Source organism: Podarcis melisellensis (genome assembly GCF_964234715.1).
Source record: "Podarcis melisellensis genome assembly, chromosome: 15".
Taxonomy (NCBI): Eukaryota; Metazoa; Chordata; class Lepidosauria; order Squamata; family Lacertidae; genus Podarcis; species Podarcis melisellensis.
The window spans coordinates 41,226,049-41,502,252 of record NC_138532.1 but is presented as its reverse complement, the minus strand read 5'-3'; the positions used below and the strand labels follow the sequence as shown (position 1 = coordinate 41,502,252).

Sequence of the window (276,204 nt, the reverse complement as noted above, 5' to 3'; positions counted from 1 at the left end):
AATGCATCCCCCCAGTTCTATCGGGAGATGCTGGGTGAAATAAATAAATTAAGGTCTTATGTACCGTATTTTTCGCTCTATGACACACCAGACCACTAGCCACACCTAGTTTTTGGAGGAGGAAAACAAGAAAAAAAATATTCTGAATCTCAGAAGCCAGAACAACAAGAGGGATCACTGTGCAGCGAAAGCAGCGATCCCTCTTGCTGTTCTGGCTTCTGAGATAGCTGCGCAGCCTGCATTCGCTCCATAAGACGCACACACATTTCCCCTTACTTTTTAGGAGGGAAAAAGTGAGTCTTATAGAGCAAAAAATATGGTATATAATAAAGGTTTATAAATGTACCAAGCAAACACGTACATATATAGGCCACATGTCTGAAGCTGCACAGGAAAGCAGCTATGGAGCCATTTTGACTCCCAGGCTGACCAGGTGTATTCTCTGCAAGGTCAAATGGAGGAGCCTCCCTATTGCCTTTTCCTTCACAAATCCTCTCTTAAGGGCATATCTGTGTATTGTGAGAAGGAGTAAAAAGGTGTGCCTCGAACTCAGTTGTAAATTCCAGAGTTGGGCTGTTGTAAATTCCAGCGTGGGTTCGGCTGCAGGGGAGCCAGGTCAACAAGATAAGGAAGTAGAAAGAGTCTCTAAATAAGGTTAGGTTTAGAGAGTGTAGAATGGATGATGTATTAGTACCATGTCTTTGATGATTAGACAGATTGTAAGCCAAGCTTCGAATGAAGGGCGGCAGCAATAGGGATAAATACACTTGCCCGTCCATTGTTCGGGGCTCTTCGTACCACCCTGGGACGGGGAGCCCGCCTTTGCAAACGCGTTATAATAAAAGGGAAGTAATAGACCTTATCTCGGTGTCTCCTTGTCTCATTGTAAGTCCACGTAAGTAACTTCTCACAATTTTTGGCGCCCAACGACGTGGGGCTCTCGACGACCTGCTCGGCGGGGGCTGGGGAACGGATCAGCCGGCACTCCGATTTTCGGAGAGATCTGTTGCTCAGGGCCCGCGGTGACAGGTTCCGGGAGCTGGAAGGACGGAGAACCGACTTAAGATATTCTGAAAGACTGGTGGTCTGGGACCGCCGCAGTCGGGGACTGCCTCGCCCTGCAGGGACGCCTGCCAGTTTACCAGCCACCGAGAAGGAGGCACTAGACTGAAGGGGGTGAGTATCTTGGTAATATATCCCTGGGAAGGGGAATATTGGGTGTTGTTGGTGTGTGGTCTCTGTATGAAAGAGAGGTTCCAAACGGACGCGTGAGTGTGGACCGGGGGGCCTGGGACCCCGGCGGGAGGATTAGCTTGCGGTTCCGTTCTCCCGCGAGGGAAACGGCCAGGCGATTCCGCGTGATTGTGTGAGTGAACGAAAAAGAGACATAATAGAGTATGGGAAAGAGTCAGAGTACATGTAAAAGGGGCCCCAGTAATGGGACCAAAGACCCCATAGATCCAAATAGTCCTTTGGGACAGGTTTTGTTGGCTTGGGATGATAAGGCAATTAGACCCAGATAGAGTAAAAGGGATCATGGAACTACGACCACCTAAAGATAAAACTGATGTAAGAAGAATGTTAGGATTATTGGGATATTGCAGATTGTGGATAGATCAGTATTCAAAGTTGACTCAGTTTTTGAATAGGAAACTGACAGGAAAACAAGAGGAGGTGCAATGGGACGAGGAAGATAAGGCCAGGTGGGAAGAAATTAAGAAAACTTTAATAACTAGTCCGGCTCTGGCCCTGCCAAATCTACAGCAGCCGTTCCACTTGTATGTGACAGCGGCTGCTCAGACGGCAGTAGGAGTCCTGGCTCAGAAAAGAGGGGGGCGATATCAGCCAGTAGCTTATCTAAGCGCAACCTTAGAACCAGTGGTTAGAGGATGGCCGGCGTGCATTCAAGCGGTGGCTGCAGCGGCCGAATTAGTATTGGAAAGCAGGAAATTGACCTTTGGGGGAGCACTGATAGTGCACAGCCCTCATCAGATAGGCGCAGTACTGACAGGTGCTGCACCCACCTGGATGACGGACAGGCGCCTAGTGCAATATGAAGGGATACTCAGAACTGGAAATGATATAACCATAGGGACAGATAGAAATTTGAATCCAGCGGAATTCCTAAGAGGGGAGCGGCAAGAATGGGAACTAGAGGAGCATGATTGCCTTAAAGATATAGAATTAATGGCCAAAGTTAGGGAAGATCTAAGCGAGGTACCTCTAACGGAAGGGGAAAGATGGTTCGTAGATGGATCTAGTTATGTGAGGGAAGGAAAAAGAAGGTCGGGATACGCAGTGGTCAAGGAAGACGGGGAGACGATAGAGAGTGGGGCCCTCCCTAGCACGAGGTCAGCCCAGAAATGTGAAGTAATGGCGCTAACCCGAGCCCTGGAATTGGCAACCGGGTTAGATGTGACAATCTGGACTGACTCAAGATATGCATGGGGAGTGGTGCATACTTTCGGTCGGACCTGGAGAGAAAGGGGCTTCATAAAGGCGGATGGGAAACAAATTGAACACGTTGCTTTACTCGAGCGGCTACTAGAATCCCTGATGGGACCTCGGAAGATAGGCATTGTGCACATCCTCGCCCACACCAAAGGATACAGTTCGGAGGAACAGGGAAATGCATGGGCTGATCTCCGAGCGCGAGAAGCGGCGGAGGGGGAACCAAGGAAGGAAATATTTAAACAATGTGTCCTGCAAGTACCTGTGATTGACCCGCAGGATGTAAAAGATTTAGTGTTCACTCAAAAGGAGAAAGAATAGATGGAAAAGGAGGGATGGGAAAGAAAAGGAGAAAGTTGGGAGACTCCGGAAAAGCAAATGGTCCTTCCAAAATCAACTATGTTAAATATATTGGAGAAAATACATGAAGGAAGTCATTTAGGCACGGAGGGAATGGTGAATTTGGTGAAGTCAGTGTATTGGAGTAGAGACATGTGGCCGATGGCGCACGCCATCGCATGGAAGTGTCTGATATGTCAAAAGGTTAACAAAGCCCGGGCAAGGAAAACTGAAAGGGGTGGGCGGCCTCTAGCGGTATGGCCCTTCCAGAGAGTACAAGTAGATTTTACCGAACTGCCAGAAAGGGGGGGGGCAGAAGTATTTGTTGATATTTAAAGATCATTTGACAGGTTGGATTGAGGCCTTCCCTAGCCGTAGGGCCACAGCTCAGGTGGTTAGCAAAGCCATTCTGGAACACATTCTTCCTCGGTATGGAATAATAGAAGTCATAGACTCTGATAGGGGGAACTCATTTCACCAAAAAAGCAATGCAGGAGGTACTGTGGGGATTATGTGGAGTTTCCACACGTCCTGGCACCCTGAGAGCAGCGGAAAGGTGGAACGGGCGAATGGGGAAATAAAAAAACATTTGACTAAGTTATATCTTGAAAATGGGCTGCCTTGGACGAAAAATCTCCCTTTGGCACTATTAAGGATGAGGGTAGCTCCCCGAAAAGACACTGGTCTGTCCCCTTTTGAGATGATGATGGGTCACCCATATTTGGTAGTATTAGGAAACCCTCAAATCGAGTTCAGGGATCAGTTTATCAGGAAATATTTGCAGTCACTGTCCCAGTCTCTGTTATCTTTCCACAGACAAGGCATACTAGCACAGCGGCCCCCGCTCCTGGAGCAACAGCACACCTTTCAGCCCGGAGACCTGGTCCTGATAAAGGCTTGGCGGACGGAGAAACTCAGCCCGAGTTGGGAAGGCCCATACCAGGTCCTGCTCACAACCGAATCAGCAGTACGGACCAGAGAGCATGGATGGACCCATTACCACCGGGTGAAAAGAGCTCCACCTGAAAATTGGACAGCAGTGACTAGTCCAAATAATCCGCTGAAAGTTACGCTTACCAAATCAGGAACCGGGATCCAGAAGGGCGCACCTAGACTGTGATGTGTTTGTTTTGTACCTGTGTGTGTTTTTTTTTCGAGTGCTGTTGCTGTCAACATTGCGAAGGGTGTGTGCAGTGTGTGCATTGTACTGAAAGGTGCAGCATCATCTTTATAGAGGACGTTATACTCCAATATTGTGAAGTGAAATTAGGAGGGGAGGTAACGTGCCAATTAGCAGAAACCCCAACGGTGAGGCAAGCTTTAATCTATTTGAACCCCACACATGAAAGGTAACTGGCAAGTATTAGGAATAGTATTAATAGGATGGGCCACTTCATGGGCAACCCAATCGGAACCCCAGTGCACCGAGTGCATCCAGACAACCCGAACAGGCAATAAAATCACACAGACCCTAATGTATTATAATATAGCGCCAGAATGTGTTCAACAGTTAGATCCTTGTGTTCACAACCAAACTCAATATTATAGATGTAGGGTAAAAGGAAACAAGACGGAATGCTATGAACCCCTGGCGGTGGGACCCATAACTTCCAGTATATATGTTTACGGATATAAGGGCGGAACCGCTAATCAAGCTGGTGAGGGGAGAAGTATGTTTTCCTTGGCCCAAAACCGACAGGGTTATATAGCACATAATACAACAAGGGGAGAGGGCAGGATTATGGTCTGTTTTGATGCTTGTATCACAATAGATAAGGGACAGGGCCCAAATGGAGGGGCAGGGGTCTGGTGTGGAAATCGTGGATGGGAACAATCATATTTACAGGAAAGAAAGTACCTTTTCCAGAGAATAAAAGGAAGCAACGTGGGGGCTGGGGCCGGGGTATATAATTATTGGTACTCAGAGGGAGTTAATAAACAGCCCACCTATAGAGGCCCTGAGGGAATAAATCTCACTAGGGGAGCTGCCTCCACCGACTGCTCCACAGGAAAATGCAACCCAGTATGTCTATGGGCGAGCGAGAGACCTTCTACTTCGCCTAAATTTGTGCACATAGGTATAGGCATTGATGGGACTGGAAAAGATCCTTATGGATATCTCATCATACAAATACACACAACTAAGGTAACAAGACAACCCATATCAGTATTCGAAGATTTTGAGGAAGAAGTACAGCATTTAAATACCCTTCCCCTACCCCCTAAAGCCCATAATATGTTCCTGAGTTTAGCTGAGACTATAGCCAAGGAATTAACGGTGAAAAATTGTTTTGTATGTGGAGGAACAAATGGGGGATCAGTGGCCATGGGTGGCTCATGAAGTAAACTATACGGAGGTATATAAAACACAAAACAATTACACTTATAAGCATTTGGGTAACGAGGTATGGCAAATCTCTAATCACCTAGTTGGGACAGAATGCTTCACCAGGAACACCAGCCGAATAAATGGAACGCATGTGGGGACACTCCCTTGTATAGGACAATGGGAGGACAAACAGTGGTGGAGTCAAGGGAATAATAATAAAACTTGGCCCTCTCCCCTCGGAAATATTACCAATATGAGCTTTCTCCTAGACCCGGAGAACAGAATGCTAGAATGGACAACCCCCGATGGGTTTTACTGGGCTTGTGAGAGCTATGCTTACAATAGGTTACCTTTAAATTGGGTCGGCTCATGTGTATTGGCAACCTTAAGGATATGTTTGGTTCATGGTTCCCTAAATTACCTGGTCTGCAGGCCATAGTGGCCCTAATTGGGTTAATTGCGGCAGGATGCGTACTACTTCCATGCGTTCTGCCAATCTTTGTTAGAACCATCAATAATTCTTTGTCCCTCCTAGCGGAACGGAAGGTATCCACTTATTTCATGAAGATGCAATATGCCTCAGTACCCACATCCGATGAGGAAGCAGAAATAACAGCCCAAGAATTATTATGTGAGTTCGAGACAAGATACAAAAAGAGGGGGGATTGTGAGAAGGAGTAAAAAGGTGTGCCTCGAACTCAGTTGTAAATTCCAGAGTTGGGCTGTTGTAAATTCCAGCGTGGGTTCGGCTGCAGGGGAGCCAGGTCAACAAGATAAGGAAGTAGAAAGAGTCTCTAAATAAGGTTAGGTTTAGAGAGTGTAGAATGGATGATGTATTAGTACCATGTCTTTGATGATTAGACAGATTGTAAGCCAAGCTTCGAATGAAGGGCGGCAGCAATAGGGATAAATACACTTGCCCGTCCATTGTTCGGGGCTCTTCGTACCACCCTGGGACGGGGAGCCCGCCTTTGCAAACGCGTTATAATAAAAGGGAAGTAATAGACCTTATCTCGGTGTCTCCTTGTCTCATTGTAAGTCCACGTAAGTAACTTCTCACAGTATGAATAGGGTGAACCTGTGATCTGGCTCAGGAACTAAGTACTTATCATTACAAAAGACTGGCTAGGCTCCCCAGGGTATCAATCCAGTAAGCATTAACAGGCAACTTGCCAGACAGGAGATAAACAAGGACAGGAGAAAAACAACATTCAAATTTCTGTTTTAGACCGCCTTTTCTGTGATGTAGGTGTGATGCATCTGAGGGGTGGTCTTAGGTTACACCCCTTCTGTGATGTATGTATGATGTATCTGGGGGTGGTCTTGATCTACAGGGTGGCAATTTCAAAAGTCCATATAAAGCCTTGCGCGCCATTGTTCTGGGTTCCTCCTCCCTCCTGCGTGTTGAGTGAGGACCCTGTTGCAACAGATCAATAAAGATCAAGCTTAGTAGCTGCTTTGCTTCTCAATATTCTCTGGTTGGCCTCTGTTTTTCCCCTCCGACTGACGGAGAACCTACAAAGGACTCTATGAACCTACAAAGGACTCTAATAAGGGAATAAGGGCAAATTTTCGTTTATTTCAGAGGCAACCCAGCCAGATGGGCGGGGTATAAATAATAAGATTATTATTCTTATTAACCTGGCTCTTCTTATAAGATCCAGGGCAGATCTTACGCAGCGCCTAGTTTAAACTATGGAACTCGCTTCCACTGGAAGCACTGATAGCCACCAACTTGAACGGCTTTCAAAGTGGGTTAGAGAAATTCGCAGAGGAAAAGGATATTGACAACTATATGGATTCCAGTTCCTGCAAACCACAGGAAAGGGAACAGAAAGATCTGTTCCCCCAGTTCTGGTTTCCCGAGTTTCCTATGGGCATCTAGTCAGCTTCTGTGAGATCAAGATGCTCGACCACATTTGGCATTGGCTTGATCCAACAGGATCTTCTAATGGAGACCTTTCGCACGCTGACACCCAACCCCCCTCCGGACGTGATACTGGAGCTGGTCCATAAGCCGCCTGTGTAAACGCCAGCAAGGGCCAATCCGTATTAATGTGCTCTTTGACCTGGATGTGTTAATGAGTGGCCAGGTTCACTGGATTAAGGGAGGGCAAAGGCCGCATTTTGACACCTGAGCGCTCCCTTGCCTCCCCATTTGGTGCAAGGGATTGCAAGGGAATCCAGATTCCAAGGCCTGTAGGAATTGCCATACCAAAGCCTTGAGGTGGTTTGAATTCCCTCCTCATAAATCGGCTTCAAACGCCCCTACTCAGTTAATTATTTTTAAAATCTCTGTGCTGGCCAGCCATCCATGGACGCCTCAAAGACAGACTCGTTTTTGTCACTTATAAAATGTGCACCCTCTGTTTCATGCCTCCTGCGACTGGCGAATTGATCTTTGCTGACCTGGCGCTCTCCTGATGGGTTGAACTAGAACTCCCATCAGGGCCAGGGACCAGCACAGTCAGGGACGAGGATGGGATTTGTAGTTCAAACCATCTAGAGGGCACCAGGATTTAGCTGGAGGTCGCCAACAGGATGCCATCTGGGTGCTGCTGTACTACAACTCCCATCCCTGCCTGACCATTGGCCCTGCTGGCTGGGGCTGAAGGGAGTTGTAGTTCAACAGTATCTGGAGGCAGCACGTTGGCTCCTTGGGGCTGTTTCCTTGGAACTTGCGTGAATCTGGGTGCTTTATTTAGTTACTGCGTTATTTAGTTTACAGTGGTACCTCGGGTTACATACGCTTCAGGTTACATACACTTCAGGTTACAGACTCCGCTAACCCAGAAATAGTGCTTCAGGTTAAGAACTTTGCTTCAGGATAAGAACAGAAATCGGGCTCCGGCGGCGCAGCAGCAGCAGGAGGCTCCATTAGCTAAAGTGGTGCTTCAGGTTAAAAACAGTTTCAGGTTAAGAACAGACCTCTGGAACGAATTAAGTACTTAACCTGAGGTACCACTGTATTTAGTTACTGGGTGATTTATTTAGTTACCCTTATGGTTTTGATCTATGGGCTACTTTTAAAATGAGGCTGCATTTTAAATTGCATTTTAACCTGTATTTTAAATTGTTTTCCCACCCTCTATTATGATTTTACTGTAATTTTACTGGTGTTAGCCGCCCTGAGCCCAGCTCTGGCCGGGGAGGGCAAGGTATAAATAAAATTTATTATTATTATTATTACATCCCATCTTTTTCCTCCAAGGAGCTCAAGGTGGTGTAAGTGGTCGTCCCCCTTCATTTAATCCCCACAACAACCCTGTGAGGTAGGATAGGCTGAGAGGCAGTAGCCCAGTCAGTTTAATGGCTGAGTTGGGATTTGAACCCTGGTTTCCCAGGCCCTAGTCCAATGCTCTAACTGCTATGCCATACTGGCTCTCAGTGGATGCTAGACTGGCGGTTGGAGGATTGATGGCAGCTAATGGATTGAGGTTTAGTCCTGATAAGACAGAAGTACTGTTTGGGGGGACAGGGGGCGGGTGAGTGTGGGGGACTCCCTGGTCCTGAATGGAGTAACTGTGCCCCTGAAGGATTAGGTGCGCAGCCTGGGAGTCATTTTGGACTCACAGCTGTCCATGGAGGCACAGGTCAATTCTGTGTCCAGGGCAGCTGTCTACCAGCTCCACCTGTTACACAGGCTGAGACCCTGCCCACCCGCAGACTGTCTCGCCAGAGTGGTGCATGCTCTAGTTATCTCCTGCTTGGACTACTGCAATGCGCTCTATGTGGGGCTACCTTTGAAGGTGACCCGGAAACTACAACTAATCCAGAATGCGGCAACTAGACTGGTGACTGGGAGCAGCCGCCAAGACCACATAACACCAGTCTTGAAAGACCTACACTAGCTCTCAGTATGTTTCCAAGCACAATTCAAATTGTTGGTGCTGACCTTTAAAGCCCTAAACGACCTCAGTCCAGTATACCGGAAGGAGCGCCTCCACCCACATAATTCAACCCAGACACTGAGATCCAGCTCTGAGGGCCTTCTGGCGGTTCCCTCATTGTGAGAAGTGAGGTTACAGGGAACCAGGCAGAGGGCCTTCTTGGTGGTGGCACCCGTCCTGTGGAACGCCCTCCCACCAGATGTCGAAGAGAAAAATAACTACCAAACTTTTAGAAGACATCTAAAGGCAACCCTGTTTAGGGAAGTTTTTAATGTATGACATTTTAATGTATTTTTAATCTTTGTTGGAAGCCGCCGAGAGTGGCTGGGGAGACCCAGCCAGATGGGCAGGGTACAGATAATAAATTACTATTACTTACTATTACTATTACTATTACTATTACTATTACTATTACTATTACTATTACTAGATGGGCCCTTGGCCGATCCAGCAAGGGCTCTGCATCAATTCTTACAACCCTCTACCATGTCCTGCCTCATCTAACTCCATTAGAAGCCTCTGGCAACCCTGAACTACGATTTAAAAACTGATGCCTGGGTTTGCTTTTTTTCCTCTGCCCTCCCTGCCCCTTTTCCTTGTGTGCCATTTTTGTTGTTGTTGAGGATTATAGGCCTGTGGGATCTTTGCTTTCATTGATTTCAAGGCACTCTGGGAGCCTTCTTGGCCGAAAGAGCAGGCCACAAATCCTCTAAATAAATAAGCAAACGCTTGGTTAATCTTAAACAAGAATTGAGGAAATAACGTCTGGAAATCGATATTTTGGCTCTAAAGATTCCAAAAACCTATCTCTGTTTGTGGACTGAAGTTAGCAGCAAAGCAAAGAGCGAGGAGCTGTCTCAGCAGGGGTAAGAGGAGGAAGAATCTGCTTTATTTTAATTGGCTGAAGAATAATGAGGGCAAATATTTGCAAGAGATTTGCAACCGGCAAATTGAGAAAAGAAAAATCCCCCAGTCGTACAACCCTGACCTTTTGAGGGCAGGTTTTCGCAGACATATTGCATCTGTCTTCCGTTGTCTTGCATGAGAGAGGCAACTACTGTATTACTGTTTGTCTGCTTTAAGAGAGAGAGAGAGAGAGAGTTAGTTTATACTGCCAATATTTTAGGGTGCAATATAGCATATCAAGAGCTGCTTTCAAATGAGTAGATAGAGTCAAGCCTCTTGAAATCGACAGAGCTCAAAATGACTTCAGAAGAAATTGAACTGGGTTGAGCAATCAGAGATTGAACTGGGTACAGATTTTATTTTTTATTGGTTTTCACAATATTATAAACAAACAAACACATAAGACAAACAAACATAAATCATAGCCTTATTGAAATTTACACTTATTAACTTTGTTAAATGACTTCCCCGCTTCCCCTTGGTTGAATTTCATTGCATATCCTTTTAACGGTTTCCCAAATCATAATTTTTATAAAATTTAACTTAAACATAAACATCCTTAAATCTTCACTTTATGAAATTAAACATATTAATTCATCACTTAACATAAATAAAATCCTAAGCCAATTAAGTATCTGCAAGCTGTTTTCAGTTAATTTAACTTAACATATTTAACTAAATAATCATTAAATTTAATCCACTCTTCCTGATACTCCTCCTCCTTCTGGTCGCGGACTCTTCCAGTTAGGTCGGCTAGCTCCGGAAAATCCATCATCTTCACCTGCCATTCTTCTATCATTGGTAATTCTTGGGTTTTCCACTTTTTAGCTAACAAAATATGAGCAGCAGTAACTGGGTACAGATTTTAATAGACGAGCATCCCACAATTTATTGAATCTGGATATTATTCCCAATATCTGATTCCCAGCCTTTTAGTAATGTTTCCATAGGAAGTTTGCCTGATTCTTACCTAGAAATTATTCAGTGATGTGATGTGATCCAATGAAATAGACTAGAGAGGGTTGACTCCAGACTAACTCTGCAACTCTGATGGTGCTTACAAGGGAGTCAGCCTCATGCAACTGAGTGGAATGTCCTTTGGAGTAAACCCAGTAGGACTTACTTCTGAAATCAAAACCGGAATCACTTTTGTAGCACCGCCTTATAATCTGTTCAGCTTTCGCGGTTTTGTATTTCATTCCTTTGCATGTTGAGAGTATGTAAGCTGCTGGGTGTGGGCCATGCTCATAGCAGTAATAAGAAAAATGGAAGTCAATATGACATAAGGGTGAAAGTATTGACCTTAGACAGGTTCAAACCCCCCACTCCCAATGCGGTCTCACTAAGTGACCCTGGGCCTGTTTAAACACTGTTTACCAGCTCCATCTGGTACGTAGGCTGAGACCCTATCTGCCTGCGGACTGTCTCGCCAGAGTGGTGCATGCTCTGGTTATCTCCCGCTTGGACTACTGCAATGCGCTCTACGTGGGGCTACCTTTGTAGGTGACCCGGAAACTACAACTAATCCAGAACGCGGCAGCTAGACTGTTGACTGGGAGCGGCCGCCGAGACCATATAACACCGGTCTTGAAAGACCTACATTGGCTCCCAGTACGTTTCCGAGCACAATTCAAAGTGTTGGTGCTGACCTTTAAAGCCCTAAACGGCCTCAGTCCAGTATATCTGAAGGAGCGTCTCCTCCCCCATCGTTCTGCCCGGACACTGAGGTCCAGCTCCGAGGGCCTTCTGGCGGTTCCCTCACTGTGAGAGGCCAAGTTACAGGGAACCAGGCAGAGGGCCTTCTCGGTAGTGGCACCCGCCCTGTGGAACGCCCTCCCACCAGATGTCAAAGCGATAAACATCTACCTGACATTCAGAAGACATCTGAAGGCAGCCCTGTTCAGGGAAGTTTTTAATATGTGACATTTTAGTGTATTTTTCACCTTTGTTGGAAGCCGCCCAGAGTGGCTGGGGAAACCCAACCAGATGGGCGGGGTACAAATAATAAATTATTATTATTATTATTATTATTATTATTATTATTATTATTATTATTATTTCTCTGAGCTTAACCTCCCTCACAGGGTTGTGAAGATTTTAAAAAATCGTGGTGGGGTAACTCATGCTGCCTCAAACACCTTGGAGGAAAGGACAGGGAATATGAATATGAATAATAAATTTAATTTCATTTCATAATCATTTCTACTCATACATTTAATAATTCTAGTTGGTCTGCCATAGTCGAAAGCTCACACCAGTAACAAACTTAGTTGGTCTCGAAGGTGCTATTGGAAGGAATTTTTTTTATTTTTTTACATTTAATAATAATTATTTAATATTGCATGTGGATTGCTGTGACCTGCCCAGGGACTTTATGGTGAATAGCAGTAAATTAATATTGATAATAATAAAAATAAAACCAATTAGAATAAACTTCATTCATTCCTTTGATAATCATTTTTAAATATCGTATTTTAATTGTTGCGGTGTGCCCTGGGGCCTTAGGGTGAAGGGAAGATAATAGAGTAAATCAATTTGAATCAACATTTTCTATTTGCTATTTAATATTTTGTTTTAATGGTTGTAACGTGCCCTGGGTGAAGGGCTGGGCAAGTAATTAATTAATTTACAACAACAACAACAACAACAACAACAACAACAACAACAACAACAACAACAACAACAACAACAACAACAACAAAATGTGAAATCAATCATAAAATTGACCCCGACCGCCCATCCGATTTGGGGGTCCGGGGTGTTTCCCCCCCTTCCCGCGGCGCGCGCGTCACCGCCGGCTCCGCCCAATGGGGAAGGGGATTCCCCTCGGCGCGCCCGCCCCCCTGGCCCGCCTGCGCTGCACGTGGCCGCCGCCGGGGAGCGATGCTTTGGCTGGGCTGGACGGCGCGGCCGTTGGCGCTGCCGCTCGGAGCTCCTGCTGCTGCCGCCGCTGCTGCTCCCTCGCCCCGCCGGGGAGGAGGACGATGCGGAGGCTGGAGGAGAAGCGAGGCGCCGAGGGGGACGAGCCCCAGGAGATCCGGCCGCTGCCTCCGCCGCCGCCGCCCTCGCCCTCCTGCTGCGGCCGGAGCCTCCGCCGCCTCGTCCCCGTCGGCGCCTGGCGAGAAGCCCGCGAGCTGGTCCAGATCGGCGGCCCCGTGGTGAGGAAGGAGGGCAGGGGGGGGGGACCAGAAGGAGAACCGCGATCTCTCTCCCGCGGGGGGGAAGGGCAGCGGTGGTGCAGTGGTTAGAGCACCCTCGCAGGGTTGTTGTGCGGGGGACGGAAGCAGCAGGATCAATGATCGTCAGGATCAAGGAATGAGGCGGAGAGACAGAAATGAGAGATCAGAGCATAGCTGTCAACGTTTCCCCTTTTTAAAGGGAAATTCCCTTATTCCGAATAGGATTCCTCGCAAGAAAAGGGAAAAGTTGACAGCTATGGGTCAGAGAGAGATCTGGGGAGAATAAAATGGGAGGGGAGGAATAAAAATCTGTAGCGCTGAAATGGCTTTTAATCTAGTGTTCCATTTACCGCCAATTCTATTTTTAAAAAATAATTGCTTCTGTTTTGACTGATAAATCTCACTCTTCCGTTGTTTTCGCAAACTGCTCTGATTTTCTCCCTCTCACAATCAAGCAGTGTATAATTTTTATTTGAAAGACGGAACAAAATAATGGGGTTGTCCCTGACCAAGCTTAACCCCGTCAGAATGGGTGAGTCAGCCGTGCCCCTTCATTTCAATGGGTCTACTGTGAGTGAGCAGAGCCAGCATTGGATGCAACCCGCAGGAGATGTACTGGGAGGCGCGGGGTGAAAGTGAAGGGCCAGGATACCCAAATCCTGTCTGTGAAATCACCCCCCCCAACAAAAGAAGGATGAAGGATGAGAAAATGGGAGAAAGGCAGAGAAAAAGAAAAGAATGAAATGAGAGGTGAATAGAGGAAAGGCAGGAGGAAGGGAAGAGGAGGGGAAGGAGGAAATTGAGACAGAACTGCACTACGTCCTCTGAAAATAGAACAAGGTTCTAGTCCTCATGGTTCTGAACGAAGGGCTGATTTCTGTTGAACTGCCTTAAGCTGAGTCAGTTCACCGGTCCATTTAACCCAGTGTTGTCTGCACTGACTGGCAGCAGCTCTCCAGAGTTTCAGGCTAGGGGACATTCCCTACCAGGAGATGCCACTGGAAGTTGAACCGTCTGCATGCAAAGCAGGTGGTCTACCCCACAGCTGTGGTCTCAAGAGACCCACCCTATCTTGTCCTTGCCCAAAGGTGGACTCACCCCTTGATAAGGGAAGGAGGTGGGGGGGTCCAAAGTCTGAGCTTATTGGGGCCCAGAGACCCCACCCTGAGCCTTTTTTACGACCTGCTAAAAACTAAAGTACACATTTCATTTTCCGGCTCAGCCTTGTGACCTCTTGCACGAAACCTTACGCGAATGGCTGTTTTTAAAAAATCTTTATTTTTGCATGGAAATTGGCACATGATGGAACCGAAAGTGCTTTTGTTTTCTTAAAAAAGAGATTTTCTAATCTGCCTTTCAGGGCAGGCTCCTTTGCCAAGACCTCTCACACCAGAACAATACAATATAGACAAGACCCACCCAGATAAAACCACGAGGCAAAGCTGAAAACATTGTTTTATCCTGCATTATAGATCCTGCACCAAATTGAGGGGGGAGGGTTAGACTAGATTAGGGGTGGGGGGGGGGATATCAGGCCTGGGGGTCCGGATGCGGCCCTCTGGCTCTCTCTTTCTGGCCCTTGATGTTCTCCTCGGGTCGCGCCCCACACTTTCTGCCTTTTTTGAGTTCTTTAACTGTTTGGAATGTGTCCTTGAACTGTAAAAAAATAAAAAACCCGTTTGTTTGCTGGGATGGCGAGATGTGTGTGAAAACCTCTGGCTTCTGCACGGCTGAAATGTGCAGCCTATAGTACAAAAGTAAGGCCTCCGTCTTCACAGTGCATTTAAAGCTGTATCATACCACTTTCATAGAATCATATAGTTGGAAGGGACCCCTAGGGTCATCTAGTCCAACCCGCACAAATCTCAACTGTTGAACTGCTCTTACTGTCAGAAAGTTCTTCCTGATGTTTAGTCGGAATCTCCTTTCTTGTAACTTGAAGCAATTGGTTCAGGTCCTACCCCCCCAGAGCGGGAGAAAACAAGCTCGCTCCATCTTCCATGTGATAGCCCTTAAGATATTTGAAGATGGCTATCATATCTCTTCTTAGTCTCCTCTTTTCCAGGCTAAACATACTCAGCTCCTTCAACCACTCCTCATCAGGCTTGGTTTCCAGACCCTTGATCATCTTGGTTGCCCTCCTCTGCACACTTTCCAGCTTGTCAACATCCTTCTTAAATTGGGGTGACCAGAACTGGACACAGTCTTCCAGGTGTGGTCTGACCAAAGCAGAATAGAGTCAGACTATTCCTTCCCTTGATCCGCACACTAGACTTCTTCTGTTGATGCAGGCAAGAATAGCATTAGCTCTTTTTTGCTGCTGCATCACACACTGGGCTCATGTTAAGCTTTTAATAATAATAATAACAGCATCTTAAAAAGCAGAGACATCACCTTGCCAACAAAGGTCCGTATAGTTAAAGCTATGGTTTTCCCAGTAGTGATGTATGGAAGTGAGAGCTGGACCATCAAGAAGGCTGATCACCGAAGAATTGATGCTTTTGAATTCTGGTGCTGGAGGAGACTCTTGAGAGTCCCATGGACTGCAAGAAGATCAAACCTCTCCATTCTTCAGGAAATCAGCCCTGAGTGCTCACCGGAAGGACACATCCTGAAGCTGAGGCTCCAAGACTTTGGCCACCTCATGAGAAGTCTCCCTGGAAAAGTCCCTGATGTTGGGAAAGATGGAGGGCACAAGGATAAGGGGATGACAGAGGATGAGATGGTTGGACAGTGTTCTCGAAGCTACCAGCATGAGTTTGACCAAACTGCAGGAGGCAGTGGAAGACAGGAGGGCCTGGTATGCTCTGGTCCAGGGGGTCACAAAGAGTCAGACACGACTAAACGACTAAACAACAACAACAACAATTTATTATTTATACCCCGCCCATCTGGCTGAGTTTCCCCAGCCACTCTGGGCGGCTCCCAATCGAATGTTAAAAACAATACAGCATTAAATATTAAAAACTTCCCTGAACAGGGCTGCCTTCAGATGTCTTTTAGAAATAAGATAGCTGCTTATTTCCTTGACATCTGATGGGAGGGTGTTCCACAGGGCGGGCGCCACCACTGAGAAGGCCCTCTGTCTGGTTCCCTGTAACCTCACTTCTCGCAATGAGGGAACCGCCAGAAGGCCCTCAGCACTGGACCTCAGTGTCCAGACTGAATGATGGGGGTGGAGATGCTCCTTCAGGTATACAGGACCAGGGCTTCCCCCAAAGGACCCTGGGAACTGTAGTTTGTTAAGGGTGCTGGGGTTTATTAGGAGTTAGCCCAGTTTCCCTCACAAAGCTTCCATTTCCAGATTGGTTTAACAATAAGTCCCTCTTCCCAATGAACTACTTCCCGAATTTTATACGCTGCTTGATTGGAAAAGAAAAACTCCACCTCAAAACGGTTTACAAAAGAGCTAAAATTCTAACCTTATCGATAAAAAGAACTCACAACAATCATTTAAAACATTTTTAAAAAGACGTTTGCTGGGCCACACAACGATGTCTCACTTTTTCTGTTCTTCTAAAATAAAAACACTGAAACTCCCATATTTTATTATTCTGCTCAGTTGCCTCTTAATCTAATATTGGCGTTGGCTGTTCTGATACTTGATTTCCGCTCCCCTTGGCTCCTCTGGCAAAGCAGCAGAGCTCTTGCAACTTTTACAAGGAGGACCTAGAACTGAGTTGTCCACCAGCTTTTCTTCGGCTTGCATGCCAGGGACCTGAGGTTTTGCAGGGAGCTGCTTGTTGGCCTTTCTGTTCAGATCCTGGAAGGCGTGTGGGCTTCGATCCGTGGCCCCCGCCTCCCCCACTGCTTGCAAAGGACCCTGGGGCTGGAGCTTGCTCAGTTCCTGGGAGGCCTGCTTATTTTGGTTATCGTGCAAAGGAGCCTTGCAAAATGCTCCGGGCCGTAGATTCAGATTTCTTTGTTTGTGTTTGGCACAGCACGGCAAATATATCCCCTTGAAATTAACTCGGCTAAAAAGATACAGTGGTGCCTCTGGTTACGTACTTAATTCGTTCCGGAGGTCCGTTCTTAACCTGAAACGGTTCTTAACCTGAATCACCACTTTAGCTAATGGGGCCTCCTGCTGCCGCTGCGCGATTTCTGTTCTCATCCTGGAGCAAAGTTCTTAACCCAAGGTAATATTTCTGGGTTAGGGGAGTCTATGAAGCCTATGTAACCGGAAGCGTATGTAACCCGAGGTACCACTGTACAACAAACACAAACTTAAAATTTTGAATTTGCTTGGCAGATCACAACATTTTTCTTAAAAAGAAAGAATGAAAGAACCTGGGGACTTGTGCATCCTGAACTTGAAAGTGCTTGTGTGTGTTTATGTGTGTGATCTTATGTTTGGGTCAGCTGTCCTGTCCCTTTGGAACAGGGGGAGAGGAATCAGTTCCTTCAATCCCAAACAGCCTTTTGTTCATTGTCCATCTTGCAAGCATCTGACTTTGGCTCGGAAGTTCTTTGCTGCCAGATAATGGCACCTTTTGAAACTTTCATGCCCTGGGGTTGAGGGTTTGTGTGTGTCTGAAGGTCTGACTTGTTCCTTGAGCACATGCTTTGCATAAAAAGTCCCAGGTTCAATCCTAGTTGTGTGGGGGAGGAACAGGACAAATGTGCGCTGCGACAAAATGTTGCAGCGTGAAGTGCTGCTCTTCCAGATTCTAGCCCCTCCCCCCCCGCCATGAGAATTTAGAAAGCTGCCTTGTGATGAGTTGACCTTTTGGTCCATCAAGCACAGTACTGTCGACACTGACCAGCAGCAGCTCTCCAGGGTTTTAGGCACAGTGCCTTTCCCCTAGTCCTACTTGGTGATACCGAAAATCGAACCCAGGACTGAGTTCAAACAGATGCTCTTACCACTGAGCTCCACTCCCTTTCCCCCTTCTCCCAAAAGTCTATCAGCATTCCAGGATCGCCAAGCACACTCAGTCTTCACTGAGACGTTTTTGGTCACATTAAAATTTTGGGGAGTATTCTGCAACTCCACACAGCGCCTGAGCTCTGGAAATAGCAGGAACATTGATCCTTAGGCTAAAGGAGCCAAGGATCTGACTGTTATTCGTGTCCTCTGCTGGGTTTCTCTATTGACGTGTTCCGGATTGGGCCATTCAGCTAACAGCACATTGCCTCTTCTCTACTTCCCCCCACCCTCCAAAAAAAAAATCCACATATTTGTGTCAGGGCATGTCCAGGATTAGAGGACTGCTGTCATAAACCTCTCCCCGCCATCGCGCGGTCAGGAAACAAAACGCTTATTTTCTCTTTCCCCTCCCAGATCCTTGTCAGGGCGAAAGATTGCTGCCCTGGGGTAGCGATGAGCTTCGCATAAGCTGTGCACCGCTTTGGATTGGGCCCTGGTTCCTGGAACCCAAAGCCAGTTCAAACTCCACAGGGCCAAGACACACGGGAGAGGTTCTGCGAGCCGCGGGGGGGGGGGGGAGTGGAAATTTTTTGAACCATTTTTTGGAGGAACATTGCAGGCTCCCTGCAGGTAGAAAGCTAGCTTCTGCGTGACAAAACACTCGGGGTTGTTCCGTGCGCCGAGACCTTGCGTTCGGGAGGCGGGGAGGCGGCCTGTTCTCTCACTTTTTTAAAAAAAAAAAGATTTTTATTGATACAACAAGAAAAAAAAACCAAATACCAAATTACACACAAGAATAACCATAGACACATAATTTTCATAGCAAACAATAAAACATAGATTGGTCTTAACACTACAGACCCAACCTCCCGTCTATTCCATATTTCAATTTCATATTACTTATTGCCAATACACACTTTTATCATAATTAAACTTAGATTTATATTTCTTATATCTACCTTGCAACTATTACTGAAGTTCCTCGAATGCTGCAACAGAATTTAAACTACTATATTTATTTTTCAGATATTCTTTGAAAACCTCCCATTTTCAAACAAATTCCTGTTTTGATTTATTCTTTATTTTTTCTGATAGACCATCTAATTCGGCATATTCTGTCAGCTTTTGGATCCAATCTTGTATAGAGGGGATTTCATTACTCTTCCATTTTGCTGCGATCAAAACTCTTGATGCCGCTGTCGCATATAAAAAGATACCCTTCCTCCTTTGTGGAATATCCAAATCTGTTATTCCCAGGAGGTAGGCCTCTTTTTTTTATTGAAAGAGATATTTAGCATTTTTTGCAGTTCTGCATGGATACTCTCCCAGAATACCTGTATTTTCCTACATATCCACCACATATGGTAGAAAGTTCCTGAGTCTCGGAGGCGGCCTGTTCTCATAGTGATGTCCAGCAGATGCCCCCAATAGGAAGCCCTCGAGCAGGACGCGGGTGCAAGAGCCTGTGGCTTGTACATGTTCGGAAGCACTGCCCTCCCTCCAACCACAGAAGCAGAGCAGAACCACCGTGGCTAGTGGCAACAGAGAAACCTATCCTCCGCAAACTTGGCTAAGCCTCTTTTATAGGCATCTGAGTTAGTGGCTGCCACTCAGTGACGCAGCGTGGGTTGCCAGTGCCCGGGGCAAGGCAAATAGCATTGGCACAGTCTGCCGATAGGCTGGGACGAAGGGGCAACAGCTCAGTGATCTACCCAAGTGGGAATCTTTCCAAACCTGCAGAGGGCACCCTGGCAACCAGCCACCACCCAGATGGACTCCTTAATCTACTCATGTGAACATTGGGAGATTTTCTGAGCGAGAGTATTGGAGTATTGAGGCTGTATTTAAATGTTTTAATGTTGTGTTTTAATGTATTTTAATCTTGTTTTTAAGTTGTATTTCAATCAATTTGTTTTATATCGGGTGTTAGCCGCCCTGAGCATGGTCTTGGCTGGGGTGGGCCGGGTATAAATAAAAATTATTATTATTATTATTATTATTATTATTATTATTATTATTATTATTAAAATTACAGGTGGTTAGCACGTTGCAGCGGGTTGGCCTGGATGACCCTAGGGGTCCCGTGGCACAGATTTATGCAACAAGGGGGAGGTTGAGCTGTGTTTTTATTCATTATTACCACTTCTTCTTTGCCTTCTGAAATTTTGCGCCTCTGAGAATATAAAATACGCAGGGATTTACGTTATGCGAAACGAACGAGAAGAAGGGAAACGACTGATATTTTAAGGTTGTTTAAATGAATATTTAAAATTGTAAAACAGAAAATTTAATAAAAATTATGTAAAAAAAGAAGAAGAATTTTGTGCCCCGGGCAGCCGCCCCATGCTACACCGCTGCTGCCACCACCTCCTGCAGGACTGAGTTCCGCAGTTTAATTGTGTGCTTGGGGTCGCAGCGATGGGATGCGCTCACGCCTTACCCTTCCTCCTTAGTTTGTGGCGCAGCTTCTGGGCTTCCTGATCAGTGTGGTGAGCTCCATCTTCTGCGGCCACCTGGGCAAAGTCGAGCTGGATGCCGTCACCCTCGCTGTATCGGTACGTAAAGAGCTGCCTTGCGCTCAGCCAGACCCCTGGGCTGCCCCGCTCCCTGAGAGCTGGGGCAAGTGCTCCACCCTCGAGCTGCAGCCCCTCTCGCTAAAAGCAGAGCCAAGATCCCAGTCCTCATGGTTCTGATTTCACGTGGAACGCAGGAAGCTGCTGACGCCGAGTCGGGCCAAGGGGGCGTCTGCCTCAGCACTGCCTGCACTGACTGGCAGCAGCGGCTTGCCGGGGTTTCAGCCCTACCTAGAAATGGCGGACATGCCGAACCTGGAACTCTGATCTTTCCCTTAAGAGTCAAGTGGCAGCTCCTCGTGGTTCTGAATAACAGGAGCTGATTTTGTTAGGAGGCCAGGAAGCTGTCATATATCCTGAGCTGGCGCAATGGCCTATCTAGTGTTGTCTGCACTGGCTGGCAGCAGCTCTCCAGAGTTTTGGGCAGGGGGCGTTCCCAGCTGTAGCTGGAGATGCTGCTGGGGTCCGAACCTGGGACTTTTTGCATGCCAAGCAGTTGTTCTTCCACTGACCGTGACACCCTCCCTTTCTCTCATCACTCCTACCTCCCAGGTCATCAATGTGATTGGCATTTCCGTGGGCACCGGATTGGCATCTGTGTGTGACACTCTCATGTCTCAGGTATGTCCAAACACCGCATAGGGAGCTCCTCAGTACCACATCTGACTTCTTCTACCCACCTAGCCCAGTATTCCCTGCTCTGGTTGGCAGCAGCTCCCCAGGCTTCCCCCCCCCCATCACCTGGCTAGCTGATCCTTTTAAAAAACCCTCAAGATGCCAAGGATTATATTTCCCCATTTCCCCACGTCTTCCTGTGTTTTTATATTTTGTTGGAAGCTGCCCAGAGTGGCTGGGACACAAATAATAAAATTACAGTGGTAACTCAGGTTAAGAACTTAATTCGTTCCGGAGGTCCGTTCTTAACCTGAAACTGTTCTTAACTGAAGCCCCACTTTAGCTAATGGGGCCTCCCGCTCCCGCTGCACGATTTCTATTCTCATCCTGAAGCAAAGTTCTTAACCCGAGGTAATATTTCTGGGTTAGTGGAGTCTGTAACCTGAAGCGTATGTAACTTGAAGTGTATGTAACCCGAGGTACCACTGTACTATTATTGAACCTGGCAGCTTCTGCTTGCGAAGCAAGGGCTCTAACCACTATGCCACATGGCACACCCGGAGAGGGGTGCAATACGTCCCCGAGGAGGCCACCTCGCCTCTTATCAGAGATGCCTGGAGGGTTTCATCCTGATGCCCAAGTTTATCCCCTTACCCTGAATGAATAACAGCCAAAATTGGGCAGAGCTTTGCAGCGGTGCAAGGAGCAGCGGCCGATTTAATTTTTGCTTTCATCCCTTTTTTGGATCAGACGTACGGGAGCAAGAACGTGAAGCGCGTGGGGACCATCCTGCAACGGGGGATCCTTATCCTGCTCCTCTTCTGCTTCCCCTGCTGGGCCTTCTTCATCAACACAGAGCAGATCTTGCTTCTCTGCAGGCAGGACCCAGAAGTCTCCAGGTTAGTTGCGCTCGCTCCTTGCATGCAAATGCACACATACCTTTACAGCAAACATCTCAGGGTGGGGTGGGGAGTGGGGAGCTGTGGGAATGTTTAGGGGTGCAGGAGAGGATATATTGACTAATTATATCCTTATCCAACTTGTGCTAACAAGTTCCCAAAATATCAGGAGAGTTTATAAACATTCCCCTTTTAGTTCGCAACGGTAACGTCTGCACAGGTTCGCTAGAACCTCTATAATAATTACTCTGGTAATTTCCCCTGTTATGTAGTGTAGTTTCACCCTGGGCCAACAGGGGGATACTGTATATAGTTTTCACTCAGGTCTGTAGATAGTTTTCACTCAGGTCCGCGGCAGTTATTTTAGGCGGGAACTCTGGGCTGTGGTTGTTACAATGTTGACAGCCGGCTGCCTATAAAAGCAGGCCGGCTGAGCTGTTTGCAGTCAGTTCTATTCCAGCTTACAAAATAAAGAGCTACTTGAAGAAATCGCTGTGCCGGCTGCTATGTCAACCCACAACTTAATACTGGCGACGAGGATGGGATGGATGGACATCAGAGCACAGCCAGATGCGGCCAGCCTCTGAACTGAGCTGAATCACTGAGCTGAATCACAGAGCGAAATCACTGAGCGAAATCACTGGGCAGAACCAATTCAGAGCTGACTGTTCTGGCTAGAGCACTGTGTTCCATCCATCGCCCTTCACGCCGGCATCGGAATCATGGCTTCACTTGTGCCTCTACTGCCGTTTGCGCCAGCCTCTGAATCATGGGACTCCTACCTCGCTCGGTTCGACTGCTACCTCCAAGCCAACGAGCTGACAGCAGTATCAAAGGATCGGAAGCGGGGCCTATTCCTCAGCCTCTGTGGGCCTGAGGTGTTTGAGACGGCCCGAGCATTGGTTGCGCCTGAAGCAGTCCAGGCAACACCATGGGACACGATCCAAGAGAAGCTCCGCAACCACTATGCACCAAAGCCGTCCAAGATTGCTGCCTGCCATGCATTCTACCACCGGAACCAGGCAGAGGGGGAGTCAATCAACAGCTACACCACCGCCCTGCGACAGGCTGCAATGCACTGTGAGTTCCGAGACTTAGACGATGCCCTGATGGATCGAATCGTCTGCGGGGTCCGGGACATCCATCTGCAACGGCGTCTCCTAGCCAAGCCAGACCTCACACTACAGAAAGCCATTGAGGAGGCTGTGGCCTCAGAAGCTGCTGAACGCTCCGCCCAGGAGATCCGCAAGTCCAGCAGCCCGCGTCTTGCTAGGGAGCCAGTTCCGGTGCATCATGAAGAGGCCAGCAGTGATGAGGCATCCTCCAGTGAAGACGATGACGTGCACCAGACAAAGCGGGAGCGCAGGAAGTTCCAACAGAAGTCCAAGGGCCAACCGGAATGTGCCGGCTGCGGAGGCAACCATTCCCGTGCCAAGTGTCGATTCAGAGACGCCATCTGTAGGAAGTGTTCCAGAAGGGGCCACATCGCTAAGGTCTGCCGATCGGCTCCGTCTGACACCCCCCCTTCATCGACTCGCAAGTCCAAGTCTTCACTCCAGTCTGCCAAGGAAAGTTGTTTCGCTCTCACCAACTGCCGCTGCCCGTCTGGAACCACAATTGGCCAAACCGACTCGCCTACGCGACGCAAGCTGAACGCCACGGTGCTCATTGAAGGAGCTCCATGTAACATGGAGATCGACACCGGGTCTGCCCTGTCCATCGTGTCATGGAGCACCATCAAAAGACTGGTACCCAGAGTGTCCAAGAGGCAACTCAACTCTCACCGCGTACACCTGAGAGACTACCAGGGAAACGACATTCCCGTGGTAGGCGTTGGCCGGTTCCGGATCGCCTTCAAGGATTTTTCGGGCCTGCTCCGGTTGGTGGTGGTCGAAGGTCAGCGGCCAAGCCTCCTAGGGCTAGACTGGTTTGATGCCCTCGGCCTGGAAGTCACCGGCATCAACTGCATCTCTAACGCAGAGACTGAGGGTCTGGTCAAAGACTTTGCCGAGGTTTTTGACGGCACCTTGGGGCAATATACAGGTACGCCCATCTCCTTTAGCCTTGATCCACAAGTCGCCCCCATCAAGCTAAAGCCACGCCGGGTTCCCTTTGCTCTCAAGGCTAAGGTGGACGAACAACTGGACAAACTGATTGCCCAAGGAGTTTTGGAGCCGGTTGACCACGCCAAGTGGGAAACCCCCATCGTCACGCCTGTCAAGCCAGATGGGTCGGTGAGAATCTGCGCTGACTACAAGTGCACGATCAACAAGGCACTTCAGCAGCACGCTTATCCGGTTCCTGTTGTCCAACACCTGCTGCATTCCCTGGGTGAGGGTAAGGTCTTCGCTAAGCTGGACCTTGCCCAAGCATATCAACAACTGCCAGTTGATGATGCCACTGCTGAAGCCCAGACGATCGTCACCCACCGGGGGGCATTCCGTTGCCGCCGGTTGCAGTTCGGGGTGAGTGTGGCTCCTGGAATCTTCCAAAGCCTTATGGAGCGTCTCCTGCAAGGGCTTCCGGGCGTGGTACCATATTTTGATGACGTCTTGGTGTCTGCAGACTCACACCAGCAGCTGTTCGAGCGCCTCCGTGCCGTGCTGACCAGGTTCCAAGAGGCCGGGCTCAAGGTAAAGAGGGAGAAGTGCCAGATCGCCGTTCCACAGGTAGAGTTCCTGGGCTATCTTATCGATGCCTCCGGCCTTCACCCAACCACATCCAAGATCCGCGCTATCCAGCAGGCCCCCACCCCAAAGAACAAAACGGAGTTGCAGGCATTCCTGGGGCTGCTGAACTTTTATAACATGTTCCTGCCCCACAAAGCCACAGTGGCTGAGCCTCTTCACTGACTCCTTAGCACTAAGACGCCTTGGGCCTGGGGTCATCGGGAGACGGCGGCCTTCAACGCGGTCAAGGCTCTCCTTTCTTCAGACAGTGTGCTGGTACAGTACAGTGAATCCAGGCCGCTGGTCCTTGCCTGCGACGCCTCACCTTTTGGCATCGGTGCTGTCCTTAGTCACCGTTTTCCAGATGGAAGAGAAGCACCGCTCGCCTACTTTTCCAGGACACTATCTCCAACGGAACGGAATTACAGCCAGCTCGACAAGGAGGCATTGGCACTTGTGGCTGGAGTGAAGAGGTTCCATGAATACCTCTATGGCAGGACTTTTGACCTCATCACTGACCACAAGCCACTCCTGGGCCTCCTCGCCGGTGATCGTCCAACTCCACCGGTCCTCTCGCCACGCATGCTGCGATGGACTGTTTTCCTGGCTGCCTACCACTACCGGCTCATCCATCGCCCGGGGAAATCGATGGGCCATGCCGACGCCCTCAGCCGTTGCCCTCTTCCAGCATTTGTGGAAGACCCGGCTCCAGCTTCATCGCTCCTTCTGATTGAGGATCTTCCGGCAGCGCCTGTATCAGCTACCACTGTGGCCTCCGCGTCTGCCTAGGATCGCACCATCAGCCGGGTGCTCAACTGGGTGTGGAGGGGGTGGCCACAAGGGCCTTTTGCATCGGAGTTCCAGCCCTTCGCAACCAGACAACATGAACTCTCAGCTCATCGCGGCTGTCTGCTGTGGGGAGACCGCGTCGTGATTCCCCAGGGACTCCGTCAGCGCGTCCTGGAGGCTCTGCACGTTGGCCACCCGGGAATTGTCAAAATGAAGGCATTGGCTCGGTGTTACGTCTGGTGGCCTAATATGGACGATGCCATCACTGCCTGGGTGTCCGCCTGTCAAGCGTGCCAAGAGTCGAGGCCTGCACCACCGGCAGCTAAGGGACACACCTGGGAGACGCCAAAGACACCCTGGTCGAGGGTGCACATCGATCTGGCTGGCCCCTTTCACGGCCGGACCTTTATGGTAGTGGTGGACGCCTATTCCAAATGGCTGGAGGTCACCCTGATGCCCTCCACCACTACCGAAGCTGTCATCCGGGTGCTGCGAGGCCTGTTTGCAACGCATGGGTGTCCTGATGTCCTTGTCTCTGACAACGGACCGCAGTTCACGTCAGGCACCTTTGAGCGGTATCTTTTGGGACTGGGCATCCGCCATGCCCTAACGGCACCCTTTCATCCATCCAGCAACGGGCAAGCGGAAAGAATGGTGCGCTCGGCAAAAGAGGCACTGGCGCGCCTGGACCGGGGAGACTGGCATGAGCGGGTCGCCGAATACTTGTTCGTGCAACACATCACCCCTCATGCGGCCACAGGGAGGAGTCCTGCTGAACTGCTTATGGGCCGCCGCCTCAGGTCACCGCTCGACCGGCTACACCCGGACTTTGCCGTGGCTGAACCCCCAGGCTGTGCCAACGCGCCACGGTCATTTGTCCCAGGAAACCAGGTCTTTGCCCGGAACTATGTGGGGGACATTCCTTGGGTGCCAGCCACAGTAGTGGGAGTCACTGGACCTCGCTCGTACCAGGTGGCACTCGAAGATGGACGCTTGTGGCGACGGCACATAGACCAGCTTAGGCGCAGGGTTGGGAACTTGGACACTACCGAGGTGCCCCCAACTGCGCTTGCAGCTCCAGAAGAGACACGTACAGATGGCGAGGCCCCACCTACACCTCCCTCGCAAACTGCCAGCGTGGAGCCGAACCAAGCCGCTTCAGAACAGACTCAGACCACTCCACTTGCGGAGGCTCCACCCACAGCAGCGGATCCAGGGGAGTTGGTTCCAACGCCACCTAGGGTCGCACCACAGCCTCAGCAAGAACTGTGTGGCCCTCCGGACTTGGCTACCAGTCCCCGGCGGTCTGGCAGAGTTTCCAAGCGCCCAACTTATTTAAAGGACTATGTTGTTGGACATGTATCACTGTTGGTCTAAGTATGGGAAATGTAACCGATATGCTTTTGTGCCTAATTGAACCATTACGCGTAGTGCTGTATATAAGGAAACCATTACGATTGTAACTAACGCCTTATCTCGGTGGGGAGGGGTGTTATGTAGTGTAGTTTCACCCTGGGCCAACAGGGGGATACTGTATATAGTTTTCACTCAGGTCTGTAGATAGTTTTCACTCAGGTCCGCGGCAGTTATTTTAGGCGGGAACTCTGGGCTGTGGTTGTTACAATGTTGACAGCCGGCTGCCTATAAAAGCAGGCCGGCTGAGCTGTTTGCAGTCAGTTCTATTCCAGCTTACAAAATAAAGAGCTACTTGAAGAAATCGCTGTGCCGGCTGCTATGTCAATCCACAACTTAATATCCCCTTTGTTCCCTCTTAAAATACAAGACACAACACAGTCTTTATAAAAGTATAAAAGAGTTTACTCACGTTCTGTTCACAATATGATCCCAGAAGGCAGACAGCTTAAAAAGGTTACAGATAGGTAGCCGTGTTGGTCTGCCATAGTCAAAACAAAAAAATTCCTTCCAGTAGCACCTTCAAGACCAACTAAGTTAGTTCTTGGTATGAGCTTTCGTGTGCAGGCACACTTCTTCAGATACACAGATACACTGTGCATCTGAAGAAGTGTGCATGCACACGAAAGCTCATACCAAGAACTAACTTAGTTGGTCTTTAAGGTGCTACTGGAAGGAATTTTTTAGCTTAAAAAGGTAAAATACATTTAGAATCTATCTTGTAGCAAGATAGTCCTTATCTCCTCTCTTGGCTGGGAGCCAAGAGAGCATCCTTAGACGTTTCCTCATCGAAGGAAGATGGCAGAGAGAGAGAGATGGCTGCCTGCCCTGTGCTTTTATCATTTACCTGCACAGGTGAGGCCACACCCACCTCTGGTCACATGCGGAGGAAGTCCGTCCCCAGGAAGTTTACCTGCTTGCTAGACAGACATCCCTCCCCATGTTCTAACATGTACACTCTAGGAATGTTGTCATTGACTGCTCCTGTGTTTACATCCCACTTGATCCACCCTTCGCAGCTTTTCCTCAAACTGCTTCCCTCTTCCCATCTCCTGACACTGTTTTCCAAATCGGTTCCAAGCTCCTAGTCCTTAAGGTTTTCCGGCCTTTACGTGAGCGGCAAGTAAAACTGGAAAACTCCTCTGCCAAGCCTCTTTGCTCAAGTTATCTCCTGCTTGGACTACTGCAATGCGCTCTACGTGGGGCTCCCTTTGAAGGTGACCTGGAAACTGCAACTAACCCAGAATGCGGCAGCTAGACTGGTGACTGGGAGCGGCCGCCGAGACCACATAACACCGGTTTTGAAAGTCCTACATTGGCTCCCAGGACGTTTCCCAGCACAATTCAAAGTGTTGGTGCTGACTTTAAAAGCCCTAAACGCCTCGGTCCAGTATACCTGAAGGAGCGTCTCCACCCCCATCGTTCAGCCCGGACACTGAGGTCCAGCACCGACGGCCTTCTGGCGGTTCCCTCCCTGCAAGAAGTGAGGTTACAGGGAACCAGGCAGAGGGCCTTCTCGGTGGTGGTGCCTGCCCTGTGGAACGCCCTCCCACCAGGTGTCAAGGAAATAAACAACTATCTGACTTTTAGAAGACATGTGAAGGCAGCCCTGTTTGGGGAAGTTTTTAATGTTTGATGTTTTTTCGTGTTTTTTATGTTCTGTTGGGAGCTGCCCAGAGTGGCTGGGGAGACCCGGCCAGATGGGTGAGGTATAAGTAATAAATTATTATTATTATAAAGCACAGGTTCTGAAGCAAAACTGTGCCGCTGTGCAAGGCCCAAGGGCTGAAATCCTTAACACTTGCTAGAGTGCTAGTTCTACTCAGAGCAACCTACTTTTGAGCAAGGATGCTCACACCTGTACTGTTAAGGAACTAGATTTAACCTTTTGTAGCTGCCCTGAGAATCTGAAAGGAAGCTGGGCAAAGTGTCAGCCTCCCAACAATCTGGGAAACTCACCTTTCCCAGAATCTTTTGGGGTTTTTTTACAATCAGGCGTTTCTGCACAAGTTTGGTCTTTGCGTCCTTAAGGACTAGGAACTTAAAAAGAGCTGATCCTCGCTTTGAAGCCGGTTTGTGCTTTTGAGTAATTCGGTTTGCAGGACACACACAATTCTGCACTTCCTACTGTTGCTCCCTTCTGTTCTCACATTCGGGGCTTAAATCTCTGCTCCCTGGGCTTTGAGAACTCCCTATCCCTCTCTCTCTCTTTCTCAAGAGACATCTTCAGGACCTCAAACCTTCCTTCAGGTGGGCAGAAACACCTGATTAAAAAAACCCAAACATTTTCATAACTTCTGCTCTCCCGGTCACAAAAAAACACCTGAAGATTGGTTTGGGGTTCTTTTTGGTTTTTTTATTATAATTTTTATTAGTTTTTTTTAACATATCATTTTCAACAGTAATTAAACATACTTTTACATCTTATTCAAATTTTTGACTTCCATCAAGCCTGTCTGAAAATTTTCCAATCTAATCTCTTAGTTTGCATCTTCCTTATTACATTTCAAACTCATAGCCAATATCTCTATCTTTTTCTACTTTGTAACACTTCGTATATTTCTCCTTACAAAACTTCTTGTAGTCCTACTAGCATAATTTGTTGATTACAGTTGCTCTTCAAATAATTCATGTACTTCTTCCAATCTTCTGTAAATCTCGGGTCCCGCAGGTTTCGAATCCTTCCTGTCATTTTGTCCAATTCTGTGTAGTCCATTAATTTCGTCTGCCATTCTTCTTTCGTCGGAATTTCTTCTTGTTTCCATTTCTTTGCTAACAATACTCTTGCCGCTGTTGTTGCATATAAAAACAATTTAACATCTTGCCTATTAATGTCCTGACCTATAATACCAAGTAAAAAAGCTTCTGTTTTTTTAAAAAAATGTATATTTCAACATGTTGAAAGTTAGAAGATTGGTTTGCTTTAGCTATAAACAGTGGCGTAGCATGGGGGTGCAGGGGGGCCGGCCGCACTGGGCGCAACATCTGGGGATTAGGGGGCGCAAATCCACGGGTTAGGGGGCACAAATTACTTGCCTTGCCCCGGGTGCTGACAACCCACGCTACACCACTGGCTATAAACCAGGCTTCCTCAGCCTCGGCCCTCCAGCTGTTTTGAGACTACAATTCCCATCATCCCTGACTGCTGGTCCTGCTAGCTAGGGATCATGGGAGTTGTAGGCCAAAAACATCTGGAGGGCCGAGGTTGGAGAAGCCTGCTATAAACCTAACCTGCAGGGCTGTTGTGAGGCTAAAAGGGGGGGGGGGAGAGAAGAGCCATGCACACCACTTCAAGCTCCTTGAAGGACAAGGTGAACTATAAACGGAATGATAGACGGATGAATAATGGCATGAACTGGAGCCTACAGATCTGGGAGTCTACCTCTGGATAACTATCTGCAGGGTTGAATCCCTGCTTTGGATTCTCCTAGACCTGCGAGCTTCCGATGTAACCAATGAACCCGTTAAGTTCCTATCCGCTGTGCCTGGGAAGAAGAATAAAATTTCTGTTGATGTCTTTCAGGTTGACTCAGGTTTACGTGATGATATTTATTCCAGCACTCCCAGTAAGTGTTGTTTCTTTAAAAAATAAAAAAAAATCTCCCCTTCTTTGCTCTCTGCACCCCTCACCCAGATTCCTTGTTCCCGTTTACACTTGCCGTTTAAAGCAATTGCGATCTCAGAAGTGCCTTAAGTTCGCTTCGGGGAACTGTGTCTCAGAGATGGGGCTCGGATGTTAGTCCTTCATTTAGAAACAGATTCATACCCCGGCGTTTTCCCATATAGTTCTGGGCAGCTTCCGAAAGCAAGTAAAAATGCACGGAAGGATTTTTAGGTTTGCGGGTCATGGCTATTTAAAGGTAAAGGGACCCCTGACCCTTAGGTCCAGTCGTGGCCGACTCTGGGGTTGCGGCGCTCATCTCGCTTTACGGGCCGAGGGAGCCGGCATACAGCTTCTGGGTCATGTGGCCAGCATGACTAAGCCGCTTCTGGCGAACCAGAGCAGCGCACGGAGTGGTACCTATTTATCTACTTGCACTTTGACGTGCTTTTGAACTGCTAAGTTGGCAGGAGCAGGGACTGAGGAACGGAAGCTCACCCCATTGCGGGGATTCAAACCTTCTGATCGGCAAGTCCTAGGCTCTGTTTAACCCACAGCGCCACCCATGTCCCTGTCATGGCTATTTGGAAGCAGGCAAATCCAGGGAGGGCGATGCTGTCGATGGGCACTAGCCACAATGGCGATGATCCGCCTCTGCGGTCGGAGGCAGCTGCCGGCAATTGCAAGAGGGTGGAGAGTTCGAATCCTGCTTCCGGGCTTCCCACTGGGGTATTTGTTTGGCCTCCTAGAGAACAGGAGGCGAGAGAGGTCCCCTGGGCTCTTCTGACCATCTTATGACCTGCTAATCCGCCGACATGCTCTGTGGCATCCCAGTCCAAACTGGGAATTAACTGGGAATGCTGGGAATCATCTGGGGCAAGGGCAAAGGATTCTTCGGGCCTAGTTGCTCAAGTCAAGCCACCACCAAAAGAAATGTAATCTAACACGGTTCTGTGGTTTATTTCCCCCCACCCTTTCCAGGCAGCTTTCATCTATCAGCTACAAACCCGTTATTTGCAGAGCCAGGTATGGACCCATTCGCCTGCTTAGGGGGAGGTTGGGGGGGTCATTGCTGCGCCAAGGGGGTTGTGCAAATATTTCCTTTGGGATTTTGGATAGTCTAGGTAGTTGGCCTTGGTGAAGATTTGACGTTTTCATCCCCAAAAGGTTTTGATTTGAGTTTCTGCCGAAACGAGGCTGCATTTTAACACTGTATTTTAATCTTGTTTTTAAGTTTGATTTTAATCGATTGTTTTATACCTGGTGTTAGCTGCCCTCAGCCCGGTCTTGGCTGGGGAGGGCGGGGTATAAATAAAATATTATTATTATTATTATTATTATTATGAAATGTGTTTTTGGAGTGGGGTGGGGCAGTGGGAGGCCAGGCGCCAGCCGGCTCAGAGACCCTTTCCCAGCTTCTCATTTGATTTATTCTTTAGCAGCCTAACACAGTCAAGCACATTTTGAACCGTTAAAAGACTGCTGGGGGGGCTGGCGGGAGCAGAGAGGGATGCTGGAGAGACTTTCCAAATCTTTTGTCAACCTTTCCCCAAAGGGATCCAGGCCTGAGGGCAATTCCTCTGGGGTTTGGCGGTTGAGGGAGGTGGGGAGATGCAAACTGGGAGCCTTAACTGGGTGTGGGAAGGGGCTGGCTGGCTGGGGCGGTGTACTTAATTTCCCCTTTTTCTTCCCCCCGGATCCCAGGCTATCCTCCTGCCCCAGGTGATCATGGGCGTCGTGGCCAATATCCTGAACGTGATCATGAACACCGTCTTCCTTTACTCCTTTGGGCTAGGAGTGGTGTAAGTTCGGGGTTCAGGGTTCAGGTCTTGTTGCTAACACAGAAATTCCTGGACAGCTTGGGATCCGGTTTGCCCTTGCATAGACTTGTAAGATCTCTGGGGAAAGTTTTGCTCATGGTGACCCCGTGCCCTACAGGATATCACGGGGCTGCGACCCCCCAAACATTTGCCACCCTTGCCTCTGCAACAGGAGAAGCAACAGGCTGTTGACACCCTCCTTCTTTGATATCCAGTCTGTGAGCCATTTTGGTGTGGACGGGGTTAGACTAGATGGCCTTTGGGGTGCCTTCCCACAGTACAATTCTATGATTCTATGACACGCTGGCTTATTTCAATGCTAGGCAACCGGGGGCAGTGGGAGTGTTTTATCTGCTGTGTTACGGCCTGGGCACACATATCTGTGTGCATTTAAGGTCCCCATTCCTAATTTGCGGGTTGCCATCTGATTGGATTTCACTTTGAATCTGATTTGATTTTAGGTTGCATTTTTATTGATTGCTTGTTTTTATGGTAATATGTTATATATTTGATGTTAGCCGCTCTGAGCCCGGTTTTGGCCGGGGTGGGCGGGGTATAAATAAAATTCATTATTATTATTGTTGTTGTTATTATTACTATTATTACTACAGTGGTACCTCAGGTTAAGTACTTAATACGTTCTGGAGGTCCGTTCTTAACCTGAAACTGTTCTTAACCTGAAGCACCACTTTAGCTAATGGGGCCTCCCGCTGCTGCTGCGCCGCTGGAGCCCGATTTCTGTTCTTATCCTGAAGCAAAGTTCTTAACCTGAAGCACTATTTCTGGGTTAGCGGAGTCTGTAACCTGAAGTGTATGTAACCTGAGGTACCATTGTATCTCCTCCCTAATTTTAAAAAAAATGAAGCTAAGTTTCTAGTTCTCATGATTGCAAAGAAATCTGCTGCCAGCCCCGCCACCCACTCATAAAACTACATGGCAATGTGTTACTAGGACCACCAGCCTAAAGAAAAACCGAACCAGACGTTCTCTCAATTATTCCTTCCTCCTAACTTGCTTCAATTTTCCCTCACTGTTTCACAGGGGCTCTGCGTGGGCCAACACGCTGTCTCAGAATTTGCAGGCCCTCCTCCTCTTCCTGTATGTGTGGTGGAAGAAGATACACAAGGAGACCTGGGGAGGTATTATTTTATTATTATTATTATTATTAATTGCTTTTTATTAAAATTTATATACCACCATTCCTCCAAGGAGCTCAAAGAAGGCCATTCTGTCTCCCCCCTGTTTTATTTCCTCTCAACAACCCTGTGAGGTAGGCTAGGCCAGTGGCGTAGCGTGGGGGGCGCAGGGGGGCCCGGCCGCACCGGGCACAACATCTGGGGGGGGCACGCTCGCACTCGCAGCTCTCTGACCCTACTAAAATCCACGGGTTAGGGGGCGCAAATTACTTGCCTTGCCCCGGGTGCTGACAACCCACGCTACACCACTGGGCTAGGCTAAGAAACAGCGGCCAGCCGAAGGATCACCCGGTGGCTGAGTCGGGTTTTGAACGGTGGCCTCCGAGGTCCCTAGTCCAGCACTATAACTGTGACACCCACCCCTGGGCTCTCTGCGAGGCGTTAAACCTGGGGATTATTTTTTAATTTTTGCCTTCGACAAGGCAGCGTGGAAGGAGGGGAGAGCGAAACCCCTCTGGCAATGTCCTGTGCAGTTTGCGGGCGACTGCGGTGGGGAAAAAGCCTTTTAAGGGAGCCCCTTTGCAGTGATAGGTCAGGGTGGGTCACGTGACGCGCGGCCAATCAAAGCTTCTGGAATCTGGAAGCCTCTTTCTGCTGGTTCTTGCAGGCTGGACGCTGGACTGCTTGCAGGAGTGGGGCTCCTTCATCCGCCTGGCCCTTCCCAGCATGCTGATGATCTGCATCGAGTGGTGGACATTTGAGATCGGCAGCTTCCTGGCGGGTGAGGCTAAGGCCGTGTCTCTGTCTGCTTCCCTGTCCTGCATCTCTATTCCCCTGCTTCGTACCTTTCCAAGTCAACAAACCGCAGTACCCCTTTCTCGCCACGACCTGCGGCGGCACTGCAGAGCAGCACAGATCGGGCTCCCTGTTCCCTCAAGTCTTGCTGGTGCCCCAAATGCATCATTGCTCCCAGAGGCTAATCTTCCCTCTGTAGAATTACGGATCTGGCGCAGGACACTTTAGCTATTGGCTTCTCCTAAACTCAGATCCCCCTGGTGTAATATCCCTAGTGCTACAAGATTGTCACAAGTCTAAAATTGTCTATCCATAGCTTCACTCTTGTGGTTTATCACCACAACAGCTACTCGCTTTGGGTTTTAGTAAAGAAAGCAGTCTAATTTGTCAGCGCCTAAATGATACCGAAGAGGGACGCGGGTGGCGCTGTGGGTCAAACCGCAGAGCCTAGGGCTTGCAGATCAGAAGGTCGGTGGTTTGAATCCCCGCAATGGGGTGAGCTCCCGTTGCTCGGTCCCAGCTCCCACCAACCTAGCAGTTCGAAAGCATGTCAAAGTGCAAGTAGATAAATAGGTACCGCTCCAGCGGGAAGGTAAACGGTGCTTCTGTGCGCTGCTCTGGTTCGCCAGAAGCGGCTCAGTCATGCTGGCCACATGACCCAGAAGCTGTACGCCGGCTCCCTCGGCCAATAAAGGGAGATGAGCGCCGCAACCCCAGAGTCGGCCACAACTGGACCTAATGGTCAGGGGTCCCTTTACCTTTAAATGATACCGAGTGTCAGAACAACTTGGCCGCAATAAGGAACTTTTGCCCATGGCGTGACTATTTTCCACCTTCCCATTTTGACTCTCTGGCACCCGATCTGCATAACCTAGCAATTCTAAAATATAGACGCACTTTTACTCTCGCAAGATGGAATGTGTTGCCCTCGGCTGGACTCAAGGGACGATTCCAACAGATTCCACACAAAAAAACGCTTATGCCCCTGTGGAGATGGCAGTACAGAATCGGTGGTGCATGCCCTTCTGTCTTGCACTCCTTATAGAGACGAATGAGATTATCACCCCTCTTTTGCTGTCCATTCCGGGTCGCCCAACCACTGCCCCAGTGTCCTTTCTCTTGGCAGATCAAGATGAGCAGGTGACAGCAAAGGTTGCAAGGTTTTTAGCTATTTATCCGCTATTTGACTATTGATTCAAAACCCAAAAATGTATTTTATATAATTAACTTTTTATTTCTGTCCTTTGTATACCTTAATGTTGTTTTCCTGCTATGGCCGATAGCTGACGCAAATAAAGATTCATTCATTCATTCATTCTTGCTGGTGCAGAGAGTGAGCTGTGTCCAATTGGACCAGGCCAGGACCTCCTACCCATTCACACGTCTGCCATTAAGTCTAAAGACCAGCATCTCCCATCTCCTTATTTTTGGCCTCTGATGACTCACCTGCTTTCAGTTCTCCTCCATAATTCTTCTGTGTCTCCTTTTCTTCCTCTGTCCTCCCCAAGGCATGATCAGCGTGGTCGAATTGGGCGCTCAGTCCATCATCTACGAACTGGCTACGGTCGCATATCTGGTGAGGAATTGAATTTCCTAGTACTGAGTGAGCCATTTTCGGCTAGAACTCGCCGTGCCGTTATCTCTTCACTCCCGTTTTTATAAAAATTGCTGCTATTGTTCCAGTGACACCTGTTTATTTTGAATTCTCATTGCAGGTATTTGTTATACCTTAGTGGTTTGCACAACTTGGGCTTTTATACTTTGCAACACTATTTTGCAGCCCTTTTTTTGGCATGAATCATCCCAATCAGAGATCTGCACTGATTCATCGCCAGGCCAAATTCAAGTTGTTGCTGTTGTTAATTAAATTTGTATACCGCCTGATACACGTAGATCTCAGGGTAGTTCACAAAATAAAATTACAATATACCGTATTTTTCGCTCTATAGGGCGCACCTGACCATAGGGTGCACCTAGTTTTCAGAGAGGGAAATCAATGAAAAAAATATGATTCCCCCCCCCCCCCCAGCTCTGGGAGCAGCGGACAGGCTGCACGGATCCTGTGCACTTCTCCCAGACCTTCTCCCTGCAATTGCGGGAGGTGGGGGAATTCCCCCATCTCCCGCAAAAGCCCACAGGAGGGAGAAGGGACTGACTCGGCCAGTCAGTCCCTCCTTGGGGAAAAGCCCCCAAGAGCGGTGCGCTCTTTAAAGGCTGTGCGGCTCCTGCTGGCTTTTCTAGGAGGTGGGGGAATTCCCCCACCTCGTAGAAAAGCCCGCAGAAGCCGTGCAGCCTTTAAAGGGTGCGTGGCTTTTCGTGCTTTTGCGGGAGGTGGGGGAATTCCCCGATCTCCCGCAAAAGCCCACAGGAGCCGCGCACCCTTTAAAGAGCGCACAGCTCCTGCAGGCTTTTCGACCTTCCCGCTACCCCCCCGAGCCTGTGGGGCTGGCGGTGGGGGGAAGCGCTGCTTTCCCCCACCGCCAGCCTCAAAGACCAGACTCTCCTGGCTTCAGCGAAAGCAACGCGAAGCCTCCGGAGCACAAGCTTCGGAGGCTTCGCGTTGCTATCGCTGAAGCTAGGGAGCCTGCATTCGCTCCATAGGACGCACACACATTTCCCCTTAATTTTTGGAGGGGAAAAAGTTTGTCCTATAGAGCGAAAAATACGGTAAAAAGCACAAAATACGTAATTAAAATTAAAACAAATACTATTGGTATATAAAACCCTTAACAGCTTGTGACCAGTTTACCTGTGGGAATGCTTTACTCCCTATATGCCCTTCGATCTGTAGAACTGGCACGGCTACGCTCATTTCAAACTTTTAAGAGATTGTTCTTTTAGTATGGCATCACCTACCCTTGGGAACTCACTGTACACATTTTGGTGCCTCCTCCAAACATTATTTTAGGCAAGCCTGTCCAGTCCTGTAGAATATTGACCTGTGTTTTAATCTGGTTGTTTTTTTAAAAAAAAAAAACCAGTTTTTTGTTGATTTTAGTTGTTTTTGAAGCTTTTAAATAGCTGTTTTTAACTGGGAGGAGAGATCGGTTGCTGAAAATTTCATTGCTTTGATATTTTTGTAAACCGCCTTGCGGTGTGTGTGTGTGTGGTTTTGTATTCCGTTTTAAAATTCAGCGGTGTATAAATTTTACGAAACAAAATAGACGTGCTTACTGAATAGGCATCACCACACACTTTTGAGTAAACATCCCTAGAATTGCACTGTTGGGGCCATTTTCTCTCTCCCCCCCCCCCAACGCACAACTTCAAAAAAGAAACTCTCCAAATCCAGTCATACCTCAGGTTACAGCCGCTTCAGGTTGCGTTTTTTTGGATTATGGACCTGCCAAAACCCGGAAGTACTGGAACGGGTTACTTCTGGGTTTCGGCAGCCGCGCATGTGCAGAAGCGCTAAATTGCACTTTGTGCATGTGCAGAAGTCCAAAATCACAACCCGCACAGACACACTGCTGCGGGTTGCGAACGCTGTGGGTTGCGAACTGCATCCACTGTACTTTTTTTTAGCCTTAAAGGGGCTGCTGCTTTCGCTCCTCGCTCCCTTTGACTGCAGAACATTTTGCCCCCTTGGTTAATCCCCTCTCCTGTAACCCCACCAGCTACCGCAAGGCATGAGCGTTGCCTCCAGCGTCCGAGTGGGGAACGCCCTGGGGGCCGGTGACGTCCAGCAAGCCAAACTGTCCTGCATCACGGGGCTCCTCTGCACGGGTGTGTATGTCTCTTTAAGGCTGTCCCAGTCCCTCTGGTAGTGGGCGGAGCTCTCTTTCCCAGGAAGGGTTCATCCTTAAAGGGGCAGCGTCCCCTAATCTCAAGGGAAGAGAACCCTCTTCCCCCGTCTGAAAGCTACATATTCTCACAAGCGAGCTTCTGGGGGCCGTGTGATAGTGATGGGAAGGGCCAGAGACAAAGAGATCGAGAGAGAGAGGGTGAAAGAACAGGTGCAAGGGGTTTCTAAGCACCCATTCCTATCGGCCGTCCTGCAGAACCATCTTGGGAAAAGGGGCAGGGCTTGGGGAGGCGGGGCCTGGAGTGTCCCAAGGGCCGGACAGAGAGCCACGGAGGGCCGCATTCAGAGGAGCTCTTTAAATACTGTTGCATTTTTTAATGTGTGACATTTTAGTGTATTTTTGGTCTTTGTTGGAAGCCGCCCAGAGTGGCTGGGGAAACCCAGCCAGATGGGCGGGGTACAAATAATTAATAATAATAATAATAATAATAATAATAATAATAATAATAATTTTAAAACGCTTCTGATCTGATCTTTCTCTCCTGTCCCAGGTGTGTTTGCTATGGTGTTTGCTGGCCTCCTGGCAGCCGTGAAGGACGTGGTAGCCTACGTCTTTACCAGCGACAGGTAGGTCATTCAAACCCGGAGCAGGAAATTCTTTAGGCATTGACCTGGGCAAATCGGCGGACAGCTCAGCGGTCCATGAGAGAACTAAAAAATTCCAAACTTAAAAATGGAAAGCGTAACGCTGGTGGTCAACAAAAAAGGTTTAAAGACTCTCTCAAAAGAATGTGTTTCCCCGACAACTGGGAAACGCTGGCCTGTGAGCGCTCCAGTTGGAGAACAGCCTTTGCCAAAGGCGTCATGGGCTTTGAAGACACTCGAACTCAGGACGCAAGGGAGAAACGTGCTAAGAGGAAGGCACGCTTGGCAAATCCACACTGTGATCAGCTCCTGCCCGGAAACCCATGTCCCCACTGCGGAAGGACGTGTGGATCCAGAATTGGCCTCCACAGTCACTTACGGACTCACTGTTAAGACCACGTTTATGGAAGACAATCTTACTCAGCTACAAGTGGTCGCCAAAGAAGATGTTTAAACACAAAATGCATTAAAAGATGGACAAAACAGCAACCAATAATACATAATTATGGAGGAGAAAATTACACAAAATTTGAGATTTTGACAGGGACTAGAACCTCCAAACCCATATTTATTTGATTTGGCATTTTTTTATTACAGCAGAGACATCTTTTTCAAAGCAACCCTTTTGTAAGCCTGGCAAATGCGAAACTATACTTGATGATCTGATAAGGCTGATATTCTTTACTGGGACTTGGTTATTTTAACCCGTTTTAAATTGGGCTCATCCTACATGCCTATTTTGTAGCTTTGTTTTTCATCTTTTAATTTTTTTCTGTTATTGTTATCTCTGTTTTATATATGTTATGAAATAATGCTTTTTTTTAAAAAAAAAACCTCTACCAAAAAAAAAAGCTCACCTTCTTTCCCTGCCCATTCTCAGTCTTGTCTTTGCTCCCCGACAGAGAGATCATCGCCCTGGTTGCCAAAGTGATGATGATTTTCGCCCCTTTCCACCTGCTGGATGCAATAGCGGTGAGTTCAGTACAGCATGAATTGGTACCCAGGGCTGCAAACCCCGTAGTTCCACTAGTAGTTCCACTAGGGGGCAGCACAAGCACAGAATGTGGTTCTTCCTTTTCCTGTTCTCACGTTTAAAACTTAGCAAGCTTCTAGACCTCATGTTCGTAAACATATTTTTGAAGACATTCGCCCAGACAATCTCGGCTGCCAAATAAACCTTTCCAGGGTTTGAAGATCTAGTTTTTTTATTGTCCCAACACTGCCCCAGCCCCAGCAAGCAAAAATTTCTCATAAATAATTTTCGGATGGAATGTAAAGGTAGAGGAGTTGTTCAAATGGATTCAGCTTGCCTAATATAAGGAGCTTTCCTGTTAAAATTATTGGACTTAGCTGAGGTGGCAACGTTGGCGTGTTTAATCAGAGAAAAACATTTTTCAATATTTACGAAAGATTGGAAACCCCTTATAGACTCTATGTGAAAAAAGAAAATGGAACTGTTGATATCTGGGTTAGAATTAAACATTGGTTTATAGAACCATTGAGTCTTATCTTGGAGTGGATGTTTTAAATAATTTTCTATATTTAGCTGACAGATGAAGAATCGGAAGTACTTTCTTTCTTTCTTTTCCCCTTCTCCTTTCTTCATTTTGGTTTGTGTTTTATTTGGATTAGTTTTTTAAAACTTTGATAAAAAGATATTGGATATTAATCTCTGTAATTTTTTCAAACTTTAATATGTATTTATTTTTAAGAAAAAAAACCAAGCCTTTGAGGTAGGCCAGGGTCTTGACGCTCTCCCACGCTGACACTGTTGCTGAACTGGTATAATTTTAGCCCCCTCTCCTTCTCATCCCCTCTCCAGGCCACCTGCGGCGGAATACTGAGAGGAGCTGGAAAGCAGAAGATTGGTGCCATCGCCAACGCCATCGGCTATTACACCATTGGGCTTCCCATTGGCATCACACTTATGTTTAGGTACAAGCTTGGAGTGATGGGTACGTATCTCAGCAGGCCAACGCAAGCTGACGTGGTCTGCTTAAAAAGAAAGAAAAAGAAATTTAATTTAATACCTGCTGGTCATTTTTTTCTAAGAGGCATCAAGGATTGTGTGTGCTTGTTCACCTCTTCCCTCCTCATCCTGTTTTCCTTTTGTGTCGTGCCTTTTTTATATTTATTCTAAGCCTGAGGGCAGGGACTATCACTCACTCCAGGAGCCGTGCTGATCGAAGAGCAGGATATAAATGCTTTCAACAAATGGGGGGGGGGAGAGCAAGGCCTTTGTTTGGGACCTGCCACTAGGTCCCTTCGCTCAGCTGTCTCCAAGATTGAGCCAGTCCAGGTGGGGGGAACCTGTGGCTCTTCCAGATGGTGCTGAACTACAACTCCCATCAGCCCTAGCAAGCATGCCTAATGACCAGAGATGATGGGAGCTGTAGTTCAGCAGCATTAGGAGGGCCAAAGTTTCCCTCACACCTTTGTATTTATTATAATAATAAATAATAATAAAATTTTATTCATATCCTGCCCTCCCCAGCCAAAGCCGGGCTCAGAGCTGCTAACAACAGTAAAACGATACAACATTCTAAAATCAGTTCATTATAAAATCAGTTCAAATCAGATTAATGGCAACCATTGGGCTAGAGTTCTGTGAAGGTTGCCAAAGGAGGGGGTCAGGCTGTGCCTTGGCCAAAGGCCTGGTGGAACAGCTCTGTCTTGCAGGCCCTGCGGAAAGATGTCAAGTCCCGCAGGGCCCTAGTCTCTTGTGACAGAGCTTTCCACCAGATAGGGGCCACACCCGAAAAAGCCCTGGCTCTGGTTGAGGCAAGCCTAACCTCCCTGTGGCCCGGGACCTCCAATATGTTATTTGACCGTAAGTTTCTCTGTGGGACATACCAGGAGAGGCAGTCCGATAGGTACGAGGGTCCTAGGCCGTATAGGGCTTTAAAGGTTAAAACCAGCACCTTGAACCTGATCCTGCACTCCACTGGGAGCCAGTGCAGCTGGTATAGCACCGGGTGAATGTGATCTTGCAGCGAGGACCCAGTCAGGAGTCTCGCCGCGGCATTCTGCACCCGCTGGAGTTTCTGGGTCAGTCTCAAGGGCAGCCCCACGTAGAGCGAGTTACAATAATCCAGTCTGGAGGTGACCGTCGCGTGGATCACAGTGGCTGTGTATTAGGATGCTGCCTTATGCCAAGTCAAGTTGGACAACCCAATACTACCTGCTCTGACTGGCAGAGCACCACTCACTTTGGGAACTGCTGATTTAACATTTGTTGTAGTTCCAAAAACACCTGGGGTGAGGTGCACCAGGTTTGTTTGTTTTTTAAATGATTTTTATTGGCTTTACATATAATCGGGTTATGTAACATCAGATCCTCTTATTTTATCTCTTTGGCTCAACTGAGCCTGACGACTTCCTCCCGTCTGATGGTTTACAACAGGCATCCCCAACCTTCGGCCCTCCAGATGTTTTGGACTACAATTCCCATCATCCCTGACCACTGGTCCTGTTAGCTAGGGATCATGGGAGTTGTAGGCCAAAACATCTGGAGGGCTGCAGGTTAGGGATGTTGAATGGTTTCTTTATTTTTTAAAAAAATACTTTTTATTGATTTTCACAAACATAACAAAATTACGGTAAATAAAACTTCAACTTTTACATTCAACGTGTTGAATGGTTTCTTTAAATATTAAGGTTCATCATTGTTTCACAAGATGTGTGCCTCTTTAAAGGCCAGAGCAAATAACATTGCCTAGTTTTACAGCTGTGAAGCCGTATAGCAGGTGATGTTAAGTTGTATTAATTAAGCCGTGTCAGCAATTAGGTATTGTATATAAAGAGCAGCATGTAGCTCTCTCAGTCCCCTGGTGAATGGGATGGTGGATGGGTCATGCTTATTGATATAATGTAATTTAGTGTAAAAGGGTTTTTTGTTTTTGTTATTAAAGCCTAGCAAAAGTTACTTTTGCGTTTCTTGAACGTGTGGTCTCCCCAGCACACCTTCTGCAGCGAAACTAGTCTGCAAAATAACCAACAGGGGATGCCTGGTTTACAAAATTAAACTTTGCATCTTTACATTTCGCTTTGTTTCCTATCCTTGTTATATCATTACAGTGGTACCTTGGGTTAAGAATTTAATTCGTTCCAGATGTCCGTTCTTAACCTGAAACTGTTCTTAACCTGAAGCACCACTTTAGCTAATGGGGCCTCCTGCCGCACGATTTCTGTTCTCATCCTGAAGCAAAGTTCTTAACCCGAGGTACTATTTCTGGGTTAGCAGAGTCTGTAACCTGAAGCATATGTAACCTGAAGCATATGTAACCTGAGGTATTACTGTACCTAAAATATTAACTTAATCAGCCTGAATATGTAGCAATTTCCTCTTACAAATCTTCAGATAGCCCTGCTATAATGATGTTAACTGCTTACAATTGTCTTTCAAACATAATATAAATTTGTTCCAGTCCTTTTGGAATGTTTGGTCTCGCTGGTTCTGAATTCTTCCTGTCAGTTTCGCCAGTTCTGCAAAGTCCATCATCCTCATCTGCCACTCTGCTTTTGTTGGGGTGCACCGGGTTTGGGAAGCCTGACGTGTACACAGAATAAATAAATACTCTAACCCTACTGGACGGTTCAGGGACGCGGGTGGGGCTGTGGGTTTAACCACAGAGCCTAGGACTTGCCGATCAGAAGGTCGGCGGTTCGAATCCCCGCGACGGGGTAAGCTCCCGTTGCTCAGTCCCTACTCCTGCAACCTAGTACCGTATTTTTCGCCCCATGGGATGCACTTTTTCCCCTCCAAAAATGAAGGGGAAATGTGTGTGCGTCCTATGCGAGTGCAGGCTTTCGCTGAAGCCTGGAGAGCGAGAGGCATCGGTGCGCACCAACCCCTCTCGCTCTTCAGGCTTCAGGAAGCTATCCGCAAGCCTCGCACGCCCGTCAGGAGTTCCCGCGGGTTCACAAGGCTTGCGGGCAGCAGCCTGCAGCCCGAAGCACGGGGCGCCCTCCGGAGGGTGCCCCGTGCTTTGGGCAGGTGTGCGCAAGGCTTGGGGCGGCAGCCGCGGCTGGGGGGGGGGAATATTTTTTTTATTCAGGTGTGTCCTATGGGCTGATGCGCCCTATAGGACGAAAAATACGGTAGTTTGAAAGCACATCAAAGAGCAAGTAGATAAATAGGTACCGCTCCAGCGGGAAGGTAAACGGCATTTCCATGCGCTGCTCTGGTTCGCCAGAAGCGGCTTAGTCATGCTGGCCACATGAAAGCACATGAAAGTGCAAGTGGGAAGGTAAACGGCGTTTCCGTGCGCTGCTCTGGTTCGCCAGAAGCGGCTTAGTCCTGCTGGCCACATGACCCGGAAGCTGTACGCCGGCTCCCTCTGCCAATAAAGCGAGATGAGCATTGCAACCCCAGAGTCGGCCACGACTGGACCTAACTGTCAGGGGTCCCTTTACCTTTCCTAGACGGTTCATCTGAGGGATCTTGTTCTATCTCTCTCTCTCTAGGCCTGTGGACGGGGCTGATCGTCTGTATCTCCCTCCAAGCCGCCTCTTTCCTGGTCCTCGTCCTGCGAGCCGACTGGAAAAAGGCCTCGGAAGAGGTGAGGCTTGAGAGCACCGGTTCCTTTGGTTTCCATAAGTGGGTGGGTCCCAGCACCCCCAAGTGGAAAGGGGGCACCTCTTGGAATCATGGAGGAGCGGTAGAGCTGGAAAGGGACACCCAAAGGACATCTAGCTCAACCCCTTGGAAAGAAACGCGGGGGAAGAATCCTTGACGGCTGGCCACCCAACCTCTGCTTAAAAGCCAGAGGAGATCGTCTGACAGCTTCCGAGGTTGTCCGTTCCCCTGTTGAATGGCTCTGATCATCCTTCCTGTTGTTTAGTGAGAATCTCCTTTCTCGCAACGTGAATCTCTTGCTTCGAGTCCTATCGTCCAGAGCAGCAGAATAATAATAATAATACAGTGGACGCTCGGGTTGCGAATGTGATCCGTGCGGGATGCACATTCGCAACCCACAGCATCCACAACCCGCAGCGGCGTGGCTGTGAATGCGTGGGTTGCGATTCAGTGCTTCTGCGCATGCACAAAGCGTGATTTAGTGCTTCTGTGCATGCACAACCGCCGAAACCCAGAGGTAACCCTTCCTGGTTTCAGTGGGTGCGTAACCCGAAAAAACGCAACCTGAAGCTTCTGTAACCCGAGGTATGACTGCACAGTCAAACCCTGGTTGTTGAACGTAATCTGTTCCGGAAGCACGTTCTGCTTCCAAAACGTTTGACAACCGAGGCGCGGTTTCTGATTGGCTGCAGGAGCTTCGAGCAGAAGCCGTGCCGGATGTTTGGCTTCTGAAAAACATTCGAAAACCGGAGCATTTACTTCTGGGTTTTTGGCATTCGGGAGCCGAAGCGTTCCAAAACGGAAGCGTTCGGGATCCGAGGTTTGACTGTAACAACAATAGCATCATCAATAGTAATTTTATTGCTTAAATGCTGTCCATCTAACTGGGTTCCCCCAGCCACTCTGTGCAGCTCCCAACAAAATATTAAAAAGAACATGTGGTCTGAGAGCTGCCCAGAGTGTTTGGCCCCTGCTGGATTGATGCAAAAAGACAAGTATCCTCTTCCGCCATGGGGGGTGCTGAACTCTCGGCCCCACAGGAGCTCTTCCTTCCTCAGTTCCCCGAAAGAGACACAAAAGGTTTTTGTGTGTTTCTTGGGCTCTGTTTTCCTTTAGAAGTTTCCCACCCCAGTTTGTTGTTTTAAGGCAAAGGTGTGTTGCCGAGGTGTGAAAAGTGCCATTAGGCCCACAAACCTGATGATCCAAATTAAAATGTTGGGATTCTGTTCCCGGCTTCCAGCTGAGAGGCAACAGGGGGGGGGGGGCGAGCTTTCCTCAGAAGTTGGAAATCAAGACCGCTAAGCTATCCGTCCCCATTATTCCCAGCGGGACTGTTTTGAGCAGGACTAGCATGGGAGACAGCCTTCGCAGGAGACATACTGAAATTAGCTGCCCTTAATTAGGCGAACCCATTAACTTCAAGGGGTCTACTCTAGGTAAGATGAGAGCTGGACAGTACCCAGTACTTTTTGGAGAGATGTGCAGTTGTGAAATTATTCAGGCATCTAATGAAAGGCGACTTAGTGAGCCTTGATTGGGATTTCATGGGAAATGTATGCTATGGGTGTTAACCCCGAGATATCTCCTCTCTCTCTCGCTCCTTCTCTCCCCCCCCCATCCCAATTTTTTCATCTCCTAGGCTCAGAGCCGAGCAGGGCTGACAGCCAGACTACAAACCGGCAGTTCTGAAGACATTTCTGCTAATAAACCGGTGCCTTTAGGTAATTTTTCAATGGGGGTGGGAATGAAAGGGGTTGAGAGTATGATATATATATTTTTTTGGGGGGGGAGAGATGAATGGGGCTGGGAAGGATTCATTTTCCCACTTGTCCCCGATTATATAAAGGTCAGGTGGGGCACAGAGGAGAGCGGAGCTTGCAACATTTTTCCACCTTCGCTGCATCAAGCAGTTGGTCCCTTCCTTTCCTGCCCCGACCTGGCCACAGTGATCCAAGCGACAGTCATCTCCAGGCTTGACTACTGTAATTCGCTCTATGCGGGGCTGCCCCTGAAGCTGTCCCAGAAACTCCAGCGGGTGCAGAATGCTGCAGCGAGGCTCCTCACGGGGTCCCTGCCATGGGAGCATATTCACCCAGTGCTTTTCAAGCTGCACTGGCTTCCAGTGGAGTACAGGGTCAGATTTAAGGTGCTGCTTTTGACCTTTAAAGCCCTTCACGGCCTAGAACCCTCATACCTACGGGACCACCTCTCCTGGTATGCCCCACGGAGAGCCTCAAGGTCCATAAATAGCAACACCCTAGAGCCCTAAGGAAGTCAGATTAGCCTCAATCAGAGCCAGGGCCTTTTCAACACTGGCTCCGGCCTGGTGGAACGCTCTGCCTCATGAGACCAGGGCCCTGCAGGATCTGATTTCTTTCCACAGGGCCTGTAAGACCCTGGCCTTTGGAGACCCTTGAAGTCAATTTGATTCCCTCCCCCTATTTCTTTTTCCTTTTTCCTTTCTCCTCCTGTGATGAGGCTGCATTTTAATATTTTAATGTTTCAATATTTTAATGTTGTATTTTAATCTTGTTTTTAAGTTGTATTCATTCAACTTGTTTTTATTATTGCTTGTTAGGCGCCCTGAACCCAGCCTTGGCTGGGGAGGACGGGGTATAAATAAAAATTATCATTATTAAAGTTTCGCTTTTAAAACTCAGTTCCTCGCAAGACAGCTTGATCACCATGACTGCTCTTCCCTGTGCGATACGTGGCCCAGGGCAGGTTTCCAAGGGTTAAGTTCCTAGAATTGTGGGGTTGGATGGGGCCCCCGGGGGTCATCCGGCCTAGCCCCCTGGCCATGCCGGAATCGCGGCTCACGAATCGCCGAGAGATGGCTCACCCTGGCTTCCACTTTGCCTCTTGACCTCCTCTGCTTCTCCCTCTGTTTCTGGACTGCTCTCTGCCACGGCCTCTTCCTGCTCACTAAGCCCTGTTCGGATACCTCCTCCTCCCATTCTTCTCCCTCTTTGGGCTCTGAGCCTTCTTCCCTTGGGGGACCCCCAGCTCATTCCCCACATCTCTGCGCCCAACCAGACAATGACATACAGCAATGAAAGGGGTAAGATTGGGAAATAATAATAATTTTATTCATTCATTCATTCATTCATTCCCTGCCCATCTGGCTGGATATCCCCAGCCACTCTGGGCAGCTTCCAACAGGATATTAAAAACACAGTAAAAGATCAAACATTTAAAACTTCCCTTAGCAGGGCTGCCTTCAGATGTCTTCTAAAAGTCAGATAGTTGTTTATTTCCTTGACATCTGGTGGGAGGGCGTTCCACAGGGCAGGTGCCACCACCGAGAAGGCCCTCTGCCTGGTTCCCTGTAACTTGGCTTCTCGCAGGTAGGGAACCGCCAGAGGGCCCTCAGAGCTGGACCTCAGTGTCCAGGCAGAACGATGGGGGTGGAGATGCTCCTTCAGGTATACTGAGCCGTTTAGGGCTTTAAAGATCAGCACCAACACTTTGAATTGTGCCCGGAAATATCCTGGGAGCCATGCAGGTCTTTCAAGACCGGTGTTATGTGGTCTCGGCGGCCGCCCCCAGTCCCCAGTCTAGCTGCCGCATTCTGGATTAGTTGTAGTTTCCAGGTCACCTTCAAAGGTAGCCCCACGTAGAGCGCATTGCAGTAGTCCAAGCGGGAGATAACCAGAGCAGTGATGGAGAGAGAAAAGGGGCGAAAAACCCTTTCCTTTTTGCAACTGCAGCCTTACACACTGCCAGCACGCGGCCCGCAACCGATTTCCCCTTCCTGGATTGCGGAAAAGCCGCCCCCCTGAACTAACGACAAGGTTTTCTACCCCACAGCCTACCTCACGATGGAAACTGAAGTCCCCAACGGAGACGCTCTCAGCGGCATGGACCACGTAATGGAGCACCCGCCGCAAGACCAGCTGATTCCCCCGGAAGAGCTCACTTCGTCTCGCGTGGAAGTCCTGTCCGGGAAGCAGCTCCTATTGCACCGGGGGCTGGCTGTGGCGTTGGCCATCACCGTTTTGGTCGCAGGCGTCCTGATCCGCCTCCTGTTGCAGAACAGGTAAGGCGCTGAGGGGCAGCAGGCGGACCCTGTCGAGGGCAGAAGACGGCTGGGAACTCTCTTCAATTTTGGAGGAACCCCTTTCCTTCCTGGGACTCAGCCAGGTGTGTGTCGCACAAAGAGAACCACTTAACCAGTCGCCCTTGGCCTGAAGGATGGGGGAATATTTCCTGAGCTGCTCTGCTTTCGTTGGGAAGAGCTGGCCGACTCAAGAAAAGGATAATCGGGTACCACTATGAGGATGCTCAACCGATGGGTGACTGTTACTCAGTTCCTCTTTTCCTGGAAGTTTATTTTTGACCAGACTTTCCCCCTGGCAACTCAAATCTTTTTTGAGTCTCTCCCCACACCTTTTAAAAAAATATTCCAATAACCAGCCTGCGGTTGTTGAACCCCGAGGCGCGAGATCAAGGACTCTGTTCATGCCGCAGGCTTTATTTTCTTGAGATGTAGACCCTGCCGGGTTTATGCGTCGCGAGCTCGGTGCTCGTTAAGTTTCCTTTGGCAACCTCTAGCCGAAAACGCACCTTTTCTGTGCCCCCCTTTTCCCAGTAATTCTGCATTTTGGTATGGTTCAGGGTTTTTATGAATAAACCGAGTTTTTCTGAGTTATTTTCATAGATTGCCAGGTGAAGTGCTTCTTTGATGACGCGGGCAGATGTTCTGGCCCGGGTGTGTGGGAAACGTCAGCCCGAGCTGAACTACAACTCTCCTCCGCTGCAGCAAGGGTGTTGGGAGTTGTAGTTCAGCAACGTCCGGAGGGGGACAAAGGCTCCCCGTGCCTGTTCTGCCCCAACAGACATTACTAAATAACAAGTGGGAGCTGTAACAAAGTGCTGCCGGCTGTTCAGGTTGCTAGCCCGTCTGCCGTAAACTCCCCTCCTTTCCCCCAAAAGGCCCTTGGTGCTCCAATAATAATAATAACATTTTTTTATTTATACCCCACCCTTCCCGGTTCAAAAACCAGGCTCAGGGCGGCTGACAACAAATTTAAAACAATTATAAAAGCAGCATAAAATACAGTATAAAAACATGAATAACAATAAAATTCAAAAATCAATTTAGGGGAAATAAGCTTTAGATAATCCCCAGGGCTAGCTGGCTGAATTGGTCCTACCTGGGCCAGCGAAGAGGCCAGGGGAGAATTAGCTGTGGGGTTTCAGAGCGGGTGATCTTCATAAAAGGGGAGGGGGAGGGAAGAGAAGGGAAATAAAAGATCAGGTTGAATTCAAATTAAAAGCCAGGCGGAATAGCTCTGTCTTACAGGCCCGACGGAAGGAGGTTAAATCCTGAAGGGCCCCAGTCTCATGGGACAGAGCATTCCACCAGGTCGGAGCCATCACTGAAAAGGCCCTAGCCACTAACTGCCTGTGCTCAGGCCTCATTGCTGGGTTTTTGAAGCTCCGCTCTCTTGCTTGGGGTTATTTTTGTTGGATGATTGAGGGCAGATTAAAGAATGCAGCTTACTCCTACGAGAGGCAGCGATGGCTACCAGTCTCGATGGCTTTAAAGGAGGATTGTTGATGTTGTTGTTTAGTCGTGTCCGCCTCTTCGTGACCCCATGAACCAGAGCACGCCAGGCACTCCTGTCTTCCACTGCCTCCCACAGTTTGGTCAAACTCATGCTGGTCGCTTCAAGAACACTGTCCAACCATATCACCCTCTGTCGTCCCCTTCTCCTTGCGCCCTACATCTTTCCCAACATCAGGGTCTTTTCCAGGGAGTCTTCTCTTCTCATGAGGTGGCCAAAGTCTTGGAGCCTCAGCTTCAGGATCTGTCCTTCCAGTGAGCACTCAGGGCTGATTTCCTTCAGAATGGAGAGGTTTGATCTTCTTGCAGTCCATGGGACTCTCAAGAGTCTCCTCCAGCACCATAATTCAAAAGCATCCATTCTTCGGCGATCAGCCTTCTTGATGGTCCAGCTCTCACTTCCATACATCACTACTGGGAAAACCATGGCTTTAACTCTATGTTGGCAATATTGTTGGCAAGGTGATGTCTCTGCTAAAGGAGGATTAGATAAATTCATAAAGGAAAAGGCTACTGGCTAGAATGGCTCTGTTCTGCCCTCCGCAGCCATGCTTCTGAATGCTGGTTGCTGAAAACTACAGCAGGGGAGAGTTGCTCTTTTGCTCGGATCCTGCCTGCTTGGTTTCCCTTTGGGACACCTGGCTGGCCAGTGTGAGAACAGAATGCTGGACTAGACGGGCCATTGGCCTGATCCAGCTGTATTTTCTTACATTCTGCAGATTGTATTTTGCATTTCTGCAAATGCCTCCCGCTGGTGCAAGGACCCGGCGTAAGAATCCTTTGCCCTCCAATTGCTGCTGAGCTACAACTCCCATCATCCTTGGCCATTAGCCTTGTTGGCTCAGTGCTGGTGGGAGTTATAGTTTAGTGACACCCTGTAGGAGCCAAACCTTCCCTGCTCCTGGCAGGGAGTTTGCTATTAGTAAAGGTAAAGGGACCCCTGACCATTGGGTCCAGTCGTGGCCGACTCTGGGGTTGCGGCGCTCATCTCACTTTACTGGCCAAGGGAGCCGGCGTACAGCTTCTGGGTCATGTGGCCAGCAGGACTAAGCCGCTTCTGGCGAACCAGAGCAGCGCACGGAAACGCCATTTACCTTCCCACTGGAGCGGTACCTATTTATCTACTTGCACTTTCATGTGCTTTTGAACTGCTAGGTTGGCAGGAGCAGGGACCGAGCAACAGGAGCTCACCCCATCACGGGGATTTGAACCGCCGACCTTCTGATCGGCAAGTCCTAGGCTCTGTAGTTTAACCCACAGCGCCACCTGTGTCGCTTGCTATTAGTATGTATCAGAAATAGAGCGGGGAGACAGGGATCCTCGAACATACAGATGTTGTCCAGCTCTCATCGGCCCCAGCCAACATGCTCCGTCACTGAGCTACAACCCTAAGCTTGAAAATTAAAACAAGATTCCAGTCCTCATGGTTCCCCTTTTGAATTAAGGCCCTTCCCCAGCAAGGAACCACCTGGTCATAGGAAAGCAAAAAATGATTCAAAATATAACAGCACAGAAACAGCTCAATTTGAATTGTGAGTAAAGGAAAAAGAGATCAATTTGAGCTAAAAATTTGGATTCTAAAAACGGTGGTCGATCCCTTTTCGCTGTTTTAAAAGTGAAAGTAGTTGCTGCTGACTGAAGCCGCAAGCAGGAAAAGCTGTCAAAAAACTTACAAGTAAGCTTTAAAAATCTTCCCTTCTTGCAGGGGGGAGGGGGGTAACTTTACTTTAAAAAGAGAAGCCTGCATGCCGAGGATTTGAGAAACAGCTGGTGTAAAACCCAGATAAAGGCCAGGTGGATAAATATGAATGACAGATTGAATGAAAGGGATAAAAGTCGCTGGATAGAGCTGCAACCATTCCTGCGACCACTAGGTGTCGCTTCAGCCCCGTTTAACCGCTTCCCGTTTATCTTTTTGGCAATTTGATTTTGAAAGCAAATTTGGGACCCTTTCTACACTTGCACAAGTCAGAGAGGGGCTGGGGTTTGCTCCTGAAGCCCCTCCTCATGGGTGTGAAAAGTCTGCCCCATGCCACTGGTTTCTCAGTCAGTCGGGGAATTAATTAGTTCAATTATTCCTTCTAAGAGCAAATTTGGGTGGTTGAGGGCCCATCACTTTGGAAGCGAACAAGACTACATGGAATACAGAAACTTGCTGCCTTTTCCCCCAAAAGGACTCATATGCCATGGGTAGGCAAACTAAGGCCCGGGGGCCGGATCCGGCCCAATCGCCTTCTAAATCCGGCAGATGGTCCGGGAATCAGTGTGTTTTCACATGAGTAGAATGTGTCCTTTTATTTAAAAAGCATCTCTGGGTTATTTGTGGGGCATTGGAATTTGTTCATTTGGCCCCCCAAATTATAGTCCGGCCCCCAACAAGGTCTGAGGGACAGTGGACCAGCCTCCTGCTGAAAAAGGTTGCTGACCCCGATATATGCCAAACTACACAAAGGGAACAACTCTTCTTGAATCATATGGAGGTGTCTGTGGTCAGAAAGCCCTCTTAGGGATGATGAGTGCGCTGCAACATTGAGTTGCAGTTCCCAGGGAGATCACATTAATAATAATTTACAGTTTTATTCTGGTTCCCAGCCACCCACAAGGAGTTCTAGGCTGCATAACCTTCCCTCTAACCCCACACCTGCTTTATCCTTGCAAAAACCCCACAAGGTACGTTAGGCTGGGGCGCTCTGCATATGCTCAGAGTTGCATTTATCCGGCAACCACAAACTCAAGCTGTGACCCAGCAGGGAAATAGATTTTAGGGGGGCCCTCCCCTGTAAAAACCCTCCAGCTCTGGGTTTTACTGTGCTACTGTTAGGAATAATATTGCACTGACTCTTAAAATGTGGGTCCTTATGGAAATGATACAAATGGGAGACATCAGCAGGGACAAAGGTTTTGCAGAGGTGCAGTGTGTGTGAAGTATTTAGGAGGGGAAATCTTAAAAGTGGGGAACCCCCCAAAATAGGCCAACGCAGACTGAGCATGCTCTGTGGGCACGGAATGTTGCGTGGGGGTGGGGGTGGAATGGAGTGCCCTGTGTAAGGGCGCAGCTGGCTGATGGACTACTCCATGCTGCAACATTTTGTCGCAGTTTCTGCTGACGAATTATAAGAACTGTGGGGACTCTGGACTCTGGGTGAAGTTTTGATACTGGTTTGAAGAAAGCACATCGGCTTGGGCCTGCAGTACTGGCTTTTTAAAAGGAGGCACACCCCCCCCCCTGAAAAAATGAGCACACAGAAGGCAAATTCCTCTTTGAACTGCTCCTGGGGCCTTGGCAGAGGAAGTCAAAGGAGTTTAATAAGCGTGAGGCATCTTCCCAGGGGGGGGGGTGGCGATTATCTGGGTATTTATGGGGTAATCTCAAAGGCCTCCTGGCAGCAGAGAACTTTCCAGAGGCAGCCCTTATACTGGGGAATGAAAAATGGAAGCCCAAAGCGGCTCTCTTGGGCCTGTGGGTCACCCAGCAAAAGCCACACCCCAGTTTCCACCCTAAATGTTTCTGCCTGGGTGGAAATGTGTCCAGGGCTCCACCCCCTTTTCCCTGCGGCCCCCAGAAAGTTGCTCAGAAGGGAATGTGGCCCTTGGGTCAAAGCTCCCCCTCCCGTCTTCTCCTTTGTAAAAGTGTGATGCACACTCTTGTCAAACACCACGCGTGCCAGTGGCGCTGTAGAAATAATGCACTGTGGACATGCTCAAGGGCACACTGTTTCCAAGTAAAACCTTCCAAGATGTTGCAGGTCTGAGGCTTCCCTCTGACAAAGGTCCGGAGAAAGCGAGGGGGAAAGCAATCTGTACATGCTCAGGAGCACTATTGAGTCAAGCAGCAACACCATAAAATTGGCCTTGCTTTATAGCACCATTAATGGCAGGCCTCTGGCCCTAACACAGATCTACATTTGGATACATACCATGTTTTCAAATGGTTTTCAGTTCTTTCAAAATTCTGGCCCTTTTTATTTTTTACAAGTGAGTTTCAAAGTAAAGGTAAAGGACCATTAGGTCCAGTCGTGGCCGACTCTGGGGTTGTGGCGCTCATCTTGCTTTATTGGCCGAGGGAGCCGGCGTACAGCTTCCGGGTCATGTGGCCAGAAGGACTAAGCCGCTTCTGGCGAACCAGAGCAGTGCAGGAGCGATACCTATTTATCTACTTGGGATTCGAACCGCCAACCTTCTGATCGGCAAGTCCTAGGCTTTGTGGTTTAACCCACAGCGCCACCTGCGTCCCAGGAGTTTCAAAAATCTGAACTAAATATTACCATGCTCACTTTCCTGAGGCGAAGTCCCCTTGGCCACAGTAGGATTTACCTCCGAGTAGACCTGCAAAAGAGGCTCGGCCTCTAAGGGGGGGGGGAGGGGAGGCTATAATCCCTGGCGCGTGCTTTCCTCGGGAGTAAACCCTGAGCTGTTCCCGAGCAGACATGTAACAAAGAAACATGCAACAATCCGATGGCACGATTTCCCTGGGAGTAAATCCAATGGAACATCGGACCATTTGCTCCCGAGAAAACAAGCAGAGAGAGGGGAAATTGTGCCCTACAATCCTAAAGTTCGCCTTCCTGGGAGTTTTAGTTCCATGACCACCACACCATTTGCTCCCGCGTAGACACTATAGGAAAGTGGGGGAGCATTGTGCCCCACAACCCCACTGCCCGCTTTCCCCAGGGTACACCCAACACGTGCAAACATGCCTAAGGGAGAGGATCGTGCCCCACAAATCCACTGCTACGCTTTGCCAGCAAAGGCGGGAGAGCAAATCCCAAAGGAGGACCCTGCCATTTACTCCCGAGTAGACACACACAAAGAGAGCGAGTGTTTCATTTTTACACATTGAAACTGGAAATGTAAAGAAAAGGAAGGAACATTTTATCATATGTGGTGGACCTGCCCCAAGGTGAAAGACTTCTGGGAAAGATATATAACGAATTGAAAAAAATTTTGAAATATACATTTATAAAGAAACCAGAGGCCTTTCTTCTTGGAATAACAGGTTTGGAATTGCCCAAGAAAGATGTAAAATTATTTTTGTATGCCACAACTGCGGCTCACATTTTGTTAGCTAAAAAGTGGAAAACCCAAGAATTACCAACGATAGAAGAATGGCAGATGAAGATGATGGATTTTTCGGAGCTAGCCGACCTAACTGGAAGAGTCCGCAACCAGAAGGAGGAGTATCAGGAAGACTGGATCAAATTTAATGATTACTTAGTTAAACATGTTAAGTTAAACTAACTGAAAACAGCTTGCAGATACTTAATTGGCTTAGGATTTTATTTAAGTGATGAATTAATAGGCTTAATTTCATAATGTGAAGATCTAAGGATGTTAATGTTTTAAGTTAAATTGTTTTAAGAACTATGATTTGGAAAACCGTTAAAAGGACATGCCATGAAATTCAACCAAGGGGAAGCGAGGAAGTCACTTAATAATGTTAGTAAGTGTAATTTTTAATAAGGTTATGATTTATGTTTGTTTTATGTGTTTGTTTGTTTATACTGTGAAAATCAATAAAAAAAAAATTGGGGGGGGGAGAGAGCGAGCGAGAGAGCGCCAGCCTCGCGCGCTACAACCAGGGCGCGCTTACTCCCGAGCCGACCCAGGATCGGGGCCGCCGGTCCCAGAAAAGCGGGGCAGCCAGCGGGAAGAGGGAGAGAGGAGAGGGGAGGGAGCCGGCGAGGGTCTCTCCGGTGCGCAGCCCGGGGCTGCTGGGGGCGGCGTCTGCGCGGCGTCGGGGGGCGGGTCGCGGGTCGGCGAGCGCCACGCGGGGAAGGCGAGGCGGGCCGGGCCGGGAGCGCCCGCTGGCGGCGGCTGCGGCTGCCTGGCTCGGTGTGGCTGGGCTCGGCCGGCTGGCTGGCTGGCTGGCTGGCGGCGGCGGCGGGAGCTGCGTGGGGCTCGGCGGGGATGTCTTCGTCGCCGTGCGCTGCTGCTGCCGCCGCGGCGCCGCTGGCCGAGCTGCTGGGCGAGGCGCTGGCGGCGCCCGACGGCTCGGCGGTGCCCGTGGCCTCGCTGCCGGCGAGGGGCGTCTCTCTCGTGGGGCTCTACTTCGGGTACTGCGGCGCCGGCAGCAGCGCAGCCGGAGCCGCCGCCGCCGCCGCTGGAGCGGCAGGAACCGGAGCCGGGCCGGGCGCGCAGCTGGCCGCTAGCCTGGCCGCCTTTTACGCGCGCTTCCAGCCGGCCCGGAGCGAAGCTGGAGCCGGAGCGGCGCCGGAGCAGCGGCAGCAGCAGCGCCTGGAGATCGTCTTCGTGTCGGCCGAGCAGGATCAGCAGCGCTGGCAGGAAGCCACGCGGGCCATGCCGTGGCTGGCGCTCCCCTTTGCCGACAAGCGCCGGAAGGTGAGCGCAGCGCGGGTCGGCGGGGAACGTGGGAAGCGGGAGACACGCGTCTTGGGGCAGAGAGGGGGGTGGGTGGCAGGCAGGGGGCCACGTCTTTCCCTCTCTCTCTCTTTTTCTTTCTGGGAAGCGTCCATGATGGCCCGGACCCTCCTTCTCAAGCGCACATCCGTGCGCCCCTCTCCAAAAAGCGGTGTTTGGAGAGGCCGGCTTGGGGGACCATCGTTCGTGGCCTCTGGGCGCCGAAAATCACCGTCCCGATCTTTCCTAGGCAGAGAAAACTCCGCTAAAACGCTTTTTCTGTCGCACAATGTTGCCTGTGCGTGTTCACTCCGAAGTAAGCCCCGTGGAGTTGGGAGGAGCTTTGCTCCGAAGTAAGCGCAGCGTAGCCTGGAAAAGGGAGCGCGTAACGGGCCTTACTTTTCTACCCAAACTAGTCCGCTCCCCCCCCAGCCCTCCACTTTGCAACATAATTTTTTGCAGCCTCGTCCTGTAAGCACGCGTTTACTTCGGAAACAAATCCTGTTGTTTTGAACGCGGTTTACTCTCGAGTAGATGCGAGGCTGGGGCGGGGTTGCTGCTGTAAAAGGAATCCATAGGAAAGCAGGCGGTGGGGTGAAGAATCCAAAAATCAAAGCACAGAAATACTATCCATGTGTCTCTTTACCTGTTGAACTTACGAGGTTTGGCCCAAATCTTTTTATTTTAGCAGGAATTTTAAGTTTTATTTGTTTTGCGGCTCGTTTTAAACTGGCTTTGTTTTTCCTGTATCTTGTGGCGACCTTACCTTAGACATCACCTCTTGAAGAGGCACAGAAAGGGTCAAAAGGTAGCTATTAATTACATCTACTCGGAAGTAAACCCCCATGAGTTCAGCGGGGTTTACTACCAGGCAAATGGGTGTAGTTGAAAGAAATATATGGGGTTTTCCGTGCTGCGTGAATGGGTTGTAAATCACCGTTTGGAACCTGCTGTAATTCACGGACCCCCAAATCTTAGCCTTGGTATTTAGTTTTCCAAGAGACCCCTAAAAAAAATCCCCCACCCCAAATTTCCTCCTCTAACCAGATATCCTGTCTTTAAATAATTTGCTGAAGGTTCCCCGTCCCTGAAATCCTCTATTCCAATTCCAGCTGTGTTAATCCAGATTAAATTCCAATTTTTTATTCCGGTTTTAGTGAAACGGATAAAGATGTTTGGCTGTTGCAAGGAGCTGGCGTAAACCGCCCAACCCATTTTTCAATTCTTTATGCGTCTTATTTTGGGTGGGTGAGATCTACTCGTTCGCTCTCTCCTGTTCTGTTGGGGATGCTCCACATCAAATTCAGAAAATGGGATTTTTGTCTCCCTGCCCTGCCCTGCAGCGAGAGCAGGACATCTTTTCATTTTGCAATAATTTTCAGAGAATCCTCTGAAAGAATATTTATTGGGTTGTATATGGACTGTCTTTCTCCGTATTGTAGGGGGGGAAAGACTTTGTTAAAATAAAATCTATACAACATCCCACACAGATAATTTTGTTCCGCAGATGGAAGGAAAATATTTCATTTTTTTAAAAACCTGTAAAAAATGCATGTAATTCATTCCAATTCTCCACTCACCCCTTTAAAAAAACAACAACCTAGGCCTTCTCTTTGATGCAAGGCCTTTGGGTGACATTACAGCAGCTAGCTGTTTTCTCCCTGGGGAATTTGGACCAGCTTTTGATTCTGATTTTAAAAATCACCTTTTTGGGGTGTGTGTGATTATGTGCATTTAAAAGAAAATTCCCATTCATGGTGGAATTGCACCGGCAGGAACTGGCGGTCCTTAATCTGGAAGTAAAATCCACTGCAAAGCTGACGCCCCCAACCTGGGCGCTGACCTCCTAAGCCTTTTGGACTGCCACTCCCATGATGCCCAGCTGGTCCCCCAGGGGCTGATGGGAGTTGTGGTCTAAAAGGTCTGGAGGGCACCAGGTGGCATTGCTTTTGGAATGAGGAACTTTGCTTTATACAGCACAGTTTAAAGTGGTGAATGGATTGTTCCTTGCTTGCTAGAACAAAAGACCTCTTAAGTTTACAGCAGCGTCTAAAATATTTATTAATAATGCCAAATAATACAAAAAAATTCAAGAGTTACAAGAGAAAATAATAATAATAATAATAATAATAATAATAATAATAATAATAATAATAATAATTTAGTCCCCAGCCACTCTGGGTGGCTTCCAACAGAATATTAAATATTGAATCGAACATTAAAAATTTCCCTAAATAGGGCTGCCCTCAGATGTCTTCTTAAAGTAAGATAGTTGTTTATTTCCTTGACATCTGATGGGAGGGCGTTCCACAGGGCAGGCGCCACCACCGAGAAGGCCCTCTGCCTGGTTTCCTGTAACTTTGCTTCTCGCAGGGAGGGAACTGCCAGAAGGCCTTTTTCTTGGCGCTGGGCCTCAGTGTCTGGGCAGAATGATGGGGGTGGAGACGCTTCTTCAGGTATACTGGACCGAGGCTGTTTAGGGCTTTAAAGGTCAGCACCAACACTTTGAATTGTGCTCAGAAATGTACTGAGAGCCAATGTAGGTCTTTCAGGACCGGTGTTATATGGTCTCGGCGGCCGCCCCCAGTCACCAGTCTAGCTGCCGCATTCTGGATTCATTGTAATTTCCGGGTCACCTTCAAAGGTTGCACCATGTAGAGCGCGTTGCAGTAGTCCAAGCCAGAGATAACTAGAGCATGCACCACAATATACATCACCGATTTTAAACCATTTAATTGAGACCATGTAGCAAAATGCCGTGCTAAACTGAGTTGACCAGGAAACATAAGATTTCAGCAGGGACCAAAAATGTACAATGAAGAAGCCTGTCTAATTTCAATGTGCGGGGAGTTCCGAAGTGTAGGGTGACGTGGCAATTGTAAATGGACCAGTTTCACAGATCCCAGCAGTGAATGGGTATATATGGAGATGATCCAGCAAGTAAACTGGTCCCAAGCTGTCAAGGGCTTTGCATACCAATAGTGACACCTGGATCTATGTTGATCGCTTTTGTAGCCCCCTCAGCGGTGCAAAAGGAAGGGGCAGGCAGGGGAATCGCAACCGGTTTTCTGACGTTACTCCTCTCTCCCTGTATTCAACTGGAAAGGCCACGACTGCATGGCAGACCTAGGTCCATATAAGGCAGCCTTCTTGCTCATTAAACCAGTCTTTAATTTTGAACCATGAGGACTGGCTCCTTGGCTTTCTTTTTAGGTGAGGCGTTGTAGCTCAGTGGTTTGCAGAAGGTCTCTGCTTCGATTCCCGGGATCTCCAGCTAGGTCTCCCATCTGAAACCCTGGACGGCTGTTGCCGGTCAGTGTATCAGGCATGTCCAAAGTCCATTTGGGGGGCCTAATCTGGTCTGCCGGTCAGTTTAATCCGGCCCCTGTGGCAGATTATTTCCTGGGGTAAAATACAGTGGTACCTCTGGATGCGAACGGGATCTGTTCCGGCGCCCCGTTCGCATCCAGCGCAGAACGCAACCCACGACTCTCCGCTTCCGCACATGCGTCATTTTGAGCGTCTGCGCATGCATGAGCAGCGAAACCCAAAAACACTCAACTTGAAGCTACTTCAACCCGAGGTATGACAAAGCTCAACAACTTTGGTGTAAAATCATAAAAAATCTTAACAACTTCAATCTTAAAAAAGGAACCTTGGTTGGCCCTTTGGCTGGCCCTCACGGCCCTTCACGTCATCAAATCTGGCCCTCTTTGAAAAATGTTTGGACGCCACTGGTGGTCGAGACTGAGCTGGTTTGGCCTTGTAAAAGGCAGCTCCGTGTCTTCTCAGGAGCCCGGCATCCTCGCAGATCTGTGCAAATGAATGCAAAATCATCCGTAAGGTTAATACATAGAGTCTGTACTAAGTCAAGATGCACAAAGTGGTTTTCTAAGTTGCATGTGTACCTTGGCTTGGGACAAAAAACCCCTAAATATTGGGTTTGTGGAGTGTAAGGAGAAGTTACAGCTAGTGGGCCATATTTCTCTGCTGGCTTCCAATGTAAATAGCAGTCTGTGGTGAACCTGTGGCATTCCATGTTGCATCGGACTCCAGTTCCCATCAGCCCCAGCCAGCATGCCCAAGGGTCATGGATGATGGGTGTTGTACTCCAGCAATATTTGGAAGGCCACAGATTCCCTGGCGTTTAGGGTCAGCGGTGAGAAAACTGTATGTGACGAAAAGTACCTAAACCAGAAGGGAGTGATTCACATCTGCAGTGGGAAGGGTGTTCCCAAGTCCTGGTCACACCTGGGCTTGGATTTTCACTCTGCCCTGGGTGGCAAGGGAGTTTGCTGCTTCCGGGCAACCGGAATGAATTCCCTTCATTTCTCTCTCCTGATGACTGACTCAGGAATGCTTTGCAGGCAGGCGATGAAAATCCGACAGATTTCTCTGCAAGGCTGCTAGATCTAATGAGACGCTTCAATTTATGAAACTTGCACCACTCAAGGTGGTACCAAAACAATATTTTAGGTAAAAACGACCCCTTGTTTGCAGTGCTTTCCCCCCCTGGAAAAATAGGTGGAGGAACTCATCACGAAGTAAGTTTGTTTATTTATTGCGGGCTCAGTCGCAGTGCTGCCACACACACCCCACCAGTGCAGTGGCCAAGCGTAAAATGTGATGAATAAACTCAAACAGACAATGGTGTGGATCAAAAATGGCCACAGCTTTATTGATTAGATACAGGTGGATTTTTGGCTCAGGCATTGGGGATGTATCCGTTCCAGACAAAAAAGAAAAAATTAAAAGGTAAGGGAACTTAGTTCGCCTGAGTTCCTGCTCAAAAAATTCCCTGCTTTTTTGTATTTGTTTGTGAATCTCTAGCTTGGCTGATCCGAAAGACATGAGCGGATTTGACGCAGCTGAGTTTGGGCTTGATTCTGAAAAGGGAGCGGCTGTGTCGGACTGAGAATTATCACACCTTTCTTTAGATTGCATAATCCACTGCAGAGTTTATTCAAGTCCTCATTGCACCATGAGGCCTAGGCCCTTGCCTTTTTCTTACAAATAGCAGCTCAGATTCTCAGGAGCCCACATCCTGTATCCCAGGCCGTATGTTGGTCTGCTAATGTGAAAACAGGTGCGTTATACCTGGCCCGGTCTGCTTGCAGCCTGGCCATCTTTGGAAACGGGCCTACTGCTTCCAAACTCTTACCTAACTGATGCTTTTTATAGCAGGGCCTCCTTGTGAGGTGAAGCTTTCTGAAGGCCAAGGGCCGCATTCGCTTCTGGGCAAGTTCCTGGGGTCCACATGCCCATGGTCGGCAGGGCCAGAGGGAAAGGGGGGCAGAGTAACAATTTTTTGTCCACTTGGCTAGTTTTTACACTCAAACCTCCTGTCCCAATCCTCCTTGCAGGCTAACAAAAGGCAAAATCAGAGTTCAAGGAGATTTTCCAGCCCGGCAAAATCACGCAGTGAGGCTGCGAAAGAGAGGCAGTAAGCGAATCAGAGGAGGGTTCGAAGGGCCAAATAGAAAAGTCTAGGGGCCGCATTGATTAAACATTGATCCCGTTGTGCGGTAAGTAGTTCGCTGAGGAACAAAGTGCTTCAAATGGTCCCTGCCAGTCACTGAGCGGCAAATATGTCAGAAACGTGTTTTGGAGTTGGGAGAAATTGAGTGGTATGTGGAATTTTGAGGGTTTGTCGTTCTCCACCAGAAATCGTATTTTCTGGCTGTGAGTTGATTCATGTGGAAGGAACAAAACCGGGTTTGAAACAGGGACTTGGGTCTCCTTTCGCACTGGCACGACTCAGAAGTGACCTGAGCACGTTTGAGGTCGATGTGGAGCATCCCAAATTTTATTTTTCCAAACAGGAGGGGTATATTTTTCCTCTTCCACCCTGACATTGAAGAGGGCGGGGCGCTTTTGGGTTGAAGGATGAGGAGATTCTGAAAATGAACTGCCCCCAAAAGGTGTTTGGATTCCACAGTCTCGCTTTTGAAGTGAAATTTCTGCCAGAGCTTAAAAATGGGGGAATCAGTGGCGTGTGATGCTGGGTGTGAACCCCAGAGAACAAAAGAAGACGTGCGGGGAAATTGCCTAATTTTCAGGTGTTGAAAGTGGGTGAGCCGGTAATCCACAGGGTTTAGTGCTGGGTGCAGGCGTGCGCTGCAGAGCTGTGGTGGCGCAGGTCTAAAACGCATGCTTTGATTGCAGAAGGTTCAATCCGCAGCATTGGGAGATTTGTTTATTTTGAATAAATTTCATTAGAAATTAGAAATCCGAAACTAAAACATTCATCTAGATAAAAACACAGGTCCAGAGGAAAGGAAGAGGGAGAGAAAAAAGAAGGGGGAAAGAGAGAGAGGTAGAGACAAATAGAAAAATGATTAAACGAGGGAAAAGGGAAAAAGGGGGGGGGGTTAATTTAAGAAACTATACTGTTCAGTATAATACCTAGCCAGGCTACTTTCTAAGAACCAACATTATCTTCAGCCTTCAAACCCAAATGTCATTCATTCATTATGCTTTTCACTCAAAAATTCATCAGGATGTTTACGACAGGCAGAAGAGAGCCCTTCTTCCCCACAGCGTATAGTAAGACTGTGGAACTCACTCCCACAGGAGACAGTGGTGTCCAACTTAAAAGTGGATATTAGACAGATCAGGGAAAACTGACTATTAATGGCTACAAGCCGGGATGGCTATGTTCTGCCTCCATAGTTTGAGGCAGCAACACATCTGCCTCCTAGTTGCTGAAAAACACAGGCGAGGAGAGAGGGCTCCTGGGCTCAGGTCCTGATGGAGCATTTCCTGCAGGTATCTGGGTGGTCACTGCAAACAGAATGCTGGGCTAGATGGACCACTGGCGGACTCCTCTTTTATATTTTCAGCCCACCTTTTCCACCAACTTGCTCTGTACTGGCCATCAACTTGGAGAGCTTTAAAAGAGGGAGAGATTCACGGAGAAGAAAACTATTGGTGACTCCTCGCCACAGAGGCAGAATCTGGGACTTGGGATTAGCTCAGTTGGTTGAGCATGAGGCTCTTGATCTCAGCTTCATGGGTTCAAGCCCCACATCGGGCAAAAGATTCCTGTTTTGCAGAGCGTTGGACTAGATGACCCTCAAGGTCCCTTCCAACTTTGGAATCCTATGATCTATGATCTTATTCTATGTCAATGAATTCCAGTAACTGGGAATCGCAAGTGAAGAGAGACTCTGTGTGCAGTTTCTCCAAGGATCTGTCCTGTTCCCCAAACGCCAGGGCTGTGGAAGAGCTCTGTGTCACTCTGCGGATTGCTAGCTTCCCTCCATCCAAGCAAGGCTGGGAGTGGAGAGGGATTCCTGTCGACAGTGTTGACCGATGTGCTTCCAACATGCTCTGCTGTGTCTTCCGAGGGTGTCTGCATGGCGAGATCCCTGCTTGAGGAGTGTGTGCCGGCGTGCGGCTGGGTTTTTGCGGCGGCAAAGAACAGTTTCTCCCTTTCCGATTCAGTTCGCAGCTAATCTGCTCTGAAAGCTGCCGGGCGGCTCAAAGCGGCGTCCTGCCGTGCTGTTCCATATTTTGCTTTTATTTCCTTTCCTCCCCACGGCACCTCCATGCGCCTGAGCGTCAAGAGAGGGCCAGACTCGGCGTGTGGAAAGGCAAGGAGCTTCTTCAGAAGAAGACGGGGCTCGCGCCAATCCGATGGGAGGATATGCTTGCTGCTTGCCTGCTTTGCGTCCGGCGGGAGTCTTGTATTTCTCCTTCCCCAGAATACGGGCAAGACTCGTGCAGACCGGCAGGGCTGTGTTGGACGGGGCCCTTGCCACGTTTTATTCCAGATGCCGGGAAAAGGCCCAAAGCTCCCTGATGGGCCACCTGCTTCATTCCTGTTCCGTCTGCCCTTAATTCAGAACCATGAGGACTGGAAACCTGTTTTATCTTCATGGGGAAGAGCCATTGCTCAGTGGGAGAGCACCTGCATGCAGAAAGCCCCAGGATCAGTTCCAGGTAGCAGCTCCCAGTAGGGCTGGGAAACACTCCTTTCCTGAAACCCTGGAGAGACCCTGCCAGTCAGTGTAGACAATACCAATGTAGATAGGCCCTATGGGCTTACTCAATATGAGGCAGCTTCTTATGTCCCTACATCACCTTGCCAACAAAGGTCCGTATAGTTAAAGCTCTGGTTTTCCCAGTAGTGATGTATGGAAGTGAGAGCTGGACCATAAAGAAGGCTGATCGCTGAAGAATGGATGCTTTTGAATTCTGGTGCTGGAGGAGACTCTTGAGAGTCCCATGGACTGCAAGAAGATCAAACCTCTCCATTCTGAAGGAAATCAGCCCTGAGTGCTCCCTGGAAGGACAGATCCTGAAGCTGAGGCTCCAAGACTTTGGCCACCTCATGAGAAGAGAAGACTCCCTGGAAAAGACCCTGATGCTGGGAAAGATGGAGGGCACAAGGAGAAGGGGACAACAGAGGAAGAGATGGTTGGGTGGTGTTCTCGAAGCTACCAGAAGGAGTTTGACCAAATTGCGGGAGGCAGTGGAAGACAGGAGTGCCTGGCGTGCTCTGGTCCAGGGGGTCACGAAGAGTTGGACATGAGTAAACTACTAAACAACAACAACAAAATATCTTCCTTTTCCTCTTCCTGGATGCAAGTGGAAGGTTAGGGGAAAGGTCCTGCAAGTCTGTAGCAAAAAGCTGGTTGGTGGAAGGCAGTGACTGGCTAGCGCCTGTGACGTCTCCAAGACCCCTTTCCGCCCCAGATTGTTGGAGCGGTTTTGCAATTCTTGGACGACCCCCCCTTTTTTCTCTCTCTTTATAAATCTCTGCTCCTTTAGATAAATAAACTCCAATGAAAGGTAAAGCCACAAACCAGTAAATGTACAGATGGTGTTTGCTTAAAACAAAACAAATAAATTAAAACAACAATGGGGCAGCCCACCGAGGCATGTAAGGAATTGCTAGAATGTGAAGGAGGCTGAAGGCAGGAGTGAAAAATCTTTTGCACCTTCTCTTCAAAGCTCAGGCTTTCGCCCTGAGCGCTGAGTTCTTTAAGGGTTTCCTGGGAGCTGTGAGGGGCATGTTATTGTTGGGATCCTTGTGGGGCCAAACGGAGAAAATTTGGAGGGCCGCATTCAGCAACCTGCCTGAAATTCACTTCTGCCCTTCATTTCTGCCCTTTAGTTAACACTGTTAAATATTTCCTAGTTGGCTTGGTTTCCCAAGCAATAGCTCTGTTAAGCCTTTTGCAGCAAAACCCCCAGAGTCTTGTGGCCCCTTAAAGACTAACAGATTTATTCTGGTGTGACGCAGGAAGGCTGCCTTATTCTGAGTCAGACCAATGGTCCACCTAGCTCAGTATTGTCTACACTGGCAGGCAGCAGCTCCTTCGGGTTCCAGGCAGGAGGACGTTCCCAGCCTGAGCTGGAGATGCCGCTGGGAGGTAGAGCCTGGGACCTTCTGTCGGTAAGGCAAGCGCTCTACCATAGAGCTGTGCCCCTTCCACTAAAAGTGAAGTTAGATTCTAGTCCTCATGATCCAACATGCAGTTCTCACAGTGGCCAACCCGGGTGCCTCTTCTGGGAAGCCCAGGACCTGAGCACCCTCCCTTTTCGTGGTTACCAGCGACATTCATCTTGCACCAGCAGCATTAATCTGTACTGGCCAATTCCTTCCTACGAAGATGCTGCTGATTCTGATATACAGTGGTACCTCAGGTTAAGTACTTAATTCATTCCAGAAGTCCGTACTTAACCTGAAACTGTTCTTAACCTGAAGCATCACTTTAGCTAATGGAACACCCTGAAGCAAAGTTCTTAACCTGAAGCACTATTTCTGGGTTAGCGGAGTCTGTAACCTGAAGCATATGTAACCTGAAGCGTATGTAACCTGAAGCGTATGTAACCCAAGGTACCACTGTACCTGAAACCTCATTTTTTGTTGAATCCGTCTCAACACGCTCTCGATGGGAAAGATACCCTGGCCTTGGAAAGGCAAGTTAGCCACGTGGCATGCTTTAAAAAAAACAACAACCTTTGTCGCTGTTTGATCCACAAGCGACAGCAATGAAATCTTTTATGTCTGCTCACCTGTTTTAAAAGCCTTTCCAGCGAACTCTGGACAGGCCCTGGAGAGCCTAATAAGTTTCCTTTATGAGGAATATCAAAAATTGAATCCTGGCCTGCCTTTGCTCCACACGCCCCCTGAGTATCTTTAGGGAAGCGTTAGGAGTGGCTGCAAATTTTATATTTTGGTTCTGCTTTTTTCTATGAGAACATAGCACTTTTTTTAAAAAAAAGTAAATAAATGATGGTGTCTTTAAGAAGGGGAAAAGGGGGTTGGGCAGGGGCTGGCATTCCCCGAAAGTTCAGTATTGTGGTTTGGATTTGTGTTCCTGCAGAGTGCTGAGTAATTTTGGAGGCGTGTGGGGATGTGGCTCTGCTTTGTAAGGACCTCTTAATCTGGGGATAACAGAGCTTCGCTTGTAAGCTTATAACTGGCAATTAACGTTGGGTGGATCAGGTTTCGAAACAGGAGGTTTATAAAAACTGAAGGTTTGGTGCGCTCGGAGTTTGGAGAGGCAGGCTTGAAGTGTGCATCTGAGATCTGGATGGGGGGAAATTAGTTTTAAAAAAAGGAACCCAGATATCTGTTGTATGGATCTGTAATTTTGAGGCCTCAGGACCAAATCCAGCCCTCCTAAGTGATAGCTTCCCAGTGGCATGACTGGGGATCTCTGATTTTCTGCCTGACTTGCAGCTGAACTCTTGCAAAGCTCATGCTACTTGCCTGAATAAACCCGAGTGCTTGCAAAGAGTGCTGTTGTCTCTGCTGAGTAGCGCAGTCTGTGTACGTTCAACAGTGGTACCTTGGGTTACAGATGCTTCAGGTTACAGACGCTTCAGGTTACAGACTCCGCTAACCCAGAAACAGTACCTCAGGTTAAGAACTTTGCTTCAGAACAGAAATCGCGCGGTGGCAGCATGGCAGCAGCGGGAGGCCCCATTAGCTATAGTGGTGTCTCAGGTTAAGAACAGTTTCAGGTTAAGAACGGACCTCCAGAACGAATTAAGTTCTTAACCCGAGGTACCACTGTATAAAGTACCTACCAAAGCCATGCATACAGTTAGTTTTAAAGAGATATTTGTTTCTGAATTGTCTTGCAGCTGACCCCTTGCAAAGCTCTCCTGAAATTAGTCTACAGAGGAGATAAGCTCTTGTAAGGAGTTCTGCTGTACTGGCTTTTAATTCTTGATTTTAAAGTTGCAGCTGAACTCTTGCAGAGGAGCTGAGCTTTGGCAGAGGTGTCCCAGTTTGATTTGACGGTTTGCCGGAACAAGACCTGAGCCCATAGGAAGAGATTTCTCATAGGCATCAGTGAGTCAGACCATATATACTGAGTCAGACCATTGGTTCGTTTTGCTCCATGTTGCTGATAGGCAGGATTTCAGGCAGGGGACATTCATGGCCTTATCTGATTGTCAGGATTGGACCCAAGCTTTCTGCATGCGAAGCAGAACCACAACCCTTCCCCATAGATCTGTGGGGGGCTGGACTGGCACCACCCCTCCTCTACAGAAGGTTGCTAGGTGCTGATACCCAACCCGGCGCAGGTTGCTAGGCAACTGCAGCATCACTCCCATGTCCTGTCAAACTGGCTGCCCCAGGTTGGTTATCTGAGCGGCAGTTTAATGGTGGCAGGTAGCTCCTCCCCTGCCCCTTCAAATTAAGTAGGCGGGGGCTCATCTGCTAATACCAGCTGTTGGACCCAGAGACATGACTTTTCTGGGAGATCTAGGAAAACCAGGAGCCAGGCCTAGTCGCTCCCCTCCAGATGTTGCACAGATGTTGTTCTGCTTAGCCAAAGAGAGAGAGAGAAGGCGATTATGATATTACTGGCATATGGGGCCTATTTATTGTTCCCTTAATACTCAGAAAGTGCTGGGTTGAAGCTGCCCTAAGCTTGCAAAAGGAGGCTGGCTGAACTGTCCTGCATCTTCCTAAAAGGTGTAAAGGGGTGGGGTGAAGGGGTATACATTCAGGGTTATAGCCGGTGCTATAAATTCACCAGGTGAGTTTTGTGACTGGCGCGGGTCCAACTGAAACCACGTGGAGATCTCTGGAGGCCAGGATGGCGACGGACGTCTCCACCTGGCTGGCCCCTCCAGCTTTCTTAAGCAGGTAGTAAGCCGTCAAACAAACCCTCCTGTTACAAAGAGAACGTCAGCAATGTCTAGGCAACACGATGACCATGTACCTACGCAGTAGACAATCTTGATAGAATTCCTTCAAACCATGACAAGTACAGAATGAAATCTATAGTCTCAAAGTCTCTGAAAATCTTTAAATGAAGCGAGGTACCAGACTTTGTACAATGAAAGACAAGCTGTGAAGCTTTGTGTATTCAGCAAATATTGATGTCCAACACTGAACAGAGATTCCGGATATTGACTACTGTTTCGTAAAATTCTTCATCAGCGTGGTGGGAGGATATAGAATTGCTCCATAAACCCATCTTATTTCGAATGAATGCATGTAAATGAAAATATCAAATGCTGTGGAACAGTGCTCATGAAATAATTCTTACTTAAGCAGGTGAGCTTATTTATTGCATTTACAGTATATCCCACCTTTCCCCTCGGGAGTTCATGGGGAAAGGTGGGGATTCGAACCCTGATCTCTCCAACACTCTGAACCACTGAATCCCACTGGCTTCCTATAGTTCTTCTGCTGTGGGGCAGCTCTGTATATTAAGTAGGTAAATGAGTATGGGGAAAGCAAAATGCCCCTTAGAGAAGGATCTGAAATATTTATTTTGGCCCCGTGAGAACAGGAGGTTAGATGGGCCCCTGGTCTGATCCAGCAGGACTTCTTCCCTTATACAGTGGTACCTTGGGTTACATACGCTTCAGGTTACAGACTCTACTAACCCAGAAGTAGTACCTCGGGTTAAGAACTTTGCTTCAGGATGAGAACAGAAATCGTGCTCCAGCGGTGCGGCAGCAGCAGGAGGCCCCATTAGCTAAAGTGGTGCTTCAGGTTAAGAACAGTTTCAGGTTAAGAACGGACCTCCAGAACGAATTAAGTATTTAACCCGAAGTACCACTGTATTTTTATGACTGGTGTGAATTTTGTGCATCTCTCTTCACATTGCTTAATTGCTTTTTATAAATGTGTTTTTAAAATACTGTTTTTGCATGTGGATGAGGGCTTTAAATTCAGATCTCTTCTCCCTCGTCCCCCTTGCCACAGGCTTTAGCCTGTTAGCTTTTGGTTGACACATGCACACAACGCGCCCCCCCCTTTTGTGGCTTTGTGTTGTAAGCATCCGTGGTGGGAAGGAATGCCAATCCTCCTTCCTGCCTGCGAAGGGAAGAGATTCCAAATGTGTTTAGCACTAACGTGAGGCAAGGGATTAAAATTCTCCTGCGGCTCAGCAGAAATGCAACCTCTTCTCCTTGATTTTGCGCTGAGCTTTTGCGCTGGAGAAAAACCATGGCTGATCATAGAATTGTGGAGCTGGGAGGAAACTAGGTGTGTGCTTGTTAGCAAGTGGGGGGATGTGGCCCTCCATACCTCTCTGCCTGGCCCTCGGGCCTCTCTCCAGGCCACACCTTCTGCCTCCAAAGGCACAGGCCTTGCCTCGAACCCTCCTGGAGTGTTTCTGCCTGGGTGTGTGTGTAGTCACTAGCCTACTGCAGAATGATAAAATTATCATTTGTTGCTTCACCCACCTTTGTCTCTGGCCCTGCCACATGATCTCCTGCAATGATTTTGCAAAGTTTTTTGCAGATAAAATCGCTCAGATTCGAGAAGAAGTAGACTCCACCGTGGGAGCAGGGCTGGGGCGGGAGAGTGCTAGAGGCCTGTCTAGTCAAGTTGTGTGGGATCAATTCCAATCTGTTACCTCCGAGGATGTGGACAGGCTGCTTGGACGAGTGAAGCCAACCACCTGTCTCCTACCAGCATGAGTTTGACCAAACTGCGGGAGGCAGTGGAGGACAGAAGTGCCTGGCGTGCTCTGGTCCAGGGGGTCACGAAGAGGCGGACATGACTATAAACAACAACAACAACACCCTATCTCCACTTAGTCTCTTCTCTTCCGGGCTAAACATCCCCAACTCCTTCAACCGTTCCTCATCAGGCTTGGCTTCTGGATCCTTGATAACTCTGGTCGTCCTCCTGTGCTCACCTTCCAGTTGACTGTCTCCTCCATCTCTATCTTCCTGGTTACGATGATGGGGCGGCTCAAGGGGAGCTAACAATCCTCAGCTGTGTTTTTCTCATAATCTCCCCCACCCCACTGCCTTCCAGGAAGGCTACACACATACACACACACATTTTTTTTTTATCTGGCCTTGTGCTTTCACATCTGGCTGAAATCTGGACTGCCGGCGGTCAGGCCAGATGTGGCGGCTCGACTTGAGCAGGAGGGATTATTTCATAAGGCGGCTTTCTTGTGGCAATGTCGAGGCTTGAAAGGATAAAAAGATAGGTGTCTGATCACTTCCTCGCTGCCTTTATTATTATTATTTTTATTAAAGAAAAAGGCGGACTGATGCCCACAGGAGCTCAACGTATGCAGAGGCTTTGCTGTTTTCCTTTGCCTAATTCCCTTTTGGAGCCACCCCAAATTGGTGGCAGTCACCAGTACACATCTATCAGCAGAGAATTTGCGAAGATTCAGCTCTCACTTGTCTGTCCTGAATATTTTGCCCACCCTGGGATGACTCCCATTGGCCCAGCTGCTGTGATGTCACAGAGAGGCAGCAGCCTGATGCTGGGCTACAGAGGAATTCTCAAATGACATTTAGGATATGAAATCCCAGATCAGTAAGGAATTCCTGTCAAACTGTACCGCATATTAATAATTCCAGCTTTGCCCAGGGGGTTGGACTAAATGACCGTTTGGGTGCCTTCCAGCTCTACAGTTCTATGATTCTTGTATAAAAGGGCTGTTGTGTATTATTTACACCGCTTTTTAGTATACCTCATCCCTAAAGCTCACAGTAGTTCACAGGGTGAAGCTTGTATGTAACTAGTCGCCTGGGGTGAGTAAGAATCTCCTCCAGTCAGTCAGCCGAGCAGGGCAGGCAGGCAAGCAGCTTTGGAAAATCTTCAAGACTTTCTGCAGTGAGGTGTATACAATATTGGAGTAGAGCTGATTTTAGGACCCCTTTGGGGTCAAGTTTGTGTAGCCTTTCCACAAAAGGATGGCTCATTGGGTGACAATGTGACAACCGCAACCCACTGGGTATTTTTGTGTATGTGTGTGTGTTTTGTCACTAGGCTGTTTTGGAGGTTGCAGAGTAGCCTAGGAGATGATAGGCTCTGCATCTTCTGGGTCGATTCCCCCATTGTGGCATTTTGATCTCGCTGTTGAGATGAAAGGAAACACCCCCTTTCTTTGCATTCGAAAAGCAGGCCAGTTCATTCTTCCAGGGCAAGAATCTGAACAACGGTTCCATTTTTTCAAATACACACACACACACACACACACACACACACACACACTGTATATATAAAATCTGTTGTGAGATCCTTGAGAAATCTCAGCAATGTGTTCATATCAGCTGGTAGCAACAGAGAGGAGAATATCATAGGAAATGAGGTTTCAACATCCAGCATGAATTTAGGCCAAGTGGGTCTTGGGGGTGGGAGTTTTTGGAAAGAAAAGAGGCTTTCGGAGGCGTTTGCAAGTGGCAGAAAAGCTGTTAACTCCCCTCCCCTCGCATCCCGAGGAAGCCGCTAGAAAGCCCAAACATTTTTCCTATAGCTTCCTCATCTTGCATTTTTCAAAATTTGAATCAGAGCCAAACAGATACGATGACGAACGTCTATGTCTATTTTGCCCTCTTGGCGACACCGCCAGAGAGGTGGCGTTTCCTTCCCTTCAGTAACATAGGAATAACGTGAGCGGTCTTTTCCTTGCTCCATCTGGCTCAGTATTGTCTGCACTGTCCGGCAGCATCTCTCCAGCGTATCTTGCAAGAGGTTTTTCTCCCAGGCCTTCCTGGAGATGCTGGCGATTGACCCATCAGACATTGAGTGCATAAAGTAAGTGCTGTCTCAGTGCGCTACATCTCTTCCCTTGAAAAAAAGCCAAGATTCTGGTCCTCATGTGTGATGGGAATGGTACAGTTTGAACCCGGATCTTGCTCAGCTAATTTTGCTTCCCCTCTCTGCCCCCATTAGATGTCCTTTGGAGAGGTCCTTGCTGAAGGGATTTTATGGTTGTAAAATCCATGGCTGTTAACAGGTTTCCTGGGGTGCCGTGGAAACCGTTTGAGATAATTTGCACAGGATAATTGACATAAGAAGAAATGAAGTTTGCATCAGGGGGTTTTTCTGTTGGCCTGCGTCCGGTATTGCCATGGTGGTTCTCTCTGGATGTTGCTAGACTATGGGCACATTCGCACCATGCATTTAAAGGGCTACGGTACCACTTTAAACAGTCTTTGGTTCTCCCCCCTCCCCCACAAAAATAAATTCTGGGAGCTGTAGTTTGTTATGGCTGCTGAAGTTGTTAGGAGACCCTATATCCCTTTCCCAGAGCTAGAATTCTCAGAGTTCCCTGTGAAGAGCAATTGATAGCTAAACCACTCAGTATTAAAAAGTTAAAACAAGCTACAGTCGTACCTTGGTTCTCAAACGTAACCCATTCCGGAAGTCCGTTTGACTTCCAAAAACGTTCGGAAACCAAGACACAGCTTCCAATTGGCTGCAGGAGTTTTCTGCACTCAATCGGAAGCCGCGTCAGCTTTGTCGGATGTTCGGGTTCCAAAGAACGTTCCAAAATCGGAACACTTACTTCTGGGTTTTCGGCGTTTGGGAGCCAAAACGTACGACTACCAAGGCGTTTGAGAACTAAGGTATGACTGTACAGGCGCAGGAATAGGGTGGCTAACACACGCACAAGTGGGAATGAGTGTACCTGTGTTGATTTGTACTGTTCAATTATCGTGTACGCAGGTATGCAGGCTATACACTCGTTGGAAAGTTACATGTGAATACCTGTGCGAGGGCACAGCTCAGCTGTTTGTATACGTAGGTTGTACACTGGTTGAATGTAATGTGCGAACATCCCTACTGTAACCTAGGGAACGTGGAATCCTGTGGCCCTCCTGGATGTTGCGAGACTACAAGTCCCACTATACCTGACACTTGGCCACATTGGCAGGGGCTGATGGGAGTCCAGTGGCACCCAGAGGCCCCATCTTTGGCTTGGGGTTCAAGATCTGGAGAGAGCGAGATGCTTAGCAACTTGACAAACAAACCAGAGCACATCCCTTTGGCTCTGTAACCTACACAAAGGAACGGAAGTGTTAAGACTCTCTGCAGCCCACAACCTGATCGCTCGACAGCACTTTGTGGCTTCTGTGGTCTGTGAGATGACGTCTGGATTCCCGCCTGCTGACGCTTTTGTGTGTGTCTTAAATTACGTAAGCAGCTTTTTAAAGGTGGCAGCAGACTAGTTCGTTTCTCTCTCTCCCCCACCCCAAGTCTGTCTTTAAGAAAGCTGAAGACAAGCCTTCACAATTTTGTACTATTAGTTATTGAGGATCAACCAGGGATTTTTATTTTTATTTTTTAAAAGCTGATTCACGAACTGTTAGCTACATTTGGAACTGGTGCCAAATCGCAGCTCCCTGGTGTGTAGAGCAAGAGGGTGTGGCCTTTTTCTGACCAGGGGGCCAAATTCCCTTCTGGGAAAGCTCCCAGGGGCCACATGCTATTTGAGGGTGAGAGCAGAGAGAAAAGTGGGCAGAACCACAAATGTAACTGTAAGCTTTAAATGTATATGTAGGCTTACACTCTGTCCTCCATGCAGACAAGCAAAGAGGCGCAATTGAGAGTTTGAGGCCACATTTCCCAGCCAGGCAAAAACCCTCGAGGGTGTGGATCAGGACCACTAAGGGGCCTGGGGACAGTAGACTTGGAGTAGGGGGCACCACATTTGCAGAAGTTTCCCAAACCCTGGTTTGAAGGGTAAGAAGGCATCTGAGGCACACGATGAGATACAACAAAATTATGAGCACCGTTTAAAGGTAAAGGGACCCCTGACCATTAGGTCCAGTCGTGGCTGACTCTGGGGTTGCGGTGCTCATCTTGCTTTATTGGCCGAGGGAGCCGGCGTACACCTTCCGGGTCATGTGGCCAGCATGACTAAGCCACTTCTGGCGAACCAGAGCAGTGCACAGAAACACCGTTTACCTTCCCGCCAGAGCGGTACCTATTTATCTACCTGCACTTTGACGTGCTTTTGAACTTCTAGGTTGGCAGGAGCAGGGACCGAGCAATGGGAGCTCACCCCGTCGCGGGAATTCGAACCGCCGACCTTCTGATCAGCAAGCCCAAGGCTCTGTGGTTTAACCTACAGCGCCACCCGTGTCCCTTATGAGCAGCGTTTAAGAGAGGCTAAATAGCACATATAGGTAGGCAAGCAGATCCAGACCCACACCATACTGCGGTGGGCAGACGATTTGAAAACTGGCAAAAGGGGACCTTTCTGCGTAGGACCATCATTAACATATGGAGTTGGTTATTGCAGGATGTAAATGGTGCTCAGGACGCAGGTGGCGCTGTGGGTTAAAGCCTCAGCACCTAGGACTTGCCGATTGAAAGGTCGGCGGTTCGAATCCCTGCTGCGGGGTGCGCTCCCGCTGCTCGGTCCCAGCGCCTGCCAACCTAGCAGTTCGAAAGCACCTCCGGGTGCAAGTAGATAAATAGGGACCGCTTACCAGCGGGAAGGTAAACGGCGTTTCCGTGTGCGGCTCTGGCTCGCCAGAGCAGCGATGTCACGCTGGCCACGTGACCCGGAAGTGTCTCCGGACAGCGCTGGCCCCTGGCCTCTTAAGTGAGATGGGCGCACAACCCTAGAGTCTGTCAAGACTGGCCCGTATGGGCAGGGGTACCTTTACCTTTACCTTAAATGGTGCTCAGCTCCCCCCACCCCCAGCCACTGCCCAGATTACATGGCTTTTGAGGGGGGGGTACACAGTCTTAGAAAAGTATGTGAAAGACTCAAGTCCATCAACCCGATATGTGGCAGCTCAGGGAAGACCCCATGTTTAGATTCAGCCATCTGAGTTCTAGATGGCGAGGGTGGGGGGAGTTTGGCAGGCAGCAACTTAGAGGGGACCTGCTTGAGAGTGTCACCCAGAGGCAAGATCCTGGAGCAGTTTGATTCAGCAGGGAAATGCCAACATTTTTTATCCATTGTGGTATAAAACCTCTGGAAAAACCGTTTGGGAAGGAGGAAGTGCCGGTGAACCAGCAAATGCAACAGTCCATGTCCCCCTCCCTGTTTCTTTTTAATTTTTAACCCTGTCATCGTCTTAGAATCAGAGCCCCCTGCAATGCAGGAATCTTGGTTCAACCTGATCTTTCTGTTGGGGCCACACTGTGGTGGTGGTGGTGGCGGCAGTTGTGGCTTCAATTGCGGTGGCAAAATGCTGCCAGCTGAAAGAAAGGGCTTGATGGGCAGCTTTTAGGCCACACTCGTTATATACTCCTCATTACGTCTCTGGTAATTAAGCTTGAGGGCAGATTAGAAGCAGCGGGTGGGAATCTGCAGACAAGCAGATTTTGGCTAACAACGGCCTCTGTATTTGTGCCAAGGCCACACCTCTCAACTGCCCTATGCCCTTGAACTCTGAGCATGCCTCTTGGTCTCCTGGATGGAGAAGAGAAACACGATTGTCTTGTAAGTATGTTGCCCCAAAGCAATTGTGGCCCTTTGGCTGGAAAACATTACCCAACCCCTGGTGCAAGTGAAATCGGAGAGTCTACCCCTGCTTCGTTTTTTCTCACTGTCCTCCATTGTCTAATTTGTTTCTGTCTCTAGGGCATGGGTAGGCAAACTAAGGCCCGGGGGCCGGATCCGGCCCAAACGCCTTCTAAATCCGGCCCACGGATGGTCTGGGAATCAGTGTGTTTTTACATGAGTAGAATGTGTCCTTTTATTTAAAATGCATCTCTGGGTTATTTGTGGGGCATAGGAATTCGTTCATCCCTCCCCCCCCCAAAAAAAATAGTCTGACCCCCCACAAGGTCTGAGGGACAGTGGACTGGCCCCCTGCTGAAAAAGTTTGCTGACCACTGCTCTAGGGGGTTAAGGCTATCAGGAGAAGGGAGTCTGTCCAGAGTCATTCTTTTGGGGAAAAAACATGGATGGAGATGCATTTATTTCATTTCATTTATATCCCACCTTTTTTTACAAGGAGCTCATGTACATGGCTCTCCCCCTTCTCCTTTAAGCCCTGCAACGACCTTTTTGGGTAGGTTAGGCTGAGAGAGACAGTGATTTGAGCAAGGTCACCCAATGAACTTTATGGACAAGTAGAGATTTGAACTCTGGTCTGCCAGGTCCTAACGCTCTAACCACTCCACCACACCAGACTTATTATTATTTATATAAAACCATAGTCATTTCCTAGCCCTGAAAGAGATTTTTGGAACTCTTCTGTAACCTGGGTACCAATTTTCACGCCCAGTTTTTGCCCACAGCATCTGGGCAAATGACTTGGTGGGTTTTTAAATTTTATTTTAAAGCAAGCTCTATTGAGCTTCCGCGGCCAATGCAGCGCCGCCACCAAACCATCCGCCTCCGGCATTCGCTTCCATGGCCTTGGGAAGGTGCATTGTGGGAGATTTTCCAGGAGAGAAATTGTCTTGCGCGAGGGCATTGCCTCTGAGGCCGGTTGTGTCTGCTGCAATTCAGGGCCATCTCCCAAGGACATAGGGGGCTGGGTGGGGGTGATTTATTGCTCCTTTGTCCCCACACAGAACATGATGCCCGCCTAGAAAATTGCTGTATGTCCCTGCTTTCCTGGAGGCTGATATACAGCCTCGTTAAAAATGATTGCTCCATTGCAATGCGAGGCGGGTGGAAGGAGCTTGGAGATGGCATTGATGCAACGGAAAAATAGACATCAACGTATTAAATCTGTTGATGGCAGCAGTGCAGGGGGGTTGAATAACACGTGTGGTTGCGTTTTATGGCTGCAGCAAGGCTTCCTTGCCTCTTTGTCCCGTAACTGGCACATGTAGCTGGTGTTTTGTAGGGAAATATGATGGTTTGAAAAGATGTAGGACCAACCAGCCATTGTTATTATTTTAAATGAGAAAGGATATCCTGCATCTGAACAAGAATGGGGAAAAGCGCAATGGAAATATGGGTCAAGAAGGTAGATGCATTGCAGGGCTTTGGACTAAATGACCCTTCTAACTCTACAATTCTATGATTATCTGTATTAGGAAGGAAGACTGAAATGAGCGTTTGGCCCTCCCCAATTCCCACACAGTTCATTGTTCCCTTGTAGGCAGTTAACTGGGCTGTTTCGTTTTTGCACCATCCTTCGAGAAGGTGCTGAACTCCCAATTTACCTTCACAACAACCCTGCAAGGCAAGCTGGGCTGTTGAAGAACGACTATGCCGAGCGAATGGGAATTTGAACCCAAGCCTGTGCTGTTCCTATTAGGGGCAGAGGGTGGAGAACATTTTCAACCCAAGGGCGGCATAGTGATTTTCCGAGGGCCACATGCCAGTGGGCGGGACCAGAAGCAAAAGTGGGTGGAGCAACAATTGATCATTTTTACTGGCCACACCCCCTCCATTCAGGCCAAGCTAAGAGCATTATCAGAGTTCAGATCCATCTTTTGGCCGCAAATCAGGATTCATGAGTGGTGTGGCCTCACAGAGAGTCCCTGGACTAGATGTGCCATTGGCCTAATCCAACGGACTCTTCCTAAACTCTTCTGCATGGGGAGAAAAAGGGAAGATCTTGGTAACGGGAGCCTCGCTGGGGTGGTTTTTGTCTTATATTTTTGCCGCCAAATGTTTCGTGTTGAAGACTGACTGAATGCAGGTCTCTCCCCGAGGCTCTCCTCTCTCTCCCTCTCTCTGTCTCTCTCTTTCTTTGCCCTTCGATGGAGCTCATCCCTCCGGCTGGGATTTCCATACATGGAAGCGCCAGGGCTGCAGCCAGAGGGAGTGGCCGTGGATGCCAGTCCATCTGGGCCTCGGTTTCCCCCGCAGCTGACGCAGCGCTCAGGCAGATGGCTTTGGTTTCTCTGCAATAATCCCGCACAAAAAGGCAAATAAGACGGGATCCCACTGCTCAGGGAGGGAGTGAGAGAGCGAGGGTATCGTTTTACGGGCCATTCAGGCCAGCCAGGAGGTTTTTAACCTGTTCTTGCTGAGCTTTGGAAAATAACCTCATTTTAAAAATATATAAATAAGAATAAGGCACTAGTTTTTCTTGAGGTTTGCAACCACCGCTTCTGAGAGAAGTCACATTCCCATGTTGTGGGTTCAATTTGTCACACTCTGTATCCCTGTTTGCTGCTTCTAGGAACTGTAGTTTGCTAGGGGTGCTGGGAGTTGTTAAGGAACCCCATTCCTCTAGCAGAACTACAGTTCCCATAGTGGTTTAACAATCAATTGCTATTGCCAGGGTATTCTGAGAGTTGTAGCTCCCTGAGAGAAATGAGGGTTCCCTAACAACTCTCAGGACCTCTAACAAACTACAGTTCCCAAGCTTCTTCAAAGTGGCATAAAAGTGCTTTTATTGCAACGTGTGGACATGGCCTCAGGTAACGGTGGGACACAGGAGATTTTCCCACAAAGATTTCATGCGAAGGCAGTATTGTGTGGGAGCAATTGTTTTTGAGATCCTCTCTTTGGGGATTTAAAGGGATCAGGCCCAGAAATGGATAGGAAGGCTGTAAAGGGCGCAAATCGTATGCTCCTGGTAAGCTGCCCCTAACAATGCTATAGCAGCAGCGTTCAGCCCCACTTATACTTTTGGAACACTCTTCAAGGGCAGCCCCAAAGAGACAGTAGTCTAGCAGAGATGTTTCCCAGTCACATGCAACAGTTGCGTCCCTCTGCGGGGAAGACAATAGCTTTGAGGCAGAGCACCTAAAGGTCCTGGGCTCAGCCCCCAGCATCTCCAGATAGGGCTTGGAAATGCTCCTATCAGAAACTCCGGAAAGCCACTGCCAATCAGTGTAGACAGTATTGAGCTAGATAGTCCCAGTGGTCTGATTCCAGAATAAGGCTGTTTTCTCCCTGCTGTCTGGAAGATCACCAGAAACCCACCAGGCCTAAGGAGATCCCTCTGATTCTTCTCACAGATTCCTCTCTGATCAACAGGAAAGCAAACCCTTCCTGCTGTCCTTGCGAAATATTAACAGCAAGAACTGGAGAAATATGGATTATCCGTAACAAATTCCTTTATCCATGCTTAGAGTCTATTAAAGGCATCAGCACCCCATCGGAATGGGCTTGGCCTGAGTTTCCTCCGAGAGCATCCCGGCCAAAGCAAACATCTGGTGCCAAAATGATGGCAAGATCTTATTACACTTGCTTTAACAAGAGGAGGCCCTTTTTGTGAGATAAAGACTCTGCATCCCCTTTCAACTTGAGGTTTCTCCTCTATATAAACTTTGCCTGCTTTCATTTAGCAAACAGGAGTTGCTTTCGTCGCAGGGGACTTTGGGGCTGACCCAGCGGACCATCTCTTAACATCCTTAACCGAGAATGCACCAATTCAGGATAGCTTAGTACAGTTTTCGTTGTGCCTGGACACTGTTCTGTAGTGGTTAGAGCAGGGGGGGGATGAACCCTGCGCACAGCCAGTGGTGAGGGATGATGGGAGTTGTAGTCCAGCAATGCAGCCGGAGGGCCATAGGTTCTCCACCTGTAGTTATCGGACAGGATTCAGGGAGACCCGAGTTCAAGTCCCCACTGGAGCCATGAAGAAGCTCACTGGGTGGTCTTAACGTCATTCAATTTGCTCTCAGCCTAACCTGCCCTGCTGGGTCAATGCGAAGTTAAAATGGAGGGGGACCATGCGTGCCACTCGCTCTTAGCTTCTGGGGAGAAGAAGGGCAATGGAAAAGGAAGGAACAGTTATGAGATTTTGAGTTAACGCTTCCGACGTATAAATTAAGACAAGAAAATGAAGAGATGCAGAGATGTTGTTAAGAGATTATTTATAAGCTAGTGTTGTTGTTGTTGTTGTTGCTTATTCCTGGTGTTGCCCAGCACTCATAACTGTTTTGGGGTGTCAGAACAAAATGGCTGCCATGGTCAGCAGAAACAGAGAAAGTGGCAAGGAGCTGTGAGTCCCATTACAAAAATGAAGCAAAACAAGTTATTAGTGTACTTAAATAAAACTGGAGCATGCTCTACATTTTGAGAAGTTGTTTTTCTGTCTGTTCTCTGTGCATTTGGACACCTTTTGAAATACCGTAATTGAATTTTGCATGGTGCTTCCTGAGGCCAAGGAGCACGTTTTCATCTGTGTTTGGATACGATAGGACACCATTTTGAATTTAAAAATGGCGGCCTGAAAGTATTTTAAAGCCTCTAAAAACATTTAAAACGTCAAAATAATTTCTTGTTAGAAATGTGCTGCTGTCACAAGAAAACCTGCCTTGTTCTGCTCAGAGGTAAGTCCTAGTGAGCTCAATGAGAGCTACTCACAGGGTCAGCGTGTATCAGATTGCAGCCTAACTATTTCTTCAGGAAACCATAGAAGGAGTTAGGCTCATCTTTCGTTTATTATTTCACTTAATTGAATTTTAAGCCCCTGCGTTTTTCAACCTGGTGTCTTCACCCTAGGCCCTGTGAGAGTCAGGTTTTTTCCCCTTCTCTTTTTTAAGGCAGCGAGGGAGAGAAATTTATTTATTTATGCCCTGACAGGCTGTGTCAGGGAGGAAATTGAGTGAAGCTTCGTTGTGAGGAGAAAATTCTTGACATGGCCATATTTTTTTTGGATGGCGTTCATATTTCAGCCGGACAAAGGCGACGGCGTTTCCTGAAGAGGCAGTTAAAATATCTGTGGTTGTGTCTGTCGTCGTAGTGGGGTGTGTGTGTGTGTATAAAGCCAGAAAACATGGATTTTGGTGAGGGAATGGATTGGTTTTGTGGCAACTGAGCGTGTCCTTAAGGGCTGATTTGGGCTCTTTTCCTTGACAAATTAAGGGCAGAAGCTGGTTGAGGTGAAGCAGGGTTGCTCCTCAAAATGGCACCCCTGTGCCGAGTTTTCCTCAGAGAGAGAAAAAGGGGTTGATGGAGAGAAAAAGGTGTGGGGAGAAGGGATAACGGAGAGAGAAACAGGTGACTTCTCTCTAAGGGGCGACATTAAAAAGTGGTTGGTGGAAAGAGGTGTGAGAGAAAAAGGTCGGGGGTGGGGAGAAGGGGTGATGGTGAAAGGGAAAATAGAGAAGGGGTGAGAGAGAAAAAAGGGTTGATGGAGAGAAGAGGACAGAGAAAAGGGATAGCAAAGGGGAGAGAGAGAGAAGGGGTGACAGAAAAGAGTGAATAGAAGGAAAAAGGAGCGATGGAAGGCGATGGTAGAGAGAGAAAAGGGGGTGACGGAAAGAAGGGGTGATGGGGAGAGAGGGAGAAAAGGAGGTGATAAACAGGAGGGAGGGAGGAATAATAGAACTGGTGGAATAATAGAAAGGGGTGTCCCTGCCCTTTGATACTGCACTATTGCCTTTGGCCCTCCTAACTATTGGCATGTGGCCCTCAACAGAACAATAATGGCGGAGGGGGTTGTCCACCTCTGGTTACAAGAGGTCCCATTACGTGGCAAGTTTCCTTCCCGCCCCTCCCCTTGGGAACAACGCGCAGGATGAGCCATTGTGTTGCCTCCGTGTTACTGCGGTGGTCCGTGTGGCTGAGGGGAGGGCGAAGAGAGGCTGTTTCCTGAGGGGTTTCTTTCATGTCAGACTCGGAGCTGCTGCTTTTTACGAGCCAGCCGGAAACATGCGAAGTGGTTTTATGGCGCTTCAGATCCTCCAGGGAGTGGGGAGGGAATGGCTCTCTGGGCGCACCTTAGCCCTCCGGCAGAAAAGAAAAACCACATCCGTTAGCATCTCTGCGGCTGAGGAAATTCCTTCTCTGATCCTTAAATTTGGCAGGGGAGAGAGAAAGGGTGAAGCTTTCCCAAGACAGCGAACCCGTTTTCAAGTCAGGTTTGCTGACAGGTGAAGGCAATGTGGGCCAAACCCGGTTCAAATCCCCTCTTGGCCACTTATTGATGGCATCCGTATCCCGCCATTTTCTCCAGGGAGCTCAAGGTGACGCATACGTAGTTATCCCCCTCCTCGTTGAATCTGCACAACAACCCTGTGAAGTTGGCTGGGCCGGGAGAGGACATGACTGGCCCCAGTGTCACAGCCAGTGAGCTTCATGGCTGAGAGGGGATTTGAACCCTGGTACTCTAACCACTACACTACACTACACTGTGCTGGCCATGATGCTGGCTGTGTGACTCTCAGCCATCTTTCAGCTTAGCCTGCCTTGCAAGGTAGTTGAGAGGACAAAATACAGGGTAACCCATGCACCGTGCCAAGCTTTCCTTGTGGTGGAAATGTAGAGCATAAAACGTACATGAAATGGTACATTAAAAGGACGGGTTGCAGGCTGATTATTGGGGTAGAAAACACAGGTTGGGAACAAAATGGGATTCACTAATTTTCCAGTTTCCCTTCCTGGTTAGCAGCAACATAATTGATTCCGTAGTCTGAAAGAGTGAGAATTATCCACCTTCAAAGGGCCCAACTTATTATTATTATTATTATTATTATTATTATTATTATTATTATTAATTACTTATAGTCCGCCCTACCGACTGGGTTGCCCCAGCCACTCTGGGCAGCTTGCAACATAATATAAAAACACAGTGAGACATTAAACATGAAAAACCTTCCCAGTTCAGGGCTGCATTCAGATGTCTTTTAAAAGTCAAATAGATGTTTATTTCCTTATATCTGATAGGAGGGCATTCCGCAATACAGTACGGGTGCCACTACCGAGAAGGTCCTATGCCCTGTTTGCTGTAACTTCATATCCCGCAGTGAGGGAACTGCCAGAAGGTCCTCAGAGCTGGACCTCAGTGTCCAGACTGGGTGGAGACGCTCCTTCAGGTATACAGGGCCAAAACCGTTTAGGGCTTTAAAGGTCAGCACCAACACTTTGAACTGTGCTCAGAAATGTACTGAGAGCCAGTCTAGATATTTTAGGACCTACAGCAGCAACTCACGCAGAGACACAAGGGGCAACCTCTGCTGCTGCGCCTGTCCATTGAGAGTGGTTAAATGATCCAGCGGCACTTGATGCAGAAGATAAAGATCCGCTTGCCTGCCTTGCTCCCAGCAGACACTGACTGAAAGAAGGTAAGCCCACAGTAGTAGATCATACAGAGACACAGTGGGCAACCTCCACCTGGATAGATTCTTTAGGCTTTTTTTAAAAAAAAACCCTCAGCTTTGGTTTGGTTCATGTTCATGCACTTCTTGTGGGGGTGGTGCAAGTTCTCTTGCAGCCCTGACACACACTTTTGGGGTGAATGACTTAAACGGGAGAGCACATCTGCAGGCAAAGCTGTAGCCCATCTTTGTGGTGCGGTGGATCTCTGGCATTTTTTGCAACAGGACCTCTTTTTTCCCTTTTCCTTTTTCGAACAGACGTCTTGCTCTGTTGCTGGCTTGCTGGGAGCCTCTGCCAAGAATGCAAATAATTAGAGCAAATTAAACCCAAACTTCTTTTTTCTGCCTGAGCATGTCCTAACTTAACATCTGCTGAATGTACAAGAAATCCTGTAAGCCTGGACAGGAGCAGAGATGGTTGAGGGAGGTGTGTGTGTGGGGGGTGAAAAGTAGGATGGGCGGGTGGCAAACATCAAAAGGCCTGCATACATCTCAGGAACTTGCTCTGAGACTCTGTGCCTGAGATGGTAGAATCCTGAGGTGTGAGAGTAGGACTGTACCACCTCAGACCACGAGTGTGTGATGTGCGTTATTGTTGAACTGTCCTCTGCTTTAATGGAACATCCTGCAAATTAAAAATGAACTATACCCCTTGAAAAAAAGAGTATAGTACTTCCTGCAATTTTTTAAGCAACAGAAAGCCAGTGTGGTGTAGTGTTAGAGTGTTGAACTAGAGCCTGTGAGACCTGAGTTTCATATCCCCATTTGGCCAAGATGCTGAGTTGGGGTGACCTTTAGCCAGTCACTTTCTCTCATCCTCTCCTACCTTGCAGGGTTGTTGTGAGGATTGAATGGGAGAGGGGGGGAACCCTGACAACTGTGTCATGGAACACAGCCTAAATAAGTGATATAGAGCATTATTGGATGAGTAAAGGCGAAATGAGAGGTCTTGATGGGGGAATGGTGACCTCTTGAAATATTGCTTTCCTCACCATCACCCACCTCACAGAGCTGATTTCACCCTTCTTTGACCTTTGTCCTCTGTTAAGGGACACGGGTGGTGCTGTGGGTTAAACCACAGAGCCTAGGACTTGCTGATCAGAAGGTCGGCGGTTCGAATCCCCGCCACTGGGTGAGCTCCTGTTTTTCAGTCCCTTCTCCTGCCAACCTAGCAGTTCGAAAGTGCGTCAAAGTGCAAGTAGATAAATAGGTACCGCTCCGGCGGGAAGGTAAACACTGTTTCTGTGTGCTGCTCTGGTTCACCAGAAGCGGCTTAGTCATGCTGGACACATGACCTGGAAGCTGTATGCCGGCTCCCTCGGCCAATAAAGCGAGATGAGCGCCACAACCCCAGAGTTGGTCACGACTGGACCTAATGGTCAGGGGTCCCTTTACCTTTTATGTCCTCTGTAATGTATAATAGTCATGAGGGGTAAATGGAACCTCCAGCTTCAGAAGTAGTTTATCCCTGAGTCCTGGTTGCTGGGAAACAACAGCTGAAGATGGCTATTGCCTTCATGTCCTACAGTGATCCAGGATGTTGAAAACTCTTGATACTATTTCTGCAGCAGGGTCTCCATCTTCAGCGTCTTAGAGCCTAGACAACATGAAACGGGAGCTTTTTAGCCACTGAGAAGTCTGTCTCCTTTTCCTTTGTAACTGATTGGGGCCAATCAGAGTGAAAGGAGGTGAGCCAGTCACTGAGGACGGGCTCCTAGGGTCACTCTGGAGATGGTGCATGGGAAGAACACTGAGGAGTTGTTCTGTATGCTCCAAACCTAAGCATTTAGGAGCACTGAAAACACAAGTGGTTTTCAAGGGAATGGCGAGTGCAAGTTCTGTTCCCTACAAGGGAATTTCATGGAAAACATAACTTGAGTCCCACCAAAAGAAGGTATTAGATCAAATCATTTGCCCATGTGCCTGCACAGAAAACAGTAAATCCAACTGAAAGGTAACAAACACATGGAGATCTGCACCAAGCATTGCAATGCACCCCTAATTATTATAGTTATTAGAGAGTTTTATAAACTTAGAAGGGGCATGGCTGTGACTATCGTGAACGGACCCTGCACTACTGAATTTGCCATTACACTACTGATGTCCTGATTGTGAGCTTCCCTGGACTGGGGGATCTGTCCTATCCAGTCTGGGAATAGAAAGCTGAATTTTTATCTGAATCAGCCAGGCTCTCTCTAATGTCCTTTTTATTGCCTCATTCTCTGGCCACTGCTGAGTTGGAGTTCCTCCCAGTTCCGGTAAGTGGGAGATTTTTTTCTTTTTCCTTTTTAGAACAGAGGCTGACGGCTTTGTTTTGAAAAGCGCTAGCAGGGTTTTCTGTGGGCTTTGGAATCATGTCAGCTCGTTTCCTTCCCGGCCCGCCAACCCAGGGATCTCCATAGCTAACAACTACTGTATCACGGTCCGTTGTTCCTCCTTGGCTAATGGGGTTGGTTTTTTAAATCCAGTGCCTTCCTCTTCTGCAGCTTCACCCTTTTTTGCATTCATCTCTTTGCATTTTCATGCTACTGGCATCCGTTGGCTCAAATCCAGTTCCTTTTGGCCCAAAGGCGACAGCACTTCTTACTCATTTCATTGTTCGGGACCAAGAAAGGGTGGAACTTTCCCACCTTTTTCAGGCCCCGCTGATATATTTTGATTGGCTAGATTCCAGCAAGGAATCCTGATTGGCTGGTTTCTAGCTTGGCTCCCTGATTGGCTGGTTCCTAGTTTGGCTCCCTGATTGGCTAGAAGGCTTATATAAGTGTTCTTAACTCTGGAGAAACTTCTAGTCTTGAACAGTTCTACAGGTGACGATTACCTCTTTCTTAAATCCAGTGTGAGATTGGATCTCAACGTCTTATTGATGATGAAGCACTTGTAATGTACTTTCGTCTTTCCCTTTCCCAGTTTGCAACACCCTTGTGAAGTAGGCTGGTTTGTTCTCCATTTTACAGGTTGAAAATGGAGTGGGAAGGATACCCAGTGCATTAAATGGTACAGTCCTTCCTTGTAATTGTACCCTACTTAAATTCTGAAGTAGGGGATGCAGATTCCTGTTGTGTTGTTCGCCTGGTGTCCTTGGGTACATTTTATTTTATTTTATTGTTGGGAACACTCAGCTAGGCTCAAGGTAAAGCAAACAAACAAACAAAACAAAACAAAACAAAAACAGCTGTTCTAGTTTAAATAGTGAAAAGAGAGGAAAATTACAAAATCTTTGCCATTCTGGTTACATTTCTGTGACTCAGGAGGACCAGAAGTTACCTAGAAGCACTTGGATTTCCCGATAAAATTATGTTCTGGGAATAATTAATGTCTTAATGATCCCCAAATAGCTGTGGTCAGGATAGCAAAAACATTAACAAAACAACTGTGGTTCTTTCTCCCACGGAACAGAAGAGACTCCCTTATACAAAGTCAGATCATTGTTCCATCTAGCTGAGAGTTGTCTGCACTGACTGGAAACAGCTCTTCAGGTCTTCAGATGGGGGGACATTCCCAGCCCTATGTGGAGATATGAGGGTTTGACCTGGGACCTTCTCCATGCTGCGTCCCTGAGCTACAGCTCTTCCCCTGGAAATGAACCAGGGTTCTAGTCCTCATGGTTCTTTAATAAAAACTGATTGATTAGGAATATAGGAAGTTGCCTTATAGTCAGACCTGTGACCTTCTGTACACAAGGCAAATGCTGTTCCACTGAGCTATGTCCCTTTCCCTCAATATTCCAGTTACAGAGCCAAATCAAACTCTAAAATCCTGTGTGTGTCTGTGTGTGTGTGTGTGTGTGTGTCTCTGTGTGTGTGTCTGTGTGATCTCCCCCCTAAACTTCGATGCTCTGAGTGTAGCCTGTGGGTGTTACCGGTCAGTTCCTGCCGCAGGGCTGCAGTTCCCCCCCACTCTTCTTCCTGGTGGTAGGCCTGTCTCTTTTTGCTAGCAGGTGAGTTTGGAGCCAGCTGTGGATCCTGCCTTTTCAGAGGCCCTTTTGAGCTTGAAAGGAGGGAGCGGGGATAAAGAGAAACTGTGCACAGCGGGGATGAATGAACTTGCCCTACTTTGAACAAAAGCCTCCCTCGCTTACTCCCACTGTCGGATTTGAGGGAAAAGATGTTCCGTAGCGCACAAAACACCTCCTTTGCTACGCAGTGAATTCTGATGCGGGAAGATGGTGGCCGGGAACTGCTTTGGCCAGATCAAATCTCTGAGGGTCCAGTTTTTTTTATATATATATAAAAACATTGCATTCATAACCCCACTGTGTCCTCCAGGGTGGTGGATGTGGTTCTCTTCCTTCCCATTTTATTCTCACAACAACCCTGTGAGAAGGTGAGGCTGAGGGACAGTGAGGGGTCCAAGGGCACCCATCAAGTTGTGTGGCCAAGTGGGCATTTGAACTCTGGTCTCCCGGGTGTTTGAGTGCAGGGGACTCCCATAGATTGCGCTGTTCCTCCAAGACACTTTTCATGTGCTTCTAAACCAGAGCTCTGGTAAATTTCCTTCTTGTCTAGAGAAAGATGTGTCAGGAAATGTCACCCTGTCCTGATAAAAGCCAAGGGTGGGTGGCGATTAGACCAGAATCCCCTTCCAATGACAGACTGTCTTTCAAAAATCCACCATAATATAATCTCTCTCTTTCAATTAACTTAAATGAAGCTTCCTCATCTTGATTCCCTTTGGAGAGGCTCTAGAGCTAAGTTGTTCCCCAGATTTTTCCTCTGCAGAGTCAGGTGGTGCTAGCCCCGCAAAGTGGGGTGTTCACTTGGGGGTCCAAAATGAGTTTGATCAGAATCCTAACTGGCCATCACCTGTTTGCTTCCATGTGAAGGGGGAACAGAAGATTTTTCCGGTTTTGAGAGAAGGAAATTTTGCTTTAAAGTGGGTGAGTACATCAGAATCACTGAGCTGATAGATGATAGATAGACAGACAGACAGACAGACAGACAGACAGACAGACAGATAGATAGATAGATAGATGATAGATGCATTTAAAAAACCCAGTGGCGTAGCGTGGGTTGTCAGCGCCCGGGGCAAGGCAAGTAATTTGCGCCCCCTAACCCGTGGATTTGCGCACCCTAACCCTAACCCCCAGATGTTGCGCCTGGTGCGGCTGGCCCCCCCTGCACCCCCCACGCTACGCCACTGATTTAAATATACCTTTGTTAAGAAACCGGAGGCCTTCCTCTTGGGCATTGTCGGCCAGAAAGTGTTAAAAAAGGACAGAAGTTTCTTTATGTATGCGACAACAGCAGCAAGAATACTTATTGCAAAGTATTGGAAGACACAAGACTTGCCCACACTGGAAGAGTGGCAGACGCAATTGATGGACTATATGGAATTGGCTGAAATGACTGGCAGAATCCGAGACTTGGGAGAAGAAACAATGGAAGAGGACTGGAAGAAGTTTAAGGACTATTTACAAAAACATTATAAGTTGTATGAATGTTAAGTATTTGCACGATTTAGAAAATATCAGTTCCAGCAAATAGACTTTGTAAAATAGAAAATTAAGTTATAAGTAAGAAAAGGTCGAAATTTAAGGCAACACTACGTTTAATTTTAAGGTATGAGCAATTGATAAAAATTGTTTTAAATTTAGAAGTATAATATTTGGAAAGTACAAAATAAGGTATGAAACAAGGTAATAATTTGCTGACATTCTTATTATAAATAATGCAGGGTAAGGAGATGTGAGGAAGTCCAATCAGTTATATAAGAAAAGTTGTACTGAATGGTTGGTTATATTTTTCTCTTTTTTCTTTTTTCTTTCTTTCTATATGGCTCTTTGGTATTTTGGTTCTGGCTTTTTGGTGTAGGGATCTTGTATTATGTATTTGAAAATTTAATAAAATATTTATAAAAAAATAAATGAATATTTTTATGGGTGTGGACAATGAGGAGCGTTTCTTATGCTTAATATCTGCAACACATTGAGTGCTCGTCCAGAAAAGTTGAGACTCACCCTCCAGTGCTATGCTCATGAGGCGCTTTCCTTCTCGTTGCTTAGGACTTCGTAGCAGCGGGGGAACCGCCAAAAAAGCCCCTTCGGGCGCACGGGAGGAGCGAGCCGCCCGCTTTCCCGCCCTCGCCGGCCTCCTGGGGCGCACGCAGCGCTCGCGCCCTCCGCAGCCCGCCCAAACGCGCGCCAATGCCGGGCGACGCGCCCCCTCCGGGAAGCGCGACGTAGGCGCCGCTCCTGCACCCGACGGCCTTTTCTGCAGGGCTTCTAGCTGCAAGCGAGTGTGCGCGCAGAATGCAGCGCCTGGGCTGGGGAGCACGCAGCCTCGTCCTTTCCTTCGCAGCCAGCACTGTGAGAGAGAGAGTGAGCCACCAGGACCAGGTAGGGGCAGAGAGCTCCGAGTGCGCCCCCAAAAATGTTGCGCCCGGTGCGGCTGGCACCCCTTGCACCCCCCACGCTACGCCACTGAAAAAACCACCTTTTAATAAGCCTCCTTAGACAGGAGGTGCTAACTGCTGCTATTCTTTTAAACCCAGAGCTGTTTTGACAAATCCAGATCTAGGATCCTGGGGGCCTCTGGAGTCAAGGGAACGGGCTGGGATCCAGCACGCCAGACGGTGTCTGGATGCATTCAATAGACCTTCTGGCTCCAACTGTTGCCTGCCTGCTTTTCTGCTATAGGTCGGGATTGTCAGAGCTTGCAAGAGCCTCTTTAAATCCGGAATGTACTGACTTTAATTATCTTTGGGGGGAGGGGAGGGGAACAGGGAGAGAGAGAGAGAGAGAGAGAGAATTGTATCTTCTCCCCAATTCCTCCAGACCTGGGTATTGCATATCTGAAAATTTAAGGGGTTAGCTGTCAGTTCACCTTTGGATCTTGGGGAGTTTTGCTTCCCTGCGCTCAATCAGACCTAGGAGACTGGCTATATTTTAAAAGTGGCCTTTGGTTGCCTGTGACAAGTGCTAATTGCCTCCCAAGTAACCAGGCTAGGAATATGTTTGTAATATCTGAATGTGGGGACTTCCTTGCTGGATCAGGGAAAAGAAGTCAATCTGAATGTTCTGGAACCTTCTTCAATCTGAGGACCACATTTCTATCTGGGAAAGCTTCCAAGGGCCACGTGCCAGTGGTGGGCGAGGTCAGAGGGGAAAGTGAGTGGAGCAATGAAGGTAAATGTCTACCTTTGTGCCTTGGGCTACTTCCCATACCCGCACCTTCTAGGTCTGCTCCATGGTGTTTGTTTTCTTGTGTAGTTAACATTCTGGGTCAGCACCTCAACACATCAGCATTGGTAACCACCCACTTGAGGTAATAGATGATTTTGTCTACTCAGGCTCCACCATAACCAGCAACTTCTCTATCAGTGGTGAGCTGGACAAGTGTATTGGCAAGGCAGCTATGGCAATAGGTCGCTTCTCCAAAAGGGTATGGGAGAATGTGATGCTGACGACCAATAGCAAGATGAAGCTCTACTAGGCTTGCGTTTTGAGCATGCTGCTTTATGGAGGCGAGTTGTGGGCAACTTACACCCACCAGGAGCGATGCCTCAAGCCCTTCCATGTGCGCTGTGTCAGGAAGATTTTGAGCATCACAGGGCAGGGCAGAGACTCAAACAAAGATGAGCTCTCCCAAGCCCAGATTCCCAGCATGTTTGCAGTCCTGTCTCAGCGATGTCTACAGTGGCTTGGTCATCTTCACAGAATGGAAGATGGCAGGAACCCCAAGGACGTGCTTCAGGCACCAGGCCTGTTGGGAGACCAACTACAGAAATGTCTGCAAACATGGCATGAAGATTGGCAACATCAACCCTGCCCTGTAGGATTCCCTTGCAGACGACCACAGTGCCTGGAGATAGGCAGTCAGGTGGTGTATCTGTAGCAGTGACCGGAGCAGAAATAACTGCTGGGAGGAGCGCAGAGAGAAGAAACACCATGGTGCATCTGCAGCAGCACAACCGGTCGCCTTCCTCTGCCCCAGCTGCAACAAAACATGTCTCTCCTATATCAGTCTCTACAGCCACGGTGGGTGCTGCAACCTGCCAACACTTTGACTTCCACTTTTTATACGACTTGTGGAAAATGGTATGGAAATCTTGTTTTTCAGATTAATAGGGAGGGGGGAAGAGAAGGAACTTCCTTTCTCCTGTAACACTTTCCAACTTGGGAGTCGATCCAGAGAAACTCAAGGCGGGAGCGTTCAGGACACAGAACCCAACACACTTGTGGAACTCATTGCTGCAACATGTAGGGAACATTGCCAGGTTCAGATGGCTTTCAGAGGGGATACGGCAAAGATGGAGGAGGAGAAGCCTCATCAATGGCTACTAGTCACAATGGCTATGTGGAACTTCCCAGTTTAGGAGCAGTCTATCCCTGAATTTACCCGCTGAATCACAAATGGGGAAAAGGCTGTTGCGCTCATGTCACTCTGTGAGAACAGGATGTTGGGCTTAAAACAGCCTCTGGGTCTGATCCAGCAATGTTATTCTTACATTATTGCCTCCCAGTTGTGGAGTCCACAAAAGTTTTCAAGATGCTGTTTCTTTTCTGCCTTTGAGGCCATCAGTGTGCTTGCTCTGTGATGATACTGACCTTGAGTGTAGGTCAGGCGCATTTCTTATGGACTAGAAACATTTCCCTACCTCCTCTGGAGGATTTTGTGAAGGTTGGGAAAAAGTCTAGGAAGATTCAGGGGATTGGCTTGCAAGGCTGCAGCTTGGCTTGCTGAGTCTCCAAAAAGAATTATCCATGGTACATTTGATTCTCTTTTTCCAGCCCTCCATAAATCTCCCCTTGCATCCTACCCTGGAGCGGATGCCGAAAGCCTCTGTTAAATCAGACGCAAGCGGAAAGGCCCCATTCAGCCACCTGGCCTGGCCTTCTCTCTCTCTGTGGTCTGGCTTTGGGCTTCCTAGGCATCTCTCCAAGTTGTAAGGCCAAGGTCCCCAGGGAGGGCATCTGTCAGCCGCCTGCCCTCCCCGCCTGGGCCTTCCCTCTGCGGCAGGTGGCATTAAACCCTCGCAAAGAGTCCCGCTGCAAACGGCTCATCGGGTCCAGTGAGACTCCCCTCTTTGCTTCCCAGGGACGCTGTCCTCTGCCCACCAACCCTGCTATTGTGCCCTTCCCTCCAGAGAAGCAGCCCTGGTTGGCAACGAGCAGCCGCCGCCACCTCCCCGTCCTAAGACGCCACATTCCTGCTTAATTGGCTAATGCTTTTCTGTTTACCTTTGGTTTGTTATGACAAATCGGACAGATTTTTCCTGGCGCTCGCTGCAGTGGTATCCAAACAAATCAAAAGAAAACGGTGCGTGGAGCCAAGTTCACTGTGATCCATGGAGGGGTGTGTGTGTTTGTGCACGCGTTCGGAGGAGGGGGGGTTACGTCTGTTTCTTATTTTCGTCTTGTTGTTGTTTACACACCACCCTGGGTGTTTGTGATTCATGTTGTGGCTACGATCTCCATTTCCTGGGGAAAGGCCCCTTGGCTTTCTTTCTCTCTGGGCTTTCCACCCCACGTGGGCAGCTTACATGCTCGGCTATGCACTTTTTATTTGCTTACTACACTGTCTCCAAGGAGCTCAAGGTGGCATACATGGTTCTCCCTGTCCTCGTTTAATCCCCAGAACGACCCTGTGAGGCAGGTTAGGCTGAGACAGACAGTGACTGGCCCCCAAGGTCATACCCAAGGAGCTTCATGGCCTAGTGGGGGATTTGAACCCTGGTCTCCGATGTCCTAGTCCTACACTAACCACTACACCACACTTGCAACCAGCCCAGAATCTGCTGTCATCCTCCTCCTCCTTAATCTGATTTCCTCCCCTCAATAGAACTGTGAGCCAGTGTGGTGTAGTGGTTAGAGCGGTAGATTTGTAATCTGGGGAACCGGGTTCGCGTCTCCGCTCCTCCACATGCAGCTGCTGGATGACCTTGGGCCAGTCACGCTTCTCTGAAGTCTCTCAGCCCCACTCACCTCACAGAGTGATTGTTGTCGGGGAGGAAGGGAAAGGAGAATGTTAGCCACTTTCAGACTCCTTTGGGTAGGGATAAAGCGGGATATCAAACCCAAACTCAGCAGGAAACAGTATGGGGGCAAAACCAGACCAGTTGACTCTGCCTATCATTGTCTTTGGCTCTGCCTACTGTTGGGCTTGAGCAGATATATAAGAAGGGTTGCATTTGTCTGGAATTCCCAAACATAGCCAGGATTTGGCCATCGGGAACAGTGGAAAGTGGAAAGATTTAGCTTGCAAAAAAAAGTTCAGCAACTGTGTTGTGTCCAGATTTTCACTTTTTGAAATATGGCGACCCTAATACAACTGCTAGCACATTTGCCAAGCTAAGCATGGTTTGGTATGGTTTCAAACTGAGATTCCTGGGAGCTGTAGATTTGTAAAGGATGCAGAGAGTGGTTAGGAGACTTCTATTTACCTCCCAGAGCTACAGTTCCCAGCGTTTCCTGTGACGAGAGATTGATCTTTAAATCGTTCTGGGAATTGTGTCTCTGTGAGGAGAGTTGGGGTGTCTCCTCGCAACTCCCAGCACCCTTAGCAAACTGCAGCTCCCAGAATCCTTTGGGGGGAGCCGTGGCTGTTTAAAGTGGCATCATTTAAAACATGTGGTGTGGATGTGGCCCAAGACGCCAATCCTAACCCCTCTTGCCTGGCATGTTGAAAGGGAATGCTAGCTTGTTAAAGAGAATGAGAGTTGTCAGGAGACCTGCACCCAGCGTGTGAATGTCGTTGGGCAGAACCCTTCTCCCAAATTCCTCCCCTACCCCTTTCTCCATTTGATTCTCCTGGCCTCTCCTTCCACACCCAAGTGTCCCCTCACCCTTTTTCTTTTCCAGAGTAGTTTTCTTTCCTTGTTGAAGCTGCCTGGCTCATACTAAGCTCCCCACCCGGTTTGCCCTATCCGGATTTTGACGAGACCAAATCCGCTTTCTCCCACCTGGCCAGTGATGGTTGCTGCAAAGAGAATTAACAGAAGAAAAGATCTGTTACCATTATGGTTAAGCTCTTACCCCCCCCCCCCGCCTCCCAGCACAAAAAAGCCTCTTGTGAAGCTTGAAAACAGCTGAGCTTTCATTCCAAAGCAGCAAGGCACCTCTGTGCTTTCTCTCTTCCCCCCACCCCCAAAAATGTTTCTTTAAATGTTTATTTCAAAGAAAATTAGAAGCAGAAAAATCTCTTGCATCTGGGATAGTTCTGGAAATGGCTTTCTTAGTGTGTGTGTGTTTTTAAAAAAGAGTGCTCAGGGGACATGTTTGGGGAAGTAATTGCCCCTCCCTGATACCATATTTAATTTTTTTAAAAAAAAACGTTTTATACATCTGCAAAAAAAATGCAACTTCAATATAGACGCAAAGTGAACAAACAACAGGTATATAATACAAAGGTTTAATGTATTTGAATGAGGAAAGGGCAAGGAGGAGGGAGGAGGAAAAATAAATAGGAGCAGATGGGTTTAGGACTACAGTGTTCCCAATGATATCTGCAGCTTAGCATTCTCTTGCATTTTGTTATACCCATTTTGTGAACTACCAGCGCGTCCAGCATTCTGTTCTCACAGTGACCAACCAGATGGGGTACCTCATCTAGCCTGCGGGTGAGATCCTTAATTGCACCACTGCCCTATGGTCAAACTTTAGAGGAGTGCCTGTCCGTCAAAGTTCAGAGGGGCTCTCTGCGATTGGCACTGAGAGTGACCGCCCCACCATAATATAGATGATGCCAGCTGTTTGAGAGCCCAGCTTGTAAAGGAGTTGTGTCTTACCTGCATCCCATATGTTGTCAGGTGTGGGGCAGGTGAGTGTGGTTTGGGGAAAACTGTTTATTTAGGCCTGGAGATTCCTAAGGCTTTTACGCCATGGTCTGTCTGATTGCCCAAACTCTATATAATAAATATAGAGCCACATGCTATATACCGTATTTTTTGCTCTATAAGACTCACTTTTTCCCTCCTAAAAAGTAAGGGGAAATGTGTGTGCGTCTTATGGAGCGAATGCAGGCTGCACAGCTATCCCAGAAGCCAGAACAGCAAGAGGGATCGCTGCTTTCACTGCGCAGCGATCCTTCTTGCTGTTCTGGCTTCTGAGATTCAGAATAATTTTTTTCTTGTTTTCCTCCTCCAAAAACTAGGGGCGTCTTGTGGTCTGGTGCGTCTTATAGAGCGAAAAATACGGTATTTATTAATTGCATTTATGTCCCACCTGTTTGTCCAAGGAACTCATTTCATTCCCACAACAAACCTGTTGTTGTCCCAGGGTCACCCAGTGAGCTTCAGAGCCGAATGGGGATTTGAACTCTGGTCTCCCAGAGCCTAGGTTGGCACTCTAACCACTGCACCACACTGGCTCTCTATAACTACGATCCGAAGCCATGGTTTCTTTACTACGGTTCAAGCTCTTGTCGGCCCCATTGCTTGTCAGGGCTGCTGGGAGTTGTAGTCCAAAAAATCCAATGCTTTCCAGGTTGTGGGAAGCTGATATCAGTCACCAGTCACACATACACCCTCTTTCCCCCTGCGAGACTGATACTGTCGTCAGGATTGCACCAGCTATGAGCTGTGGTGTTTTCCGACCATCGAGCGAGGCAAACTACAAGAGTGTTTAGCTGTTGAAGCGATTATTGTAGCTTAGCAACGGAAAGAGTTGAAGTGGGGAGGGAGACACAACCCTGTTCTCTGAGTTTTTTTAAGCAATATTGGATGAGACCTTTTTTCCTTTTTAACGGGAACAGCTAATTTTTTTAAAAAAGTGCAGGAATCTCTCCAGCCTCCAGAAAAGACGGAGCGAGAGGGATCTTGGCATCCCTCTAGTATGCTCAGGGAACAATGACGGAATAAGCCACTGGAGTTTAGGTTCTGCTGGAGGAATTCCTGCCAGTGGCGTAGCATGGGTTGTCAGCACCCGGGGCAAGGCAAGTAATTTGCGCCTCCTAACTGAGAGAGAGTGAGTGAGCCAGGTAGGGGCAGAGAGCTGCGAGTGAAAGCGCGCCCCCCCCAGATGTTGCGCCCGGTGCGGCCGGCACCCCCTGCACCCCCCACGCTACGCCACTGATTCCTGCTGTGTTGTTCCCCCCCTCCTCCCCCAAAAAAATAGTCTTTGGGGGGATTATAGTGAAAATGGCTCACCTTTAGGAATTTCAGCATGCCTTGTTTGGATCTTCCATTTTTACATATCTTAGGGACCAAGTTAGGGTAGCTGCTAGAAACTGACAATTTGATTTACTCTTTCCACCTTCAAAGGCAGCCCCATATACATTGCACAGCAGTAGTCTAGCCTGGAGATTTCCAGTGCCATGAGGAGTTGTGGTCTGGTGGCGCTGGGTGGAGGGTTGGATAGCAGTCTATCTTCCAGAGTTGCTGTAAGAACAGCTGGGAGAATTCAGCCTGCAAGGCTGAGGGGAAATAACCACTGCTCGTGTATTCTCTGCCATATTAATCATGACTAGAAAGTTGGGCCATTTATCGAAAGCATTTATATGCCACTGCTTAATCAGAAAAGCTTACAGAGATGCTTACAAATCAGTCTAAATAACACCAGCTTGCATTCTAAAAGGACGTGACACAAAAGAAAAAAGGGATAATGTGGGGAGAGGAAAAAAGCAGGAAAGTTCATCCTTTGCTGACCCCTGCAGTAGTCCAAATGGCGCATACTTCTTTTCATCAAGGCATTGATTCCCTTAACTTCCCCTGCCTCATGGACCACTTGATTTTTTTTTGTTCTGCCTGTTAATAACAATTGTCCTGCCCTGTGCTAGATGCTGTATGATTGTTGTTGTTTTGAAAAAATATTGCTTCTTTTCTTTCTCGTATTTTAGTGTGTTACAATTTGAATTCCATACAGTTCAGATTGTAAGTGTTATTCGCTGAATGAAGCTTGCGGGCGTTGAATTGCATTGTTTGGTTGCAGCAGAGCACTTGGTTTCAGAAAGACAGCAGCTGCAGCCTCCCAACCTAGTCAGAACTTGGGTTTGATGCGATTTCAGCATCAATCCTTTTAGTGAATGGAGCAAATGTGGAGCTTATTTCCCCCACTTGATCTTCTTGGCTGCCTGGTTCCCCTTCCTTCTCCGCCCTCCTCCGTCTCTTCTCTCTCCCTCTCTCTGGCAAAACTGACCTTTTTTCTCTCTTGACCCTCCTGAGATCCAGCTGCGCAGGCCCTCTCCAGCTCACTTCAGCATCTGAGCTGCTGCCACATCGCTTGACTTGCGACCGGAGGAGAAACCCGCTCGCCTGTCTCCCAGCCAAGGAAAGCTGATGCAACCCCAGCTGCCCTTCCTCTGGGTCTCAAGGGCTGCAAAGCCCGGCCAAATAAACAGAAGGCTTTAGCCGCCTTTAAGTGGACACTCCGTCCAGAGCCTTTGCAAACACATTCCGAAGCTCCTCTAAAGACTGCGGAAACTCCATAAAAAAAACCCTTTTTGGCTCTGGAAATGTTTTAAAGTGCAGGCCTGCTGTTGTCAGGGTGAGCGATTGGTTGAGTGAGGACTGCGTTTTCCAGAGTGTGGCTTTCCCCGCAACCGCACCTCGCTTCAGCTCCTGCAGCTGAAGTTTTACGAGGTTGAACTGACCACCTGGCAGGGTTGATGTCCTTGCTCATGAATCAATTCTGAACGAATCTGCACATGGCTCATACAATCATGCTGGTGGAAAGCCAACGGGTTTCAAATGGTGCGTTTTTAAGTATCACCGCCATCCGACATGATAGAATCTTATGCATGGAATGGGGAGAGTGGCCAGAGAACAGCTTGCACAAAGTTAAACAATGGAACTTGTTGCCAGAGGAGGCAGTGATGGCCATCAGTTTGGATGGCTTTGAAAGCGGATTGAACAAATTCATGGAGGATAGGCTATTGATGGCTACTGGCTGTAAGAGCTATGCTCCACTCCTGTTGCTGGAGGCAGTTAGTACATGCCTCTGAATACCAGTTGCTGCCATTCATGAGTGGGGAGAGTTGTTGTTGTGCTCAGGTTCTGCTTGTGGGCATCTGATTGGCCACTGTGAGAATACTAGGTGCGCCATTGGCCTGATCCAGCAGGTCTCTTCATTTGTTCTTTTTACCTTATTTTTTAAAAATTTAATTTATCATACCTGGTGCCACTTGGGACATGTAAGAAACCCAAAATAATCTGTGTGGTTTTGAATTCATTTATTAAAATCAGTGCTGCTTTGTACAGTTCCGTGCACCATCTTGATTCAAAATGGCCTCTGGTTGTAACCGGAAAAGCCAGTTAGGTCCCTGCCGCAAGGAGCTTACAGTCTGAGCTTTTGAACCATGAGACAGCAACTGGGAGGAGGGAGAGTGGAAGGGGCAAGAGGATTCTAAGTATAACTTCACTCCTTGCTTTTGCAGTTCATTACCACATCTCTCTCTCTCTTTTTTTCCCCCTCCCTCCAGTTGAAACTCTGGAACAAGTTCCGAGTGTCCAACATTCCCTCGCTGATATTTATAGATGCCACTACGGGAAAGGTTGTGTGCCGGAACGGCCTCTTGGTAATTCGAGATGACCCAGAAGGTAAGGCTGTGTGTTTAATGCTCTCGCTTGTCACGCCAAAGGAAATCTTTGCATCATTGCCTCTTGTGGGTCACGGTTGCCCTTTTCTGAGAGCATGGCAGAGACTGAGGCAAGCCGATGCACTCAGGCGAACCTCACCAAAGACTTCTTGGAGGCATAGAAAGCTCCAGCTCTTCTCTTAAGAACAAAGCAAGATTCCAGTCCTCATTGTTCGGAATTACAGGCTGATTTAATTAGAATCTCAATATACTGCTTTATAAGAAGTGGTTAATCTAGCTCAGTTTTGTCTACACTGACTGGCAGCAGCTCTCCAGGGTTTGGGGCAGGGAGTCTTCTTCAGCCCCACGTGGAGATGCCATTGAGGATTAAGTGTGGGCCAATTGCCTTCTCCATCTCCTGGGCCATTGTGAGGGTTTAAGCAGTGCTTGGCAACTGAACCTAGCTGCCATATTTATTTCCCACAATGCACTTTCCTGCAATGACACCAGTCTTGGGCCTGCATGATGGCAGACACCATTTTGGATTCTCTTTTGGGGGGGATACAGGTCGAGACAGATGGGGTGCTGCTGTGATGTTGTTAGTCGTTTCTCTGCTTTATGCTGTGCTCCTCCCGCTCCTGCTCCAGGTTTGGAGTTCCCTTGGGGGGCCCGGCCATTCGGCGACGTGGTTGCTGGGCCTCTCCTCCGAAATAATGGCCAGACCCAGGAGAGCAGCACCCTTGAGGGCTCCTATGTTGGCGTTTACTTCTCTGCACACTGGGTGAGCTATGCTCTTAACTTTACCACTTTGGGGGTGTGGGTGGCGAATGGAGCTCAGGGGTGCACGCGAGCATGTGCAGAGTGCCTTCCCCTTACAACTGAGTCATCACAAGCAGAGCCATGTATTGACTAACGTAGTGATGAATTATAAGTAAAGAATAATCAGTGATTGTAATGGGATGAAGTCTATTTTTAATTAATAGCGGGGATTTTTGTATGGTTTGTGGCTCAGAAAGTTTTGTTATGATTCCGACTCCTTTTGTACAGCAGCTGTGACTGCCAGCACCCCCCAACAATGTATATGAAGTGCATTTGGAGTGTGTTCACACAATCCTAGCATTGTACAGTTGGAAGGGACCACAAGGGTCATCTAGTCCAACCCCCTGCAATTCAGAAATCTTTTGCCCAACATTTGTTAAACTCTTTATTTGCATTGCACCGGCTTTATCTGTGCCGAAGGTTGTAGTCAACAGCGTTTCTTGTTTTGCAGCCTGCCTGCCTACACATACCTACTTAAGTCATTTTAGGCATGTAGAGAGCCTGATGGGGAGAAAAGCACTTGCTCCCGGTTGACCAAACCCTTTCCCCATAGGCAATTCCCACTCGCCATGAGGCTGCCTGTGTAATAGTAATGTACCACCTTCCCCATGCTATTTCTTTTGCAGTGCCCACCCTGCAGAAGCCTCACCCGGGTACTAGTGGAATCCTATCGTAAGATCAAGGAATCCGGTCATAAATTTGAGATCGTCTTTGTCAGTGCGGACAGGTAAGAGCTGCCTCTCCGCCATTGGAACCAGCTCCTGCTACGCTTGGTGGGGAAGGGACAGGACATGGGGGTGAAAGGCGATTGGCTATTGGCCAGTCAGAAGGGATTGGCAGGTGGTCCATGGCACTGGGGAAGCGGGTGCCAGAAGCAGGCGGGACAGGAGCAGGGGCTGTATGTCATTAGCGGAGCTCTGAGTGTGGAATCAAGCATTCTGAGAGCCTCAGCTTTTGGTTTTCTTAAAGCACAGTTTCTAGTCCCTAAGATACAGTTCAAAGGTGCGTGTGACCCGTTGGCTGGTGAAATGTTAAGTTGCAGAGCTCTGGACCTTGACACATAAGCACTTGCGTACATATTTTCCCAGGCTTGTTACCTGTTGGAGAGGTTCTGTGTCCTCGCTACATAGGTGCCAAAGTTTAGTTCCTAGAAAGTAATCAGGGATTGGTAATGCAGGCATGGAGAAAGAGAGAGAGAGAGAGAGAGAGAGAGAGAGAGAGAGAGAGAGAGAGAATTTGAGAACAGAGCCAGAAACACCCAGGGAAGAGCCTGCAGAGCAAGGGAAGCATCAGGAGGGTAAAGGGACTCCTGACCATTAGGTCCAGTCGTGACCGACTCTGGGGTTGCAGCGCTCACCTCGCTTTACTGGCCGAGGGAGCCGGCGTACAGCTTCCGGGTCATGTGGCCAGCATGACTAAGCCGCTTCTGGCGAACCAGAGCAGCCCATGGAAATGCCGTTTACCTTCCCACCAGAGTGGTACCTATTTATCTACTTGCACTTTGTGCTTTCGAACTGCTAGGCTGGCAGGAACTGGGACCGAGCAACAGGAGCTCACCCCGTTGCGGGGATTCGAACCGCCGACCTTCTGATCTGCAAGTCCTAGGCTCTGTGGTTTAACCCACAGCGCCACCCACGTCCCATCAGGAGGGTAGTCAGGAGCAAAGGAAGGGATGGAATCTAATGCAACAAATGGCTCTCAGCTGCAGCTTAACAAAACCCATCCACAGTAAAAAGGAATTCAAAGACAGCAACTGATACCAGTAAAGTTGGGTGTCTTTTTCCAACGAGTTGCAGTGTGGCTTTGAGACCAGGGGTCCTGCTCAGCTCCTGGCGTTCGAATCCAAACTCAGCAGACAACCTTAGCACTACATTTCCATTGTGCAAGGCTATTCTTTGGTGGCCTGTTCCTGTGGCTTTTAGAATCCCTGTGGGACCTCCTAGCAGCGTTTTTATATATCCCACAATTTTACAGACGTTGGGTTTTCACCCCTGCTTTATTTATATATACAGTATACAAAGAAGAGCAAGTTTCTAGTCCTCATTAGAGTGGTGAAAGTACACTTGGGGGTGGGGAACCGTGTGGGCAGTGCCATTGCTGCAGTGTCTGGCCCCAAAGTGATGGATGGATAAGTTTCCTTAATACCAACCTTAGTATGGTTGTTAAAGGTAAAGGGATCCCTGACCATTAGGTCCAGTCGTGGCTGACTCTGGGGTTGTGGCGCTCATCTCGCTTTACTGGCTGAGGGAGCCGGCGTACAGCTTCCGGGTCATGTGGCCAGCATGACTAAGCCGCTTCTGGTGAACCAGAGCAGCGCACGGAAACGCCGTTTACCTTCCAGCCGGAGCAGTACCTATTTATCTACTTGCACTTTGACATGCTTTCAAGCTGCTAGGTTGGCAGGAGCAGGGACCGAGCAACGGGAGCTCACCCCGTCACGGGGATTCCAACCGCCAACCTTCTTATCAGCAAGCCCTAGGCTCTGTAGTTGAACCCACAGCGCCACCCGCGTTACGCTTTTATAAATCATAGGGTGCACACAGTCTCCCTGCCCTGCCGCCTGGCCGCCCCCCGTGCCAAATCCACAGCACCGATCAGCTTCATCCCCCTTCGCAAAGAGCAGATTTCACAACAGCAGCCCTGTGAAGGCTACTGCAACCAGACTGCTTTGTTCGCTGCAGTCCAGACCTCGTTCCGCAGTGCAGGGTTGGTGTTCCACCTGGAAAGGGTAAAAGGCTGCCTCCTTTTGCTTCGCCCCCTCCAGGTCGGAGGAGTCATTCAAGCAGTATTTCAGCGAGATGCCCTGGCTAGCCGTCCCGTATGCTGATGATTCTCGGCGCTCGCGTCTCAACCGGCTCTACGGCATCCAAGGTGGGACAAAAACCCTCTCTGAAAACTAACTTTCCTAGGATTGCATGTGTCGTGCATAACATACTTGTGGCCCTTGCTAGAAAAGGTGGTGCCAAAATAAAAAGCTCATTGATTAGGTTTAGTATTGACATGTAATGTTCATGTTTCCTTATATCCCAGTTATTGGAATATTTGTGTAAAACTCTTATAAAGTTTACTTGTATGAAATTCTTATAAATGTCTTAAAGTAAAAAACAACAACACTCAACTTTGCTTGCGGAAGGTTCCAGATTCGATCTCCCACATTTCCTGGAAGGACTGGGAAGGTGTCCCAGTCTGGAATCCTTGAGAGCTGTTGCCAGTTAGTGTTGACATTATTGAGAATAGATGGACTGATGGTCTGACTCAGTAGAAGGCAGCATCTTACATTCTGTGCATTCCTCACCTCATTCTACTCCTTCTTCTTTTAACTCTGTCCAAGAGGGAGGTTTTCTCGGATCTACCTTTTGCCTAGCTGTTGTCATTTGCTCGTTTCCCTTTGTCATTTTTACCGCTGTGCCCTGCTGGTGACCTTAGAGGATTTCTAAGGAAACATGAAATAGTTAATGATAAACACTCAAAACCAATACACCCCTGCCAAGAACCAAAAGACACTGAACAATGATTTAACCATTTTTTAAAAAATGCTACATTTTTGAATGCAACTTAAGGAACCTTTGATCTTGGGGGTGGGTGGAATTTAACGGTTCAAAGAATATGCAAAAGTACCTAACTCTGTTAAACACCTGAATTGTAAACATTTCAATAAATAACTAGGAGATAGCAATACCTGTGGTTAATAATAATAATAATAATAATAATAATAATAATAATAATAATAATAAATAATATGCTTCCCATCTGACTGGGTTGCCCTAGCCACTCCAATCAGCTCCCAGTAAAATATTAAAAACATAATAAAACATCAACCATTAAAAACTTCCCTTGAGATGTCTTCTATTTAATAACAATATTAATGTTGTATGTACTTATACTTGCCAAATCTCTGGGCTCAATGTTGTTGTCACTCCATAGAGGTGGAGTGGGGAACTTCGGGTTTGGGTTTGAGATACGGCCCTTGAGGTCTCTCCATCTGGCCCTCTGGACACCCCTCAGGCCACACCCTTCACCCAGCCTTTCTTCCTACCCTCCTTGAATATTTTTGCCTGCCCTGGGAAAGTGTCGTTGAACACTGATTGATGCCTCTTTCTTCCTTGGCTGAATGAAAGAGCGAATGTTTGCATTCACATTTGTTGCTCTACCCACTTCATCTCTGGCCCCACCCACTATTGACAGGTGACCTGTGGAAGAGAAAGCAGAAAAAAGCTCCTTCGCTTATCTTTTTGAGTGATCAAGAAAGGGAGAGGAAGGGGTGCGGCTATGCAAATTAGGGCAACCTTCTGACTCTACGGCTCCCATTAAGGGACAAAAGAAGGGCTGTGGCTTTGCATGGCTAGGGAGGCACGAAAGTCCCCTTTTTCTCAGCTCCCACAAGTAAACTGGAGCTATTTGGAGTAGATTTGGGCCTGTGTTGGACAAGGCTGGTGGGAGCTATACAGGCGACTCCCCAGTTAACGCAGAGGTAACGTTCTGGGGCCCTGCGTGCATAAGTGAAATTGTGTAAAGTGGGGCGCACCCCCCAAACACCCTCTTTGCTGCTCTCTCTTCAATCCATACCAAAAGTACTGTATTCAAAAATATCCACAACTAGAATTGGGGTCATCCAGAGGCCGGAGGACACACAGCCAGACAGCTGCTGCGCTACCCCACACATCAGTTGTTAGATGGGGAGGCTGAGCAGCATAAACAAAGCCCCTCTGTACCTCCAGTCTCCTTGGGGCTTCCTATGCCCCCACTGATGTCCTCTCTGGGCTCCAAGGAGGGTCTCCTCATGAGTCACGAGGACTCTCCAGCTCTCTCCTGCCATTTCTGGGTTCGAATGGAGTTGTTTAATTATTTCCCAGCACTGCACATGAGTTGGTTGCGCGTAAGTAGGGGGGACACCTTCAGCCCAAAACATGGTTGTGAGTCCAAAGCACCTGGCAGGGGCACCAGGCTAAGGAAGGCTATGCTAGAGATGTTCCAAGCTGGCTGCGTGTGTCTGCTTCTGTTTTCCTTCCTGAGTAGGGAAATGACAGGCTTTCTTGTTCCTCTGGCCTTGTGCCCTGGAGGTGGTTTTTGCTTTAACTTTATTTTTTTTCTGCCAAAAGGAAAAAGAAAATCAAATCTGCAGGAGGAAATTGTACACAGACCCCGAGAGCTTAATTTGGGGAGTGTCTGAAAGCTCCCATTCACAGCGCTGGGGAAGGGAGGGCTCCACCCTCATCCCCACAAGCCCCTGACCTTGGGAAGGGCTGTAGCTCACCGATAGAGCATGTGGTTTTGCAGGCTGAAGGCCACCAGTTCTGCATCTGACATAATCTCCCTTTAAAAGAATCAGGTGGCAGGTGGTGGGTTAAGGACCCTTCTCTCTCTCTGAGACCCTGGGGAGCCATTCCATTGCTAGTTGCTGTAGACTTTTTTTGGGGGGGGGGGTATACTGCCATCTTTGAACTACAACTCCCAGCATTCCTCTCTGTTGGCCAAGCTTCCTGGGGCTGATGGGAGTTGGAGTCCAATAACATCTAGCGAGAATCTTGAGCTAGATGGACCTGTGATTTGACTCTGTAGAAGGTCACTTGCTAGGTTCCTATGTTCAGGGTTCCCTGTTGCCAAAATAATTGCAAAAAGGGAATTTTTTTCAGCCTGAGGGCCGCTTTGCTTTCTGGACAAGCTTCTGGGGGGCCGTGTGCCAGTGGGAGGCAGAGCCAGAGGGGAAAGTGGGTGGAACATCAAATAAAAAATTTTTCCCAGTGGGTTGGTTTATAGATACCCACCCCTCTTATTCTCCATCCAAGCAAGCAAAGAGGCATGTTCAGAGTTCAATGGCACATTCCCAGCACAGCAAAAATACTGAATCAGGGGCAGTGAGGGCTGTGACCTGTGAGGGAGACCCAAGGGCCAGATAGAGAGGTCTGGAGGGCTGCATTCATTCCCTGAAAAGAAGATTAGTCAGAGTTCTTTTGCTGGAACCCAAACATCTACCAACCTGAAGCCAGGTGTGAAGTAGATGAAATGAAAGACTTCGGCTTACCTCCAGCTAAGTTTTACTTTGAGTAGACCCCATGAGATTAATGGGCCCAAGTGTCTCTTCAGTGGGTCTGTTCTAAATAAAACATAGTTGGCTTTGTGCCAAGTGGTACTGAATGCTTCATGTTCCCTAGGCTTTTCTCATCTCTAATGGAGCTGAAATTATTACTATTATTTATTATTATTACATGGCTCTCCCCATTTAATCCTCACAATGCCCCTCCGAGGTAGGCTAGCCTGACCCATTTCCACCTAGTGAGAGTTTCAAGGCTGAGCAGGGATTAGAGACCCAGTTTCCCCCAGGTCCTAGTCCATGACACCGTCATTGGCTTCCTCTTTCTTCCAGATCAGGGTATCGTGCAGAGTGGCAGCACTTAGACTCCTCAGCAGATCTGAGCTTTGCTGTGCTCCTGTGTGCCTTTTTTTCAATTTGCTTTTCCTCTCAGCACACAGTTTGGGGATTTATTTCCCTCTCCCTGCGTATCGAATCATCACTTTGGTTTTTTTTGGTGTAGGTCACCGCACAAAAGCAGCTGTTGCAGGAAGAATGCAAACAATGTGGGGAATGAACTGAAAGCTCTGAAGGCAGCCGGCTTGTGGGGCAAATTCCTGGCAAAGACTTGGCTGGCAACAGCCGGCTGTGAACCCTGATCCATATTCTTTGGACAGGGGTGAGGACATTATATTGAAATTTAAAACAGAACCAGAGGACTCATAGAATTGGGGAAGGGACCACAAGGGTCATCTAGTCCAACCCCCTACAATGCGTGCATCTTTTGCCCAATGTGGGGCCCAAACCCTTGAGCCTGAGATTAAGAGAGTCATGGTCTGCTGACTGAGAGAACTTGATTGCAACAGCTGTGCCTATAAAGCACCACAAAAAATAAACAATAACTGTTGCTCACCAATTTCAGCACCTCAAAAAAATAATAATCCATCTCAGATTTATTTTTTCATTCATTCTTAATGCACTGGTATATACCACATTTCATCACATAACTTACAGCATACTTTGTTTTCTTTTTTAAAAAGCAAGTTCCTAGTCCTTATGAAAGCTTAAGACTTTGCTTTTTGCAAAGGTGGTCTGTTTGTCAGTGTAAAGTAGCTTCCTGTGATCCTGTGGCTCACCTGACTCCTTGGCTGGTGAGGTGGGGTGTCAGTCCCTCCTCGAAACGGGCCAACGTGGCAGGGGCTCAATAAGCAAGGAAGCAGCTCCTGTCCTGGTGAGCTGCAGGTTTGAGCCCTGCGGCACCTATCGCTCTTGACTTGTTACTTCCATCCTTCTGGCTTAGTGTTATATAGAGCTTGCTCATGAATGAATTTCTCCTACCTCACCCCGCAAAACAAAAAACCCCAGTTTTATTAACTATCCTACATGAAATCAGTTTCACTCTGACTACTAGAGAAGGAGGCAGGCTCATCACTGTTTAGCCACAATTTAGGGAAACCTGATTCCTGGACAGCTGAGTGGCAGGTGGTGGCTGCAGGCGGGACATCGCTTGACACCTGTCAGATTTTTTTTTCCAAGGCAGCAGGGGGATCAGGGCAGTAGGGGTCCTGAAGAGAGGCAAAAGCAATCCAGAGATCCAAAGAGGCTAGCAAGGAGGGTAGGAAACACCCAACTGGCTGAATATTTCAGTATGTGAAAGTTAACATCAGAAGAGTCCAGCTGTGGAATCAGGCCAAAGGCTGGATTTGCCTATGTGATGTCATCACTGAGGGCAAGCGAAGTCAAATGGCAAGTGAGGGCAGCGTAGGAAGAGGCTGGCCACTGGAACATTTGGTCTTGTTCTCACAGTGACCAGAAGCCAGATTGGGCTATATGCTGCCATCACTGAGGGCAAATGCAGTAAGATTGCACTCTTTATGGTTCTGAGTAAAGAGCTTTGCAACTAAGTTGTGGTTTTCTTCCCCACAGAGCAGAAGAGACTTCCTTATACCAAATCAGACCATTGGGCCATCTAGCTCAGTGTTACCTGCACTGACTGGCAGTGCCGGCTTTCAGACAGGGGTCCTGCCCAGCCACTGGGGATTGAAGCTGGGACCGTCCGCATGCAAATGCTCTGTAACTGAGGGTCACCGTCTCTCTCTTCGTATGCACCTTGCCCACACAGAGGCTCACCTTGCTGTTTCTCTTTGTCCCTATCCCAGGCATCCCAACCCTCATAATCCTGGACCCCAAGGGGGACGTGATCACACGACAAGGCCGGGTGGAGGTGCTGAACGACATCGAGTGCCGGGAGTTCCCCTGGCACCCCAAACCCGTCCTGGAGCTGACCGACTCCAACGCCGTCCAGCTGAACGAAGGCCCTTGCCTCGTCCTCTTCGTAGGTAAGGGATTCCTCCACCTGCGTCAGCCACTTCCTCTCCTACCTCTTCTCCCCCCCCAACTCGGAAGGTTGCAGAGATCAGAAACAGCACCTCTCTTCCTGAGAACTTTAGAAGTGGCTTTAGAAGTTTTCCAGTCCTCAAGATTTCAACACACACCTTGTTTCTAGCCAGAAGCAACATACCAGGTGGAACCTGAAGCATGGGGGTCAGATGTGGCCCTCCATATGCCTCTGTCTGGCCCTTGGGACTCTCTCCAAGCCATGATCCTCATGGGTCAGTTTCAAACCCTACTTGTTTTTTTGTTTTTTAATGGGCCTGGCTGGAAATGTGCCCTTGAACTCTGAGCATGCCTATTGCTTGCTTGGGTGGAGAATAGAGGAGAGAGGGAGAGAGAGAGAGAATGTGAATGTGTTAGAAACTAGAATACCATACAAAGGCAAAATCTGCATTTCTTTCTCTGCCCCCTTTCCCCTCTGCCCCTGCCCACTTCTAGTATGTGGCCCTCAGGAGGTTGTCCAGAAGGGAATGCAGCTCTCAGCCTGAAAAGGGTTCCCCATCCCTGGCTTAGTGTGCTCCCCAAACCCTGGGGTCGCTGTTAGGCTTTCTCCTCCGTGACCACAACCTGCAGCCATAGGACAAGTCTAGGGTCAAGGAGGAGAGACTGTGACTCCGTTCCCGAGCTTGGATGACGTGTTAATCCCAGGCATGGGGAAGCAGTGGCTCTTTGGGCATCACTGGGCTATAACTCCCATCATTCCTGGTTGTTAGCCATGCAGACTGGAGCTGATGGAAGTTGTAGTCCAACATCTGGAGGCCACCCTGCTTTGGAAATCCCGGGAAAGAGCACAGCAGCTGCGATCTTCTCTTCCATGGTGTGTTCCCACTAGCTACACAGCTGTTGTTTCCGGTTCTGAATCTAGGTTAGGGCTTCCAGCCCAGTGGAAATCTCCGTTCAGCATGTGGCTACATCTCCCCCCTGCAAGCAACACCCCACCCAGCCACCCACCCACGGTGATGTGGTACCTTAATCGGATGAGCTGTTCCCCTGTTGCAGCCATGCTGTGCCTGATCAGTTCCCTTACAATGGCGGCACTCCAAGCCTCACATTCATCCATTTCCTGTTTCTGCCCCTGGAGTCTTCTCCCCCTCCACCCAACCGAGGACTCAAGCTGTGTCTGAATGCGGTTGTCTGTAACCCCCCTGGAGTGCGGGGCCAATTGCGCTTCTTTCAAGGCACATACATCTAAGCCCCCCCACCAACCCCAACAGTTCTCGGTTTGTATCGGCGGCCGTGGGGGAAAACGGGGGCGGTGAGCGTAACACCTCCCCACGTAATTAATTCTTTTGCTTTAGATTTGATCTCACGCTTAACCTTTTGTAAAGCGCTGTTTTGTCTGCAAAGTGCTTGAAAATACACAAATGCTTTTTCGCACGAGCGCACACTTGAGACCGTTTAGTGCTTGGAACGGCTCGTCTTTTGCAACGCCGCTTGTGTAAGCTGTACATCTCCTGCCTTTATCACAGTTGTGTCCTTCCCTTGTGAGGTGCTTAGGCGCGCGCGCACACACACACGAAGGCAGACAGACCCAAAGACACATGGACATTCAAACTAGGCTCTCGCCATTTTGTTCCTGTTTTCTGGTTGTAACAGTACCAAATCTGGGTTTCAATGCACTCAGATTGCACCATTGAGGTTTCTTTCGCTCTGAAATGTTACCTTCCCCCCCCCAGCTCCCCAAAAAGTGTTTTGGGAAAGGCAAAAATGGTTTCTCATACAGATAGCTAGCTAGATAGATAGATAGATAGATAAATAATTAAGACTTGCTGCTGCTTAAAATGCTACAACGAAATGAATCATACAATTTTTCACAATGCTGTAGGTGCAATGTATTCTGAATGGGAATGTCTATACATGCTTAAATGCAAATAATAAAACAAAATGATATCGTCCAACAAAATCAATGTGACAGATTGTGCTTAATGGAGGCTATGTTGCAATCAAACAGTATATGGATTTCATTACAGAAATAAATAGCACAGAGACAGTAAGTTTGTTTTGTTTGTTTTTTAAAAAACAACAACCCAAAATGATATATCCAAATAGATGCCTGATCAACAGAATTCATGTCTGTTGATCAGGTATCTCTTCAGATAGATCATTTTATTTATTATGGCTTTAAGCATGTATAGCAGTTCCCTTCGTTTTAGTGGAATACGTTTTTATCTGTGTCATCATCAGTTCTTGAGGTGTGTTATATGTGAAACAAACACAATAGTCTCTGGTCTTAGACAAAGCTGTCTTTTTTTGTCCTACTGGGATGGGGCAGCTCTGCTCCTCAGCCTAGTTCTCCCCCTCACCGCTGCCCCCTAGTAATTCACTCTCCTCTCCGCTTTCTAGCTCTCTGTTCAAGCTGAGCTCACTGTGACCCTTCCTATTTATTCAGCAAAGCGCTGCTGCGTGAGGGTCCTCCAGCCCACCGGGAACCCGACTCTTGTAGCCGGGGGTGGGAATAGATTGTTGCGCTCCCTGCGGGTGAGTGGGGAATGATTGATAGGGCGGCCCCGTCTGGCTAATGATGGACCACTCTGGAAGAGAGTTATCCCAGCAGCATAATAACATCCCCCCCCTTCCATGCTTGCCTGTGGGGCAGAAATTCGGCGGGGGGAACAAATAATCCAGGAATTGTTTCCAGGGGTTCGGTTAGAGGGTGGATCGTGCTGTGTCCTTGCGGGGTGAAAATGACCTAGAACTCTTATCTGTTGCCATGATGACAAATGTCAAGCCCTCTGCTAATGAGTATCTGTCATTACTCTGCCTAGGGAAAACCTTGTCCTTTTTCTTTTTTTTCCTGGTTTAGGGCTGTTGTTGTTTCTGCATTTCTTTAAAAAAAATAAATTTATATATACATGTATACTGAAAGCTTTAGTGATTCTCCATCCCTGTGTATATATATAATCACGGCGATCAATAATTCAATTAATCCAGCCATCTCATATCAAAAGGAACCTATGCTAACTGTGCAATTAATTCAGCTGAATATTTGAAAACCTTTCAGTTTACCCAATTTCATTCCACTTTTTTATATTTTCCTTTCCCCCCAGATTGATTCTAAACCAGTGCATATTAAAATACCAGACAATGGCCCCTTAATACAATAAAAGTGTGCTGAAATGATAATGTAAACATAATAAAACTGCAAGACAGTCCAAAGTTTTAAATGCAGTCGTTAGCTACAACAGCACATGGTTCACAAATGCTGTTTTGAATTAGCCTGAATGAATGACAGCAGTTAATATTTCATCTGTAGCTCTTCTTCGTAGTTTATACATAACACCCTGTTATTTAAAAAATCTTAATACAGTATATTTCTTTTTTATTTCATTACTTGTTACCCGTGTAGCAAACAAGACTGACAAAGTATTCCAACAATTCAAAGAAAGAAATTGTTTTTCTGTCTTCCTTATATGGTTTATTTTATGTTATTTTTGTTTATACCCTGCTCTCTGAAAAAAAGAATAAGGAGACGATATGGGAGTTAGCACATAGCTATGGTTGATGAGGCTGTTTCAGCTTCTTTGCCTTACCCTAGTATATATATTGCCTCGATCTGTGGAACTGGCACCATTACAGACGCCACATAATACTTGTTCCGCCTTTGTAAGAAATCCATCATTTAATGTGGCAAAACCCACCCTTTGGAACTCCCTGCCTCTTGACATCAGGCAGGCACCTTCATTGTACTTTTTTCAGCACCCCCTAAAAACCTTTTCGTTTAGGCCATGGGTAGGCAAACTAAGGCCTAGGGGCCAGATCCGACCCAGATGGTCGGGGAATCAGCGTGTTTTTAAATGAGTAGAATGTGTCCTTTTATTTAAAATGCATCTCTGGGTTATTTGTGCGGCATAGGAATTCGTTCATCTCCCCCCCCCCCAAAAAAAAATAGTTCAGTCCCCCAAAAGGTCTGAGGGACAGTGGAGCGGCCCCCTGCTGAAAAAAATTGGTGACCTCTGGTTTAGACAAAACCAGACATGACATGTAGAATGCTGGCATGTGTTTTAATCTGTTTTTAGCTTATTGTGGATTTTAGTTCTTTTTCGAATGCTTTTCAGAGAACGGTTTTTACTGATAATTTTATTGGTTATTTGTTTACCCACCCTTCACCCTAAGGTCTCAAGGTGGGTTATAGCATTATTGTATTATTCTTTTTGTAAACTGTTTTGAGGTTTGTGCTTAAAAAACCCACATTAAATAAAGTAGTATATAATTTTTTTTACGAAGTAAATAAAGTTAGATTGGGGTAGCCACTGTGGCTTCCTCCAGATTTTGTCAGCTGCAAACCCCTTCATCCCCTGACGGTTGGCCATTCTGGCAGGTGCTGATGGGATTTGTCACCTGACAGCATCTATACCTCTATAGAGATCTTGCTGTTCTACAGCTGCCCCCCTTCACCTCTGCACCACTCTGGCTCCTGAAATTCCTCTTCAGGTGCTGCTACTGCTATTATTATTATCATTATCATTATCATTATCATTATTATTTTCATTTCTATGCCGGTTTCTATTTTTAAGGGGGGGGGGAATCTCAAAGCTGTTTACAACACATTTAAACACCAAATAAAACAATCCAGAATGAAACATGATTGAAGAAAGTCAAATATGAAGTATACATTCAAAACAACACAATTAAATCGAAATTAAACATTGCAAGGGAGGTCAGCTGCAGAATGCACATTAAATGCAGCAAAGTTAACAAGAACAACAACAACAACAACAACAAAAAGGGATAGGGACAAGGGACTTTTGAAACAGTCATTGTGAAAATCAACGGGCAGGTTACAGGTGCCTTCTGACACTTGAATTGCTGCTGGATTAAGTTAAATACCAAAAATGACACCCTCCCTCCCTGTGGCTTCTGAGTTTCCAGCAGGCATTGCTCCCATGTTTTCTGAACATCTTTGCACCCAAATGGACTAGAAACTTGATTTATTTTTTTTAAAAAAAGAAGCTTTAGATTCCCTGGAATCTAAATTTTGGAGCCAGGACCACATCATGCATTCTTGCCAGTATTTTCATGGGGTTGTGATGAGACGCAGGACCTGGCTTCTTCCTGTGACACCCCCCCCCAAACACACACATACACATTTAAAATTGCTCTGAAAGTTCCCCAGATAATTCAGCTGTCCTTTCAGCTGTGGGACACCCTCCCCTTTCGATCCAGCCCGACAGCAAAGCCCCGTTTTACAGTCCCCCGTCTCTCCATCTCTCTCTCCTCGTGACCCCCCCTCCTTTAAATTAAACAGCAGGAGCCTCAGAACAGCTTGGAGGGGTGTGTGTGTGTCTTTACACAGAGCTGCATCTGTGACTATTATTAATCAGCTTTGTGCCGTATATATTTGCCACCTACTTGGGAGGTCAGCCTGGAGGCACAGGAGCTGGAGCGCAGCCAATTAGCTTTGTTGGTGGGGGGAGAAGGGGAGAGAAAAAAATTAATCCCATTATTAGTCTTTCTCCCCGAATGCAAACACGGAGGGTGGGTGGGATTGTCTGTGTCTTCAGCCTCTCTTCTTCTCTGTTTAATTTTTTTAAAAAGCGAGAGGAACAGGGAGCTCATCTCACGGGTCTTTGCAAGCTGACATCCCATGGTTGAAATTACACAGCCAATCCAGACACAAGCACCGCAACATTCAAAACGTTCCTAATCGAGTCAGCAGTGTGGCTTTGGCCTTCGGGGTTCTTGCGGGCGAGGCCTGCGCATTCCAGCCGGCTTTAGACAAAGAGACTGTCAAAGCCCCAAACCGCTGCCCTTAACTCGGAGCAGGTCAGTGCCCTTCAGTGCAAGAGGCAGTAGGCCTGTGAATCACCAGGAGGAGGGAATCACGGGGCTGTCACCATTGCACCTCACTTCCCATGTGGGCTTCCCTGGCCCCTGTGAGAACAGGATGTCAGGCTGCATGGCCACGGGCTTGATGGGCCTCTGGTCTGTACCAGCAGGGCTCTTCTTATAATGTTCTAAGCTGATTGAAGAAGTGTGTGGGTGTGTATTCGATGCTTTCCAGTAACAAATGCATGCCACAATTTCACATAAGTGTAGAAAGCACCCGGGGTGTGTGGGTGTTGTCTTTGCTGTACCATTCAGCTTCCATGTAGCTGAAACTGCACCGTACACAAAGCCCTCCCAGGATACACACCGACAGGAGTTGCTTTTAAAAAGTGAGGACTGGAACCTTGAAGCTGATGCAGATCATTTTTCCTCCACATCTCTTGCCCTGCAGATTCTGACGACGACGGGGAGTCCGAGGCCGCCAAGCAGCTGATCCAGCCCATTGCCGAGAAAATAATTGCCAAATACAAAGCCAAAGATGAAGAGGCTCCTCTGCTGTTTTTTGTTGCTGGAGAGGTACGGCCAGGGAACGGGGAGCCGCGGCAGTGGGGGAAAGGGGTGGGTCTTGCATGGGCACGCGACATAATTGACTGCTAATGTATTTGGGCTGCTGATTCCTCTTAGGGAGGGCATCTGTGTTAAAAGCTGAAAGCTGCAACACTAGGCCGTCTGCCCCTTTCCCCAGTGCACCCTGGGAAAGGGGCAAGGTTTCTTTAACAACTCAGCATCCTCACCAGCCTACAAGACCCAGCATTCCCCAGGGGAGAGGCAAAGGAAGTGTCATCAGCCAAGGGCCACATTCTCTTCTCAGTGATCTTCTAAGGGCCACAGGCTTGGGGCGAGGCCAGAGTGAGCGGAGCAAAGGATGCAGCATAAATTTGTAGAGGAAGTTACTTTCCAGCTGCACCAAAGTCAGAGGTGTCTCACTCTCTGCACACTCACAGAGGGGAGGGGATGTGGCCTAGGGAGAGGACTGAGGGCCAGATAGGGAAGCCCTGAGGGCCGATCTGAGTTTCCCCACCCATGCTGCTTAAGGCAAAGCCATGACTGCTATCCCAGAGTCAAAGAATGCGAGCTGTAAAGCTGCTGGTTCAAATCTCAGGCCAGCTGTGAACTTTCTAGGTAGGCTTACAACTTTCTTGCAAGGTAGGAAAGTACTACTATCCTCATTTTACAGATGCGCTTCCTTGCCCTCCTTCCTGCAATACTTGCAGATAATAGCTTGACTAAGGCCTATATCATGCCAACAGCAAGTTATCAAATAGAAGTCCTCTGTAGAATATACCATCGCAGATTACAATTCATGGTTGTGGCTTTCATACAGTTCAATATTTTCTCAATGAATAAACGGAAACCTTGCCTATCGGGTGAGAAGCTTAGGCTAGACCCCTTTTCCCTGATATTCTAGCTTTCTATGTGGAACAAATTTAGTCTGGAGGAGCATTTGACCATGTGTTCCCTTCCCTTCTTGTATCTAGTCTAACGTGGTTCAGTCCAGAAACGGGAACTTTAGCATTTTGCCTGCTGTCAGTGAGCAAGCGAGGCTTTACAGACTGTTAACTTAGGCCTCCACCTGCCTCCCCAATCTGCAAAAATTAATACTGGCCCTCCTTTTGCAGGTTGGTTTGTAAGGATTGAGAAAGCCATCAGGGCTTCTCATGTACAGCCGTACCTTGGAAGTCGAACGTTCAGAAACCAAAGTGCAGCTTCTGATTGGCTGCAGGAAGTTCCTGCAGCCAGTTGGAAGCCCCATCGGACGTTCAGCTTCAAAAGCAACATTCGAAACCGGAACACTCACTTCCAGGTTTCGATTGTTCGGGAGCCGGAACATTTAACTCTCAAGGCGTTTGGGAGCCGAGGTATGACTGTAACTCATTTCCCACAATTAGTTAGGAACAGAGCCTCCCTGACCACAGAAAGTCTACCTCTGGATATCAGATTCTGGGGACACTGCAATAAATGGGCCTTTGGCTTGTTCTAGCAATGTGATCCTTATGTTCTCTCACCCCACTCCTTTTTATTTTAAGGAGTTTTGGGGGCTGATATGTAAATTAGGGGGCCTTGACCGAGACATGGCTCAGCTTTTCAGCTCCAAGGGGGCCAATGGGACATGTGGCCATTCCCCTTGTTTCCCAAGCGAGCCAAACGAACGCAGCGTTCCCTTCCTGCCAGAGACCACCCCTCGTTTTCCAGACCTTTGTTGCTCCTCCGTCCATACGCTTCCCTCTGCCCCGCGACCCCCTAACATGTTTGAGATGCCTGCCTGCCACCCACCCCTTGGGATTTCTGAATGCGCTCCTTGTTGTAAAAAAAATGCCTTCTATAACAAAGGTCTCCTGCACCCTATTCCCTCCCTCCCAGATAGCCCCGGGAAATTCCCTTCTCCCTCCCCTTCCTCCTGCTTTTCTCCCTCTCGCTCTCCCCCCAAAGCCCCTCCGCGGACCAGCCCCACATTGACAAACACAGCCCTTCATTCATTTCCAACGCCATCTGCTTGCAGGCTCCCTGACAGCCGCCTGAATGACCCATTCATCACCCACGCTGTAGCTCTTGGATGACGCCCCCCGGCGTTGTTTTGCGCTAACCCTGCGAGCGAAAGGGAGCTGCGGGAACGTGCACATGCGCGGGGGGGGGAGGAAGGGCGGCTCCCACCACGTCCACCGCATTGATTTACGGGCACTGCGCTTTTTTGCGGTGGGCGGAGCTTCCCTGCGCCGTCTCCCCCCTTTTAAAAGCAAATAATAAACGAACAAGGGAGGGGTGAAATAAATAGGGGGCAGTGAAAGGGGGGGACTCCCTAGTCCCGCACCTGTTGGGCACCGATAATACGGCGTTGGCGGGACCCGCCCCCTCGCCAGCTGGCCTTGGCCCCCGAAGGTGCTGGGAACGCCCTCTTGCCTCCGGGGACCCGACACGGCGACCCTGGGGGGCTTCTTGGGGCACGGAGGGTCCTTTGTGGAAGACGGAACAAATGTCAAGCCTTTTTTTTTTTTGAGGCCCTCCGAGCTGGTCGGAGAGTGGGAATCGGAGATTTCGGAGAACTCTGATCCCGACATCTGGCAACAATGCCTCCTCGCCCCCTTGGTGCAGAAAGCCTCTCCAAGATGCTCTCTTCCATCCTCTATAATGCGCCCAGCACCGTTGGGTCGGACTGAGGAGGATTGGTTGCAGACAATACTGGGGAAGGGGCAGCGTCTCTGAGCACCCCTGGACTTGGCTGACAATTCCTGCGTTTCCCCCATCCCCCTGTTGCCGCGCCTGCGTGCTCCAGACATTGATGGGATTTTGGGCGTGGAGGGATGGGCGCCCGCCATTTTGTCGAGGCAGAGAGGCAGGCCAAGATGGATGGAGGCTGACAAGGGGGGTGGGGGGTGGAGAGCTGCGGTCAAAGAAAGAGGGGGGCACTCAGGGTTGGAGAAGAGTGGACGAGTAATAAATAATATTTGCCTATTTAGCAGAGGAGCAGTTCAAGGTCCACTGTGTCGTGATGGTTAGCTGATGAACCTGAAGGGACTTTGGAATTCAGCTCCCATCAGCCCCGGCGGCTAGCATGGCCACCAGTCAGAGATGGTGGAAGTTGGAGCCCAGGGCTCTCTGGAAGGCCCTGGGGTTGCCATTTCTGGGCTCAGAAAGTAGCATCAGGGAGATCTGGCTTCAAATCCCCACTCAGCCGTGAAGTTCACACTTTCCCTCGGCTTAGCCCACCTTTCAGAGGTGTCGTGGGGTAAAACGAGGAGCTGTACGCTGCCTTGTACTTGTCGGATAGGTAGGATATTGATGCAGTTAATACGTAGGAGCGTCTAAGCCCTTCACGTGCCTAGGTTAGCCCTCAACAACTTCCCCAAAAGGTAGGCAGTGGCCATGTTGCAGACAGGGCTGGGGGTGAAAAGCAGAGAGTTTGTGCTCCTGGCACTGAGGAGGTGCGTTTTGCTTTTCTTTTAATCGTGGCTGTCGCGTCTGCCTGCATCTCCTGCCAGAAAACCAGGGGAAAAGAGGAATAAATCTCACCAGGGCCTTCATGGCTCAGAATCCCATCTCTCAGCCCACGCTAGCTGCAGTCACGGTGCCAAGACCCAAACAAAGCAAAAACTGCCTTCAGCAACACACAGACGTTACACACAAACAGATCCTTTGCATCCATCTGCTTCTTTATTAAGGTTTATATTGCCCATTTCTTTGCACTCCACCTTGATCAGACAGGATGGGCTGATCTGCCCGGGATATCGATGTTCAGGCCGCCTGTTCTGTGCGGGTGCTTGGGCTGTTTTACATCTGTGGATGCCTTCAGGTATATCTAACCAAGCCTTATGAGGGAGTTTGGGATGGATTGGCGTTAGGGCAAAAGAGATTCTGACTAAAAATTAGGAAGAGCTTTCTGCCATTCGACAGTGGAGCGGATTCGCTTGGAAGGCGGTGGACTCTCCTTCCTTGGAGGTTTTTAAACAGGTTGGCTGGTCGTCTGTCAGGGATTCTTCAGCTGCGATTCCTGCATTGCAGGGGGTTGCACTGGATTAACCTTTGGGTCCCCTCCTGTGATTCTGTCTCCTGCATCATTCTAAACCTGTTTCCCTCCAAATTCAGCCATGAGGACTAGATCCTTGGCTTGCTTTTTAAAAAAAAAAAATGCAGGTGGAGCTTCTCAAACTGCTAAAGAGCAACCTGTCGCTCCACTTAACCTAACCACAATTTGCAGCGCTCTCTGTTCACAGCCTTTTCCCCGTCTGGGTGATAACAGAGCCAAAATAGATAAGGGAACACTTACTGGCTTCAGTCAGCTGTCTGTCTGTCTGTGTATGTGTGTGTGTGTGTGTGTGTGTGTGTGAGAGAGAGAGAGAGAGAGAGAGAGAGAGAGAGAGAGAGAGAGAGAGAATGGGAGGAGGCCTTAACCTTTGACCTGGCTTTCACCCTTTCTAAGCAGAGAGGGGAGGCGGAGGCACTATGCCACAGACACCCCCCCCTTTGTACTGCCCCCCCCCCGGTTTTCATTGTGGCTTGACTGACAGGCAGGGTGAGAGGGTGCTGCAAGTACAGACAAAAGGCAGCTTCTTTTTTCTCCATTGCCCCCCCCCATGACACCAAGCCACAATGAACACAAGACCCTCCTGCCTAGTTGATGATAATATTTATTTTACGCGCTACCAGCAGTTCCTGAAATGTTTTACACAGTTTAATAAGCAAAAAAAAAAAAGTGTGGGGTTGTTTTGGGGTATTTTTTAATGTCCCACACTGAAAAGGTTTTACAATCGGATCAAAGGCCCCTCTAGTCTGGATCTCCTAGCTGCAATGCCCATGTCCCCCCTCTGCTTCCCTTGAGTAACAGTGGGTTGGGGATCGCAATGACTCCTGCCTGAAACCGTGCAGAGCTGCTGCCAGTCAGTGTAGACAACAGTGAGCTAAATGGACCGTTGTTTTGACTCTGTATAAGGTGTCTTCCCATACTCCTGCTTAACGCATCCCTTTGTTCAGAACCAAGAGGACTGGAATCCTCTTAGGGGGACACAGGGAGCTGCTGCTACTCCACCTAGCCCAGAATTGTCTTTTCTGACGGACAGGGACTCTCCAGGGTTTGGGTCAGGGGGTCTCTCCTAGCCCTGCCTAGAGAGCCTACTGGGGATTGAACCTGGGACGTTCTGCATGCAAAGCAGGGCTTCTCTGCTGCTGAGCTACAGCCTCCTCTTCCCCTTTGCAGGCAGAAGGTCCCAGACTCACTCCCCAAAGGGCATCTCCAGCTAGGGCTGGAAATATCCCCTGTCTAGAGAGTGGGTGCCAGTCAGCGCAAGCAATACTGAACTCAGAGGGAGCAAGGGGATAAGGAAACTTCCGGTGTTCCTGCCTCTTAGATTTTGGGATAACGGATCTCTCTCGGCCATCTTTTGCAGGATGACATGACCGACTCCCTTCGGGACTACACCAACCTCCCGGAGGCTGCTCCTCTTCTCACCATCCTGGACATGTCTGCCCGTGCCAAGTACGTCATGGACGTCGAGGAGATCACACCCGACATCGTGGAAGCTTTTGTGAATGACTTTCTAATGGACAAGCTTAAACCGGAGCCCATCTGAGGAGAAGCAGAGGCAGGGTTGGAAAGGGGAGGGGGCCTCTTTTTTCCTGCCCCTACTCCCAGCTTGGACCTTATTTAAAAAATTGCAGGATTTTTCTCTCTCTCCAGCTCTGTGCACAACGTTAACTCTTGACGTTCTTGTGGTGCCTTGTTTTTTCCAAACACAGCAAGTTTCTCTCTTCTTGATTTCCCCTCCTTAACCAAACTCTTTTTAAAAGGTGCTGCATTTCAGCTGGGAGGTGCTGGTCAGAGGAGGCTTGGCTTATAATTTTCGGGGTGTGACAGGAGGTGGGAAGTGGGAGGTTTCCCAAGAGCCCAGGTGAAGGAGAAGTGATGGATTTCCCATGGTCCCAGCCAGGGCTGTGGCTGCATTCTGTTTTTTTATTATTATTAAAAAAGAAATCTCAGCTGGTCACTCATGTAACCTGTCCAAAGACAGCAGTAACCAGATCCTTTATCAAAGCCCACTTTTTCCACCTTTCCAAGATGACAAGTGACATACAAGCACCCACACCTAAATCCGGCATATGTAATATTTTGGGGGAAGGGTAGGGTAGTTAACCCATCAAAACTGTTTGCCTTTCGAGGCTGAAGAAAAATAAAAGCTTACAGAGCAGGCCACTGCCCTCCTGGCTATGTTCTTTTGAGGGGTAGGAGAGTGAGGATCCTCTAACAAGTACTCTGTACCTTCTTCCAGCTGCACTCCCTTAGGGTGTCTTGCAGCAGGGAAACAGCATCAGGTTTCCTAGGTGAGGGTCACCTCTCCAGCTTTGCTGGAATGCTCCGGGTTCAAAATGCAAAAGCATTTAATGCTCACCTGTACTGCGAATCGAATAGAATTTTCTCTCTCTTCCCCTTGAATCTTCCTACAACTTGGATCGTAATCCAGTTGTCCATGCCTTTCTCTCTTTGCAATTTGTACACAACCATTGCATCTTGGGAGCCTTTAGTTGCCAAGCCACCTGAAAGGTTGATATTAAAGACTCGGGAGCTCCGGGATAATGAGATTTCCTCAGGCCCCATATCTGCCATGCAGGGCTTAAAGCACATGGGGAGTCATGGGATGTGCCCGTGGGGTCTCTGTGTGAGATCTTGCTGGTGCTGCCACTGGACCGTATAATTGAGATGGGGCGGTGTAGGAGGACAAATTAGAGGCCTTGGGAAATGTTTGCATCCTCTTGCGCCATCTTTAGCCCCGGGGAGGAGGAGGTATCCTTGCATTTTTTTAGCCTAGCTTTGAAAATCAGCCATTTGACTTCTTTTATGAATGACCAGGCGCAATTCTAAATCGAGTGGAAGGTTGTTCACCCACTGTTTAAAACTTTCAGCCGTGGGTTGGTGGGGTGTTTTGGTAGTGGCCTATTTTTGCTAAAATTAGCACCATTTTGCTGCCCCTCAGAAATTCAGGCGAGTCAAGACTTCAAGTGGCTCAGCTAAGTGGGGTGTCGCCTGAGGTGTAGTCCGCCATTTGCCCAAACGTTCAAGGGCTCAGAGTAAGGAGAGGAGGGGTACACACGACTTCCCCACCCTACTGCGTTGTGTGGCTTAAAGATATGCAAAACTTTTCTAAGTCACATTTGCTCGAGTGTAAGCAGAAGCTTTTGCCTGGTCAGGGACCCCAGTAAAACGAGCTCCCTGGTTGTGAGAGGCGTCTGTAGCTGCCATCCTAACATTCAGGCCACTAGCAAGTAGAGAACTTTCCAGTCGCTCTGAATTGTTGAATTCCACCTTCTGCTTTGCAACCAACTTTCTGCAGAGTGCTTCCTTCCACTGACTTTGAAATAAAGCCCAGGACTCTCTTAGGTATTTTTCTCCTCGCCTTTTTTTCTTCCTTAATCCCAAGTTAAATACATCCCCCCTAAACATGCAGCTGATAAAAGCTTGAGCAAGTCTCGATAGAGGTGACTCTGATGTTTTTAGCCGTTTTGGCAAGCAAGGTGGGTTGGGTTGGGATTACGCTGGAATAGCACAGCCAGATCCTCTCTCCCCAACCCCATCGTCTCTCTCTCTTTCTCTCTCCCTGGCAAAGTTGGACGTTGTAAAAAACAAACAAACTTGTACATGGTGACTGGAACTTTGTAATAAAACCCGTTCTAGTAACGTCAGCTTGCCCAGAGTGTGGTTTTGCTGTCAAGGCTGCAGAGGCAGGTTGTGAGAATGTGGGGATGTGTTTGGGCAGGATAGCGTGGGAGAAAACTCTTGAGAGAAACTCATGGCAAGGGGCCTCGGGACAGATCCGCCCCCCTCCATGTTTTCTTGCAACATGGAGGTGATTTGTTGTGTTACTCCAGATATTGCTGGACTACAAGTCCCATGATCCTTGGCTGGGGCTGCTGGGAGTCCCACAGCCATTCGCAGGGGCTTCTAATTTGCTCACCCCGTTAAATTATCATATGCAAGAGACCTTGTTTTCCAGGACCTCTCCTTGGAGGTAATTCCCAGGAGCCTGGAGTTTGCAAAAAAGGCCACAGATCCAACAGCTAGAAAGTCCTGCTTCCTCCAGACGTCCCTCTTTCTGCAGGATGCAAACTGGGATGGGGTGGTGAAGCTAAATTTGCCACTGCCTAGAGCAGGGGTGGGGGCCCTCTAGCTAGAACCCAGCTCTATGATCCATAGCCACCCCGTGGCTGGTGGGAATTGAAGTCCAACAACATTCAGAGCAGGGGGCAATGGCATCTCTGGCCTTCTGGATCCTGGAGGAGTGCTGCTCTCATCCCTGACCATTTGACCAAACTGCCCAGAGCTGATAGGAGACCAGCCTTTGACCAGGGGGGTCGCAGGTGCACCGATCCTGTCCAGGAGTAAAGGAGGGTAAAGAAATCTGGCAATGCTAACTACTCCATGTAGAGTCCCCACCCTTTTGTCACCAAGTGCTTCTGTGAGTGTTCTGCCACCTTCTGGTGAAAAAGAAGCTTAGCAGTCTGAGAAACACACGTATACAGTACTAAGAATTTTCGAAAAGCTCCTTTTGGAGTGGCCAGAGTGGCAAGGGTCAGAGCTGGAGGTTCAAAAAGAGGGGAAACATTTAAAAGACATTTCTGGCAGATGGCAGCATTCAGGCTTCCATTAAGGGTGGGCAGAGCAGAGCAGAGCAGCCACCTGTCAGTCCAAACTGGCTTTTACAGAATGTTTAAACCTTGCTGGCAATCTGAAATAAGGAGAAGCCTCCGTGGCTTATTAGAAATACACTCAAGAAAGAGAAAGGGGAGCAAATCCAGAATTTATTCTGTACAACTCCACATAAACAATGGGAAGATCTCTTTTCCCAGCAGAAAGAGATTTAAAAGCTTGATCTTTAACCAGGATGACCGTTTAGCAGATTTGTCTTTTAACTTACTGGCTTAATGCACTAAAAAGGTATCTGGGTAAGAAACATGAACATCTGATTTGGACAAAACAGATTGGGAGGGCTAGGAAGGAAATAGATGGGGATTCCCACCCCCCAAAAAATCAGGAGTTTACAGGCTCAGCCAGGAAGGGTCATTCAGCAGGAGAAAGAGACACCAACTGGAAAAAGGCCTGAACAAACACATTGCATTGTGAGGAGGGACTACAGCAAGGGAGCCTGTGGCAGCTTGAGGTCGCCCGCCAGAGGCGACAAGCTGTGCCGTGCCCTTGGCAAGGGATCAGAGAGGACCTGGTGAGGTCACCCTAGAAGCTGTGCCAGAGGCTGAGTCACGGACCCAGCAATGCACCTTCACTGCCAGAAAAGGGAGGAGGGGGGAAAAGATGGGGTGGGGATGAAGCTGACTTTTAAAAAAGTACACGCTGGCAGATGCCACAGCCCTGGGGCGCTTGGCTACATTGATTTTGTGCCAGCTTCACAGGGTGAGGGCCTCCAGGCGCAAGGCAAAGCTTTCTTTGTTATCTCTGAGTTTCAGAATTCAAAATGCATGCAAGATCTGAGAGTCTGGATTGTACCCCTTTAGCCAGCCAGGTATGTGTGCTTGGGGCAGGGTCCTATGCTGGAATGTCCCTCTATAGTTGCTGTTGTTTTTCCTCTCAAAGTATCCCTGCATGGAGTTAGCTAGAACCTCAAGGAAAGAGCCAAACATTTCCCCCTGAGGTGCTGGTTTTCTAGATGCAGGGACCTGTGTTTTTTGTGTTTTCCCACCAGGGGTGGAAGGAATTCAAATGCACAGGCACTCCACGTACATATGCCCCCATAAGCCCCAGCGATGCAACATGGGAAAACAACCGACGGGAGCAGAAAAAATGTAAAAATGGGGTTGAATGTTTCTGCTGGGCTTTCTTGCAATCACACTTGCCTCCCCCAGAGAGCCCTTCTTGGCAAACAGCCTTTTGTAAACTACAGTCTCTTAAGAGACACTTGCCCCTCCCTTCCTGTTCAGTTCAGTTCTCGTCGGCAACAGGGCTGCACTGAGAGTGCGGTGCCACCAAGTCAGAAAGAATTGACTCTCCAAGATGGAGGGGCCAAAACCAAAGGGCAATGTTTGTTTCTCTGAACACCCCCACAGGCAAGACTCCGGCATCTCTTCCTCAACAGTTCTGCCAGATCCCGGAAACGGGGTTTCTCCCCGCCTCTGACAGCTTCATCTGCCGCTTTCCTTCGAAGAGGAGAATGCTGGCAGCCATGGCACAGTTCAAGCTGTCCACGCCAGGGACCACCGGGATGACCAGCCGCTTCCCCCCAGTGCTCTGGGCCAGCTGCCTGGCTTCCGTGCTCACGCCGTGGGTCTCCCCACCGATCACCACCGCCGTTGCGGGACCCTCCATCCAGGGCTCGGAGTAAGGCTGGACTTCCAGCCGGCCCGGTTCTTGCCTCTCGTCTTCGCTGCCATCCAAATCACGGTCCCAATCCTGCAGAGCCGGCTTCGCCTTCAGGTTGTAGGGCCGGGAGACCCAGCCATGGCTGGCGGCGTTCTCTGCCACTGCCGGTGCGGCCTGTGCCTGGGAGCAGTCGGCCACATGCACACAGCTGTCGGGGAGGAGGTAGCTTGGCAGGGCCCCCCAGTCCAGGTCGGAAAGGATGGAGAGGCGGAAGTGAGCTCCCATCCCTGCCCGGAGGACTTTGGGCTCCCAGGCGTCGACGCAGCCTGGAGTACGGGGAGAAGGAGAAATGTTAGAAGAGTCTGGAGCAGTCTTGTGGAGAATGACACACTGCTAGGACAATAGGGGTGGGACGCGGGTGGCGCTGTGGGTTAAACCACTGAGCCTAGGACTTGCCAATCAGAAGGTCGGCAGTTCGAATGCCCATGACGGGGTGAGCTCCCATTGCTTGGTCCCTGCTCCTGCCAACCTAGCAGCTCGAAAGCATGTCAGAGTGCAAGTAGATAAATAAGTACCACTCCGGCGGGAAGGTAAACGGCATTTCCGTGCGCTGCTCTGGTTCGCCAGAAGCGGCTTGGTCATGCTGGCCACATGACCCGGAAGCTGTACGCCGGCTCCCTTGGCCAATAAAGCGACCCCAGAGTCGGCCATGACTGGACCTAATGGTCAGGGGGTCCCTTTACCTTTAGGACAATAGGGACATTGAAAAAGAGTGGGAACCTTTTATATTATATTTGCAGAAACAAAGAATTTTGACCTGATGGTAGGATTTAAATAAACATTCACAATTTTATGGATAGTGAATAGATAATGTAATAAAAGGAAATAATATGACATTTTTAGAAAATAGCAAAATATACTAATGAGGTTAGTAAATCAGAAATGGAAGTCGAGGGAAGTCCAAAAGGGGGGAGGGAGAGATGGTTATGTAAGCTGTATGTTATAAGTATATATGTAATGAGAGAAAAGAAAATTAATTTTAAAGAAACAACAAAGATCGCACACCTTATAACAATGTGATCCAATGAACAAAAAAAGGAACTCAGGATTCAAGCACCAATGCATTCTCCCTGTGAGCCTTCAGGAATGCCTGACTGCCTTTAACAGTGGAGCCAAGCATTGCTAGCATGAGCAGCAGCCATGGATAGCTAGCAGCCCTGCGGGTAGATGAAAAAGGCACAGCCCACTTAAGCACTCCTCATTCAAGGAGCCTCTTCGGATGTCACTCAGCAGCTGCCAGCGAGGAACTGGACCACTAGGGTTTGCTAAGAGACTGACTCAGGTTCAGTTGGCCCTAAAAGAACTCTGAAATTTCCCCCTCTACCCTCCCCATCCCCTTTTCCTTTTATGGTGTGACTTTGAGATTGCAAAGCCCAAAGGCATGTGTTGTTTTTTAATTGTAACAAATGTTTCAAAAAATATGAATAGAAAAGTAAACTTCCTTTGGGGAGGCGGTGGGGGGAGGATTCTCATTTTATGAAAGTGGTCGCAATCCCAATTCCACAGATCTTTTTAAAAGATTAAAGGAGGAAGCTTTCCAGAAGCAAAGCCTGCCCCTTTTGCATATCTGAAGCCTCATCAAGTCCCTGAGTCAGGTCAGCTCTGGGGAGGCCCTGCATATCTTACAGCCATAGGTTTGGAAATGTGTCATAACAAAAGCTGCTTTGCTAAAGGGTTAATGGCAACAGGCATGTTGATGAAGAAAACTCCGTTACTCATCAGTCTTATCTCCTTGGAGCCAAACCTCCCCAAACCCATCAGGTTCTATTCTATATAAACCTTTCCCAGCCTGATGCCTTCAAGTCTGGGACAATTAATTCCCATCAGGCCACAGAATGCAGAGAAAGAGAAAGAAGCCTGAGAGCAGGGACAGGTAATATTTCTGAGTCCTCTCCCCATCTGCAATTTCCAGCAACTATTATTCAAAGGCATGTTGCAGTTTCTGCCTCACTCTCTCTTAAAGCTGTCCAGGTTGGGGGCAGTCACTGCCTCATGTGGGACCAACCAGCTGCCTCTGGGAAGACCGCAAACAGGTCCTGCCCAAGGAGCAGAAGCGGAATTGGAACCCAGCCGTGATCTATCCAGAGTGACGCTCCCCACCTTTAAGAAGCAGCACCCTGCTGCAGCCTGCTCCAGCTGCTGATCTCAGGAGGGTGCCCATGTTCCCTGGGTCGCGGATGTTGTCACAGATCAGAGAGAGGGGCAGCGCATGTTCTCGCTGGACTTCTGGGTACGCCATTTTGGCGTGGTCTGGTCTGGAGAAGATTCCTGGAGGAAATGCAGTCAGGGAAGATTCCTTTAGAACAAGGGTGGACCCACAGCCTCAAATGGGTCCCTCGAGACTCTCCCAAAGCCTTTCCCCAGGCCACACTCCCTACTGGCCCTGCTTCACACACCCCATGAGTGCCTGAAATTCTGGAGTGCCACTTCCAGTCAGTGTAGACACTACTGAGCTAGAAGGGTCAATACAGTTTGACTCAGTATAAGGCAGCTTCCCATGTTCCTCTTTAAACCAGCCCCTCTTAAGGACTAGAATCTTGTTTTAATTTCAGGAAAAGAGCTGTGACTCGGAGACAAAGTACAGTGGTACCTCTGGTTATGTATTTAATTCGTTCTGGAGGTCCGTTCTTAACCTGAAACTGTTCTTAACCTGAAGCACCACTTTAGCTAATGGGGCCTCCCACTGCCGCCGTGCCACCACTGCACGATTTCTGTTCTCATCCTGAAGCAAAGTTCTTAACCCGAGGTACTATTTCTGGGTTAGCAGTGTCTGTAACCTGAAGCATATGTAACCCAAGGTACCATTGTATCAGCCTCTCCCTGGTTTAATTTCCAGCACTTCCAGGTTGGGCTGGGAATATCCTCTTGTCTGAGACCCTGCAGAGCTGCTGCCAGCCAGTGTGGACGTTACTGAGCTCAGAGGAACCAATGGCCTGCCTGTGTATAAGGCAGCCTCTCTACGTTCCTGATGAACTTACCAATCACACCCTGAGATGTGATGACATCAGACCAGGTCTTGAGGTCTTCAAACTTCACCTTGACAAGGCTGACGCCTTTCAGCTTGTCCACTGGCAGCTCCTTCAAATGCTCTATGGTGCTGAAGAAGAGTGTCTGGGGAACGGCGCCAGCTGCCAGCGCATCGGTGATGAGTCGCCTGCCCTCCAGCAGGATCTTCCCGTGTCTCTCGCGAAACGACCTGGACTTGGCAAGCGTCACCACTTTGCTGCAGAGAAACAGATCCGTCAAGCCGACAAACTTTCCCCCCATCTTCCCCAGGCTGGTTGGCAAATGCTATCCATAGCCCCAGAGGATGACAACCACCAAAGGCGATAGAGAACATCAGCCTGCTAAACCAGAGATGGTTCTTCCAACAGAAACAAATCCCAAATGTGCACAACTGTTTCCATTTACAACAAGCCCCCCAATTCCAGGAGAATGGTGGTAGCTCCACGGTACAGCCTCAGTGTTTCATTCACAAGGCTCCAGGTTCAATCCCTGGCATCTCCTGGGAGTATTGCCTTCCTGAAATCATGGAAAGTCACTGCTGGGCAGTGCAGACAATTCTGAGCTAGATGGACGGGTTGCTCTGACTTGCTATAAGGCAGCTTTCTGTATCAACCCATCCAATCTCCATCACATCCTTCTGCAGCCTTTTTCTGCCAAAAATAAAACTAGAGAGGATGTGTGTCTATGGTGAGGATGGGAAGAGTGATGTATGGAAGTGAGAGATGGACCATAAAGAAGGCTGATCGCCGAAGAATTGATGCTTTTGAATTATGGTGCTGGAGGAGACTCTTGAGAGTCCCATGGACTGCAAGAAGATCCAACCGATCCATTCTTATGGAAATCAGCCCTGAGTGCTCCCTGGAAGGACAGATCCTGACGCTGAGGCTCCAATACTTTGGCCACCTCATGAGAAGAGAAGACTCCCTGGAGAAGACCCTGATGTTGGGAAAGATGGAGGGCGCAAGGAGAAGGGGACGACAGAGGAGGAGATGGTGGGACAGTGTTCTCGAAGCTACCAGCATGAGTTTGACCAAACTGCGGGAGGCAGTGGAAGACAGGAGTGCCTGGCGTGCTCTGGTCCAGGGGGTCACGAAGAGTCCGACACGACTAAACGACTCAACAACAACAAATCCAATGCAATTTACTTCTGAGTAATAGCCATAGGGGTCCAGGTGGTCACGAAGAGTCAGACACGACTAAACGACAACAACAACACCCTTCCCTTTTGTTTTTCCTTTCACACTGCAAATACTCAAGACTGTGAATCAGCAGACAGAGAAGACTGCCTTATCTTTTAATATACAGTTGTTACTTTTTTCAAGGTAGTTTAAAATCGCTTCTTATTCATTTTTAATATTAATATTATTATTATATTAAACCAGTGTGGTGCAGCGGCTGGAGTGCTGGACTAGGCACTGGCAGACCAGAGTTCAAATCCTCTCAGCTGTGAAGCAGTCATGCTCTCTCAGCCCAATCAACCTCACAGAGTTCGTGTGGGAATAAAATGGGCAAAGAACCCTGTTCCTTGGAGGAATGGTGGGGTTTAAATACAACAAACATTTCCATCTTTCTCTCTGTCTCCCATACACCCAGAACTGCAACTCCCAGAAGCCCTTGCGCGCGGCCTTTCTCTTCTGCCCTGGTGGTTCTTGGGAGTTGTAGTCCCTTTCCCATTTGGCCCTTCCGGCCTCCGCCCGTGTCAAACAACAACCCCCAGAATGCCTTGCGCGCGCGGCCTTGCCTAAGTCTCTTGTCTCCGGATTGCGCCTTCTCGAAGCAAAGTTCCGCTTCTTTGCGTTCCGGCACCTTCGCGGCCGCTGCTTTTGGGGCCTTGCTCTCCGAGCCGGCCTGGTCTCGAGGCTTCTTCGAAGGGCCGGCCTTGGGCTGAGGGGGGCCGGGGACGACCCGTCGCTCCTCCTCCCGCGTCTCCGCGACGGAGGGCAGCACGCGGACCGGGCTCCTCTTCAGCGCGCGGACCCCTCGCCGCCCGGCCGCGCTGCCCAAGGCCGGCCTGAGGAGCAAGAAGGGGGCTCGCGCGCCCCTCATGAAGGCCGCCATATTGCTTACTGGCGCGGGCGTCGAGCGGTATTTCCTCTTCTCAGACTATCGCGAGATCTCCGTCACTCATGGCAACAGCGTCCTTTTTATTTATATACCGGTCCTAAAAAGCCATAGAGATGGAAGAGGGACGTAAAAAACGTTTGTCCGCAACTTCCGGGGGACATTCGGAAGCGGCCATTGGCTGAGAGTCCCTTGTAGAGCTATGAAACTGTAGAGGCATTGTTGCGATTTCCAGGCTCTCACTTTTAAGACGCACACGACATGGTGTTCACCATAGATGTATAAAGTTATAGATATGCCACTCAACGTTCGTGGAAAAACATGAATTATCGAAGCCTTCAAAAAGAAGTTTTATCTTTTTCAGGAGCTCTGTCTGATTTGAGGCGACAGTGCTCTTGAAAAAGATAAAACTTATTTTTGAAGGCTTCTGTAATTCATTTTAAAAGTTGCCTCAGATTTGGGCGGCGTGTCGTGACGTCCTTCCTACGCGCCAGAAAGGGGAGAGGATAAATACAAAACCAACCCCACCCCCTGAATCAGGCGACCGCGCTTGCTCGCGAATCACTTCTGTGTGGGCGGCTTTGCGCGTGAGGTGGAGTTTGGGAAGAAAGACAAGGCCCCTGAATATGAAGGCTCGGCGGGCGCTGCACTTCGTGTTCAAAGTGGGCGACCGAGCCGAGACCGCGCGCTTCTACCGGGATGTACTGGGCATGCGCGTAAGTGGGGGCGCGAGACGGTGGGCGGTTAGGAAGCGGCCTTGGCAGTTTGGGGGGAGGGCTTTTTGAGGCAGGGATGACGTCACGGCTACGGGTGCCCCAGGGTCCCAAGCCACGCGGGAACGAGTTGGTTTGGTTTTTCAGCGTCTTCCCCTAGAGCGGCTAGTTAATTACGGCGGCCTCTTTGGCCCAATCTTTCTTACAGAGGCGGCGTTTGTTTTCGTCAACGTTTGTCGCTCCTGATTACGCAGCAGAGCGGCGCACTTAGTTTTTCAGGAATGCATTGATTTTTTGCAAGCAACAAATTTCAGGAAAAAATCTATGTGTCTCTCTGTATATCTATATAGATAGAGTCACATGTTGCGTTTAAGATCACGTTGGAATAATAATAATAATAATAATTTATTTATACCCCGCCCATCTGGCTGAGTTTCCCCAGCCACTCTGGGCGGCTCCCAACTGAGTGTTAAAAAACAGTACAGCATTAAATATTAAAAACTTCCCTAAACAGGGCTGCCTTCAGATGTCTTTTAAAAGATAAGATAGCTGCTTATGTCCTTGACATCTGAAGGGAGGGCGTTCCACAGGGCGGGCGCCTTGTGTTAAAATGCAATATTTAAAACAATTTTAAAAATAAAGTCCCCAAACCATGCACGTCAAAAGTGTCAAAAGCCTTCTTGTTTGTGCCTGAATGTTAACTTAATTTTTTAAAAACAAACAGGTTCTAAGGCATGAAGAATTTGAAGAAGGCTGCAAGGCCACTTGTAACGGGTACGTTGTCTTCATTTTGGTGGTTTCTCATCAAAGCGGACGTTTCCCTTGACACCCTTGAGCAGGCATAGGCAAACTTGGCCCTCAAGCTGTTGTTGGACTACACCTCCCATCATCCCTAGCTAACAGGACCAGTGGTCAGGGATGATGGGAGTTGTAGTCCCAAAAAACATCTGGAGGGCCGAGTTTGCCTGTGCCTGCTCTTGAGTGTTCGGAGGCGGTAGCCCCAAAGGGGTGGATTGCTCTGAGGTAGGTGCTGCTACCTGGCAACGCAAGTTTCTTCAGCCAATAGTGCCCACAAAATAAATGCTCTCTCGCTTCCCATTGGCTGACCTTCTGTGACATCATGGGATGGATGCAACAATTCTGTGTATAGTTCTGGTGTCTGCGAAGAATGCCTTAGGACACTAGGGACATGGGTGGCGCTGTGGGTTAAACCACAGAGCCTAGGACTTGCCGATCAGAAGGTTGGCGATTCGAATCCCCGCGATGGGGTGAGCTCCCGTTGCTCGGTCCCCGCTCCTGCCAACCTAGCAGTTCGAAAGCACGTGCAAGTAGATAAATAGGTGGGAAGGTAAACGGTGTTTCTGTGTGCTCTCTGGTTCGCCAGAAGTGGCTTTGCCATGCTGGCCACATGACCTGGAAGCTTTTACGCCAGCTCCCTCGGCCAGTAAAGTGAGATGAGTGCCGCAACTCCAGAGTCGGTCACGACTGGACCTAATGGTCAGGGGTCCCTTTACCTATGTCGCATGCCGGTGTCTGGGTAGAATGCTGCCCTTCAAATGAGTGCAGCTTTGGGTGGAGAGGAGTTTTGTGCCATTGATGAGAGCAGAAGACTGGGAAGCTAGAATAGAATAGAAAAAGCTGCTTTAATCTGACCTGCCCATCAAGCCCTTTATTGCCCTCTCTGACTGGCAGTGGCTTTCCAGAGTTTCAGGCAAGAGTCTCGCTCAGCCCTACCCAGAGATTGAACCTGGGACCGTCTCATGCAAGGCATGTTCTCTGCGATTACATTGGCATCTTGAGTGAGCTGAAGTACCCCAGAAGAGAGGGAGATGCAGGAATTTCCCCCTCCCCCTGAGTTATTGCAATACAAATAAAAGGCCGTTGTGTTTCTAGCCCCTATGACGGCAAGTGGAGTAAAACGATGGTGGGCTACGGTCCAGAAGACAATCACTTCGTCGCAGAGCTAACCTACAATTACGGAATCGGAGATTACCGCCTCGGCAACGATTTCCTGGTAGGCACCGCTTCATTCAGTTGATAAGTGAGAAGGTTTGCTAAGTATGTTGGTTCTGGGATCTCTAAGGCTTAGTTTCGGCTCAAAAGAACGGGTGAAATGAACAAAACACTGAGTAGGCCCTGGGAGTGTGGTGGGCCACATTTCTCATTATAGAAAAGGTAAAAAGCTCTGCGGTTGCTGTTGGGGGACTTTGGAGTTTGCATAGCAAAGGGACTAGATCAGTGAGCTTTTGTGGACTGTGTGTTCTGAGGCTTGGAGTCTTCAATTGTGGTAGGGTTAGGTGTACTGCAGGTGTTAGGAAACCTTTGGGGACTTGCTAAACTACAAGTCCCATCAGCACCAGCAAGCATGTCCAATGGGCACAGAGGCTGGGAGCTGTAGTTAAGTAAGATCTTCCTCAATGCGCTCCATCAAAATATTCCAGGACGGTTTTCATCTGTTCTTAGTCGATTTTTATTTTAACTTTTTGAAAGTCTTAAATTAATGTTAATTTTTCTTATTGATGATTTTATTCTTTCTGTAAAGTGCTTTGAGGGTTTTTCTTTTACAAGCAAGCAGTGTATAAGTTTTATGAAATGAAAAAAAATTGTAAAGAAAAATGGTCTTGTCTAGAGAGGCCGGTCAGAAAGCGAGACCTCTGAAGCCTATCCAACAGCTTGGGCACTGTCAGAAACTTCAGAGGTCAAAAATGGCAGGCAGGTGTTATTTTTTTATACTGCTACAACTTCTACATTTATATCCCACTTTTACTCCAAGGAGCTCAAGGGGGTGAGCATGTTTTCCCCCTCCTCCTCTTGCCATTTTATTGCAAACACAACCCTGTGAGGCAGGTTAGGCTGAGAAAGAGCAATTGGCCCCAGGTCATCCAGGGCTGTGATTCTGGTGTTATTTTCTTCTTATTATTTTCTTCTTCTTCTTGCCATGCCAGGGGATGACTATTGTGTCCAGCCAGGCTGTGAGCAATGCCAAAAAGCTGCAGTGGCCCCTCAAAGAGACCTCAGCAGGCATCTACGAAACAGAAGCCCCAGGAGGCTACAAGTTCTGCCTAGAAGACAAAACGTCATCAAAGGAAGGTAAAGAGGGGGTGCCATATGATACTCTGTAGTTAGGATGACAGTGGATTCATCTGCCCGTGGGGATTCAGCCTTCTGAAAAATATTCTTTTCCTTCAAGCTTATGCAGGCAGTTGAGAATGCCCCTTTCCACAATTGCTAACTGATTTCTGATTTTTATTATTTGATACGGCTTCCATCGTGTTGTTTTTATGTGCAATTGCTGCAAACTGCTCAGATTTTTAAAAATAATGAATCAGCAGTACAGGCAACCCACCACTGAAGCGCGTTCAATATGTGTGCAACTGTGCATACGCTCATTGTGCCGAACCCCCGGAAGTGACCTAAAAATGTCACAAAAAGGAGCAGAACGCAGCTGGGTAGGGGTGGAACTGAGTCGGAATAGGGTGTTTGCAGGCTTTTAAAAAGGTGTTTCAAATATACGCAGTTTCACTGATGCGTTCGGTGCCCCCTAACATAACCCCTGCCTAAATGCGGGTGGGTGAGAGGCGTTGCCTGTATATAACCAGTTTTTATAAAGAATAACAATAAAGTTGGGGAGAGGAACTACCAGCCACCAGTCCGGAATTTCTTGCAATCCTCAATCCTGTGCCTAAAGCCCACCCATTCCTGAAGCTCTTCCATTTTTCCAGATCCTGTGCTGAAGGTTACTTTGGCCGTGTCCAGCCTGCAGAAATCTGTGGACTACTGGTCCAAGTTCCTGGGCATGAAGCTGTACGAGACGGACGAAGACAAGCAGAAGGCTCTGCTTGGCTATGGAGATAACCAGGTGAGGCTGAAGGGGCACCAGGCAGCTGAGGGAATCCTCAGGGCATCTTCTAGGTATGTGTGGCAGAGACAGGGCCGCCATTCCAGCTTCTGCAGTGGTTGGGCGTCTTTGGCCCTCAGTACCCAGGCGCTGTGGTCTAAACCTGAAGGAGTGTCTCCTCTGCCATCATTCTGCCCAGACACTGAGGTCCAGCGCTGAGGGCTTTCTGGCGGTTCCCTCGCTGCGAGAAGCCAAGTTACAGGGAACCAGGCAGAGGGCCTTCTCAGTAGTGGCACCCGGCCTGTGGAACGCCCTCCCACCAGATGTCAAACAGAAAAATAACTACCAAACTTTTAGAAGACATCTGAAGGCAGCCCTGTTTAGGGAAGCTTTTAATGTTTAATAGGTTATTGTATTTTAGTGTTTTGTTGGAAGCCGCCCAGAGTGGCTGGGGAAACCCAGCTAGATGGGCAGGGTATAAATAATAAATTAATAATAATAATAATAATAATAATAATAATAATAATTATAAACCACTGAGCCTCTTGGGCTTGCCGATAGGAAGAACGGCAGTTCGAATCCCCGTGGCAGGGTGAGCTCCCGTTGCTCAGTCCCTGCTCCTGCCCACCTAGCAGTTCGAAAGCATGTCAAAGTGCAAGTAGATAAATAGGTACCACTCCGGCGGGAAGGTAAACGGCGTTCCCGTGCGCTGCTCTGGTTCTCCGGAAGCAGCTTAGTCATGCTGGCCACATGACCCGGAAGCTATACGCCAGCTCCCTTGGCCAATAAAGCAGGATAAGTGCCACAACCCCAGAGTCATCCGCAACTGGGCTTAATGGTCAGGGGTCCCTTTACCTTATCCAGCACTGTTAACAAACTATACAGTTCCCAGGATTCCATCGGGGAAGTCATGTGCTTTAAATGGATGACACGGATGTCACCGCTCTCTTCGCAAGCCCCACTTCTGCTGTTGCTGCTGCTGCTGAGGCACCAGTCTTCGTTGCAAACCCAGTGGCCTGATTTCCTTTTATTTCCCCCTTCCAGTGTAAGCTGGAGTTGCAGGGCATCGGCCAAGCCGTGGACCACGGAGCAGCCTTTGGGAGGATCGCCTTCTCCTGCCCCAAGGAAGAGGTCAGTGGGGATTGCTTACAAGGTTTGTCAGGGAGGGGCTGCCGCTCAAGTGGTAGATGGAAGGTCCCGGGTTTGGTTCCTGGCGGCATCTCCAGGTCGGGTTGGGAGAGACTCCTGCATGAAATCTTGCAGAGCCCCTGCCAGTCAGAGTAGAGAACACTGAGGTAGGCCCAGTAGCCTGGACTTGGGGTCAGGCAGCTTCTTGTGTTCCTGATATTCCCAACAAGACAAAGGCAACTTTAGCTTGAAATAAATGCTTAGTGGGGAAATATCAAAAGCATGTGACACCTGTTCATAAATAAAAATGATGAATGGCTCCCAATATGTTCATTAAAGTCCTTCTTCACGCAGCACCTAGTGAAGCACCACAGCTTCACTGGTGCTCACTCTTGCAGTGGCAGGTATGGCTTCAAGAGAGGATTGGGCAATTTCATGGAGGAAAAGGCTGCCAATGTTTACTAGTCACAATGACTCTGCTCTGCCTCCCAGTGCTTCTGAAGGCCAGTTCCTGGAAACCACAAGAAGAGAGAGTTTCTCTTGTGCTCGGGTCCCAATTGCAGAATCCCCACAGGGGCCTCCGGGAGGCCACTGTAAGAACAGGAAGCTGGGTTAGAGGGGCCGCTGCCCCTTCTTCTTACAGCCTTTTTTTAAGTCATTTCCCTTTTTCATTCATTCTATACATCTCATATTCATAACATTTACTACGCGTTCCTCCCTCCCTCCCCTCCTGGGCTTCCCCCAACTTCTGATTTGTTTCTCCTTTCACCCACTTTGCTACCTCCTAAAAGAAAAAAACTACTAATAACGTTATTTATACAATAACATCAAACCTAAAAATAACAATGAATATGCCCTATTATTTCTCTATCTTCTACACATTTTCTAATACTAATAATGCGAATGTTTATTTCAATCTCTTCTTACAGTCTTAATTCAGCTAGTTCTTGACTACTGTAAATGGATTCATTTGGCTTATTTATTTGATGACATTTGGACCCCAACTTTCCTCCAAGGAGCACAAGGCAGCGTCCATACTCCTGCTCCCTGTTTTATCCCCCACAGTAACCCTGCCAGGTAGGTTAGGCTGAGAGACAGGGACTGTCCCAAGGTCACCCAAGGAGCTTTGTGGCCGTGAGGATTTGAACCCTGACCTCCCAGTCTGGCACTCTAACCACTACACCTTAAACACAACTGGAAGGCATTCTTCAAAAACTATTTGACATCCGCGTTCTAGATTTCTTTCATTAAAGGTGCTCAAAGATTTTCTAAAACGGGAAATGAGCTTCCTCTTTTGTTCCCTCACTCAAAATGGACGCATTCGCACTCTGCTGATTTTCCCTTCCCCGTTTTGTTTGTCCTCCCCAGTTGCCCGGCATCGAAGCCTTGATGAAGAAGGAAGGCCAGAAGATCTTGACCCCCCTCGTGAGCCTGGACACGCCTGGGAAAGCAACGGTTCAAGTGGTCATCCTGGCAGATCCCGTGAGTGCAGCCTCAAAACAGCTTTCGTGCCTCCAATGTAGGTCAGGAACGAGGGCTCGGGCCAGGTGTCGTTGGACTCCAACTCCCATCAGCCCCGGCTGCAGCAGGGCCAGTGGTCAGGGGTGATGGGAGTTGTAGTACATTGCATCTGGAGGGTCACAGCGTCCCCTATCCCTGATCCCTACTTGTGTGCAAGAGATGAAGGAATGCTTCTGTTTAGCAGAGGGAGTCTTCCTGAGAGGGGAGAATGTCTCTTGGAGCAATGATTGACAAAAGCTGTAGATCTCCAAATGTAAGACTTCCGACTCCTACCATCTCTGTGAGTTCCTGTATATGCAGTGCATGTGGAGGGGAAATTTTAACACATCGCAGAGTTCCAAAAAAATAAACCAGAGGCAATTTCACCCAGCAGAGCTTTACTGCTACTGAAGGCAAGTGAGCACAATGGTCACAGATCCAATACATTCAGGATTGGCACAGGCCATAAGAAATCCAGTTACAGCAGTCTTATCTTAACCATAACTTATAATAAGACTAAACCTTAACACTATAGCATACAGAACACCACACCAGAACATACACAGAGAAAAGAGAGTGTGAAACAGAACCCAGACTCCTCCTGGCCTGACTATTATAGTCAGTATGACCTTGACAGAAAGGATAGGGAACCAGTTTAAACCAGCTGTACTCAGCTTCCCAGAAGGAATAACCCAAACACCAGAAACCACCTGCCTGTTTCTTTCACGTAGAAAGAAACCTTCCAGAACACTCTTGAACTAAGCAGAACAGGAAAGACCTCTACACATCAGATCAATACCTTCTGTACTAAGAAATGCAAACGGACAGTATATCCCCCAAATAATTGCCAGCTCCCTTGAGTAGTGACTGCGGCCGCCGTGGCAAATGTCGCTTCCCTTCAGGTGACCCCATTGCTGTTTCTCCTCCTCCACCTGCTTTAGGACGGCCACGAAATCTGCTTCGTCGGGGACGAGGCCTTCAGAGAACTTTCAAAGGTGGACCCAAACGGTGGGAAACTCTTAGACGAGGTGAGACTCCCCCTTTCAACGTTTATTCCAAATTAAAGGTGATCCAAGGGCTCCGCTTTTCTCCACCGCGATGTGGCTCACGGCTTTTCTCTTCTCTCCTGCAGGCGATGGCGGCCGACAAGAGCCACGAATGGTTTGCCAAACGTAACACCCCAAAGCCTTCCGCTTAGCCCGGGTGGGGAATCGTCTGGTTGGCAGTGTCTTTTGGGAAAGGAGGCCGTCGGCCATACTTTCTGTGCACATGGATGATTATTGCTGCTATCGCTTGGAACTCCTTCTCTTTTAATTAAATTAATTGCCGTTTCCTTCCTTCCTCTCTTGAATCTGTTCCTTTCTTGTGTGTGCATGGAGCGGGGGGAGGCCTCTTGGCTGCGACGGATGCAGCCTGCAAAGGTGTGATGATTCGCCAAAGCAAAACGCTGCTGCATGTCACGGTCCTGTCCAGTGTTTCCGATGCACACACCCCTTTGAGAACTTTTCTGTCCGACTCAGCCAGCAAAATATAAATAAATAAATATAAATATTCTATCCTGCTGTACATTCCTGCTGTGTAAAAGGACAGGCCCTCTTCCCCCAAATTTTCGGGACCATACCACTCTATCTTGCAAAATGTGTCTGTTTTTAAGTGCCGCATTTTTACTAAATTCTCTGCACCTAGAAATTCTAGCAGACCGTTGCCGGCAAACAAATGTCAGAGCCCCTGCCTCGCATGCAGAAGCTCCCACAATTCGATCCTCAGCACCTCCAGGTTACAGGGATTAGTTAGTGGCAGGTGATGAGGAAAGAGCTGCCTGAAATATGGGCGGCAGCTGCCAGTCAGAGCAGGCAGCAGTGGCCTTGATGGAGAAAGTGTCTGACCCATAGAAGGCTGCTCCCTAAGCTGCTTAAGCACGTCAGGAAAAGGTTTAAGGAGCAGGTTTGGTCTCCTTTTTAGGCCGCCACCCCCACGGCGGTACAGTCCTCCAACCCTAGCAGGGCTGTACCACAAAACTAAGCCTGGTGCACCGCTCCCAATTTGAAACGACAAAATACTGCAAGGTGACGCTGGAGGGCTTCTCAAGGGGCCCTTTATTGCCTTAACCGCCAGAGAACGTCGGGGCGGAAGATGGCTGAAACGACCTGGAAGCCGGGTCCCACGCAGCCCTCTCTGCCGTCATCTGCTGTCCTTCTTCTCCAGCTCCTCCACCCTGGTGATGTGGACCTCCTCAGCTGCTTCCTCCTCCGAAAGGTCTCGGTGGTCGCTCCCTGCCTCCCTTGTCGCTTTGGATTTTAGGTCGTGGCTGGCCAGGCAGGGGCCGGCCCTCTTGTGCAGCAGATCCATGACGGAGACGGACCCTTTCACTTGCGAGACCAGGCCAGTGGCTTTCTCAAGCTCAGCCTGTGACATGTTGTCATGAGCGCGCCTTCCTTCTGACCTGTGCACAGGGCCTTTCTCGAGATCAGGAGCGAGTCATGCTTGAGAGGACTGTCCCTGGTGTTCCAAACAGAGGGCAGGAAAAGGAGCCTATTATTGTTGTTGTTGTTGTTACTGTTATTATTATTATTAATTAGTATTAAGGTGAGCATCACCTTACCCCATACAGCGGTACCTCGGGTTAAGTACTTAATTCGTTCTGGAGGTCTGTTCTTAACCTGTAACTGTTCTTAACCTGAAGCACCACTTTAGCTAATGGGGCCTCCTGCTGCCACTGCGCCGCCGGAGCCCGATTTCTGTTCTCATCCTGAAGCAAAGTTCTTAACCTGAAGCACTATTTCTGGGTTAGCGGAGTCTGTAACCTGAAGCGTATGTAACCTGTACAGTGGTACCTTTAGATACTAATGGGATCCGTTCCAGAGCCCCGTTCGCATCCAGAAGCAAACATAACTAGCGATGGCACGTCTGCGCGCACGTCGCTTTTCGCCGCTTCTGCACATGCGCGTGACGTCATTTTTTAGTGTCTGCGCATGCGCAAGCGGCGAAACCCGGAAGTAAAGCGCTCCATTACTTCCAGGTTGCCACAGAGCGCAACTCGAACGCACTCAACTTGAAGTGTATTCAACCAGAGGTATGACCGTATATGCCCTCTTGGCTGTTTCGATCTGCAGAACTGGCCCTGTGACGTGTGCCACATAACGGCCATATGTAAGAACTCAAGCTTTTAGTGTGGCAGCACTTACACTTTGGAACTCCCCGCCTATTGACACGAGGCGGGCATATTCACCGTACTCTTTCCGGCGCTTGCTAAAAACATTTTTGTTTAGACAAGCCTAGCCAGATATTTGGAATGCTGATGTGTGTTCAGTTTGTTGCGAAATGTTTTGAATGTTTTAATTATTTTACTTGTAATCTTATTCTTTTTGTAAACTGCTTTGGGGATTTCTACAACCAAGTGGGATATACATTCTATGGAATAATAATAATAATAATAATAATAATAATAATAATAATAAGCCTGCCCTTCACTCTAACGGCCCAGGGTTACAGTAATTAAAACACAATATTAAAGACAGTTTAAGACTGCAATGAAGTTCTAATAATACAATGACAATAACAGTGTATGTTTTGCTCAGAGCAATATTACAGAGCACTGATGAATTGCGGGAGGACCTTTCATGGATTTAAAAATGCATCGCCCATAATTATCTTCCGACACAGCACCCCTGTAAGGTGGCTGAGTTCCAGAGCAGTAAAAGGCCCCCTTGCTTCAGATTCCCAAAGCTGTAATTCTAGTATTGCCATATTTCAAAAAGTGAAAATCTGGACAGAGAAGCTGTTGAGCCTTTTTTTTGCAATGCCTCGAAGAAATTGGTAGCCTACAGAGAGAGACGCTTGTCTGGATGGTGTCAGACTCGCATCATCCCTAACCAGCATGGCCGATGGTCCTAGACTGCACGAGGCGAACAACGGAAGGGGGAACCCAGTGGCCTTCCAGCTGTGCCACTACAACTCCCATGAGCCCCAACTAAAATGGCCAGTAGTGAGGGATGATGGGCGGTGTAGTCTATCAGCATCTGGAGACTCCCCACTCCTTTCATAGCTGTCAACTTTTCCCTTTTGTTGCGAGGAATCCTATTCGGAATAAGGGAATTTCCCTTTAACAAGGGGAAAAGTTGACAGCTATGCACTCCTTTAGAGTTTCGGATCGGGACCGGGGCAGCCTGGGATTAAATCTCCACTCACCCTAAAATACAGCGGGGCGTTTTATAACCCGTATGCGTTTCATTTGCTTGCGCACGCTTCTGCAGTGCCACCAATAAAGACAGAAATGCACGAAAGCACTCTGCACATGCCCAGAGACGCGTCCCTCAAGCTATCCCCTGCCCAAGCCCAGGAGGCGATTTAAAAGATGGCAGGTGCGAAACGTCGAGAGCTGGAGGAGAATGTCTCCGGCGCCCTTCTCGCTTTGCAATCGGGGAGCCCCGGCACTCGCTACTCCTAGTAAGGAAGGAGGAAGAGAAAGAGCCCCCCCCCCAAAAAAAAACCTCCATCCAGGGGCTTCTTTTTACCAGCCGGTGTAGGCGGGCAGCAGGATGGCTCGGCGGCCCCTGCGCCGTGCAGTGTTGCGCAGGAGCCTGCAGAGGTAGCTGTTCCGACGGCGCTTCTGCTTGCGCAGCCCCGTCTCGCTGGCTGCAAAGGGATCCGCCCAGGGACCGAGAGATCCGGGAGGAGGAGCAGGGATCCAGCGCGCCCGCGCGGTTGGAAAGCGACTACTGTATTCCTGCGGCGGCGGCGGCGTGGCGCAATTTGGCGAGCTTGCCCGTGCGCCCCTCTCCAAAGCTTTGTGCCGTGCGCCCTGAGCGCACAATGGACGGCGCCGCCGCCGCCGTCTCCAACTGCGGAGCCCCGGAGGGCGCCGTCGCCCGAGCCGCTGCTGCCGCCGTCGAGGATCCCGGCGCGGGCAGGCGGCGGAGGAGCCCCGCTCTCGGCCATGCCGCCTTCCCCTCGCCTGCCGGAGCCGGGCTAGGAGGCAGCCCCGAAGCCATGGAGCTAGGTAGTTGGGTGCCTGCTGGCCTTCCTCTCTCGCTTCCAGCTACTCGGAGTAGACCCCTTTGGAATGAACGGGGCCCAGTTCGTTTCAGGGGGTTCTGCACTGAGTAGGACTTGGGTTTTCTTAAGCGGCTTTTCCTGCCAAGGAGCGCGTTTGTAAGAAATCAGTCTTTTAGCGAGGGCAACACGCACACTTTTGAACTGGCTTCCTACTGTCCTGTTTTCAGAGCTTGTGGGGAAAAACATTTTAAGGAAGCCCAACTAGAAGTGTATTCAGTGGACGTGTGTTTTGTGTGTTTTAAGTTTATCGTCTATTTTAATTCCCCTCTGGATATTTTAAATAGCTGCTTTTAACCTTACAATGTTATTGTTCTTTTTTGTGTGTGTGAACCGTTTTGAGGTGTGTGTCTGTCTGTCTGTCTGTCTGTTTGTATGTATGTATGTACACACACACACACAGGTATAAACCATCAAGCAGTTTTATGAAACTCGGCCCTCCAGCTGTTTTGGGACTACAATTCCCATCATCCCTGATCAATGGTCCTGTTAGCTAAGGATGATGGGAGTTGTAGTCCCAAAACAGCTGGAGGCTTAAGCAAAGCCAGGTGTCTCTCTCGCTCAGTCACTCCATCCCTGGAATATTATAAGACTGACTTTGCCTTATCTGCAGGGTTGTTGTGATTGTCCGTTAGATGATGACAAAGTAGTTGATGGTGGTTATTAAGAGAATTACTGTTACCATCCTTCTTTCCTCGTCTATCTGCTTTCTTGAAGAAACGATGGTGCCCTTCAGAGGGGAGAAGAACTTTGCACGTGTTCAGAAGCATTGATAAGTTTCCTTCTTCTCTAAAGCAGACAGAACAACCTTGTTGGCTTTCAGAAGGCACTCTGCCTGAGCTCAGATGCTCCTTTTCCCCCTTTAGTTCCTTTTAAAATAAAATAAAATCTGCCACACTCTGCAGCAGGTGTGCTCAATGGCGTTATCTGTTTTCTTTATTTTATTGTGAAACACTTGTCTTCCACTTAACTGTAAGCAAAATCTCATAAGGCGTTTACCAAAGATAACCTCACCCCACATTAAAAATATACATTAAAATGATAGGTAGAAATAAAAAAGTGTTTCTTAAAAAATTGAAAATATAATTTAAACTGGCTGTTAAGCTAAAACGGATTCAAATGTATGCCGCCCCCCCCCCCCCGGAACACTCGCCTAAATGGAAATAGTTTTTGGCAGGTGGCGAAAAGAATGCAGCTAAGGCTCCTGTCTAACATCAAGAGGCAGGGAGTTCCAGAGTCTGGATGCTGCCACTCTGAAAAATCTATTCCATACAAGTGCAGAATGACTATTATGTGGCACTTTTACTACTGCCATTTCCGCAGATCAAGACGGTCGAGAGGGTCCATGTGGGGTCCTGTTGACTAACACTGTTTGTCACAGAAGGGTCTTGGGTTCGAACCTCCACGCTTCCAGCTCAAAGGATCGTGGAGTAGGTGGGAAGGTCTCGGGCTCAGCAGCAGAGCGTCTTTCTGGCATGTAGAAAGTCCCAGGTTCATTCTCCAGCAACTCCAGATAGGGCTGGGAATTCGCCTCTCCCTGTAGCCCTGGAGAGCGGCTGCCAATCAGTGTGGGCAGTACTGAGCTAGTTAGACCCAGTGGTGTAACCCTATATAGGGCAGCGTCCAGTGTGTCTCTGCCAGGACCGAAAAGTGCTGCTGCCAGTCAGAGTGGGCCGTATAGGGCTGGATGGATAAATGCAGGTCTTTGCCTTCTCAGTATGCCTGTCTTTGCTCAAACAGGGCCGGTGACCATCTGCGGAGAACTGAGTGTGTTGCACGGGGGGTTCCTGCTGGCTTCCAGCATCTGCCACCCCAAACCGCTGTCGGAGTTGGCCAAGTCTGACTGGCCCCAAGTGGGGAAGCCCATCATCGACGCCCTGGAAGAGATCTGCACGTCCCATTCGTCATACCCGCCCGAGCCCGGCGCCTGGAAGAGGAAAGCCGCCGTGGTCCTCTGGTCCAAGATCCTCCTCTCGTCGCCCTCCGTCTCCGCCAACCAGAGATGGAAGGAAGATGTCTTCTTCTCTGCCAGCAACATGATCCCGGAGATCAACCACACGGTCCTCTTTGAGCTCTTCAAGGCTATCAACGCCCCGCGGCTGTTCGCCCAGCTTCTGCTGGTGTTGCCAGAACACGTTTGCCGGAAGGAGCTGGAGACCTTTGTGGGGTACGTGGTCAACGAGACTTCCCCGGCCGACGTCTCGTTCCTCTTGGACGTCTGGTGGGAAATTCTGAAGCATCAGGAGGGACAGGAGGACAGGCTAATGCTCCTCTTCCGTTCGGTGTCCCACCAGTATCTCTCGGAGCCTGACGAGGTGGGGCAGCCCCCAAAGAGATTCAAGAGCGACGCCCCGTCTTTGCTAGGTTCCTCCGTGGCCGCTGGCGTCCTCCCGGTCTTGACCGAAGGATTGAAGCTCATCAAGGAGAACGTCAACCCAGCCAGGATGAAATGCCACGCTCTCGCTAACCTGGCAGATGTGCTGTCCGTGTCGCTCGCGGCGCAGCGTGAGGCAGACTCGCTGCCGGTCCAGGCTTATTTGGAGAAGATCTCCTCCGTGGTAACACTCTGGAGCAGCGACTGCGATGGTCGATACAGCAAGCAGGAACTGAGTGAGCAGGTGAAAGAGGCGGAGAGGAGCATCAGCTTGCTGAACGCCGCGAGGCCGCCGGGCGAAGCGCTGCCCGTCGATGTGGGCTTCCTCCGGGCCTTGCTGGAGGAGTGGTCCCCCGCTCTTCAGGAGCTGCTCAACGACCCCCAGCAGATCTGCTATGAGAGCTACCGGCTCCTGGAGGCCCTGGCCTCTCTCGAGAAGAAGCTAGCGGACTGCTCCAAGCAGGAAGACCACAACAGAGATGCGGCACAGGAGATGTCGGTGCTCAGTGACCTCATCGCAGGCTTCTTGAAGAAAGTGAGCCCTGAGTTGTGGGGCAAGAGCGCCGGTGGCGACCTCCTGCCGTCGGTGGCCATGGTGGTCATCGAGAAAAAGATGGACAGGCACCAAGAGGTGTGCTCCCTTTTCGCTTCGGAGAAAAGCTGGGCGTTCACAGACGACTGGGTCGCTTGCCTTGTTCGGAACAAAGACCTGTTCCGGGAACCAGAGCTGGTCTCGAAATTGCTGGAGACGTTGGCATCTGCCGACCCCTCCGGGAAGCAGGAGCAGCAAGCCACGGTGGCGAGGGTCCTGCTGGAGTGCTACATGGACCTCCCCTTGCCCGATAAGAACAAAGTGATTTCGGGCGTTTTGGCTGCTTGGGGCAGGCGGGGCCTCTCTAAGGTGTCTCCGGCTTTCTCGGAGGGGTTCCAGGAGGACCTCAACGTGGCCTTCAACCAGATCATCCAGAGCGCCTCCGGAGAAGGCTTGAAGAAGGCCGTGGCTTCCGTGTCCCGGCTGGTCGTCCTCAACCCGGAGGCCACCATCAAGAAAATGAGCAACTTAGCCGTGGCCAATCTGGGGACGCACCAGTTCTTGGCGGAGATCCTGTGTTCCTTCCCGGCTCTGAGCTTCCGGGAGACTCTGGACTCGGAGGAAGCGCCCGTCAGCCTGCTGCTGGGGTGCCTGAAAGAAGCCGTCTGGGACCGCCTCTCGTCGCCCAAGGAGAAGGAGCAGTTCCTGGAGTTCTTGGTTTATCTCTTGCAGCCGAGCGCAGCAAGACCTCTCCTCTCTCCGGCAGAGGTGACGCAGGCTCTCGTCCTCCCTTTCCTCAAGGCGGGCTCCCCTTGCGTCGAGCTGTGCCTGCACATCCTCAACAAAGTCCTCAAAGTGCCACTGCCCGCCGAGGAGGGCAGCTGGCTCCACAGCTGCCACCCTTTCCCTCTCCTCTTCTGCCTCTGCAAGCTCCTCGACGGCTTTGCTCAGTACTGGCACGAGCCGCAAGACCAGCACTGCCTCTCCTTGGAAGCCAAGGACTTGGTGGCCGCCAACCTAGCTCAGCTCTGCGACGCCCTCTTGGCGCAGAAGGACTCCCTTTCGCCCGAGCTGTGGGCGCAGTCGGTGGCTTGGTTGCACAAGAAGGTGGCAGCCTTGGACTGGACCGTTGGTCTCCGCCTGAAGGTCATCTACGGGGAGCACTTCAAGAACGAGGTCCCGGCCACGCTCTTTGAGGTCTGCAAGCTCCCAGAGGGCGAGTGGACATCCTGCCCGCTCCCGAATTACGGCGCGGGCAGTGGCCTGCTGGCCTGGATGGAGTGCTGCTGCATCTCTGCCGCCTTGCGGGAGGAGATGCTGGCGCTGCTCACGGTCAACGTGGACAACCCCGAGGAGGTCAACCTCTTCAGCAAAGGCTTCCTGGTGGCCCTGGTCCAGGTCTTCCCTTGGTGCAGCCACAGCGAGTGGCGGAGGCTGGTTGGCGTGGTTCAGAGCCTTCTAGATCAAGAAGTGCTGTACGTGCCGTATTCACTGGAGTACGTCCAGTTCCTGCCCTTGCTGAACTTCCGCCCGTTTGCCTACCACCTCCAGTTCTCGGTTCTTCTCCTGAGGGCCTTCCAGTTCCTCTGCGGCGCCAGCGGCTCCACCTGGCTGCCGGCAGAGGCGTGGAGGCACGTGGCCCGGCTGTACTGCCTCGCCGTGTCTGATCTGCTGGGTTCGGTCAAGGGCATTGCCCGGAATCAATGGCAACCGGCCCAGGAGAAGAACAACGTGACGCGAGAGCTGTCCTTCGTCTACGTCCAGATCTTCTGCCACGCCCTCCACGTGGCCGCCATGCTGCCGGACGACGGCACGGGCGAGCCCCTCCTCCTCCTCTCCCTGGAGATCCTCTCGCAGTACGAGATGCTCTACGACGCCGACGAGGCTCTCGGCAGCGCCCTGAGGAAGGCCAACGAGAGGCACTTCCTGGAGTCCATCGCGGAGAACGTCACCAACAAGGAGCTGCGAACGATGCTCCTCCAGAAGCTCCGGAAGCTGTGAAGCCGGCCGCGGTTCGAGAACTGGGAAGCAGGTTGCGCGGTCCGTATGGAGTTGAAGGTGCCTTCTGAACCTCAGGACCCTGGTTCGTTCTGCAGGAGTCTCTCCCCAAAGGAGCAGGGTGGGAGATTTGGAACCTCTATAATAAACCTTTTTATCACTTTGATGGTTTTCGCAACCGGCTAATCAGTATTTATTTGTGGGAATAGTTGTATGCTGCCAGATACATAAATATACATATCCAAGTGGTTTACAGCAAGGAAAACGTGTATTGTAAAAGCACAAAAAAACTTTAAAACGAGCACCAGCAAAGCATTGTGGAAGTATGCACTCTTAATTACCTCCATAGTCCTGGTGGAATTGATTTTTTTTTTCAGGTGCTTAAAAGTTGGCAGAGAAGGTATCTGGTGAGTCTCCAGTGGCAGAGAGTTCCACAGGACTGGGCCCATGGGACTGAAAGCTGCCGTTTTCAAATGAGACTCGCTGATTTGGGGGATGATCCACAACACTCTTTCAGATGGTCGAGAAGGGATATAAGCATTTTTGCAATCCCTGTTTGTTGTTATTTTGTGGTTAATGGAGTGTATCTCCTACTAAATTCAACTCAGACTCCTGAAACTGAAGCACTTAAGCTAGTCACATCCTTTAATTTCAGTGGGTTTACTTAGAGTAGGACGAATGTTGGATGCAGCTTTTTACATAGGTCTCAAGGTGATTTTATAGACTTAACACTGAAAGAACTAAGAGTTTTAAAATCTCTGGCTAGTATGCAACATTAACCATGTGCAGAGCAAACCTGCTGAAATTAATGGACTTGGCTTGACTTGGGCCCATTAATTTATCTGTCCTGTAACTCACTGCAAACCCTGCTGAGAGTTTTTGTGGCATGAACTACTATTTCTGGGGCTTGGAGGAGAAACTTTCCGGCAGAACGCAGTCACCTGTTGGTGGTCTCTCCTGTAATAGCAAAACAATGATTATCCTAAAATGGCTAGGCACCCAATATTCCCCTCTGCACCACATAATTTAACAGCTAAAGCCTCTGCAAGAAGCACAAAGGGTTTCACTGTATGACTTGTCCAGGCATTCTCTGCAAAAGTTGAGGCAGCGCTGAACCAAAGCATTGCCACAAAAAGTGGTCAAAAAGAAAATGCCAATCTAAAATGCACATGGGCACTTAATTTGAAGGGTTCCTTGTATTTGCACTCTTTCAGTTGGGCCAGATTTTTAAGGCTTGTCTTTCACCTCCCTAGTTCTGCTTTTAGGTTTTTAATCAGTTGTCCGTTACACTTGATTTTAGTGTTTTACTAAATCCTTAACCAGCAGAGCTTCATGGTTCAAAAGGTAGGCCTTAGTTTGCCTACCCGTGGTCAAGATCCAGTGATCCCCAGGCACGTATCTCCAGGTTGTGGAGACATCAGGCACCATCCTGGCCCCTAGGTATCTTCACTTGGTCAAAAAATGCGCCTGGCATATTTCGAGCACTGAACAAGTCAACAATTCAAATTTCTCAACAGGTTATCTTTTATTTGTCTGCTTTCAAATATATATATATATATATACCAGGCCTGTAGTCTTGCAGGAGAAAACAGTGAATCCAGTGACAAAACCATTTAATATGGAGTCTCTCTTTTTTTCCTTCCTCACCCATTTTGGCAGGGTTGTGTCACAGTGAGAGGAGACTTGTCCAAAAGAGTTGCTTGACGCTGTCCCCTAAAGAGTAGTGTGTAAACGCTGCAAGTGGTTATAATGTTTTGGGCATCTCCTAGGCACTTGTCTGTGATCTTTTGGAGAACCCAAAACCTGTAGAATCCTCTGGTTATGAGGGACACAGTGAATACTTATTTACAGTACATTCCTTTCTGGTTTTGCAATATAACGTTGAAGGTTCCCAGGGAGGGAAACATGCTTCTGTCGGCCTCCCTGCTGCCGATTCCACCAGGCGACTTCAAAAGGCATTCTTAAGATGTTTGGCACGTCTGACCACGTCTTGTAGCATCGTTTGGAAGTCAAAAGACAGCATTTAAATATCGTAGAACAGGGATGGAGTTTGCTGTTCTCTCAACCTCTCTCATATCCCTGTCATATGTTCTTCCTTTCAAATAAAAACGACACTCGGGCATATTGGAGCAGATACTGTAAACCAGCGAGTTGGCTGAGGGGAAAGGAAAATACCTCCTGGGATTTGTGCAATTTCAGAGACATTTGAGGGCTGTTCCCCGTTCTGTTGTACACAAGGCACCTTATTGGTCTCAAGGAAAATAATAATAAAGGAAAGTCTGGGACATATAGGCATGGTCAGAGCTTCTGGCCTGGGTGGGCCACATGGGGGCTGTCGACAGACAATAGTTCCCATCATCTCTGAAAAGGACTGTGGGAAGAGATTTGAGGTTTCTGAGGGACTCCACAGCGAGGAAAAGCGACAGCATTTGGGGGTGAGGGTTTAGTTTAGGAAGTAAAAAAGGAGGGTTATATGAGGTAGAGAAGATAACCTCCCCATCTTCTGTTCTCCACAATGCACAGTGTGGAGAACAGTAGCTACGAGGAAGAAAACCTCCCAAATACAGTGGTATCTCGGTTTTCGAGCGTCTTAGAAGCTGAATGTTGTGGCTTTCGTCGAAAACCCAGAATTGTTTCCGTTTTCAAATGCTTTTTGGAAATCGAATGGCTTCCAGGGAGTCCCCCCCACCTCAATTTTCTCCCCTGATATTGCAGACTGCCCTTTGCGCCTCGGTTGTCAAACATTTCGGAAGTCGAACGGTCTTCCGGAATGGATTACGTTCGACAACTGAGGTAAACCACTGCACTAGAATCCAGTGGGGACGTCTAATGAAGTTGAGAGCTGGAAAACTGAGCGGAAAGAACTTTGCCCAGCACCGCTACGGAATTCGCTCCCCTAAGTTGTCGTGAGGGCCGCCATATTGGTTGTCTTTAAAATGGGATGAGGCACAATTGTGGAGAATGAAGCTTATCGCTGGCTGCTAGGCAGGCTGGCTGTGGTGTCCCAACACTGTTGGCAGTAAAAAGCCACTTCTGGTGAAGTGAAAGGCGCTTCTGAAGTTCGGGGACCTCTGGAGAGCACCACAATCTCAGAGACGCCGGTTTGTTAAGAAGAGGAGGAGTTTGGATTTGATATCCCACTTTATCACTACCCGAAGGAGTCTCAAAGCGGCTAACATTCTCCTTTCCCTTCCTCCCCCACAACAAACACTCTGTGAGGTGAGTGGGGCTGAGAGACTTCAGAGAAGTGTGACTGGCCCAAGGTCACCCAGCAGCTGCATGTGGAGGAGCGGGGAAGCGAACCCGGTTCCCCAGATTACAAGTCCACTGCTCTTAACCACTACACCACGCTGGCTTAAGGAGATGTTATAGCCGCATCAATCCGAAGGCTGCTATAACGTGGTACTTGCAAAGGAGTTCCGGAAAGATCAGACATAAGCAAGGAGGTAGAGAAAAGACCAGCTACTTCTTGGCCAAGCTGTGCCAGGGTCTAGAGACTCCCCCTCAGCTTGACCAGAAAGAAAATGGGCACAAGAAGTGATGGGGGGGGGGGACACACCCCTGTAGGAAAATGGATTGCACCAGTGATGGGGGAACCAAATGCTGCTGGACTCCAACTCCCAGAAGCCAGCGTGGTCAATGGCCAGGGGAATGATGGGAGTTGTAGTCCAGCCCCATCTGGCAGGCCATGGCTTTTCATAGAATTGTCGAGCTGGAAGGGACAACAAGGGTCATCTAGTCGAACCATGTGCAATGCAGGATTTCTTTTGCCCAAGGTGGGGCTGGGCTTGAACCCCCGACTCTGAGATTAAGAGTCTCATGCTCTACCAGCCAAACTACCCCTGGGTTGGACCCAAGCTCCACCTGCGACAGACTTCTTGTGTTCCAAACAGAGGGCCACCGTCAACGTGGAGCCGGGTGCGAATTGCGTGAGGAAGCTTTACCCCTGTGTGGCGCTGGCACTGCTGGTGCAGAGATTTTGGGCCGACCCCTGCAGGGTCTCGACAAAAATACTCATCTTACAGGCAGGACAAAGAAACACCAACACATTTGATTTGGCCCCGAGACCAGGTCACGAGAGGGGGCGATCCCCGCACCAACCTCCCACTGCCTGGTCATCCCCCCCCCAAAAAAATATGATGACCAGGCTGCCCAATGCCCCATTTTCTTCCCCAGCATAGAATCCATACCCTCCTCATTTTTACAGCTCAGGGAGTGGGTGAAAAGACAGCTTGATTTTGCCAAACCGGCACTTGGGTCCCAAGCCTACGATTCGAGTCCTGGGGCGAAACAGTTCACAGTCCTCCCCTGCGGAAAATGTACTCTGGGTTATCTGCCCCCCCACCGGCCTTCTTCACTTCAGCAGTATAATGGGGGGGGGGTCATTTTCTTGCTCCTATTCCGAGCACGACTTGAGAAGCAATAAACCCTCGATTTCACCGAAGCCACCGAGGAACCTACAGCCGGCGTACCCAGTGCCTCCTTTTCTGCCCACCCTTTTGTCCCAAGAGAGGCCAGCGCTGGCAGGGGGCCGGATCCTGGCACGCTGCCCCCATCCTGCAAACTGGAAGCAGCTTCCAGCAGTCCCGGCCCATTTTGAGCACCTTGGCGGGTGCGAACGTGAGAACGGGGTGATGGGCGAGGTGTGTGGGTGGCCGGATCCAGCAGCAATCTTCTGGCAGTGGACTCCTCAGAACAGAACAGAACAAAAAGCAACCCGGCCTTGCTGGCACCGTATGGCAACCGGATTTCACCCAGGGGCCAGCTGCAGAGGTCGTTTGCCTGTCACTCCTGGGCAAAGCCCACGGCGTCCTGACTGAGAGATCTCTCCCCAGAGGCTGGCGCAGAAGGTCGGGACGGGCAGGACCCAGCCGACAGGGAGCAGGTCTCAGGCCGCCATTATCGGGCTCGGTCTGGGGCCGGCGGGGCTCTGTACAGCCGCAGGGCCTTGCGGCAGATGAGGGCGAACCAGTAGAGCTGAGGGGCGATGAGCAGGGCGTTGGCCACATTGCAGTGGAGGGGGATGTGGAAAGGCACTTTGTAGATGGGGAGGCCGGCCTGGCGGCCGTAGGCCCAGTACATGAAGGGGAAGAGGACAATGCGGCAGAGGAAGAAGGTCACCAGGATGAGAACGCCGTTGACTTTGTGCAAGGCCGAATCCTGCATTTTCAGCTGGGGAAGAGAAAGCGGGAGGTGAAAACAGTTATATACAGCTATCTAAACAACAACAACAACAACAACCAGAAAACCCTAGAGCTGTGGAAACTATTACAGTGGTACCTCAGGTTACAGACGCTTCAGGTTACAGACTCCGCTAACCCAGAAATATTACCTCAGGTTAAGAACTTTGCTTCAGGATGAGAACAGAAATCGTGCTCCAGCAGCGGGAGGCCCCATTAGCTAAAGCAGTACCTCAGTTTAAGAACAGTTTCAGGTTAAGAACAGACCTCTGGAACGAATAAGTACTTAACCCAAGGTACCACTGTATTTAAACAACAACAACCAGAATACCCTAGAGCTGTGGAAATTATTATAGTGGTACCTTGGGTTACAGATGCTTCAGGTTACAGACGCTTCAGGTTACAGACTCTGCTAACCCAGAAATAGGTTAAGAACTTTGCTTCAGGATGAGAGCAGAAATCGTGCTCCGGCGGTGCAGCGGCAGCGAGAGGCCCCATTAGCTAAAGTGGTACATCAGGTTAATACAGTGGTACCACTGTATTAATAATCCTCATCTGACTGGGTCGCCCCAGCCACTCTGGGTGGCTTCCAACAAATTATAAAACCACACACCATATTTCCAGCAACATCCTCCTCCTTTGTGTAGGACAACTCAGTTGTGCATTTGCAATATGCTTCTGAGTCACTGGTACAGTGCATTTAGCATCTCTCTCGGGGGGGGGGGGGGTGCCTGTTGCTTCTCTGCATGATTGCACTGCTTTTGTTTTTCATTTAAAAAAAACAACCAGTGGCTTGTGGAGAAACGAAGGCAGGCGATTGCGATGGCAGGAAATTGTGTCTTTTGCCATCAGAAACACAACTGCCTGAGCCTCAGAGCAAAGCACATCTCTGCTTTTAACCAGGGAGTAGAAGAAACGGGTATCGGACCCCTGAGAAAGCCTGGGGTTGCGGTTTTACCTGCAACAGGATCTTGCCCAACGATACAAAGGGGGTGCTCAGCTCAGCCGTGTAGATGCAGCCGACGAAGAAGTCTCCCAGCTCACCTCTGAAGTGCTGTGGACGAAAGCAGGGGAGAGAATTTCAGGATTTGTGTGTCTGTGTGTGCAAGCGGCTTGCAACCCAGCAGCCCTAAGCAGCTCTTTCTGGCGTTGGTGAGGAGCAGTAGGGAATGCTTTTCAGTCTGAGGGCCAAATTCCCTTCTGGGCAGCCTTCCGGGGCCTGCATGGACAGCTCTGATGATATCACAGCCATATTTTGCATCACACTTCCTGAAATCAAGGAACAGGCTTTTGCTATTCCTGGGATGCTGTTTCAAACAGAATTTTGCATGATGGTTCCTGAATCAAGGAGCCCTTCTATGCTTGGATAATATAAAGTAGAGGCTCCTCATGAGGCCAGAGGAACATCCCCCGGCTGTGAGGTGTGAAGGCCGCTCCCTGCAAGGCCCTTTCCACCTGGCCTACTATGTTAAATATGTACAGTGGTACATCGGGTTACAGACGCTTCAGGTTACAGACTCCGCTAACCCAGAAATAGTACCTCGGATTAAGAACTTTGCTTCAAGATGAGAACAGAAATCGTGCTCCGGCGGCGCGGCAGCAGCAGGAGGCCCCATTGGCTAAAGTGGTGCTTCAGGTTAAGAACAGTTTCAGGTTAAGAACAGACCTCCAGAACGAATTAAGTTCTTAACCCGAGGTACCACTGTATTCTGTAGTTGACCTCCTTTGTATTGTTTTATTTTGAAATCTTTAAGATATTTTAGTTTTATGTTGCTTTGACTGTATACTCTACACAGTGGTACCTCTGTTTATGAACGTTTCTGGTTACGCACGCTTTGGGTTCTGAGCTCTGCTAACCCGGAGGTAGCTGCTCCTGGTTGTGAACTTTGCCCTCGGATGCGAGTGGGAATCATGCGCCGGAGGCATGCATGCGCAGCAGGAAGTGCCATTAGCGAAAGCGCGCCTCAGGATAAGAACGGTTTCTGGTTACGAACGGACCTCTGGAAGGGATTCAGTTCGTAACCAGAAGTACCACTGTATTTGACTTTCTTCAGATAGTATTATTTATGTTTTATTGATTTAATGTGCGGTGCTGGCCAAATGACCCGGAAAAACTGTCTGTGGACAAGCATCGGCTCCCTCAGCCAGTAAACCGGGATGAGCGCCGCAACCTCAGAGTCGTTCACGACTGGTCTTAACTGTCAGGTGTCCTTTACTTTTTTTAAACCGCTCTGAGATTTTTTCTTAAATCAAGATGGCGGGCCAAAGCTTTCAGTTTTGTATCAGAGATCAAGGCTGCTAGTTAATCATGGTGATTACAGACACTTTCTGGGAAGTTTCCACACTTGTGCCTGCGCAGGTGGGCATCTCTCAGCAAGCATGGCAGAGCGCCCACAGGTACGTTTCTGAGCACAATTCAAAGTGTTGGTCCTGACCTTTAAAGCCCTAAACGGCCTCAAAGGCCCAGTAGACCTGAAGGAGCGTCTCCACCCCCATTGTTCTACCCAGACACTGAGGTCCAGCGCCGATGGCCTTCTCGCAGTTCCCTCATTGCGAGAAGCCAAGTTACAGGGAACCAGGCAGAGGGCCTTCTCGGTAGTGGCACCCGCCTGTGGAACACCGTCCCACCAGATGTCAAGGAAATAAACAACTATCTGACTTTTAGAAGACATCTGAAGGCAGCCCTGTTTAGGGAAGCTTTTAATGTTTAATAGATTATTGTATTTTAGCATTTTGTTGGAAGCTGCCCAGAGTGGCTGGGGAAACCCAGCCAGATGGGCGGGGTATAAATAAATTATTATTATTATTATTATTATTATTATTATTATTATTATTATTATTATTGTTATTATTGTTGTTATTATTATTATTAACACCCAGAACACGCCAAACTCCTTAAGAAAACGGAAGTGCTCTCACTGTAGCCACTGGCGTGAGGACGATGAGGATGAAAAGGTGGTGAGTGACCATCAGCCTTTCTCTCTGCAGGAAGCTCTTGACGCTGGCCAGAGAATGCTTCGGGTGCGCCTCCCCTTTCTCCTCGCACTTGTGCCAATGGCAGAGGTACATGACGTAGATGTCGTAGGCCATGTAGGAGGCCACAACCCACATGTACTCACGCGCAATCCAGTGCCTGTTTGGGGAAGAGAAGGAAGCGCGGTGGGTTAAGGGTGGGCATTTGAGGGCATCACGGACCGAGGGCCAAGGACCTGGAAATCCCTAATTTCACATGCCTCGTTTCGAATTTGAAACACGAGTCCCAAGAATAATAATAATAGGTTTAAACTTCAGGTTGTGCCAATGCTAGTCCTGTGTGCAGCAGACCCACTGAAATTAAGGGACATCGAGAACCCGGGTTCCTTGTTCTCAATGGGTCTACTGTGAGTAGGACTCAGTCAGATACCACGGGTTGAAGTTTTAGATTCAACATTTGGCAAAAGCTCCCCCCCCCCCCCGCAAATGTTTCCATTCCACCTGGCTGTCATAAGAATTACCACTGCATTTTAAGAATTGGTTCACGAGTTTGCTTTCACTCCTCTTCCCTCCCCATCCCTTTTTCCTCTTGTGTCGTGTCTAAGATTGCAAGGCTGCAGGCAGGTGCTGTCTTGGGGGTGTGGGTGGCATTGTTCTTGCATTCAGACTGCCTCCACACAAGGAAGCACTGTGTGGTATCCTGGTTAATATCCACTAAAAGGGCTCACCTCCCTCCACAAAGCTGTTTTTTATTTTAAACGGTGGAATCTGCAGCTTCAGGTCTTCAAGGGTGGAGAGATGGACTTTCTTGTTTTGGTGCCTTGATGCAATTTGTTCTGCAAAGCTTCCCTTGCAGTTAATGATGCAACGCCTGCCTTGTCAAAATTGCCTGTTGCAAAAGTGGTGACATTTCCCCCTATTTTTCTGGGACAGTGTTTTGCACTCGGGATGAGTTCAGCCAACTCAATACGCAACCCCTTTAGAAACTAACTCATATCCAGCAGTCTCTCCGGCAAAAGAGAAGCATTCCTAGTCCTCGTGATTTTTATTTCTTATATTTTAAAGTGGCGGAGTGCCATTGGTGCACACGGTGTGCATGCAATTTAAAGTTGAGCAACTGAGTTCAGGTCTCTGCTCCCAGAAGTTTGCAATAGATATTTCCAAGAAGGGAGGAGAAAATGAAAGGAAGTTTGGAGACAATATGAGCCAGTGGAAATATGTTAATCTGGCTGGGTGGGGGAGAACAGAGTGAAGGTTTGGAGGAGGGGGGCAGATCTGTGACCCTCATGTTGGACTCCAACTCCCATCACCACTGACAACCGGCTGTGTGAGATGCTGTGGCTGTTGTTGTCTGGAGCGAGCCAGCTATAAATCACACTGAGCAAGTTGGAGTTGACTCTTTATTAGCCAAACCACAATCTGCACAAGGGTGTCAGGCTTAATAAACACAGCAACTCATTTCCAGAAGGTCCTGCCACCATGAAGCTATTTAGGGAAGTTTTTAATATTTAATGCTGTGTTGTTTTTAACACTCGATTGGGAGCCGCCCAGAGTGGCTGGGGAAAGTCAGCCAGATGGGCAGGGTATAAATAATAAATAATAATAATAATAATAATAATTATTATTATTATTATTATTATTATTATTATTATTATTATTATTATTATTGCAGATTGAGGGTCCCCACCTCCCCACAGCCGTCTAAGTCCCTTCCTCTCCAGGGTTTTTTCCTAGCAATCGTGACTCAGTGGCTGGGAGTGGTGACTGGGAGACCATATAACACCGGACCTACATTGGCTCCCAGTATGTTTCCGAGCACAATTCAAAGTGTTAGTGCTGACCTTTAAAGCCCTAAACAGCCCAGTAGACCTGAAGGAGCATCTCCACCCCTGTCGTTCAGCCTGGACACTGAGGTCCAGCACCAAGGGCCTTCTGGCAGTTCCCTCCCTGTGAGAAGCCAAGTTACAGGGAACCAGGCAGAGGGCCTTCTCGGTGGTGGCACCTGCCCTGTGGAACGCCCTCCCATCAGATGTCAAGGAAATAAACAACTATCTGACTTTTAGAAGACATCTGAAGGCAGCCCTGTTGTTGGGAGCCGCGCAGAGTGGCTGGGGAAACCCAGCCAGATTGGAAGGATAGAAATAATAAATTATTATTATTATCATTATTCGGAGACTGCACCTATGCGTCCCCAATCTCTCCTCTGCCCTTTTCATGCCTCTTCTGGTTCTGGGAGCGAAGTGTGGAGGGGCGCTTGTTGCAGAAAGAGGGCGAGACACCCATGACTCTTCACCAGCCATCTCTGGCTCTTAGCCTCCTGCATCCCACTCCCGTTTTAGCTTCTGCCTCTGTTTCTGCACTTCTCTCTGTCACAGACTCTACCAGCTCACTAAGGTCTATTACCTCTTCAGCTTCCAGCCCTTCCTCTTCCTAGTCTTCTCCCTCTGATCACTCATCACTGTCACACCACCAACCTCCAGGCTCTGAGCCTTCTTCCCTTAGTGCAGGCACCCCCAAACTCCGGCCCTCCAGATGTTTTGGGACTACAATTCCCATCATCCCTGACCACTGGTCCTGTTAGCTAGGGATGGTAGGAGTTGTAGTCCCAAAACATCTGGAGGACCGAGTTGGGGGATGCCTGCCTTAGTGGTTCCCATAGCTGGTTCCTCCCATCATTCATAGAATCATAGAATCATAGAGTTGGAAGAGACCACAAGGGCCATCGAGTCCAACCCCCTGCCAAGCAGGAAACACCATCAGAGCACTCCTGACATATGGTTGTCAAGCCTCTGCTTAAAGACCTCCAAAAAAGGAGACTCCACCACACTCCTTGGCAGCAAATTCCACTGTCGAACAGCTCTTACTGTCAGGAAGTTCTTCCTAATGTTTAGGTGGAATCTTCTTTCTTGTAGTTTGGATCCATTGCTCCGTGTCCGCTTCTCTGGAGCAGCAGAAAACAACCTTTCTCCCTCCTCTATGTGACATACTTTTATATATTTGAACATGGCTATCATATCACCCCTTAACCTCCTCTTCTCCAGGCTAAACATGCCCAGCTCCCTTAGCCGTTCCTCATAAGGCATCGTTTCCAGGCCTTTGACCATTTTGGTTGCCCTCCTCTGGACACGTTCCAGTTTGTCAGTGTCCTTCTTGAACTGTAGTGCCCAGAACTGGACACAGTACTCCTCTGATTCTAGCCAGTCCAGGGCAGTTATCTACACTGAACCCCTGCCTGAAACCCCAGAGAGCTGCTACCAGCCAGTGTAGGCAGTATTGATCTAGAATGGAGATCCTATGAGGAGCAGTGCCAGCCTCCAAGAGCTTCCTGCAACTCAGGGGCATCTGAGTCAGAGAACCTGCACTCCAGGACTGGATCCGGGTCTCAGCAACAAAGGAAGCTGCCTTTGTAGAGTCAGACCATGGGGTCCATCGGACTTAGTATTGTCTGCACTGGCTGGCAGCAGCTGCCCAGGATTTCAGGCAGGCAGTCTCAAGCTGTCCTACCTGGCAATGGAGGTTGAACCTGGCTCCTTCTGCTAAACTAGGACCCTCTCCCCATCACAAACATACCCTAATTCCAATCTGGATGCGGGTTGGACTAGATGATCCCTGGGACCCCATCCATGGTATGATTCCGTGAAATACGTCAAACCCAGCAGCAAGGGCTGCTTGATCTCAAGACCACACACCTTTATTCGGAAGCAAGCCTCTCTGCGATTTGTTCAGGAGGAAGAGCCTGCAGTCCAAGCATCCTTATCTCTGGCAGGTGAAAGTCCTCTGATAAGGGCAGATGAAAATCTGCACACCTGGCTTCAGTTTACAAGCCTCTCTTTAATTACCTGTCGTGCACGACGTCCTCGCAGCTGAAGATGACAATGATCCCGGAAAGAGTGGCCATCATGGCCTGGACAGACGACACCAGCCTATGGAGAAAACAATGGTCAACGAGGGAAATGTTTCTACAGTGGTACCTCGGGTTACAGACTCTCCAGGTTACAGACTCCGCTAACCCAGAAATAGTACCTCGGGTTAAGAACTTTGCTTCAGGATGAGAACAGAAATTGCGCAGCAGCAACGGGAAGCCCCATTAGCTAAAGTGGTACCTCAAGTTAAGAACTTAATTCATTCTGAAAGTCCGTTCTTAACCTGAAACTGTTATCACTCTCTCAGTGATTCCTTGACTTGTCTCATACTCTAAAGCAGACTATCAGTACAGTGGTACCTCGGGTTACATACGCTTCAGGTTACATACACTTCAGGTTACAGACTCCGCTAACCCAGAAATAGTGCTTCAGGTTAAGAACTTTGCTTCAGGATGAGAACAGAAATTGTGCGGCTGCAGCAGGAGGCCCCATTAGCTAAAGTGGTGGTTCAGGTTTAGAACAGTTTCAGGTTAAGAACGGACCTCCGGAACGAATTAAGTACTTAACCCAAGGTACCACTGTACACTGTAGCTGGACTCCCATCATTCTCCTGACCATGGACTTGGCCAGCAGGGGCTGATGGGAATTGGAGTCTAACAGCATCTGGACGGCTGACTGCAGGTTCCCTGGAGATAGACCTGCAGGATCCTAGAACTTAGGGGGTGCCTAAAATGAGGGTGAAGAAAGTGGACAGAGAGATGTTTTTGTGACCCATTTCTACAATTCCAGGATTCTGCGACTTCCTGATTGGCAGCTTATCATTTGGACTTTGGGGTGGGGCGGGGGAAAGGCTGAAATTCAAACTGAAATTGGCACGGTCACCACGTCCCGAGAGACAAAGTAAATACCGTTGAGTCAATAAACAGTGGTTTCCCTTTCTCGTATTTATACATTGGTTCTCCGGCAGGGTCTGTCGTTGGTTGAGCTTGGCCTTCCGTTGAGTCATCAGTTTGCGTCTCAGTCCTGCTGGGAGACTTGTGGGAGAAGAGATATAATGGCCAACCTCCAGGGTATTTTGAATGGTGGGGGGGCTTTTACTAGTGGGCCACGGGGCGTCTGTCTTCCCCAAATACCTCCAAGGATTTCCTGGACATTGAAATGTTAAAAAAGGGAAGTGTTGGGTGCGAATTAGCAGGGGGCGAGAAATGTGCAGAAAGGGTGAAAATCACGAATTGTCTATTATCCAAAGGAGTGGAGGGTGATTCATTGGGGCAAGTGGGGGGGGGCATTCTCCCCACCAGAAGAAGGCAAAAGGAGCAAAAATGTATCATACTCATGATAATAAATGCTGGAAATGTAAGGAACCTTTTACCACATGTGGTGGACGTGCCCCAAGGTAAAAGACTTCTGGGAAAGGATTTATAATGAACTGAAAAAAGTGTTGAAATCAGAAGCCTTTTGACTTGGTATAGTGGGGGGGGGGTGAAATCCTCCAAAAAGATTGTTACTTTTTTTCTGTATGCCACAACAGCTGCGAGAATATTACTAGCGAAGAATTGGAAGAAACAAGATTTACCAACTATCGAAGAACGGCAGATGAAGATGATGGACTATATGGAACTTGCCGAACTGACCGGGAGACTCCGAGACCAGAGAGAAGAGACAGTGGAAGAAGATTGGAAGAAGTTTAAAGAATATTTGAAAAAAATATGTTAATATTTAAATCTTAGAATACCTCTGGAAGTGGATATAGGCTGTAGGGTTAAAAGTAGAAGACAGTGTATTTTAAAACAGTATTATTTGTAAGGGATAATATGTGAAGATTTTTATGGTAAAAGTAAGTGTGATTTTAAAAATAGCTAGAAATTATGATATATGTAAACTGCTAAAGATGAAGTAAAATGAAAATAAGATAGAGGGGACTTGGGGAAGCTCACTTAACAATGTTTAGAAAAAAGGATAAGACAGGAATTTGTTTGTATTGTTTGTTTTTCTGTTTGTGTTCTTTAGTTGTTTTTGTTTAGTCATTTAGTCGTGTCCGCCTCTTTGTGACCCCCTGGACCAGAGCATGCCAGGCCCTCCTGTCTTCCACTGCCTCCCACAGTTTGGTCAAACTCATGCTGGTAGCTTCAAGAACAATGTCCAACCATCTTGCCCTCTGTCGTCCCCTTCTCCTTGTGCCCTCCATCTTTCCCAACATCAGGGTCTTTTCCAGGGAGTCTTCTCTTCTCATGAGGTGGCCAAAGTATTGGAGCCTCAGCGTCAGGATCTGTCCTTCCAGTGAGCACTCAGGGCTGATTTCCTTCAGAATGGATCAGTTGGATCTTCTTGCAGTCCATGGGACTCTCAAGGGTCTCCTCCAGCACCATAATTCAAAAGCATCAATTTTTCGGCGATCAGCCTTCTTTATGATCCAGCTCTCACTTCCATACATCACTACTGGGAAAACCATAGCTTGAACTATACGGACCTTTGTTGGCAAGGTGATGTCTCTGCTTTTTAAGATGCTGTCTTAGTTGCGTTATAAAATGAATTTTAAAAATTTGGGGGGGGGGAGGGAGAAGGCAAAGGGAGGCTGGCTGCCAAGTATCCTGTTCTGACAGTGGCCAACACGATGTCCCCAAGCAAAGCCACGAAGCAGGATTTGAGAACCACAGCAATGAGAGTTTGCGATTCCCAGCAACTGGTATTCAGAGGTAGACTGCACCTGGCTGTGGAGGAAGAACATTGCCACCATGGCTTTCTTTTATCTGCCCTGAATCTCCCGACCTTCAGCTCCATTGGCCGGCCACGGGTTCGAATGTTACGAGAGGCAAGGAAAGCTTTTCTCTACCTACTTTCCCCACACCGATCCATCCTGTTCTCATGTTGTTATGCAAGAGGGAGAGAGAAACGCGTCGTCATAATTCCGTTTCTTGCCAGGATGCTGGTAACTCAACCAAATCTCTGTGTCTGGCGTGAATGGATTGATCAACCCGCTCTAGACGTGGAAACAAGGGAACCGCCTGGGTCTTCTGAGGAGGTTCCCTGCTGCAACTCTGCTGGGGTTGCTGCTCCAGGCTCTCCTCGCTCAAAATCAAGAAGTGCATTCCCAGATCAGAAACAAATTGTCATCTAAGGCCAAACTGCGATTTTGCACAGGAGGCTGCCTGGTGCATCTCTGGGTGATACCCTGGGATTTATTTTTTAGTGTGCAGTCAGACACAAAAAACCACTGATCCCTAAGGAGAAGCTGCCACTGATACAGGATGTTAAGCCAGGAGCAAAGGATGCTTTTGTCTGTAATGACTGTTTTGAAAATTATCATCGGGTGTGTGATGGGGCATTTGTGTAGTTGGGAAATCTACTTTAAAACACAACGCCGAGTCCCTGTTCTTCTCTTCTGCAAGTTCGGACTCACCTCTGAACCTGCTGTGACTGCTTCTCTCTCACTCCAAACGTCAGGGAATTGCCTGGCCTAGGATGAGGCTGCCCGTTGCACCCCTGCACGAATCCCTGCTCCAGGATTCCTGTCTCCCAATCCAGAAGCACTCCCAAATTAGCATCCTGGGACAACACAGAGAGGTTGGTGTGTTCCTTTTGGGGAGAGGAGCCTATGATCTTGGACACAGTCTGTTAAATGGATGTAGGAGTCGAGTGTTGAAAGCCTTTTGATGTTTAAAGAGCATTGTGCGTCTCAAGCACGCAGCCTATGATTCGATTTGGGAAGCTCTGCTTTCAACAGTTGGGTGGGAGGTTTGTGATGAATACACAGGAATTCTCCCCTCCCAGACCAGTCCTGAGCTGAATCTTCAAAGGGTTTTCTTTTCAGAGATGAGGAACGATGCACTTCTAAGTGAGGCAACAGCCATCAGGACTGACCAGTCAGTTGCAACCGCCTCTAAATCTGAAGTCCTCCAGTGTGTGTGTGTGTGTGGGGTAACCATTCCACACCCCAGTAAGAGACTAGCGTGATGCTGTGCTTAGTGTGTTGGGGTCAAGCACGCGAGGCCTGCATTCAAATCCCGCCACCTTGAAATTCACTGAATGGTCTCCAACGATCCAAGAGGGTCAATTCAGCCAGGACAATAGCTTGTGTCCAGGGGCGGGGAAGGCTTTTCAGCCACGAGGTCCACATTCCCTTCTAAGCAAGCTTCCGGGAGCCATGTTCCACTGGTGGGCAGGGCCAGAAGCAAAAGTGGGCGGAGCAATGCATATAAATATTACACACACCTCCGCTCTCCAGGCGGTAGGCGTGGTCAAAGACACCTGATAGCCAGGTAAAAAATAGGGTGTGTGGCGTAGGTAGACATCCCAGAGCCAGGCAGAGGGGCCTGGAGGGCACCCCACATCTAGCATGGAGAATACTGAGCTAGATAGAATCAAGTCACACATTCCAAGCCCCTGCAATGCAAGAATCTCAGCTAAAGCAGTTTTAGGGAAGATTTTAATGTTTGATGTTTTATTGTATTTTTATTATTTTGTTGCAAGCTGCCCAGAGTGGCTGGGGAAACCCAGCCTGATGGGCAGGGTATAAATAATAATAATAATAATAATAATAATAATAATAATAATAATAATAATAATACTGTACTGGCTCCCAGTACGTTTCCGAGCACAATTCAAAGTGTTGGTGCTGACCTTTAAAGCCCTAAACGGCCTCGGGTCCAGTATACCTGAAGGAGCGTCTCCACCCCCATCATTCTGCCCGGACGCTGAGGTCCAGCACCGAGGGCCTTCTGGCGGTTCCCTCATGGCGAGAAGCAAAGCTACAGGGAACCAGGCAGAGGGCCTTCTCGGTAGTGGCGCCCGCCCTGTGGAATGCCCTTCCAGCAGATGTCAAAGCGATAAACAACTATCTGACATTTATAAGACATATTAAGGCAGCCCTGTTCAGGGAAGTTTTTAACGTGTGATATTTTACTGTATTTTTGGTTTCTATGGAAGCCGCCCAGAGTGGCTGGGGAGGCCCAGCCAGATGGGCGGGGTATAAATAAATTATTATTATTATTATTATTATTATTATTATTATTAGTTGTTGTTGTTGTTGTTATGGCGGCCATCCAACTTCTGCTTAAAAACCTCCAAAGAAGGAGAGGCCACAACCTCCCAAGGGGAAATTGGAGCATTGGGGTAGAGACTTCGCCAAAGTACTGTGTCCATAATAATAATAATTTATTATTTATACCCCGCCCATCTGGCTCGGCTTCCCCAGCCACTCTGGGCGGCTTCCAACAAAATATTAAAATACAGCAATGCATCAAACATTAAAAGCTTCCCTAAACAGCGCTGCCTTCAGATGCCTTATAAAAGCCTGGTAGTTGTTGTTCTCTTTGACATCTGGTGGGAGGGTGTTCCACAGGACAGGCGCCACCACCGAGAAGGCCCTCTGCCTGCTTCCCTGTAACTTGTCCATAGTGGCAGAGCATCTGCTTGGCATGCAGAAGATCCTGGCTCCAACCCCCGGCATCTCCAGAAAGGGTTGGGTAACGCTCCCTGCCAGGGAATCCTGGAGAGCCAGCAGCAGCGAGCGTCAGTAATACGGAGGAGGGTGAAACCAACAGCCTGACTGCGCGGAAGACTGTGTTCTTGTGTAATCGTGAGGGTCATGGCACTGTTCCTGCGAACTCGTAGCCTCCTCTGCAGCAAAATAAACACCCAAACCCATTTCGCAAGCGACTCTCCTTTTGTCCCCAACTAGGACGGTGGAGAGAGAGTGGAATCCAATTTGCAGATGACACCAAGCTGGGAAGGGTAGCAGAAGACAGAATTGGGATTCCAGATTACCTCTGCAGACTGGAGAACTGGGCCGAAACTAACATGGATTTCAATAAGGGACACTTAGGCAGGAAGAAGCAGCTGAACAAATATAAGGTAGGGGGACACCTGGCTTGCCAGTAGGACATGTGAAAAGGATCTAAGGGGTCTTTAGTGGATCACAAGCTGGACATGATCCATTGTGTGATGCTGCAGAAGTTTCTGTGCGCTTTTTTCTGCAGCAAAAAAAGCAAACGCTATTCTTGGCTGCATCAACAGAAGTCTAGTGTCCAGATGAAGGAAAGGAATAAAGGTAAAGGGACCCTGGAGTGGCCGACTCTGGGGTTGCGGCGCTCATCTCGCTTTATTGGCCGAGGGAGCCGGCGTACAGCTTCCGGGTCATGTGGCCAGCAGGACTAAGCCGCTTCTGGCGAACCAGAGCAGCGCACAGAAACGCCGTTTACCTTCCCGCCAGAGTGGTACCTATTTATCTACTTGCACTTTGATGTGCTTTCGAACTGCTGGGTGGGCAGGAGCAGGGACCGAGTAACGGGAGCTCACCCAGTTGTGGGGATTTGAACCGCTGACCTTCTGATCAGCAAGTCCTAGGCTCTGTGGTTTAACCCACAGTGCCACCTGGAAGGGAAGGAATAGTACCGCTCTATTCTGCCTTGGTTCAGACCACACCTGGAAGACTGTGCCCTGTTCTGGGCGCCCCAATTTAAGAAGGATATTGACAAGCTGGAATGTGTGCAGAGGAGGGAGACAAAGATTATCATGGGGTGTGGAGACCAAGCCTGATGAGGTGGGTCTGTTTAGCTTGGAAAAGAGGAAACCGAGAGGAGAGATGGTAGCCATCTTCAAATATCTCAAGGGCTGTCAGATGGATCAAGCCTGTTTTCTCCTGTTCTGGAAAGTAGGACTCAAACCAACGGCTTCAAGTTTCAAGAAAGGAGATTCCGACTAAACATTAGGAAGAATTTTCTGACAGCAGGAGCTGTTTGACAGTGGAACGGACTCCCTAAGCAGAGACCATCTGCCACAGATGCTTTAGTTGAAATTCCAGGACTAGATGGTAGGGGGTTGGACTAGATGACCACTGGGGTCCCAACTCCATGAAATGTCTGTCCTACCAATAAACATAAGCTTTTCTTTGGGGATCTGGCTTCAAAACGATCTTGCCTCTCTTGTCCTGTTCCTTGAAGACATTTCCATCCCAACTTTTCAGGAGACAGAGCTGTTCCCAACTTCCCCCACGTAACATATTGAGTATCCCATAGCTAAAACTTCCTGCCATCTTTCCTATGACTCCGATGGCTGAATTTGCACAAACACAGGTCCTCCCCCTCTGGTTCCTAAATTGCAATTATATTACAGTGGTACCTCGGGTTAAGTACTTAATTTGTTCCAGAGGTCTGTTCTTAACCCGAAACTGTTCTTAACCTGAAGCACCACTTTAGCTAATGGGGCCTCCCGCTGCCGCCGCATGATTTCTGTTCTCATCCTGAAGCAAAGTTCTTAACCTGAAGCACTATTTCTGGGTTAGCAGAGTCTGTAACCTGAAGCATATGTATCCTGAAGCATATGTAACCCGAGGTACCACTGTATATGAATATTTTTTTTAAAAGAAGAAAATGTGCCATGAAGAGATTCACTCGCTTGGCATATGCAGCCTTCTACAGAGCAAAACCACCTGTAAATTTGACTCAGTATTGCATGCACTGACTGGCAGCCCCTCTCTATAGAGTTTCAGGGGGCCCTACCCCATGCACTGACTTGCAGCAGCTCCCTGGGATTTCAGACAGGGAGCCTTTCCCAGCCCTGGCAGGAGATGCTATTGGTGAATGAACCTGCAGCCTTCTGCATGCAAGCTCAGTATTGACTGCACTGACTGGCAGCAGCTCTCCAGAGTTTCAGGCAGCCCTACCCAGAGATGCTGGGGGTTGAACTTGAGACCTTCCGCATGCAAAGCAGATGCTGTGTTGCTAAGCAACAGGAGCCATTCCCTCTGGCTCCCTAAGGATAGAGATAGTCTCTTGCCTGCCTGGCAATCTTCTCCTTCATCTGGACAGGAATGTCCCTGCCTTATCGCTGCCCTGCCCTTAAACTCCTGTTGAAAGCCTTTGCCCTGCCCTTAAACCAGTGTTGCTGTTCTTAGGGAGGCAGGGAGAGACTCCCCTTCCTCCCATGGGCCTTAAGGGGTCCTCTTCCCTCCCCCCCCCTGCAAGCCCCTCTGGATCCCCTAAACAGAAGAGACAAAAAAGCAAAACTAGAGCAATTGCATTTGCAACCGATATACCCGGACTGAGGAACCTGGTGCTCTTCAGATGCTGTTGGATTGCAACTCCAAGCAGACAGCAGGGCCAATGGTTAGGGAGTCCAACAACATCGGGGGGGCCTCCAACGTCCCCCGAACCCGCTATATGGGATCCTTCTGTATTGTTAAGGGGTCGAACTGGCCACGTTTGCCTTTTCCCAAAGCCCGCCCGCCCGCCGAGGAGCCCTGTGCGGCTCGTAAGCAGCCGGCTTTGCTCTTCTAAGCAACAGGCAGCCAAGCCTGGAGGGAGAAGAGGTTTCTGAAAGTTCGCGCCAGCTGCCCGCTCTCCCTCGATCCCGGCCACGGAGAGCTGGATCCCTCCAGCCTGGGGAGGGAGAGGGAGAAAGGGACAAAGACCCGCCGTCTAGGGGTAGCATCCAATCCGAGGGCTACACACATGGAAGTTAATAGATCGCAGTGTGAGGCTTGTTGAGGCCGGCGGGTCTACTCTGAGTCGGGCTTACGCCGGATCCGACCCGGCTTCCCGCGCCTGCAAGAACTTTGCGCCGGCTTTTCATTCAACTCCATCCGGTTGCATAACAGGATCCGGGTGGAATGCCTTCCCTTTTCCTCCGCCTCTCCCCCCTCCCCGCACCTCTGGCTTCCCGTCGGTCTCCCTCCCTCTCTTCCCCACCTCGGTGCCAGCCGGTACCTGCCGCTGAGGACGATCCGGTCCTTGAGGCTCCATGCCGGCGCCAGCCAGCGCAGGCTGCGGACGGAGACTGCGAAAAGCCCCGGGAAGAAGAGAGCTCCGAGGGCCAGCGTCTGCCACATCCCTTCCCCGGCTCCCCGCGAGCCCTTCCCCGGCTGCCGGCCGCCCAGGCGCTCCGGGGATCTGCTCCGGAGACAGAAGAGGCGCTCGCCAACGGGACGCCCGCCTCGAACGCCGTGTTTGTCAACAGCAGGCCGGGCGGCGGCGGCGGCGGCGAAAGAGGAGGTGGAGCTGCCGCCGCCGTCGTCGTCGGGCGGGAGAGATAGTGAGAGAGTGATGGAAGGGGCGGGCGGTGGGCCGCCTTTTGCAGCGGCCGGCCCTTCCCTCCCCCTGAGCCGGTAGGAGCGTCAATGTGGGGTGCAGGGAAGTCGAGGAGGAGGAGGAGGATCCTGTGTCGTCCGTCCCCTCGAAATAAATAAATTAAATAAATCTCCCGCCCCCTCGGGGCTGAACTCTTTGCAAGATCGGTTGCCGCCGCCGCCCCGAACTGATGGAACGCCGGCTGCCTGAACGTTCCGCGGGATGGAACGGTGGCTGCCTGAACGTTCCGCGCGATGGAACGCTCGGCGGCCTCAACGTTCCAAACCCCGCCGCGCGAAACGTTCCAACGTTCCACGGAGCTTTGAAGAAGTTGCCCCGCTCCCCAGGAGTGGGCGGGGCCGTAGAGTTCACGGAACGTTGACGGCGCGCTCCGAACCGCGTGGGCAGCGGCCGCCGAGACTTCCGAGGGTTCCACCCCTGTCGCTAACACTCGGTGCATTTCCCCCGCTGGATAGTTTCCAGGAAAGAGGGTGTACCGGGTGGGTGTTGGGATAGATCGCAGTGTTATTTGGTGCATAACAAGGAAGAGACGCCTCTGGTGTTGGGCAAACAGGTTTGTAGGCTTATTTCGTTTATTTTTAAATGAATCCACCCCCCGCAACAAGATCCTCCCTCTAACCTGGCGTGTTTTAGTTTCGTTTTTTAAAACAAGGATGGCTAAGATGCACTTAAAAGAAGAAAAAAATTACAGGAAAGGGGAGCTTTTTCCAGCCCGAGGGCAGCATTCCCTCATGTTGGCGGGGGCGGGCCAGGACAATGGTGGGTGTGGCTAGGGGCAAAAGGGGGTGGGGTGTTGGATGTGACTGCATTTCAGCAAAGCAAAGTTCTCTACGCACAGCCCTCTCCATCGTCCATTCTCCATCCGGGCAAGAAAGAGACATAAGCACCTTTTAGCGACAAATCCCAGTCGGGCAAAAGCGCCAGAGGAGGGCATGAAGCGTGGCTGGTGGGGGCGTGGCCTACTGGAAAGGGGGCGTGGCCTAAGGAGCATCCGGAAGGCTGTACTGTACAGTGGTTACAGACGCTTCAGGTTACAGACTCCGCTAACCCAGCAATAGTACCTTGGGTTAATAACTTTGATTCAGGATGAGAACAGAAATCGCGCAGCAGCGGCGCGGTGGCAGCAGGAGGCCCCATTGGCTAAAGTGGTGCTTCAGGTTAAGGACGGACCTCCGGAACGAATTAAGTGTGATAGGAATTTTGAGGTTTTAGATATATGGTAATGTTCATAAGTGTACCAACCAAGCACGTACATAGATCAGCACAGGAAGACCGACCTGGAACCATTTTGATTCCTAAACTGACCAAATCTTTTCCCTGCAAGGTCAAAGTGGGAAACTCCCCCATTGCTTCTTTCCTCACAAATCCTGTCTTAAGGGCACATTTAAAATATGAATAGGCTGTGAGCCTGTGACCTGGCCCAGGAACTAAGCATTTATCACTACAAAAGACTGGCCAGGCTTTCTGTGATGTATCTGAGGGGTGGTCTTAGGCTACACCCCTTCTGTGATGTAGGTGTGATGTTTCTGGGGGTGGTCTTGATCTACAGGGTGGCAATTTCAAAAGTCTTGATAAGGCCTTGCGCGCCATTTTTCTGGGTCCTCCTCCTCTCCTGCGGGTGAGGGGAGCACCCTGTTGCAACAGATCAAGCAATTTTTGTTTACAACATAAGTATGTTACCAGAGGTACCACTGTACTATCCCCCAGGGTTGCCATATTCCAGAAAGGGCCCAGGACCACCCACTGAGCTTCACAGCTTTCCTGATCCTACTCCGATCCTTTATAACTGCTGCTCTTCTGACCCCTGAAAAGGAGTTGCTTGTGATATCTCCCTTCTTAGGGCTAGGGTGGAAATGGCCCCAGTTAATATTTAAAACTGTTGAGGAGGAAGCCGAAGGCGGGTAAGCTGTCAAGTTTGATTTGGATCTCAAAACCACCTACAGATCTTGCAAAATGTGGATTAGAAGGGATGGGGAGTCGAAAGGCTGCCTGCTGTGCCAGAGGTCATAGAGTGTAGCCTAGAAAAGGGAATGCTGGAATATAAAACTCTATGCTTCAGGAGGACTGAACGATAGGCACAGGTCTTGCTATCGCTATACAAAAATTCTCTTATCCAAATCAATACCCAAACACACTGCAGGTTCAGATATCCAAACAGCCAGACCTGCATATATACTGTCTTATTTTTTTGTGTTTTGCTGGTCCATGGCAGTCATTTCACCAGAAACCACAGCAGGATGAAGCAAGGGTGAGAGATTGGACAAATAAGATTACACTTCTCCCTTCGTCGTTTGCCTTTTGCAAGATTCCAGCGGGCTTTCCAGGGTTTTCCTGTCATCTTAGCGTCAAAATTTAAACCTCTGCTACAAACACCTCTAATGACAAAGGCTTAGAACCATGAACATGTACTTCTTAATTATGGGTAGGCAAACTAAGGCCCAGGGGCCGGATCTGGCCCAATCGCCTTCTAAATCCAGACCATGGATGGTCCGGGAATCAGCTTGTTTTTACATGAGTAGAACGTGTGCTTTTATTTAAAATGCATCTCTGGGTTATTTGTGGGGCTGTGATAGGAATTTTATGGTCTTAGATATATGGTCATGTTCATAAGCGCACCAACCGAGCACATACATAGATCAGCACAGGAAGACCGACCTGGAACCATTTTGATTCCTAAACTAAGCAAATGTTTTCTCTGCAAGGTCAAAGTGGGAAACCTCCCATTGTCTTTTCCTTCACAAATCTTGTCTTAAGGGCACATTTAAGATATGAACAGGGTGTGAGCCTGTGACCTGGCCCAGGAACTAAATATTCATCATTACAAGACTGGCCAGGCTCCCCAGGCAATCCAATCAAGTAACCTGCCAGACAGGAGATAAACAAGGACAGGAGAAAAACAACATTCAAATTTCTGTTTAGGCCGCCTTTTCTGTGATGTAGGTGTGATGTATCTGAGGGGTGGTCTTAGGCTACACCCCTTCTGTGATGTATTTATGATGTTTCTGGGGGTGGTCTTGATCTACAGGGTGGCAATTTCAAAAGTCTTTATAAGGCCTTGCGCACCATTTTTCTGGGTCCTCCTCCTTTCCTGTGGGTGAGGGGAGCACCCTGTTGCAACAGATCAGTAAAGATCAGGCTTACTAGCTGCTTTGCTTCGCAATATTCTCTGGTTGGCCTCTGTTACTCTCTCCTACCAATAGGGAACCTACGTAAGGACTCTATACGGGCTCTTGGATACCCCATAAGGGAAAAGGGCAATTTTTTGTTTACAACAGGGCATAGGAATTCATATATATTTTTCCAAAGTACAGTCCGGCCCCCCACAAGGTCTGAGGGACAGGGGACCGGCCCTCTGCTGAAAAAGTTTGCTGACCCCTGTTCTTAGTCAATAAAGGTAAAGGGACCCCTGACCATTAGGTCCAGTCATGGCCGACTCTGGGGTTGCAGCGCTCATCTCTCTTTAGTGGCCAAGGGAGCTGGTGTACAGCTTCCGGGTCATGTGGCCAGCATGACTAAGCCGCTTCTGGCGAACCAGAGCAGCACACGGAAACGCCGTTTACCTTCCCGCCAAAGCGGTACCTATTTATCTGCACTTTGACGTGCTTTAGAACTGCTAGGTGGGCAGGAGCTTGGACCGAGCAACAGGAGCTCACCCCGTCGCGGGGATTCAAACCACCGACCTTTTGATCGGCTGATTGGTTTAACCCACAGCACCACCCACGTCCCTTCTTGGTCAATATGGCAACCCATTTTTAAACCTCTTCTCTGCTCACCTCTTTCAAAGCGTTATTTGAGGGATCAAACTCTTGCCAAAGGCCGGCTTTTTACGAGGCCAGCCGTTTTTATAAAACGCAGTCATGAGCTCCTGTGTAGTGTAAACACGGCTGGACAACCGTTGTGGGTGTGCCAATCACGAAAGCCTTGTGTTCCCTCTGCTGAGAAATGCCTGCTTCAGAATCTAGAAGTGGCAAGACAGGTCTGGCTGTTCCCCATCTCTGGACGACACCACTGTGTTTTGATGCACTGTGCTGATGCCAGCGAGGCCTGGCATGGGCAAGAGAAAACTGGCATCACTTAGACTTCTAAACACCCGCCTGTTGTATTCTTTTTGTAAAATTATTCCTTTATGTACCTGACTGTGTTAATTGCTTCTCACGAACATATCTCACAGCAATCTCACAATTGCTATTAAATTGCAGTTTCATATGCAAAAAAACCCCAATTAAACGCAATTCCATTCATTATTTTTTTTAATGTATATCAAATTCTCTGTATAGAGACACTTAAAAACAAGTCCATATATGAAGACAGTTCCATAGATTAAATACAAATTTTAATCCAAGGCAGATACATTGTACACACTCCAAATATTTAAAGCTGCACACACCCCCCTCCAATAATACTGTATTTTACCCCTTACAGAGCTACAAATCCCAACACGAAAAACAGTTCCCAGTACACTTTGGTGGTGGTGGTGAAATGTGCTTTAAATGTGAGGTGCATGAACAGCCGAAGAAAATATAGGTTGGCAGTCAACTATGTTTTTTTTTAATCAAAAGCAGACCCACTTCAAATAATGACAATGGCAAAATTAGACCCATTGACTTCAATGAGTCTGACTTTCCTGAGGGGTCATTCCTTTCAATGTGCTTACTCTTGAGCAAAGCTTACTCTTGAGCACCACCCATAATTCTGCCTCCAGGAATGTTGTTTCCACACATAGGCAAGCGTAATCAGTTGAAATGAATTTAATTGGGCTGCAGCTGTCACCTCATAGGTCCCTGCCCCAATGAGCTTACAAATTACATTTCAGTTACGCCAGGTGGAGTGAGAGAGAGTGACTGTGGGCAGAGCTGGCATCCACCTCTGCCATCCTTTGCCAGCTCAGCTGATTCCTGCCCTGGATCCACACCCATGGAGAGAAAAAGTCGTTCCAGTGCTGTGAGTAATGCTGGATCTCTGGGCCTTGCTGCCTTGCAAGCATCCCGCAACCCCCCTGAAGTATTGTCCAGAATCAAAATACAGTGGGACCTCGGGTTAAGTACTTAAGTCCGTTCTTAACTTGAAACTGTTCTTAACCTGAAGCATCACTTTAGCTAACGGGGCCTCCCGCTGCCGCCGCACGATTTCTGTTCTCATCCTGAAGCAAAGTTTTTAACCCGAGGTACTATTTCTGGGTTAGCGGAGTCTGTAACCTGAAGCGTATGTAACCTGAAGCGTCTGTAACCTGAGGTACCAATGTATAATGAAATAGGTCTTAAGTGCTCGTAGCTATGATACCTATTGCAACCCACCCAATCAGAGGGGTTGAGAAACACTGATTTGCCAAGCTACACATACCAGCCTGGCAAGGTAACAATGAGTCCCGGGTGAGGAAACCTGACCAACCTCATGATCACGTCATGTAAGCACTAGGTTCTGCCCTCCTGTTAAATAAAACAGCCGTCCACGCATCAAGCTTTGTCAAACGCCTGATGCCAGCCTGCAGGTCGCAGCTCAGAATCCACCTTGGCAGTTGGTGGGAAGTTCGTGTGTTCAGGCAGAATCACCTACACGTCCTCCGTTTATCTCCCGTTTTCCCTTTCCGCCCACTGCTCAGTTTCTAAATTGTATGCCCCTTGGGGCAGAGACTTGCTGTCTCCTTGTTTGCAAAGCGCCACGCTGCAACAATGCACCCATTAAATGTAATCTTTAGGGGAAACGTAATCAGATCTTGCCCTAGAGCAGGCCTTACGCAACCCGACGCCTTCCAGATATTTTGGACTACAAAGCCTATGAGCGCCAGCCTCCACCAAGTCTGTTGGAGGGGGGGGTGAATATCCCATCTGATAACCCAGAGAACTTCTGCCAGTCAGTGTTAACAGTACTGAGCTACATGGACCAATAGTCTTACTCAGCTTAAGGCTATCTTCCTGTGTTGGAGTGGAGCTATGGTAATTCTTCTACTAGCTTTCACTAGGCGTCCTCATCAGCTACACAAACACTCCAGTTCATTTCACAAGTGACTGTCTCTTTGGTCTCACTGGGATAGGGACAAGAGAGGACTCCTGCATGTTGAGGTCTAGCAACTTGAGCTTGTTTGAACAGGTCCTTTGAATGCGTCCACAGGCTGGGGGGGGGGGCCCCGAAATCAAACAGAATAAGGAATATAAAAAGGGCTTAAGTGGCACATAGATGCCAGCCATTCCCAACTGGGTGCCCTCAGGATGTTTTGCACTACATCTCCCATCAGGCTCAGCCAGCACAGCTTGGTGGAATTTGTTCTCTGCAGTGGCTTTTTAAGAAACACTGATCACTAAAAAATGTGCATTTTTTTGCTGAGGTTTTTTTTTGGGGGGGGAGAGAACCTGCAGTCGGGCTACATTTCCCATCACCCCTGACCATTGGCTGGGCTGATGGGAGTTGGAAGGCCACAGCTTCCATATCCCTGGTCTAAATATATGATAAGCCAGATACCCGACTCCCACCCACCCCCTAAAAGAAACCTTTGCAGGAATACAGTGGTACATCGGGTTAAGTACTTAATTCGTTCCGGAGGTCCGTTCTTAACCTGAAACTGTTCTTAACCTGAAGCACCACTTTAGCTAATGGGGCCTCCTGCTGCTGCACCGCCGGAGCACGATTTCTGTTCTCATCCTGAAGCAAAGTTCTTAACCTGAAGCACTATTTCTGGGTTAGCAGAGTCTGTAACCTGAAGCATATGTAACCCGAGGTACCACTGTAATTAGTTGCAATTATTCAAACCTGATTACAGCAGAAATCTCCGCGGCACAAAAACATAGTTAGGGTCGTGACTGATTCCCACTCACTTACAATTTTCCGGCTAATGTTAGTGCACTCTTAACTCCCACCCACTGATAATATTCTGGAAACAGTGGTGGAGGTTTTAATCTAGTGCCCAGATACAAATCCACTCAGTGGATTTGTAACTGGCTGACTGACCGAACCCAAAGGGTGCTCATCAATGGTTCTTCTTCATCCTGGAGAAGAGTGACTAGTGGGGTGCCACAGGGTTCTGTCTTGGGCCCGGTCTTATTCAACATCTTTATCAACGACTTGGATGATGGACTCAAGGGCATCCTGATCAAATTTGCAGATGACACCAAACTGGGAGGGGTGGCTAACACCCCAGAGGACAGGGTCACACTTCAAAACAACCTTGACAGATTAGAGAACTGGGCCAAAACAAACAATATGAATTTTAACAGGGAGAAATGTAAAGTATTGCACTTGGGCCAAAAAAAATGAGAGGCACAAATACAAGATGGGTGACACCTGGCTTGAGAGCAGTACATGTGAAAAGATCTAGGAGTCTTGGTTGACCACAAACTTGACATGAGCCAACAGTGTGACGCGGCAGCTAAAAAAGCCAATGCAATTCTGGGCTGCATCAATAGGAGTATAGCATCTAGATCAAGGGAAGTAATAGTGCCACTGTATTCTGCTCTGGTCAGACCTCACCTGGAGTACTGTGTCCCGTTCTGGGCACCACAGTTCAAGAAGGACCCTGACAAACTGGAACGTGTCCAGAGGAGGGCAACCAAAATGGTCAAAGGCCTGGAAACGATGCCTTGTGAGGAACGGCTAAGGGAGCTGGGCATGTTTAGCCTCGAGAAGAGGAGGTTCAGGGGTGATATGATAGCCATGTTCAAATATATAAAAGGATGTCACATAGAGGAGGGAGAAAGGTTGTTTTCTGCTGCTCCAGAGAAGCGGACACGGAGCAATGGATCCAAACTACAAGAAAGAAGATTCCACCTAAACATTAGGAAGAACTTCCTGACAGTAAGAGCTGTTCGACAGTGGAATTTGCTGCCAAGGAGTGTGGTGGAGTCTCCTTCTTTGGAGGTCTTTAAGCAGAAGCTTGACAACCATATGTCAGGAGTGCTCTGATGGTGTTTCCTGCTTGGCAGGGGGTTGGACTCGATGGCCCTTGTGGTCTCTTCCAACTCTATGATTCTATGACAATTTCAGCCCTCCTTTTCATCCCATATAGTTCTTGAGCAGATGTGATAAAGCCAGACATGTCTTTCTAATTAGTTTATTTTCATTTCCTACCTCCACCCTTCCTCCCCACTTAAAATAGCTGCAAACTGCCTTCTTCCCTCCTTAAATGGAAACCAAACATGTCAATAAGAAGGCAGGTCCTAATTGCCCTGAATTAGTACACACCCAGCAACGAAGCCATCTTTGACTCAGGAACACCATGGGAACACCAACAAGGAGGAAACTACATTCCAAGTATATTAATTTATCCAATCGGGACTGGAGCCTCGAGTGGTGAGATGTGAAGGGTGTGACTTAAATATTTCTCTCTCTCATTTTTAATTATTGCTTCAGGACAGGGACATCCCAGGTTCAGTCCTCAACATCTGCAGGCAGAGCCAGATGTGCATGAATTAAGTGGCCAAATTTAATGATTTACTCAGTTGCTTCAAGAGAGCAGCTGAACTGACATGGCAATCTATCACAGTGTTCCTCCACCTTGGGTTCCAAGATTTATCATCACCGGCACCTAAATTTATCATCACCGGCACCATCAACTAAATTTGTATTCCACCTTTCATTTGTAGATCTCAGGATCGTTCTCAGCTTAAGATAAAGGAAAGGTAAAGGGACCCCTGACCATTAGGTCCAGTCCTGACCGACTCTGAGGTTGCGGCGCTCATCTCACTTTACTGGCTGAGGGAGCCGGCGTACAGCTTCCGGGTCATGTGGCCAGAAGGACTAAGCCTCTTCTGGCGAACCAGAGCAGCACACGGAAACGCCGTTTACCTTCCCGCCGGAGTGGTACCTATTTATCTACTTGCACTTTGATGTGCTTTCAAACTGCTAGGTTGGCAGGAGCAGGGCCCGAGCAACGGGAGTTCACCCCGTCGTGGGGATTTGAACCGCCGACCTTCTGATCGGCAAGTCCTAGGCTCTGTGGTTTAACCCACAGCGCCACTCGCGTCCCAGATAAAGTATACAGACACAAAATACAAGATAAAAACAAGAACAATAAACCTCCTGGACTACATCTCTCACCGTCCATCATAATTGGCCAGCTTAACCAATGGTCAGTGTTATAAGAATTTTAAGGTCTCAAATATAGAATAAATATTCATAAACACACACTTATCTAAATATATGAACCATGTGTCTGAAATAGCAATCTTAAAGCCATATTGACTCTCCCAATGACCTCAAATATTCCTCTGCAGTAAGGGAGAAAGCCTTCCCATTGTCTTTTTGCTTGCAAATCTTTTCTTAAGGGTGAATTTGTGTCTGAATAGGGTGAGCCTGTGACCTGGACTCAGGAACTAAAGTAATAACCATCACAAAAGAATTGCCAGACTACCCAGGTAATGCAATCAGTGACCATTATCAGGTGTCCTGGTGGGCAGGATTTCTGCCGCCTCCTGTGATGTGTATATGATGTTTTGGGTGGTGGTCTTGGGCTACAGGGTGGGCAAGTTCAAAAGTCTATATAAGGGCATGGGCACCATTGTTCTGGCTTCTCCTCCCTCCTGCGTGTGGTGAGTGGGGTCCCTGTTTCAACAGTTCCTTTAATAAAGATCAGGCTTCCTAACCACTTTGCTTCTCAATACTCTGGTTGGCCTCTATTATTTCTCCTACCAATAGAGAACCCACCTATGGGCTCTGGAATACCCCGTAAGCGAAAGGGAGCAGTTTTTCTTACATCAGGGATGATGGGAAATGTAGTCCAACACCATCTGGAGGTCCAAGGCTGCTTTTATCATCTTGACCACCATGGTCATGGCAACCGCAGGAAATAATAATCCTATACAGTGGTACCTCAGGTTAAGTACTTAGTTCGTTCCGGAGGTCCGTTCTTAACCTGAAACTGTTCTTAACCTGAAGCACCACTTTAGCTAATGGGGCCGCCGCGCCGCCGGAGCACAATTTCTGTTCTCATCCTGAAGCAAAGTTCATAACCTGAGGTAACATTTCTGGGTTAGCGGAGTCTGTAATCTGAAGCGTCTGTAACCTGAGGTACCACTGTACTCTGGTTGTTGTTGGCATTCATCTGTCTCGAGAGACAATGGAGTCTGCCTTCGGGGGTGAAGTCAGATTGCTGTGCTAGCAGCACTGAAGTGATGTCCCTGGGGTGCAAGTCTGGGCAGTGGGTCTGGGGGTGCTGGGCTGGCCAGACGACAAGACCCCACTCTCAGCCTCGCTGACGTGGCCCAAAGGAAAGCGGAGCAAGATGTTGGGCACCAACTCGGCTGCCGGAGTTGCCGGAAGGAGGCATACAACCGTCTCAGGGACTCCACTCTGAATTTGTGTAGGGTTTACTCCTGAGCCTTTTCTTTTCCCAAATATATCCTGCAGGGCAGCGGAGGTTTAGGATCAGAGTTTTCCTTCTCCAAGGTGGGCTCCTTTCCCAGGTGGATGAGCCCCACCTGCCTCTCACTTCCCTCTGCAGCACGTGCAGAAACAGCCTTCTTGATCTTGACGGATGGACCCACTATTGCTCTTGTCCATTCATTCTGCTGGAGCCTGTCTTTGTATGCAGACGAACTCCCTAATTCACCGAGGGTTTGAGACCCATTGGCTACCCTCACCTGGTTGAGCCAGCCAGTTTGAAGCCATTTCCTGGCGTGTTGCTGCTGCCGAATGCTGACATCTTCCAGGAGCCAGAGGTGAGGTCTGAGGGCAGGGTGGGGACAACCAAAGGTGGACAAATGACCCCAGAAGGAGCATTGAATTTATTATAAATTTATTTGTAATAATAATAATGATGATAATAATTAAAAAAATAAGGTGTCCTCAGCAGAGGCACAAACTCTCCAATAATAATAATAATAATAATAATAATAATAATAATAATAATAATTTATACCTTGCCCATCTGGCTGGGTTTCCCCAGCCACTCTGGGCAGCTCCCAACAAAAGATTAAAAATACATTAAAACATCAGTCATTAAAAACTTCCCTAAACAGGGCTGACTTCAGATGTCTTATAAACGTCAGATAGTTAATTTCTTTGACATCTGATAGGAGGGTGTTCCACAGGGCAGGCGCCACTACCGAGAAGGCCCTCTTCCTGGTTCCCTGTAACTTCACTTCTCACAATGAGGGAACTGCCAGAAGTCCCTCGGCGCTGGACCTCAGCGTCCCTCGGCGCTGGACCTCAGCGTCCGGGTTGAACGATGGTGGTGGAGATGCTCCTACTGGGCCGAAGCCGTTTAGGGCTTGAAAGGTCAGCACCAACACTTTGAATTGTGCCTGGAAACGTACTGGGGGCCAATGTAGGTCTTTCACGACCGGTGTTACGTGGTCTCAGCGGCCGCTCCCAGTCACCAGTCTAGTTGCCGCATTCTGGATTAGAGGTCTGCATTCTGGACCTCTATACACTGGTACAATATTGAAAACTAGTGTTGACCAAAATATGTCTTTACATTTAAATAACAACAACAAATTAAAATAGGTACCAAAAAGTTTGAAAAGAATAAAGTCAAATATATTTTGAAATACAAATGGTTAAGAGAACTAATACATCCAAAAGCATCCAGATAATTAAAAAAATCAAATCATCCAATTAAACCATCAATAACATTTATCATCAGCTTTTGGGCCCCCACTGCAAATCGTGTAACTGTCTGCCACGAATTTGTCAGAATCAGACAACAAATATGTGATTTCTGTTTGATCACCACCATCAGGTATCTTAACTACCGGTATGTCAGGAAAAAAACTTTGCCCTTGGTTCAGAATACAAGCAGCAGTGTATAAATTATGATAAAGATCTTCGGCCGCTTGGGCACTAAACATCGGCGCTGTTCTACTGGAATTTTTTCTGCAACATGCCTCTAAATATTCTGACAGCGTCATCTGAAGCCACAAAGCCAGAAATGCTTTCTAAATGAACTAATCGGTAAATCATGTAGGTAAATCTCAAATCCGTGTGATGATTTAAGAAAATGTAACTGTGACAAGAACGGTTTATGGAATGCTTGTAGATCTCGCTGAGCATAGAAATAACCCAGCTTAATATATATATTTATATTATATATATATATATTTGAGTCTGAGTGAGGGCCTGTTTTTAAGAACCTGCAGAGGTATATCAAAAGCAAACATTTGCTCTTCACACTTTGCTACCCAAGTAGTCTCTCTGTGCAGCTGTAGCTTCCATATTAAGAAGTTTAAAACAATACATAAACAAAACCATTAAAATAGAAGACCGTACTGGCAGAATTCCAGTCTCCGCTTTAATACTAGCTGCCGCTGGGCAAACCAAGTAATATTTTGAGGATTTTGTTTCGAATAATTTCCAGTTGACTGGAGGGTCAGATTCCCCAAACTACATTGAACTGGAGTGACTTTTCTTCAGACAGTTTCGTACCAGCCAAAGAGACTTACTATTTTTAGTGATGGTTGCGCTCCTTAATTTAGATCAGCCTTCCCCCAACCTGGTGCCCTCCAGATGGTTTCAACTACAAATCCCATCAGCCATTGTGGCCAATAGGTAGGGATGATGGGAATTGTAGTCCACCAACATCTGTAGGGTACTGAGTTGGAAAAGGGTTTACATCAGGCGTCCCCAAACTTGGTCCTCCATCTGTTTTGGGACTACAACTCCCATCATCCCTAGCTAACAGGACCAGTGGTCATGGATGATGGGAGTTGTAGTCCAAAACAGCTGGAGGGCCGAGTTTGGGGATGCCTGGTTTACATCATTATTTATTGTTGTTGCTGCTGTATATCATGACACATCTTAATAAACTACTGGTAGAGGGCTCAATGCATTTAGCCATTATCTACCTTTATCTCTCCTGATTCCTGACTTAAAACTCGTACTCTGGGATTTACTAAAGGAGCAAATTTGCTGGTTCTGGGTCTCTATGAGTGATTACTCCCCCAGGTTACAGATCTGCTTGGGGAGATAGCTTAGGAGCCAAGAGAGACCACAGACAGCGTGTTTCCGCTCTGTGAAGCATATCCCTGAATGGAGAGGAACATGCTAATTTCAGGAGATGAAGCTGTGTTGTAGTGGAGGGGGATTGTGGGCCCAGAAAGTAAAATGGGCTGGCATGCCAGGCTAATTGACGGACCCCCTTGCCTTGGCAACTGAATGCAGAGATAATGACATTTCCAAGTTCATTTGTGGCAGATTAGCATAGGCTCAGAGAGTGAGAAAAAAAGAATCAAGCAGAGGCTAGGTACTACTTTTCTTTTCTTTAATGCGGTTCCTACTTCACACCAGCTGCTCAGGTGGTGACGCTTCTTTGCAAGACCCTTTGCATGTCTCATTAAAAGCTAAAGGTTGCATTTTGTCAGACTGAAGCTCTTCTGTCAAAGCTCAAATGTGTTTTACGAGCTGAGTAAGTAAACACCACTGACTCCCGGGAGATTGCAGTCGTGCTGATCCTAATAACAGCTGGGTATTGTGAGGCCTTACTGCTGTTTCGGGGAGTGTGTGTGAATGATAACCGATAAATACAGCTGCCTGGATTTTCAGAGCATCCTTGGGGTATGTGCGAGAGGCTATATATTTGAGGTTTCTTTCCTTCTCTCCACTTCTGTTGTTGTTGTTGTTTAGTCGGTTAGTTGTGTCCGACTCTTCGTGACCCCCTGGACCAGAGCACGCCAGGCACTCCTGTCTTCCACTGCCTTCCACAGTTTGGTCAGACTCATGCTGGTAACCTCGAAAACACTGTCCAACCATCTCGTCCTCTGTCGCCCCCTTCTCCTTGTGCCCTCCATCTTTCCCAACATCAGGGTCTTCTCCAGGGAGTCTTCTCTTCTCATGAGGTGGCCAAAGTCTTGGAGCCTCAGCTTCAGGATCTGTCCTTCCAGTGAGCACTCAGGGCTGATTTCCTTCAGAATGGAGAGGTTTGATCTTCTTGCAGTCCATGGGACTCTCAAGAGTCTCCTCCAGCACCAGAATTCAAAAGCTTCAATTCTTTGGCGATCAGCCTTCTTTATGGTCCAGCTCTCACTTCCATACATCACTACTGGGAAAACCATAGCTTTAACTATACTGACCTTTGTCGGCAAGGCGATCTCTGCTTTTTAAGATGCTGTCTAGGCCTGTCATTGCCCTTCTCCCAAGAAGCAGGCGTCTTTTAATTTCGTGGCTTCTGTCACCATCTGCAGTGATCATGGAGCCCAAGAAAGTAAAATCTCTCACTGCCTCCATTTCTTCCCCTTCTATTTGCCAGGAGGTGATGGGACCAGTGGCCATGATCTTCGTTTTTTTGATGTTGAGCTTCAGACCATATTTTGCGCTCTCCTCTTTCACCCTCATTAAAATGTTCTTTAATTCCTCCTCACTTTCTGCCATCAAGGTTGTGTCATCTGCATATCTGAGGTTGTTGATATTTCTTCCGGCAATCTTAATTCCGGCTAGGGATTCATCCAGCCCAGCCTTTCGCATGATGAATTCTGCATATAAGTTAAATAAGCAGGGAGACAAAATACAGCCTTGCCGTACTCCTTTCCTCTCCACTTCTAGGATGAATCTAAAAACATTCCTGTTTGTTCACCGGGGCATTTCCTAACTGAAAGACATTGTTCCTGGCAACCTGCAATTATTAACTGCGAGAGCAAACAATTGGCTTTGTTCTTAAGTTTTAATCACCAACACGCTTCCTGCCCTGGGCTTCTTGAGGAGGAAGGGCGGGATATAAGTCGAATATACATAAATAAAAATAATAATGCAAATAATAACACTGGTCTTGAAAGACCTACATTGACTCTCAGTACGTTTCCAAGTACAATTCAAAGTGTTGGCGCTAACCTTTAAAGCCCTAAAAGGCTTTGACCCAGTATATCTGAAGGAGCATCTCCACCCCCATCGTCCAGCCCGGACACTGAGGTCCAGCACTGAGGGCCTTCTGGTGGTACCCTCCCTGCGAGAAGTGAGGTTACAGGGAACAAGGCAGAGGGCCTTCTCGGTGGTGGCGCCTGCCCTGTGGAACGTTGTTGTAAATAAAAATATGCCCTTTTCCATTATGGGTTATCCAAGAGCCCATATAGAGTCCTTACGTAGGTTCCCTATTGGTAGGAGAGAATTACAGAGGCCAACCAGAGAATATTGAGAAGCAAAGCAGCTAGTAAGCTTGATCTTTATTGATCTGTTGCAACAGGGTGCTCCCCTCACCCGCAGGAGAGGAGGAGGGACCCAGAACAATGGCGCGCAAGGCTTATAAAGACTTTTGAAATTGCCACCCTGTACATCAAGACCACCCCCAGAAACATCATACATACATCACAGAAGGGGTGTAACCTAAGACCACCCCTCAGATACATCACAGAAAAGCTGGTCTTAAAACAGAAATTTCAATATTGTTTGTCTCTTGTCCTTTCCTGTCTGGCAGGTTACTTGACTGGATTGCCTGAGGAGCCTGGTCAGTCTTTTGTAATGATAAATACTTAGTTCCTGAGCCAGGTCACAGGCTCACACCCTTATTCAAACACAGACATACCCTTAAGATAGGATTTGTGAAGGAAAAGACAATTGGGGAGGGGCTTTTCCAGTTTGACCTTGCAGAGAAAACATTTGCTCAGTTTAGGAATCAAAATGGTTCCAGGTTGGCCTTCCTGTGCTGATCTATGTATGTGCTTGGTTGGTCCACTTATGAACATGACCATATATCTAAGACCATAAAATTCCTATTACAACGTCCTCCCATCAGATGTCAAGGAGATAAACAACTATCTGACTTTTAGAAGACACCTGAAGGCAGCCCTGTTTAGGGAAGCTTTTAATGTTTGATGTTTTGTTGTGTTTTTAATCTTTTTTGGGGAGCCGCCTAGAGTGGCTGGGGAAACCCAGCCAGATGGGCGGCGTATAAATAATAAATTATTATTATTATTAAAGTATAATAAGCTGCCACGTTGAGTCCCTACACTTCAGAATTTGCCACAACGTCACTGAAATCAAAGTACTTGCAAAGGCAGAAAAGCAGCATTTGGTGAAGACACTGGCAACCTTTGGCGGCAGAGGGAGGCCAGTTCCAGATTCTGAAGCGGAGAAAAGGTTTGTAATAATAATAATAATTAATAATAATTTATTATTTATACCCCGCCCATCTGGCTGAGTTTCCCCAGCCACTCTGGGCAGCTTCCAATCAAGTGTTAAAAACAATGCAGCATTAAATAATAAAAACTTCCCTAAACAGGGCTTATTTCCTTCACATCTGAAGGGAGGGCGTTCCACAGGGCGGGTGCCACTACCTAGAAGGCCCTCTGCCTGGTTAAAGGTGGAGCAAGGTGCTTCTGTAGCTACCGGAGCTGTAACTCCGCCAAAGGTTATTGTGCGGCATGTGAGGGCTTGCAGGAAGCAGCTGGATGTATTTGGAAATTTTCTATAAAGAGACGTCTCCCTGGAGCAATGGGAGGTGTTTGGTTTTTGAAAAACAACAACACGTACTGGCAAATACCAGAAGCAGTAAGAGCAATCATAGCTGTGGCGTAAGGAAATTGGAAGAGCTTGGCTGCAGGAACAGGGTCAAAGGGAGCCCATATATTCCAGGGTCCTGTTCTCACAGTGGCCCCCCAGATGCCCCCAAGCAGGACCTGGGGGCCGCAGCAACTCTCCCTGCTTGTGATTCGGAGGCCTGTTGCCTCTGAAAGTGGAGCAGGCAGAACGCAGCCATCATGGCTGCTGCAGAATAATTAAAGGTTGGCTTTTGCTGCCCAGTTCCCCAAGGGACTGAGTCCCCAAAGTCCATGATTGGCCAGAGAAGAATGGATGGAGGTAAAATCCAGCGAAAGCAAGGCAGATCTTTATTTTTCTGTTGCAACAGAGTCCCTCCACCTCCTTGCAAGGAGGTGAGAGACCCAGAACAAAGATGTGTTGGAAGTAAAGACTTTCGGCACTGTCCATCCCCTTAGCCAAAGACCACCCTAAGGAGCGTCATACATGCATCACAGAAATGTCTACCACAGACATTTGAGAGTGTGGCTTCTCTCCTGTCTGCCAAGATACCTGATAAGTGTTTTACTGATTGCATTACCTGGGCAGTCTGGCCATTCTTCTGAGATGGTAAATCTGGGGTAGCCATTTGTCCTCCTTTTCCAGGACATGTCCCCTTTTTCACGGGTATGTAAAACAAAAGTCAGGACGCAGGTGGCGCTGTGGGTTAAACCACAGAGCCTAGGACTTGCCGATCAGAAGGTCAGCGGTTCAAATCCCTGCGACGGGGTGAGCTCCCGTTGCTCGGTCCCTGCTCCTGCCCACCTAGCAGTTCGAAAGCACGTCAAAGTGCAAGTAGATAAATAGGTACCACTCTGGCGGGAAGGTAAATGGCGTTTCCGTGCACTGCTCTGGTTCGCCAGATGCGGCTTAGTCATGCTGGCCACGTGACCCAGAAACTGTACGCCGGCTCCCTCGGCCAGTAAAGCAAGATGAGCGCCGCAGCCCCAGAGTCGGCCACGACTGGACCTAATGGTCAGGGGTCCCTTTACCTTTTTAAAACAGGAGTCATCATAGCGATCCATGGTTAAAAGTAGAAGTCAGCAAATGTGTCCTCTTTTTTACTCTTCAAAACATGGCAACCCTAGAAATACCTTAGTTCTTGAATCCAGGTCACCGTCCCACTCTATTCATACCCAAATATGCCCGTTAAACAGGATTTGAAGGATTTGAAAGTGTAAGAACTATTGAGAAAGGTTTCTCTTCTGCAAAGGAACGGTTTAGAGTGATTAGGAGAGCCAGGATGGCTTTTTGGGATTGTTCTGTGTGCTAAAAATAATGTGTAAATTTCTCAGGAAATATTTCCTAAATTTTGAAGGGTTGGTTTCCTGTGGAGTGTGTGTTTGCTATGTGTGTGTACCCTAAATATTTATAACAGTGGCTGTGAAGGATGGGCATAAATGCCCTCTTCAGCCTGTGAGATAAGAAAATAGCAATTTATAGTAGTAGCAATAATAATAATAATAAATTTATTTATACCCCGCCCTTCCCGGTTCAGAAAACTGGGCTCAGGGCAGCTAACAACAAATTTAAAACACTTAGTTGATGCAACAAAAAACAGCATAAAATACAGCATAAAACGTGAATAACAATAAATTCAGAATTCAAAAATCAATTTAGGGGGGAAGTGCATCCAATAAACCTCCAATTTATTGTAGAAGAACAAGCAACTGGATCTGTCATGGAGCAGCTTTGAAGTGACAAGGATACTGTATAAAAGTTTATTCAAAATGTGGCAAGCTTCCTAATTACACAAACGTTTAGCCAAGAATATAAAACATACAGAAGCTAATAGCTACGTTCTAATTACCCATTAATACATACAAAAGAAGCAGAGTTGCCAGGGGGAAGTAAAAATCCAGGAAGATTCAGAGGAGTATAATGTACTTCGGTTGGGAGGTCTGATGTAACGCCCAGACACATTGCACTAATTAATCAAACCAGCACAAGGATAATTTCACCTGGGCAAGGTAAATTCTTGACTGTGGCTAGTAGCCATTGGCAAAGGACCTCAGATTCCTGTTTGGCTATAGGTGGCCTTGGTCAAGTGATGTATCAAGCGATACATCTTTCTCTGCCGACTCTTGTGCTGCTAAGTTTTGACCCAGTTTGGTCTGCCAGCTCAGTCAGCGACTGAGGGGGTTAACAGTTACGTTGCTGCCAAAGGCAGAAGAGCGGGTGGAGGCCATAAAAGTTGGCAACCCTGAGGCCCATCATTTTAAGTGGCACCCTCTGCTGCATCCCACAGAACTTGCGCCAGAGGGTGTGACACAACGGCTGGGAATTGCAGCGAGGGAGAGTGATTGCATGTTCGGGTCCTGTATGCGGGTTTCCTCACAGGCATGTGGTTGGCCGCTGTGAGAACAGGATACTAGACTAAATGGGTCATTGTCCTAATTGCTTAAGAAAAACGGCTCACTTTCGCTTATGGGGTATTCCAGAGCCCATATAGAGTCCTTAAGTGGGTTCCCTATTGGTAGGAGAAATAATAGAGGCCAACCAGAGAATAACTGAGAAGCAAAGCGGCTAGGAAGCCTGATATTTATTGAAGGAACTGTTGCAACAGGGTCCCCACTCACCACACGCAGGAGGGACGAGAACCCAGAACCAAGGTGTGTAAGCCCTTATATTTGTTGTTGTTTGGTCGTTTAGTTGTGTCCGCCTTTTCGTGACCCCCTGGACCAGAGCACGCCAGGCACTCCTGTCTTCCACTGCCTCCCGCAGTTTGGTCAAACTCATGCTGGTAGCTTCGAGAACACTGTCCCACCATCTCGTCCTCTGTCGTCCCCTTCTCCTTGTGCCCTCCATCTTTCCCAACATCAGGGTCTTTTCCAGGGAGTCTTCTCTTCTCATGAGGTGGCCAAAGTATTGGAGCCTCAGCTTCAGGATCTGTCCTTCCGGTGAGCACTCAGGGCTGATTTCCTTCAGAATGGAGAGGTTTGATCTTCTTGCAGTCCATGGGACTCTCAAGAGTCTCCTCCAGCACCATAATTCAAAAGCATCCATTCTTTGGCGATAAGCCTTCTTTATGGTCCAGCTCTCACTTCCATACATCACTACTGGGAAAACCAGAGCTTTAACTATAAGGACCTTTGTTGGCAAGGTGATGTCTCTGCATTTTAAGATGCTGTCTAGGTTTGCCATCGCCTTTCTCCCAAGGAGAAGGCATCTTTTAATTTCGTGACTGCTGTCACCATCTGCAGTGAAAATGGAGCCCAAGAAAGTAAAATCTCTCACTGCCTCCATTTCTTCCCCTTCTATTTGCCAGGAGGTGATGGGCCCAGTGGCCATGATCTTCGTTTTTTTGATGTTAAGCTTCAGACCATATTTTGCGCTCTCCTCTTTCACCCTCATTAAAAGGTTCTTTAATTCCTCCTCACTTTCTGCCATCAAGGTTGTGTCATCTGCATATCTGAGGTTGTTGATATTTCTTCCGGCGATCTTAATTCCGGCTTGGGATTCATCCAGCCCAGCCCTTCACATTATGAATTCTGCATACTGTATAAGTTAAATAAGCAGGGAGACAATATACAGCCTTGCCGTGCTCCTTTCCCAATTTTGAACCAGTCAGTTGTTCCATATCCAGTTCTAACTGTAGCTTCTTGTCCCACATAGAGATTTCTCAGGAGACAGATGAGGTGATCAGGCACTCCCATTTCTTTAAGAACTTGCCATAGTTTGCTGTGGTCGACACAGTCAAAGGCTTTTGCATACTCAATGAAGCAGAAGTAGATGTCTTTCTGGAACTCTCTAGCTTTCTTCATAATCCAGCGCATGTCTATATCCCTTATAGTCTATATCCCTTATATAGACTTTTGAAATTGCCCACCCTGTAGCCCAAGACCACCATCCCTCAAAACATCATACATACACACATCACAGAAGGAGGCAGAAATCCTGCCCACCAGGACACCTGATAATGGTCACTGATTGCATTACCTGGGCAGTCTGGCAATTCTTTTGTGATGGTTAATAGTTCCTGAGTCCTGGTCACAGGCTCACCCTATTCAGACACAAATTCGCCCTTAAGACAGGATTTGCAAGCAAAAAGACAATGGGAAGGCTTTCTCCCTTACTGCAGAGGAATATTTGAGGTCATTGGGAGAGTCAAAATGGCTTCAGGATTGCTCTCCCTTACTATTTCAGACACATGGTTCATATATTTAGATAAGTGTGCGTTTATGAATATTTATTCTATATTTGAGACCTTAATTTTTTTGTAACATGATCCAACAGGTTGTCCTCATCTAATATGAAGAAACAAGCCTCCTTAACTTTCCTAACCATCTCCAAGCACCCCACCTCTGCACACCCACAGAATATTACATATATACAGAAGCACCTCTCTCTTAGGCAAGCAACAGAAGCTTAATCTGCCATGTTTGGCTATTGAGAGGGTGGCTTTTTTTGTTTGTTAAGAGGCAGCTGGTGGGTGGAACTGGGAGTGATATGTGTCAGAAGGTTTAGTCTCCCAGCCCCACCATCCCATCTTCAGAACCCCCTTTTTGTCTGTCTCCGTAAGTCCTCTTTATGGGGAGGGCATGGCTGTCTGGCCTTTTAGTAGGTCTGCTCCTGCTTAAGAGGTGGAACGCTGCAACACTTTGTTGTTGTTCCATTTGTCCTTGTCATCATCTCATGAAGTGATGCCACACGCAATGCAACATACCATGCTCATTAAATGGGCGTTGAATTATCCTGTTCATAACTGATGCAAGAAGGTGAGAAGAATGTAAGGAAGATGGCCTGGATCAGGCCATTGGCCCATCTAGCCCTGAATCCTGGTCTCACAGTGGCGAATCAGATGCCATCAGTTGTTATTAATTGTATATTATTATTAACAGCTGTGATAACACCATTGTAAATATCATTTATAAGAACTCTGTTAGCAACATCAGTAAGATTAATAACAACAGATATTTGAATACTTGGGAAGTCCATGATTCATAAGTACACCTGGATCTGCAAATATACAAATGTGTGAGTCAAAAGAAATGATATTTAATGGGAAAAGTTACAAAGCACGTGGTTAAATTACCCTACCTTTGGAAACAAATGGACTTAAAAAACCCCAAACAAACCCTTTTTAAAAAGTGTTTCCCGCAGCTTGAGCTGAAAGGCACTCTGCCCATGCTCGGAAACGTTGGTGGCTGTCATATATGCACATGCAACAAAAAATATGAAGGGGCTCAGAAATGCTTCTAAATAAGTATATGAAAGTATTCTCGCACCAACGGAAAAGGAATGCAAGCACTCTGCAATTTCGTATAGCGACCATTCACTTTTTTTGATAGTGTGTGACTTGTAAAGAGCATAATCAAAATGTTTATTTATTTTTTAAATAAAAAGTACGCACACATTTCCCTCACCGCTCCAAGGATTTCGTGGAGTCTCGAGCACCCATTGAGAAAAAGGAAATCTCAGAGGAAACCGCGCCCCCAGGAGGGAGGGGTCGGAATGGGCGTGGTCTTACGCGTCATCTCGACCCGCCCCTCCTTCCCCATTGGTTGCTCCCATTCCCCCTCCCTCCACGCGGTCCTCCAGCATCCCAGAATGCCGCCGTTCCCGGAAGTAGCGCGCTTTCCCTCAAGCGAGAGAGAGAGAGGAAGAGAGGAGGCGGGTGGCTAGTCGAGGGTCGCGGGGCAGGCCGGGATGGAGGAGGACGAGCTGGACTTGGCCGACGAGCTGGAGGCCGCCCTGCAGCTGGCGCCGGAGGTGCAGCTGGCCATCGAGCAGGTGAGGGAGAACCGGGTGGTAGACGGTGAGGAAGAGGGGGCGGGGCTGTGCATGCTAATATGGGAATGCGGGGTGGGCGGGGCTCCCGTAGTCCCGAAGCGATTGGGCGGCGTGTAAGGAGGCGGGGCTATGTATGCTAATATGGGGTTCCGTGGTGGGAGGAGGCTCCTGTATCTCCAAAGCGATTGGGTGAAGTGCAAGGGGCGGGGCTCTGTATGCTAATATGGGGGTTCTGTGTGAGGAGGGGCTGTAGGGGGGGGGCTGCCTTAAATTGACGGGGGGCTATTTGGGTGTCTTTGAGGAGAGGGACGTTGTGGGGTGCTGCTTATTTTTTTGGGGGGGTCGTGATGTTTTTTCTTCTGTATTGAATTTTTCTATACTTACCTTCGTTGTAAAAGATCATTTACATCTGTATTTTAAACCAGATTTACCATGAAAAAACATATTTTGGGGAGGGGGTCAAGTGCTGGTTGAATGACAGGCTGCTGGATAGGAGACCCCACTATCCATAGGGCAGCAGTTTCTTATTTATTTGCTGCATTTATATCCCACCCTTTTTATATATTGAGCTCAAGGTGATGTACAATAGTATTGTTGTTTAGTCGTTTAGTCGTGTCCGACTCTTCGTGACCCCCTGGACCAGAGCACGCCAGGCACTCCTGTCTTCCACTGCCTTCCACTGGGGTCTTTCAGTTATATGGTTTTATTTACACATCTATACAGCCCGAGTATAGTTTGTTTTTTTTTTTATATAAATATTTTATTAGGTTTTTAATAAACAAATTTCCACTTTCAAATACATACTTCCATGAATCCAATGGACTTCCCCCATCTCCCGAGCACTGCATTCCCTGTGTAACCAAAACCTCAGCAATTTGTTGACTTGTTTTGTACATAACAATATATCTTCCATTTTATCGTGTTATCTGATGTAAACATTTCGATACAATTGCATTAATTTTTAATTTCCACACAATAAAAATATTTCGTTACCTCACTTCTGTCTTATAGTGTCTTATTTATCAATTCAGAAATTTGCCGATACTGAAGCTATACCTTCCTAGAAAGGAGCATTTTTTAACATTCATACAACTTATAATGCTTTTTCAAATAGTCCTTAAAATTTTTCCAAACTTCCTCCGTTTCTTCTTCTCCCGAGTCTCGAATTCTGCCAGTCATTTCAGCCAACTCCATATAGTCCATCAGCTGCGTCTGCCATTCTTCCAATGTGGGTAAATTTTGTGTCTTCCAGTGCTTTGCCAACAGAATCCTCGCTGCTGTAGTAGCGTACATAAAGAAAATTCTATCTTTCTTGACCATCCTCTGGTCTACCATGCCCAGAAGGAAGGCCTCCGGTTTCTTAGGTAAGGTGAATCTCAGCACCTTTTTTAGTTCATTATGTATCATTTCCCAGAAGGCCTTCACTTTCGGGCAGGTCCACCAGAGGTGTAAAAATGTCCCTTCCTCTTCCTTACATTTCCAGCATTTATTGTCAGACAGGTGATATATCTTTGCAAGCTTGACTGGGGTCATGTACCACCCAGCCCGAGTATAGTTTGGAGAGGGGCTCACAGCATTAACACCCCGACAGAGCTGGCTCCCCCATTCCATTGCCAGGGGAACCTCAAAAGTCCAGGACAGAGCTAAACCTGCCTCTGTTTCCCCAGTATCTCTCCCCTCCTACGGTTTCCAGCTTCCAATATTCAGAAGTATTAATGTCTCTGACTGTAGAGGCAGAGCAGAACCACAGTGGTTTGTTGTTTAGTCGTGTCTGCCTCTTCGTGACCCGATGGACCAGAGCACGCCAGGCCCTCCTGTCTTCCACTGCCTCCCGCAGTTTGGTCAAACTCATGCTGGTAGCTTCGAGAACACAGTCCAACCATCTCGTCCTCTGTCGTCCCCTTCTCCTTGTGCCCTCCATCTTTCCCAACATCAGGGTCTTTTCCATGGAGTCTTCTCTTCTCATGAGATGGCCAAAGTCTTGGAGCCTCAGCTTCAGGATCTGTCCTTCCAGTGAGCACTCAGGGCTGATTTCCTTCAGAATGGATCGGTTTGATCTTCTTGCAGTCCATGGGACTCTCAAGAGTCTCCTCCAGCACCAAAATTCAAAAGCATCAATTCTTCGGCGGTCAGCCTTCTTTATGGTCCATCTCTCACTTCCATACATCTCTACTGGGAAAACCATAGCTTTAACTAAACAGACTTTTGTTGGCAAGGTGATGTCTCTGCTCCTTAAGATGCTGTCTATGTTTGTCATTGTGTACATTCGTATTGTGATTATTTATTAAATTGTGGGTCAGGGAGCAACTGGGTTGTGTGTACAGTGGTACCTCTGGATACAAAAGGGATCCGTTTCGGAGCCCCGTTCGCATCCAGAAGCAAACATAACTAGCTACGGCATGTCTGCGCACGAGCATGTCGCTTTTCGCCGCTTCTGCGCATGATGTCATTTTGAGCATCTGCACATGCACAAGCGTCGAAACCCGGAAGTAACACGCTCCATTACTTCCGGGTTGCTGCGGAGCGCAACTCGAACATGGTCAACCCGAAGCGCATTCAACCCGAGGTATGACTGTACAGTGGTACCTCGGGTTACAGATGCTTTGTGTGTGTGTTTAAAGCAGGGGAGAGAGTTTGTCATGGGCATGACACGCATGCAGCCCGAGAATTCAGTTTGCAAATGTGCCCCCAAAGGTTGACTCCCCCCACCCAAAGGTTGACGCAATGGTTGCAGAGTGATGGATTTAAATGCCAAGGGAGGTCAGTGCGACCTGGCTGCGTTTATTTGGTCAGATAAAGAGCAGGAATCGGAATGCATTTAAGGACCATCCCCCATTAAAACAGACAGAATCTGCTTGGGGGCTTAGTTTGGTGGTAACAGTAGCATATAAATAAGGGGAAACAAGCAAGATGCACCAAACAACTCATACCGTTCAAAACAAACGCGTAGTGATTCAAGATTAGGAGGGGCAGGAGGGCACTGGGACTGGAAGCAGATAGTGCCAATGTGTTTGCATGATGCAGGAGTCAGTAAGGTGAGGCTGAGCTGGATTGGAGAAGATTTGCTGGTGAAGCAGAACTTGGGAAGGATGGAGAGAGAGGTAGGGGAGCCTGAAGGAGCCTCTGTGCAGGCCAGGGTGGGATCCTGACCCCTGTCTTCCAGCCTCTCTCCATAACCAAGGAAGGAATGTGATCTATACCCCACAAACCACTGTTTTTACCATGCTGCTGGACATTTGCTGTTTTTGGCACAGCGTGTGTGTTGCTGTGTTCCTTTTCGTCTTTTCTTTGAATTGTTATGGTTTGAGGTTTTTATTGTTGGTTTTAATGTAAGCCACATTTCATTCATTCATTCATTTATAATCCCACCTTTTTCTCCAAGGAGCTCAAGGTTCTCTCTCCCTCTCTCTTATTTAATCCCCACAAAAAATGCTGTGAGGTGGGTTAGGCTGAGAGGCAGTATGACTTGCCCAGGGTCACCCAGTGAGGCCAATGGCCAAGCGGGAATTTAAACTCCAGTGTCTCCCAGGTCATATTCCAACACACCACGCCGTACAGGCTCTTTTGTAAGAAAAACAATTAACACATACAATTAATAATAGTCACTTCTGTTCTTTTTCTTGACCCCTAGGTGTTTCCAAGTCAAGATCCATTGGACCGAGCTGACTTCAACGCTGTGGAGTACATCAACACGCTTTTCCCAACCGAGCAAGTGAGTTGCGTCTTCTGCGCATGACAACACAATTGTGAAAAACAGTTTCTTCTTTTACCCTGTTTTTCTGCTGGTAGATTCATAAGAGAGTCACAAAAGAATAGTAAGACGTTGGAGAGTTTCCCTTGCCTCCTAACAGGGGTGATCAAGTTCTGGGGTCCATCGATGGTTTATCCATTGCCTTCTAAATATTTTTATCGAGGGAATTTCTGCAAAAGACAAATAAAAGCTGCTGAAAACACAAAAGCAGCAAATACAGTTAAGGCAAGACTAAAAGACTGAAGCTGCCATCATATCTAGCCAGCTTAGCCTGTGGCAAGGGATGATGGGAGTTGTAGTCCAACAGTATCTGGAAAGCCAAGGTTGAAGAACGATGGTCGAGGGAGAGAGCCTGCTTTTGATCTCTGTGGCATGTCTCATTTTGCTGTGTCTTGTTTGTCCACTAGAGGCCACCGTTCTTCTTCCGTTAAGCAAGATCAGAACATAGGAGGCTGCCTTATAGTGAGTCTGGGCGGCTTCCACCATATATAGAAACATAATAAAACATGAAACATTAAAAACCTCCCTATACAAGGCTGTCTTCTAAAGGTTGTATAGTTGCTTATCTTCTTGACAGAGGATGTTTAACTCTGTATCCTCCAACATTTCTCTGATGAAAATAGGGACGTCCTAAGGTGGCACTGTGGGTTTAACCACAGAGCCTAGGACTTGCCGATCAGAAGGTCGGTGGTTCGAATCCCCGTGATGGGGTGAGTTCCCGTTGCTCGGTCCCTGCTCCTGCCAACCTAGCAGTTCAAAAGCACATCAAAGTGCAAGTAGATAAATAGGTACCGCTCTGTTGGGAAGGTAAACAGCGTTTCCGTGCGCTGCTCTGGTTTGCCAGAAGTGGCTTAGTCATGCTGGCCACATGACCGGGAAGCTGTACGCCGGCTCCCTTGGCCACTAAAGCGAGATGAGCGCCGCAACCCCAGAGTCGGCCACGACTGGACCTAATGGTCAGGGGTCCCTTTAACTTTAAGGAAAAGTAGGACATTCCGGGATCAAATCAGATCCCGGCTTCTGTAAATCCAGGACTGTCCCTGGAAAATAGGGACACTTGGTGGTTTTGCCAGTAGGCAGCATGCTCTTATTGGCATGAAGAGCCAAATCCCCAGTCTGTTGACATTTCATATACAGCTAAATAACTGACCCCCCTTTCTCTCCTCATTCTTTGACAGTCTTTGGCAAACATTGATGATGTGGTGAACAAGATCAAGCTGAAAATAAGGTAAGCAGGGCTACTTTAAAAAATTATTATCAATGGGGCTGGTTTGGGGCAGGAAAAACTGCTGTTCCTTTAGAACTTAACCCCCAAGTGGAGGCTCTATGCCAGCAGTGGCAAGAGCACCTTGGGTGCATGCAGACACATTGGAAATGGTACATCTGAAAAACATGGAGAAGATAAAAGGCACACAGCCTCTTGCCTGAGGAAAGGGGAGTGGTTGCTTCCTTCTGACTCGTGGAGTGATTGCTGTGATGACAGAGGAGCTGGCTCCTCCAGAACGGGGCGAGCTTGCTTCAATTCAAGAGCGTAGCTGTTTTTTATTTAAACCACTTATTTATTCGAGTAAGCTGTGCGTGGAAATCCAACATGGAAAACTGCGAAATGGTATAAAAGCTTGTGACTGTAAATTGTGGCCAACTCCTGAAATGCGGGAGTTGCAGCGAATGTGGAACTGTCGTCTTGCATTGCGGTAACCCTTCCTAGAACCTTGTAGCAAAGAGTGTGTAAGAAGTCGAATAAATATTATTAATAAGGAATACCAAGGCTCCAGTAAATCAGTAATTTTAAAACAGGAATCCAGTAATAACCAGGTTCATTCCTGTTGGTCAGGGAAAGCCTGGGCAAATAGTTATTTCGGGGGGGGGTGTTCAAGACCTGTTGAAATCAATGCAACTAACTTAGAAATATTCGTTAATTTCAATGTGTCTGTAACTGCCCTGTGTCTTTTCAAGAACATAGGAAGACTGCCTTAGACTGAGTTAGACGAAGGTTACCAGATTTTTTTCAAAGAATCCGGTGACACATTTTTTTGAAAAGATAAAAAAAAATACCATATTTTTCGCCCTATAGGACGCACTTTTTCCCCTCCAAAAATGAAAGGGAAATGTGTGTGTGTCCTATGGGGCGAATGCAGGCTTTTGCTGAAGCCTGGAGAGCGAGAGGGGTCGGTGCGCACCGACCCATCTCGCTCTCCAGGCTTCAGGAGAGCCCCAGCGCCAGCCCCACAAGGTCGGGAGACAGCGGGGAGGCGCAACGCCGCTATCCCGCTGTCTCCCGATGTGGTTTGGAGGCTGACGGCGGGGAGACGCGTGCTTCTCCCCGCCGCCAGCACCGCAAGCTCCGGGGACAGCGGGGAGGCGCAGCGCGTTTTCCCGCTGTCCCCGGACCTGGTCTAAAGGCTGGCAGTGGGGAGAAGAGCGCTTCTCCCCACTGCCGGCCCCACAAGCGCCTGGGGGGGAAAAATTTTTTTTCTTTATTCCCCCCCCCCCAAAAAAAACTTGGTGCGTCCTATGGGGCAAAAAATACGGGATTTTAAAAGTTTTTTTAAAAAAAATAAAAAAGAAATAATATATTTTCTTCTGTGGGCAGATGGCCAGGGGGCTGAGTGCTCTTGCTCCCAGCTCAATTTGGGTTTTTGGGGGGTCAGCGGTTCCCCCAATTGATGTGCCGGGTGTCCCTGGTTCCCCCTTGGCAGTGGCAGCAGCAGCCCGGAGCCAGCGTGGTAGTGCAGTTGGCTCTGGCTGGCTTAAGGAGCTGTTCGCTGCTGTGGCCATTTTGCCTCACCAGAAGTCCCCATATGATGTGTCTTGTGCCGTTGAACCAATCACACAACATTCGTTCCCTACTAATAAATCTACAATACTTAAAATATAAATCCGGGGACATTAAATGAAATCGGAGGATGGATTTTGTCCGGGGGCAGATTTGTGAATCAGGGGACTGTCCCCGGGAAACGGGGACGTCAGGTAACCATAAGTTAGACCTTTGTTTGGTCCACGCTGCTGGGCAGCAGTGGCTCTCCAGGGTTTCCAGGCGGGGAATATCTCTCCCAGCCCACCTAGATATACTGGTGATTGACCTGGGGGCCTTCTGCCTGCTGAGCAGAAGCTCTACCTCTTTTGCTGTCAGTCTGGCTGCCTGCTTGCTTGCTGCCTGCAGGTCTGCCTGGGCCTAGCAGTCTGCCCCTTCCCTGCTCCCTGCCTCTGGGAAGTTCTCACGCAGGTCGTGATTGCAGACAGATACCTAGAGGCAAATGCAATCTCCTCCTTTCTGAGATCACTGTCGGGTAAAGGAACAAAAATTAAGCAAGGTTTGCATCTTAGAGCCGGTGTGTTGTAGTGGCTGGAGTATCGGACTAGGACATTCCTGGGCGTTGCTGTTATTGTTTAGTCGTTTAGTCGTGTCTGCCTCTTCGTGACCCCCTGGACCAGAGCACGCCAGGCACTCCTGTCTTCCACTGCCTCCCGCAGTTTAGTCTTGTCCATGGAGTTTTCTTGGCAGGGATACAGGAGTGGTTTGCCGGTTCCTGCTCCAGGTGGATCACGTTTGGTCAAAACTCTCCACTATGACCTGTCCGTCTTGGGTGGCCCTGCACAGCATAGCTCATAGCTTCTCTGAGGTATTCAAGCCCCTTTGCCATGGCAGTGATCCATGAAGGGGATTCCTGGGAGACCAGGGTTCAAATCTCCACTCAGTCATAAAGCTCACTGGGTCACCTTGGGCTAGTCGTCGTTTCTTGGCCTAACCTACCCCGCAGGGTTGCTTTTTGGATGTGCTAAGGCGGCGGAAAACTGTGTGTGCCGCCTTGAGGTGGGATAGACGTGCAATAAATCAAATTATACAGGAGTGGGATTTCTTTTAACTCTCCGTGGGACTGGTATACAGTGCTGGAATATTTGTTTTTAGAATATTGCAACAGCACCGTTTTCCCTTCCCTAAAATGGTCTCTTGAACAAACTGTAAAATAAAAGAAATCTGATGCTGAACATCAACCTTCAGGCTGTCCCCCTTCTTTCTTTCTTCCCCTTTGCAGGCGTTTGGATGATAACATCCGGACCGTGGTGAGAGGTCAGACAAACGTCGGGCAGGATGGCCGTGAGGTACGAGTTTATTAAATTTCTTGCAGCTGAATCTAACCGGGGACCTTTCCAGAGAGATGCAAGGAATGGTATTTAGACAGCAGAACAGTCTCCTTCGGGAGGTGATAGACTCTCCTTCCTTAGAGGTTTTTAAACAGAGATTGGGTGGCCTTCTGTCATGTTGATCTAGTTGAGATTCCTGCATTGCAGTGGGGTCAGACTAGACATGACCCTCAGGGTCCCTTCCAACTCTACCATTCTGTGATTCTCTAGGTTCCCCCAGCCCTGTACTGAGGACTAGAAACCTGCAAGGGTTGTTGGCCCCATGTTTCAAGATAATAATAATAATAATTTTTATTTATACCCCGCCAGAGCCAGGCTCAGGGTGGCTAACACCGGTAAAATTACAATAAAAACATAATAGGGGGAAAGGAAAAAAAAAACAATTTAAAATACAGGTTAAAATGCAATTTAAAATGCAGCCTCATTTTAAAAGTAGCCCATGGATCAAAACCGTAAGGGGAGGGAAACGTAAGGGTCAGACCGAGTCCAAACCAAAGGCCAGGCGGAACAGCTCTGTCTTGCAGGCCCTGCGGAAAGATGTCAAGTCCCACAGGGCCCTAGTCTCTTGGGACAGAGCGTTCCACCAACTCGGGGCCAGGGCTGAAAAGGCCCTGGCCCTAGTTGAGACCAATCTAACCACCTTGCAACTTGGGATCTCCAAAGTGTTGTCATTTGTGGACCTTAAGGTCCTCCGCAGGGCATACCAGGAGAGGCGGTCCCGTAGGTACGTGGGTCCTAGGCCGCATAGGGCTTTACAGCTCAAAACCAGCACCTTATACCTGACCCTGTACTCCACCGGGAGGCAGTGCAGTTGGGGTTCAAGGTGGTTTCCAGCTCTTGGCAAGCTGATCTGGGCTGGGTGCTTCAGGTTAAGAACTTTGCTTCAGGATGAGAACAGGAATCGTGCTCCGGCGGCACGGCAGCAGCAGGAGGCCCCATTAGCTAAAGTGGTACCTCAGGTTAAGAGCAGTTTCAGGTTAAGAACGGACCTCCGGAACGAATTAAGTACTTAACCTGAGGTACCACTGTATTCTGTAGCATTTCCGCTTCTAACTGTGGAGGCAGCGCATAGCCATCATGCCCCATCTGTTGCCCATTCCTGCCTCATGTGGAGGAGAGTTCCACAGATTAACAGTGCACTGCGTGATTAAGTCCTTTTCTTTTCTCCGTCCCGAATCTTCCGAAAGTGCCGTTCAGGTTGAAATAGTAAAAGCGAGCGTGAGCGATGCGCGTGGCCGCAGAATCTCACTTCTATGCGATTTTTCCCTGCCACAAAAGCTCCGTTGAACTGGCGGCTGTTTTTGGAACTACAAAGCCGGCAGGAATCTCAGGAATTTCCCGGCTCCAGCAGTTAATAGGTCAGAGCGTAGGGAAAGCAGAGCAGGTCGTATTACACAGGAAAAGCCTCTTGAATGGCATTTTGGTCCGCAGTGGCTTCCCCCCCTCCCTTCTTTTTCCTCCCACCCCAAAGAAGCCAGACGAAAAAGGAAAACCCTGGCGAAATAATTTCTCCTCCTGAGCTGCTCTTTCCCCAGGGAGGTGGAAGGAGAGAAGAGATTGTCTGTCTGTGATAATAGCCTAATTAATAATGGCTTGTCGGGCTGAAATTTCCCCCCTCCCCAAATCATGTTCTGGCCTGCTTTCCTCCCCCTCCCACCCTTTTGAAATGAAGGGAGCCTTTGTTCAACACTAAAAATGTATGGCGCTTCAGATTTTTTTAGAAAAATGGAAAAGAGGCTTATGTGTCCCCGACCACACTACTCCTCAGTCCACCCTACTTTTTAAAATAATAGAATTGCAGAATTGCTCTGGTTATCTCCCGCTTGGACTACTGCAATGCGCTCTACGTGGGGCTACCTTTGAAGGTGACCCAGAAACTACAACTAATCCAGAATGTGGCAGCTAGACTGGTGACTGGGAGCGGCCGCCGAGACCACATAACACCGGTCTTGAAACACACTGGCTCCCAGTATGTTTCCGAGCACAATTCAAAGTGTTGGTGCTGACCTTTAAAGCCCTAAACGGCCTCGGTCCAGTATATCTGAAGGAGCATCTCCACCCCCATCGTTCTGCCCGGACACTGAGGTCCCGCGCCGAGGGCCTTCTGGCGGTTCCCTCACTGCGAGAGGCCAAGTTACAGGGAACCAGGCAGAGGGCCTTCTCGGTAGTGGCGCCCGCCCTATGGAACGCCCTCCCATCAGATGTCAAAGCGATAGACATCTACCTGACATTCAGAAGACATCTGAAGGCAGCCCTGTTCAGGGAAGTTTTTAATATGTGACATTTTAGTGTATCTTTCATCTTTGTTGGAAGCCGCCCAGAGTGGCTGGGGAAACCCAGCCAGATGGGCGGAGTACAAATAATAAATTATTATTATTATTGTTGTTGTTGTTGTTAGGGACCCTGCGGGTCATCTAGTCCAACCCCCTGCAATGCAGGAATCCTGCACCCAATTTGGGGCTCAAACCCACAACCCGGAGATTAAGAGTCTGGTTCGTCACTAACTGAGCCATCCCAGCAGTTCATGCACTGTGATGCTGCTAGAGGCTGCACCGATGGCCACCCAATGGGATGGTTCAATTCCAGGGATTGGGTCGCATCCATACATGCCTCTGCGAACCTCACAAGGAGGATTCAAGAGAGGGTCTTTCAATCACTTTTTGAAAAAATTGGACACCCCAAGGACAGATCTCAGGATCTTTTGTTTCCACGCAGAGCAGATGTTGTTGTGATTGCTGAGCTACAATCCCCCTTCCAAAATTTGGGATGTGCTATCGGTGTGCAAGCAGACGGGAAGATAGATATAGATAAATAAATAGATTTAGATATAGATATGCGTGAGAGATATTAGCTTCTTAGGGATGATTTGCTAAGTTGTGCAGAAAGCTTATGTCACGTTGTGCCTAAATCTAGGTAATTTTGGAATATTCTCTCCCTGCAACAATTTTATGAGATGATGTTTTAGAACCCTTCCTCCTTTAATGCATTGTTCCTTGCTTATTGGAAGCATTTCCCACCGTGATCTTCAGCCTAAAAAAGGCTCCCGGAGCAGCTTGCAGATGTCAACAATGAGATGAGACCGGCTGTTTTTTTTTAATAGATGGCATGAAAGGAAAAGGCATTCGGAGGGAGGAGGAAAAATGTAAAACCCGGTGCTAGATCTTGGTTACAGAGTTCTCATGACAACCAGCTGGAAAGGAAGCAGCTGAACGAGAGCAGGAGGAAGTTGCTCCTGGTCTCCCAGCTGAGTCAATTTAGCAGCCCTGCTTCCCTTTCTTTCCTGGTGAAATGGCTGCGTGATGGTTGAGGACGGGGCTGGATTCGCAGTGAACCCTGCTTCCCTTCTCTCCTTTGCTGCAGCTGCTCCCATGACATTTAAAACGAAAAGACAGCAAACAGCAACCTTTAACATAGAAACCTTTGCATTAACTGTGGGCAGAAGGTGGAGTTGGGCTAGCAGGAGTTGCCGGTTGTGTCTGGAATACTTGTGGATTTTTTATTTTTAATTTTAAAATTGCAAGGCTTCAGGAGCTGCCCTGCACACCCAGCTGTAACATTTCTCAAGTTCTGAGCACGTTCTTTTTCCTAAAAAAAAAATACGCTGCCCTAGATTTCATTTTCCCCTTAAGTTTGCTGGAAACGCTTAAAATAGCCTCGCTTCTTCTGGCTTTCTGGTGGGTGTGCTTCGCTTTTGAAATGGGGCTTTTGTTTTGTCTTGCCCAAAATCTGCAGATGGATTTCTTTTTTTCTTTTTTTAAAAAAGCTGCATCACTTAATGAGTCCTTTATGGGGAGGAAACAGCGGGAGCGCATTCCTGGGCAGGGCGTAACACACTCCCCGCCCCCCCCCCAGCAGTTCTAGACGGCGGCTATTTCTGACTCCTGGGCAGGGGCCGGGGAAGCCGATCCTGCTAGTGCTATTGCGGTCGTCTCTCCTTCCAGCCTGAGACGGCACTGCAGATGTTTCCCCCCTCCTTTCTCTCTCTCTCTCTCCTACTTTAGGATTTTTCTTCGGTTCTGCCCAGGAACACATGTTGACACAGTTCTGGTTGCCTCACTTAAAAAGGGATACAGTGGTACCTCAGGTAAAGAACTTAATTCGTTCCGGAGGTCCGTTCTTAACCTGAGGTACCGCTTTAGCTAATAGGGCCTCCCACTGCCGCCGCGCGATTTCTGTTCTCATCCTGAAGCAAAGTTCTTAACCCGAGGTACTATTTCTGGGTTAGTGGAGACTGTAACCTGAAGCATATGTAACCCGATGTAGCACTGTATTGTAGAGCATGGGTAAGCAAATTAAGGCCCAGGGGCCGGATCTGGCCCAATCACCTTCTCAATCCGGCCTGCGGATGGTCCGGGAATCAGCATGTTTTTTACATGAGTAGAATGTGTCCTTTTATTTAAAATGCATCTCTGGGTTATTTGTGGGGCCTGCCTGGTGTTTTTACATGAGTAGAACACATGCTTTTATTTAAAATGCATCTCTGGGTTATTTGTGGGGCATCGGAATTTGTTCATTCCCCCCGCAAAAAATATAGTCCTGCCCCCCACAAATGAGGGACGGTGGACCGGCCTCCTGCTGAAAAAGTTTGCTGACCCCTGTTGTAGAGTCAGAAAAAAAGGTTCAGAAAAGGGAGACTGGAATGGACATGGTGTTGTGATGAATGGTCACAGCGTTTGGGGCTTTTCAGTTTGCAGAACAGGCAAGTAAGAGGAGACCTGAATACCATAGGATTGGAGAACTGTTTTGCCCAATGTTGGGCTTGAACACACGGCCCTGAGATTAAGGAATCTCATGGTCTACCGACTGAGAACCAGAGAGGTTTGCGAACCTCTGTGTGGGGGGTGGTGAAAGTGGACAGAGATATGTTTATCCTCCCTCATAATGCTAAAGCTCACCGACAGCCAGCGAAGCCGAATTTTGGAAGATTCAGGATAGATGAGAGAAAGGATTTATTCACGCAGTGCATGGTTAAACGACAGAACTTGCTCCCACAGGAGGCAAAATGACAGCCGCCAACCTAGATGCCTTTGCAGGAGGATTAGACGAATTAATTGGAGGGCAAGGTTATCAGTAGGGACGCGGGTGGCGCTGTGGGTTAAACCACAGAGCCTAGGGCTTGCCAATCAGACGGTCAGCGGTTCGAATCCCCGCGACGGGGTGAGCTCCTGTAGCTCAATCCCTTCTCCTGCCTACCTAGCAGTTCGAAAGCACGTCAAAGTGCAAGTAGATAAATAGGTACCACTCTGGTGGGAAGGTAAATGGCGCTTCCGTATGCTGCTCTGGTTCGCCAGAAGCGGCTTAGTCCTGCTGGCCACATGACCCGGAATCTGTACGCCGGCTCCTTTGGCCAATAAAGCGAGATGAACGCTGCAACCCCAGAGTCGGCCACGACTGGACCTAATGGTCAGGGGTCCCTTTACCTTTAAGGTTATCAGTGGCTACAGGCCACAATGCTTGTTTTCTCCCTCCACTGAGGCAGTAAACCTCCGAATGCTGCTCCTTATTATTATTATTTATTAGATTTGTACCCCACTGTGGCTTACATGGTTCTCGTCTCCCCTGTTTTACCCTTCACAACAACCTTGTGAGGCAGGCCAGGCAGAGAGGAAGGAACGGGCCCAAGGCTGCCCAGTGCGCTTCATGGCTGGGTGGGGTTTCGGAGCCTGATCTCCAGTTGCTCCCAGGCCCTGTCTGGGGCTTCTGAGAGGAGTCATCTGGTGGGCCACTGTGAGAACCGCCGCCATTGGCCTGACCCAGAAAGTTCTTCTGATGTGGAAACTCCTCTTGGTTCAAATCTCCCGCCACCCATTTTTGCAGAAAACCCAAAAGAAAGTTTGTTATTGGGTGTTATAGAACTGTCGAAAGTGGGATAAATAGAATTGTGCCATCGCCAAAGACGTCAGCTTCTGTGTTATCTGCATATTATCTATTGCTATCTATTTTTATTTTCTATTAAATTGTATTATTGCTAACAGTTTTGTTATCATTACTTAAGGATTGTAATAATGCCCTCAGCTGCCAGTTCACACCCTATTTGCCCTCTCTCACCCTTTTCTTATTTCCGCAAGGGCTCAACACCCTTCTGGGATTTCCCCTGCCCGCCAAGAGGACTAGGAGCTTGTTTCTTGCGTAGAGTCCAAGAAGCAGTAGCTTTCCGACCAGAAAAAAGGTTGAGCTCTTGCCGCTTGGCTCAGAAGAACTTGATCTCTGCCTAATTCCTCCTGAATTTGGAAACCAAACTTTAGTCTCCCTCTTCTTCCCTCCAGGCACTGGAAGAAGCCCAGAAGGCTATTCAACAGCTCTTCGGCAAGATTAAGGACATCAAGGACAAAGCTGAGAAATCTGAGCAGATGGTGAGTGATGAATAATATCTTGTTGCCTGTTATTAATGGTGTCCTCAGCAATCTCCACCCCCCTTTCCTTTTCTTGCTCTATTAGCACAACGTCTTACAGGAACCTTAAACTGAGTCAGATCGCTGGTCCATCTGGCTCAATATGGTCTGCTCTGACCGGCAGCACCACTCCTGGATTTCAGGCAGGAGTCTCTTGAGACTCTACCTGCAGATTGAACATAAGGCAGACACTCTACTGTGTCTGTGGCCCTTCCACAAACCGTGTGCGGCCCCTGAAACAACTTTACCTGGCCCTTGGTAGTTTGAAAAAAAAGGAGAATATTTTTCAGAGCTTCTAAGGCAATGAAGAGATGACTCTTGGGTGTGCGCAGTACGCTGCCAACCCATCTCTGGGTACAGGTTTTCCTTGCTGCCCTCCCTTCCAAAGCAATGACCTTGCACAGGGCTTAGCATCTTTTGGCCCCACGGACAAAAGCCAATTGACAGCGGAGCCACGTCGCTAGAGGGACCCTGGACTCTTTTGCGGTGTCTACAGGCCCAGCCGGGCCTCAGGCTCTCCTCTGGGGACGATGGAGCTCTGAAGTTGCTCCGGCCTGGAGCCGAGCCCTACCATCAGGCGTGGGGAACCTTTGGCCCTCCAAATGTTGCTGAACCACCCATCACCCCTGGCCGTTGGCCCTTCTTATTCGGGCTGATGGGAGTTGCAGTTCAGCAAGAACCGGCACTGGGTGTCTGTTTCCAAGCGATGCGTCTCGGAGGGCACCTTTTCAAGTGTTCTCCTAGAGGTTGGGAAACAGCGGCCTGCCTGAGTGTTCCTGGGCTGCAGCTCGATTCATCCCGGACCAAGGGCTTCTGGGAGTTGGAGTCCAGCAACATCTGGAGGACCACCAGTTCCGTATCCCTGCTTCAGAATTTGTGACCAGCACTGTTCGTTCACGAACGGAAAGGGTTGTGGGTGGGGGACACGTTGGGATGGATTTTGTGGCTTTGACAGACGTGGGGTGGGGAGAGGGAGGTGTCTGGAACAGGTGTCTGGGATGGTCAGCAAAAACTCCCATGGTGTCCGTGAAGTTAACTCTTTATTCAAAGAAACAAGACTGCTCCGATGATGAGGCCTAGTGAGCACAGCAACGCTTCCTAGCAGATCTTGCCCCAATGAGGCAGTTGTGGGGACTGAAGCTCTCTAAGTCTCTCTCTGTGTGTGTGTGTGCACAGTTTCTTGAATTCTTCTGTTTATTCTGGGAGCATATTCACCCAGTGCTTTTCCAGCTGCACTGGCTCCCGGTGGAGTACAGGATCAGATTTGAGGTGCTGGTTTTGACCTTTAAAGCCCTTCACAGCCTAGGACCCTCGTACCTACGGGCCCGCCTCTCCCGGTCTGCCTCACGGAGAGCCTCAAGGTCCATAAATAGCAACACCCTAGAGGTCCCGGGCCCTAAGGAAGTCAGATTAGCCTCAACCAGAGCCAGGGCCTTTTCAACACTGGCCCCGGCCTGGTGGAACACTCTGCCTCATGAGACCAGGGCCCTGCAGGATCTGATTTCTTTCCGCAGGGCCTGTAAGACAGAGTTGTTCCGCCTGGCCTTTGGCTTGGAGCCAATTTGATTCCCTCCCCCTCTTTCTTTGCTCTTTTCCTTTCTCCTCCTGCAATGAGGTTTCAGTATTTTAATGTTGTATTTTAATTTTGTTTTTAAGTTGTATTCATTCAATTTGTTTTTATTATTGCTTGTTTGCCGCCCTGAGCCCGGCCTTGGCTGGGGAGGGCGGGGTATTATTATTATTATTATTAATTATTATTATTATTATTCACCTGCGACAGGTGAAGGAAATCACCCGCGACATCAAGCAGCTGGACCACGCCAAGCGCCACCTGACCACCTCCATCACGACCCTGAACCACCTCCACATGCTAGCTGGCGGAGTTGACTCCCTGGAGTAAGCTGTGCGCCCTGGGAGGGGGGTGTGCCATGATAATGTGGGCGCGCAAAGGAGGCTGGGGGAGGGGGAAACTGTGGCATGGAATTGGGTACGGGTTTAGCTTTTGGGGAAACCCACCTTTTTTTAAAAAAAGTAAGCTTCTAGTCCTTAGGGGTTGCAAGTCAGAGGAAACTTACAGTGGGCTGCATTGAAGGCAAGCAAAACTCAGCAGTGGGCGGGGCCAGGGCAACAGTGGGCGGAGCAATAAGGATCGATTTCGCCTGGAGACAGGGAGGACCTCAGGGGCCAGGCAGAGGCCTTGGGGGCCAGATTTGGTCGCAGGACCTGTGGCTTCCCACCCTGAGTAAGTTCCTTGGTCTGACTGCGTCCAGTGTACCTGAAGGAGCGTCTCCTCCCCCATCGTTCTGCCCGGACACTGAGGTCCAGCACCGAGGGCCTTCTGGCGGTTCCCTCACTGCAAGAAGCCAAGTTGCAGGGAACCAGGCAGAGGGCCTTCTCAGTGGTGGCGCCCGCCCTGTGGAACGCCCTCCCATTAGATGTCAAAGAGAACAACAACTACCAGACTTTTAGAAGACACCTGAAGGCAGCCCTGTTTAGGGAAGCTTTTAATGTTTGATGTATCACAGTATTTTAATATTCTTTTGGAAGCCGCCCAGAGTGGCTTGGGAAGCCCAGCCAGATGGGCGGGGTATAAATAATAAATTATTATTATTATTATTATTATTAGTTGTTGTTGTTATTATTATTATTATTATAAGGCAGCTTCCAGTGTTTGATTTAATCCCCAACTTCTCTCTTCTAATTAAACCCCCCCATTCTCCTCTCTCTTCCCCCCACTCCCATCTCTAGGGCCATGACGAGGAGGCGGCAGTATGGGGAGGTGGCCAACCTCCTGCAAGGGGTTGTGAACGTGCTGGAGCATTTCAACAAATACATGGGGATCCCGCAGATTCGGCAGCTTTCTGAGAGGTGAGATGAAGGCGGTGATCTCCCGAGAGCTGGAAGAGGGGAGCCCAGGAACACAGCAGCCATTCAGAGTCTCCCTGTGTTAACAGAGGAGCGAATGTTAACTCAGTTCCTGCTCAGACATTCAGCTGCACCTCTTTGGTCTGCAGAGACAGGGAGGGCATTCCTGCCTTGTTTTTCCTTTTATATAAAAAAAGAAAATATGTTAACATAAATTTACCCTGACATGCTTTTATGGGATTTGTGTTTTTAATAAAGTCAGGGAACCATACAAAGCGACCCTGTTAGCAGACAGGACTGTCAAAACAGTCTCTAATACTCCGGGGTTCCTTCTACTCAGTTCTTAAATCTTAATTTTTCCCCTTTAAGGAATATTCTGGTTAAAGGGCTGTCACCCTTGCTTCTTGAGTTGTTTCCGGTAAACTAGAAGCCACCGCCTCGTTTGGCTTGGCAGGCGTTTAATTCCCCAACTAGTTTTGCTAGGAACAAAAACTTCCTGCAGAAGCCTGCGTTTGGCCACCGGAGCCCTAACCCAATTTCCTCGTTGGTTCCTGGGCAGGGTGAAGGCTGCCCAGAACGAGCTGGGGCAACAGATCCTGGCAGATTTCGAGGAAGCGTTTCCCTCTCAAGGCACAAAGGTAATGAAATAAAAATAAATCCCGGTCTCTCCCTTGTTTGCAGAAGTGCAAATGAGCTTCCCCTATTTCTCAACAACAAATAATGGTGTTTGTAGCCCAGTTTTAGTGCAGCTGGCATGAGAATCATTTGTAGGGGAGAAATGGTAGCGGGGAGGGGAGGTGCTTCACCCTTTACCTTGCAACACCTCCCCAAGGCTGCTTTTTCTGTTTGACCAGCCAATGTCCCAGATTGAGGAGAAAAGGAGCTGGGGGGTGGAGAAAAAGGAAGCATCTCTCACCCTCTGCTGTGTCTCCCCTAGCAATGATTCTTCTCTGCTCCCTCTTCTTTTTCACTTCTATAACTGCCCATCGCTGCATCTTCTGCATCATCCCAGATGTTTTATATTCACTATGACTCATTGCAATACTCTGGGGTGTCCTGAATACCACCATTTGATAGCTGAGCAGAAAACCCCAAGTCTCATTTGGATGCATTTTGGCTTGCCTGCTACTGAAAGTGACCACGAGGGGATTGATAATATCATCATTTATCAGTTTTAGACCCTTAAGTACTAGCAGTTGCCAGGACCTGTCCTGTTCACCTCTGCGTAGTTCCGTCCTTTTCACAGATACAGGCATACCTCGTGTTGCGTTAGGTTCATGTTGTGTCTTTTTGCTGTGCGTGCGTGCACAGAAGTGTTCTGCGCACTTTGCACATGCGCAGAAGTGCTCTATCATGCTCTGCGCTTGTGCAGAAGCGCTGCTCTAGTTGCGGACTTTTCGGGGTGCAAACAGCACCCTGGAATGCATCGTGTCCGCAACTAGAGGTACCACTGATATATCGATATATCGCGATGTTTAGCTGGTGATATATCACAGTGTTGAAAACCAGATATCGCCCAGCTCTACTTGCCTTTCATATATCCCCAAAGTATGGTCACTGGCGCCACTGGAAGCGCAGACCCTATGAACTCCAGGCACCCCCAGTGGATATGTGTCGTACGATGAACTTGTAAAACAAATGATGCTGCTATACAAGATGCCTTCTCGTCTTGCTTCCCCTCCCCAAGGGGAAAAAAAATCTGGGTGCATAGGGATAAAAGGTTGTGAATTCTTTGCCTTTCTCCTCCCTGGCAGAGGGCTGGAGGTCCCAGCAATGTGCTGCGGGATGCCTGCCTGGTCGCAAACGTCTTGGACCCCAGAATCAAGCAGGAGATCATCAAGAAATTCATCAAGCAGCACCTCTCGGAGTACCTCGTGCTCTTCCAGGAAAACCAAGATGTAAGCCAGGATGTTCCCCTCTTAGCTTTTTGTGGGCTGTTCAGATATCCTCCACTTTTTTTTTTGGCCTTGGGAAATGTATGCCAGGAACTTCCTTTGTGCTTGTAAGCTTCTTAGAAAGCACTTTGGCAACTCAGCAGCATAGAAACCAATCAATCAATCAATCAATCAGTTAACAACCTCTGTCTACAGCTGTTCTCATAGCGCCTCCCTCTCTCTCGCCCTCCAGGTCGCCTGGCTGGATAAAATCGACCGGCGTTACGCTTGGATCAAACGCCAGCTGGTGGATTACGAGGAGAAGTACGTCCGCATGTTCCCGGCGGAATGGTGCATGACCGAGAGGATTGCGGTCGACTTCTGCCACATTACCAGGTAGCGGGGCCCAGGGCGCTCTGCTTGATTTCTTTGCGGAAGGATTTTATATGCCACCGCCTGGTGTACAAGGTCAGGGTGGTGGATAGCAACATAAGAACCCGCAGTTAAAAGCAGCGCAGAGTAGTCATTAAAATGGCCGGCTGCTTGAGAAAATGTATGGTGTGTTAGGGGAGGGGTAGCCCCTCTGCTGGGGGACACATCCTACTCCTTCTGGGGTCGTTGGACCCCCTTTGGTCCCCACCCTGCACTCAGCTCCTACCTGTGGCTGCTAGAAGTGACAGCCGGCACACCGGGGGAAATGTTTTCGACAGGCTGGCTCAGCCAGGTGAGGGGAGCTGATGGATCTCAAAGCCTCAGTGAGTTAGGGCTTCCCCTGCCTGCGAAGACAGGCTCTTACAGACTGAGTGGATGAGACCAATAGTGGGGCTGGTGGCCAAGAAGGCGGTTTCTGCATGTGTTGTGGAGGGAAGTGAGGGGCAGGTGGGGCTCATCCATCTGGGAAGGGAGCCCATCTAGGAGAAGGAAAACTCTGATCCTAAACCTCTACAGTCATACCTTGGGTTAAAGACGCTTCGGGTTAAATCTTTTCTTTTCTTTTTTTAAAATAATATTTATTAAAGTTTCAATAAAGTTACAAAAGTGAAAAAAGAAACAAAAAATACAAAATACAAAAAAATAAAAACAATTAAAAACAAATCTGTCTTTCCATGTCTTGTCTTTCATTTACTTGTTTCCCTGACCTCCTCACACCTCCCTTTTTTGTATTCTAGTTCAATTAGTTGTTTCAGCAAATCCTTTCCATTTTTGCTTTTATCTTAATAATTTATCTTAATATATTGTAACTTTACACTATCACCTGTTAACAATCCATTTATACATACCCCTTTGTAACATTACTGCTAAAACCACATAATTTCATTCCAGCATCCTTCTAACATTCCGGGTTAAATCTTTTCAGGTTGCGTCCTACAGCGACCCAGAAGTACCAGAAAGGGTTACTTCCAGGTTTTGCCTCTCGCACATGCGCGGATGCTCAAAATGACGTCACACGCATGCGCAGAAGCGGTGAATCGCGAGGCACGCAGGCGCGGGTTGTATTCTGCTCAGGTTGCGAAAAGGGCTCCGGAACGGATCCCGTTCGCAACCAGAGGTACCACTGTACTGCCTTGTGAGATATCTTTGGGAGAAGAAAAGGCTGTGAAGTAAACCCTCCACAAATCTGGAGTGGGGTCCCTAAGACGCTTGGATAGTGCCTTGTACTCCTCTTTCCAGCAACCCCTGCAGCCAAGCTGGCACCCAACATCTCCCTCTGCTTTCCCTTTGGACCACCTCAGCGAGGCTGAGAGGGGGGCTCTGCACAGCCCAGGACCCCCAGACCCACTGCCCAGGCTTGCATCCTGGAGAGGCCCCTTTGTTGCTACTAATGCAGAGCTTTGACTTCGCCCCCAGAGGTGTGATCCACTGTCTCCTAAGACAGACAGATCCCAACAACAGCAGTATAAGAACCAGCAGTTAAAAACAGCACACAGAGTCATCGTTAAAATGGCTAGCTACTCGAGAAAAATGTAAACAAACCCGCAGGCCAAGCAGATTTGGTCTGGAGTGTCTCTTGGGAATCTCCCCCCCCCCCCCGCGCGCCTGAAACCCTGGAGAGCTGCTGCCGTTCAGTGTAGGCAGCACTGAGCTAGATGGACCCAAATGTCTGGCTTTCTGTAAGGCAGCTTCCTACATCAGGGCAGGTGCCTGGTAAGGACCTGCCTAAGCTTCTCTCCCCCTGCCACAGGACGGAGCTTGGAAAGATCATGCGGACGCGGGCGAAGGAGATCGAGGTGAAGCTCCTTCTCTTTGCCATTCAGAGGACCACAAACTTTGAAGGGCTGCTGGCGAAACGCTTCTCGGGTTGCACCCTCTCTGACACAGTGCCGGTGAGTCGGGTCTCCCCAGCCACTCTGGGCAGCTACCAACAGAATATTAAAAACATGATCAAACATTAAAAACTTCCCTAAACAGGGCTGCCTTCAGATGTCTTCTAAAAGTCTGGTAGTTGTTTATTTCCTTGACATCTGGTGGGAGGGCGTTCCACAGGGAAGGTGCCACCACCGAGAAGGCCCTCTGCCTGGTTCCCTGTAACTTCTCGCAGGGGGGCAACTGCCAGAAGGCCCTCAGAGCTGGACCTCAGGGTCTGGGCTGAATGATGGGAGTGGAGACGCTCCTTCAGGTCTACTGGGCCGAGGCCATTTGAAAGGGTCCGAATGTTACAAGCGAAGCAGGAAGAGCTCTCCCCTGTCTGCTTTCTCCCTGCCTAATTTCCTTCTGATTTGTTGTGTCGCCCTTCCCTACCTCACCGCAGAAGAAGGCTGAGCCTCCGCCTCCCAACACCAACCCCTTCCTGGAAGACGAAACCGTCCTGGAGTCGGACGAAGCCACGTTAGAAAAGGCCGACATTGACAGAGTAAGTCTCTTAGCCTTTTGAGGCTTTTGTGGTGCCGCCCATGTGTTTTCAAGCCTTTCTTCCTGCCCAGAATGGCTGTGCACTTAATTCCCTCCTTTAAAAAAATAAAAATGGAGGTTCTCAGATGGAGGAAGGATTGGTTCTGCCAACTCCTTTCTGACCTGCAGGTCCCCAAGCTCCCCTGTGTGAGATTTTGCATTGGGCTACAGTCAGAAACACAGGAAGGTGCTTTGTGTTGTGTCAGAGTTTTGGGCCATAGAACGTCAGAAGGGAACCCAAGGGCCATCTAGTCCAGCCCCCTGCAATGCATCTAGTGCAGTGTTGTCTACTCTGGCTGGCAGTAGCTATCCAGCCCCACCTGGAGATCCCTTTGGGGGTGGAACCTGAGACCTTCTTCATGTAGAGCAGAAACTCTTGCCCAGGGGTCAGCAAACATTTTCAGCAGGGGGCCGGTCCACTGTCCCTTAGACCTTGTGGGGGGCCAGACTGTTTTTTTTGGGGGGGGGATGAACGAATTCCTATGCCCCACAGATAACCCAGAGATTCAGTTTAAATAAAAGGACACATTCTACTGATGTAAAAACATGCTGATTCCCGGACCATCCATGGGCCGGATTTAGAAGGCGATTGGGCCGGATCCGGCCCCCGGTCCTTAGTTCGCCTACCCCTTCTCTTGCCTCTGAGCTTGCAGCCCTTCTCCTAAAAACACAGTAAGCTTCTGGTCTTCATGGTTTAAGAGTTCACAAAGGTTCTGAGAAAAATATTTCCCCATCCACTTTCTCTATGCCATGGTTATTGCAACCCCTTCAACTAACATGTAGGGGATTTTCCTCTTCTGTTTGCTGCTTTATGTTTTTGGAAGTGGAGATACTGACCTGGTGGAGGGGAGCGTTGCAAATGGAAAAGGAGACGTTTTCTTAAGGGTTGAAGAGTCTGAATTAAAAAATAACGACAATTTCTCTCTTTAAAAAAGTTCCTTCCAACTTTGTTTTCCAGCCCAAAAAGCCGAAAGTTCCAGACAATCCTTTTCATGGCATCGTCTCCAAGTGCTTTGAGCCTCATCTCTACGTCTACATTGAATCCCAGGACAAGTGAGTAAAGGGAGTTTTTGGAAGGAAGGAAAAAGACGAGAAATAAGAATGTATTGATGCTCTTTGGTCCTGATCCATTGGGAACATCCTTTTTACATTAGCATTGGTACGGGGCCATGAGCAACTCCCTTTTTAATTTCTTCAATTTCTCGTGTGGGAACAGACCCCTTTGTCCAGACCTTCAGGACGAAAGAAGGGCCACAGATTTGCACAGCCCTGAGAATCTCGGGTTTTACTTTAAAAGTCAAGTTTCTAGTCCTTGTGGCTGGGACGGTAGGCTCGGGAGCACGTGCACAGCGCGGCTTGGCTTCGATGCCCTCGGGTAGATCTGTGCCTCAATGGGCAGAACAAGAATGAATGAGGCAACCAAAAACCGGTCTAAATCCTTTTGCCTGACTGCCTTCTTGTTTGTCTTTGCTTCTCTTCTGCCTCCAGAAACCTCAGCGAGCTGATTGACCGCTTCGTGGGGGATTTCAAAGCCCAAGGGCCCCCCAAGCCAAACGTGGACGAGGGCGGGGCTGTCCTGCCCAGCTGTGCCGACCTCTTTGTGTACTACAAGAAATGCATGGTGCAATGTTCCCAGCTGAGCACCGGGGAGCCCATGATTGCCCTCACCACCATCTTCCAGAAATACCTCCGGGAATACGCCTGGAAGATCCTCTCGGGAAATCTGCCCAAGTGAGGTTTTAGCCACCGTCAGATGACATTTTTTAAAAAAATGTTAGCGCTTTAAAGGAATCCCCCCCCCCCCAAATAACAAGAAGTGAAACTATCAGTAACAGCGTAATAAATCCAACGTCGAGGGGAGAGTAATGTCTGCAGTCAAAGCGAAGAAAAGTCAATAAACTAGTCCTCAAGAATACAGAGGTTGGAGCCAACTAAATTCTGCTTGGGGGACACCCAGTGAGGTTAATGGATCTTCTTTAGTCGTGGCTTTTCAGTGGGCCTAGACCAGCAGTTCTCAACCTGTGGGTCCCCAGATGTTGTTGGACTACAATGCCCATCATCCCTGAGCTCTGGCCTTGCTAGCTAGGGGTGATGGGAGTTGTAGTCCAACAACATCTGGGGACCCACAGGTTGAGAAAGGCTGGTCTAGACTATCGCTGGAAGCAACCCATGAGAAACAGCCTTACACTGAGCTGGAATATTGGCCTATCTGGCATTGCCTACACGGGCTGGCAGCAGCTCTCCAGGATAGCAGACAGGAGACCTTGTCCTAGCCCTGCCTAGAGATGCCAGGACTTGAACCTGGGACCAAATGTGGTCCTCCAAGCAACTCTGCCCGACTCTCCACCCTCTCCCTAGGTGACGCCCCTCACCGGCCCTACCCCTCACTCTCACCCAGTGCTTATGCCTGGCTGGAAGGTGTCTAACTGTGAAAATGTCTGTATGGAGAGAGATGTGTGTGTGTTGGTGTAGAAACCACTGGCTCTTGTGTGGCTGGGCTGTTGGCGAAAAGATCAGAGGTGACCCTGTGGACCCGCCCCTTTTGCCTCTGGCCCTGCCCACCAGTTGGATGTGCCCGCCCCTTTCCCCAAAGATTGTCCACAAAAGAATGTGGAATGTAGCCTGTTGCACCCTTGAATATAATTATTCTTGTTCTGCAGGAAAAGAGACTTCATGGTAAGGAGATTGAGAAAGACAATGGTTTGGTCCGCTTGATGACCAATGTGAATTATCCCAGGGAATGCAGGATAATGCAGTATTGTATATACCGTATTTTGCTGTGTATAATACGATGCTTTTTGCTGAAAAAAATTAGGCAAAAATTGGGTGTCGTCTTATACACGGATAGTGAATTCACAGGGGGGTCGTGCGATTAATGGCAGCAGCGAGCAGGAGATTGGCAGCAGCGATTGGGCGGGTGATTGGTGGCTGCAGCAAGGCCTGCTGGCAATTGGCTGTGGCTGCGGCATTTGGGCAGGCGATTGGCAGCTGCGGCAAGTGGGTGGGTGGGCTGTTGGTGGCGGCGAGTGGGCAGACAGTTGGCAGATGCAGCGAGGTGTGCAATTGGCAGTGGCTGTGGCAAGCAATCGGCAGTGGCAGGCAGGCGGGTGAACGATTGGCAGAAGTGACCACCCCCACCCCAAAAAGCTAAACAATTTCTTAATTTGGGGTTATTTTTTTTGTTGTTGTTTAGTCGTGTCCGACTCTTTGTGACCCCCTGGACCAGAGCACGCCAGGCGCTCCTGTCTTCCACTGCCTCCCGCAGTTTGGTCAGACTCATGTTTGTAGCTTCGAGAACACTGTCCCACCATCTCGTCCTCTGTCGTCCCCTTCTCCTTGTGCCCTCCATCTTTCCCAACATCCGGGTCTTTTCCAGGGAGTCTTCTCTTCTCATGAGGTGGCTAAAGTATTGGAGCCTCAGCTTCAGGATCTGTCCTTCCAGGGAGCACTCAGGTGCTGATTTCCTTCAGAATGGAGAGGTCTGATCTTCTTGCGGTCCATGGGACTCTCAAGAGTCTCCTCCAGCACCATAATTCCTAATTAATAAAAAAAATAGTTAGAAAAAATAAGGGCCGTCTTATACATGGGGGTGTCTTATACACGGAAAAATACGGTATTTTAATTTTACTAATCGCCTCCTACACAGCCTATGCAGGAAAAACAAAAGAAAAGTTAAAAACCCACCAGAAACAGCCGATGCATTTAAAGCAATGCATTTAAAATAATTTAAAACAAAAGAGGCCGCTGGCTGCTTTTTGGGCTGTCAAACCCCCCTCTGTGTTTAATTGCCGTGTTGTTTCCCCCCTTGCAGGACGACCAGCAGCAGTGGGGGGCTGACAATCAGCAGCCTGCTGAAGGAGAAAGAGGGTTCGGAGGTGGCCAAGTTCACCTTGGAAGAGCTCTGCCTGATCTGCAGCATACTCAGCACGGCCGAGTATTGCTTGGCGACCACCCAACAGGTAAAGCCTGCGGGCGGTTGGGGGGCCGGGGATCGCCGGGGAAACCTGCAGGGATGCGATCTTCAGCCAAAAATAACATGGTTGCCCGGTCCTACCTTAAAACGAAACCCAAGTTTCTAGTCCTTATGAGCTTAGGGCAGAGGCTAGGGGGATTGTTGGGAGATGGATTTCAACAATGACTGTGGCTGCAGCGCGCAGGCTGTCTCCTCCCACTTGCTCTCGAGGAAGCCTAGCACATGGGTAGGCAAACTAAGGCCCAATCGCCTTCTAAATCTGGCCCATGGATGGTCCGGGAATCAGCATGTTTTTACATGAGTAGAATGTGTCCTTTTCTTTAAAATGCATCTCTGAGTTATTTGTGGGAGCTGCCTGGTGTTTTTACATGAGTAGAATGTGTCCTTTTATTTAAAATGCATCTCTAGGTTATTTGTGGGGAATAGGAATTCGTTCATTCCCCCCCCCCTTCAAAATATAGTCTGGCCCCCCATGAGGTCTGAAGGACAGTGGACCGGCCCCCTGCTGATAAAGTTTGCTGACCCCTGGCATAGCACATCTGAAAACACCCTGCTGTTTCTGACAGAATTCTAGAAATGTGGAAACCCCAGTTATTAGGGGTGTGGGGTGCACATATCTGTCCCTGGGTGCCTCACACGGCTGTTTTTAATTTTATACTTAAGGCAGAGAGCAGTAGGCATGGTTAAGCGGGTGGTTAGACTTGACGTTTTGGGATTAGCCAGACTTTCACGGAGAAAGCCTCTCTCCCTGTCTCACACCCCAAACTTCTTCAACAGCTCGAAGAGAAGCTCAGAGAGAAAGTCGACGCCAGTCTGGTGGAGCGGATCAATCTGATGGGGGAGATGGATACCTTTAGCATGTATGTATGCCTCTGGAGGCCTCCCGCCCCCCCAATGTGCGGATCTGGGGTCCTGGGCTCGCTGGGACTGTTGGGGAGTCATAGCCCAAAAACTCAGATTGCCAAAGACATGTGCTTGTCTGGATGGAGGAGAGAGAGGTGTACATGTACAGAAACTAGTCTACCGTCCAAAAGTTAAGATTTGCATGCACTGCCCTGCCTACTTTTGCCGTTGCCTCCGCCCACCGCCGAAGTGCGGCCCCCGGAAGGTTGCTCAGATGGGAACGCGGCCCCTCCCCCAGGCTGCAAATCACCCCTGCAACAAGGCCTTTAAACAGGCGGAGGCAAACTTGGCCCTCCAGATGTTCTGGGACTACAACTCCCATCATCCCTGACCACTGGTCCTGTTAGCTAGGGATGATAGGAGTTGTAGACCCAAAACATCTGGCGGGCCGAGTTTGACTCTGCCTGCCTTTCAAGATTAAAAGCACTCTTTAAGTTGGCTTTCCCATTTTTGCAGGTTCCCGTTTTTTTAAACATCTGCTCAGCTCCTCCAAGGACCACCGTGGGGCCTGCGAGCCCCTCTCCCTCCCCGCCACTGCGGCCACCTTGGCAGCCATATTGGCAGCCACAGCTCCCCGCGGTGCCTGTGTTTTCCAGGCCTTTTTTTCCTGACAGGCCTGTCAGCTGAGTTGACGTTTCCCTCACGCTGAAAGAAAATTGAAGTAGACGAGAGCTGATATTTCTATTAACGGGTGACTGTTTTTATGCAGCGTTAACAGCTGCGTGTGTGAGCCCTGACAGGCCGGGAGTTTTGTCGCGCCTTTTCTTTTAATTTCCCGGCACGAGTGGAAATGTTATGAGGAGGTTGCGGAGCGAGTTCTCGTGTCGTGACAGGCGGCTTCAGTGTTGATGGCTCTGTCAGGAAGTTATTTTGGCCGTTCCTGAGGGAAGATTGACAGCTTTAATTTACTAAGAGTAGATTACGCCTGGGAAGGCGTAATTTGTGTCTTCCAAATTTGGCAGCTGAGTGGAGCGCCGAGCTTGTTTCTCTAATAGAGCTGTTCAGCACAATTCAAATTGTGTTAACATTCGTTTACCCCCCTGTGTTTCGTTGTTGAACTTCTTAGCCTCTCATTACATAGAAAGGCCTTCTCACTGGCGTGATTGCCACCTAGATCCCAACCTAGATTTTGTTGGACTACAAGTCCCATCGTCACTTGCCTTACTGGCTAAGGATAATGGGAGTTGTAGTCCAATGACATCTGGAGGTGGGAAAGGCTGGGGTGGTAAATAAGAGTGCCAGATTGGGACGAGGGAGATGGGGGCATGAAGTTTGCCAATGAACACTGGGCCAGTCGCTGCCTCTCAGCCCAAACTACCTGGCAGGGCTTGTCGTGAGGGATAAAACAGGGAGGAGATCTGTGCATCCCATCTCGAGCCCTTTGAAAGAAATTTCTGGTCCTCCTTTCCTACCGAAGGGGGCCCAGGTCCAAAAAGTTAAAATAATGCCATTTAAAATGAAAAACATATTTAAAACAGTATAAAACTCAGATGCGTTTAAAACATTTAGAACATCTGGAAGTCATGTAAAAGTAATGAGGAAGTGAAAAATGCATTCTGCTCAAAACACATTTGCACAAAAGCACTTGCAATTCATAAAAGAGCTGCAGTTCCCAGAGTGGTTTAACCATCAGTCCGTCTGCCCAGGGAACTCTGGGGATTGTGGCTCTGGGAGGGGAATGGGGTGTCCCAACAGCTCTCACTACCCACCACAAACTACAACTCCCAGAATTCTTTGGAGGAAGAAGCCATGACTGTTTAAAGTGGTATAGGACTGCTTTAAAAGTACAGGGCTTTGTTGTTTAGTCGTTTAGTCGTGTCCAACTCTTCGTGACCCCATGGACCAGAGCACGCCAGGCACTTCTGTCTTCCATTGCCTCCCACAGTTTGGTCAAACTCATGCTGGTAGCTTCGAGAACACTGTCCAGCCATCTCGTCCTCTGTCGTCCCCTTCTCCTTGTGCCCTCCATCTTTCCCAGCATCAGGGTCTTTTTCAGGGAGTCTTCTCTTCTCATGAGGTGGCCAAAGTATTGGAGCCTCAGCTTCAGGATCTGTCCTTCCAGTGAGCACTCAGGGCTGATTTCCTTCAGAATGGAGAGGTTGGATCTTCTTGCAGTCCATGGGACTCTCAAGAGTCTCCTCCAGCACCATAATTCAAAAGCATCCATTCTTTGGCGACCAGCCTTCTTTATGGTCCAGCTCTCACTTCCATACATCACTACTGGGAAAACCTTTGTTGGCAAGGTGATGTCTCTGTTTTTTAACAAGTACAGGGCAGGTGGGGCCTAAATGTAGAAAAGTAGGGTGTCAGGGCGCTTTCCCCTGAACTTGCTAGTTTTCTGCAGGCAGGAAATTTTAATGAACATTTTGCCTGGAGGCAATCCTGAATCCCTCCCTTTTCCAGCGTAAGGTTGCATCTCTAGAACAGAGTGTGCAAGCAGAGAAATTCAGTGGTCTCCTCCTTGACCCTGAGCTCACCCAGCTGGCCTTTGCCTCAGTCGTTTCATCTCACTTTTATTATTTTCCATGTGTCTCTGTATCATTAAAAAAAGGAAATTCAGAAAGTTGTCAGATGAGTAACAACAACTTTCTAGGGCATCACAGCTAGCGAGGCCTTCTTTGTGTTGGCTCCCACTGCAATAAACGTAAAATGAAACCGCCTTGTTCCCTTTGCAGAGTGATTTCTAACAGCATCCAGCTTCTGGTACAGGATTTGGACGCTGCCTGTGACCCAGCTCTCACGGCCATGAGCAAGGTAGGAGTCTCAAACTTTTAAAAGCTAAAGTTGGAAGGGATTCCGGAGAACGTGTATTCCAACCCTGAGAAGCTTACCAAACTATCAGAGTGCTGTTCATGTTTTATACCGTATTTTATGCTGTTTTTTGTAGCATCAATGAAGTGTTTTAAATTTGTTGTTAGCCGCCCTGAGCCCGGTTTTCTGAACCAGGAAGGGCGGGGTATAAATAAAAAATTAGAATTATTTTAAAACAAATTTTGAAGAGGTGTACAAAATGTGAGAATACAACAGTGGGGAACCTCAGGCCAGCGGGTTCAGATGTGGTCCATGGGACTCTCCCCAGGCCACGCCCCCTCTCTGAAGGCCACGCCCCTTGCCAGCCCTGCTTTGCACCTTCCTTGAGTGTTTTTTTTAAATAAATTTTTATTGAAGTTTCCACAGATTTTTAACACATCAACCAAGCACAATAACAAACAAAAAAGAAAAAAGACATTATAAAAGATATAAACAATAAACACGTATAAATTCAATTTACACTTTCTTGTGGCTTATTTTCCCGACTTCCTCATACCTTCCCTTTCTGTATTCTAATTTCTGATAAAGTTATCAGCAAATTCTTCCCTTACTTTTACCTTAATTTCAATATTATTTATTTTCTTTAAATTATCCCATACCCACTTCCTTGAGTGTTTTGGTCTGGCTGGAAATTTGTCCTTGGTCATGACGCCTCTTTGCTTCCCTGGATGGAGGCAGAAGAGGGATAATAATAATAATAATAATAATAATAATAATAATAATAATAATAATAATAATAATTTTTATTTATACCCCGCCCTCCCTAGCCAAGGCTCAGGGCGGCTAACAAACAATAATAAAAACAAGTTGAATAAATACAACTTAAAAACAAAATCAAAATACAACATTAAAATACTGAAACATTAAAATATTAAAATGCAGCCGCATCACAGGAGGAGAAAGGAAAAGAAAAAAGAAAGAGGGGGAGGGAATCAAATTGGCTCCAAGCCAAAGGCCAGGCACAACAACTCTGTCTTACAGGCCCTGCGGAAAGAAATCAGATCCTGCAGGGCCCTGGTCTTGTGAGGCAGAGCGTTCCACCAGGCCGGGGCCAGTGTTGAAAAGGCCCTGGCTCTGGTTGAGGCTAATCTGACTTCCTTAGGGCCTGGGACCTCTAGGGTGTTGCTATTTATGGACCTTGAGGCTCTCCGTGGGGCATACCAGGAGAGGCGGTCCCGTAGGTACGAGGGTCCTAGGCTATGAAGGGCTTTAAAGGTCAAAAGCAGCAGCTTAAATCTGACCCTGTACTCCACCGGGAGCCAGTGCAGCTGGAAAAGCACTGGGTGAATATGCTCCCATAGCAGAGACCCCGTGAGGAGCCTCGCTGCAGCATTCTGCACCCGCTGGAGTTTCTGGGACAGCTTCAAGGGCAGCTCCGCATAGAGCGAATTACAGTAGTCAAGCCTGGAGGTGACCATCGCATGGATGAGCAAGTGTGCATAGAATCTGGCCTACTGCACAAAGGCAAAAAATGGCATTGGTTGCTCCACCTACTTTTGCCTCTGGCCCCTCCCACTGCCTGCACACGGCCCCCAGGAAGTTGTCCAGAAGGGAATTTGGCCCTCAGACTCAAAAAGGTTTCCCATCCCCAGCTGTATACAAAAACCAAGCTGCTGCTGGTAGCACAAACGGAAAGCTAAAAAGTTGAGCCCAGGGATCAAATAAATCCCCGCCTAACCCAAATTTGATGTTCTGTCCCACTCCGTCTCCCGCCAAAATTGCACCCGGCAGCCTTAAACTACCTGACAGGACCGTTGTGAGCATACGAATGGGGTTGGAGGGAGAGAATGACGTAGGAGATTTCTAAACACCTTGGAGGAAAGACGGGATTAAAATACCGTATTTTCCTGCATATAAGACGACTGGTCTATAAGACGACCCCCAACTTTTCCAGTTAAAATATAGAGTTTGGGATATACTTGCCGTATAAGACTACCCCTCCTCCAACGCACACCAAATAAAAACCAGTCTCCAGTCCGGCTCGGAAATCCGCTTCAATTCCCAGTGGCCGGGGTCTTCTGGGGCCAATTTCCATGTGTATTTCTGCTTCGTCTAGAGAGCTTGGTGTCCTCTGATTTAATTTGCTGTCGTTTTATCCTTTGGTGGGGAGTTGCTGCAGGAGCTGCTGCTGTAGCTGGCTGTAGCCCGACTTTTGAGAAGGTTTTCCTGGGTTAAAAAGTAGCCTTATATGCCAGAAAATACAGTAATCACACGGGCACGAAAATCTTGGGCAGCATCCCCGTCGGTCTCTGGTTTGAGTTGCATTCAGGCTTCGGAAGCTGGGTTTCGTTCCACTGCTACGTAAAAACCTCCCGTCTCCTTGCAGATGCAGTGGCAGAACGTGGAGCACGTGGGCGACCAGAGCCCCTATGTCACGTCGGTGATCTTGCACATCAAGCAGAACGTCCCCATCATCCGGGACAACCTGGCCTCCACCCGAAAGTACTTCACACAGTTCTGCATCAAGTTCGCCAAGTGAGTTCCTCCTGCTGCTCTGCTTGCATAATAATAATAATAATAATAATAATAATTTATTATTTATACCCCACCCATCTGGCTGAGTTTCCCCAGCCACTCTGGGCGGCTCCCAATCAAGTGTTAAAAACAGTACAGCATTAAATATTAAAAACTTCCCTGAACAGGGCTGCCTTCAGATGTCTTTTAAAAATAGGATAGCTGCTTATTTCCTTCACATCTGATGGGAGGGCATTCCACAGGGCGGGCGCAACCACCGAGAAGGCCCTCTGTCTGGTTCCCTGTAACCTCACATCTCTCAGTGAGGGAACCGCCAGAAGGCCCTCGGCGCTGGACCTCAGTGTCCGGGCTGAACGATGGGGGTGGAGACACTCCTTCAGATATACAGGACCGAGACTGTTTAGGTATGCATGGCCTTCTGGGACCTCTGGCCCTCCAGGCTTCTCTGTTCGGCCCCCCAGGACTCTATTGCCAGGCCACGCTCCCTCACTGGCCCTGCACCACCACCCTAGCTGGTTTTCACCATCCATGAACTCTGGCAATGCCTCTCACTTGACCGGATGGTGGGCAAAGAGCGTCATGTGCAAGTGTGGCCGCTACTCAGAGCTGGAATTTGCATCCCTTGCCCTGCCCACTTTTGCTCCTTGCCCCGCCCACCGTCGACAAGATTCCCCAGCCATGTGCTGAAACTTCTTCGTCTTCTTTTACTAAACCGTTTTTTATTAAGTTTTACACTTCAAATTTAAATTCAAACGCTGAACATCATCATCATTTAAGATTCCCTGAATCCTTTGACTCCCCTCCATCCTTCCATGGTTACCATTTCCAATCTTTTCCCACCGCTTCATTTATATTCTCTATTTTTCTTAAATAATCCATTTTTACCTTAGTTTTTAGTACATTACATTACTCAAATCCTGCCAAAGTTTTTAGTTGTTTACAGTGTTCTCTTGCAAAATTTCCCCTTAAAGCTCCTCTCTTCCTGGTTTCTGGTTTTCCCAGTCACTTTCGCCATTTCAGCATAGTCCATCACCTTCACCAGCCATTCGTCTCTTTCCATCTCTGGGCCAGTAGTATCTGCACTGCTGTCGTTGCGTACATAAATAATTGTTTCTGCTCCTTTGGTATCTCTGCACCTAAGATTCCTAGTAAAAAAGCCTCTGGTTTTTCCCCATAAACGTTATTGTAAACATTTTTTTCAACTCATTATATATCATTTCCCAGAATGCTTTTGTTATCTTGCATGCCCACCACATGTGGTAGAACGGACCTGTGCTGAAACTTCTTAGGCTGAAATCCTCCTGCTTAGCTGAAAACCCCATGGAACAGAACTTTACCTCTGAGCCGAAAAGGAGAGGGTTGTGCCGTGATAGTGTGTAGCCTTGAAACCGCAATGCGGTTTGAGATGGGGACCAGCCTACACCAAAGGGATGGCTGTAGTCTTAGGCAGAGGATAGCTGAACAAGCCGTCCCAGTGGAGAAGTGGAAGAACAATGATTACGTACGCATAGATACATAATTTTATTTGTATGACGCCTTTCCATAGTTAAAACCAAGCTCAAAGGCAGCTTACAACAGGGAAAAATACAGTAATTACAAACATAACAAAAATAGGCACGAACAAACAAACATAACATCAAAAAGTATGCATCCAAATTAAAACCATTTCCACGTAAGTCGTAACGCCATCTAAAATAAAGGTACAGCAAAATTAAAATCAGTAACAGCAACAAAAAAACGGCCAAACAGTTGTTGTTGTTGTTGTTTAGTCGTTTAGTTGTGTCCGACTCTTCGTGACCCCATGGACCAGAGCATGTCAGGCAGGTAGCTTCGAGAACACTGTCCAGCCATCTCATCCTTTCTCGTCCCCTTCTCCTTGTGCCCTCCATCTTTCCCAGCATCAGGGTCTTTTCCAGGGAGTCTTCTCTTCTCATGAGGTGGCCAAAGTCTTGGAGCCTCAGCTTCAGGATCTGTCCTTCCGGTGAGCACTCAGGGCTGATTTCCTGAAGAATGGAAAGGTTTGATCTTCTTGCAGTCCATGGGACTCTCAAGAGTCTCCTCTAGCACCAGAATTCAGTACCCAAACAGTACCCCAGTCCAAGAGTGTTCAGCAGCCTCCACTTTTGCAGCTGGAGTCAGTCTGGACCCCACCTTCCCAGTCCAGGTGGAAAATGCCTGCAAGACAGGGAGCAGGTCTTCCAGGATCCGCAGCCCAGATGGGCTTGATGGCCTCAGTTGGTTAAGTTTCAGGAAGCAGAGAGGAACCAGTTCTCCAAATGGAGAGAAGTAGAAAGTGGGGTCCTCCAATCCATAGATTGTTTTGGGAAATAAAAGTCAGAGGCCCCACAATTTTTCCTTGCCTTGTGAAAAGGCAGCCATTACCGTTCCTCTTCAGCCTCTGGTACAGCTAAGGTAGACTTCTTTGGAGCAGAGATGTTCCATTCAGTTGCTGTCTGGCTCTGTGTGTTTCCCTGAAGCTTTCCCCCCTTCAAACCCCTCTTTTCATGTTGTTTTTGTCGAGAAATACGCGGGCGGATCTCTCGGACTGGTTTGCACCAACGCTTTGGGGCTCTCTGTGTCCCTTTCCCCCTCTCTGGGAGCGTTTAGTTTCGCCTTCAGGGGCCTTCTCCTGATAAATCATCAGATGTTGGCGGGCTTTCTAAAGTGCTGCCTCTGCGAAAAATTTACGGCGCTTCAGGCTCCAACAGAAACTGTGCCTGAGGTTTTTATAGTATCGCTTAGCGGGGCGATAAATCCATTTATAGATTAAATACACAGACCTCTGCCATTTTTGCTGGGCAGGCTTTTAATAGCTTGGCTCTGCTTTCCTGACTCTCTTTAATTTCAATTTTTTTAATATAAAGACTTCACTGATTAGCCCACATCATGGAGGGAAACTTTGCCCGACTCTTGCATCTGGAACGAGTTTGTATGGAGAGGGGAAGGGAACGTTACTTTAAATATCGCTGCGTTTGTGGAAGCCTGCGAGGGTGTCTCCTTCGCCCCAGCAGCTGTGGGCTGAAAGGCCTAGAGATCAGCTTCTTGGGAATTGAACGTCCCCCCTCCAGTCACTTTTATTCCATTTTAAAAGCTGCTAGTCCCCATGGCCGCAGGAGTACGCTTAAAAATGTGTGGGCAACACCTGGTTGGAATCTCAAGGTGCCTCTGGAACATAGGAAGCTGCCTTGAAACCATATCACACCATTGGCATCCATTGAGCTCAGCTCTGTCTACACTGGTTGGCAGCAGCAGTTCTCCAGGGTTTCAGGCAGCAAGTATTTCCCAGTCTTATCTGAAGATACTGGGGGACCTTCTGCATGTGGAAAAAAACCAGAAGAGCCTGGGTCAAAGGGGGACTATCTAGCCTAGCGTCCTGTTCCCACAGTGGCGCCCAAGATGCCCTGATGGGAGTCCCATAGTTTAGATCTGTGCTGTGTGAAAATGGGCTTTATTTTAGCTCTCCAGAATCTCCCAATAGTCAGCTTCACTGCATGTCCGCAAGTTAAGTGAGAAGGAGAAAAACTTTTCTCTGTGCATAATTTTATAAGATTCTATCATGTTGCCTCTTGTCTGCCATTCTCGGCAGTGGCGCCCGCCCTGTGGAACGCCCTCCCTTCAGATGTCAAAGAATTCAACAACTACCTGGCTTTTAGAAGACATCTGAAGGCAGCCCTGGTTAGGGAAGTTTTTAATGTTTGATGTTTTGTCGTGCTTTTAATATTCTGTTGGGAGCCGCCCAGAATGGCTGGGGAAACCCGCCAGATGGGTGGGGTATAAATAATAAATTATTATTATATTATTATTTCTCCCAAATGCCGCAACCTTTTCTCAGAGGGGAGTCGCTCCACCCCCCTTGATATTTTTTGTTTGTTTCATTTACATATTTGTTGTTTAAAAAAAGACTGTTTCTTTTCCCCTTCCTTATGTTTGTTAAATTGTTAAAAAGGAGGAGAGGGGAAATTACACTTGTGTTTTTTATTTTATTTAAGTGGGGGGGATAAAATGTGGAGTGTGCCGTGATTGATTTCTTCAATTCTTTCCCCGCAGCTCCTTCATCCCCAAATTTATCAACCACCTCTTCAAGTGCAAGCCCATCAGCATGGTGGGGGCAGAACAGGTGAGAATCAAGGACTGGAAGGGATCAGGTGAGGCAGCGGCCTGCAGGCGGAGCAGCGTGGGGAAGGGAGAACATTGCATTTTGAATTTTTAAGTATTTTTAAAATATAAATATTGCATTGGGGTGCCTAACGTACCACACTTTGGAAGCAAATCCCATGTTGGCTGCAGAATGTATTTCTGAATGGCATTTTCCTTCATCCAGCAAAAAGAAGTCCGAGCAGAGGCAACCCAGTGAGGCAGCCACTCTGAGCTGCCATTGAAAATCCTGGGCAAGAGGCCAAGAGGAAGCTTCCATTTCTGCTCTTAAATAAACCACAGTTCCTAGTGATTTCTGAACTCGGGGAACTGTGGTTTGTTTAAACTTGAGTGAGTTTTATTGCCTGGGTTTGCCTGGGCTTAAGCAAGCCGCAGTGCCTTGAGTTTCTATTTCTTAGCATATGCCAGAAGAAGAATGTTTTAGTGCAGGGTAGCCAATGTGATCTCTTCGCAACATTACTGTGCTGGTCCCAGGGGGGATGAGGTATTATTACCGTAGGCCAAGATCAACAGGGAGCCGGGCAGGTCAGCAGGAACGGAGGTAGGGCAGAAGCAGGAGTCCAGGTGGGGAAGCAGGAACACTGGTAAGGCAGAAGCAGGAATCCAGGCGGGGAAGCAGGAACACTGGTAAGGCAGAAGCAGGAATCCAGGCGGGGAAGCAGGAACACTGGTAAGGCAGAAGCAGGAATCCAGGCGGGGAAGCAGGAACACTGGTAAGGCAGAAGCAGGAATCCAGGCGAGGAATAGGCACACTGGGAGTGCCAAACAAGGACTGGGTAAAGCAGATACTTCACAACGACGTTGCTCCCGCAACCTGAGACTGGGCTGCCTGACCTTTATCTTCTTCTAAGGCCGGGGGCGGTCCCGGCCCCCAGAAGCCCCGCCTCTCTTGGCCTTAAGGCGAGCACTCCTCCTGGGAGACACCAGTTCCCTTCGCCTCTCTGCCCTAAGCCTCTGCAGATCAGCAGAGGCCGAAGGGTTACTGGGTCCTGGAGGAGGCTCACCTGTAGCCACTGAGTCTTCCAGCACCTCTGGGGCCTGAATGATTTCACCTGGTGCCTGCTCTTGAGTTTCCTCAGCAACTAGGCCTTGCCCCAGTTCAGCCGGCCCTGGAGGCGGGGACTCCTGTGCCGGCTGGGGTTCCTCCGGATCGCTCTCAGACTCGGTATCCCAGGCCATCACACCATCCCCCCTCCCAGGCCCCCCCCTCACTTGAGGGCCCGGACCCGGCTTGCTGGGGTACGCTGCATGAAACTCCCGGATGCAGGCAGGTGCGTGGACGTTGACCGCTGGTTCCCAGGAGCGGTCCTCTGGCCCATACCCCTTCCAGTCAATGAGATACTGCAGCCTTCCCCTGCGGTATCGGGAGTCCAGAATGCGTTCCACCTCGTACTCTGGCTCTCCCTGCACCAAAACTGGCTGCGGTCGGGGACGGTCTGGGTGGAACTCGTCGGGTGGGGCCACCGGACTCAGAAGGGACCTGTGGAATACCGGGTGAACCTTCAGGTTTGCTGGCAACTGGAGACGGAATGCCACAGGCGAGACCTGGTCCACAATAGGGAACGGGCCGGTGAACCGGGCGTCCAGCTTCCGCGAAGGTCGAGAAGGGTGGAGGTGGCGAGTGGAAAGCCATACCAAGTCACCGACGTGAAGTTCCGGCCCCACCTGGCGGTGGCGGTCGGCCTGGACCTTGTACGCCTCCTTGGCCTGGCGCAGCTGCTCCATCAACAGCTGTTGCTGGGACTGGAGCTCCTGAAGCCACTCTGTCACCGCAGGGACCGCAGATGCCGGCAGCACATCCGGAAACAACCGTGGGTGAAGGCCATAACTGGCTTGGAACGGGGTCTGCTGGGTGGACGCATTCACCGCGTTGTTATAAGCGAACTCCGCCAATGCTAGGTGGTCGACCCAGTCGTCCTGCTGGTAGCTGCAGTAACACCGGAGGTACTGTTCCAGTACCGCGTTCGCCCGTTCTGTCTGGCCATCAGTCTGTGGGTGGTAAGCAGATGAGAGACAGACCTCTGTTCCGAGGGCCTGGTGCAAAGCACGCCAAAACCGGGACGTGAACTGAACGCCGCGGTCGGATACTACACGCTCAGGTAGGCCATGCAGGCGGAAGACATGCTGAAGGTACAGCTGCGCGGTTTCCTTAGCTGAGGGTATGGATGGGCAGGGGGCACAGTGCACCATCTTCGTGAAGTGGTCGGAGAAAACTAGAAGGCAGGTGCAGCCACGAGACGGGGGTAACTCCACTATAAAGTCTAGAGAAACTGTGTGCCAAGGACGTGGTGGAACCGGCAACGGCTGAAGAAGGCCGGGGGGTCGCCCGGTAGGCCCCTTGGCCCGCCTGCAGACGTCACAACCAGCGACGTAGCGAGCCACGTCAGCCTTCAAGCGGGGCCACCAAAACTCACGGCTTACCAGATGGGTGGTCCGATACCGCCCAAAGTGCCCCGCCGCTGGAGCGTCATGGGTCATCCGGAGAACCTCAGCCCGCAGCGGCCCTGGTGGGATGTACAGGCGCCCGTGGTGCAGCAGAAGACCCTGATGCGAAACCAGCCCTGGATACTGAGGGCATGATCCTTCGGCCAGTTCCCGGAGTCGTTCCTGGGCCCAAGCGTCGACCCGTTGCTGTTCCCGCACCCGAGCCTGCAGTGGCTCAACCTCCTGGGTGGCCAGGAATGCAGCTGGTGGTAGGATCGTGGTGGGTGCTGCTTGCTGAACCGTGTCTGCGTTGTCTTCAGGTTTCCGGGACAGGGCATCCGCCTTCTGGTTTTGGGAGCTAGGGATGTAGCGGATCCGGAACTGGAACCGGGAAAAGAACAACGCCCACCGGATCTGCCTTTGGTTCAGCTTGCGGGTGGTCTGGAGGTATTCCAGGTTCCGGTGGTCGGTTCTCACCTCCACCGGGTGTCTTGCTCCTTCAAGATGGTGGCGCCAAACCTCAAAGGCCACCTTGATGGCCAGCAGTTCCCGCTCCCACACGGTATAGTTACGCTCCGCTGGAAGGAGCTGGCGGGAATAGAAGGCGCAGGGTAAGAGTGGCGCTTCCGGTTCGTGCTGCTGAGACAAGACGGCACCGAGAGCCGTACTGGAGGCGTCAGTCTCTACCACAAAGGGTCGAGAAGGATCCGGATGCTGCAAGATTGGCGCTCTCTGGAAACAGGCCTTCAACCCTTGAAATGCCTCCTCCGCCTCCTTGTCCCAGGAAAACGGCGTCTTGGGGCGCAGAAGCCGGGTCAACGGGGTGGTGCGGTGAGCATAATCCGCAATGAAGGTCCGGTAATAGTTGGCGAACCCCAGGAAACGCTGTAGGTCCTTGCGGTTCCGAGGTGCCGCCCATTCTCGAACCGCTGCCACCTTCCCAGGATCCATCTGCACCCCACCTGGTGAGAGTCGATGACCCAGGAAGTCCACTGACTGCTGATGGAACTCGCACTTGCTGAGCTTTGCATACAGACGATGCTCGCGCAAGCGCTGCAGCACGGTCCGGACATGGCCCTCGTGGCACGCCGGGTCACGAGAGTAAACCAGAATGTCATCCAAGTACACCACCACGTACTTGTCTAGCAAGTCCTGAAATACGTGGTTGATGTACCGTTGAAACACAGCAGGCGCGTTGCACAAACCAAAGGGCATAACCAGGTATTCAAACTGTCCGTACCGGGTCCCGAATGCTGTCTTCCACTCATCCCCGGCGCGGATCCGAATCAAATTGTAGGCTCCCCGGAGGTCTAGCTTGGTGAACACCTGCGCCCCTTGCACCCGCTCCAGTAACTCCGAAATAAGGGGCAAGGGGTACCGGTCCGGGATGGTAATCTTGTTCAGGGCCCGGTAATCATGGCAAAGGCGGAGCTCCCCACATTTCTTTTTAACAAAGAGCACTGGCGCAGCAGTGGGCGAGGTAGAAGGTCTAATGAACCCTCGCTCCAGGTTCTTGCGCAAGAAGTCCTGCAAAGCCTCGCGCTCTGGCTCTGTTAACGAGTATAAGCGACTCACCGGTAGAGGCGCTCCGGGCTGGAGGTCTATGCCGCAGTCAAAGGACCGATGCGGCGGCAGCTGGTCTGCCCCCCGTTCCTCGAACACGTCGTGATAGTCCCGGTACTCCGCGGGGAGCGTTGCAGCAGCCTCCTCAGTGGGCGCAGCTGCTAGCATCTCAGTCTCAGCAGACGAACTGGGGTCTGGGAAGTGTACAGTCCGTTTGACCCAATCAATCTGCACATTGTGATCCTCTAGCCAGTCCATCCCAAGCACCAGGGGGAACCGGGGCATGGAGGCAATATCCAGAGTTCGCATCTCACGGTGCTGCTGGAGGCACAGGACCAGGGGCTGGGTCTCTCGAGTGACGGCGCCCGAACGCAGTGGCCGTCCGTCGATTGCCTCCACCTGTACCGGTTCTGGCTTGTTCCGAAGTGGCACCCGATGCTGGGCAGCAAAAGCAGCGTCCATATAAGAGCGGGTTGCCCCTGAATCCACCAGGGCATGGGTAAGAATCCATGGCCCTCCTGGAGGGTATAGATGTACCGGAACCATAAGGTGTTGTAATTCGATTGGTGCGGTCCCATTCTGTGCTGTTTGGGACCCCAGGGAGCCAGGGCCATCAGCTACTGGGGTTGGCGGTTTCTCAGGACAGGATCGTGCATAGTGTCCGCTTCCGCCACAATAGAGACATAGATTCCCCTCCCGACGCCGCGACTTCTCTGCGGGGGAGAGGCGTGGCCGCACTGCCCCAAGCTGCATGGGTTCCTCCAATGACTCAGCTGGGCCTGTGGGGCTGCTGGTGGACCCCGGGGCCGAGAACTGGAGGTGCCGGCGGCCCCGAGCCTGACGCCGGTCCTCTAGCCGATCGTCTATCTGTAGACTCCGCTGAATAAGAGCGTCTAGCGTGGTGGGGCGTTCCATTGTGGCCAGCTGGTCCAGTATCTCATCTGAAAGCCCCTCGAGATACTGGTCCCGAAGAGCAGAGTCGTTCCAGGTCAAGTCCTGTGCCAGCAGCCGGAATTCTGTGGTGTATGCGGCCACCTTGGACTTGCCCTGTCTCAACCGCCGAATCGCCCGGTTGGCTTGACTCCCCTTCAAAGGGTTGCCGAACGCGGCCTCCAACAGATTGCAAAACCCCCCGTAGTCTGCCAGCAAGGGGGAGTCTTGCCTGAGCAGCGGCAACGCCCACTTGGCCGCCTGGTCCTTTAACAAACTAATCAAAAAATGCACCTTGGTGCGGTCGTCGGGGAAGTTCCGGGCGCGCCCCTGAATATACAGCTTGGCCTGGGCAAGGAACATGGGAAAGCTGGCCGGAGCCCCATCAAACTTCTCAGGCAAGGCCACTGGGTACTTGCCAGAAGCCGGGGCGTCGGCCCCAGGAGCCGGTAGGGCGTCCAAACGCTGCTGTAGTGCCGCAACCACGTTACTGAGCTGCTGCACGGTGTGCGTCAAGGCCTGGTTCTCCTGGGCTATTGCCAACAATGTAGCCGCTTGGTCAGCCATGGCCTCTGAATCTTCCCGAACGCACCCCAACAAAGAGGGAGTGCGGGTGTGGCGGGAGCAAACTGTGCTGGTCCCAGGGGGGATGAGGTATTATTACCGTAGGCCAAGATCAACAGGGAGCCGGGCAGGTCAGCAGGAACGGAGGTAGGGCAGAAGCAGGAGTCCAGGTGGGGAAGCAGGAACACTGGTAAGGCAGAAGCAGGAATCCAGGCGGGGAAGCAGGAACACTGGTAAGGCAGAAGCAGGAATCCAGGCGGGGAAGCAGGAACACTGGTAAGGCAGAAGCAGGAATCCAGGCGGGGAAGCAGGAACACTGGTAAGGCAGAAGCAGGAATCCAGGCGAGGAATAGGCACACTGGGAGTGCCAAACAAGGACTGGGTAAAGCAGATACTTCACAACGACGTTGCTCCCGCAACCTGAGACTGGGCTGCCTGACCTTTATCTTCTTCTAAGGCCGGGGGCGGTCCCGGCCCCCAGAAGCCCCGCCTCTCTTGGCCTTAAGGCGAGCACTCCTCCTGGGAGACACCAGTTCCCTTCGCCTCTCTGCCCTAAGCCTCTGCAGATCAGCAGAGGCCGAAGGGTTACTGGGTCCTGGAGGAGGCTCACCTGTAGCCACTGAGTCTTCCAGCACCTCTGGGGCCTGAATGATTTCACCTGGTGCCTGCTCTTGAGTTTCCTCAGCAACTAGGCCTTGCCCCAGTTCAGCCGGCCCTGGAGGCGGGGACTCCTGTGCCGGCTGGGGTTCCTCCGGATCGCTCTCAGACTCGGTATCCCAGGCCATCACAATTACCAACCTGCAACTTCCATCATCTCTGAGCACTGGCCGTTCTGGTTGGGGATGATGGGACTTGGTGTGGTCTGAAATATCCAGAGGGAAGACTGATTTGGGGTGTTGGAAAACTATAGGATTTCATCCCCCGCCCTCTGAAATAGCCATGTCCCGCGCGTGGAGCTTTCCCACTGGGCAACATGAGTCGGGGGGCTCCCTTGACCGACTGAAGCTTAACCCCCACCTTTAAATCTGATGCAGCTGCTTTTGGACACTCATTCTCTGAAGATGGTTCTTCTGGACCTGCCGTCTATCGGGTCCCAGGTGGTGAGGAAGGCCCCGGCCAGCTACACCAAGATTGTGGTGAAAGGCATGACCCGTGCCGAAATGATTCTTAAGGTAACTTCGGGGCTCTTTCTTTCTTTCTTTCTTTCTTTCTTTCTTTCTTTCTTTCTTTCTTTCACCTGACTCCCTGCTGCCCTTCTGCAAAACTCTCCTGTCTCCTGTCCCACGCACCCACTGTCAGCCTGTTTAGTTGCCTATCGGAAGGGGCGACATTGTCACGGGAGCTTTGCCAGTCCGTAATCTCACAGCTAGCTCTTTCTTATCAAAAGATGGAGTTAGCTCTTTATTATCAAAAACGCAATCGCCACGGACTTGGTCGAGTGCTGGAGCTAATGAGCGGATCACCTCATTCCCGGTGGTCTCCCTTCAGGAAAATCAGTTGCTGAAAGTCCTCGTCTCCTCACAGCTGTCTTAAGTTCCTTCCTCTCCAGGGGTTTTCCCAAGCAATCGGAGACTGTGCCTTTGTGCAGCCAACCTCTCCTTCGCCCTTTTCATGCCTCTTCTGGTTCTGGGAGACAGGGCGGGAGGGGAACACACCTGTGACTCTTCACCAGCCTGACTCAGCTCTGCTCTTTTGGCCTCCATCCTCCCTCTCTCTTGCTTCCAACTCTGCTTCTTGACTTCTCTCTGCACTGACTCTCCCAGTTCACTAAGTCCTGTTACCTCTTCCCAGTCTGCTCCCTCATCACCGCCCCACCACCAATCCCCTGAGCCATCATCCCATGGAGGTTCCCTAACTGGTCCCTCCCACCATTTCTCTGCATCCAACCAGTTCGTGACAGGCTCCTCAGCGGTCGACTTTGCCTGCTCAATCCCTGAGAGCATCACCAGGTTTAAAAAGTGACTGGGTGGCCAGTGACCTTTCTCTCCCTGAAGAGCCACTGCCAGATGAGTATGCAGTATTGAGCTTAAATGGACAACCATTCTGTGTCCAGGGCAGCTGTTTATCAGCTCCACCTGGTACGCAGGCTGAGACCCTCCCTGCCCGCAGACTGTCTCACCAGAGTGGTGCATGCTCTAGTTATCTCCCGCTTGGACTACTGCAATGCGCTCTACGTGGGGCTACCTTTGAAGGTGACCCGGAAACCGCAATTAATCCAGAATGCGGCAGCTAGACTGGTGACTGGGAGTGGCCGCCAGGACCACATAATACTGGTCCTGAAAAGACCTGCATTGGCTCCCAGTACGTTTCCAAGCACAATTCAAAGTGTTGGTGCTGACCTTTAAAGTCCTAAACGGCCTTGGTCCTGTATACCTGAAGGAGCGTCTCCACTCCCATCATCCAGCCCGGACACTGAGGTCCAGCGCCAAGGGCCTTCTGGCAGTTCCCACATTGCGAGAAGTGAGGTTACAGGGAACCAGACAGAGGGCCTTCTCGGTAGTGGCGCCTGCCCTGTGGAACACCCTCCTATCAGATGTCAAGGAAATAAGCAGCTTTCCTATCTTTAAAAGACATCTGAAGGCAGCCCTGGGAAGTTTTTAATATTTAACACTGTACTGTTTTTAACACTTGATTGGGAGCCGCCCAGAGTGGCTGGGGAGACTCAGCCAGGTGAGTGGGGTATAAATAATAAGTTGTTGTTATTATTATTATTATTATTATTATTATTATTATTAACAAGCCCATACGTTGCAACCAATGATGGTAACTCAGAGGTAGAACACCTGCCTTCCATGAAGAAGGTCCTGAGTTCGATTCACGGCATCCCCCGTTGAAAGAGGCAGCGGGTAGGCAGGGCTTTGCCCAGAGAGCTCCTGCCAGTCAGAGCAGGCACTACTGGCCCAGGTGGAAAAATGGCCCGGCCTGTTCTGAGACAGAACGCTGGAATGTCAGTGGCTTTTAATAAGCAAATATCCTAGCCTGCCCGCCTCAGATTCTTGGTGCGTGTGTCATTTTTTTTGGGGGGGGGGAAATGTGTCTCACTGACACCTCACAAACAGAGGTTTCCCCCCACATGCCTGGCCCCGATTGCTGGTGGTTTGGTGAATCATCTCTCCTTTGCTTCTGTGGGCCTGGCCTTCCCACACCTTGTAGTAGCCGTGATATAGACATATAAGGCAAAACAAAACCCCACCAGCCTTACTCTGGTTTCTTCGGTGGATTCTCTCTCCCTCGAGCCGTCAGGTTTTCTGCCCAGACGCAGTGGCTGGTTGCTTGGCTTTCGTAGAGAACCACAAGAACTTCCCACAAGACTGTTATAGATCTCTCTCTCTCTCTCTCTCTCTCTCTCTCTCTCTCTCTCTCTCTTTCCCTGAATGCTGTCCCAGGGCTATGGAGGGGAGGTTTGGGCTCCCCTCGGGGTGGCATTCCTCCGGCGTTCCCGATGAGATCATCGCAGAGGGTTGCCAGCGGTTGCTTGTGTGCCTGTGGGGCTGCGATTCTGTCAGGATGGGGGTGGCCTTGCCACTAGAAGCATCCATTTCCTCTGAGCGGCACAAGCTTCTTAGATTGTTTATTGCATTTATATCCCACCCTGCTCCTCACTTAATCCCCATTCAGTATGGAGGAATGATGGCAGGAAGGAATTAAATGGCTTTGGCCCTATATGCCTGACCCCCATCGTCCAGCCCGGACACTGAGGTCCACCTCTGAGGGCCTTCTGGCGGTTCCCTCCCTGCGAGAAACAAAGGGAGAGGGAACCAGGCAGAGGGCCTTCTCAGTGGTGGCACCTGCCCTGTGAGCGCTTTGAAAAAGGACTGGACCAATCCACAGAAGCAGGGAGGGTCTTGGAGCTTGGGTCCTGCTTATGGGCTTCACACTGGCACCTGGTTGGCCGCCGTGAGCCCAGGATGCTGGATTAGATGGGGCACCGGCCTGATCCAGCACAGCTCTTCTTAAGTTCCTAGGATAGGTTCTTGGTGGCTATTAGTTGGCAGGACGGTGTGCTGCCTCTCTCTGGATGCTTCGCACGGCAACATTTTGATGCCTTACTTTCTTCGCCTTCCTTTAACGCTTCAACGTCCCTTGACTTGCTGTGGTTTTTGTGGTCCGTAGTTGCCGTGGTCATGATCACTTTCTTGTGGGATCCTCTTTAGAGCAGCCTCTAAATCATCCTTTCTCAAGCTGTGGGTCCCCAGATGTTGAACTACAACTCCTATCACCCCTAGCTAGCAAGGCCAGAAATCAGGGATGATGGGCATTGTAGTCCAACAACATCTGGGGACCCACAGGTTGAGAACTGCTGCAAATGAACAGGCGGGAGGGCTGGTGTTAGCATGGTGGCTAGAGCGCTGGGCTAGAACCTGTGAGACCCGAGTTCGAATCGCCCCCTCAGCCGTGAAGCTCTCTTAGTGGGGGCTTCTCTCAGCCAACCCCGCTCTGCAGGGTGGTTGTGAGGGCAAAATGGAGGAGAGGGAGAGAGTTGAGCCTGACGCTTTGAGGAAGAGATGCTAACGTGACAAATAACAATGAAATCACCCCCCTCTGGTGGCTTGTGTATCACCTCTCTGGGGTTCCTCAAGGTTTTAAGGGGGATATTGCAGCCCAGCTCCTTCAAGTTGAAGGTGGCCGTCCCAATCAGGCGGAAGGGCCTTGCCTCAGCCACCCTCTGCCCGGATGACCCTCCCTTCTGACGGTTTTACTCCCCACCTCTCCCTGCAGGTCGTGATGGCCCCCCATGAGCCGCCCGTGGTGTTTGTGGACAACTACATCAAACTCCTGGCCGACTGCAGCACCGACACCTTCCAGAAGATTCTGGACATGAAGGTGAGGGGAGCCCTGTGGGCTCCACCAGCGCTGGTGGCCTCTGCCCCGATTCCAGGGTTTTGAGGCCAGCATTGCAGCTTCCCTGCGGCTCCTGTTCATTTAGAGTTGGAAGGGACACCAGAGGGTCATTTAGTCCAGCCCGCTATAACGCAGGAATTTCAGGTCAAACAGGAGACCATCCTGATGGACACTCTGGTGGGAAGGGGGCACGTCGATGCTCTCTTGGGCCGATTTATTTTGGCGTTGATTCATGTGGCGTTTGCCCTATGTTGTGTGTCACATCATACTGGGTGCATAAGGAAAGGGTTAACTAATTGTAAAATGACTAACCAATGGGAACCCAAGAGGGCAGAGTTAACGGTGTGTAAGATTTAAGCACAGAGGTTTTTAGTGAGTTAGAGTTGTTGAGAAGACAGTCTGGAGTTAGGAGAGACAGGGAAGAGAAGTCTGTGGGTTGGGCTAGTCTGGTGTGAGAGAGGGAGAAGATTTGTTAAGAGGAGTCAGTCAAACAGCTGAGATCATCAGTCAGAAGGTATTAGGAAGGTAAAGGTAAAGGGACCCCTGACCATGAGGTCCAGTCGTGGCCGACTCTGGGGTTGCGGCGCTCATCTCGCTTTATTGGCCGAGGGAGCCGGCGTACAGCTTCCGGGTCATGTGGCCAGCATGACTAAGCCGCTTCTGGTGAACCAGAGCAGCGCACGGAAACGCTGTTTACCTTCCTGCTGGAGTGGTACCTCTTTATCTACTTGCACTCTGACGTGCTTTCAAACTGCTAGGTTGGCAGGAACAGGGACCGAGCAATGGGAGCTCACTCCATCGCGGGGATTCGAACCGCCGACCTTCCTATCGGCAAGTCCTAGGCTCTGTGGTTTAACCCACAGCGCCACCTGCTAAAGTTAAAATACTGGCAGGAATATTATCTGAGAAACGATAAGCTTGTTAATGTTTGTAAAATAAACTTGCTTTATTTGGTTCGCTTTTAACAAGTGACTGGACTTGGTGTTTTACCAGAGAGTAACAGGTTGGTGGCAGCGGGGAAGCCAGCACAGTGGTGGCACGGGGATCAATAGATGGTTAGATGTCCAGGGACCCTGTGTGATCGCCACAATTCGCCGACACATGTCATTTCCCTCACCCCGCAGGGTCTGAAGAGGAGTGAGCAGAGCAGCATGTTGGACTTGTTCCGCCAGAGGCTCCCGGCCCCTCCCTCCGGAGGCGACAACGCCAGCTCCATCTCCCTGGCGGCTCCTACGCCCGAGCAGGAATCCTCGCGCATCCGCAAGCTGGAGAAACTCATCAAGAAGAGGCTCTAGGGGGCTTCTTCTTCTTCCTCTTCCCCTCCACGCCCTGCTCTCTCTTTCTCCAAGATGAGCCGTGCCAGTTCTGGAACCCCCCTTGAGATGGTTTCTTGCTCGGGCTGCTGAGAATGAGCCTCCCCTTCGCCCGCTCCTGGTACTCCAGATTCGAATTCCTCATCGCTCATTTTTGGAAGATCCTTGGCACTGAGACTGTACCAGCCGGAAAAGTCAGACAAGGGAGCTTTTCGGCTATCCTGTACCACTTCAGACTCCAGTGAGGAACGTCTCCTGAGCCACCTTCAAAAATATAAAGGAATCGCCCCACATATTTCACTTTTTCATTGTCACATGCTTGCTTCGCTATGGCTTGTTTGTATAGGGAGGAGGATATTCAGACGTGCAGCTCCGCCCCACGGTCTGAAATGGTACAGGCCTGCAAGTCATGGGAGTCTCCTAATGGGATCAGTTCTGCGCTTTTCCCTCCATAGGAATCCCCTGAGCTTCTCCACCTGAGCTGCTTCATCTCCCTGCCATTGCCTTCCCTGTGTTGACTTCCATACAGTCCCCGCAGCACAGTGGTCCTCAGTGAGGCTGAGTGCTGCTTTGTCCTCTGTGTGGGAATGGATGTTATGGTCCTGCACAGGAATGCGCTTTTAATGTAAGAAAACACGGAAGCCAGGTGCAGGGAATGTGGATGGTCCTGGAACCCGCAGGATATGACAGGACCCTATTCACTCCCACTCTCCCCCCAGTGACTTTCCTGCAGGGTCGCTTTAGTTGTGGCTCCTAAAAACACCCAGGCAGCTTGGTTTCAAAACAATAATTTGCATTGTTTTCCGGAGGCGGGGCTGAGCTAAGGCCTAGGGGCCGCTAGCTGCCGACCCTCCTTGACCGGAGTCGGCTGCCGCCCTGCTGCTTGACTCGGTTGGCCCTTTGTCCCATTTGGCTTCTTTGAGGCGTGCGTGGTGTTGACTCTCGCTACGGATCCGCTTGCGTAAAGGAAGCCTAATCAAGGCGGGCGTGGCTTCTCCCTCCCAGGCTATATGGATGTCCTTGCGTTAAGGGCAAACAAAACCCGGGCCATAAATTCCAAAGGTGATAAAGATCAGGAAGCTGAAAAATATTCAGAGCTGGGTTTGTCCACCCAACCCTGCCTTTGCAGCTATGTAGACAAAAGGTTGACCGTTAAAATGGAGGTATACTTTTCGCTGTTGACAGTTTTTGCCACTTTGGCATGAAGATTTTAAAAATTACTGTTTTTTTGTCATCTTGATTTGAAACTACCCTCTTTCCTTATTTATCAGGTGATTTTGGGTGGTTAGGTTCCCTTTCAGTTGTATATTTTCTGTTCTGTATAGCTCTCCTTTAAGTTGTACATTTTCTGTTAATAAAGAAGATTCTTCGGTGAGGTTTTTCTTTTTCTTTTTGTTAAGTTCTGCCTTCCTGTCAGATTTTTTTTTCTTTTGCTGTTTCTTGCAGAGTGAAGTTTCAGCGAAGTAAATGGGCAGCCTCTTTTCATGCCGTCTGTGTTTGTACATGTTTTCAGTGATATCTATTAAACAAAGTCGGAACCGTTTTTGCCAAAGGGAGTGTGTGTCAGCAAGCCCAGAACTCATTAAACACACTTTACTCTTACTCCCCGCACCCCAACGGTTTAATTTTAGAGGAGCCAGTTCCTTTGATTTGAGCATGAATTGCTTCTTTGGCCAGGACTCGCGCAAGGACTCGTGGGCAAGCTCCAGAACAGTCATTCAGGCAGAGACACAACGGATATCCTCCTTGGAGGGGCAGCTAGGTCTCCTGCATCCTTGTCTTGGTGGAACTGCCTTGCCTTGAACAGATGCTGATTGGACTGAGCTCTAAGGGCAGAATAGTGCCTCATACAGAGATGCGGTGGGCAGGCTCCTCAGAGGACAGGCAGCTTTTCTGCATCTCTCTGTTGGAAAGAACTGAATGATGTAGTCACATGCAATCCATAGTTGTGGTAGAATTACTTGCCACTAAAAGGAGCCCAATAAGAAAGAAGCAAGGCTGACGCCCTGGATTCATGCAAAGAGGCAGCAGACATTTCCTCTGAAAGAATTCTTTGACACTCGTAGGAGTCTTTACAATTATCTCTTGTGCCATTCAAGCAACTACCCCCACCCGAAAGCTAGAGGGATTGACAGGTCTGACTCTGCATAAGGCAGTTTCTTGTTTAAATCCGCTCTGTATTTCAAACCATGAGGACTAGACTCTTAGTTTATTTTTTAGGGAATGGGCTGTATATAGTGCAGCACCCTACGGTCTACCATTTGGGAATTCCCTGTCTCGCCAGCAAGGAACGGTGGAAGCTGGATCTCGTGCACACATGATTAAAAAAATACAGCTTTATTTCACTATGTTTTATATTTATAACTTTTTTAAAAAATGCTTCTAACCACGCCACAAAAGTTGCACGTCTCTTGGTGGGGGTCTCTGCGTGTGGCGTTTGCCAGGCTTTGTCCCTTGTTTCTAACAAGCCGGAGTTCCCTCTTTCGCCCTCTAAACTTTTGCAGGAGTGACCTTTTCGCGGACAGAGTTGGTATTCAGAGCCAGTGAGAATTCTCTGCTCCAAAGGCTCCAGAAGGAGCAAATTGGGCGGGGGGGGGGGGGAGTTTCATAACCCCTTCTCTTCCATCCCAATGGCTTTGCCTTTCTCGAGTTTAACCAGGAGGGCCCCTCATAACAAGGACACTCTTCTGTGCCCAGGGAACGCGGTGTGCTTTTCTGGTCCCTCTTTGCTTTTAACCTCCGAGACGAAGGAGTCAGTAAAGCGTGCCCTACAAAGGGACCTTTGCATGTTTGCTTGGCAGTAGATCTCACTGTGTTTGATGCGGATTTCTCCCTAGTAAAGTCTGGTTTTGGGGAGGGGTTGGGATTGCAGTGTTAAGACATATTTAGAGTGGTACTGGACCAGTTCACAGAAGAAGAGAGATGTCAGAGGATATCAGTCCGGCCATCTAAATTATTATTCATTGTTGGCATTCTTGTGTGTGTTTTTATTATTATTTAGCACATTTGTACCCCACTGTTCAGCCAGAAAGGTTCCCAGCGTGGCTAACGTGCAATTGAAACAAGACAGCCCTTCCCCAGGGGCTTGCAAACACGTCACACAAGGGAAATGTCTCATCTGCTTCTACACTGGTGCACACCGGCTTAAATGTCTCAAATATGAAACACCCCTGGACCTAAGAAACTTGGTGTGGGCTTCTGGCATTTGTGTGAGGCATCAATGAAAAGCAACTATTTAAAAGAAAAGAAAAGGAAGGGTTTCAATAGACCAGTTAATCCCGGTTAGTAAGGCACCCGGTTTTTAAAACATCACTGTTGTAGAAACGGCGGGAGCTGTAATGCAACTTCTGCGTCGAGTGCTGGGCCTCCGAAGTGCTTAGGGCTTCATCCGTGACCAGAGAGTGCCTCTGAATACTTTTGCTGAGCTTGACGCCCCCAAGTGAACCCCAGCAGTGCCAGCGCAGTTGGGATGGAGAGAGTTAAAAGAGCTTCCCGTTTAGGTGAGACGCAGAGAAGCCTTCCCGGGGCAGGTCTGCTGCACTTTGAGAATCTCAGGGAGGAAATCCCTCTCCGCCTCATCTGCCTCTTGAAACCCTGCTCCAATTGGCATCAATTTCCCCAGGATCCGGTTTCAGAAGAGACCAGCAGCCTGTGTCCCTCACCCCGCCAGGATGAGGCTGCGGCCTTCCTTCAGGAAGCCCTTGGCCCCGGGACGTGCATAGCTTGAAGCCACAGACGCCGGTGGCGGCTGGCTCCCTCCTGCGCCTCGTTCCAGGAGGGCCATGAAGGAATTTGTCTGAAAGGGGCTTTGGGCTTGCACTCGAGCGCCGTGGCTGCCGGGCCCAGACGTTGGCCGTGTGTTTGCTTTGGCCCCCCAGGCCTGCTTTGAGGTCCCCCGCCGCCCCCAGGAGTCCTTCCCCGGCGATGACGCAGAGATCTAGGCGGCTTCCAAAGGTTGTTCTGCACACACGTCTATATATTGTTGGGGGTGGCGAGTCCAGAACTCATCTGGGATGCAGCCGAGTGTCGCTGCAGGCCTCTGGGTTCGAGGCACGCATGCCATCCCATAAACAGAGGCCGGCTCATGACGACAAATGGGGCTGTGCCTCACTGACCCACATGCAGCTGTGAACACTGGGCCGTTTCTTCTGGCTCCCTCCACTGCCGTCGAATGCATCCCCTCCAACAGTTCTCTGATGGAAATAGGGACGTCGTAAGGAAAAGTGTGGGACATGGGTGGCGCTGTGGGTTAAACCACAGAGCCTGGGACTTGCCGATCAGAAGGTAATCGGTTCGAATCCCCGCAAAGGGGTGAGCTCCTGTTGCTCGGTCCCTGCTCCTGCCAACCTAGCAGTTCAAAAGCACGTCAAAGTGCAAGTAGATAAATAGGTACCACTCGGACGGGAAGGTAAACGGCATTTCTGTGCGCTGCTCTGGTTCGCCAGAAGCGGCTTAGTCATGCTGGCCTCGTGACCCGGAAGTTGTACGCCGGCTCCCTCGGCCAATAAAGCGAGATGAGCGCCGCAACCCCAGAGTCGGCCACGACTGGACCTAATGGTCAGGGGTCCCTTTACCTTTACGTTTTAAGGAAAAGTGGGACATTCCAGGATCTGATCAGAACCTGGGATGGCTTCTGTAAATCCAGGACTGTCCCCGGAAAATAGGGACACTTAGAGGGTCTGTGAACGCGACGTTAGTCGTTATCTATCCGTCGTCCTGTACTTCCTTGATAAATATTGCTTTGTTGCTTTTCTCTTCCATCTTGGCTGCTGTCTGATTTGAAAACAGGAGCTGCTGTTAAGCCGAGGTGTGTTCGCTTGGGCATGTGCAGATGGCAGCTTCCCTGGAGTTTTGGAGGAGGGTGAACGTAAGGGCCCTGCCGGATCAGGCCAGGGGCCTATTTGGTCCAGCGTCCGGTTCTTGCGGTGGCCAACCAGATGCCCATTATGGGAAACCAGCAAGCCACATCTGAGAGCAACAGCACACTCCCCTTCGGTGACTGGCAGCTAGTCGCTCCCTCCTGGCCTAACCCACCTCGCAGGGCTGTTGTGAGGAGAACGAGAAAGGGCCAGGAACCATGCCCACGCCACCTTGAGCTCCTTGTAGGGAAAGGCGGGGTAGAAATAAATGCAACATCGGTGCAGCCAAGCTCTTGGAGTCTCCTTCCAGCTCTCCTTCCAAGCCGCAAATAGTCCATGAGAGACCAAATGTGGCTTTCAGTGAGCAGGGGTAAAGGGTGCTGGAGAAAATGGATGGGTGCCTAAAAAAGCACTCTCTGTTTCGTGCTTGGCGGGGACACACCTCTGCTTTTTATCACCCCAGGAATGGCTCAGCTATTAATACAGCCATCACACTGCGCAGAAGGACACACCTTTATTGACTAGAGACCATTGGCGACAGAGGGCGAAAGAAGGACTCAATGTCATATTGATTGTTGGTGTCACTGCATAATCTTTTAATGGAAGCTGTAACTAACAATTTGTTTAGGGTGGGGGAGATTCCTTCCTTTGGTGGAATATGGCATGCGTGTGTGAGACGCATGCTCCTTCAGAGGTGGCTGGCAGATCGTGTCGTTCTGCCCTGTCCTTTATAGCTACATACAATTTGCATTAATTCCTGGGCGGGGAAAAACCCAACTATGAGTAAAATGGGGAACGGCATTTGCAAACCAGTGGTGCTGAACATTTCATGGAAAGGGCAGTGTGACATTCCAGTTCACTGAAGAGGTCTTGCTAACGTGTGCTGTGGACCTTACTCTGGTTCAACTGTTTACCCGCTGTAGGCTTTTGGGAACCTTATGCAGGGACTGAGAGACGTGCAACAAAATGTTGCAGTGTGGAGTGCTTAGAGGCGTGTGTGCACGTGAAAACTTTTTAAAAGATAATAAATATGTTTTAAGTATCAAGTGACATAAGAAATAAAAGAAAGGGGAAAAACAAGAAGCAATAAATATCCCATGTGGCTAAAGCAACATAAATATAACACCACCTTACATTTTCAGGTGTCAAATACAAAACAGTCTCTAAATAATAGCTTTCAGATGCCTGGTGGGAAAAGTCCAGCTTTCAGCTTTCCAGCCAGCCAGGCCCTTTCCAGGAAACTCCATTCCATCCGCCCTCCTGTCCAGTTTCACTCCGTGCCTACTAAGCATGCTCAGTCTTTGGTTTTGATTCCCACCCTGCCCTTTCTTACATAAATTTTTGGGTGTTGATGCTGCTGTCTTGGCTAAGTAAGGATTGGCACTCCGATAACTGAGATGAGCTGGATTTGCTGCATCCTGTGAAGGAAGTCCACCTGAACCCTGTTTCCTGTCTCTGGTAGTGGACAGCCAGATCCTTCTGGAAAGCCTGCGGTCAGGCCACAGAATGGTCCTCCACTGTTTTCCACCTCCAGCATCTCGGATGCTACAGTAAAGTGCCTCTGAATATGAATTTTGTTGCCTTGCCTATTAGTGGTTGTTGGTAGCTCCAACCCACCCCCAAATAATGGTCTGATCCTTTTCAAAAGGCTATTCTGCTGCAGTACAGAGTATCATCCTCCTCCTCTAATCATCCCTTGGCCACAGTGCCTGGGGGCTGATGGGCGGCCAGCAACACTTAAAGCCACAGGTTTCCCATCCCTGAATTAAAACATGCTTCACCATTGAGTTATGGCCCACTCTGAGATAAAATTTTTCTCTCTCTTCATCTTCCAAAACTGAGCTCCGGGAGGTCTGGGGCAGCCACTTCACCACCCTAATGCCCTCCTGATTATTTCGGACCACAACTGCCACAACCACTAGGGATGGCTGCCTCTGAAGTGTAGTTCGGGGCTGCGTTGGCAAAAGCCTCCCTCCTCCAGATCTACAAATAGCTCTCCTCGGGGAAACTGGATCAAAGCCGAAAGGGGGGGCCTTTTCTTCTGAGTTCACGGAAACCTCGATGAATCCACATCAGGTTTTTTTATATATATATCAAAAAAATAAAAATAAAAGTGTGGTTTGACCTTTTAAAAACGCCTTTTCCATACTGATCTGCTGAGTCGCAGGTTCTGTGATTCACCGAAAAAGTGCGAATTCCCAGTGGCTCCCAGCCGGCTGGCTTGCGAAGGCCTGGTTTTGATTTGGGTTATTTATGCTTGCAGACGGAGGTGGGAGTGGAAAGAGGGGAGCCTTTCTCAAGGTCTTTAGAAAAAAAGTTTCTGCGCAAGCGGAGAGGAAGGGGGAGAGTTGAAGGAGGGATAATAACATTGCAGTGTGGGCTCAAGGGCAGTGGAACTGCAAAGAGTACTAAGTCAGTTCACCTGTCCATCTAGAATCAATATTGTCTGCACTGACTGGCAGCAGCTATCCAACAAGGAGTCTTTTCCAGCTCTGCCTGGGATCAAACACAGGACCTTTTGCATGCAAAGCAGGTGCTCTGCCACTGAACTACGGCCCTTTCCCCAAAATAAGATTCCAGTCCTCATGATTCTGAATTACGAGGGCTGATTTAAAGAGGAACATAGGAAGCTGCCAGGTCCATCGAGCCCAGTGACTGGCAGCACCTCTGCAGGATTGCAGGCAGTGTTCGCATATCAGAGACTCTATGGAATTGCCAGTGCTCAGAGGAGGCTACCTGTTGCATCTCTGCAAGAGTTTCTGCTCTGCCGATCTGTCTTTACTTTTGCACCACCTCTGCATTGGATGTGATTACATAATTCAAGTAATACAGGGAAGCCACAGAAAGAGAGACTCAGGAGATGTTGCCTATTGCATCTCTGCCAGAGTCATTGCCTCTTTCCAGTCAACCTCTCTTTAAAGAGAAAGGTAAAGGGACCCCTGACCATTAGGTCCAGTCGTGACCGACTCTGGGATTGCGGCACTCATCTTGTTTTATTGGCCGAGGGAGCCGGCGTACAGCTTCCGGGTCATGTGGCCAGCATGACTAAGCCGCTTCTGGCGAACCAGAGCAGCGCACAGAAACGCCGTTTACCTTCCCACTGGAGCGGTACCTATTTATCTACTTGCACTTTGACATGCTTTTGAACTGCTAGGTTGGCAGGAGCAGGGACTGAGCAACGGGAGCTCACCCCGTCGCAGGGATTCGAACCGCCGACCTTCTGATCGGCAAGTCCTAGGCTCTTTGGTTTAACCCGCACAAATCGGCCATATCTCAGCATCCAGGTGTGCTGCGTTCGCCCAGCTGCTGTGGAACTATCTTGGGAGGCTGTCTCTGCTGCGAGATTCCCGTCAGGAAGACCCTCAAAATCACCACTCCCCTCCCAGAGCTACAATTCTCAAGACTGTGGTTTACATTTAAAGGCAACCCTACCCGCACTCATGCCATACATTTAAAAGGGGTATCAAGCAGTCTTTCAGCAGTCACGGTTCCCCCCAAAGTATCCTGGGAGTTGTAGTTTGTGAAGGGTGCTGATGGGAGCAATTGCTCAGCACCTGTTCTCCTCCCGAGTTTTTTGACAGTCAACTCCTCCTCGCAGGGAAGTTTGTGAATTGCACCTCCGGGTGGAGAACAGGGTCTCCTACCAACTCTCAGCGCCCTTTGCAAACTTAGTTCCCAGGGTTCTTTGGAGACGCCAAGGCTCTTGCAAGCGCCGCAGGACGGCTATAAATGGACGGTGCGCACGGAAGTGGAAGATCCGGCTAGCCAGATAGCAGGCCCCTTCAAGCAGCCTAAGTTTGGCCCAGCCCCGGGCGAGGGAGCCGCGGCCCTTTCCCCTCGGATCGTGTCGCTAGGCTGCTCCCCTCTCGGCAGCCCCGGGGAGGCGGGTCTCTCTCCGGCCTCCGCCCCTCGCCCGAGGCGGCCGCCTGCGCTTCCCTCTCGCCAGTGCGCTCCGGGAGCGCGGAGGAAGAAGGAGGTGCGATGGTGGGGCGGCTCAGCCTGCCGGACGTCCCGGAGCTGCCGGACTCGAAGCGCCGGGCCGAGCGGGGCCTCGACAGCCCCGACTCCGGGCTGCCCCCCAGCCCCAGCCCCGGCAGCTGGCTGCTCTCGGGGGCCGGATCGGAGCGGGGAGGGGTCGCCAATGCGCTGCCGGAGACCGAGAGACCGGAGACCAAGCCGCTTCCGAAGGTGAGTGCAGGAAAGCAGGCGCCTGCGCCTGTCCCAGCGTGGGACCGGAGTGAATCCAGATTAACGGATGCGTGCACGGCGATGCAGGTCCAAGCGCTAGCAAGGGAGCGTCGAGCGGGAGATGCAATCCGAATTAGCGGCGCGGCTCAAGAGGGATTAGGGAGGCTGCGGACGAGGGCGCAAAGCGGAGTGTGAAATTGGAGAGCTAATCCGGAGTATGCGAGTCCATGTAGTGCGGGCTCAAGGCTCTCTTGACGGTGCAATCCCGAACATGTTTTATCTGACGCCGGACTGTCTAAACTACTCAAACGTGGTTTTTTAAATATATATATATACTGTTGCAGTGTGAACTGGATCATACTCGGTGCAACATAAAATCCAGCGCGCGCGTATTTCGTTTTGCAACGCAAATAAAATGCAAAGCAGCCTCTGCGGATCCGGGCGAGGTCAGTTTGTGATGCCAATTCCTTGCACTTCCTTCCCCAGGTGGAGCCCTCCTTCTGCTTCCCTTGACGTGGTGCTTTCTGAGACCCTTCGGGGACTAGGCAGGTGCATTTGTAACCCCCACTTCCTGCCTAGCTGTGGCTCCAGTTTCCGCAATTTGTGCAAACTGGAGAACCCCTCTGCCTCCATCGTAGTATTTTCCTGCTGGAGGCGACCTGTTCAAGCTCCCCGTTGGAGCAGTCGAGGGTTTTCACTTGGGGGACTTCATCATCTGGAGATCCTTCACATCATGGTAGTAAAGTTAGGCCATCATGATTACTGTGCCCATTTTGCAGACTGGATGCCGTAGGCAGTGTGGCGACGACTCGTGTTGGGATTGTCCCAATCTCAAGGGTGCCATCCTGTGCCCAACCTGCTGCACTAGAATTTAGTGGAATTGGCTTGCCATGGGCCCAGATGAGAGGGGCGTATGCCACAGCCCCGCTAAATGTTTTCAGTCGGATGCCACTGCATAACACACGCTAGTGTGTTGATGATTTCTTGTGCCTCTCAAGAGTCTCCAAGTGCATGATGGGGAGGGGGGGATTTGTTGTTGTTTAGTTGTTTAGTCGTTTAGTCGTGTCCGACTCTTTGTGACCCCATGGACCAGAGAACGCCAGGCACCTCTGTCCTCTACTGCCTCCCGCAGTTTGGTCAAACTCATGCTGGTAGCCTCGAAAACACTATCCAACCATCTCGTCCTCTGTCGCCCCCTTCTCCTTGTGCCCTCCATCTTTCCCAACATCAGGGTCTTCTCCAGGGAGTCTTCTCTTCTCATGAGGTGGCCAAAGTACTAGAGCCTCAGCTTCACAATCTGTCCTTCCAGTGAGCACTCAGGGTTGATTTCCTTCAGTATGGAGAGGTCTGATCTTCTTGCAGTCCATGGGACTCTCAAGAGTCTCCTCCAGCACCATAATTCAAAAGCATCAGTTCTTCGGCGATCAGCCTTCTTTATGGATAGTAGGGGGTTATGAGCAGCAGGTGGGGGGCTGCTAGGATCCCCAAGGGCTCTGTGGGTGGGTTATTACTGTATGTTGTACATATGAACTTCCCAAATTCTTTTGTGGGATTATGGGGCCCAGGCAATTGTCATGGGACCTCCTAACGTTTCGTTTATTATTATTATTATTATTATTATTATTATTATTATTATTATGACATTTATATGAAGAGCTCAAGGTGGCATACGTGACCCATAAGACTGGACATATATTTATATGAATCCCCTGAATCTTTGTTTCATTTGCTTATGTTTTTATGCTGCTCAAGTTAGTTTGTAGTTTTCTTTTTTTAGCTGGGATCACTTTTCATATTGCACATAGTTTGGAGGTTTTTGAACTATTAGGCAGTTTGGAAAGGCTTTGAAATAAATACATGGTTTTCCCCACCCTCCCTGTTTTTAACCTCCTAACAACAACCCTGTGAGGTAGATCTGGCTGAGATGACCCCTGGTGAGCTTCCTGGCTGATTCCAGGATTTGAACCCAGGTCCCTAGTCCCTAGTCCAACCAGCATACCAAACAGGCTTCCAAAAAGGATTCTCTCCCCCACCGACCCCCCGTACAATGTGATTCCCACCTCCAGCATGGTGACAGACCATTTGTGTCCTGCTAATAATTTCTCTTCCAGGCAGCTGCTACGGAATGTAAACCAACATTTGGTGTGCAGCTGCTGTGTTCCCCCAACATGCTGCAACAGGATTCGGAGACAGGTGGGATCAGGAGAGGGAGAGCGTTATCTGGGGTCTGTGGCTTTCTCCGCTGAATATTAGTGCCCCACATACAGATAGTTGTGGGGAGGTGGAGGCAGTTGCCCCAGCTCAGCCACTGAGTTGTCAGTATAAATGCACCTTGTCCACTTCCTCTTCTGCTCACTTTTGCCTATGAGATTGCCTTGCCGCATATACTCAACCACTTTGATTGGTGGAACTGGTGCTCTTACAGGTGCCACATAATACCTGTTCCACATCTGTTAAGACCTCCGTCTTTTATTGTCTTTGGAACTCCCTGCCTATTGATGCCAGCCCAGGCGCCTTCACTGTACTCTTTTCGGCTCCTGCCAAAAACGCTTTTGTTTAGGCAAGCGTGCCCAGGTGCTCAGAAAGAGTGTTATAACCTGTCTTTAGACTCTAGTTCATGGGTAGGCAAACTAAGGCCCGGGGCCCGGATCCGGCCCAATCGCCTTCTAAATCTGGCTTACTGATGGTCCGTGAATCAGCATGCTTTTACATGAGCAGAATGTGTCCTTTTATTTAAAATGCATCTCTGGGTTATCTGTGGGGCCCGCCTGGTGTTTTTACATGAGCAGAATACCGGTATGTGCTTTTATTTAAAAGGCATCCCTATTTGTAGGGCATAGGAATTCGTTCATTTCCCCTCCCAAAATATAGTCTGGCCCCCCCACAAGGTCTGAGGGACAGTGGACTGGCCTGCTGCTGAAAAAAATTGCTGACCCCTGCTTTAAATCTTTTGAGAGTTTTAAACTATTATTGTAAATTTTTTCCTATCAATGGCTTTGTTGTTTTATTTTAATTTTTGTATCTTTTTTGAGGTTTCTTTGTAAAAACAATCAAGCAGCGTTCAAATTTTATGAAGCTAATAATTTTGTCACTCTGGGCTAGCTTGCATACACAAAAGATAACAGGTTTTTAAACGATAGACTAGCTAATTTGAAGCCCATACTGCCTCTTGGTTCTGACTTTGCAACCACTAAGGTGGATTGGAATCCCCTGCACACGTTAAGAGTGCATGTGATGAAGGCAGTTAGGTGTAGTGATTAGAGTGTCATACAGTACTAGGACCAGGGTTCAAATCCTCACACATCTATGAAGCTCACTGGGCAACGTTGAGCCAGTTACTGCCTTTTAGCTTAACATACTTCACAGGGTTGTTGTGATGATTACATGAGGAGGGGGAGAACCATATTTGCCGCCTTGAGCTCCTTGGAGGAAAAAAAGGCATGTACCGTAAATGCAATAAAGAAATAAATGTTGAAAATGTAGGGGAACTGGGTAGTGGTTAAAGGGTGTGAAGGGAGTAGCTAAATAATATTTTAGCCTGGCTACGAATGATCCCCCCTTCCCTAATTTGCAGGAATTAATTCCCTGAAGAGTATCTCCTCCCCTTTATTTGCAGACTCCTCTGGAGGCAAAATACAAGCAAAGAATAAAATTGGGTTTTTTTTGCTTTCTTTTGTTGGAGAGAGGGAAGGAGGAGGAATTTTTGTTTGATTCTCCTGAAATGTAGGTACTAGGAAACAGCTGTGATTCTTTGGTGTGGCTTCTTTGAAGCAAGAACTCAGAGCCTGACCCCAAGTTGAAAAGCAAGTCAACGAGGGAATGTTGAATGGGGCAACCCAGCCAGATGGGCAGGGTATAAATAAAAACAAATTAATAATAATAATAATAAGAAGAAGAAGAAGAAGAAGAAGAAGAAGTCCTCCCCAAGTCGGAGACAGGGCACTGGGATGGATGATTGAGTGTGTGTTGATCCACTAGCCACTGAATTTACACAACCTGCATTTTTCGCCCTATAAGACGCACCAAACCGTAAGACGCACCTAGTTTTTGGAGGAGGAAAACAAGAAAAAAAATATTCTGAATCTCAGAAGCCGGAACAACAAGAGGGATCACTGCGCAGTGAAAGCAGCAATCCCTCTTGCTGTTCTGGCTTCTGGGATAGCTGCTCAGCCTGCATTCGCTCCATAAGACGCACACACATTTCCCCTTACTTTTTAGGAGGGAAAAAGTGAGTCTTATAGAGCAAAAAATACGGTAAGTAGCTTGGTTACTTGGGGCACTTCAAGCCTGTTTTTTGGGTTGGGTTCGATTGTGTATCGGCAAACTCAGGTTTTGCTGTTATGGTTGGTTAGGAGATCTTGCGCAACAAGCTCGCTTCCCCAAACAGGCTCCTTTTTTTTGCGATGGGCAAATGCACTTTGGAAAGTGTGGGGGTAAGGCTCGCATTTAACCTCTGTCCAAAGGAATCAGAGCGGAATGGGCCTTAAGCAGAGCAGGCGACAGATCAGGATTGGAGGCTTGTTAAATAGCCCACGTTATCTAATCTCCCTGGGAAAGAAAGGGATGAATGTTCCAGAAATGGGTTGTCTGGAAGCCTTGTAGGGCGGCACGTTTTTTTTCATGGCTTGGTTTTAGACGGAGGTGTTGGAAAAGAAGGAACTTTTTTCCAAGATGTGTAGCTGCCGGGTCTGAAATGGTTTCAGCGCTGTTTAAGGACTGGATCGAGTTAAGGGCCAGGAGAGGTGTGAGAAATGTGTTCCACCTCTTCCGCCTTGCCAGGACAGTAGCTGCGCCTGCAGCATCTGTGTGGGAATTGTCTCTGTCCAAAACACTAAGGACTAGAGTTCATAACTTGCAATGCTGGGCGATTTTCTTTTCTTTTCTTTTTGCTTCTTTGTTTTTGGCTGAGCTGCTGTTGCTCAACCTCACTTTTCCATCTTTAAAAGAGGAAAAGAGGTGGAGGAATTATTGTGGCCAAATATGCAGGCTGAACTTTTTATAGGACTGCAAAGAACACTGTAGGCTGAGGCCGTGCTATTAAAAAAAGAGAAAAAAGTAAGAGCTGCTGAAATCGGAATGTGTTGGATCTTTTTAAGGGGAAAAAAACAAAACCTTGAAAATGTAAAAGTGTGAACTGTGTCAGATTTGTGTTTGCTGATACAGTACAGTGGTACCTCGGGTTACATACACTTCAGGTTACAGACTCCGCTAACCCAGAAATAGTGCTTCAGGTTAAGAACTTTGCTTCAGGATAAGAACAGAAAACGTGCCCTGGCGGCGTGGCAGCAGCAGGAGGCCCCATTAGCTAAAGTGGTGCTTCAGGTTAAGAACAGTTTCAGGTTAAGAACAGACCTCTGGAACGAAATAAGTACTTAACCCGAGTACCACTGTATGTGTGATGACGAGAATCTTTTGCCAGGAAGGGCTGCAGCTCAGGAAGGAAGTATATGCTGGCATGGAGACGGCTCCGGGTTCAATCCACAATGGCATCTCCAGGTGGGGCTGGCAGAGACTCACTCCTGGAACTCAGGAGGGCTGCTGCTGCCAGTCAGTGTTGACAAGACTGAGCTAGTCTGACTTGGTAGAAGGCAGCTTCCTCTCCTGTGCTCCTAACAGCAGCATTGCTACTGTGAATCGCTGTCCGGGGCAAGGAAGGTTTTCCAGGCAGGGGTCGTGCTCCCTTTGGGGCCACGTGCTGTGGTGGGCGGGGCCAGGGACAAAAGTGGGCGGGGCAACAAATGCAAATTTTCACAGTCAGCTTTTCTTTCTTTTTTTAACACTCCCTGACATGACCTCTCTCTATCCTTCACCTTCACAAGCCAGGGGCATTGCCAGAGCGCAAGGACACATTTCCAGCCAGGCAAAAACGCACAAGGAGGGTTCAGGTGAGGGGTGTGGCTTTTGGCAAGGGGGTGTGGCCTGGAGAGAGTCCCACATTTGGGCCCCGGGAATGAGGTTCTGCGCTCTGGCTTTGTAAGAGTGGCTTATATTTTTGGATATCTGTTGTCTTCCATGCCTTCTGCCGTTTGATAAGAGTCACCGTTCAGTGTGTTGCCTGCCAACTTCCCATGCTGAAAGACGTGCCTTTCCTTTTGCAGGAGACCTCGTCTTCTCCCAGCCCGCTGCTCCCTGGCTGCTCCTCTCGCTTATGCCCTCTGTCCTTTGGGGAAGGAGTGGCGTTTGATCCGTTGCCGCCCAAGGATATAAGGTACGAGAGTTGTAAAAGGAGGGTAGCGAAGACGACCAGCAGGATTTGTCAAAGCCCATCGCTGAGCGGAGAAGTGAGATGGCCTTGGGTGGACCTGCAGAGTCAAGTGCGTTCCTGGGCACTGGAGACTGGGGGCAGCCTGCCACATTTCACGAAGAGCTTGAGGAGCATAGCACTTTGCGTATTAAAGCACAATTCCCTGAGGCTTGGGCTCCAAGAGCTGTTTTAGGCACAAACAGAGGCCTGCTTTCTGTTATCGGCCAACCCACATGCCGTATCGCAGACTGATTTTGGAAGCCCCCTCAAAAGTGGTTTGTCAGGCGGGCTTCTGTTCTGAGAAATCATTATATATTAGATTTATATCCTTCATTGTAAGATCTCAGGGCAGTCCACAGAGTTTAGGCATTACCAAACAATTCTGCCAGGGTCATGCAAGCAATTAAGAGTTCACAATGGTTTGTTGATACTTGTTTTTCATTTTTTTGCTGTTAAATTGCTTTTAAACACTTTTAATGTATGTTTTTGATCTTTTTAATGCTTTGATATGTTTTTAAGCAGCATATAATTTAAAAATAAACCTATAAAATCTACAGTCTTTTTAGCTAAAGTGTTTTGGCAAGGGTAACGATGCTAACTGTTCTGTCCTGTTTTCTCTCTCTGCTCCACCCTGCGTCCATAGGTACACCTCTTCGGTGAAATACGACTCTGAGAAGCACTTCATCAACAATATTTCTATGCCGATGGGGCTGGGATTGTCCTCTTGCAGCCAGACGGTCATCTGCGTCCCTGACAATACTTGGCGCAGCTACAAAGCGGAGGTGCACCTCGAACCGCGCCCCCGGCCCAGGAGTTTCTCGAGCACCACAATCGTCTACCCCAAGCACACAAAGACTGTGTATACCACCACACTGGATTACAACTGCCGAAAGTTCATGCGGAAGTTCCTGTCCAGCGTGGAGCTGGAATCGACTGGGAGTGATAACAACCCTGATGGTTGCTGACTACACTTTCTCTCCCTGTCTCTTTCCCTCCCTCTCTCTCTGCTGTTGCAACATGATGGGTTTCCGTCACATTGTAAGCTCTCCACCCGATGGAAATGGATGAAACCCTGAATTAGCTTTGCCTCCCGAACGAATTTCCTCTTGTAGCTACCTCTCCTCCACGGCACGTCTTCAGCCTTAAGGATCCTGTGGGCCTGCACTTAATTTATGTCTACAGGAACGCAAAAACAATTTTCTCCGAGGTCACTTTTTCTCCTTTCTTTTGCTGTCTTTTCCTCGTGTGGGGTGAAAATGAGCGGACCTTTCTATTCCAAGAGGAAAGTAACTTGTTCGTGGAGAAGAGAAGGAGCTTAGGACAAAGGCTTTCAAGCGAAAACAATTCCTGAACTGGCAATTGGAAACCATCCTAGTTGCTCCTGCGTCAAGTAACTTTATATATAAAAAAGAACTCTTTCCCACCTAAAAACCATAACTTATTTTCGATAGTCTCATTTATTACGTTAATGTATTAAAACAGATTTTTTGCCAGGGAGGGCTGGCGGTCAAATCACAGTTATAGATTGTCACTCTATAAACCTTACCAATCACACTATGTGTTATGCCTGCATCTTTTAAGGAAGCCCAAAAATCAGGCCAGTCGTGGTTTGGCATAAAAACACAATAATTACTAGGTTATCGGTTTCCCAGATATGCATTGTATAGCATGTTTTATTTAATTCATTGCGGACTTGTCCAACAGTTCACTTTGGTTAAATTTGGTTGAAGTTGCTCCTGCAGGGCTTGTAGCGAGTATAAAGCTAATATTTACCTTGGGATCATCATCATTTAACGCATCGTTGCTTTAAAAGATGCAACATTTTGCAAATGCCACAATTCAGAACCACCCACGAGTTCTTTGGAAAGCTGAGGATAATGGTGGCACAACCTTAGGCAATCTCTTTTGGATAATGACTTTCAGATTTCTATGATGAAAGTAGTAATTCTGTGGCCCAGCACCATGCTAAGCTACTGTTAATGGGAGATTCAGAGACAGTTCCTCTGTCCTGGCTGCCTAAAATGTGTGTGTTGTGAACAGGTCATTTGAGTAATTCTTCACAGGCACAAAAGGAAGATCTGACTTGACCCCTCTGTGTACTGGGGCAGATACTTTGGTCCATCCAGCTTAGAATAATTGACACTGACCAGCAGGAAGTCTCCAGGGTTTCAGGAGGGGGTCACCCTATCTGCAGATGCCAGGGATTGAACCTGGGATCTTCTGCATGCAGTGCAGATATTCTATTACTATGCCACAACACTTGCCCCAAGGGTCTTAGGAAGATTTGCAGTAGTGTTTCAAAACAGTTTTGGTAAATTTGGACAACTGTTTCACTACAAAGGCAGAGTGAGAATTCTGGATACATACACCCCTAGAAATCGGTCCTAAATATTGTGCAACATAGAGGCATCTGAGAATTTTATTCTGTCTCCATAGCAGTGCCTCCGTTTGTGGTCGGAGACTTCCTGGTTGTGAGGGGTAGATTAAACCTCCTGCAATAATCTGGACTAGAGGTATGACCCAGTTGGCCAGTTCCGATTCAAAGGTAACGATCAGCTTTCTCCAGGGGACAGGGCAGTCTGGATGAGCCCTATGTTGTGTTGAGAGCTTCCCCTTCCCCACCAATTTTTTCTTTGAAAGCCTTGTTCCGTTTTTAGTCTGAAAAACAATTTACGTTGCCTGTTGTAACAGCCATTCCCTGTCAACAAATCTCAGTAAATTTCAGGAAGGCTGTGAGATGGCTGGGGTTTTGTGTTTTTGTTTTGCCAGTGGTTCCCTCTACAAAAATAAACAGCTGAGAATCTTGAGGCACCTGAAAGGCTGATGGGTTTATAATGGCACGGCCAAACAGCGCAAACAAGATTTCATTTTCTTTCCTCCAACAGTTCCCCGGCAGGGTCTCTTGTTGAAGTTTTATTGTTATGCTTTTGCAAGCACTCTGACCAAAGGAAACATTCCCTTTTATAAAAAATGCATTCCCCCCCCCCAAAAAAAAATGTTGCTGAAATATAGAGCAGATGAAGCATGGAGAAGTTCCTTAGCCTAGTTGGAACAGAAGTTGTCTTGTGGGGTGTGTGAGCCAGTTTCACTCATAAGAATTTATGATCTCTATACCTTAAAAGGTGTGCGGGAGAGATTCATTTTGGGCATGAACAAGTTTAGTTTTTGTCAGGAATCCAGAATGGAGCAGAAAGTCCAGTCAGTTGAGTTTGTTCTTGCAAGTGTGATTAATGGTAAGTGTAAGGTATTTATAAGGTGTTCTGTGTATGAAGGCAGGGTTACTTCATGGTAAGAAGGGGAAATTGTTTTTGAGTTATTAATTTGATTATAATTGATGGTTCCTTTGCTGTGAAGGGAACTAGAATCTAGGGAATCTTTTGCAAATGTTGCACACTTTTAAAGAAAACTTTGGGGATGCTACTGCCCCCCTCCTCCACCCCACCATGCCACAGCCAAACCAAAGCTAAGTTTTCAAAAGCCAGGAACTCTGTATGCAAACAAAATACTGAAATCTCTGGTGCAGGATGCAAACAACATGCTATCATTTCCGGTGCAGGGTGCAAACAAATTACTCTGTTACTACGTAGTCATAGAGAAACACTAAATTTGTTTTTCTTGAGTTCTGCAGAAGGAGCAATAACATTCTTTGAAGTAACAGAAAAACCTTTATGAAAGGAGCAAGGTGTAGGAGTCATCCCTCACTTAATTTTGCATTGCTGTTGCGAAAGCAGCTGAATGTATATAAAAAAAGGACATGTAATTTTCCTACTGGGTAGGGTTACCAAGTAGCGTTTAAGGGGAAACGACTGAGGAGTTAGACATTCCTTGAGGAGTGACTGTTTTGTTAGAAATGACCAAGTACTTTTTGTCATTGCTGCATACCTAGCAGTGTGAAGAAGTGATCTAAGAACTTGTAGGGCTGCCTATGGGAAGATGTCCTCTTAACTTTTGAATCTGTGAGCTCTCTGGGAATACTAGCAAGTTGTTTTTGTTTTAAAAACACACACACACAAGTTTCTAGTTCTTGTGGTAAAATGAACATGGAAAGGTGGGCAGGTCTCTTTGCTGAATTCTTTGCATAAATGGCAGCTGACAGAGTAGCAAGTGCAAATTTCCCCGTAGAACCTTTCTGCATACTGGCCCCAAATCTTCTAACAGTGATATTTTAACTGGGCAAACAGAATTGGGGAGAGACATCCCACATGGAATGAGAGATGGGATTTGAAAAAGGATGGGCCACTGAGTCCCCAGTGCTGCAAATGCACGTGGTTCAAAAATACTGAAAAAAAGAGAGCCCAGCATTGGCAGGGCATTGTTGCGGAGGTTACTTATATTTTCTTTTGAATGGGCTACAAGAACATGTGTGGTATTGCAAATAAGGTTTCTCTTTTTTAAAATAATAAAAAAGGTACAAAAAATGTATTGGGAATAGGAAAAGCATCCAGCGTGGACCCAATAGGGAGATGAGATGTTTGCAACTCTTCGCTCACAAGAGTCACTTATTCACATTGTCATCCCCTCAATTAAGTATCCTCCATAGCAACCCTAAAAACCAGCTCTGTGGAGCCGATTTATGTGCAAAATGTCTCAGATTCAATCCCTGGCATCTCCATGAAGGACTGGCGAGGATTCTTGCAACAACAACAACAACAACAACAATAATTATTATTTTATTATTTATACCCTGCCCACCTGCTGGGTTTCCCCAGCCACTCTGGGTGGCTTACAGTACATATAAAAACAAGCTGCTGCCAGCCAGTGTAGAGGGAGCAGTAGGGAAACTATGGCCCTCCAGATGTTGTTTGGCTCTAGCTCCTGTTATCCCCAATGGCCACAGCCTCTGGACAGGGACGATCTGGGCAACTCTAGGCTCCCCATCCTTTGGATAGTGACATTACTGGACCCAATGGTCTAGCTCAGTATGAAGCCACTTCCTAAGTTCCTACAATTGCCAATGTGTACCTACTACTAGACAAAGGAGTTTGGCTTCCTTCATTTAGCTCTTATCTCTCAGCCTTCTCCCTCCTAATCTTTTAGGATGAAAAGTCTGTGGAAGGCAGTGATGGCAGATTTTACTCCTTTTTCCAGTAGCCTTTAAGATCAGGATGGTAGAGCGCTCATAATATTTTTATTCCTATGGCAGTGAATAAATCTGTGCCACTCCTAGAGGTATATTTTGGGGCTTTAGTTGCTAACTTGAAAATATTAAACTGCTCTTGCCTGCTACCTCCAGGATATTTTTGTCTGCAGGAACCAAATAGGGAACGGACTAAAGGGGCTTCCTGGAAGTATTTGGTTGAAGGGGCTTAGGCCAATTCAGCAAAGTAACTCTTGGGGTTCATCAGACATGTCACAGTGGCTTCTGGCCTACTTCTTGGTTAAGAAATCAAAGGGCTTCTTTTTGTGTTTAGTAACATGGCATTTGAAGAAGCCCCTAGAATTTGGGTGGTGGTGGGTGGGACCCATCTGGATACTTGTTTTATGCAGATATTTCTCCAGGTCGATGTGCTCTGGGGCTCTCCAAGTTTTGCTTTTTCAATGAGTTAATTAATAAACTAAGCCTTGTATCATCCTCATTCTTGCCTGTTTTTTATTTTTTAAATAACATGATCAGTCTTCGATATCTACCTATATGTGTTTTTATGTTTTAAAAAAGAGGTGGGTTTTTTTGTTTTTTTTAAGTGTCATTACATGATTTAAAAGTTAACTTGTGTTGCTGCATTCTTGCGAAGTCCTGGATATCACTGTGCAATGTCAATGACATGATTCCTCTCCCTCTCTCTATGACTGTTCTTAATTTGCTTTGGATTTCTCCCCATTTTAACTAGTAATAAATTATCTGAAGAACATAATCCCAGAGAAGTGTGTTGTGTTTAAGTGTATTGTGTTTATTGACACTCATCGCAGACGAGGCTTGTCACTACTACCATACTTTCTGTATGTGTGAATGTTTACTGAATCTGAAAAACTGACAAATGAAAACGTAAGGAATTGGAGGTTATATTTGCTTTTCTTTAAAATAAATATTTTCATAGGCACTTGATCTCATTTTATCCATACCACCAGGCTCTCAGGCAAACCATTTTAAATAGGTAAAAAAAAAATCATATGTGGAGTTCCTAGGTTTAAATTTTTCCTTAGGATAATTTAGCTTGCACTTCTATATACACTTACTTGGGAGTAAGCCCTATTGAAGTCTCATTTAACTATTTCCAATCCAGTACCAATGCAATTAGGAGGAAGGGCAGGGTATAAATTAAATGAATAAATAAAAACCAAAAGCTCCAATGATAGTTCTTAGCAACCCAGTAAAACCTCAGGTCCAAGGGTCAAATGTGACCCCTGAAGCCTCTTTACCTGGCCCTCAGGACTATCCCTAGGCCACACCTCCTCAGCCATGCCCCTCAAGAGCCCTGCTTCCTTGAGTGTTTTTTCTTGTCTTCAAACTCTGCTTGTGTGCCTAGATGGAGGATATAAAAGGGTGTGTGTGTGTGTAAACTTGCCTGCTGTACAAACGTAAAATGTACACTTGCTGCTCCAACCACTTTTGCCTCTGGCCCTGTGCATCACTGGCACGTGGGACCTGAAATATTGCCCAGAAAGGAATGCAGCCCTCACCTGAAAAAGGTTCCCTACTGTGCAGTAAAAGGGAGTTCAGGTGAAGTTCAGAGAAGATACCTCTATTGTGTTATTCTTCCCCTACCACAAAGGGAGCATACGCCATGTTCTCTCCACCAACTGCAAAGGAAGACGACACTGATTGGTTTTATACACAGCAAAGTGAGAAGCAATGGTTTAATTCTAACAAAACTGAAAGTCATTCCCGTGGATTCCCCAATCCCTTCCTCCGCCTGTGGAAGGTTAGTTGGATGCCAGCAAATCATCTGTCCATCCGCACAGAACTTGATCAAACTTAAATTTGCAGTGTGCAGACAGCTGTTGGTTAACTTGATGAAAAGATGAATCATTTCATTAGTTTCAAATATAACCATCTAGGGTTACCTTTTCAAGATCTTCATGCCTTTGCTTAAGCAAAGCAAAACAGAGGCGTCGGGAAGATTTCTTTACGCTATTTCCTGAGAAACACTTGGCATCAGTGCTGACTGCCTTTTTGAGACGTTTGTTGAGATCTTAGAATTCGGTCCACTTTGGTCTGTCTTGGGTGCTGAAGTAGTAGTGGAGGACATGCTCTTTCGTAGCAACTGCTCCTTGCCCTGAGGAGGAGCCACATAATGTTGTGGCAAGTGCTTAAAAGCGAACGATGGCTCTGGTGGTAGGTTTTGCTGGATGTACTCCCCATAGCGCTTCCTTCTGTTCAGCCTGTAGATCCACAGCCTCTCCTCTTCTGCTATGGGATCATCCAGGACCCCATCCCAGCGAAGGCTCTCGTTGGAAAGCACAGAGTTGTCTTGGGTCAAGAACGAAATGCTGGCAGAGAGAGAAGGTTTGCCTGGAGTCGCCTTTGGAGCGGCACCTTGGGGTGTCGTTCCAGGGCCAGTTTGGTGTTGAAGTAGTTCAAGGGGTGATGTCACAAGGATGGAGGGCTTCTTGCTTTTGCCTTCAGATTTTCCTGCTTGAAAAGAATGGCGTCAGAGAGGAAGTCAGAGCACCTTTTAAAGCACATCACAGGAATGTACAATGCCTTAGGCCAAGTCAGACTATTGGTCCCTGTAGCACAGGACTGTCAACACTGACTGGTAACAACTCTCCAGGGCTTCAGGAAGAAAATCTTTACCACTCCCACCGGGGCATGTTGGGGATTGAGCCTGGGACCTTCTGCATACAAAGCAGAAGATCTCTCAATGGCTTGTCCCCCGTATCAGCATATTAAAATACCTGTGTTGGGAAAGACATGCACAAAGAAGCAGCCTTATTTATAGAGTCAACTGGGTGTTGACTGACAGGACAGCAGCTGCTCTTCACCATCACTTTTTTGTAATTACTTTAGCTACAAAATGGTTTAATTGTATTATTCATGAATGGGAAACCTTCCACTGCCGATACTCTGGTCAGGCTGCCGGGGAAGTGAGCGCCTGAAGTGAGCTGTCAAACTTGATTTGAGGATACAAAGTAAGATTTGTCTGATCCAAAATAACGGGATTTTAGCGGACAAAAACTGTAACTTTCAAACTGCAAAAAGTAGGGTTTGTATTTGGACTTTCGCTTTTGGAACTTTGCATGGCTATTTCTCTCCCTGTTTCTTTGTTTCCGTGTTGGATATAATGTACTCCCTCTAGAGGCTTAAAAGAGAGACTGTTGCATTGAGATATAAACAGTGGGATTTTCCAGCTGCAACTGTTCCTGTGAGAACGACCTTGAGATATGAGCGGCCCACTGGATGAAATATCAACAAGATCAAAGGCAAAACAGGCTCAGGCTCAAAAGAAAAGAGGCTCCTTGACAGGAGCAACAGTAACACAGGACAGAACAACAACGGTATCAATGGATTCCATGACACAGGCTCTACTCAAGATAAATGAATCTTTAGAATCGCTTACTAGGCAATCTACAGAGAATTCCAAAAAACTGACGGAATTGACAACAAGACTGGATTTGAATACGACAATTATATCGACTAATACAGATTCTATAAATCGATTAATTCAAGAAAGTGCAGAGACGAGGAAAATAGCCGAAAACGCGAGGACCACGGCCGAGGAAACCAAAGGGAAATTTGTCCCTATTGCAAGGAAGGTACATGAGCATGATGAAGCCCTGGCCCTTATGGAACTCGAGAGGAAAGGCAAGAATTTGAAATTGAGACTGGTACCGGAGGAGGAGGAGGACAAGCTTGGGGAATTCCTTACAGATAAGTTTCAAGAATTTTGGAGTGAAGAGTTGGGAGAAGAGGAAGAGGAATTCACAATAACTACAGCCTTCCGGATTGGAAGAAAACAAGGCAAGAAGCCAAGGGATTGCTTAATAACTTTTAGATCTAAGGAAGAGAGAGATAAAATATTGAACCTACATTTCCAGAAGGCATTGGTTATCAAAAATTCCCAGATACAGATCTTCAAAGATATTCCCAGATACTTTTTGGAGGTGAGATCACAATTTAAAGATTTAGTCGGAATCTTAAAACAAAACAACATTCAATTCAGGTGGGAATTCCCACAAGGATTGTCCTTTAACTTCAAAGGGAAGAAAATTAAAATAAAAACAATTCAAGATAAAGAACACTTCTTGGAGAGGAATCTTGAGGACTTTCAGAAAGGAACTGTAGAGGGGGGAACACTGGACATTACCAACCTATCGTTTGGATTGAACCAAGCACCGACGGACGAGGAACAAGAACTTGGAGCAGTGGGTGGGAAAAGTACCCAATAATAAAAATGTCTCTGCAACTTCTGAGTTGGAACTGTAATGGTCTAAACCATCCCCGAAAAAGAGATCAAGTTTTTCATATATTAAAGAAAGAACAATTAGATATAATTTGTTTGCAAGAAACCCATATTGCCAGGATACACAGGAAACTTCTGATAAATAAGAGATTAGGACTGGAATTTATTTCCTCGGACAAAGTCAAGAAAAGAGGGGTGGTGATTTACCGTATTTTTCGCACCATAGGACGCACTTTTTCCCTCCTAAAAAGCAAGGGAAAATGTGTGTGCGTCCTATGGAGCGAATGCAGGGGGGAGGCAGGCGGGAAAAGCCCTCAAGAGCCGCACACAAGCTTCGTGCGCTCTTGCGGGCTTTTCTCCAGAAGGGAGAAGGGACTGACTGGCTGCAGCAGTCCCTTCTCCCTCCTGGGGGAAAAGCCCCCAAGAGCGGCACCCTTTTTAAAGGCTGCGCGGCTCCTGCGGGCTTTTCTACGAGGTGGGGGAATCCCCCACCTCCCAGAAAAGCCAGGAGAAGCCGCACAGCCCCTTTAAAGAGCGTTCGGCTTCTGCGGGAGGTGGGGGAAGCTGCAGCAGATTCCCTCCTCCCGGGCTCCCTTTGAAGCGGCAATGTGGGAGGGGAGCAGCTTACACTCGTGTAAGCAGCTCCTCTCCCACTTTCCTCCTTCAAAGCAACTACGGAGGAGGGAAGGAAGAGGACCATGGATCCTCCGCTGCTCGAGGCTGCAGTGGATTCCTCCTCCGTAATTGCTTTGAAGCAGGAAAGCGGGAGGGGGGCAGTTTACACTCGTGTAAGCAGTTCCTCTCCCACTTTCCTGCTTCAAAGCAACCACGGAGGAGGGAAGGAGGGGACCCATGGATCCTCTTCGCTGCTCGAGGCTGCAGCAGATTCCCTCGTCCCGGGCTCCCTTTGAAGCAGCAAAGTGGGAGGGGAGCAGCTTACACTCGTGTAAGCAGCTCCTCTCCCACTTTCCTCCTTCAAAGCAACTACGGAGGAGAGAAGGAAGAGGACCATGGATCCTCCTCTGCTGGAGGCTTCAGCAGATTCCCCCCTCCGTGATTGCTTTGAAGCAGGAAAGTGGGAGGGGAGCAGCTTACACTCGTGTAAGCAGCTCCTCTCCCACTTTCCTCCTTCAAAGCAACTACGGAGGAGGGAAGGAAGAGGACCATGGATCCTCCGCTGCTCGAGGCTGCAGCGGATTCCTCCTCCGTAATTGCTTTGAAGGAAAGTGGGAGGGGGGCAGTTTACACTCGTGTAAGCAGCTCCTCTCCCACTTTCCTGCTTCAAAGCAACCACGGAGGAGGGAAGGAGGGGACCCATGGATCCTCTTCGCTGCTCGAGGCTGCAGCAGATTCCCTCGTCCTGGGCTCCCTTTGAAGCAGCAAAGTGGGAGGGGAGCAGCTTACACTCGTGTAAGCAGCTCCTCTCCCACTTTCCTCCTTCAAAGCAACTACGGAGGAGAGAAGGAAGGGGACCATGGATCCTCCGCTGCTCAAGGCTGCAGTGGATTCCTCCTCCGTGATTGCTGGGAGCTTCTCTGGGCAGGAATTCCCTCAGCTTAAGTGGGGTGGGGGAAGTGTGGAAGGTAGGGGGGTACCTACCTAGACACTGAAGCCACATGTCTCTTAGATGAAAATTGGGAGTGAGCATTGTGTGAAGTGGCTGTGGATCTCCTGCCGCAGAACTGTAGGACTGTATAGAGTTGGGAGGGCCACCCAAGGGTCATCTAGCCCAGCCCCCTCACAATGTAGGAATCACAGCTAAAGAACGCCAGGCAGATGGTCCCCCAACCGCTGCTTAAAAGCCTCCAGTGGTGGAGACCCCAAACACCTTCCGAGGTCATTGCAGGGTTGGAAGGGAACCCCAGGAGTCATCTAGTCCAGCCCCGGTGGACAGCGGGCGCAATCCATCCCATTGCACAAGACTAAAGATGCTGCGCAAGGCTAAAGAAGAAGCCAAGGCAGGGATGGATCGCACTTGCTGCCTTGTCTTCTTCTTTAGCTGCACTGGAGAGGTTTAGCTCCTGGCTGGAGAAGTTGCGCGGCTATGGATCCCGCGCGCTGTCTTGGCTTCTTTGCTCTTTGGGGCTGGGGGGGGGGACCCGGGCTTCCCCCGCAGCCCCGAGGAGCTCTGGGAGAAGTGGACAGGCTGCGTGCAGCCTGTCCGTTGCTCTTTGGGGCTGGGGGGGAGGGATAATATTTTTTTCCTTGATTTCCCCCTCTAAAAACTAGGTGCGTCCTGTGGTCCGGTGCGTCCAATAGAGCGAAAAATACGGTATGCCAAGGAAAAATGGGAACCAAAAATGATTTTCAAAGATGATGAAGGAAGATACCTGGCAGTAGAAATTCAAATTCAAGGAGAAAAGATCTTAATTGTTGGAGTTTACGCACCCAATGAGGGGAAGGCAGAGTTCTTCAAGAAGCTGCATGAGACTTTAATGGACTTTATGGACTTTAAAATTATAATGATGGGAGACTTTAACGGAGTGGTCTCCACAAACATGGATAAGGCACAAAGACAAGTAATATCTAAAGATGGGAGACTACCAAAGACCTTTTTCGAACTCACTGACACCATGGACTTGATTGACATTTGGAGAACTAGGAACCCTCTGGAAAGAGAGGGTACCTTTTTCTCGGAAGCAAAAATGACCTGGACTAGAATTGATCAAATTTGGATTTCTAGCAGTCTGGCACCAAGAGTGAAAAAAACAGAAATCTGCACAAAAACCTGCTCCGACCATAATGCAGTCAAGATGGAAATGAAGTTAACAACGGCTGGAACCTTCAGATGGAGAATGAATGACACCCTATTTAGAGATGAAGAAATTTACCAAAAGGCCCAAAAAATATTGAAGGATTACTTTGAGGTAAATTTGAGAACGGAGGTGGAAAAAAGAATAGTATGGGACGCAAGCAAGGCCGTGATGCGGGGATTCCTAATTCAGCAAAACTCTATAAAAAGGAAGAAACAAAATGAGAGGAAGGAAAAGATTTTGAATCAGATAAAGGAAGGAGAAAAGAAATTGAGATCCAAACCGAAGTCTCATGAGATTTTAAGAGAAATAAAGTACCACCAGACGCAATATATGGAACTGATGAATCAGGAAATAGAATGGAAGATAAAGCAAATGAGACAAAGGACATTTGAATCGGCAGATAAATGTGGGAAACTGCTGTCATGGCAATTGAAAAAGAGGCAAAAGTTAAACACGGTGACATCCCTGGAAATAGATGGGAAAATTATCAACAAACCAAATGAAATAAGCAACTGTTTTCAAAGTTTCTTCAAAAAACTTTATGCACATGGGCCTACAAATGAACAAGAAATAGAAGACTTTGTTAAAAAATATGGACTATCAAAGATTTCAGAGCAAAATAAAAGGATTTTGAATGAAAAAATTACAGAACAAGAAATAGAGGGTGCCATCCAGAATATGAAATTGGGGAAATCACCAGGACCAGATGGTTTGACTGCAAAATACTATAAAGATCTTAAAGAATGGCTAATACAGCCATTGAAGGAAGTATGCAACCAGATATTAGAGGGGAAAAAGGCTCCCGAATCGTGGAAAGATGCATTTATCTCACTTATACCGAAGACAGAAACTGAGAAACACCAAGTTAAAAACTACCGCCCTATATCACTTCTGAATATGGATTATAAAATTTTTGCAGACGTTTTAGCAAAAAGATTTAAGAGAGTTTTGATGGAGGAGATTCATAAGAACCAAACAGGCTTTCTCCCAGGGAGACATATGTCAGAAAATGTGAGGAACATTATAGACATTTTGGAGATGCTAGAGGTGGACATTAATAGAAAGGCAGTTCTGATCTTTGTGGACGCGGAGAAGGCCTTTGACAACATTTCTTGGAAATTCATGAAGAAGAATCTCCATGGGATGGGGGTAGGCCAAGGGTTTGAAAACGGTATAGGTGCAATATATTCTGAACAAAGAGCGAAACTAATTGTGAATAATGTGGTAATGGATGAAATACCAATAGAGAAAGGCACACGACAGGGATGCCCTATATCCCCTTTACTGTTTATATCGGTCCTGGAGGTTTTATTAAACATGATTAGGAAGGACCAGCTGGTAAAAGGAATACAGGTCGGATCTAAACAATATAAGTTAAGGGCATTTGCAGATGATTTAGTGCTAACTCTGCAACAGCCAGAAGCTAGTACCAAAAGAGTTCTAGAATTAATGGAGATATTCGGCCAGGTCGCAGGATTTAAATTGAACAAACAGAAAACAAAGGTGCTGGAAAAAAATCTAACAAAAGAGGAAAAAGATAGGTTTCAAAGTGAAACTGGGTTGGAAATAGAAAAAAAGGTTAAGTACCTGGGGGTAAACTTGACATCAAAAAATGTGAATCTATTTAAAGACAACTATGAAAAATGCTGGACAGAAGTTAAGAAAGATCTAGACATATGGTCCAGGCTGAAACTCTCCTTGTTAGGCCGAATTGCTGTTATCAAGATGAATGTATTGCCAAGAATGTTGTTTTTATTTCAGACATTGCAGATTCTAGACAAAATGGACTGTTTCAAGAGGTGGCAGAAAGATATATCTAAATTTGTCTGGCAGGGCAAAAAGCCCAGAATAAAATTTAAGATCTTAACTGATGCAAAAGATAGAGGGGGCTTTGCCCTGCCAGACTTAAGACTTTATTATGAATCAGCAGCTTTTTGCTGGTTGAAGCAATGGCTACTTCTTGAAGACACAGACATTCTTGATCTGGAAGGATATGACAATAGTTTTGGTTGGCATGCATATTTGTGGTATGACAAGGTAAAGGTGTATAAAAGTTTTAAGAACCATATTGTCAGGAAAGCATTGTACAATGTTTGGGATAGATATAAGGATTTATTGGAAAGTAAAACCCCCAGGTGGTTGTCACCAATGGAAGCGAAAGCAGTGAAAAAAATTAACATGGACTCTAATTGGCCTAAGTATTGTGAAATTTTAGAATATGATGGTGAAAGACTGAAGCTACAAAGTTTTGAGAAGCTAAAGCATAAAGTTCGAGACTGGCTACACTACCGTCAGATAAATGAGGTGTTTAAGCAGGACAGGAAACTTGGTTTTCAGAAGGAGAGGTCGAAGTTAGAAACAGAATTGCTAGAATCCAATACTAAAAACCTATCTATAATGTATAATTTGCTGCTGAAATGGAATACACAGGATGAAACAGTGAAATCAGCTATGATTAAATGGGCACAGGATATTGGTCATGACATTATGTTTGACGACTGGGAACAGTTATGGACCACCGGTGTTAAATTTACGGCATGTAATGCCCTGAAAGAGAATATAATGAAAATGATCTATAGGTGGTACATGACCCCAGTCAAACTTGCAAAGATTTACCATTTGCCCAATAACAAATGTTGGAAATGTAATGAGGCTGAAGGTACCTTTTACCATCTTTGGTGGACCTGCCCAAAGATTAAGGCCTACTGGGAAATGATTTATAACGAAATTAAGAAAGTCCTTAAGTGGACATTTGTAAAGAAACCGGAGGCTTTTCTCTTGGGCATGGTCGGCCAACTGGTATCAAAGAAGGATAAGACATTTTTTATGTATGCAACTACAGCAGCAAGAATCCTGTTGGCAAAGTATTGGAAGATGCAAGAATTACCTACTCTGGAAGAATGGCAATCGAAGGTGATCGAATATATGGGACTGGCAGAGATGACCGGCAGAATCCGTGACCAGAGGAAAGAGACAGTGGAGGAGGACGGGGGGAAATTTAAAGTATATCTAAAAAATTACTGCAAAATTGTGGACTGATAGGATGTTAAGGGGTAGGAAACAAAGAACTACAGCTGTAAATCTTAAATTTTAAGGAAATCCAAAAGGGGACTTAATCAAAGACTGATTGATGAGTTGCTCGAAAAAATGGTAAAATAAGGATGTGGCGAAGGGAAGGCATGGGGAAGTCAATTTTTGTTGTCTGTTTTTGATGTTTGTGTTTGTTTTGTATTGTTATTAATATGTGTAAAAACTAATAAAAATATTTAAAAAAAAAAAATTGTATTATTCAGCCACTTCTGTTCCTAAAGGCAGAATGTTTCAACATCCTCCTGTTGAAATGGAGTGGCGATTGATGAATATCTCCCGCCCTCTACTGCTTAAACTAGAGAAGAGCAGTTACTTGAAACTTGCTCTGGAAAACACCCAACTCTTCCTACTCATAGATCCAATTTCTAGAACAAGTGTTTGCTTCTCCAAGAAAGCAGGCCGCCACCAGCACTGTTCCTTCCCTTCTTGTGCAGATTGCTAACTAGCATGAAAGACTACTTGAATAAACCAGACATGTGGGTCTAAAAAATGCAAGTTTCGGTAGGTTCTTATGCACAAAATTCACAACCAGCCCTGTAACGGCTGTACTAAAATGACATTTGGCAGCCACAACGTGGGGGGAACCTGTGGCTTTCTGAATATTATTGGACACCAGCTACCAAAATCAGGACTGAGAGTTGGTTGGCCATGCTGGCTGTGGTGGACATAGATCAGCTGAAGGGCCACCAAGTTCCTCATGGCTGTTTGAAAGGCTAGCCTCTCTTGCAACTACCATCAGGCCACTCATACAGAGCCAGTGCGGTACAATGGTTAGAGGGCTGGCCATGGAGCTCACTGGCTGACCTTGGCCCTGTCACTGCTTTTGGCCTAGCCATAACTGTCAACCTTCCCTTTTTTTCCAGGAAATTCCCTTATTTCAGCGCCGTTTCCCGCTGCTTCCCACTGCTATCCCGGAATGTTAGATATCCCGTAGACTGTCTCCGGGACAGGTGAGGCTGCTGATCCCTTATTTTCAAATCCAAAAGTTGACAGCTATGCTGCTGATCCCTTATTTTCAAATCTGAAAGTTGACAGCGATGCCTAGCCTACTTCACAGAGTTGTGGTGGGGATTAAATTAGGAGCAGAAGAACCATGCACACCACCTTGAGCTCCTCAAGAGAGAAAAGTAGGTGGGATATAAATGCAAGAAATAAAATACCCTTCACACACAAACACCCAGTTCTGGCAGGGTGAGTACATGCAAACCACCATTTTGATTTCCCACAATGCCCAGTTTTCAATTTCCAGCCATGCCGTGCAGGGAAAACTGTGGTCAATTTTAAAATGGCAGCTTGCAGGCACTGCTGCCAAGGAGCCCACCATCACAGAAGGGAGACTATTGGGCTTGGGGGTGCCCACCATTATCTTGTGCTGCCTTCTTTTTCTTCTTTCTTGCTTTCTTCTTGGTCTGAGGGGTGTGTGGGCGCTCCTTTGCAGCTGGCTTTTTGGTCTTGGCCCCCTCCCCCTCGGAGAGGGGGTCTTGCTGACACACGTCCATCTTTCTGGGTATCTCTTGCTCCTTTGGGTGCTGCTGCTGAGCCTAAGAGACACAGGAGCAGATGAGGAGTGTTGGACTGGGTCTTGGGTTCAAATCCTCCCTCAGCCATGAAGCTCTCCCGGTGGCCTCAGGCCAGTTGCTGTCTCTTAGCCTAACCTACCTCACAAGGTCATTGTGAAGATAAAATGGAGGTGGGGGGAGAGAAAAATGCAAACCACCTCGAGCCCCTTGGAGGAAAAGGTGGAATATAAATGTAAACAATAATAAATGCATCTTCACTTCCAATCTAGTATCTGATTAGAGGTCAAGGCGTTGTCTGCATGAATCTTGGGAATTGAATTTTGGAGAGGATACTGACTGATCTCCATTTCTGACTCTAATCCACTCTGTCCACTCCCCTGGAATTAATAATTCCTCAATATATCATTCAAGAGATTTATATTCTGCTTCCCAAGGCAAATCCTTGAGAACTGTCCACACATCTTTCTGTTTAGTGGGTTTCCTGCAATGTTCACAGCCTGGAGGGGCTCCTTTGACCTGCAGTAGAGAGGACAAAGGAAGCCCATCCCCGGAGACATTTGCAGGACGAAGAAAGTTACAGGATTTCAGTGGGATATTACAAGACGAGCGCAGATTGGAAATGGAGGAGGGGGGCTCCCCCAAAACATTGGCAGGCACTAGCAATAAGTGGGATAGTGCATAACCACCCCAATGCTCCTCAGTAAACTTCATTCCCCCCATTAATTGACCATTTTCTCCTCAGAAAACCCCAACTTTTCATTATTCCCACAATTGACCACTTTCTCCTCAGAAAAACCCAACTTTTCACTATCCCCCATAAATTGACCACTTTCTCCTCAGCACGCCCCAACTTTCCATTATTCCCACATTAATTGTCCATTTTCTCCTCAGAAAAACCCAAATTTTTCATTATCCCTATTAATTGACCACTTTCTCCTCATCAAACCCCAACTTTTCACTATCCCCCCATTAATTGAACACTTTCTCCTCAGCAAACCCCAACTTTTCACTATCCCCCCATTAATTGAACACTTTCTCCTCAGCAAACCCCAAATTTCATTATCCCCCCATTAATTGAACACTTTCTCCTCAGCAAACCCTAACTTTTCAGTACCCCCCCATTAATTGAACACTTTCTCCTCAGAAAACCCCAGCCTTTTTATTACTCTTTCTTCTCCACACCCCCACACCCCAATTAATTGTCCACTTTTCTCCTTGGAAACCTCCTCATTAGCTACCCCCAATTAATTGTTCTCTCCCCCCCTCCCCCATAGCATCCCCATGACCTGCCCCCCCCCCCGAATTACAGGCATGCTGAGGTGGGGGAGGGGTCCTCCCCTCCCCCCGCACTCCCTCCGCTTTAGCAGTTGCCCCCGTCCTGGGACCGAACCTTTCCGCCAGCTCCGGTGCTCCGCCCCCTCTCTCGCTCCGTGGACGCGTCTCCAAGGCAACAGCTACGAGCCTCCAGGCTCCATCCGCGCAGAGCCGAGATGGGAGAAAAATAGTTCCCACCCCACATTTGGCCTGACTGATGCTCTCTAGCTCAGAATAACGCGGGGTGGAAAGACTACATATTAATTTATGCTAGTGCTGTACTGTAAATCGTACTAGTCACCACCACCACCATCATTGTGGGTAGGATCCAGTGAGCTTCTGCTCAGAATAGTCCCATTGGGATTAATGGACCAAAAGTTAATGGTCCCCATTAATATCAATTGCTTAACATTGATTATAATTTTGTTTATGTGCAAAACAGTGTAATGGTTCTACCTCTCTGCCTGCCTACATGCACAAACAACTATATATGTTTGAAATATTTATATGCAGCCTATATAGAGCAAAACTTTCATCAAGGTAGCTTCCATTTTTTAAAAAAATCCCACAGGACCTCTAAGTGTTTATAAAAACAGCACAAACTATGGATATATGTGTGTTGTAGAACTGAGTTTTTAACACCATTCTTATTGTATATGGATATTTAAAATGACATGTTTCAATTTTTTCTTCTAATCTAAAGCAATTTTCATGATTTTTTAAAAATATAGCATACAATTTTATTGATTTTGTGGGATTTATATGCTGCTTGATTGTAAAGAAACAAAACCCTTACAGCGGTTTATAAAAAGGAGAAAACAATAAAACTATTAGTTAAAACATTTTAAAACATTTTTCTAGGGTTACCATCTTTCAAGAAGTGAAAATCCGGACACACAAATTGTTGACCCTTCTTTTATTTTTTTAGAGAAACAACCCAAGGTTTCTGCCGCGGTTTTGACCGTTATGTTGCCGAAAATCCAGAATGAACCCCTGAAATCCCAGACGTATGGCAACCCTATTTAAACATTCAAAAATTAATGAGCATGAATGATAGGTGAAAACTAGATTGAAATGCATGCCATCATTCTTCATGCCTGGGTAGGCATACCTAAGTATAAATGTTTTTAGTGGGTGCTGAAAAGAGTAAAGCGTTGACATGGCGTCAAGGGGCAGGGAGTTCCAAAGTGCAGGTCTAAAAGACTTATTTCTTACGAATGCAGAATTGAGTTCTAGGGGACACTTGTAACAGGCTGATGGTAAGGCCAAAGTCCCGGCTGGCTTGGGCAAAACAGCCAGTCTCCGTAGAGCTTCCTCAGTGTGCGCTGTCAAGGCTGTATCATCTGAACATTGCATCCTGCCACACTTTTGTCTTGGCATGGAGACGTTTCAGGTTGAACAGAACCCCCCCCCCCCATCACTCATTGAATAGATACAGACACTGTCTTCAGTCGAGTTGAAGGCACAGGAGAACAACAGGACATCTGAACTGCTCAACATTGGGGAAGCTGAGCTATCTTGCAGCACTTGCAATGACCCTGTAAGGTGGGCCTGCGTTTATGTTAAGATGTGGGTGAACACATCAGATGACACAGCGATTCTTCAAACAGCTCTTGTTTATTGATAGGCCAGAACAGAACTGGGCTGAAGGGTTCAGCCAACCTGCTTATATAGAGCTCAACTACAAAGCAACAGTAACAACTTTCTGTAACTATCCAATCACTGAACGTCACTTTCAATTCCTTATTTGCATATGTGGACCTGAGTGAAAACTATCTACAGTATCCCCCTGCTGGCCCAGGGTGAGAACTTCAGTACATAACACCTTATTCATTCCATACTGCAGCTAGGCAGGAGTTTGGCTCTTGTAGTTCTGCCACGATGTTTTCATCCCTCCCTAGATGACCCTTGGGGTCTCTTCCAGCTCTACAATTCTGTGATATTTCACATTTCTTTTGCAGTCAGGTTTTTGCTGTTTCATCTTGACTTACGATTCTGCCTCTTATCCTTGGGTTCTCTCTCAACACTGACTGATTATCCTGATTTAACAGCAAACACATAACCCTCCCAAAAGATGCCCTAATTCTTCATCATGCTAATTATTGCTACCAACTGTCATAGTGATTGGTGGCGGTTGTTTTTCCCCGTTGGAACAAAATGCTTAAACAAGATCAGCCCTTTGTTCCTAAGCAAAGCTTTTCCGAGACAAGTTTTCGCCGTTAGCGTGATAAATGGGAAATATGTACAATTATTGTATTATTATTATTGTTTTCGGTAAAAGAATAATTGCAGCCTCCTCCTCACTCTGACGATGCCATAATTATAATTTCAAAGAAGACTAGAGTAAGGCGGCTGAAACTAAAAGCCAAAAGATCACATCTGTGTGGTTATATATTGCCTTTATGGTGAGTAGAATGTTTTTTGTTAATATTGTGTTTCAGTGTTGTAATCCACCCTGGAACCTAAGGGTGAATGGTGGGTAATTAGTAGTAATTATTATTTTTAAAGTTTTGTGAGAATCAGACGATATGCCCCCTCCTTTTTGACAGTGTAGCCTGTATAGATCAGAGGTTATCCGCTACTGAGTTAAGAGAGACTTGCTCCCAGGTATGGTAAATGTCTATAGGTAGTGGAGATAGGTCCACAGACCTGTCTCCTTTGGGAAGCTGTGGACTCTCCTTCCTTGCAGGTTTTTAAGCAAAGGTTGAATGGCCCTCTGCCATGGATGCTTTAGCCGAGATTCCTGCATCCCAGGGGGGTTGGACTAGATGACCCCCGGGTTCCCTTCCAATTTTACAATTCTATGTTTCTATGACAATGTGTACACATTGTCTTCTCTCATAACACTAGGACTCGCAGACATTCAAGGAAGCTGGAAAATTCAGGACAGATAAAAGAAAGGACTTCCTCGTGTAGTGCAGAGCTGGAACTGTGGAACTCTCTGCTGCAGGAGGCAGTGATGCGTCCACCAACTTGGATAATAATAATATAATAATAATAGTTTATTATTTATACCCTGCCCATCTGGCTGGGTTTCCCCAGGTTACAGGTTTTCTTCAGGTTACAGACTCCGCTAACCCAGAAATAGGACCTCGGGTTAAGAACTTTGCTTCAGGATGAGAACAGAAATCACGCGGCAGCAGCAGGAGGCCCCATTAGCTAAAGTGGTGCTTCTTCAGGTTAAAAACAGTTTCAGGTTAAGAATGGACCTCCGGAATGAATTAAGTACTTAACCCGAGGTACCACTGTATTAAAAACAACACAGCATCAGACATTAACAACTTCCCTAAACAGGGCTGCCTTCAGATGTCTTCTAAAAGTCAGATAGTTGTTTATTTCCTTGACATCTGATGGCAGGGCGGGTGCCACAGGGCGGGTGCCACCACCGAGAAGGCCCTCTACCTGGTTCCCTGTAACCTCACCACTTCTCGCAGGGAGGGAACTGCCAGAAGGCCTTTGGCGCTGGATGGCTTTTAAAGAGGATTGGACAAATTTGTAGAGAAAGCTATTGATGGCTACTAGCCACAATGGCTATCATCTGTCACCATCTTCTGCTTCCAGATCCCAGTTGCTGGAAACGACAAGATGGGGAGAGGGCTCTTGCTCTCGGGTCCTCTTGCGGGATTCCCATAGGGGCGCCTGGTTGGCCACTGTGAGAACACTGGCCTGAACCCTTTTTAATGGATGTCTGAAACGTATACACACCTCTGCTTAACCAGGGCTGACATTTGGGATGGAAGCTGCTTTGCAGGGGAACACACCAGACAGTGGTATTTCTCAATAAATACTACAGGGTTGATCTGGGTTGTGGCTAACAGGCCCAGCTACACCGTACATTTAAAGCACTCTTAGATCACTTTAACAGACACGGCTTCTCCTAAAGTATATTGGGAACTGTAGCGTGCTGACATTACAGAGCTATAATTCCTATTAGCAGGGCCTGTAAGACAGAGTTGTTCCGCCTGGCCTTTGGCTTAGAATCAATTTGATTCCCTCCCCCTCTTTCTTTTTTCCTTTCTCCCCCTGTGAAGAGGCTGCATTTTAATGTTTTAATGTTGTATTTTAATCTTGTTTTTTAAGTTGCATGTTAATCAACTTGTTTTTATTAATGGTTGTTAGCCAATCTGAGCCCGGTCTTGGCTGGGGAGGGCAGGGTATAAATAAAATTTATTATTATTATTATTATTATCAAACTAGAGTAGTTCCCAGGTTTCTCCACAGCTGTCAAAGGGGTAAATAAGAGTTCCAAAACTAGCAGTGGGAACACACTGGAGCCGGAGTAAATGGTCTTATATGCACAGACAGAGTTGGTTGTGCCTGTCTCCCAGCCCACGAGTCCCAATGGGTACCAGCCTCCATTGGACTAGCACCTTAAACACAGACCACTGCATTTAGGAAACTTCACATAACAGCAGTGATTGGTTGCATTGCATTTGCTGCTAGAGGGCAGCGGAGAGTTGCGAGAAAAGGTCATAGTGAAGCAGATAATCAGGTTATGTTCCTAAAAGTGTGAGTGTGAGATTGTTATTGCTCATCGCACCCAGCAATTTATCATTCAGCAATCAGTGCGGTTGCAGGTTCAACATGACAGGTTAAAAACGTGTGGATATGCATCCAGAGAGAAATAGCGAAGGGTATTTTATTCCGAACCTACTTTGCAATGTTGAAGTGAGGATGAAATTGGGTGGCGTGGCGTAAGAAAGACCGTGTCTTAGTTGTAAAAAAACCACACACCCTCAGAGCAGTTTACAAAAAAAGAGTAAAATCAAGAGAAAATCACAACAATAACAAAATGAAAGTTAAAATACTAAAACAGATTAAAATTACCTAAACTTTCTAAGCATCTGCGTAGATTTGTCTAAGCAATAAT

General features: G+C 48.5%; 9 protein-coding genes and 2 long non-coding RNA genes across 18 annotated transcripts; 7 read left to right on the top strand and 4 right to left on the bottom strand.

Moving 5' to 3' along the window:
- Positions 1–12,797: 12,797 nt before the first annotated feature.
- LOC309357845 (multidrug and toxin extrusion protein 2-like) lies at positions 12,798–48,897 on the top strand. Of its 4 annotated transcripts, none has more exons than XM_081890406.1 (17): positions 12,802–13,073; positions 20,418–20,519; positions 21,090–21,158; positions 21,903–22,051; positions 30,446–30,488; positions 31,505–31,549; positions 32,228–32,325; positions 33,385–33,482; positions 34,147–34,260; positions 35,783–35,850; positions 37,892–38,000; positions 38,571–38,646; positions 39,567–39,636; positions 40,487–40,619; positions 44,131–44,225; positions 45,882–45,963; positions 48,053–48,897. In XM_081890406.1, the coding sequence occupies exons 1-17, from the start codon at positions 12,900–12,902 to the stop codon at positions 48,283–48,285; spliced, it is 1,758 nt and encodes a 585-aa protein (XP_081746532.1). In that variant the 5' UTR covers positions 12,802–12,899; the 3' UTR covers positions 48,286–48,897. The 4 variants fall into 4 exon arrangements, with proteins under 4 accessions (XP_081746533.1, XP_081746532.1, XP_081746534.1 ...); XM_081890408.1 differs by lacking the exon at positions 12,802–13,073 and adding an exon at positions 18,453–18,594; XM_081890409.1 differs by lacking the exon at positions 12,802–13,073 and adding an exon at positions 19,391–19,785.
- A 6,806-nt stretch (positions 48,898–55,703) lies between these two features.
- On the top strand, positions 55,704–122,001 carry NXN (nucleoredoxin). The gene is made up of 8 exons (XM_081890538.1): positions 55,704–56,150; positions 98,691–98,808; positions 99,434–99,567; positions 100,232–100,332; positions 102,370–102,476; positions 107,775–107,954; positions 114,227–114,351; positions 119,715–122,001. Exons 1-8 carry the CDS (start codon positions 55,719–55,721, stop codon positions 119,895–119,897), a joined length of 1,380 nt encoding a protein of 459 aa, XP_081746664.1. The 5' UTR covers positions 55,704–55,718; the 3' UTR covers positions 119,898–122,001.
- A 1,097-nt stretch (positions 122,002–123,098) lies between these two features.
- On the bottom strand, positions 123,099–130,087 carry MRM3 (mitochondrial rRNA methyltransferase 3). Its single transcript, XM_081890561.1, has 4 exons — positions 129,435–130,087; positions 127,666–127,910; positions 126,788–126,955; positions 123,099–124,953 (listed from the first exon to the last, which is right to left on the bottom strand). Exons 1-4 carry the CDS (start codon positions 129,749–129,751, stop codon positions 124,397–124,399), a joined length of 1,287 nt encoding a protein of 428 aa, XP_081746687.1. The 5' UTR covers positions 129,752–130,087; the 3' UTR covers positions 123,099–124,396.
- Positions 130,088–130,257: 170 nt separating this feature from the next.
- Positions 130,258–138,284, top strand: GLOD4 (glyoxalase domain containing 4). The gene is made up of 9 exons (XM_081890644.1): positions 130,258–130,470; positions 131,192–131,241; positions 132,361–132,481; positions 133,413–133,557; positions 134,190–134,326; positions 135,350–135,436; positions 136,802–136,915; positions 137,875–137,961; positions 138,066–138,284. The coding sequence occupies exons 1-9, from the start codon at positions 130,381–130,383 to the stop codon at positions 138,129–138,131; spliced, it is 897 nt and encodes a 298-aa protein (XP_081746770.1). The 5' UTR covers positions 130,258–130,380; the 3' UTR covers positions 138,132–138,284.
- Positions 138,285–139,012: 728 nt separating this feature from the next.
- On the bottom strand, positions 139,013–141,667 carry LOC309358009. Its single transcript, XR_014163252.1, has 2 exons — positions 141,448–141,667; positions 139,013–139,432 (listed from the first exon to the last, which is right to left on the bottom strand). It is a non-coding gene; the product is annotated as an uncharacterized lncRNA (long non-coding RNA).
- A 63-nt stretch (positions 141,668–141,730) lies between these two features.
- GEMIN4 (gem nuclear organelle associated protein 4) lies at positions 141,731–147,053 on the top strand. The gene is made up of 2 exons (XM_081890209.1): positions 141,731–141,932; positions 143,726–147,053. Exons 1-2 carry the CDS (start codon positions 141,746–141,748, stop codon positions 146,890–146,892), a joined length of 3,354 nt encoding a protein of 1,117 aa, XP_081746335.1. The 5' UTR covers positions 141,731–141,745; the 3' UTR covers positions 146,893–147,053.
- Positions 147,054–151,016: 3,963 nt separating this feature from the next.
- Positions 151,017–167,789, bottom strand: TLCD3A (TLC domain containing 3A). Of its 2 annotated transcripts, none has more exons than XM_081890680.1 (5): positions 159,492–159,947; positions 158,882–159,013; positions 154,989–155,202; positions 153,028–153,123; positions 151,017–152,061 (listed from the first exon to the last, which is right to left on the bottom strand). In XM_081890680.1, exons 1-5 carry the CDS (start codon positions 159,566–159,568, stop codon positions 151,789–151,791), a joined length of 792 nt encoding a protein of 263 aa, XP_081746806.1. In that variant the 5' UTR covers positions 159,569–159,947; the 3' UTR covers positions 151,017–151,788. The 2 variants fall into 2 exon arrangements, with proteins under 2 accessions (XP_081746806.1, XP_081746807.1); XM_081890681.1 differs by lacking the exon at positions 159,492–159,947 and adding an exon at positions 167,611–167,789 and having other exon boundaries at positions 151,065–152,061; positions 158,882–158,965.
- A 646-nt stretch (positions 167,790–168,435) lies between these two features.
- LOC309358055 lies at positions 168,436–173,692 on the top strand. Its single transcript, XR_014163315.1, has 2 exons — positions 168,436–168,544; positions 172,814–173,692. It is a non-coding gene; the product is annotated as an uncharacterized lncRNA (long non-coding RNA).
- A 16,235-nt stretch (positions 173,693–189,927) lies between these two features.
- VPS53 (VPS53 subunit of GARP complex) lies at positions 189,928–239,413 on the top strand. The gene is made up of 22 exons (XM_081890309.1): positions 189,928–190,152; positions 193,784–193,864; positions 195,082–195,131; positions 197,941–198,007; positions 204,316–204,402; positions 206,222–206,337; positions 207,190–207,309; positions 207,866–207,944; positions 209,061–209,204; positions 209,434–209,576; positions 211,363–211,504; positions 211,930–212,031; positions 213,028–213,122; positions 213,558–213,800; positions 215,881–216,028; positions 216,820–216,902; positions 219,621–219,699; positions 222,083–222,231; positions 226,279–226,348; positions 232,902–233,039; positions 236,587–236,691; positions 237,834–239,413. The coding sequence occupies exons 1-22, from the start codon at positions 190,069–190,071 to the stop codon at positions 238,002–238,004; spliced, it is 2,496 nt and encodes an 831-aa protein (XP_081746435.1). The 5' UTR covers positions 189,928–190,068; the 3' UTR covers positions 238,005–239,413.
- Positions 239,414–246,829: 7,416 nt separating this feature from the next.
- RFLNB (refilin B) lies at positions 246,830–259,165 on the top strand. The gene is made up of 3 exons (XM_081890716.1): positions 246,830–247,069; positions 253,168–253,277; positions 253,957–259,165. The coding sequence occupies exons 1-3, from the start codon at positions 246,863–246,865 to the stop codon at positions 254,276–254,278; spliced, it is 639 nt and encodes a 212-aa protein (XP_081746842.1). The 5' UTR covers positions 246,830–246,862; the 3' UTR covers positions 254,279–259,165.
- An 807-nt stretch (positions 259,166–259,972) lies between these two features.
- On the bottom strand, positions 259,973–271,554 carry LIAT1 (ligand of ATE1). Of its 4 annotated transcripts, XR_014163245.1 has the most exons (4): positions 271,411–271,554; positions 269,861–270,041; positions 260,316–260,886; positions 259,973–260,051 (listed from the first exon to the last, which is right to left on the bottom strand). XR_014163245.1 is itself a non-coding variant. In XM_081890655.1 (3 exons), exons 1-3 carry the CDS (start codon positions 271,537–271,539, stop codon positions 260,378–260,380), a joined length of 819 nt encoding a protein of 272 aa, XP_081746781.1. In that variant the 5' UTR covers positions 271,540–271,554; the 3' UTR covers positions 260,074–260,377. The 4 variants fall into 4 exon arrangements, 3 of the variants coding, with proteins under 3 accessions (XP_081746781.1, XP_081746782.1, XP_081746783.1); XM_081890655.1 differs by lacking the exon at positions 259,973–260,051 and having other exon boundaries at positions 260,074–260,886; XM_081890656.1 differs by lacking the exon at positions 259,973–260,051 and having other exon boundaries at positions 260,074–260,883.
- Between the last annotated feature and the right edge of the window lie 4,650 nt (positions 271,555–276,204).

What these genes read in the sequence shown, in the direction of transcription:
- LOC309357845 (XM_081890406.1), top strand. Translation starts at nt 12,900, where the DNA reads ATGCGGAGGCTGGAGGAGAAGCGAGGCGCCGAGGGGGACGAGCCCCAG. An exon ending in TCCAGATCGGCGGCCCCGTG is followed by an intron (nt 13,074 to 20,417) that starts GTGAGGAAGGAG and finishes CTTCCTCCTTAG; the next exon opens with TTTGTGGCGCAGCTTCTGGG. An exon ending in TACGTCTTTACCAGCGACAG is followed by an intron (nt 38,647 to 39,566) that starts GTAGGTCATTCA and finishes GCTCCCCGACAG; the next exon opens with AGAGATCATCGCCCTGGTTG.
- NXN (XM_081890538.1), top strand. Translation starts at nt 55,719, where the DNA reads ATGTCTTCGTCGCCGTGCGCTGCTGCTGCCGCCGCGGCGCCGCTGGCC. An exon ending in TTGCCGACAAGCGCCGGAAG is followed by an intron (nt 56,151 to 98,690) that starts GTGAGCGCAGCG and finishes CCCTCCCTCCAG; the next exon opens with TTGAAACTCTGGAACAAGTT. An exon ending in TTGCCTCGTCCTCTTCGTAG is followed by an intron (nt 107,955 to 114,226) that starts GTAAGGGATTCC and finishes CTTGCCCTGCAG; the next exon opens with ATTCTGACGACGACGGGGAG.
- MRM3 (XM_081890561.1), bottom strand. Translation starts at nt 129,751, where the DNA reads ATGGCGGCCTTCATGAGGGGCGCGCGAGCCCCCTTCTTGCTCCTCAGG. An exon ending in TCCGGAGACAAGAGACTTAG is followed by an intron (nt 127,911 to 129,434) that starts GCAAGGCCGCGC and finishes GTTTCTCTGCAG; the next exon opens with CAAAGTGGTGACGCTTGCCA. An exon ending in CACATCTCAGGGTGTGATTG is followed by an intron (nt 126,956 to 127,665) that starts GTAAGTTCATCA and finishes CATTTCCTCCAG; the next exon opens with GAATCTTCTCCAGACCAGAC.
- GLOD4 (XM_081890644.1), top strand. Translation starts at nt 130,381, where the DNA reads ATGAAGGCTCGGCGGGCGCTGCACTTCGTGTTCAAAGTGGGCGACCGA. An exon ending in TTGGCTATGGAGATAACCAG is followed by an intron (nt 134,327 to 135,349) that starts GTGAGGCTGAAG and finishes TCCCCCTTCCAG; the next exon opens with TGTAAGCTGGAGTTGCAGGG. An exon ending in GTGGGAAACTCTTAGACGAG is followed by an intron (nt 137,962 to 138,065) that starts GTGAGACTCCCC and finishes TCTCTCCTGCAG; the next exon opens with GCGATGGCGGCCGACAAGAG.
- GEMIN4 (XM_081890209.1), top strand. Translation starts at nt 141,746, where the DNA reads ATGGACGGCGCCGCCGCCGCCGTCTCCAACTGCGGAGCCCCGGAGGGC. An exon ending in CCCCGAAGCCATGGAGCTAG is followed by an intron (nt 141,933 to 143,725) that starts GTAGTTGGGTGC and finishes TTGCTCAAACAG; the next exon opens with GGCCGGTGACCATCTGCGGA.
- TLCD3A (XM_081890680.1), bottom strand. Translation starts at nt 159,568, where the DNA reads ATGCTGTTAGACTCCAATTCCCATCAGCCCCTGCTGGCCAAGTCCATG. An exon ending in GAGGACGTCGTGCACGACAG is followed by an intron (nt 155,203 to 158,881) that starts GTAATTAAAGAG and finishes TTCCCCAAACAG; the next exon opens with GCACTGGATTGCGCGTGAGT. An exon ending in TCCTCACGCCAGTGGCTACA is followed by an intron (nt 153,124 to 154,988) that starts GTGAGAGCACTT and finishes TTTCGTCCACAG; the next exon opens with CACTTCAGAGGTGAGCTGGG.
- VPS53 (XM_081890309.1), top strand. Translation starts at nt 190,069, where the DNA reads ATGGAGGAGGACGAGCTGGACTTGGCCGACGAGCTGGAGGCCGCCCTG. An exon ending in TCTTCCAGGAAAACCAAGAT is followed by an intron (nt 209,205 to 209,433) that starts GTAAGCCAGGAT and finishes CTCGCCCTCCAG; the next exon opens with GTCGCCTGGCTGGATAAAAT. An exon ending in CTCTCGGGAAATCTGCCCAA is followed by an intron (nt 213,801 to 215,880) that starts GTGAGGTTTTAG and finishes CCCCCCTTGCAG; the next exon opens with GACGACCAGCAGCAGTGGGG.
- RFLNB (XM_081890716.1), top strand. Translation starts at nt 246,863, where the DNA reads ATGGTGGGGCGGCTCAGCCTGCCGGACGTCCCGGAGCTGCCGGACTCG. An exon ending in AGACCAAGCCGCTTCCGAAG is followed by an intron (nt 247,070 to 253,167) that starts GTGAGTGCAGGA and finishes TTCCTTTTGCAG; the next exon opens with GAGACCTCGTCTTCTCCCAG. An exon ending in TTGCCGCCCAAGGATATAAG is followed by an intron (nt 253,278 to 253,956) that starts GTACGAGAGTTG and finishes CTGCGTCCATAG; the next exon opens with GTACACCTCTTCGGTGAAAT.
- LIAT1 (XM_081890655.1), bottom strand. Translation starts at nt 271,539, where the DNA reads ATGTGGGGTGGGAACTATTTTTCTCCCATCTCGGCTCTGCGCGGATGG. An exon ending in GCACCGGAGCTGGCGGAAAG is followed by an intron (nt 270,042 to 271,410) that starts GTTCGGTCCCAG and finishes TGTGTCTCTTAG; the next exon opens with GCTCAGCAGCAGCACCCAAA. An exon ending in GAAGGCAGCACAAGATAATG is followed by an intron (nt 260,887 to 269,860) that starts GTGGGCACCCCC and finishes ATTCTTTTCAAG; the next exon opens with CAGGAAAATCTGAAGGCAAA.